Source organism: Mesoplodon bidens, assembly GCF_964165515.1.
Source record: "Mesoplodon bidens genome assembly, chromosome: 6".
Taxonomy (NCBI): Eukaryota; Metazoa; Chordata; class Mammalia; order Artiodactyla; family Ziphiidae; genus Mesoplodon; species Mesoplodon bidens.
Window position 1 is genome coordinate 14,095,570 of NC_138162.1, and position 287,731 is coordinate 14,383,300.

General features: G+C 46.9%; 1 protein-coding gene across 4 annotated transcripts; it reads left to right on the forward strand.

Moving 5' to 3' along the window:
- The first annotated feature begins 4,941 nt into the window (after nt 1-4,941).
- CDK5RAP2 (CDK5 regulatory subunit associated protein 2) lies at nt 4,942-189,046 on the forward strand. Of its 4 annotated transcripts, none has more exons than XM_081236387.1 (38): nt 4,942-5,079; nt 14,329-14,396; nt 17,383-17,450; nt 36,803-36,913; nt 40,415-40,491; nt 46,686-46,809; nt 49,476-49,630; nt 54,203-54,365; nt 55,709-55,762; nt 56,604-56,723; nt 59,390-59,482; nt 66,462-66,680; nt 87,099-87,269; nt 91,085-91,225; nt 99,544-99,641; nt 104,501-104,631; nt 106,149-106,258; nt 108,376-108,504; nt 115,681-115,776; nt 117,591-117,778; nt 126,047-126,479; nt 137,072-137,282; nt 141,447-141,569; nt 146,000-146,576; nt 149,120-149,352; nt 156,439-156,487; nt 159,153-159,343; nt 163,407-163,526; nt 167,690-167,806; nt 170,127-170,316; nt 171,296-171,417; nt 172,502-172,750; nt 175,425-175,502; nt 176,544-176,809; nt 177,914-178,057; nt 184,534-184,660; nt 188,487-188,533; nt 188,956-189,046. In XM_081236387.1, the coding sequence occupies exons 1-38, from the start codon at nt 5,021-5,023 to the stop codon at nt 189,010-189,012; spliced, it is 5,709 nt and encodes a 1,902-aa protein (XP_081092513.1). In that variant the 5' UTR covers nt 4,942-5,020; the 3' UTR covers nt 189,013-189,046. The 4 variants fall into 4 exon arrangements, with proteins under 4 accessions (XP_081092513.1, XP_081092512.1, XP_081092515.1 ...); XM_081236386.1 differs by having other exon boundaries at nt 188,961-189,046; XM_081236389.1 differs by lacking the exon at nt 141,447-141,569.
- Nucleotides 189,047-287,731: the final 98,685 nt, after the last annotated feature.

Consider the following 287,731-nt stretch of genomic DNA (forward strand, 5'->3'; position numbering starts at 1 on the left):
GTGCACAGCCTGGGGTTAGATGCTGGTCCTAGAAGGCATCACTGGCTTAGCGACCGAGCACACTATGGGGAAGACAGTGGGTAACAATTGGGAACTGGTCAGGGACTGCTGGTGGTCAGGGTTGGCTGGGAAGAGTTCTTGTGAGCAAGGGGGCAGGTGACAAGCCAGAAATACTGCTGACCTTGGGACCAGACAGACCTGGGTTTGAATCTTGGCACACCTATTCAAAGGATGACTTGGCCAAATCTAGGACAATTTGGGCAACAAAAGAAATAATGATAGTAATGTATTTTAACTCACAAAATAAAGCAAATATCCACGAGTTCATACTGGTTTAAATAAACAACTGAATAAATGGGGGAGAAGAGAAAGCTCTTCCTTACAGTAGAGTTCCAATTAATAAAGATAGAAGGAATGATGAAAACAGGACATCATCAAATGGCAAACAGCACTGTGATAATTGTTTGGGTAAGAATTATCAATGGGGACTTCCCTGGTGGTGCAGTGGTTAAGAATCTGCCTGCCAATGCAAGAGACAGGGGTTTGAGCCCTGGTCCAGGAAGATCCCACATGCTGGGGAACAACTAAGCCCGTGGGCTACGACTACTGAGCCTGCACTCTAGAGCCTGCAAGCCACAACTACTGAGCCTGCATGCCACAACTACTGAAGCCCACGCACCTAGAGCCCGTGCTCAGCAACAAGAGAAGCCAACGCAAAGAGAAGCTCACACACCGCAAGGAAGAGTAGCCTCCGCTCACTGCAACTAGAGAAAGCCTGCGTGCAACAATGAAGACCCAACGCAGCCAAAAAAAAAAAAAAATTATCAATGGATGCTAAAATAAGTGGGTGAATATTTGATGAAAAACAGGATATTTACATAGTTTCAAATATCAACACAAGATTTTTATTAATTATAAAAAATAGTAATTTTACCATGGAGAATCTTGGCAGATACTATGTTACGCAAGAAAACAGAGTTAACAGCACCAATTAATGAGACATATTGACATCATCCACCTCCTGGTACCTGAGAAAGGCACAGCATCACTTTTGTGGTACTTTTGCCAAAAGTGCACAACCGCAGTTTTATCACGAGGTAACACCACACGAACCCCAAATTAGGAACATTCTATCAAATAACTGGCAAGAACTTTTCTGAAGTGTCAACAGGATGAAAGGCATGGACAGAGGAATTGCCACAGGTTGGAGGGTGGTGAGGAGACGTAACAGCTAAATGCAATGTCAAATCCTGGATTGGATCCTGAGCCAGAAAAATGGCATTAATGGGAAAATTGATTAAATTTTAAAATGTCTGTAGTGAATCGTATCCTATCAATGTAACTTCTTATTTTTGACAGTTGTGCTATGGTTATGTATTGGGTTGGCCAAAACGTTCATTCGGGTTTTTCTCTACGATGTCATGGAAAAATCCGAACGAACTTTTTGGCCAATCCTAAAATGTTAGTTATTTAGGAAGCTGGGTGAAGGCTATACAAGGAAATCTTTGCACACTTTTGCAACTTTTTTCTAAGCCTAAAATTATTTCTAAACAAAAAGCTAAGGATGAAAGGGAGAAAGGGAGACAGAGAGAAAGGAAGGAAGGAAGTGTGGCCTTGGGCAAATCTCTTCCCCTCCCTGAGTCTTGTTTCCTGACCTGAAGAGCAGGGCAGTCATCCCAATCTACTTCACAGTGTTCTAAGGATAAAATGAAATAGTGCAAAGTAGCAGTGTGTATGTATTGATGCTATAAAAAGTTATTCTTGCTGTTAGTAATGGCAGCTCCTGTGTCTTGAGGGTTCTACCCTAATGAGAAACATCTGGCTGCAAGCGACTTCCTCCCAGCCATTCAGTATGACCTTGCCCAAGGAAATAATAATGCCAGCTTTGTGGCTGGGTGGCTGTCGTCAAGGAGATGGCGCCAGATAGCCCAAACAGCTGGTGGTAGTGACGTCACCTCCAGGCTTGGCAGAAAGAAAGGCCATGGTGAGACAGAGACAGGGCAAAGGGCTTCGTCCCTGACCATGAAAACAGGAAAACAACTTCCCAAATAGCCCATCTTTTGTGCAATTGATTCTATTTTCAGTTCCCAGGTTCACTGAAATGTTTAGCACACAAGCCAGAATATGGCCATTCACCAAATGGGCAATGGATTAATCATAAGGAGAATTCCTCCCCAGCTCTTTCTTCTTTATAGATTCCAAAGTATCTAATGTAACCGAGTGAGCTCAGCATTGTCTGTCCCATTTTACACAGGAAAAACCAAGGAGGAGCAAGGGGAAGAGATGCCAGGTCCCAGGATAAGTTGGAGGACTTTCCAAAGTCAGAATCCAGGCGCCCAGACTTCCAGTCCTGAAATTATATTACCCACACTCAGATGCATCTCATGGCCACCTTGAAGCACATGTCCAAGGAGTAGAGTCTGGTGAACACATCCCTGAAATACCGTTGTCTGAACGTAGACCTCACCTCTTCATCCTAAATTCTAAAGTGGAGAAAAACAAACAAATAGAGAAGACAGGCTTCCTGAAACAATTAGGGTTTTGGGGTTCAGAGGGACCTGGGCTCAAATCCCAGCTCTGCCACTTAGCAGCAGGGAGACCATAAATTATTTTTACCTCTTTCAGCCTCAGTCTTCTCATCTGTAAGAGAAATGGGGATAACAGTAACACCTATGCTGAGGGTGGTTGTGAGGGTTAGATGCAGTGGTGCCTGTGATAGTACCCGGTACAAGTGTCACGTAAGGAATGTCAAACTGTGCACATCCTCTTCCTTGTGTCCTTTCTCAAGAGCTTTCATCTGCTGGATGGAAAGTTAGTTCCTTCATCTGGGAAGTGATGATGTGTAACTCAGACTCCCTCACCAGAATAGAGCTGGTTGTGCGTTAGTAGCTTTGAAATCAACACAAAGAAATCTGCTCCAGAGCTGTGAGGTCCTGAGACACCCATCCAGTCCCACCCTCTCATTTTACAGCTGTGGAAACTGAGGCCCAGAGAAGAGGAGCAGTCTGGCAAAGATCAGAGAGAGTCAGTGGCAGAACCAGGGCAGGAATCCTGACACCCCAGCTTCCCTGTTTTTGGACACACTCATCTCACTGGTCGAACTTAGCGTGGGCAAGGACTGTTGGTTCCAGGGATTCAGGGACTTCCCCTTCCCTGTGTGCCAGCTGGTTCCTGCCCACTCTCTTTCAGGCTGTTATTTTATTGCTGATTCTGGGGCTGGTTGAAGATCTGGGAATGGAAGAGGGACCATGCAGGACCATGAGCCTTGTAGCCTTCACTAAAGGTGTGTGTGTGTGTGTGTGTGTGTGTGTGTGTGTGTGTGTATGAGAGAGAGAGAGAGAGAGAGATGGGATTACCATTGACTGAGCTACTAAAGGTATCTTAGGTCATCTCCACATTGTCATAAAAACCTTGCAGGATAATATGCAAACTATTATATATAGAATGGATAAACAACAAGGTCCTACTGTATAGCACTGGGAACTATAATATTCTGTAATAAACTATATGGAAAAGAATATGAAAAAGAATGTATATATGTATATACATGTAACTGAATCACTTTGCTTGCTGTACAGCAGAAACTAACACAACATTGTAAATCAATAATTCTTCAATAAAATGGATTCAAAAAAAACCTTGCAGGATAGGTATTAGCCCTATTTTCCAGATTGATTGAATCATTCACTCAACATATATATTTAAACACCTGCTGGGTGGCAAGCGCAGTGCTAAGTGTTGGGGATATAGCCGTGAACAATTCAGAACACAGACTTTGCCCTCACCGAGCTTCCAGTCTACTGCAAAAGGGACACAGTTAAAAAAATTATATATGGAAGTATAGAACTGCAAAATGTGGTAAGCGCCACAGAGGAAAAACACAGATGGCTAAGAATACAAGAAAGGGCTTGATGTAGATTAGAGGATTAAAGAAGGCCTCTTTTGGAAAGAACGAGGAAACTGAGGCTGACGGAGGACAGGTACATCCACCCAGTCACTCATCTTTTCAAGTTACTTTCAGGCAGGACTGAGAACAGTCCTGACAGTCTGCAGAGAAAGGGTAGCAACACTGAGTGGAGAGAGGAAGGTCGATTTCACTGGCCAAGCTCTGCCAAATTACCTAGGTGTTTGGTGATTGCTATTTGCTTTAAGAAAGGCAGCCAGGGTTATGCAGAGAGCTCGGATATAGTTGGCAGGAACCACGGGTCTGGTTCCAGTTGACCGACTTATGGTACATGACCTTCGGTGAGACTTTCCTCTCTCTTGGGCTCAGTTTACTGATCTCAGGTGCGTTTGAGCCCTAACGGTAATAAAGGTTCACCAGGTGAGAGATTGGAGAGGGAGAGTCCCTGACCACTAGGCTCATAGGGATGAGCTTCTTCGTTTCAAACTAAGTGTGCAAATTACTGCTTGAGTCAGGATTCTGTAGGTAGGATTTTTCTAAAGCGAGGCAGCACCGGATTACCTGAGTTTCAACTCAAGGCGGAAGCCTTTGGGATGCCCAGACCCTAAGGTTCGGAGTCATTATTCTAGAAAAGTACACACGTGGTTAGGAACTCCGCGGGTCGCAAGAGGTGCTGGATTCCCATCTCCCGCTTAAATTAACGGCCCAAGGCCGATTCAGCCCTCAACAAAGATGGCACCTGCCCTGGCCTCGGCCCTAGTGCCCTCACTAAAAATGGCATCCTGCCTCTCTTTCCTTAAGTCTTGCTGGCGCAAGCGCTGACCCCCCGCCAACCTGCCATTAGTTAAGATGGCGCCCGCCCGCGCTGCCCGGCCCGGCCTCGGCTTCACAGCGCGCGTCTCGGTGACCCCGCCTCGTTTCCGTAGGAAGAAGCGCCGGGAAAGATGGCAGCGGCTGCGGTTTGAATTCCAGCGGCGCCGCCGGAGTCCGAACGAGACCTGGGTTGGAGGGGGCGGGGACCTGGGGAGCCGGGCGGGTCACGACCGGGGGCGGCGGGGGGGAGGGAAACCAGTGGCGACGCCGCCAGACACCAACGCCACCACCTCCTCTGTGTCCATGATGGACTCGGTGTTGGAAGAGGACGTCACTCTCCCCGGGATACGCAGCGGCTGCAGGTGCGGCCCGGCCTTTGGGGGTTCGCGGTAACCAGGCCGGGGTTCCCGCTGATGAGGGTTTGCTCCATCCGAGACTTGGGGTTTGCTGTTTGGGTGTTTGAGGGTTCTGGGCAGTATGTGGGATGGGTTTCTTGTGTTGGGGGGAATCTCTTTGGGGACCCGCCCACTGATAACTGAGTGTAGGTGGTTGGGCGGTCCCGACCTGCCCCATGCCCGCCTCTCGCATTTCGGGACATACTTTGAAGAGGAGGTGAGGGACAGGTAAAGGGTTCTCTGAAAAGGTGGGAGATGGGGACCTCTTGGAGTGTGCAATTAGTGGGGGCTGGTTGAGGGGCGGGGACCTTGAGGGTACTTGATGGTTCATGCTGGTTTGGGGATTTGCTTTCATTATGGGAGTGCAGTTGGTCTGTACAGACTTTGCCTATGGGGTCACACAGTGGCCACCAAGACTCGGGCCATGGAGTGCAGTGGTTAGGAACCTTGGCTGGAGTTGAACAGAACTGGATTCAAATCCAGCCCTTTAAACTAACTAGCTCTATGCTCTTGATAAAATGGTTTAATCTACTTTCCCATCTGTAAAAGGAGGCTGTTAGTAATATCCACCCAACGGAGTTGGGGTGAGGATCAAAAGAGAAGATGCCCAGCCAGCAATTTGCTTGGCAGGAGTAGTGCCTGGCATATAATCAGTGCTTAAAAAATGATTCGGGGGACTTCCCTGGCGGCCCAGTGGTTAAGACTCGACGACACCAATGCAGGGGGTGCGGGTTCGATCCTTGGTGGGAGAACTAAGATTCCACATGCCACGGGGCGAGGCCAAAAGATAAAAAAAGAGAAAAGAGATTCGGTGTTGTCATCATCATCATCATCATCATCAACAGTAATACAAATTGGGGAACAGTGTCTGAGAGTGGCCTCCCAATGCACCTGTCCCAAGAGGCAGTTGGAGTCCGCATTGCTGGTGCGGCAGGGGTCTCTCCTGGTAGGATGGCCTGACAAAGCCCTGCACTGCTGCAGGGTTGGGGCCCTTTGGTTGTCCTGGGTTCCTGGTTGGTGAGAGAGTAGAAGGTCTCAGAGGTGATCCCTAACTGAGAATCTGCAGTGTTTATCCAGCTCTCCTAGGGCCAGGCTGCTGCTTTTAGTCAACAGATCCTAACTGAAACAGTGACATATTATTTGTTGTGCAAATCTGGACGGTTTTAAGAGTAAAATGGGCACAATTAATTTATGCCTGAGCAGCAGGCATAAACAGGTCCTGTCTTGGGCAAACCTTGGACAAATGCTTACTCTGTTTATTGAGGACCTACTAGTTATCAGGCACAGAGCAAGGCCCTTTGCAGCTCCTGCTAATTGGATCCTAAGGTAGGATCGTCATGTCCCTTTCTCTTCATCTGTCTGCCACTGCCCCAGTATATTGCAGTATGACCTCTCATCTGGATTGTCCTGGTTTCCTGCGCACCTCTGATAGCCTTTTATACTACAGCTTCAAAGCTCTTTTTAAAATATAAATCTGATTGTCACAGTCTGCTCTTTTACATGTTTAATGCTTTTCATTGCTGTTAAGGTAAAGTCCATTATTATTCTCTCAGACAGCTTTTCACATCTCAGCACCAGTTGGCCAAGCACTTGGGTTTTGGGACCTAGACCTAACTGGGTTTCAATCCAATTCTTCCACTTAACAGTCCTGTGACCTTGGGCAAGTCACCCCCTGTGAGCCTCAGTTTTCATTATCTGTAACATGGGTGAGTCTAAAAGGGTTTAGTGTAATGTCTGACCCAGAGTAGCAGCTCAACAGAGCATCAGATATTCTCCTTTCCCTCCTCTCCCTGCCTTTGCTGGTGATCCTGGTGCTGCGTACGTTCCTGGTAACTAATCTCTTACTCACCTGCTTCATACCCTCCCTGGCTCCTCTCTGCCCTCAGGATGAAGTTCTTTAATATGGCTTCTGAGCTTTTTATACTCTGGCGCATCTACCTCACTAACCTCTGTCCTCCCTCTTCCTTCCCTGTCTCCTCCCCATGCCCGTCAGTCTTGCTGGCCGCCAAACTGTTATGAATGATCTGCCTTGTTCTTTCTTACAGCTGGGCCTGTGCACTCGCTGTCCCTGCGGGCTGGATTGCCTTCCCTCCTCCTCCCCCGCCCTTTGCCTTATTATTTTTCAGGTCTCAGTTTAGATGGTATTGCCAGGAAGTCTTCACTGATATCCCCCTATCCCCACCTGGGTCCTCTGTTCTCTAGTCCCCCCATCACTGACCTGTTCACAGCCCTCATTGACTTCACTGAATTTTCTTGGTTTTTTTGGCCACACTACGCGGCATGCAGGATCTTAGTTCCCCGACCAGGGATCGAACCCACACCTCCTGCAATGGAAGCTCAGAGTGTTAACCACTGGGCTGCCAGGGAAGTCCCATGACTTCACTGAATTTTATTAACTAGTGTGGTCCAGTCAGCATATAATTTGAGCCACGTATGTAATTTAAAACTTTCTAATAACCGCATTAAAAAAGTAAAAAGAGACTGGTGAAATTAATGTTAATAATGTTTATTTAACCCAATATTTCCATATATTATCATTCTAACTTGTGAAAAAAATTATTAATGAGATATTTTACCTTCTTTTTGATCTTACTAAGTCTTTGAAGTCCAGTATGTGTTTTACACTTACAGCCTTTCTCAACTTGAATGAGCCACATTTCAGGTGCTCAGTAAGGTCCAGGTGGCTGGTGGCTCCTGTACTGGCCACTGCAGGTATGACTGTTAACTTGTCTGTCTCCCAGATTAGAGTCTGACCTACATGAGAGCAGGGGCTGCATGTTGATCATCTTTGTAACCCGACTTCCTAATGTGGTATCTGGTTCATAGTAGGGGCTCAGTAACCATTTGTTAAATCACTGAATAAACAATGATCTGGTGGGGGGACAGTTTTATCCCCCTTTTACAGGTGAGGACACTGAGGTTCAGAGAGGTGAAATGAACGGTCTGGGATCCCACAAAAAGTACATGATCGAGCCAGGATTTGAATCCAGGCCTACAGACTCCAAAGCCTGGCTATCAGTACCATGTCTTGCCTTCCAGCCAGTTCTCTGAACCAATTCTGAGAGGATTCTGGGAGGATTTTTTGGAGCTGCTGGTGCTTGAACTGGCCGTCAAAGAGTGGCAGAAATGTCCTGAGAGAGTCACCTTCTCTGTCAGGTGGTCACAGTGGATGAGAAAAATCCCTGCAGTAAAATCTCTTTTTATGCTAACATGAGTACTCTTCTGCTTGCTAACATCCAAGCCCCAGTTTTAGAGACTAGACCAGAGTCCAGTTTGTCCTTGGACTTCTGTTAAATTAGGTCAGTGTGTGTTATTCTCTCCAAACCTGATCACCTGTGGGTGCCCCAAGAGCTCTGGCCCCTGGAGCCTCGCCTGAGCCAAGGCCCTTCATTAGGTCCTGCCTGATGGTGTTGAAAGAACCTGCACTTTGTACGCAGGATGTCTGCGTCTGCATCCTGCCTCAGCCAGTCACTAGCTGTGCTGTTTGAGTAATTCGCTTAACCCTCCTAATCCTCAGTTTCTCTTCAGTGATAATATCTGTTTTGTTGGGTGACTTTGTGGATGAAGCAAGATTGTATGTATTAAGTACCTAGCACCGACTGGGGAGTACATTAAATGTTGGCTGTTTTTGTTTTACCGTTAACCATGTTGTACTGTTTCCCGGACAAAGTCCTCTGTGCCCACACCCCTGGGTTCACCCGTTTGTTTTCATGCCCAGGATTCTGCCTCTCCCTGTGAGCTTCCTAAGGCCTGGCCCAGGCTTGTACATCTGTGGGTTCCTCAAGTACATGGCCATTAAGTGCTTGCTGCCCAGTTAGGGGCAGACCAAAAAGACATGTTTCTTATAGCTTTGTACACAGTTTGTACTTTCTCAGGCAAAGAGTGAGTGCCTTTATGGATTTTGTAGAAGGAGGTTGAGAAAGAGGATGGTGGAATGAAATTTCTGGTGAAGGCTTGAAAGCTTAATCTAAGGCCGATCTTGGACCAGAGGTACCCCTAGGCTGTGAGGTTTGAGGAGGTGCTCTCCGTTGCCAGTGTTAGCTCAGTCAGGGCAGGGAGCATGTCTGGCTTCTTCCCCACTGTATCTGCCCTAGAACTGTGTCTGGCACATGGTACAAGCTCAACAAATATTTGTTGAATAAATCAATTTTGTTCAGTCTCCGTTTGAAAAGATAAATACCGTGAATATAAGCTCCATATTTAGTAGTAAAATGCTGCTTTGTAATCACTGTGTGAAAAAGTGCACAACAGAGTGTCAACTGGTACAGTCTTCGTGGAACACAGTTTGGCGTTAAAAATGTGCCTTGTGTTTTTTTTTTTAGCAGCTTTTTAAACAGATATAAATCTGATTTATATGCCGTAAAGTTCACCCATTTGAAATATACTATTCAATGTTTTTTTTTAGTATATTTACAGAGTTGTGCAGTCATCACCATAATCTCAATTTTAGAACATTTTCATCATCCAAAAAAGGAACCCTGTGCCCATTAACATTCACTCCCTGTCTTAGCTTGGGCTGCTGTAACAAAAAAACTGTAGACTGGGTGACTTATAGACAACAGAAGTTTATTTCTCACAGTTCTAGAGACTGGAAGTCCAAGATCAGGGTGCCAGCATGGTCAGGTTCTAGTGAGGACCCTGTTCCGGGTTGCAGACTACCTATTGATACTTCTCATTGTATCCTCACATGGTGGAGAACAGAGAGAGGAAGCAAGAGCTCTGGGAACCCTTAAGGGCACTAATCCCATTCCCAAGGGTTCCACTCTCATTACCTCATCTAGACTTAACTCCCTCCCAAAGGCCCACCTCCTAATACCATCACTTGGGGGGTGGGTGGGTAGGTAGGGTTTCATCATATGAATTCTGGGGGGCCACAAACATTCAGTCTATAACATTCCACATTTCTCCTCCTTCCCCTCCCCCCAGCCCTAGGCAACCACTATCTACTTTTTGTCTATAGCTTTGCCTATTTCAGACATTTCATATAAATGGGATTTTACTATATGTGGTCTTTAGTGAGGTTCATTCATGTTGTAACATGTATTAGTACTTCATGCTTTTCTGTGCCTGAATAGTATTCCATTATATACATGTATTGATGCCATATTTTGTTTATTCATTCATTGGTTGATGACATTTGGGTTGTTTCTGCTTTTTTGGCAGTTATGAATAACGTTGCTATAAACATTTGTGTACAAGTTTTTGTGTGGACATAAATTTTTGTTTCTCTGGGAGTAGGGTTGCTGGGTCATATGGTAACTCTGTATGTTTAACTTTCTGAGGAACTGCCCAACTCTCTTCCAAAGTGGCTGCACCATCTTACATGCCCACCAGCAGTATATGAGGGTTCTTATTTCTCCATTGCCGTGTCAACACTTGTTATTGTTTGTCTTTGCTTATAGCTGTCCTTGGGGATATGACAGGGTACCTCACTGTGGTATTGATTTGCATTTCCCTAAGGACTGATGATGTTGAACATTTTTTCATGTGCTTATTAGCCTCTTGTATGTTTTCAAATCCTTTGCCCATTAAAAAAATGTGAATGTGTTTAGACCCAGCAATTCCACTTCTTGCTCTCTGACTAGAGAAATCCTCACACGTGTGCACAATGAGACCTGTATAAGGAGATCCAGCATTGTTTGTAAAAGGAACAATTTAGAAACATTGAATTACCATCAGGAGACCTGGTAAATACACATCCTTTCACAAGTGTCTTTCAGACTGTGACCCATTGGCAATTCATGAAACTGAATGTAGTAGGTTGCAACCAGAATTAAAAAAAAAAAAATTGAGTAGAACAGAATTTCAAGAATTTCAAGAATGAAGGGTAATATATTTCCTTCTATGGGTTGGGGTCAATAAAATTTGCAAACACTGCTGTACAATGCTCTGTAGGAGTTAAAAACACTGAGGTAGATCTGTTTGTACAGTCATGAAGACATCTTTAGGACACATTAGTGAAGAAACGATGCTGCATATACAATTACAAACATAGGGAAAGGTTTGGAATGTCTTGCTGACAAGCGTGGTTACCTCTTAGGAGGAGACCAAGATGGGAGTGAGTAGTCAAGGAGAACTTGAAGCTTGTCTGTCTAGTTTGTATTTATATATATTTTTCTCTCATTAAGAATACATGACATAGAGTGAAAAACAAGTTGTTGAAAGACAGACAAGACTGTACTTGGTGTAGTTGTTTTCTGAATGTGATGTCTAGTCCGTCCACGGCTCTCATAACGCTTTGTCCATGAAACGTTCCATCCTCGCTGGGCCTTGCGTGGATGGACAGTTGTTGGCTGCCATGTACAGACTCAGGAGATCGCCCCTTTTGGGTGGCGGTGGAGCGAGCTAGGAGGATGAAGTGGTTGGTGAAGCGCAGGTGAGCGTTCGTTCGTTTACCTGACACATAGTGGACAGGAAGGAGACTCTGGAAGGCCCTGCCTTGATTCATGGGGACCTCACCATAGCCCCTTGAGGAAGGCGCTGGCGGGGGCCAGGCTGGTGTAGAGGCTAAGAGCATGGGCTTTCAAATCAGGCCAGCTTGGTCTTTCAGTTTATTAACTTTCCTGGGCCTCCCTTTTCCTCATTAAAAAAAAATGGCGGGCTTCCCTGGTGGCGCAGTGGTTGAGAGTCCGCCTGCCGATGCAGGGGACATGGGTTCATGCCCCGGTCTGGGAGGATCCCACATGCCGCGGAGCGGCTGGGCCTGTGAGCCATGGCTGCTGAGCCTGCGCGTCCAGAGCCTATGCTCCGCAACGGGAGAGGCCACAACAGTGAGAGGCCCGCGTACCGCAAAAAAAAAAAAAAAAAAAAAAAAAAAGGCAACATCTAAAAACTACCACCTACCACTGAAGGGCTGCGGTGGGGAGTAGGCGGGAGGCTGCCTGTCCCTGAGCGTGGTGTCTGTTCAGTGCGGTGCCCCTGCAGGGTAGTGGTTACGCTTATGCTGTGTTTTGCATGCGAGGAAACTGGCCCTGACTATGTGCCCCATTGAGTAGGAGCTTTGGGCAGCCCGGACGCTGGTTAGCGAGTGGCAAGGACACAGAGACACCTGGATTTTGGTCTCAGCTTTACTACAACTGCTTGTGATTTTGAGCAAATATGTTCCTTCCCTTTCTGGGCCTTAGTCTCCCCCATCCATACCATGACAAAATCATGTCTAAACCCTTTTCCTTTGCTTGCCTAGTTTTGACTTCGGGTGGGGCCCCATGAAGCCTCAACTTTAGTTCTCAGGCCTAGAGTGAATGATCAGAATGGGATACGAAAAGGTGAATTCTTAAAGGTGGAGCTGTGGCTGGAACTGACTGAGACTGCGCATGACAGAGGTTCATGGCATTTAAAAAGTGGGCAGGTAAAGCCCAAATGGAAATTTGGCAGGAGCCAGGCCGGAATTGCTGCATTAAATAGTGGTTTCTTCTGAGTTGCGGTGTCAAATGTCATTTTTCAAACTTCGCTGTTTGCCTGTTGGAAATTTGCCTAAGACCAAATTCTTTGGCTTTGCCTGCCACGTGGTTTTCAACGGTGATTGATCTTGGCTTGAGTAACTGATGGGCCATTTCCTCCAATAGTAGTAAATTAATAGCTGTGGTGGAGAGAACCCCAAACTTGTGAATGTAGAGACCAGACTGTAGGCTAAGCTTGACCAATAACCTGGTGTGTGATCTTGGGCCACTGGGCCACCATCTGGAAAGGGTGGTGACCGAACTTGATTTTAATTTTTACAATTCAGTTTAGAAAATGGAGTTTGTCCTTCTAGTGATACTTATTGGAGGAAATTGAGAATTGTAGAAAATTAAAAAGGAGGAAAATATCTCTCATTTCCCTGCAAATTATGATTTTTAATATTTCAGTTGTCTTGTTATATGTATTTAAAGCCCACCTAGTTTCCAAGAAGGATTTGAGGTGTCTTTAGTGTACATGTATTTTTTTTTTCTATAATTGAAGGAGTATTCTACTTAGTGTTTTTTTTTTTTTTTTTCCAGTTATCTTCATAGCAGACACTTTTAATGTAATCATTTTCTTGATGTTGGAATTTTACGACATCCAGTTTTTGGCTTGGTTCTGATCTTGAAGGTTCATTCCAACTCCAAAGTTTGGTTGTCAGGCAAAATTGTCCTAGGAACAGAATGGATCTGAATTTAGAGGCATGGAAAGAGCAAATTGCCAAGAAGTCAAGCTGTGGTTCCATCAACTCCTAGTTTACAGCTTGGGACAGGGAAGCATTATTGGGGGTTAGACGTAAAAGGCTCGGATTCTGGACTTGGTTCTCTACTTAACTGCCATGAGACTGAGTAGACTGCTGAAATTATCTGGGCTTTAACACCTTCCTTTGAGAAATGCGTAGACCCTCAGGGAATTGGGCAGTTCTCATGATGGTAAATCTTTTGTAAGTTATAGAGCATTGTATGTTTCAAGGTGACGGCTGTTTTGCTCCCATTTGTGGGATACTCACAATATGCCAGGTACTTGCTGGACACTTGTTGTCTTATTTAATTGCCAGTTGCTGTATCAAGTAGCTGCTGTTCTCCTTTTACAGATGAAGGAAGCGAGGTTGGGAAAGGTATGTGGCAGAGCTTAGAACAGAATCCAGGGAGGCGTGTTTTGTGTTGAACCACACCTCCTATTATGGTTTAGTTTTCTGTCAGTGTCTCCAGATCCTCACTGAACCTATTTTTATAATTCAACCAGTAAAACTTCTTGAATCAGTGAGTTTTGCATTTTTGTTTGATATTCTTAAAGCATCCGAATTGGGGTCTGATTCTTGGAAGCTTAATTTTTGGTTGTGATAGGCATTTTAATAATGGTAATAATAGTAATGACACAAACACCGCTAGATGCCATTTAACGAGCACTTACTGTGGGCTGAGTGTTTATATATTGATACATTAACTCATTTAATCTTTACAGGTAGAAGGTGGTATCCCCATGTAACGAATTAACAAAGTAAGACTCAGGAACGTCAGTAGCTTATATTTGGCATGGTGCCTCTGCACCTAGCCCGTCTGGCCCACAGAACCCTTGACATGTGAATGAATGACTGACCTTACTTAGCTGTTAAGTGTTAGAGCCAGACCTCCGCCCCAAAGCCTGAGTTCTTAACCTCTGCACTGCATGCCTCACAGGTAGCTGGCTGGCTGTGACCTGATGACGGACAGTCCGTCTGATAGTCTCTGCTGTTCAAACACTGACTCTTCTTTTATCACACGTGTTCTCTCCTAGTGGCCTTGTTCCCAATTTACCAGATGACCCGGATGACATCGGCCCCATTGCTGGTTTGGGAAATGGTGGTAAGTACACAAAGTAAGATCAAGGGAAGTAGATGCGAGGCCACGAGGGCCTTCAGGCCTTGAGCCTGGGCCTGAGCTTGGATGGTTCCAGGGCCCAGAGCTAGCCTGGCATGGCTTGGTGCTCCCAGGTGGTACACAGTATTTTGTATACATATTGACCTGCTACTTAGTCCTTTCATAAACACTGGACTAGAGGAATTGATGTCCTTTGGGCCATATTTCATGAGTTTCATTTCTTGCTACCACGCTTATAGGGGTTCAGCCAGTGTTTGCTGAACTGAATGACCAGTGGAGGCTGGATGCTGAATTGGTGACTCGGTCAGGTTCGGAGGATCTGTTGGTCCCTGCTACCGAGTGGCTGGAGGCCCCTGAGGGCTGCTGTCGAAACTTCAGTGTGCAAAGGCCTTCCTGGCAGGCTGCTGGATTCCAGTTGCCCGCTGAGGCCCAGCATTCCTACACGGGCCTGCCCTTGGGAGACAAATAGTTGGTTAGACCACAGGAGACAGCGCTGAGGAAATAAGCAGTCTGCTGTGTTGAAGCTGGACCACGAGGAGACTTTCTGTTTTGCAGTTTGGGTTTTGCTAAGCGTTCTTCATAATTTTTGTTTCTGAAAAAAGTGGATGCTATCATAAGTGTCTGTGGGAAGTGCTGATAATTTGCCATGTTGGAATATCTTAGAGATATTTTGCCTTGTTCCCCGCCCCCCCTCCCCCCCACCAAATATGTGCAAAAGGAAGAAGGTTTTAGAGCAGACGACATAAGTTTCACAAGGTTTATTTCTGGAGACTGTTTTAACTTACAGGCCACCCTCAGGTTTTTCTCTAGAACCTATTAACTTTTACTTTAAACATACAATCCAGCAGTTCTGGTTTCTCTTTTTCCTGCCCAGGCAGTTAGGGGCAGAAAATTGATAGGCCTCCTCCTTAATTCAGCCCATATTATACATCTGCTTCATGCCAGGCTCTGGGCTCAGTGCTGGGATTCCGGTCATGGTTCCGATCAAGCCTAGAAGGCAGACAGCTAAAGAATTATCAGGATAGATCGCACAGTCAGTGTAACGAGCGAAGAAGTGAAAGGAGCTGTGAGGGGGGATGAGAAGGAGATTTACCCTCAGATGAAGGAGGTAGGGTGGGCCGGAGTTTCCCAAGAAGCTGAACTGGAGCCAAGACTTGAAGAATGAGTGGGACCTAGGTGGGGACACAGACACAGTTGACAGAGCACAGTCCGTCTGAGAAACAGGAAGGCAACCTGGGTGCCCTCGGTCTGGCGCACGGGGCTCTGCACAGTCCCCCGCTGCCCAGCTCCTGAGCCGCTTGTCTGCTGAATGCTGAGCGCCACGCCTGCTCCCTCCTCTGGGCCTTTTCCCTCATCTGCCTGCTGCCTGCCTGAGTATGACTCAGCTCAAGCCCACCGCCTCCTTGGCTCTCCCTAGGCTGCCTTAGGTGTGCTTTCCTCTCTGAACTGTATGTATTTCACTGCATTTCGTTTCCTCTATTCCTGTTGGCTGCTTAACAAGTACCCAGAATCAGACCCCTTCTCACCCTCCCTCCCTGGTCTAAGCCATCAGGACCTCTGGCCTGGATTCTCCCGGTGTTCTCCTAACTGGTCTCCTTGTTTCTCTCGAAGCGGCTTTTAATCTGTTCTCAGCGAGGCAGGCAGAGGGAGCCTGTGGAAACCCAAGTCCCATAACGCTACTCCTGAGCTCAGAATCCTCGGCATCCTGAGAGGAGCCAGTGGGGCCATACACAGCCCGTCTGCCAGCACCTGGCTCACCCAGCTGGCTCACCCACACATGCCCCTTTATTGCTCTCGCGTCCATTGGCCTCGTGGCTGGTCCTCAGATCCACTGGGCATCTCCCACCCCAGGCCTTTCCCCTGTGCCTTCTCCACGTTTGCCCAGAGGTCATCTCCGCAGTGAGCCCTTCCTCAGTTTAACCACCTTATTCGAAAGTGCAAGTCCTCACCCCACCCTTGCTGTTGGTATTTCCTATCCTTGCCCAACTGTATTTTTCTCCGTAGCATTTATCACCTTTGAACCTACTCTGTAATTACCTGTTGTTTTGTTTATTGTCTGTCTCCTCTTTCTAGACTGTCTGCTCCTTCTGTTTGTTTTGTTTCTAGAATGGTGCCAAGCAGAGAGTAGGCCCTCAGTGCATTCTTGTGGGAAGAGTGAATTCATTCATTCACTCAGCACACATTTCCTCAACACCTGAAAAGCGCCACACAGTTGTGCAGCGTGGAACAGTTTGCTTACATCTCCGTCTCGTCCACGGGATCAGGATCCTCTTGGGTGCAGGATCAATGTCTCTGTCACCGTTGCTTCCCTAGCACCTCGCGTGGTGCTTGGCGCAGAGGAGGGGTGTAATAAGTGTTTGTTGAATTAAAGAAGCTGTGGAAAGATTTGGGTACTGGCAAGGTCTTGAATCACTCTGAAGCAGGATCTGGCAGTTTCTGACCCACTGCCTGCTTTTGAAAATAAACTTGTATTGGAGCAGAGCTTCTTTGTTTTTGAATTTTCCGTGGCTATTTTTGTGTGGAGTGTTTGTGACAGATTTGAGGCTTCGTGTATGGCCTGCAAAGCCTAAAATATTTATTGTCTGGCGTTTTAAGAAAAAGTTTGCCAACCCCTGCTGTCAAGTTAGTCAGATATGGTTTGTTTTAATTGCTGACATGTGAAGATGCTATCCTGTTCAGCAAAATAATTTTATGACAAGCAGTAAGGAAGTACACAGCGGGACAGTTCTGCTTTGTTTGCCCCATGCATTCTTTGGGTTCATCTTCTGACATTTACATTGTTACACTGGGGCTAGTTCAAGTAATTTGTAAATATTTGAAATGTAATGGCTTAGAGCTTTCTGTAGACTCAAATCACAGGACAGAATATATTATGGAAGCTAGTCATTTTTTTTTTTTTCCTTCGCTAATAGGGCTGCTGGGCAGTTTGCATACGGTGACGTTTTCCTGTGTCTGTTTTATCTTTGTATAGTGCTCCCACATGTGTCGGAAGAAACGGTGTCTCCCACCAGAGCCCGGAACATGAAGGACTTTGAAAACGTAAGTGGAGATACCAAATTACCATCCCTCACAGATCACATCTGCAGCCACTGTCCAGCCAGACCCAGGAGGGAGCTGTATTTCTTAAGAAGCATCCAGACTGGATAAGGCCAGGGTTAGGAGGAATGCCAGAGCTCGTGGGCGCTCTCTGGGCGACCCTCACATTCCTACACAGATGGCCCTCTGCACACAGGCCAGTTACGGGTTCCAACAGGATCAGTGGTTTCCAGCCTTGGGGAGTTTGGTGTATTTCTGGTGTCCCAAATGAGAGGATGTCACCATGTAGCACAGCTGAGAGGCACTAACATGTATTAAGGGCTTTCCTGTGATGTAAGGAGTGTTATTTATGGTCCCCATTGAATCCTCGCTGTGGCTGAGGTATTTTGTATTATCCCCATTTTACAGGTAAAGAATCTTAGGACTAGGGGAGACTCGCTTACGGTCACATCATACTTGAGTGACAGAGCTGGGGTTTGAATCCAGGTTTTTAATGACTCCAAAGCCGTTATTCTTTTTGCTGCGCTGTGTGGCCTCCTTGCATTTTGCAGGCTGCATCTTTGTTGCTGTCGAATGAAACATGAGCGGCCTCTTCCCACTGCTGTGTGGTTGGCAATTGTCTAAGCATGGATTGCTCAGTGATGGATTTAGCTTCAGTGCTTGCTGTCTTCCAGCATTGTGTGTTTCATTTGTTAGTGGGCGGGGTTTGTTGTCAAGTAACAGGAAAAGAAGGTTATTTTCCCAATTCCAGTTCTCCTTAACAAGTTACCTGCTCAACGCTCTCATTTGTCATGGGAAGATCTAGACTCTTCTTTATTTGTAACCCAATGAAATCCATACTATGCCAGACACGGGAGATATTTATCAGAGAGAAGATGGAGGACACAGAGGGAAGGACACACCACCATCATGTTCTCTCTCTCCAGTTGTCTTTCCTGAACAGAGTGGTACTGTCTCTGGATTTAATTTAGAATACTCATTACTGCTAATAGTTATCTGCAAACCACCAGTGACCAATTGAATAAATGACTTGTCAGATCTCTAATGGAAACAAGTAATTTCTGAGCTTTGAGTTATTACAATTTCAACTGTACAACCCGATCTATGCTGTGGGGCCTGGGGCCTGAAACAGATGAGATTTGATTATTCCACATCGTGTATAATTAAAATGTGCTCTACTATTAAATGGTTGTTCCTGTTTTATCATAAGAGTAATACTAGCTACTGTTTATTGAGCTCTTGCTCTGAGCTGGGAACTTGAAGCGTTAAGCTCTTCATGTATATTACTTTAATATTGAAGCAGCTCTGCAAGATACAGAGTTATTTAAGTTTTGAAGGGCACAGTTTTGATTTTTATTTCTAGATGGAAAAGTTTAACAGAATCTTAGAATTTTGGCTTCACATTTTGTTGTCTGCCTTTTGAACTGGGAGAAATCTCTGAATTGAATCCAACCCTCTTTATTATACGTAGGAGAAACAGAGGCTGAGGGATATGACATGGCAAAGCTGTTTTCAGAGGCAGTCTGTGCTGCCTGAGGACCACGGCCTCTGGAGCCAGACTGCCTGCTCATCCACTTCTGCTGGGTGACCTTGGGCCAGTCACTTAACCTCTGTGTACTTTCTTTGTCTTTAAAATGGACATGTTACTAGTTCCTACTTCATAGGGCTGTCGTGTAGATTCATGAGTAAATATATGTGAAACACAGATGCCTAGCACAGAGTTCATTCTATGTGTTACCTATTTCTCCTTCTTACTGTTCTATTTATTGTTGTTATTTTTGTCTACTCTGCCATGTGATTCACGTTTCCCTTGCTCAGATGTGTTCTTGATGACCCAAATACTGATTTTCTTAAAGGTGAGGGAGAGCCTTCTCTGCCAGTATGTTTTAGGATTTATGTTTTTCCTTCATGACTGGGGTCCTTTGGCTGCTGTTAGGTTTTTTATGGCATTGATATTGTTTATTGTAGCATTTTCAAGAGCAAATTCTGCAGTTGAAATTGAAATGACCACACTGTTCTCAGTGGCTCGCTTTCAGGTCTTTATAAAACACTGAAAATTTTCATCTGGCCTGAGCTACTAAATGCATGATCTCTGTGTTGGGATGCTTATAGGAAATGCTCCTGGCATCTGATGCTAATTTTAAAGTCCGCGTGCATATTAAAGAGGGGGCTAGAATACTTTTGATTTAAAGGGGGAACTCGTGATTTCTTTTATTCTAGTCTTAGATGATGGATATCTGAACATCAGAGTCTACTAGCAAGGGTCTGGCAAAATATGGGCCTCCTGGTTTTGCTTAGAGTTCATCCATTCATCAGTGAATATTTTCAAATACATGTCCTGTGCCAGGCTGTGCCAGGGGCTAGGGAACTGGCAGTAAATTAAGACCCTGTAAGTCTCCCTGTCAAGACGCTCGCAGTCTAGTTAGGGAGATGGATAGCAAAATAGTGCAGTGATAGGGGTCAAGTACAGGGTGCTCTGGGGCACAGAGCAGGGGCCCCGAACCTGGCCTAGGGGACTTAGGGCAGCCTCCCTGGAGGAGGGTCATCAGGACAAGTAGGGATTAGGGTTAGCTAAGGTGAGAGGACTGGGAGAGCACCCAGGCACCAGGGCTCACATGTGACGACGTAGCGAGAGCCATGACAGCGTGTGAGGAGGCTGGGAGTCTAAGTTCCCTTTGGCTGGAAGGAGGCGGTGGGATGGAGGGCCTGAGAGAAGTGAGGCCACTGAAGCAGGCAGGGGTCAGATTCTGCAGGCTCCTGGATGCTACGCTGCTTCTTTTTAGTTTTGTCCTGAAGATGAAGGGGAGCCAGTGGTGGATTTTCATCTGGGGAGGGAGGTGACCGGAATCATGCTTCAAAAGATCAGCCAGGCTGGTGACTACCTGGACGGAGGAGGGAGCGAGGCTGGTGGTGCTGTGACGGGTTGAAAGACTGCAGTGAGTGGTGGGGAGGGGGGGAGGGATGATGCCTGAGCTAAGGGGAGGGGTCCGGAGGTGTTGGGAAGCAAGTCTGCCGGCATCGTCGACTCACCCAGGCCCTCCATCTGACACGCGGGGACTCAAGCCCAGAGAGGCAGAGGGACTTCTTTGGGTTCTGACCCCAGGCCTCTGGCACAGGAGGTCTTTCTGTTACACTCTGAATCCTCTTCTGACATGTAAAAGCCACACGCCTTCTTGTGGGTCTTTAAACTGGTGATCCATTGTCTAGTGCCCTCATCAGCTGAGGTGTAATCACCTGCACGGCAGGCCTTATAGCAGGAGGTTGGCAAATGAGTTATCAGTTTGGTCTTCAGTGGGAGCCTGTCTTGTTGGTCCTTTCTAGATGATAATATAGTGGGGAGCTCCCCGGACCAGAGGAGGCTTGGCTGAGATGTTTTGTAAAGGACTGTGCTTACCTGGTGTGATCTGTTTCAGAGACTACAGTTTCTCTCTCTCTCTGTCTCTCTCTCTTCCTTTGTTTCTTTCAAAATGTTTTGAGCAAGTGGGGAGACCTAGAATCTGGTTCAGCGTGTCCAGTCCTGGTAGCTATCTTTATCCATATGTAGAAGCGTTTAATTCTGGCTTTTACTGTGACGGAGAGTGACACGTGTAGCTTTCCACCTCTGTTGATACAAGTGGCTAGTGTTATTTAATGACTGTCTTAAGTTCATAAAGACTTGTTTTCAAAGGGATGGATTGAACCATAATTTACGTAAACTCTTCCTGTGCAACGTTCAGATTGTTTCTGATTCTTCACTATTATAAACAAAGCTGTGGTGAATATCCTGGTGCATGTGTCTTTGTACAGTTATGTGGTTATTTCCTTAGGATAGACTCTGCTGCCCTTGTTTCCCATCCACCTGCCCTGAGGTGCTGGTGTTCTTGTTTCAAGGCCCTTACTCCTTTTTGTCGGTCAGTCTTGGTCTGAGCTGAGGCGGTTGGTCAAGTTTAATGTTTTAGCTGCGGTATGGCCAGGAGGTTTGCATCTTCAGATTTGCTCTGTAACCTCCAGGTGGTGAGTTACTTCCTCCCAGAGAATAGCGCCCCCTCACGCTCCAGCCCCGCCCAGTCTGCATGGCCCTTGAAGCTTCAGAAGCACGGTGGTACGAGGACATGACACACACTTGGAAATGACCAGAATTGGGTTTTAGGTCTTGGCCCTGCCACGAACTGACCTGGGGGCTGATACGGTCTTTCATTCAGAACTGTCATGAGGGTTATATGAGTTCTGGTGTGGAAAGCGCCTAGCGTGATGCCTGGCACACAGTGGGTGCTCAGTGCCTGCCGGTGTCCCCTCTGATCTGAGGATTCTGTTACAGCCAGCCCCTCGGTTCTGCCCCGTCAGTTGTCAGCTTCGGCTGATCCTTCTGTGATGTTTCTCTGACTTTGGAATGAAATCCCTAACTTCTTGCCACGGTCCCTGACACCCTGCGCTGTGTCATCGGCGGCACACTTTGTGCTCTAGCACGCAGGCTGCTCTCAGCCGCGCAGCTGGGCCTTCACAGGTCGCCTCCCTCTGCTGGGACCGCCCTTTCTCCTCCTCCCGAGGGGCAGGCCTCTTGACCTTCATGTCTCAGCCTTCATGTGACCTTGTTAGAGAGGCCGTCCCTAACTCCCTTCCCCAGCTCGCTAGGGACCCAGCAAGCCCTCGGTACCCAGTCTTTTCCACCATGAGTCTTATGACTGTTTGGAATTGTGTGTTTTCTTGGTGTGGTTGCTTAATGTGTGTCTCCTCTGCTTGGTCCCTAGTGCTCAGCGCCCAACTGAGCAAGATGGTAGTCACTTAATTAATTCTTGTTGATAAGATGAATGTGTGACCTTGTATAAGATACTAAAGCTGGGCTTCCCTGGTGGCGCAGTGGTGGAGAGTCCGCCTGCCGATGCAGGGGACACGGGTTCGTGCCCCGGTCTGGGAAGATCCCACGTGCCGTGGAGCGGCTGGGCCCGTGAGCCGTGGCCGCTGAGCCTGCGCGTCCGGAGCCTGTGCTCCGCAACGGGAGAGGCCACAACAGTGAGAGGCCCGCGTACCGCAAAAAAAAAAAAAAAAAAAAAAAAGATACTAAAGCTGTAAATTTTGGTTGCCTTATCTGTGAAATGGGAAAAGTAATATTTAACTCCTAGGGCCGTGGTGAGGATGAAGTAACATATGCCAGGACAGTGCCTGGTATCCCGGGTCTTATGCAGATGGGGGTGGCTGCTACGTTCTTGTGAATCAAGTGGCTGGAGCAGTGTAGCAGCAGGGAGGGAGCACGCAGATGCCCCAGTCTTAGGAGAGCAGGCAGTGATGAGGGCAAGGGGAGGCTGAGAAGGAGAACAGGGACGCCTTTAGAACCAGGCAGGAGAGCAAGAATCGCGTGCGGTGCAGGCCGGTGGACGTGGTTGAAGCCAAGTCTGGAGCTGACAGGGTGGGTGTCGCCGCCACACTGGGGTGCTGGCTCTGCAGGAGATGGGGCCTGTCAGTGCCAGGGGCCTTGGGAATCAAGTTGGGCTTCTGGCTGTGGGATGTCTGTGCTCCGTGCAGAGGTTCACCTGTGTAGTAGGATGGCCTCCTGCATGCCGGATCGAATGCTCTGAGTTCTCGGACCTCTGCACGTCCCAGCCATGCCCTCCAAAGACCTGGCCAGATGGCGGGCTGGGCAGTGTAAATTTTTACAATTTTTTATTTTTAATGAAGCAAAACTCAACTTTTATTTGTAACTTTTTACAAGTAACAAGTTAAAAGATTTGTGGAAATGATCCAAAGTGATGAATTTTGTTTATAAATGTGATCCAGAAAAATGATGTTGCAATCTTATTGCTGTTTCCTAAAATGACATAATGCTCAAAATCCACTATTTTAAAATTATTTTTATGTGAACCCTTTTTTCTCTTTTGTAATTTTAAGCAAGCTACTATAGGTTTTAAAAATTTCAAACAGTGACATACAACTTAAGCATTACACAATAACAAGACATCTTTACAATCTTTTTTTTTTTTTTTTTGCGGTACTCGGGCCCCTCACCGCTGTGGCCCCTCCCGCTGCGGAGCACAGGCTCCGGACGCGCAGGCCCAGCGGCCACGGCTCACGGGCGCAGCCGCTCCGCGGCATGCGGGATCCTCCCGGACCGGGGCGCGAACCCACATCCCCTGCGTCGGCAGGCGGACTCCCAACCACTGCGCCACCAGGGAAGCCCCTTTACAATCTTTTTGAAGGCCATTTGAAAAGAGATTTTGATGGTCATACAAATAATATTACTCTTGAGCCCGATAATCCATTTGGTGAAAATTTGTCCTGAGGAGACAACCCAGTGGAAGGAAAAAAGCTCTGGGCATAACGGTGTTTGTCGCCACATTGTATGTAATTGGGAAAAATTGGGAACAAGGGAATTATATTTTATGTTTGTTATCTTTTTGGCTTATTGCAACAAGCTTGTGATGAAGGTATTTCACAGGTGAGGAAGTGGAGGTTGAAGAGATTAATGACTTGCCCATGAGTTTAGCATGATTGAGAAACAAAAAGAAGGCAAAATTGGGACTTCCTTGGTGGTCCAGTGGTTAAGACTCCGCGCTCCCGATGCAGGGGGGCCAGGCTCGATCCCTGATCAGGAAACTAGATCCCACATGCCCCAACTAAAGACCCAGCGCAGCTAAATAAATAAATAAAATAAAACATTTAAAAAAAGAAGGCAAAATTCAAACCTCGTCTTTCTGGTTGTAAAGCCTGTAGGCTTTCTCCTAGAGCACACTGGATCCATAAGTGCTCAATAGAGAAGGGGTTAAGTAATTGACTGTGAATCAACTCAGTGGAATTTAGTGCAGTCATTTTAAGTCATAATTATGTGAATTATGCAGCAACATGAAAATATTTAAGATATGTTAGGGGAAAGCAATGGATTACACAAATTCACTTATGTTATAATTTTACAAAAAATGTGTATTCATGAGCAAAGGCTGAAAAGAATATAAATAGAGTTGATTTCGTAAGATAGTTGTATTCCAAGTGTTATTTGGGGTTCAGTTTTAAAATTCTGTTATTGCTACAGTATTGTTTGTTAATAAATAGATGTTTGCCTAGTAACAGTTTTCTGGATGATTTGAGGACACTGGGAGAGTACTGGAATCAGGAACTAATTCCAAAGTGTCTTCCTCATTGTACTAACCTCACTTAGTTGCTGCTGGCAGAATTGCCTTACACGCGGTATTGTTTACCGGAGGTGAACTCTGGGCAGCAAGGTTTCATGGTTTTTGTGTTGTCTAGTGAATGGTCTAACAGTTTTTGGACTTTCAAAGAGGTTAAAAAATTGACAGTGGCCCGAAGATCTGCGTATTGAGGGCTTGAGTGAGAAATGGATTCCTTTTGAAAGCTATCCTGTGTTTCCTGCTTGCTCTGTGCCAGGCTCTGCCAGGTACTTTACCTCGTTTAGTTGTCACAACACCCCTGTGAGGTAATTGAGTTTTATCCTCATTTTATAGGTGAGCCAACAGTGACTCAAAGGTGTTAAATAGTTTTCCCAAGGTTACACGGCTTCCAAGTGACAGCATTGGGAGTTCATCCGTTTCCTATTCCGCTGACTCCAGGGCCCTTGCTCTTATTCCTTGTGCCGTGAATTGAAAGGTGATCTGGTGGGTGAGCTTCAGCTTTGGAGGCTCAGGCTCTTGCAAGCCATTGAAACTGATTGCCAGAGTTAGGCACCTTGCTGAGAGTTGAGTTGGTTGGAGTTGCCCTGATTCTTTTTTATGTTGTTGGCTTTTGTTTTTCTTCCCTTTTTGATGTGCTGTAGGCTAGGAAGGCCTTTGGTAGGGGGTGGGGTTGGGAGTGGGAATGGGAGGAAGCCATAATGACCAACTAGTAGCTCCTTGAGGGTCTGTCCTGCTGCTGAGCTGTGGCTGCTCCAGCTTCTGAAAGCTCCACCCCATGATCAAGTTGGGATGGTTCCCATTTCAGATGTTGCAGCTCCACAGTCACACTTGAGTTGCAGGAGCTGGAATGTGGCAGGTACAGCCTTGTGTTAGCTTACTTTTTTTTTTTTAAGTACTATTTTTATTTTTTTAATTTATTATTTTATTTATTTATTTATTTTTGGCTGTGTTGGGTCTTCGTTGCTGCACGCGGGCTTTCTCTAGTTGCGGGGAGCGGGGGCTACTCTTCGTTGTGGTGCACGGGCTTCTCCTTGTGGTGGCTTCTCTTGTTGTGGGGCATGGGCTCTAGGCGCGCAGGCTTCAGTAGTTGTGGCTCACGGGCTCTAGAGCGCAGGCTCAGTAGTTGTGGCGCACGGCCTTAGTTGCTCCACGGGATGTGGGATCTTCCTGCACCAGGGCTCGAACCCCTGTCTCCTTCATTGGCAGGTGGATTCTTAACCACTGTGCCACCAGGGACGTCCCTAGCTTATTACTTTTGAGCATTGAGTTTCTGTCATATTTGGTGGGTTTTATATTTTGAGGTATTTATTACTGCTGTATGATAAGCTGTTTCCAGTGTTTCCACTCAATTTTTTTTTTCATTTCTTGAACTTGTTTCAAGTACAGATGAAAAGTACAAATGAAAAGAATATTAATGTTTTAAGTTCTTATGCTGTGCCAGGCACAGTACTAAACATCCCAATTAATTTCCTTTAATCCTTATAATAGCTCTCTGAAATAGGCATTATTATAATCCCATTTTTATAGATAAAGGAACTGAGGCACACAGAAAAATGAACTTGACTAAGGTCATACAGCTGGTAAGGTAGTCTGGACCGTATTCATTCATTAATTTATTCATTCATTCAACAAATGCTGAATGTCAACAAATTCAACAAATGTCTGCTGTTTTCCAGACACTGTGCTAAAACCTCAGGGGAAATAGCCATGAGCAGATAGATAATAAGGTGCCTGCCCTCTAGAAGTGGATTATATTCATATGACAAGCATGATAGTAAAGAACACACGTGTAAATAAATAATATGAATACAGATTGTGCAACCTCTAGCAAGAAGACAAGAGGTCTGTGTTAGAGAGTAACTTGGTGGAGGTGGTGGAGACAGGTCTGCTTTCAGGCAGGTGGCTAGGAAGGGCGTCTCTGAGGTGCTGACATTTGAGCTGAGATGGAAAGGCTGAGACTGAGCCACCCCAGGAAGTGCTGCAGGAAGAGCTGTGCAGGCAGACAGGGTGGCTTATGTGAGGACTGGAAGGGAGGCCAGGGAGGCTGGAGCATTGCAGTGAGGGTGAGGGCTCTACCCGAGGCCGATAGCGGAGCCAGATCACACAACCCTGGGGCCACGGCAGGAAGCTTTATTCCAAGAGTGATAGAAAAAAAGCAATGGAGTGATGTTAACCAGATTTGTCTGACTCTGAAGCCTATGGGTCTCTCCTTGCATCACTTTGCCTTCAAGAAATTCTTAAATGTGTCCGTCCATCCGGCCATTGGGTATTTAGCGACCATCTCTTATGTTTTAGACTAGAATACACACAAAGATATGGTTCCCCATCTCTTAGAGATGGATTGGGTAGAAAGACAAATAACCCAACTGGTACAATGCAGTGTGATAGTTGCCATGATAAAGAAATTAGAGAGTGTGTGGAAACATTTAGAAGGACCCCAGTACAGCCTGATGGGGTAGTTAGAGAAAACTTAATGAGGGCAGTGGTATTAAGCAGAGAATGAGGCTGGCATTGTTGCAGAAAAGATGGTGCCTGTATTTCATTGTATTCATTTGGGCTTGTCTGGCATTTGCAGTGACCTTCTGAACGCTTATTTACCTTCCTCTCATTAAAGAAAAAAACCCAAAAACTTCTTTACCTATAAATAGGACAAATATTCTTTCAAGTGTTACTAAGAATTCTAGCAGTGTGCACAATGTGGGCATTCTAAGCCCACTCCATAAATAATTTATTGGTAGCCGAGTAATAGAATAAGGTTTCTCTTTATAGGAAGCATCTGGCGGGGTAGACTTTTTTGTTTGAATGAATGTTTTATGTGCTGTTTCCTTAAAACATTTAAAAGGAGGCTTTAATGAACCTACCAATTGTTTCTTGCGCTGTTCTTCTTAGCCACAAAATTGAAACCTTAAGTGTTAACAAGGGGCCAGGGGCAGAAAGTTTGAAATATATTTAATGTAGAGTATGTTAATCACTTTCTTTTATCAGTCATAAAAGTATTAAAAAGTTTATTAGAAAGAGTATTATATACTATTACCAATTATTTTTAAAAATGCTGAAGAAAAATGCCAATGAACGTATGTTTATGGTGATGTATTGGCATTCAATTATGGCTATTAATATTTTGCTATATTTTATTTTACTTATTTTAAAATCAACTTTATTGAGATATAATTTACATGAAATAAAACCAGTTTTAAGCGTTGGCTGAGTTTTGACATATGTATAGTCCCTTGTAACTTTCGTCATAATCGAAAAAAATATATATATTTATTTTTAATTTTTTTGGTATTTGTGTATACAGTTTTAGGCTCATGTGACTGTCAGCCACAATCAGAATGTTCCGTAATGCCAAAAACTGCCCATGTGTTGCCTCTTTGTGGTCAGACTGTGCACCCCAGACCTCTGGCAGCTAATCCTCTGTTCTTAGTCCCTATAATTTTGCTTTTTCCAGATATGATATAAATGGAAGCATACAGTATGTACTCTTTGAGGCTAGCTTCTTTTCCTCATCATAATATCTTTGAAATTCATTCATGTATCTTTGAAATTCATTCATGTTGTCGTTTATCACAGTAGTTGAATATTTTTCCATCATATGGATGTACACTTTATTCATTCACCCTTTGAAGAACATTCAGGTTCTTTCCATGTTTTGGTGGTTATTAATAAAGCTGCAGTAAACATTCCTGTATAAGTTTTTTTTTTGTGGACATAGGTTTTTGTTTCACTAGGGAAAATACCTAGGACTGGAATTGCTGAGTCATATGGTAAGTGTAGTTTTTTTTTTTTTGGTAAGAAACCGCCAAACTGTCATCCAGAGTGATTGTGCCATTTTGCATTCCCACCAGCAGAGTATGAGAATTCCATTTGTTCCACATCCTTATCAGCATTTGGTATTGTCAACTAAAAGATTTTTTTTTAGTCATTCTAATATCTGTGTAGTGGTATCTCATTGTAGTTTTTGTGTGTGTGTGTGTGTTACGCGGGCCTCTCACTGTTGTGGCCTCTCCCGTTGCGGAGCACAGGGTCTGGACACGCAGACTCCGGACGCGCAGGCTCAGTGGCCATGGCTCACGGGCCCAGCCGCTCCGCGGCATGTGGGATCTTCCTGGACCTGGGCACGAACCCGTGTCCCCTGCATCGGCAGGCGGACTGTCAACCACTGTGCCACCAGGGAAGCCCTCATTGTAGTTTTAATTTGCCTTTTCCTAATGGCTGAAGATGTTAAAGATCTTTTCTCGTGCTTATTTGTCATCTGTGTATCTTCTCCTGTGAAGTTCCTTTTCAAATCTTTTGCCTGTGTTTTTTTTTAATTGAGTTGTTTTCTAACAATTACATCTTGGGAGTTATTTATGTATTTTAGATGCAGTTCCTGTCTTGGATTTGTGATTTGCAAATGTTTTCTCTCAGTGTGTAGCTTGTCTTTTCATTCTCTTAACACTGTGCTTTCCAAAGCAAACGTTTTAGATTTTGATGAAGCTCAGTTTATTGATTTTAAAAAGAAGTTTTTTATGGATCATGTTATAGCTAAGACCTCTGCCTCGCTGTGGGTCCCAGAGATTTTTCCCTGTGTGTTCTTCTAAAAGATACAATTTTACATTTTACATTTAGATCAGTGATCTAATTTGAGTTACTGCTTGTTTAAGGTATGATAGATCAGGGTTCATTTTTTTGTAAATGTTTGATTGTTCCAATGTCATGTGTTGAAAACGAAAACACTATCCTTTCTCCATTGCACCTTTGTCAAAAATCAATTGGCCATAGTTGTATGGGTCTATTTCTGTATTCTATTTCACTGGATTCTTTTTCAAAATTGTTTTCACCCACCTAACTCTTTTACTGTTCCAAATAAACTTCATAATCAGCATGTTTATCTATAAGAACTCTTGTAGGGATTTTGATTGGGATTGTGTTAAATCTATAGATCAATTTGGAGAGAATTGACAACTTTATTATATTGAGGTTTCCAATCCACGAATTTGGTAAGTAAGCCTCCTCACTTATTTAGGGTCTTGATTTCATCAGCATTTTGTGCTTTTAAGCATATATAAAGTCTTATTAGGCTTATACTTAAAAATTTCATTTTTTGGAGATATTGTAAATGGTATTTAAAAAATTTTCAGTTTCTGATTGTTCATTGCTAGTATATTGAAATATGATTGATATCTGCAAGTTGACTTTGCTAAACTCACTTAATGAATTCTGGGGGCTGTTTTTGTAGATTCCTTGGGATTTTTTTTTTTTTTGCAGTACGCGGGCCTCTCACTGTTGTGGCCTCTCCCGTTGCGGAGCATGGGCTCCGGACATGCAGGCTCAGCGGCCATGGCTTACGGGCCTAGCCGCTCTGCGGCATGTGGGATCTTCCCAGACCGGGGCATGAACCCATGTCCCCTGCATCGGCAGGCGGACTCTCAACCACTGCGCCACCAGGGAAGCCCCCTTGGGATTTTTTATACGTATGGTCATTATATGCAAATAAAGATGGTTTTATTTCTTCCTTTCCAATCTGGATGCCTTTTGTTTTCTTCCCTTGCCTTACTGCACTGTCTGGGACTTCAAATACAATGTTGAATAGGAACTGTGAGAGCCAATATCCTTTCCTTATTCTTGATGTTAGGGGAATAGCATTCAGTTCTTCATCTTTAAGTAAACATGTTTTTTGTAGGTTTGTGGGTGTTTTTGTAGACGTCCTTTAGAAGATAAAGGAAGTTTCCTTTAATTCCTAGTTTGCTGAGTTTTTATCCTGAGAGGCTGTTGAGTGTCCAATGCTTTTTCCTACCTCTGTTGATGTGATCGTATGTATTTTTTCTTCTTTAGTCTTTTAGTTTGGTGGATTACATGGATTGACTTTGGAATTTTGAAGTAACCTTACATTCCTGGGATAAATCCCACTCATGATGTGTTAATATGTTTTTCCAACTCGTTAAAATTTAGTTGAGGATTTTGTGTCTATCATTCCTGAAGTAGATTTAGTCTGTAGTTTTCTTGTAATATTTTGGTCTGATTTTATGAGGGTAACGGTGCCCTAACAAAATGAAGTGTGAAAGTTCCCTCATCTTCTATTTTCTGGAAGAGATTGTGTAGAATTGGTAGGAATTTAAGTATTTGGTGGAAATTGCTACTGAAATCATCTTGATTTGGAATTTTCTTTTTTAGAAGGTTTTTTATTACAAATTTAAGTTTTTAAATAGCTATAAGACTATTCAGTTCCTCTTATTTCTTCTTTGGTGAATTTTGACAATTTGTACATTTGAAGGAATTGTGTTATTTCATCTAAGTTCTCCAATTTACATGCATAGATTTGTATGCATTATTTTCATATTATCCTTTTAATTACTGTGGGATCTGTAATGATAACTCCTCTTTCATTCTTGATATTGGTAATTTATGTCTTCTCTTTTTGTTTTTTTTTTTTTTGCCAGTCTTGCTAGAGGTATCAGTTTCATTGATCATAGAGCTATCTTTTTTTTTTAACATCTTTATTGGAGTATAATTGCTTTGCAGTGGTATGTTAGTTTCTGCTTTATAACAAAATGAATCAGCTATACATATACATATATCCCCATATCTCCTTTTTAAATTGATTTTTCTCTATTGTTTTTCTCTTTTCCATTTCATTGATTTCTGCTCTTATGTTTATTATATCCTTCATTCATTTTGCTTTGGGTTTATTTTGCTCTCTTCATGGTTTCTTAAAATAGAAGCTTAGATTATTGATTTGAGATATTTCTTCCTTTTTAAAAATTTTTTTTTTTTTTTTTTTTTGCTGTACGTGGGCCTCTCACTGTTGTGGCCCCTCCCATCGCGGAGCACAGGCTCCGGACGCGCAGGCTCAGCGGCCATGGCTCACGGGCCCAGCCGCTCCGTGGCATGTGGGATCTTCCCGGACCAGGGTATGAACCCGTGTCTCCTGCATCGGCAGGCGGACTCTCAACCACTGCGCCACCAGGGAAGCCCTAAAAAAATTTTTATTGGAGTATAGTTGATTTACAATGTTGGGTCAGTTTCCCCTGTACAGCAAAGTGAATCAGTTATACATATACATATATCCACTCTTTTAGATTCTTTTCCCATATAGGAATACGGAGTATTGAGTAGAGTTCCCTGTGCTATACAGTAGGTCCTTATTAGTTATCTACTTTATATATAATAGGTATATATTTCTTCTTTTCCAAAGCATTTAATAATATAAATTTCCCTCTAAATATTACTCTAAGTGCATCCTACAAATTTTGATTTATTTTCATTTTCATTTATTCAAAATATCTTTTGATTTTTCTCTTTTACCCATGGGTTGTTTAGAACTTTGCTATTTAATTTCTAAGTACTTGGGAATTTTCCAGTTTTCTTTCTGTTATTGATTTTCTAGTTTATGTCCATTATGGTCAGGGAATATAGTTTGATTTTAGTTCTTTTAAATTTGTTAAGGTTTGTTTTATGAGCCAGGATATCTTGGGAACTGTTCCATGTTCACTTGAGTTGTTGGGTAGAGTATTTTTATAAATTTATTTATTTTTGGCTGCATTGGGTCTTTGTTGCTGCGCACGGGCTTTCTCTAGTTGCGGTGAGTGGGGGCTACTCTTTGTTGCGGTGCGCGGGCTTCTCATTGCGGTGGCTTCTCTTGTTGCGGAGCATGGGCTCTAGGCGCGTGGGCTTCAGTAGTTGTGGCACATGGGCTCAGTAGCTGTGGCTCATGCGCTCTGGAGCACAGGCTCAGTAGTTGTGGCGCCCAGGCTTAGTTGCTCCGCAGCATGTGGGATCTTCCTGGACCAGGGCTCGAACCTGTGTCGCCTGCGTTGGCAGGTGGATTCTTAACCACTGAACCACCAAGGGAATCCCTAGAGTATTTTATAAGTGTAAATTAGATCTAGTTGGTTGATGGTGTTGCTCAGCATTTTTATATTTTGTTTTTTTTTGTTCTACTTTTTCTTTGAGAGAGGAGTATTGATGTCTCAAACAATAATTGTGGATTTGTTCATTTCTCCTTTCAATTCTATCAGTTTTTGCTTCATGAATTTGAGGCTTTAATGTTAGGTACATACACAATTAGGATTGTTATTTTTCATTATTATGTAATGTCCCTTTTATGCCTGAATACTTTTCTCAGATATGAATAACCATTCCAGCTTTCTTTTAATTAGTGTTTGCATGGTACATCTTTTTCTAACTTTTATTTTTAGTCTACCTCTATCATCATATTTGAAGTGGGTTTCTTGTATACAGCTTTGGGTTTTTTATCCATTCTCATAATCTCTGTATTTTAATTGTTATGTATATCATTTACATTTAACATATATCAATGCATTTTAATTTAGGCCCACCATTTTCTTACTTGTTTTCTGTTGTTTCTTCTGTTTTTGATTCTTCTGTTTCCCCTTTTAAATCTTCTTTTGGATTATTTGAATTATTTTACTGTTTCATCTAAATTTATCTATTGAGTTTTTGAACATATCTCTTTGTATAGTTTATTTTAAAACATTAAAGAATTTCTAGTGGTTGCTTTAGAGATTATAGGAACTTTTCATTTCCCCATAAGTGAAATGTAAAAACGTTGCCGCACCTATCCCCAGTATATTTTATATCCCAAAACATTGAAAATACCACCAGACTATGTTTTAACTTTTGCTTTACTGTCATAAATGTTTTAAAGAACTTGAGGGGTTTTCATTTCTACTGTTCTTCTAGATAGTTATCTAGATATTTATCATTTTTAAAAAATTGAAGTATAGTTGATTTACTACCACTTGCTTTGCTCTTCCTTCATTTTTGAAGTTTCCACCTTTCTCTGTAGTATCATTTCCCTTTGGTCTGAAGAACCTCCTTTAGCATTTCTTTTAGAGCGAGCAGATCTTTTGGCAGTGGATTCACTTGGTTCTCCTTCATTTGAGAATGCCTTCATTTTACCTTCACTGCTTAAGAATTCTAGCATGACAGTTTCTTTCAGCATTTTAATAATATTGTTCCACTGCCCTCTGGCCTCTATGGTTTTGACTGAGAAATCTGCTGTTATTTGAATCATTGTTCCTCATATATGTGTCATTTTTCTCTGGCTGCTTTCAAGAGTTTTTTTGTTTGTTTGTTTTTGTTCTATGTTTTTTGTCTTTATTTTTCAGTGGTTGCTAGGTGTGAATTTCTTTGAACTTATCCTGTTTGGTGTTTGATAAGCCTCTTTAGTCTGTATGTTTTACGCCTTTTTCAAAAATTGGAAAGTTCTAAGTTGCATTTCTTCAATTTTTTTTTTCTACTACACTCTGCTAATTTCCTCCTATTTTTCTGGGACTCTGATGAAAGACCTTTTGGTATTGTCTCAGAGGTCCCTGAGGCTCTCTTAATTTTTTCTTTTCTAAGTTTTTTCCCCCCTGTTTTCATATTGGATAATCTTTGTTGATCTGTCTTCAAGTTCACTGACTATTGTGTCATCCCCATTTGTTGAGCCCATCCAGTCCATTTTTATTTGGTTTTTGTATTTTCCATTTCTAAAATTTTTATTTGGTTCTTTTCTATGTTTTCTGTTTCTCTGCTGAGACTTTATTTTGCCATTCATTTCAAGACAGTTCACCCTATGTGTTGGCATTTTGCCAACATCTTAATCACTTGACTTTAAGCCATGTTTATGAGTCTTTTTGTAGTTAGAAGTTTTACATTTTGATATAGTCAAATCATATAATTTCTTCTTCATTCTTTGTGCATTTTGTTGACCCTGTCTTAGGCATCCTCTATACAGTATTTTATTTCATTTAGTACTGACAAAAGCCTATTATCTCTATATTACAAGTGAAGAAACTGAGGCTCTGAAAGGTAACAAATCTAGGGTTACTCTATGAGAAGAGTTAGGATTGAACTTAATGTTGTCTCCAAAGCCCCTGATCTTTCTGCTTTGCCTTTGAGAACTGAGCTGGAGTGGTGACTTGGAGAATGGAAGGGGAACAACAGATGCATGAGTTATGGCCTGGGCAGACACACTGGGTTTAATAAAACATCATCATCATCATCATCTCTTCCCAGTTCAAATAGTCTTTAAAAAGGATGCCTTCGGGCCTCCCTGGTGGCGCAGTGGTTGAGAGTCCGCCTGCCGATGCAGGGGATGCGGGTTCGTGCCCCGGTCTGGGAGGATCCCATATGCCGCGGAGCGGCTGGGCCCGTGAGCCATGGCCGCTGGGCCTGCGCATCCGGAGCCTGTGCTCCGCAACGGGAGAGGCCACAGGAGTGAGAGGCCCGCATACCGCAAAAAAAAGAAAAAAAAAAAAAAAAAAAAAAAAAAAAAAAAAAAAAGGATGCCTTCATCTAATATTATTTTTAAGTTATTTTTTGTTAGGAAATTTATACTAAAAAAATTCAAAAGGTAAAAAGGTTATATAGCATATACTTCCAGATACATACCATTTATATCAAGCAAGTAAGCATATCTTCCCCTTACTTTTTAAAATGATAGCCTGCCACATATAATATTCTACACCATAGTGTTTTTGTTTAACAGTGTGTCCTGATAACTTCGTTTGAGTGCACAGAGTGATCTCTTATTCTATTTAGTGGCTCCATAAGATTCTGTTGAGTGGCCATATCATAATTTACTTATAACCATGGACTGTTGACTTTCAAAAATGCGAAAAATGAACTGTAACATACATGTAGGAGCACGTTTAAATCACATGAGAACGGTTCAATAAATTATCAAAAAAGTGAACCTATAAGTAGCTTTAGTGTGTATGCTAATTTCTGTTCTTGGAGTTAGGTTAACCCGCCTCAGAAAGCTTGCTGGATGTTACAAACAAATAAATCAGGTGTTTTCTGTAGGCAATAAGGTTTACTTGACACATCCTAGTCACTAGAGCCAGACAGAGCAGGATACGAATCTCAGCCTTTCCACTGGTTATGTGATTTTTGATCATGCGTATAGCGGGGGTAATCTGCTCTCAGAGTTGTTTTAGGGATGCAGATATTGTATTTAAATTAGCTAAGCTCAGTGTCTCTTACCTAGTAGGGTCTTGGTAAATACCAGTTTTCTTAATCTGGTTTTTTTTTAAATTTCCAACTTTTAATTTTAACAAATCTTAAACTTATGGAAAAGTTGCAAAATAGTACAACCAACAACCATATCAATTAATATTTTGCTACATCTGCTTTATCTCTCTTTTTCCCTCCCTCCGCACTTATTAGAGAGCTCGTTGCAGGCACCTGACAGCACCCTTAAGTACTTCAGCATGCACCTCTTACTTAGGATATTCTCCTACAAAATCATAATACTCTTACCTTCTATAAAATTGTTACTCAGATTCCCCCAGTTATCTCCATGTAGCTTAAAAACATGTCAACATTCACCGTATGATTTCACTGTACTTAGTAGTCAGGCCTCTGTCACTTCCATTTGTTTAGAAGAGTCCCCCAGCCATTTTTGCCTTAAGATTGTCATTAAAATTTTTGAAGAGTCCAGGCCCATTGTTTGTAGAGTGTCTTTCAATTTGGATTGGTCTGACTGACAACTCTTGGTTAGACGCAAGTTAAAGGCTCTAGGCATTTTGGGAATTCCGTGGCGGTCCAGTGGTTAGGACTCGGCGCTTTCACTGCCGGGCCTGGGTTTAACCCCTGACTGGGGAACTAAGATCCTGCAAATGGTGAGGTGCAAAAAGAAAAAACAAAAAGATTGTAGGTGTTTTAACATTTTAAATGAAATTGCTTACTTTCAGTGACTTAGTTCAGGAGGCACGAGATGTCATTTTGTTCCACCAGGAGGTGGTATTAAGTATATTCTCTCGATTAGGGTGGTGTCTAGTAGGTTTCTATATTGTGAAGATACTCTCCTTTTGTAAATAACAAGCCATCTGTGGGGTGATACCTTGAGACAGTGGGAATATCGTGTCTTCCAGTGTTCTTTCACCTGATGCTTTACGCATTGATGATTCCTGCCTGAGTCAGTTATTACTATAGCAGTTGTATAAGGGTGATTTTTCTCTTCCTGTTACTCGTCTACATTTATTAACTGGACTTCTGTTGTAAAGAAGAGCTTCCCATTTTCCTTTCCTTTTCTTTCTTTACCTATTTACTCACTATCAGTGTGGCGTCATGAATCCTCTCTCCACTCAGTACATCATTCATTTCAGTGCTCAGATTGTCCTGAGTCTGGCTCTTACGTCTGGGTTAGTACGGTTACAGCAAAGGTAAGCTTGTACTCCACTTGTAGCCTTGGAAGCTATGGGGATTCATGCAGGTATTGTCCCTTAAGATCTTACTTTTGATGACCCACCTGTGCTTATTTTCTAGCAAATCACCGAACTGAAGAAAGAAAACTTTAACCTAAAGCTCCGCATCTATTTCCTCGAGGAAAGGATGCAGCGGGAATTTGGTGGCCCCACTGAACACGTCTACAAAACTGTGAGTGCCTGCTTCTTGCCGCCATCCCCCTTGTCTTTTCTGACAGTCATTCCAAGCAGACGTTTGATGAATATTTGTTCTCAGGCTGGCGTGGGTAGAGAGCGCTGCTTTCTTGATTACACGGAGCATGAAGATAATAGCAGGACCTTCATATGAAGCAAGGCAACACGAGGTTAATTTTAAGGGGGTCTCTCTCTCCTCTTAAAATGGGCATTCTGATTTACCATGTCTCAACTGCCTTTTTCTCATTATTGATAATGTAGACAAAGACAGTGAAATGGTAGAGTGTCTTTGGAATTGAATCCTACTGTTACTAACTAGTGTAACTGTGGGCAAGTCGCTGCAGCTCTCTGGGCTTGCTTCCAGAGTTCAGTGATAATCCCTCTGTCTTGGGGTTATTTGTGTGGATTAAAATGAGTTGACAGATGAAAAGCCTCAGCACCCAGTCAGCGCCTGACAACGATGATCATTGTCTTATGGCGGCTTCCGTGGGCAGCCCGAAGGTAGGCTTGTCATTTTTCCTGTGATCTGACTCTTCTGTATGCCTTGTGTGCTTGCTTATCGCTGTCAGAAAAAAGAGTCTATTCCTATCTCAAGTCTTGACCTGGAGGTCTCTGCCTGAAAACAAACCTTGGTTCTGAAAGTTGAAAAAGGAACTTGGCTTCCTTGAAAAGACATGAGTACAAACAGTATTTTAGTGCCCGTTTCTTGACTTTCTCTAGGAGATTAGCCCTTGGCCTGAGAATTCTTCCATTTTTTTCTATTCGGAAGTTTGCACCAGCGGAAGCTTTTGAAGGAGGAAAAAGAACTCTCCTTGATTTCAGCGGATGGACTTAAATGGGCTTGTCTTGAAGAGGGATTGTACTGTACTTCTGAGCATTTTCAACAATTGAAAAGCTCCCTTGTCCCTCAAGACACGATTTCTTTTTCTTTATTGTGGGAGAGAAGGACAATGAGGATCTCCCCTTTTCTGGAAGGAAGTGGTGGTGCAATCAGAATTTTAAAGAAGACCCAGTAACCTAAAATATTTTGGATGCAAGTATGATTATCATGTATCTCAGAACGAATATGGGTGTTAGGAGATCAAAGTAAGTTAATTGCTTACTCCTGGTCAGGCACCTGTCCTGGGCATTTGTGCATTCATCATCTTATTTTAATTCTCAAGACAGTCCTGTACAATGGAGATGATCCTCATTTTGCAGGAGAGGCAGCTGAAGCTCAGGGAAGGTCAGCAACTTGCTCGATGTCACATAGCTGCTCCGTGAGATGGGTTTTGCACCCGGGTCTGCCTACCTCATTCTACTACACAGTTTCAGCTCTTCTTTTCCGTTGTTTGGCTAGATGACTTGATTTGATTGCACTTTATTTAAATTTTAATTTTTTTGGATAGGTGTACATGGTTCAAAATCGAAAAGCATAAAAGGTGTACACCGGAAAGACGTTCTTCCACCCTTGTCTCCTAGATTTAACCAATATCATTAATTCCTCAGGCAGAGAAATTTTATGTGTACACAAGCAAGCATTGTGTGTGTACGTATATGTGTACAAACCCCCTTTTTACGTAAATGCGAGCATGTTCTGCTTTGTACCTCGCATTTTTCCTTAACAGTGTCTTGAATATCTTTCCTTCTTAGTGGTTTAAGAGTTTCTTCATTCTTTTTTATAGTGATATTCCATTTTATGCTTATAAGGTGTCTTGATTTTTGGTTTAGACGTTACGGTTGCCATGTATATAAGTTTATAACTTGAAATATTGAGCTTGCAAAAAAAAGTCTAGTGGACATGTTAGCAGTCTAGTCTTTTAAATTTGCTGGGCTGGGGTGCCAGTTGGCTCATGAGAAAGCACAGCACTTAGAACATATGATGTCAGCTGTTACATAGAAGCTCTCTGCCCTTCAGAGAGCTGGAACAGGAATCTTCTCTTTGAAGGGTGTTTCTGCAGTTTTCACAAAACCACAGTTGAAGACGCTGTGCACTGTCGCTCAGTATCCTTTATGCGAAGATCAGTTTCTTCTAGAAAAAGTTCTGCTGCAGAGATGACTTCTTTAGTTCCTGTTGTTTGACAGTGAAAAAAACAACACAGTCTGAGCCCTGTCTCGTAGCCTCTTCTCATTTGTTCGTTCATTCAGTCCCCAAATCCACCACGTCAGGTGGGCTTTATGTTTTTCGTGTGACACTTGAGGGATCCAAAAGGGGACACCTTGCTTTCCGACCTCCTGGGCTTTTGTTTCTAAGGACAGTTACAGGCTCGCACTTGCACTTTCACATTGGATGTGAGCAGGAAGGCAGGGCCTGTGTCTGCCTTGTCTGCCGTGGTGGCCTTGGTGCTTAGCCTGTGCTTGGCCTGTCACAGGGGTTGGTGTATGTCTGTGAAGTGGAGGAGTGAGTAAATAAACGAGCATCCACTGACTTGCCACGGTTCCCTCCTGGGAAGGAGTGGAGACAGAATTTGAACCCAAGTCTGTCTAGTCCCAAGGCTGTGGCCTTTCCATTCTGGCCGACTTCTCAGTCAGGGGTGCTCCTCCCCCCAGGGCTCCTTGGCTAAAAGGAGGGAGACCTGTCCTCGGAGATGGTAAATTTTACTGGAAATGTTATTTTTATTTAAAATAATACACATGTAGTATGGAATAAAATATAAAGTTGGCATAAACTCTTAAAATAAAGCAGGAGCAAGATTAGAGAAACCTTGGATTTACAGCAGTCCTCTGCAGGCTGCGCACTCAGACCTTCCTCTTTACTGCACGAATTCACCTAATATTCCGCCCGGGCTACATCTGTGGACTGGTTTGCGAAGCTGATCACTCCCCACTGCCTCAGGTTGTGATCCGTGTGCCAAAGAGTCTGTCTTTGGATTCTCACGTGAGTTACAAGCCCAAGAGCCTGTGTCTCCCTTTGTTCCAGTCACTTAAGAGGAAGACGGCTGGGGAACACTGTGGTGTCCCCTATAGACAGCTGGCCCTGTTTGGTCATGGCTCTTTGGGAAGGGAGCACCCTGAAATCTTACATTGAAATGAGACAGGCAGTGGTGTGGCCTCCTGCTTATCCATCCACAGGTTTTATTTTTTTGATGCTGTAACACGTTCCCACTGCTACAACCACCACATGCATGATTGCAAACAACCAGAAGTAATTGCCTTGGAATGGTAAAAGCAAGCTGCAGAATTGATTGTAAATTTGCCTGGTGGAGGGCAAACAATTTTTAAATCAGCCTCACTTGTATGACATTTATGCCTGAATGTTTGAATGCTCTGGCTGTTAGAAGCTTGGAAAATTTACATAATTGTTCCAAGCCTGGAGAAATCCGGGGCCTTCTTCGGAGCCCACCAGTGTTCAGTAATTCCCTTTTCCCTGTGCCCCGAGGCTAATGAGGGTTTGAATCTAATATCTGTCTATTATGAGCATCACGGAGCCAGTCCGTGCTGAAAGCAGGTTTCCCACTATAGGCATTCGGATGTCCTGTGCTTCACACTGTTTCTTTTCTTTCCTAATCTTGTCTGGAAGAACATCGAGCTCAAGGTGGAAGTAGAGAGTCTGAAGCGGGAGCTCCAGGAGAGAGAGCGGCTGCTCATCAAAGCCTCGTGAGTACCTCTCCCCCTGCCGCGAGCTCACAGGTCGCCCAGGGTTCTGGTGGTGGAGGCTGGGCGCGTCGGTACAAGAGAACCTTGTGTTTCTAAGCCAGTTCTTCCCCAGCGGGGCTCTGAGGACTGCGAGGAAATTTTCATTTTTATTTAATTATTTTTCAATGAACTTTTAAAATGTAACATACTTACAGGAAGATGAACCGATCGTAAGTGTACACACAGCATGATGATTTTCACAAAGCAGACACAGCTGTGGGCCACCTTCCAGATCAGAAACCAGAACATCACCAGCCCCCCGGACGCTTCCTTTGTGCTCCCAGAACTTACCCTTCTCCCACAAAGAGAACCACTGCTCACCGCTAGCATCCGCATTGCTCAGTTCTGCCTGTTTTTGAACTGCATAGAAAAGGAATCGTACACTGTGCACCCGCCCTTTTGTGTCTGGCCTCTTTCCTTAGCCATGTGTCTGTGAAATCCATCCCTGTTGTCAGTTACATCAGCAGCTCCTTCATTTTCATTGCTGTGAAAGGCTGGGGAGCCTCGGGGTCCTGAAGGACTCCTGCGGTGGGTAAGGCAGGGGGGCAGAGGGTGGGCCTTCAACCAGAGGAACTCGTTCTTGTATGTGTTTTATGTACTAGGATCCCTTGTCATATTTAGTTTATAAGAGGGGTTCTACTGCTTTAAAAAATTTGAAAACTATTATTTTAGTCAATCAATCAGTTAATTAATTTAAGTATTTATTGAACAACAAGCACAGTTCAGAGGAAACAGTCTGTGACTCAGTGGGTCATTCATTCATTCATAAACATTTCTCACGTAAGTGTGCCACACGCTGAGGATTTGAGAAGAGATGTCCCTTCCCTCAGGAGCTCATTGGAGACGGGTGAGCCTGTGAACGGAGGTGCAGTGACAGAGGACGTTTGTGGGCACGAGGTGAGGCACCAAAGTGTGCTGAGTTTCGCTTGGTGAGAGAGGAGTAAGACTTCCCAGAGTTGACCCACCAAGGACCTGGCTGGAAGCTTACGTGGCAATGCTTCATCTGTCCTAGCAGCAGAGCTCCTGCTGGATACGGCTGCCCAGGGGCGTGGGGCCTTTGGCCTAGGGCACAGCTGCGCTGCTCTGGGCCAGGCCACACAATTCCTTTTATTGTCACACAGCCAGCAGCCAGCATGGACTGCTGTGGGTTCTGAGTAGACTAGAGGTTCCCTGGCCCAGGCTTCTCTGAGTTATGCTGACTCTGCACACGTGGTATTTTCTGAGTGAGTTGAGTGATGAATGAATGAATGAACAAACTAGATTGACGCTTTTTTTGGCCACGCTGCTGGGCTTGCATGATCTTTGTTCCCCATCGAACCTGGGCTCAAGGCAGTGAAAGCGCCGAGTCCTAACCACTGGACTGCCAGGGAATTCCCTTAACACGTTGTTTTTGTTGGTTGCTTTTGTTGTTGTTGTTGTTTGGAAGCACATCGTTCTCTGGGCAGGAAGTCAAATCGACTTTACCAAGGCTAGAAGTCAGTAGCAGAATTCAGTCTGTTTCCTACTCTGTTCACCCTGCCTGCTGCAGATCTCAGCCAGGACTTGTTTCTAGCCAGGCGTGTGCACATGGAAACCCAGACTCAAAAAGGCCACGTGCACGCCTCAGTACCAACACACCGAGCTGAGTGTTTGGGGGCTGGTGCCCGTGTTTGTATGCACAGATTTTCCAGCCGCCCAGACTGGTGTCCAAGGCCCTTTTTGGTCTGACCAGCTTTATTAATGTATTCAGAAAATATTTATCAAGCAGTTGTCGTGTGTGGCACTGGCCTAGGTTCCTGGAAATAGAGCTGTGATCCAAACAGACACACGAGGCTTACATTCTGGAAGGAGTGATGGGGACAGAATACTTGGAGTAATAGATATATAAGTACAAGTTGGGAAAAGAGCTGTGAGCGAAAGGGAGGAAGCTGTGAGAGTTAGAGCAGCAGGAATAGGTCCGTAGCTGTAGGTGTGTGGCCAGGAAGGTGGCGTTTGAGATGAGATTGGATCTGGGGGTAAGTAGGCCTTGACCAGGGGAAACGGGGGAGAAGGTGTTGAAGGAGGAGGGAATGTGCAGGTCTCAGGAGATACGACAAGTCTGGGGGGCTCGGTCTTGTCTTGCAGGGTCTTGAGGCCTCACTAGAGATTTTAGTCTTTATCCTGAGATCAGATGGAAAACAGTCATGGGTTTTAAGCAGCTGACACAATCAGGGCTTTGTTTTTTAAAAGGTCACTCTGGTTGCTGAGTGGGGAATGTCTTGTGGAGGGAGCCGGGGTGGAAGCAGGGAGTCGAGTTAGGAGGCTGGGCCAGTAGTTTAGGCAAGAGATTCGTGGTGAGCTGCATGGGGGGACTGGGGAGACGGTTGGGAAGCAGAGTCCACAGGGCTTGGTAATGGTGGGAAGGGCGATGTCAAGGATGCCCTCTAGGGCAGGGGTTCTGTTGAAGAAAGTCATGGTGACTTCACTGCTCCAGCTTTCTCTCCACCAACACTTTATCCCAGATAGTGCACAGGCACTGAAAATGTCCTGCCCCTGCTGCTCTAGCTTTGCCTTGGCAGATCTCTCCTGCTTCCCGTCCCCTCCTGGCCCAGATGCCTTTCCTGTCGCCTCCCCTCCGTAAAGGCTCATGCTGAGTCCCGTGGCTGCCCGTGGTCCACATCTCAACCTCTGTACAGACTGCTCTGGCATATAATGACAATCCCATGTGTATGTCACACTTTACAGTTTATAAAACGCCTTCACATCCATTCATTGACACATTCCATCATTATCCTGGGAGCTAGGCAACTTTCTAGGAAAACCTTTTGTAGCGGGGGGACCTTAGGCCTGGAGATGGGAAGGACCATGACAAAATCACTTAGAAAGATCAGAGCTGGGATTAGAACTCAAGTCCCTGACTTTTAGCCTAGCACTAGGTTTCACGTTCTTTATTTTCCTGTATGTGATTCTCATTTCTCTAACATGACTGTACATCTTGTGAGGCCAAGAGCCTGTTCCCCTCCTTGAGTGGAGATGGGGCCAGTGGAAGGGGCAGGGGCTCTGGGTTGGCTCTGCCAGTAGGTGGGTCTTTGGCTTCTGAGTCTTGGCTTCTCAGCTGTTCCTACTTCATGGGGCCTTTGTGAGGATTACCTGCCACGGGCTAGGCGCCCTGTCCACCACACATCTGCTAAAGGTGCCTTTCTTTACCCTGAAATGCCCAGCACCTGTCACAGGAAAAGCCCCTGCTTTTTCCTAAAGAACTATAATTAGAATGGAAAGGGTCAAGAGGAAATGTTGAGGGTTAGAAAGGGTAGCGAGGGTGGTGTTTGTAGAAAGTTCTGTCTTGTATTGGGTGGAAAGCTGGATTAGACCAGTTTCTGTAAACCTTTCCTCTCCTTAGGTCTTGCTGTCTATCTCCTCTGTTGCCCCAGACTCTATAAAGAGAGAACGGGTAGAAGGAGAGAACGAATGTTTCCTGAGATCCTGCTTTGCCCCAAACCCTGTGCCTGGCACTTGACATGCTTTATTGCAGTTGATTTTACAACAGCTATTTGAGGCAGCCAGTGTTCCCATTTGAGTGAAAAGAAAACTGAGGCTCAGAGGAGTAGGAAGTCTTGCCCAGGTTGGTCACAGAACTGGGACTGGCCTGGTCCGGAGCCCGCTCTGCCTTGCTCTGGAGTAAATATATAGTTTGCTGGCTTTCTGTTACAATGAAGGGGCATTAAAAAACGAAAGCAGACATATTGTCGGGAGTAAATTTTATCTCTGTGGCTTTAAAACACAAACAAAAACAATAATTCCATCAGTAGGGGAAAACTGCGCCATACTGGTTAGTATAAATTTTATTGCTACAGAGATACAAAGATGATAAATGAAAAGTTGGAACATTTGTTATTGGGAATATATTTTATTGGTATAACTAAAGTGCAGCCAAACTGAATAATACCAGTGCTTGTTAAAAATTGTAGTCAGCCCCTCGACAATGTATATGATTCAGACTGCAAAACAGAAATGTTTGATCTGGTCCGATAGGAGGGGGCCGGTGTATTTGCACGTGCTGGGTGGTGGAGGCGGGGGAGGGGAGGCAGTCGAGCGGGCCATTTTCTAGAGGAGTCTCTATGAAGCCCAAGGGCTAAGACATTTCTGGCGGTCAGTGGAAATTTGGGACTGGAAAAATCCTGTGTCCAAGGCTCAGGAGGGAAAAGCTTCTAGTACCGAAATCTTCCAGCCATGTATAATGCCTCTTGAGGAGTGGTGGAGGTGATTGTGAATCACTGTGAATTCCAGACAGTACTGATCAGGAAATGAGCCGAGGGAGTGGCGGCTCAGGACGTTTCACAGCATTAATCAGGAGGTGACTGTGGTGGCCTTAGTTCTGGCCAGAGAGGAGCCATTCTCAGCTCAGGTGCCAGCGGAGGGGATGGAATGAGGCCTCTTACAGCGGCGCAGCAGGGGCCGCCGGTGCTGCGGTGGCCTCGGGGACAACAGGCTAGCAGGCAGCCCTCGGATCAGAGAGGAAGGGCACCGCGCTACGGCCACCACGTGTGTTAGCACGTTACTTCTAAGAGGTAATCGTCTCACTTTTCAAATGAGGAAACTGAGGTGTAAGAGGTAATTTACCCAGAGTCACGCTGAGGACATAACAGAGTCAAAATTTGGAAGCAGATCTGTTCAGCCTCAGAGCCCCTGTTCTTTCTTTCCAATTGTTCACATTGAATTCCATTAAAATGATATCATGACACTGGGGCCTTCTGAAGGCTTATTGGTGAAAGGAAACAAGATATGAATAAAGTCTTTATTTGCAGGCGACTCATGTTCGAGACAGCAAGGATGGCCCTCTTGACTTTCCATTGTTCTCAGGCAGAAATTCACATGGCCCGTACATGTGAGTGTCTGATCACGTGGCCCCTGGTTGGAAGAATGTTATATACCCTTAAAGTAGGGCATGGGAGGCTGGTGGGGAATAGATTTATCCTTTTGCAGTTTTTCTGAAAACCTAGCTTTAGGTGGAGCCATCGCCTTCATTATTCTGCCTTCTGGAAACCCGCAGTCATTTTAGAAATCTGATGAGACCTGCCTCTGAGTCTGGGTCTCACAAATTCACATCCGACACTGTTTTTCGAGAACCAAAATGAAAGGCGTCTGTGGTCGTAGTGCTGTGTCTGGTGTTGGTGGGCCAGCCCCACCATGCTGGTCGAGCAGAGAGAATGTTCCACGATGCCCGGCGATGTGAAGTCTGCCTTTTATGTTAGAGGTGGTGGAGGAATGTGGAGGGCGGGTAACCTCCTCTCCTCAGGCCCTCAGTCAGCCCGCTCCTGCTCGCCGAGTGGTCGTGCTGTGTTTGAGATGCTCCCCCCTCCAGTGGCAGAAGACCTTTACCAGCAGGTTTATTTTCGTTGTCTCCAGCTCCTTGCACACTGGTTTGTCACACCAGCTCTCTGCCTTTCCTGCCGCCGGTGGAGGTGTACTTTATCGGAAGTTTCGTGGTGGGGAATTTGGCAATAGCTGTCGAGTGTCTTAAAAACGAGCTTATCCTTTAACCTAGTAATTCCCTTTCTAGGAGTTGACCCTAAGGAAATCACTGGATAGTATGCAAACTATATGTATATATCATATATATGTGTTTTATTTATTTTTTAAAAATTTTATTTATTTATTTATTTATTTTTGGCTGCATCGGGTCTTCGTTGTGGTGCGCGGGCTTCTCATTGCGGTGGTTTCATCTTGTTGCGGAGCACGGGCTCTAGGTGCATGGGCTTCAGTAGTTGTGGCATGCGGGCTCAGCAGTTGTGGCTCGTGGGCTCTAGAGCGCAGGTTCAGTAGCTGTGGTGCACTGGCTTAGCTGCTCCGCGGCACATGGGATCTTCCCGGACTGGGGCTTGAACCCATGTCCCCTGCGTTGGCAGGCGGATTCTTAACCACTGTGCCACCAGGGAAGCCCCTATATATGTGTTTTAATTGAGATGTAATTGGCATATAACATTGTGTAAGTTCAAGGTATACTGCACAGTTGACTTGATACATTTATATATTGCATTATCTGTGCTTTTGAATTACAAATCTTAATGAAAAAAAAAAAGCTCAACACAGATCTGTGGGAGAAGCGACCAACAAATATTCTATGTCTCTTTGGAGCGGTTGGAATCACCATGTGACTGTCACTCTTGTGCATTTTACACCTTTGCCTCTTTTCTCAGCAAAGCAGTTGAGAGCCTCGCCGGAGGGGGTCGCTCTGAAATTCAGAGGGTGAAGGAAGATGCTCAGAAGAAGGTGCGGCAGGTCGAAGAGCTCCTAACCAAGAGAGTACTCCTTTTAGAAGAGGCAAGTCCGGACTTCCCTGGCCGTCCAGTGGTTAAGACTCTGTGCTTCCACTGCAGGGGGCGTGGGTTTGATCCCTGGTCGGGGAACCAGATCCCGCATGCTGCCTGGTGCGGCCAAAAAAAAAAAGAAGAGACAAGTCTGGAAGCCCTGAGGAGAAAGTGTTTCCTACAGTGGGTTCATAACCGAGTGGGCAGAATTTTGTTCCTCTTGTCATAAACTGTCAGGGTTTCACCAGGGACAAGAGCCCCCCGTTGCTGAGCACCTCTTGGGCTCCAACCCCGTTCTAGGCGCTTTGCGTACGGAATTTATACCCTTACACCCTGCGCGCTGGCCTTTATTGTCTCCGTCCTCTAGATGAGGACACGGAAGTACAGAGAGAAATACTAACTAGTCCACGTTTAGTCCCGGATTTAAGTTACAACAGCTGATTTTACAGCCTGTGTCCTGACTGCAACACCACCCTTCTTTTTATCTAGTTTAGTTCCTTTACTTTACAGAAGAGGGAGCTGAGGCCTGAGGCCCGGAGAGGGGAGGCGACCCGCCTAACACAGCTAAGCTTGGAGCCAGGTTTCCTGACTCGTAGGCCATGCGTGGCCACGCAGCCCCTGTTCCCAGAGCCCAGCCTCCATCCCTCCATCCCACCTGTGCCCACTGCCTGCTTCCTCTCGGGGAGCCGCTGTGTGTAGCTCTTATTTCCCCCCCATTCTCAGCCTGTGGTGGGAGTCAGGATGCTCCTTGGCCAAAAAACTTCATCTCCTAGATGTTGAAAAGCTTTCCTCCATATTAAGCTCATCATTGAGTGATACCAGTTCCTTTTAATTCTTGATCTTTGAAGTCTGTTATTTCTCTACCCAAAACCCTGATTCTTCTTGGCAGATAAGAGGAGAAATGACACCACAAAGCACTTCTGGGTACAACGAGCAGATTCATTTGTACTGTATTTTACAGCCTATAATGGTCTTTTCCATTTGTCATGTTCACATCAGCCCCATGGGGGTGTGTAGATCCTAGGTCCAAACTACAGATGAGGAGACAGGCTCAGAGAGCTGGGAAACTTAGTCTTGGTCATAAGCAGTAGAGCTGAAACCGAAAGGAGGGTCTTCTGAGCCCAAATTCTGAACTTTAGTTAAAATGTAATTCTGAGACTTTTAAGAGACTTAATCTGTTGGTTCAGTCATCTTATTTTTCCCAGTAAGTGCTTCCCCGGGTTTTAGGGTAGCAGCATGACTGACGGTACTGGACTGAATCCCTGCTCTGTCACTAGCTTGTCACCTTGGAGAAGACATTTGCCTTCTCCGAGCCTCTGCTGCTTCATCTGTGAAATGAGGCCAGTGGTGTCTGCCCTGCAATAGTCATTGTAATAACCGCAGTGAACTAATGATTTATGGAGGGCTTACCATGTCTGAGGCACCCTTCTCAGCCTTTTCATACACTGACTTAGTTCATCCCTTCAGTAAACATATGAGGTAAATACTTTTACTATCCCTTTTTAAGAACAAAACCAAAAACATGATGACACAGGCACAGAGTGGCCAAGTCACTTGGCACAAGGTCACCCAGGTAGTACATGCCAGGTGGTCTGGCTGTAGAGCCTGCGTTCTGGGCTGGTCGAGTCTCTCTGTCAGTATGTAGCTTTCTAGGATTGAGTGAGGATCAAAGATAGTATAAATAAAGCTCCTTGCTCAAAGCCCGGCATCAGTAGGCACTCAGTAAATAATAGTTTTTGCCGTTTTTTTCCTCTCAGAATATGGGGAAGTGGTTTTTCCCAGCTATCGGTGATATTGGCAGGCTGTCACCCTCTTGGGGAGACGGTGGTGGGCGAGGCACCGTGGAGGGAAGGTCAGGGAAGAGGAAGCCCACGTTTTTTGAGCTTCCTGTGACGCAGCAGGCATTTGACAGAGTCGCCCAGCAATTCTTTGAGACGGTGGTTATCCCTGTTTTATAGGTTGGGAAACGGGCTCAGGGAGGTTAAGGGACTACTCAAGGTCACCCAGCAAATAAGTGGTGGGAGAACTGGGTTTTGAATCCGGTTCGATTTGCCTTTCATCTTCGTGATGCAGTCAGATGGCATGAGGGCTTGGAGACTCACGTCTACTATTTGGTCACTTTCCTGAGCACCAGGACCTTTTTCCCGAACACAGACGCTGCCTGCGTGATTTAGGCAATTTCCTTTTTGGCTTCTCTGAGCTCTCAGGAAGAACATAAGAGTTTTTTACCACCTAAATCACCTTGGAGATACAGAAACTGCACTTTAGAGTTGTGTAGTCATTATCTTAAAAATAGTGAGGGGGCAGTGTGGTGTGGGAAGAATTTGTATGGAGATTATGGTGACTCCTAGGAATTTATGTATGTTTAGGTATTGAGAGGCACATTTCTCCTCCTTCTCGTTGAAACTGTAAATATTGATCGGATTTTTCAAAACCCAAAATACGGTTCTTGTAGAGAGTCTTTTCCATTGGAAATGCCTATTACTCTTCAGGATACAAGAAGGGAAAAATGGCTGGTGAATGTATTTATTACTGATTCTCCCGATGTGTAGTACAATTCAGGGAGGGGAAATGTGCTGGAGAAAAAGTCATAAATATTTATATTTTAATCCAATTTCCTTTCAAAGTGTTCCCAATTGTATTGAAAAATTGCATCAAATGCGTTTAATTTAACTCTAGGATGTGAAAGCCGCCCAAGCAGAGCTGGAAAAGGCCTTTGCTGGAACAGAAACAGAGAAGGCTCTTCGGTTAAGCTTGGAAAACAAGCTTTCAGAGATGAAGAGGATGCACGAGGGGGATCTGGAGACGGCTCTGGTCCTGGAAGAGAAGGACAGGTCTGGCTCTTACCCCTGTGATGCTCTGACATCCATTTATCTGGCAGCATGATCCAAAAAAAAAAACGGAAGGGGTTGTTGCCTTCCTACCCTTTTCCCCTTCTTTTTCTACTTGTTCCCCATAGTGAGAAAACTAGGGATAAAATCAGGGCGAAAGGGAAAGGAATAGGGTAGTGATATGAGGACAGAGATCGAATTAGTAGACAGAAGTTCATGCTGAAAAGTTCTACTCCGATATTCAATTTAGCGTTCAGGTTTTGGCTCTAAGCTTCCTGGTAGCCAAAGGAAAAAGGGAAAAACAATTTTGGTGGACCTAAGATTCACATTGCTCACAAGACAAAACAAGCTAGTAACTCAGGAGAAGCCCAGTTTTACTTGTCATTGTCAGAGAGACATTTCTCTTGTAGATTTTCCCAAAGGGAACAGTAAGTGACTCCATCCCCACAGTAAAATACTAGTGAATTTTTTGTGACCTGTTTTCCATCATATCTTTTAATGCAGGCTGAGGGCCCAGATTAGTGCAGTGCGAGGGACCAAACCAACGTAGACCAAGTACAGAGCTCTTCAATGGTCCAGAAGTAAAACGTGTGCCATTTGGTCCAGAGAAGTGGGTGGGCCATACGGCTTTTTGGCAATCTTTAATGCCCTTTATGTCTTGCAACCAAACTTTGAATCAAAACTGGTCAGGAGAGAGTGGAGGTTTTATTCTTTACCGTTCTTGCATTTTGATACTCTTGCCTTGCTTTGGTGGTTACTAAGTGGAAGGTTGAGTTAACTAAATAGAAGTGAGGCTTCCAGCTAACCTCTGGCCCATCCACTGAAGAGCCAGGCTAGTTTGGAAGCCGACAGAAATTGTTCTAAAGCACGATCAAGGAACTGGAAGAGTACAGCCTGGCCGAGTGTCGTGTTCTGGAAGGGGGGGCGCGGTAGGAGGAGCTGGGGAGCGGGAAGCTGGGGCAGGTCCTGTGGGCCTTTTGGTAGAGTTTGGGTTTTGTCCTCAGGGCATGTGAGGAGCCACTGAAGAGCTAAGGATGGGGGTGGGGGGAATGACAGGATCAGATTTAAATTTAGAGAGATCCCTCTGGCTGCCCCCTGGAGGATGGATTGGCAGGGGGGATGATGCTGAAGTTCGGATAAGAGGTGATGGTGACGAGGACCGAGGTGATAGAACTCGGGTTGGGGAAGAGCAGGCAGAGATGCTGGGAAGGTTGGATTGGCCTGATGGCTTGAAGGGCTTGATGGCTGCTGGGTCTGTGGATGAGGGAAAAGGCTGCAGAGGTCCCCCTGACCCAGGTCTTGAGCATGAGCAACCGTGGGATGGTAGGGCAGTTTGCTGAGTTTGTGGGAAAAGGGGAGAAAGAGGAGATGTTTTGGGGTGGAGGAGGTGGGAAGATGAGCTTTCAGTTGGGACACATTGGGTTGAGGGATTGCAGGCATCCAAGAGGAGAGTCCAGGAGATGCTGGCCCTATGGAGTGAGGCGTGAATTAAAGGAGATGCAGGTTCATTCCTTCACCAGCTGCTGAGCATAGCCTCGGGCTGGGTGCCGGGAATGCAGAGGTGAACACTGTCTTCCTTATATGGAGCTCCCATGTGGGGGAGGGAACACGCGTTAAAAACAGGAAGTCACGTGGGGCTTCCCTGGTGGCGCAGTGGTCGAGAGTCCGCCTGCTGAGGCAGGGGACACGGGTTCGTGCCCTGGTCCGGGAAGATCCCACATGCTGTGGAGCGGCTGGGCCTGTGAGCCGCGGCGGGGGAGGCCACAGCAGTGAGAGGCCCGCGTACCGCAAAAAAACAAACAAAAAAAACAACCAGAAAGTCACGATTGATGCTGGAGGTAAGTTCCGGGTCTGGGCTGTGACAAAAGCCAGGGAGTGATCAGCTCTGCGTGGGTGTGGGGCAGGGAGAGCTTGTGAGAGGAGAGCCCTGGGCTTGGGGTGAGCCACCCTCAAAGGTGCGCCGCGTGGCACAGTTCAGAGCAGCCTCGGTCCCTGTTAGCATTCGCTGTAGAAGCTTGGCTGCTCATCATTTTGGGAGACGGAGCCCTTTTTGGGAAGGGTTAATGCTTGCTGAGTACTGACTGTGGTCCGGGCAGCGGGGTCTCCATGGATGTGGGTGATCATGTCGGGGCCTCCCTAAGGCTGCCTGCTCCTGGGGTCTTCTACCGGTCCTGCTGGGGAGGCACCGAAACGTGATGTGTCAGTCCTGCAAGTGCACCCGTCTCTCAGGGATAGAGGTGCCTCAGCCACACTCCCGGCAGCCAGCTCTGGGTTTCTGCCTGCTCGCTTGGGTGTGGCCCTCTGTGGCGGAACTCTCCCGGGACTGGGATCAGTGTGTTCCCTCCCTGAAGGCAGGCCTGCCCAGGAAGCTAAATTGAGGTCAGAGGTGTGAGTGAAGTGGGTGGAGCAGGGGCCCTTGGTCACGCCTTGGTGAGCTGGATCCAGATCTGCCACACGACCGACCGCCGCTGAGCAGGGCCCTCACCAGGACGGACACTGCCCGTGTCCTGGCCTCCCGCCACCCTTTTCAAAGGTACATGCTTTAGCTCCTTGATTTCCTTTAACTGAACCTTACAGCTAGTCCGTATCTCTAAGACAGTCAGCCTTGAGGAGCCCTGCGGGTCAGTATGGCCGACAGACATGTTTTATTTGACCCAAACAGTACTTGGAAAAGAAGGAATTCGTTGTGATGTTAAAAAAAAAAAAAACAACGCCTAATTTCACGTGAAAGTCTAAATTTCCAGCTTCTCTTGAAAACCTGGAAGGCGTGGCAGGACTGGGCCAGGGTCTTGCTGGACTGAGGCTGCTCCCTTAGGGGGGCGGTGCACTAGGCTGGCTACAGTCCCCACAGGCCTTCCCTGCTCATTTCCATCCCTATCTAGAACTTGCTTTTAGGTAACTAAAGCAAATCAATTTTATCGAAGTATAAGTTGCACACAGCATGACACATCCATTTTAAGTGTATAGTTTGGTGACTTTTTACCTCTCCAGTTGACTGTGTGATGATTTCAAAGTTGAACCCCTAGAGGGCAGTCTTACTCCTCCGAGTTTTGGGGGGCATCGTGCTGGTGCTGCCCCGTTCCCTCTGTACCCAACTATTTTAGTCCTTTTGGGGCGCCATAACAAAATACCACAGATTGGGTAGCTTACAAATAATGGAAGCTTATTTCTTACAGTTCTGGAGGCCAGAAGTCCGAGATCAGGGCGCCAGCATGGTTGGACGAGGGCCCTCTTCCACGTCTCAGACTTATTGTCTCCCCACCTGGCGGAAGGGGTGGGGGATCTTTCTGGAGCTCCATTTGTGCTGCTGTTCATGCGAGTTCCACCCTCACGATCTTATCTCCTCCCAAAGGCCCCGCCTCCTAATCCTATCACCTTTGGGGGTTAGGATTTCAGTATAGGAATTTTGGGTGGACACAAATTTTCAGATACTCAAATACGCATTGCTAGGCGCTTCAACTGCTTTTCGCTCACTCCTCACCTTCACTTTGGGAGCTCGGGAAGCTCTCTCAGACTTCCAAGCCTTTGCTCTCTCTACCCTACTGAGGTGCTTTCTAAGCTTAGCTGGAGAGACTCTTCTGAGGGTCCTTTGACAAAATGCTAATTGCTCAGTGTTTAAAGAAAAAGTAATCATAGCCATACAGCCACTGTTATTTGTTGAGTTCTGCCACGTGCCTGGAGTTGTGCAGCATTTTAAATAGCTTATCTCCATTCCACATAAGCAAGTTATGGCCACTTTATAGCCGAGGCAGTGCAGGCTCAGAGAGGTTAAGTAACTTGGCCTAGGTCAGGGGTAATTTGGTGGCCCGGAGAAGGGTGTGCTCAGCTCTTCCTGAGGGGGCCTCTGGGGTCTTGAGGGGAGGTAACGCCTCCCTGGCCGTGGCGGGATGAATGGGTGTTTCTCAGGTGGAGGCGGGAGCAGAGGTGTGAAGGGCATTCTGGGTATGGGGAGTGGTGTGTGCAGGGCAGCCCAGCTCCTGGAGAGGCTTGGGAGGGAGGCTCTGAGAGCCAGTGAAGAGGGTGACCGTTTCCTGTGAGAGGTGAGACGGACGCCGTCAGCGGCACCTCTGATCTCCTAGGCCCTAAAAGACAGGGCCGTGATCGCCTTGCTGAGGAGTTTGGCCTTTATTTTGGAAGCCAGTCTGTTTTAGACTTTGCCCCGGGAAGCCTTGGCGGGACGCTCTCTGGTTTTCACGCTCACTGGAACCGTTCTACTTTACTCGTCATGTTTGTTGAGTCTCACTGACAGATTCCTTAGGGAGAGATTCCTTGCCACCCCCCAGCCCCCCAAATTCGTAATCCACTGCTGTCGATGGTGGGGGCCAGTGAAAGTCTTTGAGCGGGAGTGTGACTCGATCAGACCGTAGTCCGGCAGCTCAGAGGATGCATTGACCAGGGCCGGGCTGGAGGCGAATTCTGGCCCCAAATCTCCCACCTGCAAAATGCGGCTCCGTTTATGTTCGGTCGTTGGACGCGTCTACTTTGAAGATGTCTGGCCCTGTTTCCTACCTCCTCTTGCTACACTGAGCTAAGAGGACAGCTTAGAATTAATATTTAAATTTTGTTCTCTTTCAGACTGATTGAGGAGTTGAAGCTGTCTTTGAAGAGCAAAGAAGCTTTAATTCAGTGCCTGAAAGAGGAGAAATCTCGGATGGCATCTCCAGATGAAAACGTGTCATCTGGAGAGCTCCGAGGACTTTCTGCTGCTCTGAGGGGAGACGAGGAGAGAGAGACCGAGGTGAGGTGACAGGACATGGAGGGGGACTTTAATTAGCAGACCTGATCCCCCTGTGGGACATGGATGCACATTCAGTCCCCAGGGTTCGCGCACAGTGGCCTTCAAAATATTAGCTCCCTGTTGTCTGCTGAGGAATTACCAGAAAGCTCCTTTGTCGGGGGCCCTGGCATTTTTTTTATCCTTCCAGTCTCGTGTTCACGTAGAGTCGGTTGAAAAAAACAGTCCAGGGACTTCTCCGGTGGTCCAGTAGTAAAGAATCCACCTTCCAATGCAGGGGACGCGGGTTCGATCCCTGGTCAGGCAACTAAGATCCCACATGCCGTGGGGCAAATAAACCCGCAACGAAGAGCCTGCATGCCGCAACTAAGACCCAATGCAGCCACGCAGCCAAAAAAAAAAAAAAAAAAACCTTTAAAAAACCCAAAAAACCAACAAAAAAAATAGTCCATACCTGCGCGCCTCTGTTTTCCTGTGGGTTAACTTGTCGATGCCCGGGAACTTTATTTGCACCCACTGGGTTTGGTTTGTCTCTGTGGTTAGAGGCAGACTTGAGGCCACCTTCGGTCGGAAACTTCAGAGGCAGTGGGGAAGGGAAATAACTTGTATCGGGCCTGGCAGCACTCGAAGGGTATCAGCGTGCACCTCAATTAATCCTGGCACCTTGCAAGGCAGAGATCATGGTCCCCTCGTCGGGTAGAGAAACACACTCAGAGGCGTTGTGATATTTTCCCAGGCTCCAAGAGGTGGGTCGCTGGTAGAGACCCCAAAGCCCCCCTGGACCCCTGCCCCACCCCCGGCCGCCTCCATGCCCAGCTGTTTTGAAGCGGGTGGGCAGGCCTGGAGGTGCAGGCAGGCCTGGTAGCAGCCTTCCGGTCCTGGTTGGACCCAGGTTGGCTGCCGCGTGTGGTCCCTAAACGCCAGGGGACGTCTCAGCGCTCATGGACTGTCTCAGTCGCTTTGTGGAGCGGGGTCTCCTTCGTCCCGACCACAGCAGCGCACCCTCCGGCCTCACCGGCTAGTTGTTGGCTGTGATTGGCCCACGTCTGCTCCTCCTCCCGGCCCTTCTCGCCCCGCGGGCGCTGTGCTTTCGTGGCTTTTGCGCCGTCCCGTAGCTCTTTGGTTCACGCTCCATGGGGCTGGTGGTCAGCCAGTGCGGGTTGCTTGTCTTTACATTTTCTTAACTCGGGTGGATTTCTGGGGAGACAGGAGTGGATGCTTGTTTTCATGAGTTCCTCAGCAGTGGGGTGGGGAATAGAAAGTAAATGCAGTGTTCATTTTAACCATTCTGGGGAAGCTGCTGGATTGTGGGTCCCTTCCGGGCACCAATGAATGCCTTTTCTTAGGCTGCACAAATGGAGGAGGAGAAGGAGAGAAATCGCTTTGAAGAGAGGATCCAGGTATGTGGATACAATTTTTACAAACGTATTGAGGATTTATCCCTGCCTCTTGCTTGCTTCTGAGTGCAACAGATAATCCTCTGTGACTAGCTGTCACTCGTTGAGTCAAGCTCTAGGTGTGTCAGAGAGGAGGGTTTCGTAGCCTTCGCGATAACTCTGGAGTAGGTGTTCCCATTTTGCAGATGTAACACATGGGGCTCAGAGAGGTGAGGCTCCGTCCCCAGGGTCACAGAGTTGGAAGAGGCGTAGCAAGGATTCAGACCTGCCAGGCCAATCGCAGAGCCACTGCTGCAGGGTCCCCTAGTCACAGCGGCCGCCATTTGTGTAGCGCCTGCCAGCGTAGAAAGTGCTTTCACGGCCATTATCTCATTTGATTCTCACAACAGCCCGGGAGGGAGGCAGCGGTGAATATCTTTAGAAATGAACTCAGACTATAAATGTATATATTCGGTCTCCATCAAACCGAATTCTCTGCTGGCTTTTGTAGCATTAAGGAGTGAAATTAATGATCTGTTATTTCCCCCAAATAACCTGGTACGGTTTCAAAGGCTCTGCTGTGACTGTATTCAGATTCCAGAAGGCACTGGAGTCCTTTCCTCGGGAGTAGCTGTCATCGTCTTAACTGATCTGATCCCCTTCCTACACCCGGCCCTGTTGCCGCGAGCGGTAAAACAGTAACTCGGAGCTGATGCCACGATTCTCAGCTCTACTTGGAAACATTAATCACAGGTTGACAGGAATGATAGAATAACTGCATTTGAGTGTGCTCTTAAAGTTATATTTACAGTGCATTTTGGTTAGAATGCATCAACTTAGTGAATCTTTTTCTGATCTAATTTAGGCTCTTCAGAAGGACCTGAGAGAGAAGGAAAGAGAAATTGCTATGGAAAAGAAAAATAGTTTAAAGAGGGATAAAGCCATTCAGGGTCTAACCATGGCACTAAAGTCGAAGGAAAAAGAGGTACGTCTGATACACCTGAAGTGAGACTTTTCTTTATTAGCTTCTGTGACAGGCCTGTCTTACCCTGAATTTTTAGCTTTAGGTAAAAAGTTTATAAGAGAGCTGAGATGAGTATAGAAAGTGGGGAAAGGGTCCTGTAGTCAATTAGAAGTTATTTTGTAGAGTAATTCAGTGCTGTCCAGTATGACTATAATGCGAGTTATGTATGTAATTTAAAATTTTCTAGTAGCCACATTAAAAGAAGTAAAAAGAAACAAGTGAAATTAACTTTAAAATACATATATGCCAGATGTCAACATGTAATCAATAAAAGAAAAATAGCAATGAGGTTTTAACATTTTTAAACTCTGACTTTGTCACCATATTGGACAGTGTAGGTCTCATCTTTTGAAAGACAACAGAAAATTGAGATAAAGGAGTTTTGGGAGGCAAGGCCATGACTGCGGCATCTCACCTGGGTGGTCTGCAGGCTCCTCAGAGCCGGCACTTTCTCAACAGACCCATCACCTCCATCGCTGCCCCCATCTCACCATCCTACTCCATTTTCTCTGCTCTTGTCTGTGTTGGTGGCACCACCGTATCCCTAGTCGTGCCAGCCAGAAGTCGCCCTTGACTTCCGCTACCTGGCTTGTTGCCTTTGGGATCCAAGGTGGTGGCTCGTGGTTCTTTGCGGTTCTCCTGTCATGAGTATAGCCATCAGTTATGTCTCAGTAACTCCTCGGCACAGATACAGAGAAGAAAACACAGCTCTGCTTGCCAGTCTAGTGGGGAAAAAAGACAACGTGAAGGTGTTGTGATTGAGGGAAGTGCAGGGAGCTGTGGAAGCAGAGGGAAGGGGGCCTAGTCCAGGTTAGGGTGTGAATGCGGGGAGCGGGGAGTGCTGCTTCCTGGAGGAGGTGTCTGAGCTGAATCTTAAAGGAGGACCAGGAGTTAGCTGGGAAGGGAGGCAGAGACTGGGAGGCCATTTCGCACAGAGGGGAGAATGCTGGTCAGGGCCTTACGTTAGGAAAGAGGCCCTTGTGTGTTTGTGGAAGCAGAACGGTTTGAGGTTCTTAGAGCATCAAGTGCAGAGCGGAAGTGGGGCGAGAGAAGAAGCTGGAGAGGTTGCAAGGGGCAGCGGAGGTGGTGGAACTCCCGAGGGTAGCAAGGCCACTAAAGGCTCCGAGCGGAAGGGTGTGGTCACATTTGCATCCGGTCACCTTTGCATCCGGTCACCTTTGCATCCGAGAGCAGCCTGTGGCTGTATTGGGAAAGGGGATGGCAGAAGGGTGAGAACGGAGGCAGGGAGGCCAGTAGCTGAGGTGAGAGCCCCCTAATTCAGAAAGGCTGAATTAGAGCAGCGGTCACAGTAAGTACGAGTGGAGGGGTGGGGCTTATTCAAGAAATACAACTAGAAATACGGCTTCCCTGGTGGCACAGTGGTTGAGAGTCCACCTGCCGATGCAGGGGACGTGGATTCGTGCCCCGGTCCGGGAGGATCCCACATGCTGCGGAGCGGCTGGGCCCGTGAGCCATGGCCGCTGAGCCTGCGCGTCTGGAGTCTGTGCTCCGCAACGGGAGAGGCCACAACAGTGAGAGGGCCCGCGTACCACAAAAAAAAAAAAAAAAAAAAAAGAAGAGAAAAGAAATACAACTAGGAATAATTAAAAATAAGAAGTGAATTTGGGGAAATTTGATGATTAGATGTAGGACTTGAGAGAAGGAGCAGTCAAGGGTGACTTCTGGCTGCGTGAATGGGGATATGGTGGTGCCACCAACTCCCTTAAAAGCATAGAAAATGGAGGATCATGATGAGATGGGGGCGGCAATGGAGGTGATGAGCCTGTTTAGAAGGTGCCGACTTTGAGAAGCCCATGGACCGTTCAGGTGAGAAGTCCAGGAGGCAGATAGATAGGCGAGTCTGAAGCTTGGAGAAGGCCCAGGCCTGGAGGTATAGGTCCGGGAGTCAGTCGTATACAGATACGAGTGAAAATTCTGAGGGTTGATCTACTTATCCAAGGATAGCGTGGGGTGGGAAAGGAGGCTGAGCAGCGGGCCGCAGGGGACAGCAAATTTCAGGAACAGGGAGAGGAATGCACAAAGGGGGGCAGGAGGAATAGCTGCAGGAGTGGGACGCTGACCAGGAAACTGGGGTTGAGGAAGCCGAGGAGGTAGGAGTTTGAGTAACCACCAGTGTCCGCCGCAGTGGAGGTTTGGTTCATAATCGTGGTCAGTGTGATTTGTCTCGTGTGTTGGGAGTTCAGGGCTCAGTGGTCGTCGGAGACCCTCTGCTGTGCAGGGCACCCACCAGTGGTAGGGCCATTCTGACTGCTGGCAGAGTCCAGGGTGTGGCCAGGGGAGTTCCTGGCTGACTCTGGGCCAGAGGAGAAGGTCACTGGAGGGTGTGGAGTTTTGGGACCTATTAACGTTATTCAAGCGTAACAGTGCTGTGGTTGGGTGAGTGGTCATATCCTTGTTTTATAGTTGAGGGAATTAAGTCTCAAAGAGATGAAGTGCCTGGCCTGAAGTCATCCAGCTAGTAGACAGCCAAACTAGAAATCCCACTTTTCTGACTACAGAGCCCTCGGTTGTTAGCACTCCCCAGTTCAGCAGGAAAAGCTTGTGGGCTGAGCACAGAGAGGAGAGCCCAGTTGCATACTTGGCTGTTCTTCCTTATTTTTACCCAGATTGAAGAACTTAACTCTGAAATTGAAGAGCTCAATGCTGCCTTTGCTAAAGCCCGAGAGGCCCCCCAGAAAGCACAGACCCAGAAATTCCAGGTAAGTGTTGGCTTTGTTTGAAGTGGCTCTCTCCATGATCCTTACTCCTGGTGATGTCAGGGCTTTGCAGCTGAAAGGAACCAAGGGAGCTCTGAGTGGTTTTTTTTTTTTTTTAAATTAATTAATTAATTAATTAATTTTTGGTTGCGTTGGGTCTTTGTTGCTGCGCGCGGGCTCTCTCTAGTTGCGGCGAGCGGGGGCTATTCTTCGTTGCGGTGCATAGGCTTCTCATTGTGGTGGCTTCTCTTGTTGCGGAGCACCAGCTCGAGGCGAGCGAGCTTCAGTAGTTGTGGCATGCAGGCTCAGTATTTGTGGCGCACGGGTTTAGTTGCTCCGAGGCATGTGGGATCTTCCTGGACCAGGGCTTGAACCCGTGTCCCCTGAATCGGCAGGTGGATTCTTTTTTTTTTTTTTTTTTTTGCGCGGTACGCGGACCTCTCACTGTTGTGACCTCTCCCGTTGCGGAGCACAGGCTCTGGACGCACAGGCTCAGCGGCCATGGCTTACAGGCCTAGCCGCTTGGTGGCATGTGGGATCTTCCCAGACCCGCGCACGAACCCGTGTCCTCTGCATTGGCAGACGGACTCTCAACCACTGCGCCACCAGGGAAGCCCAAGCAGGTGGATTCTTAACTACTGCGCCACCAGTGAAGTCCTCTGAGTGGTCTTTAGTAGAAGAGTTCACTCAGTCTAATTAAAGGAGCATCTTCTGCGGCTTTGGGTGCTTCTCCAGCCCCTTCCTCAGTATGACAGTGATGATGGTGACAACTATGCCCACAGTTAGGAGTGCTGAGCTTAGGCTGTGCCAGGAGTAGACCGTGCGAGATGTGTGGATTATCTCATTTAATCTTCACCACCCTGTGGGGAAGGTAATTTTCACCCCCCTTGTATTTGAGGGGTTTTTGAAGTCCAGTGAGGGTATACAGTTTATTCACGGTCACACAGCTTTGCCAATGACAGGACCAGGGTTTAAATGTAGTAGCTGCTGCTAATAAAAGCTGGCATTTATTGAACATGTACTATGTGTCAAGCCCTGTGCCAGGTGTTCTCCGTGGATTAGCTCAATAAATCTGTATGACAGCGCCATGAAGTAGGCACTGTTAATATCCTTGTTTACTGCTGAGGAAATCCAGGTTCAGAGATTCAAGTAGCTTGCTCAGGGTCACAGAAGCGGTAAGTGAAAGAGCTAGGATTTGACCCCAGAATCAGTCTCGCTCCCAAGTCTGTGCTTTTCCCTTCACCCGCTACCTCTCCTCACCTGGCTTGCCTGCTCCCTGCCAGCTTTCTGTTCCAGGCTTTGGTTATTTGACCTGCCTTCTTTTTCCCTCCAACGTTGCACAGCAAGGGCTCCTGTGGGTCATCCCCTCGATCTTCCCTCTTTCTTGCTAATTTTAGGTCTGTGTTTTGAATTAACATTTTCTTCCCATGTTTCTAGTTTCCCTCTACAGTGTATACCTGTTACTAATAACTAATGAATCAGTAATGCTCCATCATGGGATTAAGCCCATACTGCCTTAAAGCTCCGCCCTCCCACTTCTTCCTCCCGTGTTGTTCTTGGTTATAAAGTAGAAGTTAGGAGTTAAATCTAATTTAAGACTGTTTGGTTCCTCGGATTCATATCCCATGCCTTATCTTTTCAGAGCTTTGATTCACAGTAAGAGTAATTGCAGTAATTTGGCTTAAGTCCGGGCACACTAGAAGCAGAGACAAATCTCTGTCTTTGGACTCTCAGACTTGCCTTCCCCACCCTTTTGACAGTGGTTGATGAAATGGAGCTGAGATTACACTTTACACTGAGTTTTTTTTCCTTGCTTAGAAAATAACAAGCCTTAAAAGCAAAACCGTCCGTATTTCCCATTCCTTGAGAAAAAAAAGTGTATGGTGGCAATTGATAAGCAGAGACCAGACATCCTTACGCGTTGTGATGTTTTACTTGTTGTTGGGCCTTGAAGGAAGGAAAAGAGTCTTATACGTTTACGCGTTACCCAGACTTATTACATCCATTGATTAATTTCATAACCCTCAGTCCTAGTCTAAAAGTGATCTGCGAGGTCTTGTAGTTAACAGTATTGGCCGGGTTTCTCATCTTGCAAAGTATGGAGATCAGACACTGTTGAAATTCCTCAGGTTCTGCGTGGCATGTTGCCTGTTCAGAGAGCGTTCATTTAATCCTTACCCACAGAGGCGGAGTGCTCACCCGTTTGCCGGGTTGCCAGTACTTGAACTCAAAGTCTGACTCCAAAGTCTCTCCTCTTTCCATTTTTCTGATTCTGTGTGTGAGACAATACACACCAGACCCTTATATCAGCTAATTCATTGCGAGGTATGTATAATTTGAATATTGCACAGACATTTGAAAATGCATTGTCTTTCACATCTTGGGACCTTTTTGGGATGTCACATGATTTGAACTAATTGCAGCATGAGTATAAGAGCTAAAGCTCACAGGGGTGGCATCAAGCGTGACAGTGAAGCAGCAGCAAGTGGTATTCAGACTCTTGGAGCAGTTGCCACAGTGCAGGGAGGTAGATTCTAATCACAGGTGTGACTCTGTGAAGGTTGCAGTGTGGCCTGGCTGTGCTACTCAGAAGCCATTTAAACAATGTATTTTCAAATTGGAAGTAGCGGTTATGTCTCCTCCCCTCTCTGCTCGGCTTTATAAAAGTAAAATTGCACATTGCAGGAAACTCATAAAATATTTAAAATGGTGGAAAGAGGTTGATAAGAGTCACCAGTAAACTCACGTATAAAGATGTTCACTGTTAGCACCTTGACTCTTTTCAAAGCGTATTTGTACATATATGTATATCACCTTTGAAAAATTAAATAACATTATAATATGTGTTTTGTTATATAATCTCTTCTGTTTTCATTTAACATTCTTTCCCTGGCAGTATATATAGATCTAACCAATCTTTAAAAGAATATATTTTGAGATAATTGTAGATTCACGTGCAGTAGACTTCTGTATACTCTTTACCTAGTTCTCCCAAAGTTAGCATCTTATGTGACATAGGACAGTGTCACAACCAGGATATCGGTGCAATCTGTTGACCTTACTCAGATTTCAGCAGTTTGACATGCAGTCATTTGTGTGTGTGTGTGTGTGTGTGTGTGTTGTGTGTATCTCTGTGCTTTTTATACAGTCTTTTTAAACGGCTGCATATAGTCCATTATATGTATGTATCATATTATTTTTACTCTGAAGAACCTGGGGTGGGACATGAATTTGAATCCTAACTCCGCTTCACTAACTTGTATCATCTTGGGCAAGATATTTGCACTCTCCCAGTCTGCTTGCGCATTGTAAAATCTGGATAGTCACATTTATGTCACATAATCCTTACAAGGATTAAATAAGAACATGTATCTGGGCACAGGTGGTAACTCAGTAAATGTTAACTCATCCTTAAGTTGGGTGATGTAGTTCTGGCATAAAAATATAGTAGTTTTTAGTGTGGTCTATTTTCAGATTCTCAGTTAATGGTGTTCTACACGTAGCTTTTAGTTTGAGGAAACTCTCCATATTTTCTCTTGATTGGGAATGAAAGATAATGGAGTAAGTGATGGAAAATGGAACCTAGATTTATTTATCCTGCACCTGCTGAAATGGGACTTTATGTGTCAGATTTTATCTTCACAACAACCCTGTGAAATAGAGATCATTCTCACACATGAGGAAACAGAACTTCAGAGAAGTTAACTTCTCCCAAGTCACACAGCTAGAACTGGTCTTTGAACTCTGGGCCTTCTGACTCTTTCTTTATTGAACTCATCATGTTTCTGTACTGTGGGGAAGAACAATTTGTTTCATGTTGTTTGGGCTTTAGTTTCTTTTTTTGGGGGGGGTAGGGGGGTGTTTTAGTTTCTGACCATGTCTAACTGGGTCAAGTATTTGCCACCTGATTTATAAGCACCTGACTGGTGTTATAGAATCTGAAAGTCAAGGTGTCTTTCAGGAAAAGGTAAAAAAAATTCTCCAAAGAAGTTTTCCAGAGGGCCATCTAAGGGAAAATTAACATGGAAAGTATTTTTATGAAGTGAATCGAATGTATGAATTTGAATTCTTTGAGCTTCGATTTTTAAAGAGGCTTTGCTATCGTTATTTACATGATAATCCCACAGAACTTTGATCACTTTATAATATCTATTATTTTAGTATCAACCATTGCTATCCTTTGTTTAACAAGCTCCTAACTGGTGTTCTCCCCTTGAATTCAGTCTGCTTGTTTTAATTTTTTGCTTATTGCTGTTAACTGGAATCTTCCCTGGAACGGGCAAGACAGAATAGTGCTCTGGGAAGAACACAGGCTCTGGAGTCGTTTGAATCCTGGATTTAATCACTTATGGTCTGATGACAGGCTAGTCATTTAACAGTTTTGAGCCTCAGTTACTTAAATAGGGATAATAATGTGTACTTTGTAGGGTCCTATGAGAGACTGAGATATAATATATGTAAAAGTGCCTGGTTTAGCCCCTCATACATAATCAGTGCTTAATAAAAGGTAACTATGAAAATTTTTCAAGGTGAGCGTTTTCCCAAATCATTGTTTATCTTCTTTTCTCTTTTTGAGTTTATTTAAATAAGCACTGCCCCAGATACATTTTTTGGGTGGGCCCATGACCTAGGTTTCCCATTTCTTTTTATTTATTTTAATTTTAAAGGAAACTAAAACAGAAGCTTCTATAAAACCTACTTTGGAATTTGAATGGCTTTCTCCCTCAGCCTCTGTTGCTGTGTCCTAGACAATAGTTGGGGAAGCATGGGACCAGATGGCTGGGTTGTAGGGGCCCGGGAACAGCGGAACCCCTCTGCCTCCAGAGTGACCGTGGTTGTAACCCACCTCTGCTGAGCAGCTAGGACTTCACTGTCGACAGAGGCAGAGATGGATTTCTTGGGAAGGCCCGGAAGCTGGGGCCAGTCCCTTTACTCCACAGTCTGAGCTACGACCTTGACAGCTCGAGTGTCCCTTGCTTTAAAATTTTTAATCTTGTCCTCAATCTAATTCAAAAGTCAGATTTTTAAAAAAGTTAATTTTCTTCTGAGTATAAGTATTATATATGTTTCAAAAATTTTTTCAGAAGACTGGCAAGAAGGGAAAAAAGGGACATCAGGAAGTTCCCCAACCACTACTAACACCTTGTTGTTTTTCCTTCTAGGCTTTCTCCTATGCATAGATTTTATTTTGTAGATCATTTACAATTTGATTTTTTTAAAATTTATTTATTTTTGGCTGTGTTGGGCCTTCATTGCTGAACGCAGGCTTTCTCTAGTTGCGGCGAGTGGGGGCTATTCTTCGTTGGTGCGTGGGCTTCTCAATGTGGTGGCTTCTCTTGTTGTGGAGTACGGGCTCTAGGCGCTCGGGCTTCAGTAGTTGTGGCTCGCGGGCTCTAGAGCGCAGGCTCAGTAGTTGTGGAACACGGGCTTAGTTGCTCTACGGCATGTGGTATCTTCCCGGTCCAGGGATTGAACCCTTCTCCCCTGCATTGGCAGGCGGATTCTTAACCACTGAGCCACCAGGGATTTTTTTTTTTTTTTAATGTAACATAGTGACTTAGAAATATTCACATATTATCAACTTTTTGTAAATATAGTTTTAAGGTTTTATTGTGTGGCTTTGTCATAGTTTATTCGTTTTCATATTCTTGCACATTTAGGTTGTTTCTTATTTTTCACTGTTTTAAGTAATTCTTTGATGAATGACTTTGTTTTGTTTTTAAAGAATTTATTATTTATTTATTTATTTATTTATTGGCTGTTTTGGGGTCTTCATTGCTGCACGTGGGCTCTTCTCTAGTTGCGGCAATCAGGAGCTACTCCCTGCCGTGGTGCACAGGCTTCTCACTGTGGTGGTCTCTCCCGCTGCGGAGCATGGGCTCCAGGTACAGGGGCGTCAGCAGTTGTGGCTCGCAGGCTCGGTAGTTGTGGCGCACGGGCCTAGCCGTACTGCAGCATGTGGGATCCTCCCGGATCAGGGCTCGAACCCATGTCCCCTGCACTGGCAGGCGGACTCCCAACCACTGCGCCACCGGGGAAGCCCCAGTGACTTTGTATATAAGGCTTTTCCCCCTTATATTTTGGATTTTTCTCTGAGATTGAATCCTAGGAATGGAATTATTGGGATGATTGTGAACATCTTTATATAATACACACATACTTGATGTACATAATCTGCCCACGGGGAGTTCTATCAATGTACATTCCTGCCAGCATATTTCTTGGCTTCTAGATGCTTGGTCAGTTCTTGAAACGTGAATGTTAATTGTGCCATTTCCCAATAAACTTGCCAGCACTGGATATTCTCATTAAAACAATCTCACTTGTTAAGTGAAAGCTTGTTTTAGTTCACTCTTTTTGATTATTGGTGAGTTACGACATTTTTTCATATGCATGATAATCACATATGTATTTTCTCTAATAAACTGTATTAATGAAATAAACATGTTCTTGACACGTGTAGACCTCCGACTCTGCTGAACTTGTAGTCTCTTGAGGTGGCTATCGATTACTAGGCTGACCACTCCTTTTTCTCTAGATGACTGTGGGTTCATCTCTATCAGAGATGAACATTGCCAGTGCTTGAATCCACCTCTGCTTTTCAAATAAAATTCTTTATTTTCTATCTTTTAAAAATAACGGAAAAAAATCATCTGTATTCCCACCCTACTAAATACAGTTACTATTAACATTCTGTGCTTTTCTTTCTCATCTTTAAAAAAAAAAAGTTCTTTTACACAATAATTGTAGCCTTTTCCCCCTTAACATCAACGTCATAACATAAACACCACCCTGCGTTATTTCAAAACTTTCATATTATTTGTGCTGTGGGTCCTGAATGTTATGTTAATCTCCACCTCCCTCCACCCCGCCCCGACCAAAAAAACAAAACAAAACTGGTGAACAAGGAGCACCGATTTCTTGGTTTGTTTACTGAGCTGTGAAAATCATCCCAGCTCCCCTTCCCCTCCTTTTCTTCTAGGGGTCTGAAGATTACGAGGCTGCCCTGTTAGAAAAGTCAGCCCTTTTGGCTGAGCTGCGCTCAGAAAACCTCACCAAGAGCACAGAGAACCACAGACTGCGTAGGAGCATTAAGAGAGTCAGCCGGGAGCTGAGCGACCTGCAGCAGGAGAGGGAGAGACTGGAGAAGGAGCTGGGGGCAGCCCACCGAGAGAGGAGCAAGGGAGACCGCATCACCCACGTGAGTGCCGCTCGGCCCTCGAGGTAGTGGGCAGGGCGCTTGCGCTGGCCGGGGCTCTTCGGCTGTTTTAGGGAGACAGATATTCATCGCCGAAAACTTAGAAAAACCGGAAGAATATAAAATATTTCACTCACCATCTCATCACCTAAAAATGACCAGTCTTAGCTATTTGATGTTCTAGTCCTTTTATTCTCTCTCTCTCTCTTTCTGTCACACACACGCACACACACACACACGTGTGCACATTATTGGTGTCAAGCTGAAAATGCATTTTTGTATTCTGTTTCTTTTTTTTTTTTTTTATTCAGTGTTCTCCCTTCGGTGTGGGGCCGTCATGAGTGTTCTTCAAAAACGTGTTTTTTTGTGTGTGAACATAATGGTTCATCACTTGAATGTGCTACAGTTTATTTAACTAGTCCTTACTGTAGGATGTTTAGTTCATTTTATATATATATATATTTGCCTTATAACAAATGCTGCAGCAAACATCCTTGACCATAAATATTTATCCACTGTTTATTTCCTGATAGAGGTATAATTACTGGGTCAAAGAGTATGAATATTTTAAAGACTATTTTATAGATACACCCAAATTGTTCTCCAGGAAGATTATACCACGTTTCCCTAGGTGAGAGTGATCTTTTTTTAAGACTACTCTATTTAGCATTGGATGTTAGTATTTAAGAAATTCTCTCTGAATCTGGTAGACAAAGAAGTTGATCTTTTACAGTTTCTGTCATGTTTAAACGTAAGTATTCAGCATCCTGAGAGTCACGTCCAGATCCACAGCCTCGGTGCAGTCGGGTAGCACAGGGACTGAGTCTGAGTGATCATTGACACTCAGGTTAAACGAATTCCCTGCATGGGCGCCTGGGGCAGGCAGAGTCACTGGAGTCGAGAGCTCGAAGGAGAGCCCGCAGGTACCAGAGGTTGGTTCTCTGGTGGCTGCTGTTGGCAGGGACGGGACGTCAGGACCATAGTGTGAAATCCTAAGGCTGGCACTGACAGGAGGACTGAAATATAAATGTTTGTCTATTTTAACAGAAATTTTAACGAACATCAAGAGAGCAATAATGGAAACTTAGGAAAATAAGAAAATGTCGCCTATAATTCCACCACCCACATAAAGTAACTCTGTTTTTCAGTATCACCCTTTAGTCCTGGTGCATTTGGGGCCCCAGTCCAATCAGAGGCTAAATACTGTTGTGTGTTCTTTGATCACTTTCTCTCTCTTGGCCATCTCCCTGTGTTGTGTAGGCTCCAGAGCCGTCATGCTGAATGATGCATACGCTTCATCGAATAGATTTCACATGATTTACTTAATAATTACCTCCTCTCTTGGACATTTTGGCTGTTTAAGTAATGCCACAATGATCATCTTTGGGCATAAAGGCATTTTTTTTTCCTTGAAATCCCAAGGATAGATTCTGAGGATTATACTAGTTAATCATGCTGCCAAATTATTTGTCCAAAGGGCTCGCCCAGTTTATGATGCCACCAGCAATATTGGTGTATACCAGTTTATTGCATGTTATTAAAAGACCTGTCTCATATTTATTCAGTGTTACTGAACACCAAATATATCTAGGTGAGATGCTGATGGAAATACATGGCATGAGCCCTGAATGTTTTATTTTTTTCCTTAAGGGAGGTGAAAATGTTATACATGACAAAATGCAAAGCAGTGTAAAACCCAGAGCTAATTCGTGCAGCTTACGTAGTCAGTGCGAAAGATCCTTGGGGGGCAGAGTAGTCAGAGGAGCCTTCTAGAGGAGATGACACTTAAGTTGAGTGAGCAGTGTGAGGTCTGAGTCGTGTGCCTCTGTGGATGAGGTAAAGAAAAGACTGGCCAGAGGGTCCTTCTATAGAGGTCAGTTTTCATAACCAATTCTTAGATCCTTCACCGTTGGATAACATTTTTTTTTTCAGTTTAGTTTGTCCCCTCCATCCCCCTGTATCATATAAAAATGTTTATTCAATAGAAATTGGATTCGGGAGATACACACACACACACACACACACACCCCTAGGTGTATAAAATACGTAATTGTTTCTTTACATTATAACTTACACTTGAAATGGCTATATAACATTACATCAAGTGGATATGCTGTAATTTATTTACCAATCCCTCTATTATCAGACAATGTTGGTTCCATTATTCACTTGTTCATGAAAACCCTAGTGCTTCTAAAAGAATTTTGGACTGCTGTTGATAAGAAGATTTATTCCTAAGTAACATGCATACGTCTTCATAAGGAAGCAAGGAATGCTTGGCAAGGAATGGAAGGGGCATGTGACAGTGAGAGGGAGAGACTGGAGTGAAGTATACTGCGGGTGGGCTTTAAGTAACTTAGGCAGAAAGGGGAATGCATTGCCTTGGGTAACTAAATGGCTGGAAGGACAGGGGTCACAGGAACTCTGCCGGGACCGAGTCCATGTCTCTCTGAGAGCTGGCTTCTCTTTCTTGCGTCCTCTTACTCCAGCTCCAAGTGGTTGGACCCACCATTGCCAGCCTTGCTGGGATCACAGCTCCCCAGTTTAGTACATGAGATGAAGGAGGACTCTCACACCCCACTACCCCTGTTGTCCCCTGGTCGGGAGGGTCAGACAGGTGAGGTATCGAGAGGCCCAGCTTGGGTCACATGCTCATTCTTTGTCAGAAGTGGGTGTGTGCATGTGTGTGTGTGTGTGAGCTCGTGTATCATTACTGGCAGCTTCCCCTAGAACCACATGTTTGGAGGGAGTGAGCAGTTATCCAGAGAAGGCGTGGCTTTGTTTCACGGCAGTGGGCACCAAAATAGCAGCTGTGCCTCTGGATGCTCACCTCAGGTGAGCATGCCTGTGACTCAGGGCTTCCTAGTGTCTCATCATGGCTGCTTTTCTACATTGAGTCATGCATGTTTCTGACAAGACGATCTGGCCGTGGTTTCTTTCTTTTTGAGCGTGTATTGCATCACAACAGTATCTCTGCTTAACTTCTGGTTTTATCCTAAGAATTTGACTGTGTCCATCTCGTGGGCATGCTTTGCACCCGATCTTGGGGACACTGGCCTGTTCAGCATCTGGGGAAACCTGCTGGGGGTGACTTTGCCTTATGGTGCTAGGACGCATGCAGAGGTAGAGTGTAACCCACCAGCCTTGCATGGCTTATCAGCTGGTTCTGCTAACTAGGCTCTTTCATTAACTAGAGCCTCCCACTCACCAACTGCTATTGCTGTTGCTTTTGGATTGAAACAAACAAAACCCCAGGCCTTTTGGTGGCCTCTGTGTCTGGCTTGGCAATGGAAAGGACTCCCTGCATGCGTTCAGCCACATTGAACGCTTTGTGCAGCCCCTCAGCTCTGCCTGGGGACAGTTCCGGGACGGAGATAGGAACAGAACAACCACAGGAGCACAGAGCAGGATCGGAGAAGGCTCCCCGGGAAAGTAACTTTCGAACTGGTTCTGAAGTTTGAGTTGAAGGTTACGAGCTAGGCGAGGGAGAGGAGAGTCTCGTATAGGAGGTGAAGGTACACAGATGTGAGCGAGTGTGGTGTTTGGGGGAAGAAGAGTTTGGGGCTGTAGTGAAGGGTGGCTTTAACCTAGAGAGAGGCTGAATTGTAGAGGGCCTTGGATACAGAGTTTGGGAGTGTGGACTTGACCTACAGGCAGTGGGGTCCCTGTCGAGGGGGAGTTAAGCAGAGGATTGTTAGGATCAGATGCGCAGTTTAGACAGACTTTTCTGATGGAGGTCTGGAGAATGGGCTGGCTGCGGAGAGCCCGGAGACAAGAAGATGAGAAAAGGCACGTGACGTGTGTCAGGCTCCGGGAGGTCGGGGATAGAGGGGAAAGAGGAGGAACCTGCTCCTCTGTAATGCCGCTCAGGTGTGGCTTCTGGGCTGTCTGGGTGCGTACTATAGCTCCCCTCTAGGACTCGTGAATACTCAGCATTTACTCAGACTTCACCGCATCCCACAGGTAGGGCTGAAAAACACCGGTAAGAAAATGTGTTCCAAACACTGGTCTTTTTCTCAGTCCACATTCAGCTCAATCCTCAACACCCTCTGTTAATGAAAACTGCTGTTACAGAGTGATAGAAATGAAGCAGATATGATTTCTTAGGTGTATTCTTCTCCAGTGTACTTTACAGTTAATACAAGGACTGCCTGTCTTTCCCTTGGTGCTCACAGCCCTGTGATTGGGCATACAAAAGGTTTTTCCCATTTTACAGATTAATCAGAGCCTCAGAATTTTTTTTCTTTAATAAATTTATTTATTTATTTATTTATTTTTCTCTGCGTTGGGTCTTTGTTGCTGCGCGCGGGCTTTCTCTAGTTGCGGTGAGCCGGGGCTACTCTGCGTTGAGGTAAACAGGCTTCTCATTGCGGTGGCTTCTCTTGTGGAGCACGGGCTCTAGGCACACAGGCTTCAGTAGTTGCAGCACGTGGGCTCAGTAGTTGTGGCTCACGGGCACTCGAGTGCAGGCTTAGTAGTTGTGGCGCATGGGCTTAGTTGCTCCGCGACATGTGGGATCTTACCTGACCAGGGCTCGAACCCATGTCCCTGGCACTGGCAGGCAGATTCTTAACCACTGCACCACCAGGGAAGCCCCGGAGCCTCGAATTTAAATGGCTTGATCATGGTCACATAGAAAGTGATAAATATGTGACATGGATCCAAGTCTGTGGACTCTTAATTTCAGGACTTCACCTAAGATACCATGCTGAGGCTATGGCAAACAGTATTTATGTTAAGAATACTGTGCTTTTAGCAAAAAGGAAGATTGATACAATTTCAGCTTTTCAGCGGACTACAATAATCCATTTTCAAGACCACCCACCTTGAAGTATTTTGGTTATTTGAAGCTTTCAGACTTCTAATTTCCTTCTTTCTGTGTTTCAAAAACATCTTCAGAGGTTTATGGAAAGTCATAAAATTAAATGAGATGAAAGGCATTAGGGTCACGGAACAATAAGTGTGACCAGTGAAATGGAGGCAGGTGAGTGAGGAGAAGTGCCACTTGTGAGAGCCGTCACAGTGCTGAAGAGGGGGACTTAAAATCCAGGTGGGGCTCCTGGCAGCGAAAGTAAAAAGGGAAATTCAGTTACAAGGTCTCCGGTGTCTATAAGAAGAGCACGTTAAGGTAAAGGGACAGCTTTTGCTGGCACTGAGGCCTGAGGGAAGTATTTCCTCTGGTGGGTTTTTATAAAGAGTTCTCAGAGCAGTATACAGACTCTTCGACAATACCCCATTCAGTAGAAGCAGTTTTGCACAGGGCCAGATCAATGTCACCCAAGTCTGTTAAGCTTGTAAGTATTAAGGTTTTCAGTCCCCAGGACTCTCTCTAGCTGTTTCCCATTATTCTCATTTCTTGGACCAGAATTTCAAAATAAGTGGGAAATACTGCAGCCCTGTTGAGAGATGATCCCCAACTCAAAGCCTTTGCGGTGGTCCCCTGTCAAGCAGTATGGGCTTTTGTGGCATTCCCTGAATTCGTTCTGATGGCAAGCCAGCCTCTCTTGGATGTGATCAAACCATCCTTTGCTCATGCCAAAAACATGTATTGCCGTCTCATTGCGCCTGCTCTTAAGCATTCTGGAGGGAGACAATGCCTGTCTGAAAATGCAGCTTGGATCCGAGGCATCTGAATTCACTGTGTCTAATGGTGCGTGAACACTGAGACGTTTGGCTGTGAGAGTCAGTTCATTGTTTGTTTGTTTGTTTTAATTGCCTGTGATTGCAGTGACCTAGTAGTGCCAGGCAACTCAGCATGTGTGGTAATTTGCAGTTTGCTCATTTGTTTATTCAAGGGACATTTATTGAGCACTTGCAGTAGTGCAGGCACCGTCGGTAGGCACGGGTGAATCCAAGCTTTGGCTTCCACCTCGAAGTCTTTTACAAAAAGAAAGGTCAAAAAGTGAGGGTCTCACGGATAGATTCCCTTTATTGTGTTATACCTCCTTGCCACCAGAGGGACCCACATCCCTTCAAAGAAATTCAGGAGGCCTTTGCCAAAAACAAACAAAACCCCCCAGTGTTCCCAAGTCGGTGTCCTAACTGTGATGTTTAAAATGTCCTAGCTTCTGTGGTCTAACAGCAGTGCTGCTTGGATTCTCACATCCTTGCCCTCACATCTCTGGCTTCGATACCTTGTTTGGCTCCAGAGACTCAAGGCACTTCTGTGTGTGTGTGTGTGTGTGTGTGTGTTTGGTGATAGAGGTAAATCTTGTTTTTAGATTTGCTGTCTCTGGTTCAGGCATTCTGTGTGCTGCTCGGGGTGGGTGCAGGGAGGAGAGGGACAAGTCATAGTCTTTTTCTTCTCCTTTATAAGCACCGTTCATTAGACATTGGTTTAGCCTGTTCCCCAGACTGTCTCATAATGCTCTCATCTGTTACGAGACCTGTCACCCACCACTCTGACAAGTGTGTGCTTCAGTACCTGGGCCCTTCGCTCTGTGGGGATGCATTTGCTGGCTACAGCCCAAAGATCTAATTAAAGTTGTACCCGTCACCCAGCTGGCTAATCCTGTGTGCTTTGACAGGAGCGGGTGTAATTTCAGGGTGGCTCAGCCTGAACCCCTCCGGTTCTCACGTGTGTTTATTGACGGGTAGCTCCAGATGAGGTTGCGGGAACATTCAGGACATCTTTTGGTGAACCGTCATCAAAACCTGGCATTTGGAGACAGTGTCTGTAGGCTGTAGGCTAGTTGGTTTAGGGCTAAGACCACAGACCTGAGGTGATGGTGTGATTTTGACTAAGGGTCAGAGCGCTCCCCACCCTTTTTCTTAAGGTCAGCTGTAAAGATTTTGAGTTGCTATCCTTGTAGAATGTGCAGTTTCACTGACCTGTGTGGGAGAAGTTTTGTCTTTGCAAATTCCAGTTTCTCATAAGAGAGGCACAAATGCAGAGACTTGGGAGTCAGACCGGATTTGAATCCCGGTTCCATCGCTTGCTAGCTTTGGGGCTGGGAACCAGCTACTTTGCCTCTGCAGACTGCGGTGTCCATTTCTTGTCAGAAAAACAGACATCAGTTGTGAGGATTCTATGAGATAAGGTATAGCACTTAGCGTTACACCTGGCGCATCATACATGATCAATCAATAGTAGCTCTTTTGTTGATGGTGATGACGTCCCTGCCTTGGGTGCTAGAAACTTTGCAATTTAGTGGGTATGTTTGGGACAGGGGAAAACAGTGCCGGACTTGGGTTGGAATCTCAGCATCAGCAGGTGCTTAACTCTGAGCTTCCAAGCCAGTTACTTAATTTTTCTAAACTGATGTTTACTCCCCTAAAATGGGGTTGATGATATCTAATTTAAGATTAAATAAATGGATAATAAAATTTAATGCAGGAGTAAATGCCTACTGCGGTTCCTGGCTCACAGAGGGCGATGCTTATTACATTAGATTCCTTCTTTTCCTTCCTCTCTTCCTGCTTTTAATGGTGTGGCAGGTGCTGTCTCAAGACCTGGGGTGACACAGCCCAGCCCACTAGACTCTCTAACAGGCGCTGCTGACTAATAAATGTGTTCTGCCTTTTCACCAGTCCAGGCAACAAAGCTGTAAATTCCTTCGTTGATCAGCACTTACCTCTCCTCTGAAGAAAGTGCTTGTTTGTTCCTTTTCAACTGATTAATCCCTCTAGGAAGGGCGTCAGAACCCTTTTGGAGTGACAGGCCCTGGGGTGTGAGTGGCTCCTGCGTGGGCCTGCTGGGGAAGCTGGTTTAGAAGACTGTTCCCATCGCTTTTCACGGGGAATTGGGGAATTGCTATCGTCTCTCTGGGGTGCAAACAGAGAGGCTTTCCCTCATCTCTGGTTCTCCCTTCATAATTTCTGTGCTAGGCTCTGTCCTGGGCACTGAGAGTACAGGACTGAATCAAGTCAGACACAGTCTCTGAAGAAATCTAGTAGAGAAATATAATAGAAACGCAGACAAGAGCTAATTAAAGTATAGCATGATGAGTGCTGATAGAGGGATGGCCCAAGTGCTTTGGGAGCACAGAGAATGCAACTGTGCTGAGAGAGGTGCCGGGGAGGGGGAGGGAGGCTTCACACAAGAGGTGGGTTTGAGCTGAGACCTGAAGGCTAAGTAGCAGTTTGCCTGGGGATGAGGGAGACAGGAGGTGGAAATGCGTTCCTGGTAGAGGGAAGGCCTGTGCAAAGGCTGGGGCACGCGGGGAGCGGGGAGGGGGCTGGAGGAGAGGGCAGGTGTGTTCTGCTGCATCGTTCAGGTGGGGTTTTAGAGACGTGTGGTGCCTCGCCTGGCGCCTGACAGCTGGGCCTCGGCCCCTGCACAGCTTGAGCTTCACCACCTTTGTCCGTTCGTTCTTCCCCAGCTTCCTGGTGGAGCCTGCACGGAGCTCCCTGCTCAGAACTGCACTGCTCGCAGCCAGTACCACGCATGTTTGTTGGTCTCTTAGGCAAGGACTGTCTCATTTCAGTGGTTTCTGTTTATTTATTTTTTTGAGCATATGAATTCTTTGTTCAAATGAACTCTTCTGGAGAGAAAACTTAGAAAAGTGGAGCTGCTCAGGGTGGGGTGGGATGAGGTAGGAGTCCTGGGAGCCCCTCTCACCCCACCTCATCCCACTCCTGCCTCAGCCCCCAGCAGCCACGAGGCTCCGTAGAGCGTGGCTGGAACGCCAGTATCTCCTACTAATTCTGGAGATTCTTACATCACTGAGTTCCTGTACCTCATTAAGATTTTGGAGAAGTTTCCTTTGTATATTTAAAGGTAACTACTGAGCACTTTGACAGGCTTTCTCACAGTGAAACCTGATAAGATGGAAATTTGATGGATGAGAACCTTCTCATTCTCCATCTGGCTAGAGATAAAACAAACCAGCTGCCTGGAGAAGGAAGTGTGAGGGCCTGGCTTTTCATTTCTAACGTGATTCTAAGATTACAGGGGTATTTTATTTTTCATACAGCCCACTTTAAAAACAACAACAACAACAAAAACTGCCCTAAGAGAGCTCTGATATGCAAAGGCATTGCTCAGCTCAGTGTTGGCCCAGAGTGTGCCTGGGAATCTTCGAGGAATATGGCCCATTTGGGTGGAAATTGAGGCAGCTCAGTTCATGGCATCATGCAGACTTGCTGGGGCCACTCTCACTTTAAAGCAGGATGGTGGTCTGGTGTAGGATAGGGGTCTTCAAACTTTTTCCCCCTGTCTCTTTGTTCAGAAGCAAATAAACAAACGTACTAAGGGAGCTCTGCAGATTCCTGCATTAAAACCAAATATAAATTTCCATGCTTTTCCCACAGCCAACCGACTCAGTTTCTGGAGGAAGGCCCGGGAACATGTAGTTAGATGATGCTGATAGCCGGCCAGGCTTGGGCATTGCTAATCCGAGGGCTTCGCAAGTTTGGTTTGAAAAACCACTAGTTTAGTAAAAAGAACACAGATAGACCTGGTTTTAAATCCTGATTCCACCACTTTTTACTTTGGTTAAGTTGCTTGAGCTCTCTGAACCGCAGTTTCCTGATTGGTACAATGGGTGTAATCAGAACCTCTACTTCGTAGGGCTGCTGTGAGAGGTGGATGAGGTGTGATGGATGTAAAGTGCCCAGCACTCTCCGAAGTGCTGTAGAGGTTTATAGAGTAAAGTGGTGGGTAGCATTTTGGGAGGATGATTGCTGGGGGCCAGAGTAATCAGGGAGGGCTTTGTTCGAAGGGGTGGCCCTTGGATTGGCCCTTGTAAGATAAGCGTGCTGTCTCCAGGCAGAACTGGGGAGATTTTATTATTTTGTTGCCAGATGGAGGGGACGGGCTGGAGGCAGGTGGGGGCCTGGAGTGCTGATGGAGCAGTTGGGTGAGATAAGGCTAGATAGAAGGTAAGCTGGAGCTGCTGGAGGGAGCCCACCGGGGGGGAGCCCAGAGTGACTGCTTGTTAGGTAGTTTCGTCCTGCAGTTAACTCAGAGTTCCTGAAGGGTTCTGGGCAGAGATGTCATGATCAAAGGAATGCATGTGGTTTGGTGGGTGAACGCAGAGTCAGAGCACTTAGACAGCGGTTGCCGTTGACCAGATGGGAGCCACGTGCTGAAGAAGGCAGTGCGGTGGGCTGGAGGGAGGGAGGGGATACTTCTCTCTCTGCCCCCAGTGCTTCAGCTTTGCCCGTCCTCCCTTCTAATGCCTCCTCCAGGGAGGAGGAGGGGCTGATCTGGTTAATCAGAGTCCAGGATATTCATTGCGCCGTCCTTGCTCATGGGTTCCTGTACCTTAAGAGCCCAGCTTCTGGATTCTTCTGCTTTCCTGCTGCAGACCTAGCCGGGCTTGGCCCTTGCTGGGAGGGCTGACGTCCTCATTTCCTCAGTCGTCTTCTTTTTCCACTTCTGCCTCTACTTGAGTGAGAGGACTCGGATGGCTCCCTTAAGCTGCATCATATCCCCTCCCTGTTCCCCCCACCCCGAAAAAAAAATAAACAGCCCTCAGTTTTATTAGAAAGCTCTACTTTGGCTATGAGATGGTCCAGACTTGTACTTTGCTTTTCAGTCTGCGATTGTTTCGTATGTTCAGTGCCTCTGAGAACTCTGGGGGTGTGGGGAGGGCAGTAGGAGTGGATGACAGGGCAGGACTTGGGCACTCGTGGCCATGTGGAAGCATCAAAGCCACACTCTTCATCTCTCACGGGCTCTGTGTGGAGGATGTGCTGGACCTTCAGGCCTGGGTCTCCTGTTGGATGAGGAGGTGTGTGTGAGAGGCAGGGGGAAGAGCTGAACCTTGGATGATGATGCTGCGCCCAGACGAGGAAGGGTGGGAGGAGAGGTCATTCTGGAGCCGGGGTTGGGGGCTGCAGGGAGAGGCAGAGGTGACACAGCATTGTCTCCGGGGCACCTGCTTCTGTGCTGGGCACCCATCTTTCAATTAACCCTCCAAGGATGCTAGGAATCTATATTAGTATCTCCATTTACTGGAAAGGAAACAAAGATTTAAGTTATCTATCTCTGGCCACACAGCTAGTTAGCAGTAGAGCCAGGATTCAAGGCTAGGTCTGTCTGTCTTCACAGCCCAGAAATATTGCAGGAGGTTTGGGGAAACCACCCAAGTTTATCAATTTTCATTTCTGATTGTTTTGCTCAGGCGAAACATGCCGTTTCCATACCTCCCCTAAACATTTATTATAACTCTGCTGGTGCCGAGCCCACGAGCCCATCAGCTGTCTCTGTGTTGCCATGGCAGCCACTCCTCCTCAAGGCCACCTCGGCACACGTTTCCCCCCTCCCTGCAGTAGTCCTTTGACTTCAGGCCTTCCCCGACTGCTCTTCATGTGAGGTCCAAGATCCTTGGTCCTGCCTCGTTCATTAGCTGGTTTATTCCATCCATCCTGAGTCCTTGAGAAACTATAAAGTTAGCTCCGGGGGGTGGATTATTGACCAGTGGAGGCCCGTGTTGCAGGGTGGTTTAATACTTGCTTTGGTTTTACCAGTAGTGCAGCTGAGTGGGAAGAGCACAGAATGTGAGGTCAAACTGACTTGGGTTTGAATTTCAGCACCAGAACTTTCTTTTTTTTTTTTGCGGTAGCGGGCCTCTCACTGTTGTGGCCTCTCCCGTTGCGGAGCACAGGCTCCGGACCCGCAGGCTCAGTGGCCATGGCTCACGGGCCCAGCCGCTCCGCGGCATGTGGGATCTTCCCAGACCGGGGCACGAACCCTTGTTCCCCTGCACCGGCAGGCGGACTCTCAACCACTGCGCCACCAGGGAAGCCCCAGAACTTTCTTGTTATAAAGCTTTGTGAAAATCGTTCAGTCTCTACAAGCCCTAGGTTCCTCTCTGTAAACACAGGACTAATAATACTTACTGTGTAGACAGTTTTAAGGGTTAGAGATGTTTTATGTAAAAATGCCTTGGCCTTGGTAAATAGTAGTTCTGTTACTAAGCTTACAAGAAGACAAACAGTTTGTACCCTTTGGTGTCCCGACTTTCCTTGAACTCCTGATTTATGCTGAGAGCGCTCTACCCCCAAAATATACACATGAACAAATTTCCATGGACTCCCAGGGACCGACCTGTTCAGTGGCCCTCAGGTTAAGAACCCCCCAATCTGGAGGAATGACAAAACTATACGTCCTTGGTGGGATCCTGGAACAGGTGTGTTGTTTTCACGTTGTCAGCTCTGTTAGGTTGAGGGATAATATGGGGGAGAAAAGCAACAACATAGTGGCTTTTATCACGTAAAACATGTAAGAAGTTGTTAACCTACGTTGCTGAATTAAAATTAAAAAAAAAAAAAAAGAACTGGAGAATGGTATAAATGATTGCTGAACGCACGCACATAGACAAAAACTTGACCAGACATCAAAATACGGGTCTGATAGGTGTTTTATAAAGGAGGGAACTGAACCTGGGAAGTGATGTAAGTGGACCTGTAATTACTGTGCACATGAGCAGTGTATACTTTTTACTTAGCATAATACACACATATTTTAAAATTAAAAAGTAGACAGGATCTTTCTAGGATGGCAGGTGAATTTATTGTGAATTTAAAGATGTACCTAAGTGGCTTAACAAAAGATTTCATTGTCCCTTTCTCAGCAGTTTTCAGGGGGAGGTTTGTTTAAAAGCAAGTGTCAGATGACCATTGAGTGGATTGGGATCATTGCATTAGTGGCTGATAACGAAGAAATCCAAAGCCTTGTCATTGTGTGGAAGCGAACTGAGAGGCTTGGAATCAGACAGGTGCTGTCCCTTAGTGACTGTGGTTTTGGGAGAATTACTTTACCTATCTGGACCTCTTTCCTCGTTCATAAAATGGGAGCAGTCCCATCTACCTCCTTCATTTATTCAGTCGTCCAACAGATACTTACTGAGTGCTGTTTTGGTTGTCTATTGCTACATAACAAATTACCCCTGAACTTGGTGTCTCAAAACATTACCATTTTATTATATCTCATGATTTTGTGGCTTAAGGGTTTGGGCAGGGCTCAGCTGGGTGATTTTCTGCTCTCCATGGCCCAGGTCACTCATGGCATTCAGCTGGTGGATGGGCTGGTCTGGAGGATCCGTAACTCTTCACTCACATGTCTGCTGCCTTTTGGGGGATGGCTGGAAAGCTGACACAGCTGGGATTGTCAGCTGGAGACCTGTGTGTGGCCTCTGCAGCATGGCAGCATTAGGGTAGTTGTGTTTTTTGGATGGTGACTCATAGTCCCAAGAGACACGAGTTGGAGGCTGCCAGTTTCTTAAAGCCTGGACCCAGAAACTGGCTTAGTGTCACTTCTGCCGTATTCTCTTGGTCATGGTAGTCACCGCACTGCCCAGACTTAATAGGAGGGGACACAGACGCCACACCTTTCAATGGGAAGGTCAAAGAATTTATGGCTATCTTAAATCTGCCATGAGTGCCTACTATGTGCCAGGTACCATTCTAGGTGCTGGAGATACAACAGTGAACAAAATACACAAACCCCCCTGCTTTCATGGAGCTTACATCCTGGTAGGGGAGACTACAACCAAAACATACACATAATTAAACACCGTATTAGCAGACGCGATGAGGAAGAATAACGAAGGGAAGGGATATGGGGAGTGAGGTTGCGGTGGGACTCGTGGTGGTTATTTTAGGTGGGACGGGCTTGGGAAGACTGGACTGAGAAGGTGACATTTGAGCTCAGACTTGATGGAAGTGAGGGAGCAGCCTTGGGGAATTTTCCAGGCAGAGAGAGGAGCAAGTAGAAGAGCCTTGAGCTGGGAGTGTACGTGGTATGTAAGAGAGACGGCAAGAAAGCCGGGGCTGCCAGAGCGGAACAAGTGAGGGGACGGCAGCGGAAGAGGTCAGCGAGGTAGTGGGGGTCCAGGTGGAGTAAAGCCTTGCAGGCCACGTGGGTTGCGAAGGTTACATGGGTTAATGTGATTTGACCTGCCGCAGCTTTTCTTACCAATGGAACCCAGGTGTGGGCGGTCGCGGGTGTGGGCGGTCCCGGGGCGGCCCCAGGCTACTGCCCACCAGCCCTGGCTGCTCCTCTGCGCTTGCGCCCCGTCCTCGTTCGGACTAGGACAGCTCGCTAAGCCGTCAGGAAGGCAAAACGATCACGAAACGTTCATCATCTGCCTGTTCTCTGGTAGCATTAGTAAGACAGGTGGACTTTGTCCTGGTGGCCTTTCTGATGTCGGGGGGGGGGGGACTGTGAGAGAGTGTGCAAGTGTGTGTGTGTGTGCTTGTGTACGCTCACCGTGGGCGATTCTTGAGAGATCGGCTTTTCCTTAGAACCGTCCTCGAAACTACTTTCATGAATGGCTAAAGACAGTTTGCACAAGGGGAAATCCAGATAGTCAGATGTATCAAAGCTGATGGTGGGGGCCATCAGAGATATGCGCATTCAAACCCTTGTGAAGGACCATCTGATACCAATTAAATTAGCAAAGATTTAAGAAAATAGTACTGGTGAGATTGTGGTGAAACAGGAAACTTAGGCTTTGTTGGTGGCGTTTCAGCCACTGTCTTTTGGGAAGAAAGTGAATTCTTTTGTAGAGAGAATCCTCGAACCATGCTTATTATTATTACTCTTTGGCCTAGTAATTCCACTCTTGGAGATTTAGCCTAAGAAAACAAACCAGAAGTTAGAGAAAACCTGTTTTATGCACAGAGCTATTCTTTGCTCTATTACCCGTAAGAGCAGACAGAGACGGTGGGGAAATAGGAGACGTAGGATACTCTCATTCAAATGGATAGATAGGAAGATTGTGTGGTATCTTTCACTCAGCATCACCCGGTGACCTCATCTAGCCTTTCTCCTGGACTCAGAGGAGGAGAGCCAAGTTGTAAGCTCAGGCGCAGCAGCTCCGTGGACCTCCGTCTTTTGTACTTTTTTTTTTTTAAATAATTATTTTCTGGACGTTATACTCTTAAACTTTTCTTTTTGACTTTTAAGGTTTTTTCTTTATGTGTCGTCATTGTTTAATTGGTGTGTGCTCTTTGTAGCTCATGGTGTAATGGAATAAAGTAACATTTTTGGGAAAAAATCCAAACCAAAGTTAAAGTTGTATAAAAATTATGGCTGCAGATGGATAAGGGCTGACAGGAAGGTCTGCAGTGGGAAAATGTCTTAATTTGTTGGCCCAACTGTATTGTGGGAGAAGGTTTTTATTCTTTAGCTTTAGAATTCTGTTACTGTTGCCTTATAATAAGCTCTTCTTTCCTCCCTCTAGAATTGAATTTCTGTTTACATTTATAATTCATGATAGGTTCTTGGTCCAGTTGTTTTGGATTAAAGGCTTAAGACAATCTTATCTTCATCTGTTTGCCCAAGAAAAAGAGTAACATTTAATTTTTGAAGTGGTTTCTCTCTTTTTAAAAAATGTTACTTTAAAAATGTTTACTTTGGGCTTCCCTGGTGGCGCAGTGGTTGGGAGTCTGCCTGCCGATGCAGGGGACACGGGTTCGTGCCCCGGTCTGGGAAGATCCCACATGCCGCGAGCGGCTGGGCCCGTGAGCCATGGCCGCTGGGCCTGCACGTCCGGAGCCTGTGCTCCGCAACGGGAGAGGCCACAGCAGTGAGAGACCCGCGTACGGCAGAAAAAAAAAAAAAAAAGTTTACTTTATCCCCCATTATGAATGTGGTCTATATTTAGTATAAAATATTTTAAAAATTGAGAAAAAATAATTGAAAAGATCATCCGTAATCATGCGTTTTGGTAATTTCTTTCAGGTTTTTAATCATTGCTTTAAAAAAAAAGTACTTATTAAAGAAAAACGCAAATGCACAGAAAAGGAGAGAGGATAGTACATTGACCCTCTGGTACTTGTCACCCAGCTCAGCACTCAAACTCATAGCCAACCTTGTTTCAGCTATACCCTCCTTCCAACTCCCTCTCTTTCAACACTCAAGTATTTTAAGCAATTCCCAGGCATATTATTTTGTTGGTTTTTCAGTATGTTAAAAAAATATTTTTTTCCACTTCAGAAAGATTAATAATTTCTTAATATTACCAACTAGCCAATTAATGTTTAGATTTCCCTGTCTTATTTAAAAATTGTTGTAAACAGTTTGTTCAAATCATGATCTGGACGTTGTACTGATTGATAAGTCTCTTTTTAAAAAAGTTTTACTTTTGAAATAATTTTAGACATAAAGATTCGAAATAATAACAGAGTTCCCATGTATCCTTCATCCCACTTCCCCAATGTTCACGTTTTACATAACTATGGAACACTCAACAGAATCAGGAGATTAACACTGATACAATATTGTTATCTGCAGACTGTATTTGAATTTTGCCAGTTCTCCCATTAATGCCTCTTTTCTGGTCCAGGATCCACATTGCCTTTAATTGTCATGTCTCCTTAGTTTTGTCTAATCTGGGACAGTTGCTCAAGTCATTGTCTTTTGTGACCTTGACTCCTTTGAAGAGTACTGATCAGTTATCTTGTTACTGTCCCTCAGTTTGGGCTTGTCTCATGTTTCTCTCATGATTAGATTGAGGTTATACATTTTTGGCAAGAATAGCATAGACGAGCTATGTCATATCTGGAGGTGCATAATGTCAATCCGTCTTATTTCTGGTGCAGTTAGTGTTGGTCACTTGGTTAAGGTGGGGGTCTTCTGGGTTTCTCCACAGTAAAGTTACTATTCTCCATTTGTGATAAGTATTTTGGGGGGAAATACTTTGACACTATGTAAATGTCTTGTTTCTCCTCATACTTTTAAGAATCTTATTGATGACCCTTACCTACAACAGTCATTACTGTGGTGTTTGCTTAGTGGTGATTTTCCATCATTCCTTCTACACTTATTAGTTGTAATTCTACTGTAAGGAAGGGCTGCCCTTTCTCCTGCAGTTATTTATTATATAGTTGTTTATATCAGTATGGACTCATGGATATTTTTTCTATTCTGTAGGTTGTTAAGCTGTTACTATCGTGTTTTATTTTCTGTTCAGATTGGCCCAGATACGGCCATTGGGAACTCCTTCAAATTGATTCCTGTGTCTTTAACATTTCTTGAGCACTTCCACACTTGTTAGGGTCACCGGATGTCCTGGACTCTTCTTGTATTTTCCCTAACCCAATCTTGGAATCAACCATTTCTCTAAGGATCTCTGGTTTCTTTTATTGGAGAATGATATTTAGGAACCAAGATCTGAATGACAGGTATCCTCATTACTACTGGGGTGTCAATACTTCTAGACCTTGGCAGTAGACAGAGCTTGAAAATATGTTTGCATACATGCACATACACATCTGTATTTATTTCTGTGTCCATCTCTGTGTGTGAGCAAGTGTGTGTGTGTGTGTATTAAGAAAGGGAAGCTAGAATGAACTCAGAATGAATCAGTAGAATCAGTATGAATTTGTGAGTTCACACTAGCCTTCCCTAACTTTCTTAATTATTATTTAATCTACAGGTTCTCTCTCCTTTTTTTTCTTTGAAATTTATTTGTTGAGTAAGTTGGGTCCTTTGTCCTTTATTGTTTTCCACATTCTGGATTTTGCTGATTGTATTTTTGTAATGTCATTCAACTTGTTTCTCTGCTGACTTTTATTTCTAGTAAATTGGAAGTTAGATAAGGTGCACGATCAAATTCAGGTTTAATTTTTTTGACAAGATTACATCATAGGTGGTCATTTGTACTTCCAACAGGAGGTACATTGTATCTGATAGTCCCTGTTTTTGTGATGTTACTAGCCATTGATGATTGTTTGCAAAATGGTGATAATTTAATTTCATCATTCCTTCTTCTTTTATAGCTGTATACTTGTATGAAGAAAAATTTGTTTTTCATTATCTATTTAGTTACTCTGGGGTGTAGTTCATACAAGAAAGACAATGGAAGAATTCCCTAAAATCTTCCAAAGGTGACTGTATTCGTTTCCTATTGCTGCTGTAACAAATCACCACACCCTTGGCTGCTTTCCAACACAAACCTACCCTGTAGTTCTGGAAGTCAGAAATCTGACTTACCATGGCAGGGCTGTGTTCCTTCTGAAGGCTCCAGGAGAAGATCCATTTCCTTGCTTTTTCCAGCTTCTAGAGGCTGTCTGCACATCTAGACCCATGACCCCCATCCATCTTCAAAGCCAGCAATGGCTGGTGTAGTCTTTTTCGTGCTTCCCTCTTCCACTTTTAAGGATCTTTGTGATTATATTGGGCCCACCTGGGTAATCTCTCTATTTTAAGGTCAGCTGATTAGCTACCTCCATTCCATCTTCAACTTTTATTACCCTTTGCCATGTAATTCAGCATAGTCAGAGATTCTGGGGATTAGGATGTGAACATCTTTGGGGGGCCGTAATTCTGCCTATCACAGTGACCAAAAGGTTTTTTATTTTTTAATTATTACGAACTCATAGCTTTTTAACATTTTTGACGTATTTTAATTCATTGTCATTATCCTTGATATTCTAATTGTCCTATCTTTCGACAGTGAAAAAGCTTATTTGAGTTGATTCCTGAGTTCTTTGGACGTGAATGTGTAGTCTTTGACAGCTTCCTTCCTTTCTGACATGATAAGATGTCTGGGCTTATACGATATACTCCTGCCCCAGGCCTGGAATCATCCCTTTCTATAAGGCAAACTCTGGTGTGATTTAGAATCACCTGGAGGGCTTATTAAAACACGGATAGTTGGGCCCTCCCTCCCTCCTTTCAGAGTTTCTGATTTAATAGGTGTGGGTTAGGGCCCAGTGATTTGCATTTGCGGTTCCCAGGTGGTGCTGCTAACTCTGTTCTAGGGACTACACTTTGAGAACCACTGTTTTAAAGAACCCTGTTGTTTTTTTGTTTTTTTTTTGGTGAGCAATGATATTTAGAGACTACAGCCTGCATGCTAGGGAGGATACTGATTCTAGGCTTTTTCAGTGAAAGGAAAGAAATAACAAAATGTAAGTTTATATTCGTATTTCCAATTCAAATTTAGAATTACATGTTTTAACTTCTTTTATATTTGTATTTGTTTTCTCTGAGGCTTGGTTCTTATGATAGTGATAATTACTTATTTAATAAATATGTATATATCTGTGCACACACAGTTTCAGAGTAACAATATGAATATTATTTCCTGCAACATGATTACTGAAAACAGTTTACGATTTTTGCAGCAGTCCCTTTGACATTGGAGAAATATCCCACTAGGGGTGTACAAATTAATCTGCTTTTACGTTACTGAAATCATTCCTCTCTGGTTGGTTAACCAGTCAGCTTGATACACAGTTAAATTCTTTTTCTGTTTCTTTTGCTTTTAGTTTTAGGAGATTATTATTTTATTTTTAAAATAACTATCTAAACACTTAAACAGCTTCACTGACACATCTGTAAAATGAGTCTACTCTCTCCTGCACCTTGTTCTCTCCTTTTCCATATAGGCAGCCATTATTTATGGTTAACTAAATGGCAGTATGCTAGACATACTTTTTTTTTCTCTTGGGGTCCACACCACCCTCCACCCCACATGCCCACCTGAGCAATATGTTTAGAAGATTACTTGAGGGCGGGATATTTGTAGAGTCCTCATTCCTTTTCCTTTATAGCTTAAGAGTGCTCCACTGTGAGAATGCAACAGAGTTTGTTCCTCCGTGGGTGGACATCTGGGTTGTTTCCAGCCTTTTGCTGTTATGAATAGTGCTTCAATATTATAAATAGTACAGATTTTGAGGTAGTTAAAAATCACACTGTATACTGTTTGTTTTCTGTTTTTTCCCCTAACATTCTAACATAAGCATTTTCCATGTTATTATAAATGTCATTTTTTAAGACAGTTTTTTTTTCTGATTATGAAAGTCATACAGACTTATTTAGAGATTTTAGAAACTCAGAAAAATGAAAATCAATGCAAAGTCACCCATAATCCCTCTGCTTGGGGATACTGTCATTATTTTGGTGTGTTTCCCCATAGCCTTGACAATATTTTGTGTAAACGCTTAGAAAACAATCAGCATCATATTACATAGTATCCTGCTTTGTTTTTACTCATAATTGTGATATTTTTTATACCATATGCTTTTTTTTTTTTTTTTTTTGTGCTACGCGGGCCTCTCACTGTTGTGGCCTCTCCCGTTGCGGAGCACAGGCTCCGGATGCACAGGCTCAGCGGCCATGGCTCACTGGCCTAGCCGTTCCATGGCATGTGGGATCTTCCCAGACCGGGGCACGAACCCATGTCTCCTGCATCGGCAGGCTGACTCTCAACCACTGCGCCACCAGGGAAGCCCCCCATATGCTTTTTATAATTAATTCTCTGTTGCTAGATTTAGACATTTAGTTTCTTTCTGGCTTTCCAGTATTGTTAATAATTTTGTGATAAATGTCTGTGCATGAAGCTTTCCCCAAATTTATTATTCTTAAAAGTTGGTTTTATAAGACTTTAAATGAGAAGGAAGCTCACGTTTGTAAAATATATCTATGTACCTTGCTCTCTTACAGCAGTAAGGTAAACAGGTGAAAGATTACCTTGAAATTTTTGTCAAGTGAATTCCATTTTTTCTTTTTTCTTCTGGTAGGACCTTAGAAATGAAGTTGAGAAATTACGCAATGAAGTGAATGAAAGAGAGAAAGCAGTGGAGAATCGTTACAAGAGTCTTTTGGATGAAAGTAATAAAAAATTGCACAGTCAAGAGCAAGTGATCAGAAGTCTAACAGAAAATGCCAGTCAAAAGGACTTGTTGCTTCAGGTACCACAACATTTTTTCTTTTGTATTTAAATCTTTTGACTTCGGCATAGGTTTTTTTGTTTTGCTTTGTTTTTTAAACTTTTTTACAGGAATGCTTATAAAAAGGTAAGGCTGGGCAAAAAAAAGAGTGTGGTCTTCACTATTATTAATAGGAGCACTGTAGAGCTTTCTTTATGTCATTTGGACCTCAGCCACCAGGGAGGTAAGTTTGGAGAAATGAAAGCTTCGAGAAGAGAAGGGAGTTGTCCTGGGTCACGTGACTAGTAAATGGCAGGGCCTGATTCAGGCCCCAGCCTGCTTTGCTCTAGCGCCAGCCTTCTGCTGCAGTACTGGCTTTCCTTTGTGCCATGCTCTCTCACTCCTCTGTACTTTTCTTCTATCTGTTCCTTTTTTGTCTTGGACTACCCTTATCATTTGATGGTATATTGGATTTTTGATTCAGCTCAGAATTACAGGTAACCATGGTGGAGTGAACATGCGTGTTTAACACTGCTTCCTCCTGAAGCCTCATTAACGTGACGGTGAAGGGGTGAAAAGGTATAAACGCACAGGACCAGGAGAATGGGAATGGTGGAAGGTCAGGTTGCTATTCGAATAACTACATAGGATTCAGCTTTCTCCCCTCTGCCTCATGCCTTGGGGATGAAAAGCCAACAAGAAGAAGCTGATTAATCCTACAGAACCCAGAAAGGCTCAGCGGGCAGTGGGGGTACCTGGTACCTTTGTCAGCAACAGAGGTTGCTGGAATGCTGGGCAGTTAGGTGGCCTTATTGTCACCAGCAGTATATGAGAGGTTTACTCTGTGGGGACCTTAAACCAGAGAAGCTCTGGCCTGGGGCTCACCAGGTGCAGCTGAAAACAGTAGTGTATCCCTCAATGAGAAGGAGTGGAAGTGTGTGTACCAGCGCGGAGAGTCCTCTGTGGACCGAGAAGACTGAAAGATGCTGACTGACAGTAGGGGGTCCTTCAGCAAAACAGCCGAGTCCCCGCCTGATCACCTCACAGTGAGGCTGCCGTTGATGTACCTTTTCCACACTCACAGAGCTTCTGGACACTTCTACCCTTAAAGATACGTGGGTGGCCCGAGTTCCTCAAACAGGAGAAAAGCGTCTAAGAGGAAAGACGAAGACAGAACAAAGCTACGTAGAGGAAACAGAAACAGTGGAGGCAGAGAAGAAAACTAGGCAGCTTTTCAAAAAACTCAGTATTGTAACATCTTCAGATAAGAAATGAGTTCAGCATCTGATAAAAAAGATATTTGGGAAAAAGAGGAATGACCTTATTGGAAATTGGAAGTATTATTACAGATATAAAGAGCCTAATAAAAGAGTTAGAAAAGTTGCACGAGAGTCAAGTACATCTTCCAGAAAATATAGTTAAACACAGAAACAAACAAAAAGGTGAGCAAATGAGAGAAGAAAGATAAGAAAATCAGAGGCTCGAGTCAAGGGCTCCAATATATGACGAACAGAAGTTCCAGAAAGAAGAGGCAAAGCAGAGGGAAGGAAAAGTTCAAAGTAACAGGAGAAAACTTTTCAGAATGCAAGGGCAGATATCTCTACCTTGAAAGGGCCTGCTCTGTTTCTGGCACGGTGAATGAAGAAAGACCTCTGTCGCAATTTCACAATCCTGTGTCATTGTGAAATTTCAGAACACAGGGGCAAAGAGAGGATCTGAAGGGCTTCCAGAGAGAGGAAAATAATAGGTCCCATACAAAGGACCCAGACCCGAAACGACATCAGAATTCTCAGCAGCAACACTGGAAGCCAGGAGACAGGACAGTGCTTTCAGTTTTGAGGAAAAGTGGTTTCCAATCCAGCGTTCTGTAGCCAGCCAAGCTGACAGCAAGAATGAGGGCCCAATGAAGGCAATTTCAGATATTTGATGCCTAAAATCACCTGCCTCCATGTGCTCCATGCAGGAAGCTGCTGGAGGACGAGTCCGTACAAATGAGGAAGTAACACAGAATGGGATCCAGAAAGTAAGGAATTCACCTGGGATGTGGGGAAGGAAGATCCCAGCCACTTACATAGAAGCCCAGATTTGAGCCATTGAGGGAGGGCTTAGTTGGGACTTTTTCAAGAAACTGAAACAGAGCCCATCATTTACCTGATGTGTCTTGACTCCATGTAGAAGAATTTGTAAGTTTGGAGATAAATTGACACTAAGTACATAATTTAGTTTTATGAACTAAGTAAACACAACAAAGCAGTTGCTGCTCATTCCAAGAAAAGCAAGGAATTAAACGTGAACGGAAATGTCACCATGGAACACCATTTGGCTGGGCTGTGGACAGTATGTACGTGGCCATAATCACGTAAATGCAGAATGTTGCTTTAACCAAAATCGTGCTGTAACTATTAGGAAAAGCGTTGGGGGGTAGATGATGTGAGAGCTACATCCTTAAACTTCTGTGACAGGAGCCAGTTAATAAAACTAACCTTAGGAAATCAAGCAATGTGAGCGTAGGAACACATGTAGAAACGTGGAAGTAAATAACAGAAATCCGTAGAGTCAAAAGCCGTTTTTTTCTGCGAGTGGGACTCAGAGGTGAGAAGTGGCGAGTTAAGGGTGGCTGTTCCCTTCTAACCCTTGTGGCCCCGTTTGTTAATGTGTATGTATAGTTGGACTTTTAAGAAATAAAAATGAAAATTGTAACTCAAGCACAACTGTATGATGGTAATTCTAGAATTTCTGTTTTGGTTATTTAATTCCCAGTGCTTCAATAGGTTTTTACAAAAAATTGCTTCTACTTTCTTGTTTGTGTTCAGCTATTTTAGAAATGTTTGACATGATGAATTAATTCTGATGGGTGGCTAGGAATGAGATGAGGTTCTCACCCTTAATTTCCCACAGAGAGTGGACGGACACCTATTTCAGGAGTTACCAGGCTTTAAATCGTTAGGAATGGATTCTGTGCTTGAATTTGGCCAAAAGACCAGAGAAGTGGTTTCCAGGCCTGTAGTATCGTTGGATGTCACCTCTTCTGAAGGGGTTGGTGAAGCGGGCTGTATTGTGTCTCATCGTGAAGGAGGAGCTTTCACCTGGGACCAGACCCCCAAAGTAGTTGCAGTCTTGCCTTTTTCTTCCTGGAAGTCAAATCTCCTCGTAGATATGGACGGTTCAAGTTTTGTCAAATTTGTAATGTTTCAGGAGTGCCTAGACTTTGTTGGGTTTTGGTTTTTTTTGTTTTCTTTTGTTTTGTTGTGGTACTTGGGCCTCTCACTGTTGTGGCCTCTCCCGTTGCGGAGCACAGGCTCCGGACGTGCAGGCTCAGCGGCCATGGCTCACGGGCCCAGCCGCTCCACGGCATGTGGGATCTTCCTGGACCAGGGCACAAACCCGTGTCCCCTGCATTGGCAGGCGGACTCTCAAACACTGCACCACCAGGGAAGCCCGACTTTGTTGGGTTTTGATACGCAGTCCCTCTGATCACTGCACTAACCCTGTAGCATGGGAAACAGACTCGGAAATCACACCCTGGCCAAGGAGGACCCAGGATTGGAGCCTGGGTCGTGGGGCCAGAGCCTGGGCTTTGTCTTCTTGTACCCGCTGGGAGGTGTCCCGGTGGTGGCAAGCGGGGAGGTTTGTAATGACTGCCACTGTCCTTGCCCATGCCTTGCTGGCGTGCCGCTCTCCTGGTTGTAATAATGCACAAAGGGATTGCATTACCATTTGTAATTGCCTAATATTTTGGGATGGTGGAAATTGTTTAAATTGGGAAAAACAGTAAATCTTCCCTTAAAGAGTTTGGGACCATCTCTTAGTATTTTTTTCTTGATGACAACTTCCTTATGATTTGTTTTCTTCCTTAGAAATTCAATGAAAAAGACTTGGAAGCAATACAGCAGAACCGTTATTTAATGACTGCGGGGGATCTCGAGTTCAGGAGTGAAGACTTAATAACAGAAAAGTGCTCTTCTCAGTCACCAGGCGGCAAAAGCATCTTCTCCGAGGTAAGCTCGACTGAAATTGGACATTCACATGCAAATTCGTATCCTTTCCTGACACATATTTGATGACTCCTCTGACCTAAGGATCCTCCAAGGCCCTTGTGCTGGTAAATGAGCTAACAGCGGGTAGGAGGAGGGGTTCTCAGTCTTTCCTCCTTACAGATTAGTATCCTTCAGCTGAGTGTTCGTATTTGCACTGCTCAGGAAACCGAGAAACTAGAGCTTGTTCAAAGATGAGCCTCATGTTTGCCCTCCTGGGGGCAACTCTCTCAAGAACTATGTAATCTCGAGGTAAGAACATTTTCCAGTTGAACATCTCCATGCACACCTACAATGGCACAGCGGGCCCTTCGTGATCTGGCCCCAAGCTAGCTTGCCATTCTCCTTTTCTTTCATGCCCCATCATCTCTAGCAACACCTCACTTCCTGCAGATTCCCGAGAACTCCGTGTTTGTGCCTCCCTGTGCCTTTGCACATGCTGTTCCGTCTGCCTGGAATGCCTTCTTCTTCCTTGTTGACGTGGTGGCCTTGGGCCCCTGCACACCCCTAGGGCTGCCGCTCTGCTGTCACCTTCTCTGGGCTCCTTGCCTGGCCTGCTGAACGCGACGTCTCCTTGTCCCCCACCTTGTGCGGCACTTTGCACATCCATCCACCGTAGCGCTTAGCCCTTGGGTTGACGTTACGGAGCCGCCTTGCTGCTTCCCCTCCCTCGAGCCCTGCGCACCCCGGGAGGCACCTCAGGAAGGGAACTGGCGTTCGTGTCTGAATCCCAGTGCCTGGCTCAGTGGACGTTTGTTGATCGAATGACTGATGAGATTGGTTTGCGGAGATGCGTCCAGATTGTTCTGACGTGCAGCTTGCCTGTAATACGGCTAGGCAGCCAGAGATGGGAAAGAAAGGCGTTCACTGTCGGCCAAGGTTTGTTGTTTTTTTTTAAGCCTGGCTTTAATTAAGTACATACGTTCAGAAAACAGGGAATTATTATGCAGATTAGTTCTGATGAATGACTCTGATCATGCCTTGTGGTTTTTGTGGAAGGCAGCTATGCTCACCACTATACCACCAACGCACGCCTTGTGGTTTTTGTGAAGGATGATTCTCAAAATAATTAACAACCAGTGCAGCACGGGCACAGCCATCAGAACAGACTCAGGCGCTAGGGCTGGAGTGGAGTCCCGGAGGCCTGCTCTTGTGCCTGTAGTTCCTGGGTCTTGGAGAGGGGCTGGGGTGGTTGGGGTGTATGGATCAGGGGGTAGTTTACAACTGGTGTAGACGTGTTTCGGTATTTTAGCACCAGTACCGGCCGTTGCACTGTGTATCCGCTCCGTATCAGCTCTGGTCCTGGAGGGCACCGCTGCCTGAGCGGTGGGAGCTCCTTCTTTACTCTGACCATTTGTGGATTTGTGTTTTGCCACCCCTCTTGAGTAAGAATGTCAGCGAGGACTTGGCCGTTGGGCTGGGCCAGGAGTCTGGAGGCCTGGAGTCCTCTCTTGGCTCTGTCATGTCACTGGAGTGACCTTGGGCAAGTCCAGTAACTAAATCTCAGAGGGATAATGTTTTGTGATTTAGTTGCTTTATTTTGTGAATAGTTGCTTTATTTTGACCAAATTTAGTTGGATATTAAGATGCACGTTAACCCATAATCAGACACAGTCTTGTTTTTTTTAACTGGTTTTTAAAAATTGAAGTATAGTTAATTTACAATGTTGTGTTAGTTTTAGGTATACAGTGAAGTGATTCAGTTATACACGTGTGTGTGTGTGTGTGTGTGTGTGTACATATATTCTTTTTCAGATTCTTTTCCATTATAGGTTATTAAAAGATACTGAATATAGTTCCCTGTGCTATATTGTAGGTCCTTGTTGTTTATTTTATATATAGTAGGGCGTATCTGTTCGTCCCACATTCTCAATTTATCCCCTCCCCCTTTCCCCTTTGGTAACCATAAGTTTGTTTTCTATGTCTGTGAGTCTCTTTATGTTTTGTAAATAAGTTCATTTGTATCATATTGTTTTAGAGTCCACATATAAGTGGTATCATGTATTTGTCTTTCCCTTTCTGACTTGCTTCACTTAGTATGATCATCTCTAGGTCCATCCATGTTGCTGCAAATGGCATTATTTCATTCTTCTTTTATGGCTGAGTAATATTCCATTACATCTTCTTTATCCATTGAGCTGTCGATGGACATTTAGGTTGCTTCCATGTCTTGGCTATCGTGAATACTGCTGCTGTGAACATTGGGGTGCATGTGCCTTTTTGAATTAGAGTTTTCTCCAGATATATGCCCAGGAGTGGGATTGCAGGATCATATGGTAGCCCTCCGTTTAGTTTTTTAAGGAACCTCCATCCTGTTCTCCATAGTGGCTGCACCCATTTACATTCCTACCAACAGTGCAGGAGGATTCCTTTTCTCCACACCCCCTCCAGCATTTATTATGTGTAGACTTTCTGATGGTGGCCATTCTGCCTGCTGTGAGGTGGTACCTCATTGTGGTTTGGATTTGCATTTTCTCTAATGATTAGTGATGTTGAGCATCTTTTCACGAGGCACAGTCTGTTTTGAAACAAGCTAGCAGCCCATCAGGTTTTTTAGATGGACAAATAATCACTAATTTGAATACATTTAGTTAAACTTTACTATTTTGAATCATGTTTTAGATATGTAAAAAGTGTCTAAATGTTGAACAAAATGTTTCTAATTTTACTGAACAGAGTATTTTAATATTTCATGTCACTAGTTTGATCATCTGTACTACATTGTTTTTAGTTTTTTGTGCTGGCCGCTGTCTGTACTTCTTAGAAACACAAGTATAAAGTCATCCCATGGGCATTTCAGTCATATTTTAGATCCTGGTGATGCTTAAATGACTGTGCAAAATACCTACATAGTTTAGCAAAGGTTTTAATTCTGTTCTGTAAGAGTAGTTGCAAACCGAGGATAAAAGATTATAAATGATCATTTAGGAATTGAACATGTCTAGGTGTCAGTTTAAGAAATCCCAGCTGTTGCAGCCTACGGTATTTTGCCCCCGAGAAAGGTATACTTTTCAGGTTGTAGTTCTTTCTCTGTAGAAAACACAGATTTCTTCTGCTCTGCCCTTGGCCATTTTGTGTTGATTTAGGGTTTATCCTCTGCCCATTTCTACGAAGAACTTGAGGCCGTGATGATGTCTCCGTTGGCTCTGGGCAGTCTGTTTTCCTTCTAATCATGTGTGATCCTGAGAATTAATGCTGGATGACCAGGGAATTGAAGAACAGAGAGTAAAACACACTGACCATATTTAACTTGCTGCAGCCAGTGATTTATAGTTTGGCTATTGACATGGTTGGGACACTGCAGCTGAATTTCCTGAGTATTAAAATAAATGTCTTTGTTGCAGAGCTGTGATATAGCTACTGAAATAGACACCATCTGTCTACCAGGCCACTAAATTGCCCTGATTACCAAGAAGTGAGCCATTAAGGTTTCTCTTTACACATATCTGCTGCCTCTTCAGATTGTGGTCTGCCCGTTACGTGCGTTTCCTTCAAGTCATTGAGGCAACTATGGTGGAGTAGAAAAATGCCTCGGCTTTGGTGTCAGAATGTCCGTTCTGCCGCTTATTAGCTCTGTGACCTTGGGCAAGTCACCTCCTCTCGCCGAAACTCACCTTCCTAGTCTGTAAATGGGGAGTTACATGCCTGCCTCCTGAGAGGATTAAAAATAATGTGAGTGTATTTGTTAAGGTTCTTTTGATTGCAAGCTGTAGGATCCAACGCTGAGGCGTTTGAGCAAGACAACAATGAAAGGGAGTGTTTACTGGGAACATACTGGAGAGTCTCACAGGTGCCAAGGGTCGTAGACTCTTGGGCTCTGTCTTGTTTGGAGAGGCAAGGTGGAGGGCGGGGGTGGAGAGTGGGGATGGAGGGCAGAGGGTAGGGGACAGGGGGATTGGTTGCTCCTGCTGAGCAGGGCCCCCCCCGGGCCGCTTGGCCCTCTGCCTCTGTGCCGAGGAGATCCACTGGTTTGCCAGCTCTGCCGAGGGAGCCAAATGACTTCATTCTAATGGGGCATGATTCAGCGCAGGGGAACAGGTGATTGATGAAATGGGACCCAAATGGCTCTGAAGAGTTCATTTATTTAACATGGGTGAGCAGTTTGCTTCTAGGAAGACGTTGACTCTCTCTGACTTCCATTATGCAAAATATCCACAGGAATCTCTGCTCTGAAGAGTCATGTTGGTCCCTGTGTTCCCCTCTTACCTTTTAAATCATCATTTCAGTGAGCATCTGTGGCAAGCACTGTGCTTGGCTTGGGAGGCTGCTGCCCGCAAGGGGTCCCCAGGCCTGTGAACACGTGGTTGGTACACGAGCTCTGGGTGAAGGTGAAGGTGAACCAGGGTGCCGTGGGGCTGGAGGAGGGTCTCTGTAAGGGACCGTGGAGGGTGTCAGTGGAGAGGGCTCGACTGATGGAGCGTGGTCTCTGAGGAGGAGGAGGGAGTTTCCTGGTTCCACGGAGATGGAAGGGCAGGAAAGCAAGCACAGGTGTGGCCGGCTGGCAGGTGGAGGGTGGGGGCTGAGGTGAGCAGTGACCTGGAGAACCTGGTGAAGGTTTGGAATGGCTGCCTGAAAGGAGGGGAGGAGAACCAAGCCGGGCACCCAGGCCCTGCACCGTAGTGGGCAGTCCTCTAGGGCTTCCAGCCAGGCCCACAGTGATCCAGTTAAGATACAGGGTCGGGATTCTTTCACTGGATATGTACATCCCACAGCTGAGTCTCCCACATCCACCTGAGGTCCACATTTATTCATCTTTTTTCCTAGTCCTTCTTGGTTGGTTACGTATCTAAGCACAAATTCTGACTGCCACTTATTAGCTGAATGGACTTAAATACATGACCTGTCCTCTCAGAGAATCAGTTTATTCATCTGAAAAGTGGGAAGATTAATATACCTCCTTGGTTGTTATTGTGATTAGAGATGACCTATGTGAAGGACCTGGCCTAGCATTGGAGTGTGGGAATGGTAGTTATGGTTGACACTCCTTAAGTGTTTACTCTGTGCCAGGCATCCGCGTGAGAATTTTGTATAGATTAGCTCAGTTAATCTGTTTCACAACCCTATGAGATATGTAGAATTATTACCTCTACTTACAGGTGAGGATATTGAAGCACAGAGACATTGAGTAACTTGTTCAAGGTCACACAGCTAATAAGGTCACACGCTCTTAACAATCCCTGCCCTTGGTGGTAGATGCTCAAGAAGCAGTAGGTTTTCTTATTTTCGTTGGCTGCCCTTTCTGTGGCTGACAGTGACTGTGTCACCTTTGTCAAACTCCCAGTGCTTTGCATCCATCATGGGTCATTCACGGGTGGACCAAAGAGCACAGGCCCTGGAGCCTGGCTGCCTGGGTCCACACCCTGCTTCACTACCCTGACTCCGTGCCTCAGTTCCCTCATCACCAGAATGGGGAGAGTGGTAATGCTTGAGCTCACTGGCTTGTGAGGATTAAATGAGAAAATGCTGGAGAGCACTTTGTACCACGGCTGACATCTTGAGGACGTGGTAGCCTCTTCGTCTTGATCCCCGGGTGAGTTCCTCCCAGGCGCTCCCCTGGGGCCCTCTGTCTACGTGTGGTGTGTATGGGTGGGAGCTGACACTGGTGACTGTGCACAGAAGGCAGGTGGGAGCTCCTTGTGCCAGTGTCATGTGACACGATTTATAAAAGGGCCTTACATTTCTAGCAGTGTGGGTGGCCAGCTTCTCATGACCAAACTGGTGGGTTAGCATTTAAAACCCTCAATTGGCGGGTGGTAGTGCCTTGGCCTTGTTTCGTTCAGGGCTAGAAGCACAGCAGCGTTCTCCTGGGTCAGGGGCTGCTAACCTTTTTGCCATCTGCACCCCTTTGGTAGTGTGCTGGAGCCAAGGACCTCTTCCCTGGAAAAGTATTTAAATGCACAAAATATGTGCACAGGATTATAAAGGAAACCAATTATTTTGAAATTTGGTTATCACAGTATAAAAAAAATCAGCTGTAGAAATGGTGCTTCTTTATTAATGTGTTAAATAACAAGATCTAGTGGTGAACAGAGTGACTGCTGTAGTTTTGAGATGGTGATGAGAATAAATATTTTGAGATACTTGCAACATATACAAAGTAACTATTTCTTTTGATGACAGAATCTCAGGAAAACACGAGTACTACTATGGTTTGTAGCAGTAACAGTGTTCCTTCAACCCCTAAATGAAGGAAATGCTAAATTTCAGTTAGAGGTTAGCGGAAATAAAGATGTACCTTTTTCCCCTCGTTCATGTTTGAGTTTTCATTAGGGTCAGAAGCCCTGTCCTAGGTCGTTATCTGAACTTTAAGCGACAGGCTGAGTCCACATGAGACACAAGGGCTGCTTGTAGCCCCTCTCTCTCCACTGACCCCGTGTCTCCCTGGCATTAAGGAGCTTCTGGTCTGTGCCAGGCGCTGTGCCAGGTGTCCTGCACACTTTACTTCTTTATTTTAACATTTTCTTCTTATTTTGAAATAATATCAGATGTATAGGCAAGTTACAAGAGTAAAGGGCTTTACTTGGCCTGAGCCCTCAGAGTAAGTTGCCTGTGTGAAGCCCTGTCAGTTCTGAATCCTTGAGTGTGTACTTCGTGTCAGCAGGGGCCTTTTCCTGTATGACACAGCACAGCCATCACAGCCAGGGACTGAGCAGAGACCCTCAGACTGCCATCGAACCCTCAGGCTCATTCGTGTCTCACCAGCCGTCCCGTAAAGCCCTTTGTAGTAGAAGGAGCCAATTCAGGATCTTGTGTTGCATTTAATAGACTTGAGTCTTCAGTCTTCCCTTGACTTTCACGGCCCTGAGACTTTTGAAGCGTCCAGGCCAGTTCTGTTGTGGAGCGTCCTTCAGTTGGGTCTGTCTGATGTTTCTCGGTGCCTGGGTTCAGGTGAGGCATCCTTGGCAGGAGTGTCACAGGACCAGAGCTGTGTCCTCAGTGTGTCCTACCCGACAGTACATGGCTTAGGTTTGTTACCTAAGCGTTACCGGCCACGCTGACTTGGGTAACTTTGTGAAGGTGGTGTCTGCATGGTGTCTTGACTATGCAGTTACTCTTTTTTCCTTTGTAATTTAGTAAGTATTTGAGGGGAGGTATTTTGGGTCTATGTAAATACGCTGATCTTCTTCAAACTTTCACCCGTTAGTTTTAGCCTCCTTTTATGTTTCTTGGCTGAATAATTTCTTACCATGATGGTTAGCAAATGGTGATTCTTCTAATTCCATGATTCCTTCTACATTTATTAGTTGTTCTGTAAAGAAAAGCCCGTTTGTCTTCCCATGTACTCATTTACCCATGTCCGTGTGGACATGAATTTCTGTTTCACTCAGTGGGTTATAATCTGTCACTATCATTATTTTGATGCTCAATTGTCCCAGGCTTGGCCTTTTCAAACTGACTCCTGTATCCTTTTGATGGTGCTCCATTATTTAAACACTTCCTTATTCTCTGGTGTGACAAAATGCTGTAGACATGGATTGCTTTTGAATTTCATTGCATCAGTACTGGAATTGGCCATTTCCCCTGGGATCCTTGATTCCTTGCAGCACACAATTGAACTTTTATCTGCTCTGTAACTCCATAAGGTGGTGGCTGTTGTCCAGCATTTTACAGGTGGCTCTAGTAAGTAACTTCCTGGGGTCCCAGAACCAGTAAGCGACAGAGCCAAAATCTGAACTCTCAAAAAATGTTCACATTTGTGAAATTCACAAAATTACATCCTCACTTCATAAATGAGGAGCCTGAACCTCATAGAGGTTTGTTAAGCTGGTTAGCTGAGGTCACATAGCTAGTAAGTGGCAGAGATCCACCTCAGATCTCTTTATCATCAGTCTGTTCATGGTGCCTTGAAAGCGTGGCTCACCTGACCTCTTCTATTTTAATGTTAAGTCCCTTGTCCCTAAAACTTGTCAGGTTTTGGTTGATGAATTTCTTTTCTTTGTAGCAAGAACAAGCGTGGAAGGGCATTCTTTGTAGTTTTGTGAAAACAATGACCAGCAGCTCTGAGCTGGGTTGGGGGGGGAGGGCAGAGGAAGTTTCTCAAAGGGCAGTTGGGTATTGTCGGCAGCACAGCGCTCAGCTTTCTTCCTCCGTGAGTGATGTGCGGTCATTCCCCACTCCCCCTGCAGGGGGTGCCCTCTGACTGCGGCCTGATCTGGAGCCTGGCGCAGGGGATCACCTTTGTCTGGATTTATAAACCAGAACTATCCACGTGTTTGCATAATGTAAGGATGTGCGCTTTCAGAATTCTTCTCTTAATGTCAGATGCCCATTGTCGTTTTCAGGAAAAACAACAATTAGGCTATGAAGAGCTGATTCAGGTCTTAAAGAAAGAGCAGGACATCTATACACATCTGGTAAAATCTCTGCAGGACTCAGACAGGTAAGGGTTTCTGTTTGGACATCACGCACATGCATGCGTAACACACATATTTTGAATAAATGCTGGTAGTTTCTGAGGCAGTGAAGCCTTCCCACTCTGCTTAGGAAGCTTAAAGTGCTTGGATGGTGATTGCCTTATTTAAATCAGATATACCTATTTCCTAGCAGGAATTGTCTGATTTTTTGGCAGCAAATGTAGGATAAAAATATCATTAATACTAATTACCGAGGTTTTTATAATACTTTATTATAGATTTAGAAAGTGCCTCCACGTGTATTATCTCTTATAATCCTTACTGCTGTTCTGTGAGGTAGGTAATAGTATTATCCCTATTTTCCATAAGTGACTCGGAGTGACTTGTGTCTTCACAGAATTGCCGAGGTGATTTGGTGCAATGAGATGTGGGGAGGAGAGCTGATTATAGGCTAGTGGTCTTGCCACTGCCCTGCCTGTGTCCATGGGCACGTGACACATCTGGGCCTCTCTTTGCCCAGCACTGGGTTGGCCTCAGTGATTTCTCCCGTGGAGGAGTCACCTCTCTGCACACTGGGATGGTTACAGGTGGAAGGATATGATGTCTGGGGTTCATTTCCACACTGCACAGCAGCGCAGGGAGCGGGCGGGGACACCGATGGAACAAGGTTGGCCACGGCTCCCTGGTTGTTGGGACAGGGGTGTGGGCAGGTGTCGGGGGCGGGGGGGGCTCATTATACTGACTTGTCTTCATGTGCTAATGTCTAAAATTTCCCATAATAACAAGTTAAGGAAACCCACCCCTCACCGCGGCTTCTCTTCTCCCCTTCACTGCAGCCCTAACGGGGTCCTCGCTGTTCCGGGGCCGGGTGTCTCCTGCCTCTGCCTTCAGCAGCTGTCTGCAGCCTGCTCTGCGTCCCCCTCATCCTTGAGGATTTGCCTCAGGGGTTCCCCTTGTCAGGAGGCCCGCTCTGTTCTTCTGCCCTCACAGCTGCCCTCACCTCCCTTTGTTACTTGGCTGGTATGGCCTGTGACTCAGCCTGGACGGTGAGCACCCTCAGGGCAGGGGTTCTGTCTTGCCGTCTGCATTTCCCAGTGCCTGTCACGGGGGCTGGTATGGAGTAGGCACTCAGGAGATGTTCAGTGGATGAACCCCCTCCCAACTCTTCTAAGTTATGAGTTTTCAGGATTTTTAATCTGAAGCGAGTTTAAGGAACATGAAAACATGCTGATGAAAGTCTCTGAAAGGGAGCTTTTTCAAGAAGCCTCAGCCGCTCGTCATTTCACTTGGGGGAGGGGTTGAGTAGCGCCAGGAACCTCAGAGGGGGAATGGGCACAGCGGGTGTAATTGTGTGGCTACTCGGATGGGAGCCAGTTCTGCTCTGGGCACTGAGAGGCCCTGGGGTGGATGTGGCCGCTGTCAGGCTTCCTCAGCGTCACAGATGGCGGCTCTGAGTTTCATAGGCTCTTCCTTAGTGAATAACAAGGTACATGGGACCAAGGTGGGTCAGGGCTGTGACTAATAAGGATGCTTAAAAGGTTTCCTGTTCACCTTCAGAGTCAAAATACATTCAGCAGCTCTGAGCTCTTGGGTAAGTCACTTTTCACCCTGAGGCTCAGGATATGTATTTGTGCAATTGAGATTGGCCTGCCTATAGACCTACCTGTTTACCTACCTCCCTACCTACCTTCCAGGGTTGTTTGGAACGAGATGATAATGTGTAAAGTCCTAATTCTGCCTGGCACGTAGTAAGCACTCAATAAATGGTAACGTTTATTAAGACTAACCGCAGTGTGAAAAGCCTCCATGTGCCTCAGTATGCCACTGTACATAAACTCAGCTTGCAGGGGGTTTTGAGTCTTCAGACCTTGCCATAGCGAGAGGGCAGAATTGTGGGCTAAGGCCAGTGGAGCCCCCTGGGGTAACTCCAGCATTGCTCACTCTCTGGAAACTGGCAGTGAAAGCTGGATGACTCTGGAGACGTAGGACGTACTTGTAACTAAAGGTGGAAAGGGGGAGCGGGGAGGGAGGAACTGACCAAGGGCAGCTGTGTGCCTGGTCCTTTCCCTTTACGATTTATTCCTCACAGTGACACTTCAACCCCATATCACAGAAGTGGAAATCTGCTCTTGGAGATGTTAAAGGTATTTCCCAGGCTCCTACACTTAGGAATTCTCAGAGCTCAGATCTCCGTGGCTCCTGAGCCCAGGCCCTTACTGAGACAGCTCTCATCTGGAGGACTAGGACAGTTTATACTTTGCCTATAACTCAGGCTTTCTCAACCTCAGCACTATTGGGATTTGGGGCTAGATAACTTTTTGTCCTTTTTTTTGAGGGGCTGTCTTGTGCATTGTAGGATGTTTAGCGACGTCTCTGGCTTTTGCCACTACATGGCAGTAGCACCCTCCCTGTGCCGGTTGTGACAACGAACAATGTCTCCAGAATTGCCACATGTGCCCTGGGGGGTTTAAATCATCTCCAGATGAAAATCACGCCTGTAACTCAGGAGTAGCAGAAAGCTTGGCATATAAATATCTGCTGTATGGGAGTCAGAATACGTGGAAGGAAGGAGGTGATGTTTGTTGAGCACCTTGTGTGTGTCAGGCACTGTGCTAAGCTCTTTCCGTTCTAACATCTCATTTAATCCTCAAAACACTCTTGAAGGAAAGGCACTGTCCCCACTTTATGGATGAGGCTAGCAGGACTCGGGCAGTTTAGCTGACCGCCAAGGTCATGGAGCTCGTGAGTGGTGGCACTGTGGGGGCGTGTGTCCTCCGGCTCCTCCCCGACTCCACTCCAGAAAGAGGAAGGCTCAGGACTGTCCTTTCTTTCTGAGTGAAGCTCCTTTTGTTCCACCGACTCCTCACACCTTGCAGAGATCGTGGAGTTGGGGAAACAGAAATGACAGACACAGGAGCAGCAGCTGTGTACTTTTCACCCTGTCAGAAGATGGAAGAGGGAGTGAAGCAGTCAGCTTTCCCCAGCCCTCACTGCAGGAGCTTCGCTAAAACAATCTCCTTTTCTCCCCCCGGTTAAACGTGTCTGTGGCATGACCGTATCCAGGCGAGTGCTGTGCTGTGACACATCTGTACGGTTTCCATCAGCCTTACAAATTGATCATTATGATTGTCTTGAAATGGAACTAGGTACAGGTTGCTGGGCGGGGGGCTTCCCTTACAAGGAGGCTGCTTCACAGTGAACCATCTTCAAAGCAGCAAGCATAGAAGATTAGACATAATGGTTTATTTTCCTTCCAATAGATGTTGATTTATGTGTGCAGTTCGATGGATGGAGCTGGAAGAAATCGCTGGAGGATAAGTGGGGCTTGAGTCTGTGGCACACATATTTTAGAGCGATGGCTCCTAACCATTTTGGGGCTGTGGACCCCTCTCGAACAATCTGATGAAAACTCATGGACCCTCTCCCTAAAACAAATCCACATTTTCATACACTTTTTCTGACAGTTTCAAAGTGTTGATGGACCCTTTCAGGGAAAAATAGGTCAGACGCTGGACAGAGTGACATATTTCTTGGGATTTAAAAAAAGGAGGCTTTCTGATATGTTAAGGTGTTTTGGTAGTCTCAAAAAATGCTCACAGACTTTGACCCAGTAATTGCACTGCTGGGAATCCATCTTAAGAAGCTAACCCTGAGTGTGAAACAAGGCTTTAGGTGCAGAGATTTTCATTGAAACAATACTTACGTTACTCAGGTGTCTGCTGGAGCCTCTGTTCCTCTGAGAGGACCGGTTCAGACCCCTGCCACGGGCACATCCATAGGAGTCCAGAGCCCTGCTTGAGGAACTGCACTGCCTAGTTTAGTAGGCACTAGCCATGTGACTACATACATATAAATTAAAAAATTAAGTATTCAGTTCCTCAGCATGTAGCCGCATTTCAGATGTTCAGTAGGCACGTTCGGCTAGTGGGTACCGTATTCAGCAGCGCCGATACAGAACATTTGCATCATTGGAGGAAGGTCTGTGGGACAGTCCACCCCCCGTCAATGCAGGTTCTGGGAGGTGTGCTTTTTCATGGCCTCCTCTGAGTTCTGGGTCGCTGGTTTCGTGCAGGCTCTCTGTGCAGGTCTGTACCATATTACGCTGACCCAGACTTGGTACTTGACATCACCACCCCTCCAATAAAAAGCCATTCTACTCCGCATTTGTGAGTGGCCAACCCATTACTGTAGACTTCTTCTGACCCCTAAATTGGTCCTTCTCTTCCTTCTATTATTGACTCTCAGTCTTCTCCTTTTCTTTTTTCTTGTCCCTCCTGCCCCTCACCTTTACCTCCAGTGCCACCTCTTTTAGGGGTGGCATGGCCGACGTTCTCCTTGTCGCCTTCTCTTCTGTGGAGAGCCTTCCTTCCATACCAAAGCCCATGCAAGGCGTTAATTCCAGAGAAACATTCTGGGGAATTAAATTACTTCCACCTAGCTACATCTGTAGCAAAAACTTGGAAATGACCCAAATTTCCACTAATAGGGGATGAGTTAAATGGTGGGACATTCACCCGATTTAATGTTATATAGTCATTAAAAATGATGTTTGCAAATTATTTCTGAAAATGTAGGGAAATATTTAAATGAGACATGCACAACTTAGTATTATATGTCCAGAATTATTTCAACCTTATAGAAATACTCAGGGAAAAAGATTGGGAGGAAATAGTCTGCCATGTGTTTTTTGGTAGTCGGGTTATGGTAACTTTTGCTTTTTTTTTTTAATACGTTTCTATTTTAAATGTTCTATAAACATGTATTTACTTTTATAACCAGAAAAAACCCCACAAATGACATAAAAATCAAAGGAAGGCTTGCTGGGCTTTGCATCTTAAAGCACAAGTAGGTCTGTTTTAAAATTCTGGTGTCTTGTTTTACCAAGTGTCAGCAACCTGCAGGCTGAGTTGAACAGCATCTATGCCCTGCGGAAGCGGCTGGAGCGGGATGTGCTCTCCTATCAGAACCTGCAGAAGGCCCTGGAGGAGCAGATCAGTGAAATCCGGCGGCGGGAAGGTACATGCTGTCTTGTATGTATTTCCCTTTGGTTTTCCCACTTGGAGGGCCTTGGCTGAACTTTAAGAGAGTCCTAAGACTGCAGTAGGAGACGAGGCACCCCAGGGATGTCATCTGGGAAGCCTTTTTTGCAGTGATGGTGTTACTGTCGCTCTCCTAGTCTGTACCTGGCTGGCTTCGGCTTGCCGAGTCCAAGGGCCCAGCCCAGCAGGTAGTGTTAATTCCTCAGGGGGCCTGCTGCGGGACTGCTTCCTCGCTGCCTCTGCTGTGTCCTGCATTGTTTGACTCTTCTAACTCCAGATAACCTTGGGGCCTTGCCATCCGCTTTCTCTGGTCAATGGCCCTCGTCACCCTAAACATCTGGGCTCTGCCTACCGCGGCACCCACTGCAGAGAGCCCCACTGCACAGACACGTGCAGGTGAAACCGCTGTTTCCTGCTGAAGCATTGCGTTTCACACTGTCATGACCGCAAGTGGATTCAGCTAGGGAGGGTCCTGTGGTACGTGCACTGCTGTGCTCATGACAGCTGTATTTGGCTCCCCCCTTTGCTAGAATCTGAGCCCCATGGTGTCTGGGTTGGTGTCTTCCTTTCCTTACCTCTAGCCTTCCTTTCCTTTCTCTTCCTTATCACTGATTGTAATTCCTGCTTACAGTCAGTAATAGCAGTGGTAGGTTTGACATTTCCTGAGCGCCTGCTGTGTACCAGACACAGCTGCAGGCACTTAACTTCTCACCTCTGTTCCTGACCGTTGTCCCACTGGATCGAGTAGGCGTTGATGTCGCATTACAGGTGAAGAAACCGAGGTGGCAGTGGGGGTTGATCTACCCAGATTGGAGGCAGGCCATCTTCCTTCGAAGTCTAGCTCTTTCCCCTATACGAGGCGCATCAGCTCTTACCCACATGTGTTGAGTGAGATCATGCTCCACTTAGTGAATAGCGTGACCCTTCTCTGCGCCTTTGCTCCCTGTGAGAGTGTGACCTTTGCTGCAGAGAAGGCCGACCCTTCCATGGATGACCCAAGAGTCTCTCACCGTAGATCTCATAGGCGGTTTCTGTACTCGGTGTGCTCGCTTCGCTCCCATGGCGGGCTCTGGGGCCAGTAAAAAACACATCAGGCGCTTTTGAGTTCTACCCTTGAGGCTCACATCTAATTTTCCTGTATTTTCACTTAAACAGAATCACTCCCTCATTTCAATTGAAAATCACCATTTGCTTGTGCCACTCAGAATGGTCTCCAGGTACAGCACTGGACATGCAAATTATAATTCAGAGTTGGCCACAGTGAAAGCCTACAGCCCACGATGAAACCATACATTGAGATACCAGCCTGTAGAGAAAGAAGAAAATTACTTTTGCTCCAAAGGTGGTGCATTAAACTCCCTATGTGTGCTTATCTCCCTTTCCCCTGCTACCCAATTCAGAGTGCCTTAGATGGATTGCATGGGGAATTGTCTGGGAAGGATCTACTTCTGATGTTCTTTTTCTCCTCCCCATTTTTTTTTTCTTTTGGTGCAGAAGAACCATTTTCATTTTATAGTGATCAAACATCTTATCTGAGTATTTGCCTTGAAGAGCACAATCGGTTTCAAGTGGAACATTTTTCTCAAGAAGAGCTTAAGGAAAAGGTATTGACCTATTAACTTTCAGTGCTTTGTTGGTTATTTGTTGTCTCTTGGGTTCCTGATCAGAGGTGTAAGATTCTGAAAGCCCTTCTCCCCGCCTCTCCTCCCTCTCTCCCTGCCTGTCTTTTTTCCCCTTGATGTACGTTCCCTGGAGTCCCTACCCCGTGTCTGATGCACGCCTTCTGAGGCTTGAGGACCCCACCCAGGCTCCGTCTCCCCTGGGAAATGCTCTCTATACCCCCTAGAATTAGCCACCTTTCCCTCGGGTCATTTTCCTCTCTTCCTGTACCTGACTGCATTGATGTCCTTCTCATACTGATCTATAATTATCTGGTTATTCTTCTGTATCCCCACTAGGCTGTGAACATCTTAAAGCGAGCGAGTGTATCTTATTTATTTCTGATTTCCCAGTACCTGGCACACATAGTGGGAGGTAATTGATGCTCTTTGAAAGAATAAAGGTTCAGGTTTGATCAGTAAATCTTTTCTAAAACTGGAAAGATTTTTCAATCTGTTGATCATTGGTGTGGTTAGAGTGGCTTAGTATTTCAAGGTTCTAAGGGCCATTGATAAGAATAGGAAGTGTGAGCTCAGAGGACACTGTGATTTATTATAAAATTACGATCTATGTGTGACAGGTTCAGTTTCTGTCTGGGAGTAACTCACATGCCGGTAGAGTAGACAGACATGTGAAGCAGCAGTGGCAGTGTGGAGTGCAAGGGTGGCTGTAATAGGCAGAGGTGCGAGGTTTAGGGCTAGCCGAGAAGGAGAGGTTAGCTGTCGGGGGTTGGGAGGTACTCACTGGATCCGAGGAAACTTCTCAATAGAAGTGAGACCTGAAGTGGTTTTGGAGGTTGAATAGGAGTTTATCTAGTTGGAAGGCTTTTTCAGCAGAGAGAGAGAGAGGAAAAACAGCAGGTGTAAGATGCAGAAGAAATAAGAAGGAGAACTATAAAAATGTTGGTGTTTTGGGAGGAGTGGAACAAGAAGCACTGAGGCATCTGTTAGTGTTTCGAAGATGAAGAAAACAGAGATGGTAACAGCCACTGCTCATACCTACTATGGTTGTGTTAAGGGCAGGAGCTAGTTCCCTTTGTCGGCACTTAGTGAATGTTTGTAGAATCAGAATGTTTTCTTCTTCCCTCTATGATATAGCCTCCTTGAGGTTGGGTCCGATTTGTGTTCATGTTTTGGTGCGGTGGACACCTGCTGTGTGTGGTCAGGGTGGGATTTCCCACTTTCTTTGAGGAGCTAACGATGACCCCCTTAAGAAGGGTTTGGAAAATCACTAGCCATTGTGATTTGAAGCTTGCAGGGAATGGAGGTGGTGTCTGCTCAGATGCTTTTTATGTACCTGGCCTCGCAAGACCTGTGCCTTAAGGAGGAGCACTGGACCGGGAGTCCAGGCCCGGCTCTGCCTCTGTGTGGGCAGCTGCCCCTGCCCACATGACCGGGCGCTTTGGCTGTTGTTATATGTCACTTAATTCTCCAGGCACCCCAACTCTGGGACCTTGGGCAGTGAACTTGTTTGTGTCTCGGGCTTCTTGTTGTAAAACAGGGACAGTCATACCGCTGTCCACCTCCTCGGGATTTTTGTAAGGAGTGATTGACTAAAGCTTGTGGGAGTATTATAGCAGCCGTGAATTGCTTTGTAATTGAGGACTGTTGTTATTATGGACAGTGCTAGAGAGGTGTAGAAAGAGGAAGGCGGATGCTGTAAAATAAGCCTCTGACAAGCCTCAGAAGTTTCAGTCTTGGGGGATTTTCCTCCAGAGGGTCTCAAGTACAAGACAGAGGTCATATTTGCTGTCATGGACAGAGTACTTAGACCGTGCCGAGGGCTGTAGTGTGCTGTGACCGTGATCACGTTTGGTTCTCACAGGAACCCATTCCACAGATGTAGAAATGGAGACTTAGACCAGGCAGCTTGCCCAGGATCTCTTTGCCTTGAAGTCTGGCGCTGGGGTTAGAATACAGAAATGCTGGTGTTTTTCTCACTGTACCCAGGGTAGCCTGAAGCCTGGAATCAGGCCGCCTGACTCTCCGTGGCTGTGATGCAGGACGTCTTCTCCGTAGCCGTGCCCGTGGGTAGTCAGTCCTCTCCTGCTCTTATCTCCCAGGTCGGTGACCTTATCCAGCTGGTGAAGGAGCTGTACGCGGACAACCAGCACCTGAAGAAAACTATTTTTGATCTCTCCTGCATGGGTTTCCCGGGAGAGGACAGGCCTGAGTCAGTAGATCAGATGGAGGTAAGAAACAATATTCTCATCCTCGCGTGCTAATTACAAAGAGTAACACCCCCCGCCCCCACACGTCTCCAGTCTGCATCTCTTCTGGGGAGGTCTCTGTTGAAACTCCCTTTGCCGTGGACGGGGTTTGAGGGCCCTCTTAGGTCAGCAGGTCTGTTGGAGCATTCTGCAAGTTTCGGTCGTATCTGCGTGGACACACTCGATGTTCTGTGATGCTTTGGACTCCAAGTCCGGCCCGGGGATCTGGGCTGTAGATGCCACGTCTGGATGATTGGTCTGGTCTCAGGGGCCTGGAGAATTGCCACATCACCCATATAACTTGGGTAGTGTAGATGCAGCATTAATGAACCCATTACCATGGAAAAACAAACGAGAAAACATACTTTTCATTTACTTTTTGTATTAACCCTCTAAATGCATCTTCTCACTCCCGCGGCATCTGGCTTCTGGATTTGACCAGACGTGTGCAGTTTATTCCCACGCGTACCCAGGAACCCCTGCACTCTGCTGTGTACCGACGACCCGACAGGGAGTAAAGAGTCGGTGTCCCGTGAGCCCACAAATTCAGCTTCCTGACCATGGGAGTTTTCCACTGGTGGCATTTGAAAGTCTAGAAGGGCCACAGAAGGTGAAATCTGGTGTCTGCACTAAAGAGCATGTGGTTCCTGGGCTTTTGTACTCACTGAGGGTGTGGGCCCGTTCCATGAGCCTACCCCAGGGAAAGCGGAAGGAGCCACTTCACCCTGTGACTCTGGCTCTCTGCTCATCTTTGTGGTGTGTTGGCTCCGATTTTCTCTGTTCTCGACCCGACTGCACAGTAGGGGGCCCTGATGTGTGACAGCGAGGAGGAGCTGGCCATTTCCTCCCTCTGGCCCCTGCCTGGCTCGACGCTCCCCCAGGAAGTGCCTTGCTCCATGCCTGTGTTACGCTAGTTAGTTTCAGAAGACTGGAACTGTTCTCATCATGAAATGCACTAGGGCCTTTTGTACTTGGATCCCCCAGAACCTTCCTGGTTGAGGTTGTCTTGAACTCAACCTGGCATCGTGCCAGGTAAATGGAGGTCTGATTGCCACACCATTTCTGGGGGAAGATATGTCAGCCTTAAGCTGTCTCCTCCCACCTTCAAGGTGGGAAGCGCTCAAAGGTGTTTATGCTGGGCTCTGGCCATCTGCTCCCTTGGAGAGAGGGAATGTTATTGAGCTTAGTCTCCAGATAATTTTGAAAAGCAAGAATATCTGCAGTCCATTTAGGGAGAAACAAGTCTCTTGGTTTGTTTTTTCCAACGGTGGCGTTTTTAATAAGCAGCCCATTCGTCACCTGCTTCATTTGAGTGTCAGATGGCGAGTGTTTGTTCATTTGCCCTTTGAAAGAAATCTGTTAAATGTCCTATTATGTCCTTTGGAGAACCGAGGGATTTTCCTCTTGCCACTCTGAGATCTTAATAGCAGCCGATTCAGATTGGAGTCATTCGTCACGTTGCACATCAACTTGATGTTCCCTGTGAATAGCCGTGTCCTTTGCAGCACAGGCCCCGTCTGCCCCAGCACGCGACGGGAAGATCCGCACGGGCAGGATGGTGCTCCCACGCTAATCCTGAGCTGCGGGAGGAGAGGTTGTTAGGGGTGAGGGTGGGATGGCAGCACGGAGAGGCTGCTGTTCCCTGGGAGTGTGTGTGGTTCTCCTCGGATGAGCAACGAGGCAGAGACAAACGGGAAATGCCTCCGTGGTCCACAGCCTTTCCTGGGCAGCAGGGCTTGTGGAGTAGGGGCTGGCACTGCTCCAGTGCTCTGGGAGCCTACAAATCAGAAAAGGGAAAAAAAAAAAGACAGCAAATATATTCTGTATTTTTAAAAGTCAGTAGTTTTTCCTCCAATATTTAATTAACCCACAGCATTGCCTAAAACGTGGAAAATAAAGAAATGACCCCTAATCCTGTCACATTAAAACACAGTTAATTAACATCCTGGAATCTTTCCTCCTCTATTTGTGTGTTTGAACATGTGCGTGCCCACACACAGTACATACACAGTCCTGTTTTCCTGTTTCTTTCCAGTGGCTGCTGTATTATAACCTCTTACGCCATCTTAGGGATGCTAGCTGCGTCACTGTGGTTGGACATGTAGATATTTCCCGTGATGCACTATTTTAGATTACCTGATGAGTGTCTTTGGACACAAATCATTTTCTGGGTGTAGGCTTTTTTTCCTTAGACCGTGTTCCCAGATGAGTAATGATTAGGTCAAAGGTACAGACACAGATAGATATGTGTATAAAATAAGCACGTGATTTATTTTCGTATTACACCCCCCTGCCTCTGCAACTTTTAATTCAACAAAGACTCTAAAGAGTAGGAGGCCCTTGGTTCATTTTGGCAGCTGTGTCTTCAAAACGGTGGCCCTGGGCTGGATTCCCTCCTGCTGGGCACACAGCGCTTCTTCCCTGCATGCGGGCACGTCACTGAAAAACCAGCCAAACCAACAAAAGACCAAGAATAGGCATCCTTTTATTTTAAAGTACATCAAGAAAAAAAAGAAAAAATCTGTAATGAGGTTGCCCCTATTTCCTTGTATTTATTTACTGGTTATAGTTTATGTATTACAGAACGGTGTGGTTGAGAATTGCCGTTCAGGAGTGATTTGAGCGGACTGCAGTCGGGGAGGTGGTGGTGAGCATTGTAAGCCATGAGCTGTGTGACATGCAGTTGTCACCCCTGGGGGGTGGGATTCGTGGGCGAGCGCTCAGAAATGGTTAGTCGCTGTCATTATTTACTTATGTTGTCATTTTTAGGGGATGGTTAGAAAACTGTTTGTTTGTTTGTTTTTTTTGCATAGAGAGGAAACATGGATTAAGGGGCATAATTTAATTGGACTCAGATATATGTAGGGCTGTCCTTTTGAATAAGAAATAGACCTTGTGTGACTCAGAGGACAGAAGTGGTACTCAGAAGTAGAAGGTGCTTGTTACCATCTGTTATTAGCAACAGAATAAAATTTGGTTTGTCAGGGGGCTTCCCTGGTGGCGCAGTGGTTGAGAGTCCGCCTGCCGATGCAGGGGACACGGGTTCGTGCCCCGGTCCGGGAAGATCCCACATGCCGCGGAGCGGCTGGGCCTGTGAACTATGGTCACTGAGCCTGCGCGTCCGGAGCCTGTGCTCTGCAACGGGAGAGGCCACAACAGTGAGAGGCCCGCGTACTGCAAAAAAAAAAAAAAAAAAAAAAAATTTGGTTTGTCAGAAGCAGATTGAATTTCATTGAAAAGAGGAAGTTTCTAACATTTTGACTTCATAAGTTATTATGAGTTGTGCCCGATTTATAAAGCCCTTGGCACTGTGCCTGGCATGTAGTAGGCACTCAATATGTAAAACACAGCTATTTTAATTTTACTTTTTTAGTAAATTAGCGGCAGAGTTGGAACTAAACCCTTTTCTGACTCTGTTCAGTGTTGTTTTAGCAACACCATAGGGCAGTGCTTCTAAAGTTTACCGTGCGTGTGAATTTCCTGGGGACCTTGTTAACGTGAAGATTCTGGCTCAGTGAGCCTGGCACGGGGCCCGGGAGTCTGCATTTCTCACAAGCTTCCGTTGCTCCAAAGACTACACTTGGAGTAGCAAGACCGGGGTAATCCTGAAAACCTGTTGGTTCCAGCTGTCATTTTGAAAAAAGTCTTGATTCGTTTGTTTGTCCTTTTAGCAGTGTTGTCTTGAGCACCGGGCCCTGGTGTTAAAACTGAGCACAGACACGGTCCCTGCCCCATGGAGTCCGTGATGCAGAGAAGCGGAGCTTGGCGAGGGCCTGGAGGAGCGCACGTGGGCGTGGAGACGGGCCCGGCCTCCTCTTCTGAGGTCAAGGGAATTTCCTCCTGGAGGAAGCAGAGGGCCTGCAAAGGTCAAGAAAGAATAGCTCAAGAGGCAAGGGGAGAACCAGGCCAGTGCAGTTGTTAGGGAGCGATGCTTAGGGAGGGCGTGCTTACAGTGGCACGTACTCTGAGGAAACGAGAAAAACGGCTGGGAAATCGTTCGTGACCTGGGCAGTTTCCGCAGAGTGACGGGGACCGAGGCCACGTGGTGGCGGATGGAGGAGCGATGAAGGTGGGGAAATGAAGGAAGAGCCGGTGGGCGCTTGGAGGTGTGGGGCACTTCTCCAGGTGGTGGTGGGCCCGAAACAGAGCCCACCTGCAGTGACGCTTCGGTCTCTCTGGGATGTTGCCTTTGAAAACTGATAAGTCATATGTGGCATGCGGGACGTTTCTCTGTGTCCACAGCATTGAATTTCTTGATCATTGCTGGAAAATGACTTTTAATTTTAACCACGTCAGCAGAGGTAAAGAGAAATGAAAGAGAATTTTTATTTCAGTCTGTTGAGTCACAGTGTGGTTGTGGTTCTGGAAGTGAAGAATAACTCGGATGCTTTTGCTGCTTCAACTGGAATGACATGGGTTAATAGTACTCTGCTTGGCTAAACTTCAGGGAGACCCTTCTCTGATCCACGGGGTTGGGGGGGAGCGCCTCGCTGCCTCTTCCCTGATCCCAGGAGGGTTGGTTCCATCTCCTGCATTAGAAGGTCTTGGGGAGCTTTCATGAGCAGTTTCTGGAGAGCGTTGGCAGCAAAAGCCACGTTGCAGAAGGTGAGGATGGAGAGTTCTTTCAAGAAGCTTGGAGAGAGGCAGGCAGCACTCAGTGGCCAGAGCTGCTGATGAACCAGGAAGGAAAAACGTAGTTACTTTGCCTTTTTTCAAATGAGAGTGGCTTTTCCCCAACATTTATTTATTTATCTATCTATCTGTCTATTTATTTATTTATTTACATCTTTATTGGAGTATAATTGCCTTACAGTGGTGTGTTAGTTTCTGCTTTATAACAAAGTGAATCATTTATACATATACTTATGTTCCCATATCTCTTCCCTCTTGCGTCTCCCTCCCTCCCACCCTCCCTATCCCACCCCTCCAGGCCGTCACAAAGCACCGAGCTGATCTCCCTGTGCTATGCGGCTGCTTCCCACTAGCTATCTACCTTACGTTTGGTAGTGTATATGTGTCCATGCCTCCCAGCACATTATTATGAAAAAATTCTAGCAAAGTGAAAAGAACTTCACGGTAGACACCCATATACTCACCCCTTAGATTCTACTATTAACCGTTCCCACCAGCCATCATATCTTTTTGATAAATTTTAGTATAAATCACAAACATCAATACGCTTCCCCCTAAATACTTCAACATGTATATCTTTTCCTTCAATATGTGTTTATAGTTATTTTTTCTTTTAAGTTTAAATTTACACACGATGAAATATAGAAGTCGTAAGTCTTTGTTTGCTAAGTTTTACAAACGTATGTACCTGTGTCACCCAAACTTCTATCACGATCCCTCGTGTCCCTTCTAGTCGATTCCCACTCGCCCCCGCTCCAGCCGCTCTTCTCATTTTCTTCCACCATTAGTTTTGCCTCTGCTAGACTTTCATAGAAACGGAGTCATAAAGCATCCTCTCTTCTGTGTGAAGCTGCCTTCACTCGGCGTGTTTTTGAGATTCATCCATGTTGTTACGTGAATCAGTAATTTGTTCCTTTTTATTGCTAAGTAGTATTCCATTGTATAGATATATTCTAATTTCTTTGTTCATTCTGCTATTGATGTACATTTGGATTGTTTCAGGTTTTGGTTATTATGATAAAAGCTGATGTGACCATGCATATACAAATCTTTATGTGGACATACGTTTTCATTTCTCTTGATGAATACCTAGGAGGGGAATTCCTGGATCATAGGGTTATTAGCTTTATAAGAAATTGCCAGTACTTCTTCTAAAGTACTTTAACATTTTATACTCCCGCCAACAAATTTGATTGTCCTAGTTGGTAACTTGAGCATGTTTTAATAATGAGGGAAGAAACCAACAGAGGAGAGAAGTTCCTCATCCATATTTAGAAACTTTTATGCCTTAGGAAATACACTTACACACGTTTAGCCTATTGAATGCTTGATAGTGTAGTAAGATTTGTAGACTCATCAGTCCTCTTTGATCCTGATTAGGATGGTTGGGTTGAATGTATTCTGATCCTGGGAAGTTTTCTATAAAAGACTTTGTGAAGTCAGTTTGCTTTGTTTTGTGTTTCTTCTTCCAAAAAAGGGTTTCTTTTGGAAGGAAGATCAGAAAAGTTTAACTTGGGCTAGGAAAATTATGGGGTGATTGACTAAATGTGGGAATTCATGAAATCACGGTATGGAGATAGAACCTTAGATACATCATATGTACAAACTGCCCAGCAGGCGGCTGGGACCCAGCTCATGTTTTAACGCTTTGGTGCAGTGGTCACTACTTCATTGGTGAGATGAGGTTTGGTACAGTTTTTGAAACAGCGTTGGCTACCTTCCCTCTCACTTTTTATTTGGTTAATCCGGGTGTCTCATGCCTAGAATTTTCCCTCTTCCAGAGAGCTGAGATCTGGCCCTTTTGAGAGCACTGAATTGTCTGTTCTGTAGAATGCAAACTGCAGAAGCTTTGGGGTTTACACTTCTTTAGAGCATTAGGGATTTACTCAGTCTTTAGAAATAACTCTCCTTCATTTTCAAAAGCATAAAGTTATTGTCAAGGAAGCTTGATACTCATTAGAGATGAGGACTTTTTTGTCAGCAAAATGGCAGTGTGGCTGAGACTGCCCATCTCAGATGTGTGACAGTCCAAAAAGAGGTTTATCCCCTGTGCTAAATAGAAGGGATGCATAAATTGGGCACACCATAAATTTCATTTACTGCTTTCTCGCTATTTGATAGTTTCAATTCCATCAATAGCTGTTTGCCAAAATCCTGTTACTTTTATATAATCTGAAGGTGAATTCAGCAATGGCAGGGATGGGAGCAGCACACCGGCCAGCACAGTCAATTTCCAGCAGCTCAGGAAGGCCATGCGAGGGCAGGGGGACATGGCTTTACTTATTTCTTGGGGAATTTGTCCTTAAATTATGCCTGATCCCAGGCAGCTGTGTGTGATTTGCCAGAACTAACAGCTCTGACTTTGGCTAATTTTTATTTCATGGCTTTGGCATTTGTCTCTGCCTCTTTTTTTGGTCTGTTTTTTGTTCTGCATCTTTTAAAAAAGACATCACCGACTTATTCATACATATTCATGCTGCACTCATTTTTGGGTTGCATTTTCACACCATTCCATGCTCCATGTAGCTTCTGGCTAGCAAGGAGGACGAGGACTCGAGCAGAAGTGGAGAGGATGACAAGAATAATCTGCGGAGTGGCGAGTGTCTGGATCAGAGGAACAAGGTAGGAACATCTGCCCCCTCTGTGCCCAAGCCCGCCTCCAGCCTGGAACGAGTCCGACGGGTTTTCTGTTCCTTCCATCTGTGTGGAGTGCCTGCCGTGTGCCAGCGGGGAGCAAAGAGAGGAGGTCTGTTCCTTTCTGGAAGTTACAGACGGGGTGGTAGAGCCAGTCATGAACCAGGAAAACAAACATACAGTTGCACATAAAAACGAGGCTGTTACAGGAGCGTCGCAGGCATTGGACACTGGACCTGGGCAGCTCTTTAGAGCTCTGACCCAACGCATTCATTTTACGCGTTGGAAACTGAGGCCTAGGAGGGGAGATGGTTTATCTCGGGCTCCGAGTAAGGCAGTGACAGAGTTGGGACCAGAGCCCTTGTCTCTGGACTGCTGTGAACTCCCAGGTCATCTGTGTGCAGTGTAAGGAACCACTGATAGAGCCAGACTTTCCTCCTCTGGGTCCGTCTCTAATGTCCCAATCTGAAACCCAGCTTAGTGTCATCTGGGCGTTGTTGAGAATTTCACTCCAGGCACACTGAGGTGAACATTTGGAGCAAATATTCTCCAGGGTTGAAAGAACCGTAAAGACTGGGATGTGGTGGGAGACAGGAGGGTGCAGATTGGGCGTTTGTGGGCTTCAGGGTGTTCAGGTTCGTGGAATCTTGAGTGAGAGATCATTCTCATGCGCGTTTTGGAGCGCAAAGCAGTTAACAGTGGGGGCTCCAGAATCAGGTCTGATTATGAGTCTTGGTCACGATCTCTGTGACCTTGGGTTAACCCTTGCTTAACCCCCGAGTCAGAGTTTCCCCATCAATGAAGATAATAACACCGCTCCCTGTGATATTTAAATAGAAGGTATGTACTAAGTGCTCAGTAAATGGTAGCAATTGCTCTTTTTATTATTATATTCTAGACTTTTCCTTCTGTGGAGGTTGCTTATTTAGGTGGATTTAATAACTAGATTGGTGGCAAACAAGACCCTATAAATGACAGCTCATCTGTGTGGGTCTTGTCTTCCGTTTAAAAATCTTCATCATTTTACACATGTGGAGAGAGGGGTGTGATGGCCAGTGTGTATATCACCAGCAGTAATGAAGTCAAGAGGAGTTATTTATAGACTGGTAGAAGAAATTTACAGCTTTGGAAAGCAGGAGAAAGAATGCTAATTGCAACACCTCAAGACATGCCCAGCACAGGCTTTAACTAGATGTTTCCTTGGTACCACTCCTCTGGGACCCTCAGTGACCCAAGAAGGTGGATCTGTAAAGAACACGTCTCCATGGGAATTAGGAACTCTCCACCGTCCTGATGAGACAAATCAAAGTCACAGTAATTAGGATGTGTCTGTAAAGAGGTTGGCTTTCTGATATATAATGAGGAGAATACACTGCAAGAAGCATATAATAAATGTCCAAAGCATTGTTAATGGCAGTTAACAATGTTCCGGACCCTTCTTAGAAAGAATTTACAGGAAGTAGGCCGTGGGCTGAGGGAACAGAGCTGTAGCGGGTAAGACACTGCGCCAGGAACTTAAGTGGGCCAGCCATCTCATTTTGTTCTCGTAGCCGCCATGGGAAGTGGCGTTACTGTGCCTAGTTACGGATGAGGAAACTGAGGGTGAGAGGAAGTGACGTAAACATCTCCGTGCCGTCAGATGAGCGTGTGTGGACCGCGTGCACCCTCCCTCTCCCCTCATTTTCTCTCGGGTTTACTTGCCCTCACTCATCACTGTTTGTCTCCATCCTTTCTCTCTTTTCCACGTAACCCCCTTCCCCTCCTTTGTAGTCCATTATCTGACCACATACTTTGATTTGCAGATTATGGAGGTCAATTCCAAAGGGGGCTGCAAAAATGGATATTTAAGGCACACAGATTCCAATATTTTAGACTCCGACGGAGCCCACAAATCCGGCTGCCCCGGAGACCAGAGTCTGGAAGAAGGCGAACTCCTGAGCCTGCTTGCCCCGCTCTTCAGCGAGAAGGCCATATGGTTACTGGAATCCAGGTAGACATGGGGCCCAGGCACTGCAGTTGTCTCTGGTTCGAGGGGAGAACAAACTCATTTTGCTAAATGGATTTAGATGGTGGTGCTGTGTAATTTACCTGGGAGAGCTCCCGAAATGGCTTGGAAGGAATCTTGCCAGTCATGCAATTAAGTAATTAGGCTGCCTGCCTTGGCTGCGAGGGGACCGCATTCAGCAAAGCCGCATGCAAGACCAGCATAAAGAGGAGAGAGAAAGCTTCCTTCACAATTGTTCCTGGGAGCCTGGAAAGGGCTGCCTGGCTGTCAGCGCGAGGAATCAGCCCTCCCGAAATCCCTTCCACTTTCTACAACAGCTTAAAAAACTGCCATTGTACTTGTGACTCTGCTGTTTTTTGTTGAGCTTGAACTACAATTCCCTTCTCATTATATCTGCCGAGAGTCTTTCCTATGTGAGGAAACACTACAGGTTGTTTTCCTTTAAACAAAAAAGGAGAAATATTCCGTACATTTGTATTTTTAAAGTTAGTCCTTTAGGAGCAGATTTCCCTTCTTTCCAGGCCACTGTAGCAGCTGCTCTGGGCTTTGGAGCCAGAAGGAGCTGTGCTTGCTTTCCTCTCTCAGTGCCTCTGTTTCTCTGACCGCTTCTTGGGGTTGCTGTGAGGAGTGGAAAAAATGCTGTTCAAGGAGAATGGCTGGCATGTGGCGTGTGTTCAGTGAAACCTTTCGTTCTCCTCCAGCACAGACAGAGAAAGGGAGCTGGTACCACCACCCAGGACAGCTAGCAGGAGCCTAGTAGTTCTCATGTCCTTGGTGGGTTCAGCCTCGTGGACGTTTTTTCAGCTGAAAAAGGATGGTAGTGTTCTGTGAGCTCCGGGAGGCTACCCTCCCCAGCCCCTGACATCTGCTTAACATTTTTCTAGCATGAGTCCTCATGCTAGGGGGACACACCCAGTGGCTGTTCTGGTATATTATCACAGGGAGTTGGGTGACCATAATGACACTTGAGAAATGGAGGATTTCCTCAGCATCAGGGGCTCCTGTGTTAAGAGTTAAAAGATGCACCTCGCTCTCTCTGAGGACCACCTAGGAATGCACTTGGGTGATGTGACCTGGGAAAGTACAATGGACTGTGGTGGGAGTGCAGGGAATTGGGGCCCGCATGCTCCCTCCTGGCAGGGAGGAGCTTTTCAGCCCCAAATCATTGTTGTCATGCCAGCACGTGGCCTCAGAGCTTCTAGTCTTTCAGTAGAAGCCCAGAATTTGTATGCTCAATCTCCTGATTTTTGAAAATGTAGACTTCATTACAGTTTTAAAGAAAGCGCTTTACGGGCTGACACTCTGCGGGCAAGCTTGGGACATCAGCCATTCAGTTACCTGTTCCCTTGTAGGTGTCTGTTCCATCGGCTTCCAGGCCATCGTGGGCCAGTTCTAGTGTTAGAAAAGGCTTTCTTAAATGCTAGCCGGGATCTGCTGCTCTGATCCTGCTCTCTGTGCAGCTGCCTTTCATGGTGCACCGCTGGGCCCCAGGACGGCAGGGTCACGGCTCCGAGGGCCCTCCTGAAGGCCCAGCTGTGGTCTTTTAAAAAGACCGCTTGGGTAACTAGGATTCTCATTGGCCAGAGAAACACTAATTTTCTGCCCAGAAAGTCTCTCCAGGAGTTTGGTGTTTTGATCCCCCGAAAAAGCAGGGTATTAGAGTCAGACAGACCTGTGCTCCAGTCCAGCTGTACCGTTTAGACCTTGTGACTTATCTCCCCATCTTGGTTTCCTCACCTGTAAAGTGGGGGGTGATGATACTTATCGACCCTGTAGGGATCTTGTGAGGATGAAATGAAATAATGTGTGTACATATGGATCCAGGTTGGTATTAAGTGGGGCTTTGGTGATATTACTGCTTAAAATGTGCCTGGCCAGTTACTCCTACCCTTTCCCGTTACCCTCAGGTAAGGTTCATACCATATGCAAGATACGTCGGCCAGCCCGTGATTCAGGCCTCTGTGCTCATCGCTGAGCCCATGTCTGATACCCTGGTGTGGAGTGCGACAGGCTTAGGCCCGAGACTTAGGCCTCTGAGCTCTTCCACCCTCTAGCCGTCCACACTGGGGCCTAACAGGCTAGCAGAGTAGCTGGGCCCCAGGAGTAAATCTGATTCAACTTACCCATCCACTGGGATGGAATAAGGAAGCAACTTAGCCTAATTAGCTGTCTTGCACTTGACCAAGCCGAGCACTCGTTCACCAGGGCTGGAGTGAAGGGTCAGCTCGTGGAGGACGGGCTGGCCGGCCCTGCTCTCCCATGGTCTTCACCGTGTGTGTGTCGTTCCCAACCCTCTCTTCACGTGCTTCTGGTTTGTTTGCCCCATTCCCTAGAGGACATGGTTTAGGATTTACTACCTAAGTGTTTCAGTCTTTGTAGCTAAACTTAGGTGTGACATTTGAAAAACTCTAAAAGGGGAGCCCTTGGGGATTTTTTTTTTTTTCAAGGCTAGTATTACATTCTTGAGCCATACCTAGTAGATGTAGAGAAACTAACTCTCCTAAAAACCTGGGTCTGCTCTTCTGGGCATGGTGAAGGGACAGGTAAGGGACCACCAGAGCGTGGAGCTGGCGAGGCATCTGAAGAAGTTAGCAGAGAAAGAGCCAAGGAGACTTGGGTGTGCGGGCTGCAGGGGAGAGGACGCGGCTGGTGCTTGCAGGCAGATCCTGTGTTACAGAGGGACTGGGTCTGTGGGCTTCAGACAGAAACCCGGGGTCCTCCTTTTTTTTTTTTTTTTTTGTGGTACGTGGGCCTCTCACTGTTGTGGCCTCTCCCGCTGCGGAGCACAGGCTCCAGATGCACAGGCTCAGTAGCCATGGCTCACGGGCCCAGCCGCTCCGTGGCATGTGTCCCGGGCCGGGGCACGAACCCGTGTCCCCTGAATCGGCAGGCGGACTCTCAACCACTGCGCCACCAGGGAAGCCCCCGGGGTCCTCCTTGATCCTCCCCTTCCCTTCACCTCCCAAACCCAAGTCCTGACCCTCCACCACCCACATGCGCTTCTCCCACCCCTGTCTCCTCTTCTCCACTCCTCGCTTCCGTCGCACTTCTCCGGCATCCCCGCAGTTGCCTCCTAACTAGTCCCCTGCAGCCATCCATTCCCCTTCCAGTGTTTTCTGTGCTGTATCCAGAGCGGTTACTTAAAATGCAGTGAAGTCACTCCTCTACTTAAGACCCCTCGGAGACGCTCCACTTTTCTTGGGACCAGAGTCCTTAGCACAGCCTGCCGGGCCCCGTGTGATCTGGCGACCCCCTCCTTCGGCTCTGTTCACACTGTCCCCGGCTTGCTTTCTGTTCCCTCGTCCTGGAGCACAGTCCTTCCAGTCCCTGGAACGTGACCCCTTTCATCTCGTTTCAGAGCCTGGGCACATGCTGGTCCCTCCGGATGGGCACTCACGGTTGCTTCCTCCACGCTCCCCTCCCCTGAGCAGGGCAAGGTCGTCAGCTGGGGCGGGGAGAAGAGAAGCTGCCGGGTGGTGCTGAGCGCTCATTTTGAAATGAGTGACGATCAATACAAAGTGTGACCCGTCCCGAGAACGCATGTAGCACGAGTAGCTGACCAAGCCCAGGTCTGAAGGCAGGGTTGGATGGGACAGGTGAGGGGTTACCTAGGCCTCTTCATCTCAGGCCAAGTGCTTCCATACCCTTTGCTTCACTTATCAAGGTCAACACCAGTTTGCAAGTTGTGAGTCCAGTGGCCAGTGTCTGCTTTCCTGCAGCGGTGGCCACGCTCCCCAGCCTCTGTTCACAGCTCCCCTCTCTATTTTCCTCTCCCTCACTGGCCTCTCCTCCTCAGCCTCCTGTGCTGGCTCCTCTTCCTCTGCCGGATGCTGGACGCTGGATGTTGGAGTGTCCCAGAGCTCCGTTCTAGCTCCCTTTCCCTCTCTGTACCTCCTTTACTCCACGGCTGCAGAGTATGCTGTGTGACTTCCAAATTCATACCCACGGCCCAGACTGCCCCCTTCAGATCACACGGTCAGCTGCCTACTTGCTGTCTCCACCTGTGTGTCTGACAGGCGCCTTCAACTCTAATCGGTTTATTTTCTTTTATTTTTTAAAATTTTTAATTAAAAAAAATGTATTTATTTATTTTTCGCTGCGTTGGGTCTTCGTTGCTGCGCATGGGCTTCCTCTAGTTGGGCTACTCTTCTTCGTGGTGCACAGGCTTCTCATTGCGGTGGCTTCTCTTGTTGTGGAGCACGGGCTTAGTTGCTCTGCGGCATGTGGGATCTTCCCGGACCAGGGCTCAAACCCGTGTCCCCTGTGTTGGCAGGCGGATTCTTAACCACTGCACCACCAGGGAAGTCCCTCTAATTGGTTTAAAACCCAGCCCCCTGTTCTAATGTGCTTCTCTGCTGTTCTTCCACGAGTCACTTAATAGCACTGCTGTGGCCGAAGGTGTGGCCTCCACAGTCCTCATAACTGTCAGTAAGTCCTGTTGTTCCACCTGGAAAATGTATCCCTCATCCACCCACTCACGTCTCTACGGCTGCCCTCTTAGTCCAGCTTAGTCCAAACTGTTACATCTCACGCCTGGACTCCAAAAGCACAGCCTTCTAAGTTGTCTCCCTGCTTCCGTTTTTGCCCCTCTGTAGCCATTCTCCACAGACGAGCCAGAGCCAGCTTTCAAAAACTTAGATGAGCTTATGTTTCTTCTGTGCTTAAAGCTTTCCGATGGCTTTCCGTTACCTCTAGAGTAAGATCAGAGCTCCTTGGCCTGGCCTCTGCCTGTTTCTGTGTCTTTATCAGCTACCTCTCTTGTTCACACTCACCTTTCTGTTCCTCAGTCATCCAAGCTTGTTCTCACCTCAGGGCCTTTGCAGTAGCAGTTCCCGCTACCTGGCACGCTCTTTTCCCGGGATGTGGTGGTGTCTCAGCTCTGTAGAGAGGCCTTTCCTGACCACTTGGTCTAACAAGAATCCCTGCTTCTACACTTTGTCTCAGGACTGCCGCCCTCCTCCCCTCCTTCTCGTCCCTCCTTCCTTGTACTTCTCCTTGCCTTGCACTGTCGTATTTAGTTACCCGTGTCTGTATGGATGTCTGTCTCCTCAGTGAAACGTCAGCGCCATGATTCTTTTTCACCATGCATTTCCACCACCTTACGTGACACATGGGAGAGGCTCAATGAATATTTGAATGACTGTGCAGACAATTAGAAGCTCAGCATCATAGCAGAAGGTTTACGTTTAGAAAACTAGAAAGAATGCAGTGCTTCTTTGGAGTCAGAAAGGTCTGCGTCTGCAGTCTTTGTTCTGCCACTTTGCTGGGAGATCTGGAATCTTCACGAGCCTGTTTTCTTCATCTGTGAAATGGGGTTAGTAACAGCCCCCATCTCAGTCTTACTGTGAGGACTAAAGCTATTTAGTGTATTTAAGGGATCTGGCACACCGTTAAGTGCTTAGTAAATGTCAGTTCCTTTCCCCTTATGCCTTCTATGTGGCAAAGATGCTCAGGGTATATAAACAACGTTTGGGCCTCTGACAGGACCCTCGGACGGAACCATTAAAACGGTCCTGATTATGGCGATAGCTTAATGAATCTGCTGTTCAGATTTCTAGCAGAGAAACACTTGAGATATTAGCACCTCTGCCACTGTAGTATATTATAATGGCCTCTTTCACCACCTTTTACTACCCATTTGTAAGTCTTCTTCCCTGGATTTTATTGTGTGGTGTTTGGTAGTGAGTAATGGTCCTCCTTTGGCTAGCTCACTAGCAACTGTTATTATTATCAACCTATATTAAGGGAAGGAGAGGGAAGGAAAATTTAGTTTAACATGCTTGAAATACCAGAAATATTTTTTGAAGTCTGGGTTTACTAAATCTTAAGATGGTTTGTGTAGTCTAGATGATTCCATATTAGAAGTGAAAAATGTACCACACGTTTTAATTTTGCTTTTCATACTTCTAGTTTTTACCCTATTTCAGTGTGCTGTAGCTGTTTAAGTTGAATTAAATTGATTCTGCCCCAGAGCTGGATGTTAGGAATCCAGATAAGAGTTAAGGCTTTATCCCTGCCCTTAGAGGGCTCAGTGGGGAGACAACATGAGGGTACCTGTCACTTCCAGTGATAACAAAGATACAGAGGACGGGGAGGCCAAGGTCTGTTAAGGCAGTCAGTCGTTGCGGTCTCTGACAAGGTTTTTTGAAATAATGCAGGCAAGAGAAACTGCAGAGAGGAGAAGGGTCTCCTTTATTTTTTAGATGACTGACATACACTTATTTTAAGACTTCTTCAGATTGCTTTATTATTTTTATTTCCTTGAGTGTGAACTCTCTCATCTGTCAGATTGCTGTCTTTCATAATAGTGAATTTTGTTTGCAACAGTGGTTTGTGTCAGCAGCCCTGCTCTGCCCGCCACCCTTGCTCCTCCCCGTGCGGTGGTTTTGAAGTTGCCTTGACTTGTCCCTCTAGGTCTTACTTTAGGGGCGTGAAATTTGCATGGGTCTTCTTCCAATCTGCTTTCTGCGGATACCCTCTTTATCATGGCAATGGGTCTCCTCCTCTGTTTCTGACCTTTGGATACATCTTATTTGATTCTGAGTCCTGTAGTGCACCTTGACCGTTTTTTTGTCTTGTCTGTTTTGCTGTCCTTTATGTATGTTTAGAGCAGATGGTAGGGGCTCTTGAGTGTACTCTCACCACCGTCCTGACGGGCAATCTCTCCATTCATTCTCTACACATGGCACGTGTGTGGCCACGCATGCCGTCACACAGAGCCTCCCAGTGGCTCTCCTTTCCCTAACATGGATGAGGTCTCCCTGCCTCACCTTCCAGCCTCACCTCCCTGCTCTCCACAGTGTGTCTTGACTCCATTCATATTGTTTTCCATGCTTAGAAGGTTCCATTTCCCTTCCCCCAGCTAACCTCTCATCAACCCTAGAGGCCCTTTTTTGGCGTTCTTCCTGCCACCCCCAGTCTGGACACCCTGGGATGCTTGCCCGTAAGCTTCCCAGACTTCCAGAGTGCCTGCGTTTCTCTTTTTAGCCTGTGGAGTAGTGATTTGTTTACACATCTGCCTCTAACACCAGGCCCTGCAGGCACTTCTGCAGCCCCAGCGCCCATTATAGTGTCTGGCCCAAGAAACACACTCACAAGGGATTCTTCTGGAACTGCTCCAGAGTCTTCTACATATTGGCTTAGTCTGAGTTCCTGGGAAAGCAGAGCCTGAGGTAACCATTTGGGTACAAGTGGTTTATTTGGGATGTGACTCCAGGCAGAAGGAAGGAGGGAGGAGGGAGACTAAGGTAGGGATGGAGGCAAAGCCAGGAAGGCTGTGTTATGATCTGGTTGCTGCTGTGGGCAGCTGGGCCTCTGCCCTGCCAGCCACCCTCTGAGGGATGGTGTAGACCCTGCGTCAGCGCTGGCCCTCTGAAGGACGGGAGACTGGAACATTCACCCAACAGCTCTCTTCCTCCACTGGTTAGGGTTTCCCCTGGAGCCATACATGGGTCTGCACTTGCCCGCTGCCCTGCTGGCCGGCTCAGAGAGCTCTGGGAAAGGGCCCAAGGCAGCAGAGAGATGCCGTGGGCGCTGGCGGAGGGACTGTCTGTTTATAAGAGCTGTCAACGCAGCTGCAGCTGAAATCCCAGGGAGGCCCAGGCCGTGTGGCAAGGGGCGTGAGAAGCGTCTGCTACCCGTATACGCTCTCGTTTAATCCTCTCAGCGTCCTGTGGAGGAAGACCCATCTTGCTTTCCAAGAATCACAGAGTTAGAATCTGAAGCCATTTTGTCTGATTTCAAAGCCACTGATCTTTTTATCCAGAGCAGTTCCCAGCATCCCTTCATTCGATACCTTTTCTGAGCACCGACTGTGCACCATGTGGCTCGTGGATCTGCCAGGTTGGCTAGATTCATCCAAAGCCATACTTGCCCCTGAATGTAGGGATGGGCCCAGGGGGGTGGGCAGACCTTGCAACCGTCACGCGTACCTTATGCCTCTGTTTGCTCTTCCGAAGCCCAGCCTGCATCCAGGTAGCTGTGTGCCCCCATCACTTGCTGTGCACCTGCGTCAAATCAGTTCTCTCCTTCTCCTCCATGAAGGAGACACGTGGTACCTACCTGGTGTGGTTGTTCTGAGGTGACCTGGATAACAGAGTTGGCGTGGGTCCTGGCACGTGGCAGGTGCTCACTGTGTTTAAATTCAACAGAATCTGGGCCAGAATCGATGGGGAAAACTTAGGAAAGTGGGTCGGTGACAAGGCCATAGCAGAAAGCTGAGTCCTCCCACTTCCTTCCCTTTTGGAAAAACAGGCCGGACCTTCTGAAGGTGCTCCGAGAACTGCTTCTGGAACAGACATGCTTGAGAGAGCAGGAAGCTTCGGGAGAACACCTTGACGGGAAAACGGAGAAGACACTTAGGCAGATGGCCGTTCAGCTAAGAGGTGAACTCGGACATTTCATCCAAGCCAACTTGTCTTCCAAGCCACGTGATGAACTCAAGTGGCCTCCGGGAGCCCAGCTAGCAAAGGTGGCGGAGGCGTCCAAGGTGGAACAGAAAGATGCCTCCGTGCAGACCATGGCTGTGGAGGGCGACACAGTCAGATTCAGACACGAGGGCACGAGAGAGCCTTGGGAAGAGAAACCAACAGACGCCGTATTCAGCGCCGAGCATCAGCCGGAGAACTTGTGCAGGATGCCAGGGCGGCAGGCCGCTGCTCCCTCCTTCCCCAGGGGGACCGAAAAAGTAAGTTTTTCCACATATTACTTACTTAGTTACTTATTAAATATAGACAAAAAACTTAAAAATCACCTCCGATCCCACTACTTTTAAAAAATTTCTGTAAAGTCTGGTGTCTCTCTCTGCCTGTACTTATCTTGGCCTCTACCTAGAGGTGTGTGTCCATCCTGATCTTCCCCAAAGTGTTACCAACATTTCCTCCCTCCCTCTCTCCCCCCCGATCCCAGCCCTCTCTTATTTATCTATAACTCATGATATCTGTGTGTTTTCATTATAAAAGCAGAGTCATGTGTGTACATCTGTCTGTAGCTTACTGTTCCATGTTATGCATCAGGAACATCTTTCCTTGTAATGGCTGCTAAGATTCCACTGTGGGGAATGTACCAAAGTTTACATAATTTTCCCCTGTTGATGGACCTTTACTTTTGCCAGTTGCAGTAAAACTGGAATGACCTGACTTTAGGGGTAGGGACGAGAACCTAGTTTTATTTTGTATGGACTTTGTGTCTTAGAGGTACCGTTCTGTGGGCTTTGTCTCCATTCTCTTATCCTTACAACACCCGTCAAAGATGAGGAAGCAGGTCCCGAGGGCCCATGGTCAGCCAGCTGTGAGGGGCCTGACTGCACAGCCGTGCCCTTTCCCTGGGTCAGGCTCCTGTCTAGCCTGTGCTGGCCTGAGTGGTAGGGTCTGGTTCTGGTGGGTGAATGCCTGCATTTTGCTTCAGTCAAGATCCTTTTTCTAGATGCCTCTCCTCAGGTACCATCAAATATGCCAGATTGTGAAAAACCAGACTCTCCTGGCAATGTTTGATCGGACCTTTTACTAAAACCCTCCTGGGGAAGAGGGGTTGGGATTGAGGGGCCCCATAGCAGGGAGATGGGAGCGGCTTCGGAGAGAAGGAGAGAGGTCGTGTTTGTGGTAGGGCTCCAGTGACTGGTCTTCTTGTTTCTGATGGGTGTTTTGTCTCTGAGAAATCAGCTGTGCACACTGCTTCATAGCATCAGAATGGAGAATTAAGTTTATTTTCTGACCAGTAAATTACTGCTTTTGTGCATACCAAAGAGAGTTAGATATATCATTAGCAAAATTGCTTTTGATTGTTTTAAATTATGCACCAAAACTGTAATTTCTAGAAAAGGGTTTCTAAAGATATCAGTAGAGACCAAAAAAAAAAAAAAGACACTGCCATTATATTAACAGTACTCGAGATGCAGATTTGTGCAATTTGGCTAGAATAGAGATGCTCTCATCTGCCCCAGCTAGTTTAGTTTGTACCTGTGTATTAGGAAAACTAGATGTTGTGTGTGTGCATGTGTTTTTTCCCCCCTGCTATCTGTGAGGGAGATAGCATCCTATATTCAGGAAAATTAGATAATCAAATGAACTTAATTTCCCCAAATATATTGAAAAAAAATTTCCGTTTGGGATTATCTTCCTGCTGGTATCTTCAAAAGGAAGGCTACTGTGTTTATTTTTTAGCATCTGCTATATATGCCAGGATTGTGCTAGATATTCTATTCATGTATCATCACAGTTAATCTTCTCACCAAGCATATGAGTTAGGTAGGTATTGCCTACATTTTGCATGTGAAGAAATATAAGCTCCGAAAGGCTCAGAAAATTGTCCAGAGTGACTCAGTCGTTGAGAGGAGTAGCAGGGGCGTAAAGTGGAGTCTGGTTTTAGAGGCAGACAGGGATATTGTAACCCACCTTTCTCAGGGAGGGAGGAGCTCTCTTACCACCAGTTTGGCCTTCTCGGTCTATGCAACATAGAAGAAAATTTAATGGTCTTCTCTGTGGTCTTTGGTTAGTCAAGGAATCAGTAATCCTTGAGCTTAGGCTAGAACTGTGGCATCCTGTTAATAAAAAGAACCTCTTTGCAGCCCAGGGGCAAAACAGGGAGACGGGACATACTTCTGGTTGAGTTACAGAGGCGAGATGCTGGGCTGTACAGATACACCCGTGATTGCATTGGGCCTCGCCGCTCACCTGCTCTGAGTCCTTGGGTCAGTCACCTGACTTTCAGTGGCTCCAAGGGGATCATTGTGACCTGGCACCCGGGGCTGGCGTGCTGGCTCAGTGAAGCAGTGTGTGTCGAGTGCCTCAGGCCGTGTCCGTGGTGGGAGCTCAGGGTGTGTGCCTTCCTGTCCCCTTTCCCTCCCCAAGTGAGAAGTTCCAGGATGCCACCTCTAATAAGGTGGTAGGTGGGATTCTGTTCGGCATCCATAAGGTAGCATTTTGTGTGGTGTTATTTTGGAAGCGGCATTAGGGTGACTGACGGCAGCCTTCCAGCCTGAAATTGGCTTTGGCATTTGTGCACTTGCAGCTATCTTCCCTGCTGCCATATGACACACAGATTTGGATCCAAGAATAGAGATTGATGGAGACTGAGGCCCAAGCAAGTGACTTATTTTCCAGCCCTTTTTGACGAGGCATCCACCTCCTCCCGAGGGGTCCCTGACACCACCGCAGACTGTTCTTGTCCTTGAACCTGTTCTCTCCTCTTGCGTGGAATTTCAGGGCAGAAAGTCTCTCACTTTTCTTAACTGGGCAGTAGAGGTCGAAGAGCTAGTCTGAGGCTCAGCTCTCCAGCCTTCTTATTGTATGATACTGGGCTGGTTGTTTGACGTCTCAGTTCTTCATCTGGAGAATAGGTATAATAACTTCTGTAATCCTCTGAGCTCTGGGAATGCAGAGTTCACCCGAGGATTACGGGAGTACATGCTTGAAAGCATTTGACATCCTAGAACGTGCAAGAAGGGCTCCTTCTTCTTCTTTCCTTCTTGAGAGGCTCTGCTGATTTCCTCCTTTCCAGGGTCCCAGCCATTATTGACTACAATCAATTTTAGAACATAACCTTATCCCAGGCAGAAGCCCCGAGCCCATTAGCAGTCACTTACTATTTCTCCCACCTGCGCACCCCTAGCTGAAGGCAGCCACTAAGCTTTTTCCTGTCTTTATAGATTTGCCTGTTCTGGATATTTCATATAAATGGAATCACATAGTCTGTGATCTTTGGTGACTAGCTTCTTCCACTTTTAAGGTTCGTTCGTGCTGTAGCAGGTATCCGTAGTTCATTTCTTTTTATGGCCCAGTGATAGTCCATTGTATGGATATACCACATTTTATTTATCCATTCATTAGTTGATGGACATTTGGGCAGTTGCAACCTTTCGGATATTATGAATAATGTTGCTGTGAACATTCATGTACAAGTTTTTGTGTGTACTTGTGTTTTTAGTTCTCCGGGATATAGATCTAGGAGTGGAATTGCTAGGTCATGTAGTAACTCTGTTTAACGGTTTGAGGAACTGCCAGACTCTTTTCTAAAGTGGCTGCAGCTAGTTTACAAAAGTTTTCACCAGCATGTGAGGGCTCCAATTCCTCCACATCCTCACCAGCAATTGTTATTATCTTTTCGATTATAGCCATCCTAATGGGTAGGGAGTGGTGGTATTTCATTATGATTTGATTTGCATTTCCCTGATGATGAACGATTTGAACATCTTTGCATGTGCTTATTGACCATATGTATGTCTCCTTTTGAGAAATGTCTTGCAGATCCTTTGCCCATCTTTTAACTGAGTTATTTGTGTTTATTTATTTATTTATGGCTGTGTTGGGTCTTTGTTGCCGCAGGCGAGCTTTCTCTAGTTGCAGCGAGCGGGGGCTACTCTTCATTTCAGTGCACGGGCTTCTCATTGTGGTGGTTTCTCTGGTTGCAGAGCACAGGCTCTAGGCATGCGGACTTCAGTAGTTGTGGCACGTGGGCTCAGTAGTTGTGGCTTGCAGGCTCTAGAGCTCAGGCTCAGTAGTTGTGGCGCACGGGCTTAGTTGCCCCACGGCATGTGGGATCTTCCCGGACCAGGGATCGAACCCGTGTCCCCTGCACTGGCAGGCGGATTCTTAACCACTGAGCCACCAGGGAAGCCCTAGGCCTCTTAAGTTATTATTTGTATGTTCATTCCACAAATAGTCGTTGAGCGCCTACTGTATTACTAGTTCTTGTGCTCAAAGCTGTGGATAGAGTATGAATAAGAAACACAGAATCCATGAATCCTAAAGCTTATAGGCTGGTGCAGAAGATAGACAAAGAACAAGTAATTGCATAGGCATTTAATTATTATGGTCCTAATGTTTTTCCGAGGAGAATTCCGAGGGGGCAGTGAGTATGTAACAGGGAAATCAAGGCCCATTCTCCTGAGGAAGGCACATTTGATCTGAGTCCTAATGAACGTGTTGGGATTAGTGGGAGAGGTGGGGGTGGGCAAGAAAAAGTATTCTAGGCAGAGGAGATAGCATATGCCAAGGTCCTGAGGTGGAAGGAACAAACCATTTTGAGGAACGGATAGGAGGTCTCTGGCTGGAGGTTGGGGGGTGGGTGGGGAGGGGCAGTAACTTAGGCTGCAGTAGTGCACAACATGTGGGCTCTGGTAAAGACTGTGACCTTTGCCATACGAGAACTGGGGAACAATTAAAATAGTTTTAAGCAGGAGCGGGGGTGTGTTGCCTGTTTTGGTGCAGTATGGCAAGTGGGTTACAAAGGGCAAGAATGAATGTGGGGAGACACCTCAGGAGGCTGTTTCTGTGGCCTGGATGAGAGCTCACAGCCTCTTGGAGTTGGGCGGTGGCCACGGAGGATGAGAAGCCACAGAAGAATTCATAGACACCTTGGGAGTTGGAGTTAGTGAAACCTGGTGAGGGATGCAGTTGGGTGAGGTGCATAAAGGGAATTTTATTTTATTTTATTTTATTTTATTTTATTTTTTTATCATCCCCCCACCGCTTTCCCCCCTTGGTGTCCATACGTTTGTTCTCTACGTCTGTGTCTCAATTTCTGCCCTGCAAACCGGTTCATCTGTACCATTTTTCTAGGTTCCACCTATATGCACTGACATACGATACTTGTTTTTCTCTTGCTGACTTACTTCACTCTGTATGACAGTATCTAGATCCACCCACGTCTCTACAAATGACCCAATTTCGTTCCTTTTTATGACTGAGTAATATTCCATTGTATATACGTACCACATCTTCTTTATCCATTCGTCTGTCGTTGGGTATTTAGGTTGCTTCCATGACCTGGCCATTGTAAATAGCGCTGCAATGAACATTGGGGTGCATGTGTCTTTTTGAATTATGGTTTTCTCTGTGTATATGCCCAGTAGTGGGATTGCTGGGTCATATGGTAATTCAATTTTTAGTTTTTTAAGGAAACTCCATACTGTTCTCCATATTGGCTGTATCAATTTACATTCCCACCAACAGTGCAAGAGGGTTCCCTTTTCTCCATACCCTCTCCAGCATTTGTTGTTTGTAGATTTTCTGATGATGCCCATTCTAACTGGTGTGAGGTGATACCTCATTGTAGTTTTGATTTGCATTTCTCTAATAATTAGTGATGTTGAGCAGCTTTTCATGTGCTTCTTGGCCATCTGTATGTCTTCTTTGTAGAAATGTCTATTTAGGTGTTCTGCCCTTTTTTTTTTTTTTTTTTTTTTTTTTGCTGTACGCGGGCCTCTCACTGCTGTGGCCTCTCCCGTTGCGGAGCACAGGCTCCGGACACACAGGCTCCGCGGCCATGGCTCGCGGGCCCAGCCGCTGCGCGGCATGTGGGATCTTCCGGGATAGGGGCACGAACCCGTGTCCCCTGCATCGGCAGGCGGACTCTCAACCACTGCGCCACCAGGGAAGCCCATTCTGCCCATTTTTTGATTGGGTTTTTTTTTTTTTTAATATTGAGCTGCATGAGCTGTTTATATATTTTGGAGATTAATCCTTTGTCCATTGATTTCGTTTGCAAATATTTCCTCCCATTCTGAGGGCTGTCTTTTGGTCTTGTTTATGGTTTCCTTTGCTGTGCAAAAACTTTTAAGTTTCATTAGGTCCATTTGTTTATTTTTGTTTTTATTTCCATTACTCTAGGAGGTGGATCAAAAAAGATCTTGCTGTGATTTATGTCAAAGAATGTTCTTCCTATGTTTTCCTCTAAGAGTTTTATAGTATCTGGTCTTACATTTAGTTCTCTAATCCATTTTGAGTTTATTTTTGTGTATGGTGTTAGGGAGTGTTCTAATTTCATTCTTTTACATGTAGCTGTCCAGTTTTCCCAGCACCCACTTATTGAAGAGACTGTCTTTTCTCCATTGCATATCCTTGCCTCCTTTGTCATAGATTAGTTGACCATAGGTGTGTGGGTTTATCTCTGGGCTTTCTATCTTGTTCCTTTGACCTATGTTTCTGTTTTTATGCCAGTACCATATTGTCTTGATTACTGTAGCTTTGTAGTATAGTCTGAAGTCAGGGAGTCTGATTCCTCCAGCTCTGTTTTTTTCCCTGAAGACTGCTTTGACTATTCGGGATCTTTTGTGTCTCCAAACAAATTTTAGGATTTTTTGTTCTAGTTCCGTAAAAAATGCCATTAGTAATTTGATAGGGATTACATTGAATCTGTACATTGTTTTGGGTAGTATAGTCATTTTCACAATGTTGATTCTTCCAATCCAAGAACATGGTATATCTCTCCATCTGTTGGTATCATCTTTAATTTCTTTCATCAGTGTGTTATAGTTTTCTGCATACAGGTCTTTTGTCTCCCTAGGTAGGTTTATTCCTAGGTATTTTATTCTTTTTGTTGCGGTGGTAAATGGGAGTGTTTCCTTAATTGCTCTTTCATATTTTTCATCATTAGTGTGTAGGAATGCAATAGATTTCTGTGCATTAATTTTGTATCCTGCAACTTTACCAAATTCATTGATTAGTTCTAGTAGTTTTCTGGTGGCATCTTTAGGATTCTCTATGTATAGTATCGTGTCATCTGCAAACAGTGACAGTTTTACTTCTTCTTTTCCAACTTGTATTCCTTTTATTTCTTTTTCTTCTCTGCCATGGCTAGGACTTCCAAAACTATGTTGAATAATAGTGGTGAGAGTGGACAGCCTTGTCTTGTTCCTGATCTTAGAGGAAATGCTTTCAGTTTTTCACCATTGAGAATGATGTTTGCTGTGGGTTTGTCATATATGGCCTTTATTATGTTGAGGTAGGTTCCCTCTATGCCCACTTTCTGGAGAGTTTTTATCATAAATGGGTGTTGAATTTTGTCAAAAGCTTTTTCTTCATCTATTGAGATGATCATATGGTTTTTCTCCTTCAATTTGTTAATATGGTTTATCACATTGATTGATTTACGTATATTGAAGAATCCTTGCATCCCTGGGATAAATCCCACTTGATCATGGTGTATGATCCTTTTAATGTGTTGTTGGATTCTGTTTGCTAGTATTTTGTTGAGGATTTTCGCATCAGTATTCATCAGTGATATTGGTCTGTAATTTCCTTTTTTGTAGTATCTTTGTCTGGTTTTGGTATCAGGGTGATGGTGGCCTCATGGAGTGAGTTTGGGAGTGTTCCTCCCTCCGCAATTTTTTGGAAGAGTTTGAGAAGGATGGGTGTTAGCTCTTCTCTAAATGTTTGATAGAATTCACCTGTGAAGCCATCTGATCCTGGACTTTTGTTTGTTGGAAGATTTTTAATTACAGTTTCAATTTCATTACTTGTGATTGGTCTGTTCATATTTTCTATTTCTTCCTGGTTCAGTCTTGGAAGGTTGTACCTTTCTAAGAATTTGTCCATTTCTTCCAGGTTGTCCATTTTATTGGCATAGAGTTGCTTGTTACAGTAGTCTCTTAGGATGCTTTGTATTTCTGCAGTGTCTGTTGTAACTTCTCCTTTTTCATTTCTAATTTTATTGATTTGAGTCCTCTCCCTCTTTTTCTTGATGAGTGTGGCTAATGGTTTATCAATTTTGTTTATCTTCTCAAAGAACCAGCTTTTAGTTTTCTTGATCCCTGCTATTGTTTTCTTTGTTTCTATTTCATTTATTTCTGCTCTGATCTTTATGATATCTTTCCTTCTGCTAACTTTGGGTTTTGTTTGTTCTTCTTTCTCTAGTTCCTTTAGGTGTAAGGTTAGATTGTTTATTTGAGACTTTTCTTGTTTCTTGAGGTAGGCTTGTATAGTTATAAACTTCCCTCTTAGAACTGCTTTTGCTGCATCCCATAGGTTTTGGATCATCATGTTTTCATTGTCATTTGCCTCTAGGTACTTTTTGTTTTCTTCTTTGATTTCTTCAGTGATCTCTTGGTTATTTAGTAACATAGTGTTTAGCCTACATGTGTTTGTGTTTTTTACGTTTTTTCCCCTGTAATTCATTTCTAATCTCATAGCACTGTGGTCAGAAAAGATGCTTAATATGATTTCAGTTTTCTTAAATTTACTGCGGCTTGATTTGTGACCCAAGATGTGATCTGTCCTGGAGAATGTTCCGTACGCACTTGAGAACAAAGTGTAATCTGCTGTTTCTGGATGGAATGTCCTATAAATATCAATTAAATCTATCTGGTCTGTTGTGTCATTTAAAGCCTCTGTTTCCTTATTTATTTTCATTTTGGATGATCTGTCCATTGGTGTAAGTGAGGTGTTAAAGTCCCCCACTATTACTGTGTTACTGTCTATTTCCTCTTTTATAGCTGTTAACAGTTGCCTTATGTATTGAGGTGCTCCTATGTTGGTTGCATATATATTTATAATTGTTATATCTTCTTCTTGGATTGATCCTTTGATCATTATGTAGTGTCCTTCCTTGTCTCTTGTAACATTCTTTATTTTAAAGTCTATTTTATCTGATATGAGTATTGCTACTCCAGCTTTCTTTTGATTTCTATTGGCATGGAATATCTTTTTCCATCCACTCACTTTCAGTCGGTATGTGTCCCTAGGTCTGAAGTGGGTCTCTTGTAGACAGCATATAGATGGGCCTTGTTTTTGTATCCATTCAGCAAGCCTGTGTCTTTTGGTTGGAGCATTTAATCCATTCACGTTTAAGGTAATTATTGATATGTATGTTCCTATGACCATTTTCTTAATTGTTTTGGGTTTGCTTTTGTAGGTCCTTTTCTTGTCTTGTGTTTCCCACTTAGAGAAGTTCCTTTAGCATTTGTTGTAGAGCTGGTTTGGTGGTGCTGAATTCTCTGAGCTTTTGCTTGTCTGTAAAGCTTTTGATTTCTCCATCGAATCTGAATGAGATCCTTGCTGGGTAGAGTAATCTTGGTTGTAGGTTCTTCCCTTTCATCACTTTAAGTATATCATGCCACTCCCTTCTGGCTTGTAGAGTTTCTGCTGAGAAATCAGCTGTTAACATTATGGGAGTTTCCTTGTATGTTATTTGTCGTTTTTCCCTTGCTGCTTTCAATAATTTTTCTTTGTCTTTAATTTTTGCCAATTTCATTATTATTTGTCTCAGCGTGTTTCTCCTTGGGTTTATCCTGTATGGGACTCGCTGCGCTTCCTGGACTTGGGTGGCTATTTCCTTTCCCATGTTAGGGAAGTTTTTGACTATAATCTCTTCAAGTATTTTCTTGGGTCCTTTCTCTCTCTCTTCTCCTTCTGGGACCCCTATAATGCGAATGTTGTTGTGTTTAATGTTGTCCCAGAGGTCTCTTAGGCTGTCTTCATTTCTTTTCATTCTTTTTCCTTTATTCTGTCCCGCAGCAGTGAATTCCACCATTCTGTCTTCCAGGTCACTTATCTGTTCTTCTGCCTCAGTTATTCTGCTATTGATTCCTTCTAGTGTAGTTTTCATTTCAGTTATTGTATTGTTCATCTTTGTTAAACATTTCTTGCATCTTCTCCATCTTTGCCTCCATTCTTTTTCCAAGGTCCTGGATCATCTTCACTATCATTATTCTGAACTCTTTTTCTGGATAGGCTGCCTATCTCCCTTCATTTAGTTGTTTTTCTGGGGTTTTATCTTGTTCCTTCATCTGGTACATAGCTCTCTGCCTTTTCATCTTGTCTGTCTTTCTGTGAATGTGGTTTTTGTTCCACAGGCTGCAGGATTGTAGTTCTTCTTGCTTCTGCTGTCTGCTTTCTGGTGGATGAGGCTTTCTAAGAGGCTTGTGCAAGTTCCCTCAGGGCATTTTTAAAATGGCTGCCAGTTTTGGTCTGTGCAGCAAGTGGAGGGTGGTCTGATTCACCGAGACAGAGGTCGTCGGAGTGCTGGAGCTGTGGGATGTGGGCCTGGGGTGATAGAATGAAAGAGCCCAGTTTTCAGTTGACTTGAAAGGGCTGGTGGGCCGTCAGAAATGTGTAGGTTGGGCAGGTTCAGAGCTCTGAGAAATAGCTATGGGACTAGGCACAGAGTAGCCCCCAAAAACCTTAGTAAGGGGTGGTTCTGGTGGCCTGGCGGGGTGAGAGGCAGATTGACTTAGGCTTAGGAGAGGGTGGGAAGTGAGGAAATAGATAAGGAGCTAGAAAACGTTTCCCAGAAGGTTGTGTGGGGAAAAGGAATGCCGTGTAGGGAGCATCTGGAACGTTCAGAGAGACACGGCCGGGCTTAGGAGGGTGTCGAGGAGGAACAGCTTGGCACTTGTCAGTCAGAGGAGGGACCTGCCAAGACACAGATCTGCAGGCTGGGGGATAAACGGAGGTGCCGTTATCTGGACAGGCACTTTGAGTCCTGTTTTATAAGGTTGGCACGAGCGTGTTGACTATGCGACCAGAGGAAGTGTATTCATTGTCTCCCTGGGTGTACTTTCAGGATGTGAAGAAGTCCCGCTTGCCCATCCTGATAAAAGCATCGCGGTCACTGGGGAGTGTGTGCTGGCTCCCTGCCCCCCAGGAGGTGGTGGCCCAGCAGCAGGGGGAGCTGAAGGAGTTTAAAATTCCCAGCAAGCAATGTCACCAGAAGTTAATTCTGGCTGAAGCAGTGATGGAGGGGAGGCCAGTGCCAGACAAAGCGCTCCTGAAAGGTAAGCACCAAGGAAACCGTATCCTCTGCGAGAAGATGAACGGCGTGACAGGACGGCCAGAAATGTCAGCTGCGTTGTTTGGAATTGCAATACGTTTGAGTATAAATTTCATGAATTGCAGTGACTAATCTTGACTCTTGACAAATATACAATCGAGGGAACACGATAAGGAAAGCTCATTTGTTGCTTTTATTCCGGGGGGGGCAGAGGGGGACTGGTCGTGCTCCCAGGCCTTGTGAGGTCACTGCCCCCTTCACTCGCAGTTGTCTGGGGGCTCCATCTGTGGAGGCCTCAGTCCTCTTTGCAGGGTTCTCTGGATGGCCAGGCCGCAGTTGTTCGGGTTCTTCGGGGCTCATTCCAAACCCTACTGACCTTATGGCTTCTAGAAGTGACCTGCCTCCCTACTCCCTTGGAATCTGCTGTCTTTGCTCTCCTGGGAGCTCCCCAAGTAGAGAGCCTTGGGGTTACAGAGTATCAGGGTGAGACTCCTAGACTTGGAGGGAGCATGTCAGTGGGATCCTCTAGCCCGAGACAGTGGTGCTTAAGAGATGTTGCCCCTTTGAGAGTCTGGGGAAAGCTGAGGGCCTTCTCATGCGTGTAGCACCGTCCATCATCTGTAGAGCGCTCATGAATCCACAAGAGCACTTCTGTTGACTCCTGATTGTTTTTTTTTTTTTTTTTTTTTTTTGCAATACGCGGGTCTCTCACTGTTGTGGCCTCTCCCGTTGCGGAGCACAGGCTCCGGACGCGCAGGCTCAGCGGCCATGGCTCACGGGCCCAGCCGCTCTGCGGCATGTGGGATCTTCCCGGCCCGGGGCACGAACCCGTGTCCCCTGCATCGGCAGGCGGACTTTCAACCACTGCGCCACCAGGGAAGCCCTTGACTCCTGATTTTGAACTTCTGCTCTAAGCGAATGACAACAGCACACAATAACAAGAACAGCAACAGTGGTCTTTTATGTATTTATTCGGAAAGGATGTATCAGGTCCTCCTGTGTGCCAGGCACTGGGGAGATAGTGAACAAGAGAGACCGAGTCTGTGTCCAGCTTGTATATCACAGGGGGAGGAAGACAGTAAGCCGTGAGCAGATGTATCGTGTGTGAAATGATCGGTGCTGTGGAGGGAGATAAAGCTGGTGAAGGACATGGGTAACGTGGAGCGGGGGTCGGGTTTGCTAAGGTACGTGGAGTCGTAGAGAGCGCCTCCCCGATGAGGCGATATTCGGGCGGAACCAGGAGGAGAAGGGGTCAGGGTGGTGGTAGACCCGCTAGGCCCTCATAGGCCAGTCTAGGGCTTTGTCTTTTACTCCGGGTAAGGTTGGAAACGGCCAGAGGGTTTTGAGCAGCGGAGTCACGTGATCTGACTTATGCTTTAAAGCAGGGTTTGGCAAACTGTGTCCTGTGGACCAGGCTCGCTGTGGGTTTTTGTAAAGTTTTATGGGAGCACGGCCCCCTGCGTTCATTGGCACCTTGTCTGTGATGGCCTTTGCACTGTGATGCAGGGTTGAGTAGTTGTGATGGAGACCCCGGGGCTTGCATTCTCAAATATTCGTTATTTGGCTTTTGAAGAAAAGTAGGCTGGCCTCTGCTTTAAAGGATCACTTTTTTTTAAAATAATTTTATTTATTTATTCATTCATTTATTTAATTTTGGCTGCTTTGGGTCTTCGTTGCTGTGTGCAGGCTTTCTCTAGTTGCAGCGAGCAGGGGCAACTCTTCGTTGTGGTGCGCAGGCTTCTCATTGCGGTGGCTTCTCTTGCTGCGGAGCACGGGCTCGAGGCATGTGGGCTTCAGTAGCTGTGGCACGTGGGCTCAGTAGTTGTGGTGCATGGGCTTTGTTGCTCCACGGCATGTGGGATCTTCAAGGACCAGGGCTCGAACCTCTGTCCCCTGCATTGGCAGGTGGATTCTTAACCACTGAGCCACCAGGGAAGTCCTAAAGGATCACTTTTAATGTGAACCATGGGAAGGATGGAGATGTCATACCCTGAGATGGAAGGACTGAGGAGAGCCAGGCTCGGGGGGCCTCAGGGGTCTGGTTTGGAACTCTTGAGATGCCTGTTGGAGGAGAGGTCTGGGCCAGGTCAGCATGTTGCTGGTATTTGAAGCTCTGAGGCTTGGAGACAAAGGAGGTAGGTCTGGGAACCGAGCCTGGGCCTGAGAAGGGGCAGCCAGTGGGGTGGGCGGCCCAGGGAGCATGGCCTCCCGAAGCCGAGTGAGGAGCAGATTAGCTGTGTTGGATGTGCTAGTGAGACAAGTAAGTCAAGGACTGGGACTTGGCCTTGGGATTTAGCGTTGGGGGAGTCTTTTGGGGACCTTGAAGGGCGCTGTTTCCATGGAGCGGGCAGGGCTACTGGCGTGGGTTCCGGAGAGAAGGGAGGAGAGAAATTGGATACAAGAATAGGCAACTCGGTGGCGGGGGGCGTCACCATGGAGGGGTGGAGAGGAGCAGGGCAGGCGGGGGCCACGTGGCCATGAATCTCGAGGGATTCCATGAATCGGGACGGTGGGTGTGTGCAGGAAGGCGGGTGTTGTCACTGGTGTAGTCTCACAGCATGAGCTGTGAAGCCAGAGTTCTTAGGGAAGAGAGAGAATGGTCTGGAAGTGTCAGTGAAAAGCAAAGGTGCTCACACACTTCCAGGCCCATAGTAGAAGGGAGAGAAGCACCCACTCTTGGGGAGGTTGCAGGAGAAGCAGTGTTTGCTGAGGAAGGGTTGGAGACACAGGTGGACGATTGCGTCCGAGAGGGGGGTCTTCAGAGCAGTTCAGGCCTGGGAGGTGCCTGGGGGCCTCGGCCTGCCCATGGTGGTAAAATAAAGTGAGTGCCCGTTACTTACTGGACCCCACTGTCCACTTTATTTTTTTATTTTTTTATTTTTTAAATTCTTTTTTTTTTTTTAAACCCCATATTTGTTTATTTATTTATTTTTTTGGCTGTCTTGGGTCTTCGTTTCTGTGCGAGGGCTTTCTCTAGTTGTGGCAAGCGGGGGCCACTCTTCATCGCAGTGCACGGGCCTCTCACTATCGCGGCCTCTCTTGTTGCGGAGCACAGGCTCTAGACGCGCAGGCTCAGTAGTTGTGGCTCACGTGCCTAGTTGCTCCGCGGCATGTGGGATCTTCCCAGACCAGGGCTCGAACCCGTGTCCCCTGCATTAGCAGGCAGACTCTCAACCACTGCACCACCAGGGAAACCCCCACTGTCCACCTTACATCCATGATCTTGTTGAATCCTCCTAACAGTCCTTTGAGGCAGGGACACTAATTATTCCCATTTGATCGTCGAGGCATTTCAGAGATAAAGGGACTTGGCTACGGTCACACTGTTGCTGACATCCCAACCCGGATCGGAACCAGCCTGCCTGATTTCAGCCTTTACTTTTCCCCTACTGTTTCTGGGAGTCTAGTATATGATACCGTGTGTATGGATTTTACGATGAGCCACGTAGCCAGAGGTATTTTCTGTTTAATCTTAGGTTCTCTTTTGGGTTTACCATAGTTGAGGTTTTAAGATAAGTTGGGCTTTGGTAGGATTGCTCTTCCCTCCCTCCTTCCTTTCCCAGCGTCCTTCATCCATCCATCTACCCATCCGGGCACCCGTTCACGCATGCAGTGAATATTCCCCGAGCGCCTGCTGTGTACTTGGCCTCACGCACAGGGTGTAGGGGAGAGAGAGGAAGAAGATGCAGTCTTTGCCTTCTGAGGGCTCCCTGTCTCCTGGGGTGGGGACAGGGACCGCGGCAAAGGTGGCTGAGCCGCACAGAGGCCCTGGCACCTTGCCCAGGGCTTGCCATTTGTGCTTAACAATATTTTGATTTCTTGCTGAGACCCTGGGGTGCCTCAGCCAGGGGCTACTTCTGCAGCTGCCTGGAAGGCCCCTGAGGCCCCTCTTCTTGGGAAAAGCGGGCATGAGTCTATAGAATTCATTTGCTCACTCATGGTTTTAGAAGAGCCTGGACTTAAACCGTTTCAGACAAGCTGCAGTATATTTATGCTTTTTATGTCCTGTTATGGCAGCTTGATAGATTAATTTTATCTTATGAATTGCATTTTGCCTCCCCAGTGTTTTTATTTTCCCTGTTGTATCTTTGTGTTCTTCTTAGTTGCTTGGCTAAGTTTCAAGCCTATGGTTTTATCTGGTTTTCTTTCTCTTTGTGGATGCCTGTAGCCCAGCCCCACGTGGGAGCAGCCTACCAGGACAGCCTGGGAGAGCAAGAAGGACTCAAAGCCACGCCCTGTGTCTGGAGAGACAAGGAAAGGGACAACGATCAACAGGCCAGCTGCGAGACCGGTCAGAATTCACCCCCTATGCCTCTTGAACAGCTACTTTGTGCCGGGCACCATTTGGGGTGTTTTATACAAAAATTATTACTAAGCCCTGCAACAGCCATCCTAGGGCATCATCACTGTTCCCATATAACACTTGAGGAGGCTGAGGGGTTTGAGAGTCAAGGTATAGTAGGGTGTCAGAGCTTATAGTCCACTTGTCTGACACTTTTCTAACAGGCAGTGGGCTGGGCTCTGGTGGTTCAGCCTCAGAGGACTCAGGGCCTGCCCTCAGGGGCCTCGCCCTCAGCCAGCCGTCCTCAGCGTCCCTGCAGTGCTGGCTGTTGGTAGGTGTGCACGGTTGGCCTCCCACTGCCCGGGGGTGGGGTGGACGAGGGGCAAGCCTGAGCTGACACCTGGTTTGGGGGTTTGTCAGGTGGGTCAGTGGGAAAGGTACAGAGACATGAGCGAGGCCCCAGGCAAGCTGTATCCTCCTTAGAATGATGAAGTATTGCAGGCGTACAAATAAGCACAAAGAGTAATAACAATATTCATGATCCCATTCAACCACGAACAGATGTTTACATTTTTTCTTTTACCTTAGAGTCCTTTTTCCCCCTTAATTAAAAAAAAAAAAATCACCATTAAGGTGGCCCCGATTCACTCTGGAAGAAATCATTGTCTTCAAGATCCTAAATTTGTCATGGGGTGGCCATGGGGAAATGTAGTCTCTGGGGAAATACTGAGCTGTGGGCCCTATTCCCAATGGCATATGCTTCCCAAGGCCTCCAGTCAGTACACTGAATACGTGGTCACAGGCTTCCGCGTGTTCTGGGCTTTGAGGAGAAAGCCACTCTCCCAGATAATCAAGTGCCCTTTAGCTGAACTGTACGAAGGTCCAGAATTGCACTGTTTCCTATAATGTAAATAAATGGTCCTGGGGACATCTTTTGATTTCCCGTTCGTGGTTAGTTGGTTACTAAAGGCTGCTTGACTGATTGGCAGTTTCCCCTTTCCTCTCAAATCCCCATCATTCGTGACCTTTCTTCCTTTTTCTTATTGTGCTTGCCTCCGCCTGAATTTCCTCCCTTTAACTGTTGCCCAGCTGATGCCTCCTCCTTCTGGTCTCTGCTTAAACATCACTTTCCAGGGAAGGCCTTCTTGAACATTCCCATCTGCCCACCACCACGTTTTGGTCTCATAGCGACTTTGCTCAGTGACTGCCCTCCACGAAGCGGGTACTGTCTGTGACAGCTTCACTGCTGGCTCTTCCTCAGTAGCTCCTGGACAGAAACTTGAGAAATGGATGAAGCGGGTGCCACAGTCATTACTGGCCTTCACATCGAGGGTTGAGGACTGTCTTTCCTTGTTATGCCCCCCTGAGATGGGGACCCCAGTTGCAGGAGGGATATATCAGGAGGCAGTATTCAGATGGTTGGACCACCAGGCTCGGACAGGGGGCTCTGCTGCTTACTTGCCCCGAACTTTGGGCAAGTTCTTACCTCTAAACCTCAGTTTCCTGTTTTGTAAAATGGGATTATGAGTGACGCCTCACAGGGTTGTTGTGACGATTAAGTGGACAGCATAGAGCTGGGTGCCTGGGCCAGGTCCCAGCACAGAGTTAACGTGTCCTGACGCCTTGATACACCTGCAGGTTCACACTGTACACTACAGCTTATAATCCTCCATCTCTCACACCCTCTATGCAGTGATTTTTTTTTTTTTTTTTTTTTTTTTTGTGGTATGCGGGCCTCTCACTGTTGTGGCCTCTCCTGTTGTGGAGCATGGGCTCTGGACGCGCAGGCTCAGCGGCCATGGCTCACGGGCCCAGCCACTCCGTGGCATGCGGGATCTTCCCGGACCGGGGCACGAACCCGTGTCCCCTGCATCGGCAGGCGGACTCTTAACCACTGCACCACCAGGGAAGCCCTATGCAGTGATTTTTTTAAATGAAAATATCCTCCTTTGGACCTTTACTGAGGGCTATGGAACAGAGAATGCAAAGCCGCATCGCCATGCTGATGCTGAGCTGTGAGACTTGCCATGTACTGGCCTGGGAGCCTAGAAGTCAGATCCTTGCCTCTGTGAAGTCACAAATTGCTGTAGGTTAGGGACACTTCCCAAGTCAAAATTATGAGTGTCGAGTGTCTGAGTGTGTTTAAGGATCAGAGTTTAAAGTGGGGGTCCAAGTGTGGACGTGAGGATGACACCTCCCAGTCACGATGAGGGTGTGTGTGTGTGTGTGTGTGTGTCTAAACAGTCTGTGTCACAAAAGGACACGTGTACAGGGCTTACATTTGTCTTTGCCTCATGATCACTTAACTAAAGTCTTCAAAACTGATCTTTATTCCCATGCGTGAACATCACTTCTTGCCATGAAATTCCATTATCGTGAGGTTGTTATAGCAAAGATATTTCCTTATCTTGGAGTGTGATTCACTGGAGAAAAGCCTTGTTGAGATTTCTCCCTCTGTGTCTCTTACACTCGTTCAGCCAGCAGGACTTACTGAGTACCTTCTCTGCTCCAGGCCCCATGCCAGACACTGGAGAAACAGGTGAATGACATGGTTTCCACCCTAAAGGACCTCAAGAGATGAGTTTTTCTAACAAATTTTGTGCACTAAAAATGCTCCATCAGGAGTGCTTCCTTGAGGTCACGTAGCACCAGCTTTCTAAAGTAAAAAAGTTTATTTTATGGTATTTGCATCATGAGCAGAGAGACAAGAATGGGCTTAAAGCCACGAGGAGCAGCCGCAGAACCCAGAAATTGGAATATACAGTCTGACAAGGATTTGTATGCGCCTTTCCTTCTGAGAGGTCTCCTAGGTCATCTCATCCAACCCACGTTGCTGCCCTGGCAGCGTTTCCCCAAGTCCACAAGGCTTTGTTCGCGAGCCTCCTGTGATAGGCGTTCTCTTCCATCTTTGAACACTTTCAGGGAAGCAAAGGATATTCGTATTAGTTGGTCTCCTTCGCTGCTGTGTGCCAGACACTGTTAGCCTTTTTGCGGGTATTGTCCCATTTGATCCTGAAAACAAAACAGAAGCCTTAGGCTTCGCCGTAATTGATGTTCTCTCCATTTTGCAAATGAAGCTACTGAGGCTCAGAGATGCTAAGTCACTTGCCTAAGGTCATGCAGCTAGTAAGCGGCAGAGCCAGAGTTTGAAACCAGATCCGTTAGATTTCAGAGACGGGTTTTTCTACTATATTCTGCTGCTGCTTAAGTATTCAAACCACTCCTTGTATTGAGCTGAGCTTTCCCTGGACAGCAGGCATTGTGGTATGTGGTTAAGGACAGAAGCTCTAGACTCAGGCCCGACCTTGAAACCTCACAACAGGCACATAAGACATCTCTTTGGGGAAACTGAGGCTCTGGGCAGTGAGTTACTTGCCTAACGCTGTGCAGCCAGCGAGTAGCAAAGCTGGGTATGTGCCCCCTTCTCTTTGGCTTCAAAGCTGCATATTCTTTCTGCAGTACCATTCTGCCTCCCACAGGAGTTTGGCCATATACCTGGGGATTTAAACTAGCTGTAAGGAGGTATTTCCTGGTAGGATTGTGAGTCAGTGAAACAGCTCGCTACAGGGGACATCACGGCATCTCCGGAAACTTGTCGATGTGGAGATGAGAGGACGACTCTCATCTGCTGTGGACTTTAGAATTACTGGGTTTTGATGTTCCTTCACTCATTCCCCAGTAGTTTTTCAGCCCTTCATTGACACCAGGTCTGGGCTGGGTACTGAACAAGGCACTGAGAATGGGAAGATGTAAGGCCAGTCCCTGCTGGGAAGGAACTTGCCGTCCAGTGAGGGAGAGAGGAACCCAAGTAACTAAGTGCTATGTAAATAAATGAATAAGCCAATGGTCAGTCATATGCCAGCACCGAGCACGTGGTACGTCTGTCTCAGGTGTTATGTATAAGGTGCTGTGGAAGCACAGAGGGGAGTGACTGTTTTGCATAGCTTGGAGATGGGCTTGCAGAGGAGAGAAAATCAGGTCTAGGTGCTGAAGGATGAGGAGTTCACTGAGGATGAGTTAAGGAGGGAGCCAGGCGTATTCCAGGCAGGGGAACAGCACGTGCAAAAGCACGGAGGATGAGCAGCCTGGTGTGTGCAGGGAATTATGGTTAATTTAGTAGGGACTCTCCATAGGTGGTGCCAGGGGATGTTCCTGAAAAGGTTGCCTGGAAGTAGATCAAGCAGGGTCTCAGATGCCGTGAGAAAAAGTTTCGATTTAGGTGGGAGTTGGTGGTTATCATGGTTGAATTCACTTTTTAGAACAGTCGCTCTGAGGAAGAGGATGGATTGAGAGGGAAGAGGGAAGGCCAAGAGCCAGAGGGGCTTGGTGGGAGGCTCCCGCGGTGGTTTCTGCTTGGCGGTGGCTGTGAGGAAGGACCGAGGGGATGGATTTCAGCGGTGGAGATGGAGACACCGACATGAATGTGTTTTGATTTTCAGACTCCGAAATTTACCAGCCTGATGACCTTGCCATCTTTCCACCATGCGAAGAGAATACTTCTGAAGATTTTCCAGGCCCCACTTCCGTAGCTACATACTTGAGTCCTAAGAGTCCGTTTTCCGCTAAAGTCACTGTGGTTGAGACTGATCAGCTGGAGAACGGCGATACCTCAAATGATAAAGAAACCTTAAAACGGAAAATCTGTGACTTGGAAACCGAGCTCGAGGTCTACCGGAACTTCATAATGCAGCTTCAAAAGCACTCCCAGTTCAGTGAGGCCATCATCACAGTTTTGTGCGGGAGAGAAGGGGCCCAGGACGGCTTGAACAAGTCCAAGGGCAGTACCGATGAAGAAGAAATGACCTTTTCAGGTTTGCACCAAGTACGTTATGTGAAACACATGAAAATCCTCCACGCGCTGGCCCCAGAGATGATTGACGGCAGGGCGCTGGAGAGCCTCAGACTGCAGCTGGTGGACCAGGAATATGAGCTGCAGAAGGAGAAGAATTTGAACATGGAACTTTTCGGTGAAATCCATAGCCTGCAGAATAAGTTCAGAGATCTCTCACCCTCAAGGTATGTCCCACCTGTCTTCTCCCAGGTTTAAGCCTGCAGTTCCCCAGCTTGCCACTAGGTCGGCGCCCCTGAGCTAAAAGGGAATGCTGCCCTGTGATGGGGGTCCAGTGTGTGCTGGGGAAGGCTTGAAGGCACCGTTAAGGCAGCTATGCCTGCAGGGAAGGGACATGTGAGGCCACAAGGAACAGTGGCTGTGCACATACTAGTCTGTGTCTTCTGAAATTGGCCAAGCAGGTTTTGCCCTCCTCAGGTTGGGGACTCGGGGTTAAAGGTTTTATACCAGTCACCTGGTGAGTTATAGTAAGTTTGCCGAATGGCAGTGTTTACCCCGACCCTGTTAATGGCTTTTACTGTGCTGGCGGGGGGGTGGTGAGGTGGAGGGGTTCGGCGGGGAGAGGGCGGTGCTGAAACTGATGTCCTAGGCAGGGTGGGAGGAAAGTAAATCCTGGCCACATCTGTACCCTTCAAGGTCACCTTAGAGACATAAGCCTGTGTTGAAAGAGAAGAATCCTCAGGTCACGAAGATACGTTTTACGGGCATAGATATATACAGTTTTGCTTCACGAGCTTCGACAAACATGGGATCATTTGTAAAGCTGACCTTCATTCGACACTAATTTGAGACAAACACATTGTTCTGAATTGGCAGGAGCCAGAGTGCATGTTTCATGACCTCCCAGACCGTGTGCTTGAGGGCAGCTGGTATTTAGTGAGAGGTAGTTGGGTCAGACCCCTGGTGAGGCACTTTTCTTACTTAACCCTCACAGTCACCTGAGAACGAGGTGTTCTTTTTTTTTTTTTTTTGCGGTACGCAGGCCTCTCCCGTTGAGGAGCACAGGCTCCGGACGCGCAGGCTCAGTGGCCATGGCTCACGGGCCCAGCCGCTCCGCAGCATGTGGGATCTTCCCAGACCGGGGCACAAACCCGCGTCCCCTGCATCGGCAGGCGGACTCTCAATGACTGCGCCACCAGGGAAGCCCAGAACGAGTTGTTCTTAAACTGTGTGTTTGTAGGTGAGGAAATGGGGCCCCAGAGAGGCTGCCGTGACTGAGAAGGTGGCCTGGGAGGGTTTGCAGAGCCAGCTGGTCCGGTCCACGGTACCCTGTGCTGATGCTCGGGCTCTTTCTCGTCCATTAAACCGGTCCCACCTGCAGTGCTGCTGACACGTGATCTCTCTGTGCTTACGTGGGGTTGAAGGTGGTTGCCAGTCATCGTTTCAGGGAACGGGAACATGGCGAACGGAAGGGTCAGGGTCTCTGGCAAGCCACTCTGTGGCCAGCTTCCTGCGCCCACAGTTGGTAAGGAAGACAGAGCCATGCTTCCTGAACTTGCGTTTTTCTCAGTGCCGACTAATACTTGTGGGCTCACATAGGGAAAGATGGATGTGGCATCAGGAGGCGGTGTTGTATGGACAGAGTTGGGCTTTTTTTTTTTAACACCTTTATTGGAGTATAATTGCTTTACAGTGTTGTGTTAGTTGCTGCTGTATAACAAAGTGAATCAGCTATACGTATACATATATCCCCATATCCCCACCCTCTTGCGTCTCCCTCCCACCCTCCCTATCCCACTCCTCTGGGTGGTCACAAAGCACCGAGCTGATCTCCCTGTGCTATGCGGCTGCTTCCCACTAGCTGTCTGTTTTACATTTGGTAGTGTATATATGTCCATGCCACTCTCTCACTGCGTCACAGCTTACCCTTGCCCCTCCCCGTGTCCTCAGGTCCATTCTCTACGTCTGCGTCTTTATTCCTGTCCTGCCCCTAGGTTCGACAGAACCATTATTTTTTTAGATTCCATATATATGTGTTAGCATACGGTATTTGATTTTCTCTTTCTGACTTACTTCACTCTGTATGACAGACTCTAGGTCCATCCCCCTCACTGCAAATAACAGAGTTGGGCTTTGAAGGCAGAGCTGTGTTTGAGTGAGAAGTCTTCACTGTTTAACCAACCTGCCATCTCCAAGAGTCAGTTTCCTCTCCTGTAAACGGGGTGTTCATACAGTTGTTGCGAGATTGAGAGGAACAGATAACTTATAAAAAAACACTTAATTCAGTGGCTGACAGGTCGTAGACCCTCCGTAAATGGTAGTTAGGATTATGATTATCCTCTGACCTTTCACGTGAGAGGAGAGAGTCCTGTTTTTGTTTTCCTGCCTTACAGTTTCTTTTCTGTCCTTCGTGAGAATTTGTGCTGGGTCCCCTGACCCTTGGAGCACTCGTTTCTACAATTCGGAGTAGTATTTTTGAAGAGTGAGTGCAAACTGATTGTTCTCCTGAGTCCTTGCCAATCTGTACTTTAATTGGGGGCTTCGTAAGGTTAAAAATATTGCAGAACAGCCTTTGTTCCAGCATTTGTTGGCTGTTTTGAAATCGAAGGAGGAGTGACCTTGTACAGTTGCAATTTTTCCAGAAGTATAGATACTTGCATAGCTGCAGGCTTTTCAAAATTGTGCTTTGTCATTTCTCCAATTAGTGTTCAAGTCATGGAAATTCAGTTCTAAAGCGGTCCAAGCATTTTCTTTTCCCTCCTTTTATCAGATATGATTCATTAGTTCAGGCCCAAGCCAGGGAGCTCTCCCTTCAACGACAGCAGATTAAGGACAGCCACGGCATCTGTGTCGTTTATCGGCGGCACATGAACGCCATGATCAAGGCCTTTGAGGAGCTGCTGCAGGCCAGCGACGTGGATTGCCGTGTGGCCGAGGGTTTCCAGGAGCAGCTGAATCAGTGCGCAGAGCTGCTGAAGCAGTTGGAAAATCTGTTTCTCAAGGGTAAGTGGGGCGAGGGACTGCGGATCTTAAGACCCATCAGGAATTGATCCAGGACTTCTTGGAGGGGCCCAGGAGGAACGGACTCCTTGGCCTCACCTTTCGCCCCTCGGCCCTGATGAGATGATGGCAGAGCCCCACCGGCCGCTGCTTCCTTCTGGTGGCTGCTTCTTCCTGGTGGCCACTTCTGCGTGGTTGGCAGTCTACAGTGTTCCAAACCTGGGGTCCAGTGGAGGGGCCTCGGGGGCCAGGCTGGTGAGGCGTGGCCACGTGGTTGCCAGTTCCTCCAAATTTTCAAGAGAAGATGGAAACCAGGGTTTGGCAGGTAAAGACTTGTGGATTTTAAATGTTGGCAGCAACAAACAAAACAAACAAACAAGAAAACCCAAACTTTCATTGGTTAACAACATATTCAGGGGCCAGAGGTGGTCAGAGAAAGGATGAAAGAAAACCTTTGCTACGTGCTAGGTACTTGAATAGATGTTATCGCATTACAATTAAAAAATAATAATTTGCATTTTGTTTGAGATCTCAACAAAGATCTCCCTTATACCTTCATCCAGCTTCATCCGTTTTGCCATGCTTCCTCTCTCATTCTCTTTTTCTCTCTAGATAGATACACACATACATATATACCCCCCCACACACATTACTGATAATCTTTCCTAACCCTCTGAGAGTGGTTGCGGTTGCTCCTTCTTCTTTGGGGAATCTCATCCTCCCTTGGCCCCTAAGAAGACACCATTCAGAGTCGTACTCCCGCCCACCCCACTGGCTGCCCCTTTGAAGCCCTGCCTTCAGCGCCGGTTCCAGATCTGAGCGGGTTTCCCCTTCCCTGCCGCCACGGCTCCAGCTGGCTGCCATCACCTCGCCTGGGTGGTTGGGGTCCTCTCCTCTAGCCTCTGTGCTTCCACCCTTGTCCCACAGCGGTCCGTTCTCACTGTAGCCAGAGTGTCCTTTACAAAGTGTAAGTCAGGTCATGACCGCTCTCTGCTCAGCATCAAAGGCTTTCCTTTGTGAGTCATGAGGGTCAAGTTAAATCATGGACGTGAGGCCTTGGCAGAGTGCGTGGCTCGGTGCATGGCCCTGGAGTCCTGAGTGCTTACTCGCATCTGTACTTGTGAGCCTGGGGGCTTCATCCTCAGAGCAACTTGATTTATGTGAGGAACTTGGCCTTAACAGAGGGAGGTCAGTTGCTCAAAGTCACAACTGACATGGCAGAACCTGGATTTGACCTCAGTCTTCATACATCCACACAGATGGGTCATGAGGGTCCACGTGTGTTCAGTGTGATGCCAAGATAGAACGTGGGGGTAGTTTGGCCTTCTGGGCCCAGGGAATGTTTTTCCTCCATTTTTAAGAAGGGCCCAACCGCTTAGGTGCGTCACAGGCTGATTTTCTAGTACCAGCTCCCGGGATCTCTGACACAGGAGCACTTGGCTTTTTCCAGCTTTATGAAATCTACTTTTTTTCTGGCTAAGGTTTTCCAAATAAGCTAGTTTCCATTTTATTATTGGAGGGATAAGTGGGTCCTCAAGAGAGAGCTGTGTCTTCCTGGCCCGAGGCATTTTCCATCTGTCTCTTTTCTTCCTACAGGCCCTCAACCTGGGAGTGGGAGGCTGAGAGAGACTGCCTCTGGCACCAGATGCCCTCCCTCCCTCATCCACCCGCCTCCCCTTGATTTATTTTTTAGTTATTTACCTTGACAAGCCCAGGGAGATCTCACTTCTTGTTTCCTATGGGTCTGGAAGCAGAAGCATTTCGGGCTTAGCAGACAACACAAACACAGAACCTAATTCTCTTCTACAAAAGGCATAGAAGTCTCAGGATCCTCACTACAGCAACTCTTTTTCTTAGAGAATAAAATGTAACAGAGGTGGGTCTTTCTGGGATGCCATCTGAAGAGTCTGGCTCCTGGATTATGAAATGAGCTTACCATAAAGTAATTTTATATTTGAGGTAGTTGCATAGCATGAGTTCTTAAAAAATTTAAATGTAGCCCTTTTTTTTTTATTAATACAAAACGGTACATGTTTATTGTGGGATAGCAGATAAGCGAATACTCCCATAATTTTATCATTTATACAGCAAAACATGAACACCCTGGAGTGTATACTTTCCAGACCTTTTTATACGTGTGTGTATTTTTGGTGGAAGTAGGACGATTTGCAACCTCTCCCTTTGTTCAATTATAGATAATAAATGTTAATTTACATTGTAGGTTTTAGTGGCTGCAGAGCATTCTTTTGTATGAATGTACCATAATTAATCATTCCCCATTAGATGGATATTTAGGTCGTTTCCAGTTTGGGGCTATGATAAAGGACAGTGGATTGGAATCTTTGTGCATATCCTTGCTATTTCCTTAATGATATTTAATTGGTAGAACCCAAGAAGTAGGATGGTAGTGTGCTTTCTTAATGCTGGTAAGGATTAGAGCTGGGATTCTTGCCTCGCTCCATAGGCTAGGTAGGGAGTTCACTAGGGGTCTGGAGCCCTGCTCCAGGCTTTGTGAGTGTGGGTGTTTTTCTGGGGTGATAGTCTATAAATTTTAGATTCTCAAAGCGGGTTGAGACCCCAAATAGATCAAGGACTGGTGTTGCAGTCCCAGGTTTTCCACTGTATCCTTGTCCGTGGTGCCTCCTGAGAGCAGTAGCATGAATCAGGAGGGCCGTGTTTTTGTCTTCAGGTATTTTTGAATGAGTGCCGAGGAAGAAGATGGTGAGGTAGTCCCTGTCCTCAGAGAGCTCACCGTGTGTGTCAGGGTTTAGCCACATAAGTAGAAGCCAGTGCTGGGATCCCTTCCCTTGGTGCTCCTTTGCCACAGGGATGAACCCGAAACATCCATTTCTTTTTTTTTTTAATTAATTTTTATTGGAGTATAGTTGCTTTACAGTGCTGTATTAGTTTCAGGTGTACAGCAAAGTGAATCAGTTATGCATATGCATATATCCACTCTCTTCTGGACCAAAGCATCCATTTCTTTCAAGGGCTTCCACGGTCTGCCTTTTCCAGCCCTCTAACCTCGGAATGATAATGATGATTATGAAGGAGAACCAATGAGGAGGGCTGGTCTTACTGTGTGCCAGGCATTGTTCTCAGCCTACTATTTAATATCCTAATTTAATAATGAGGAACAGAGAGGTTAATTTACTTGCTCAAGGTCACACAGGAAGTGGCCGACTTTGGATTTGAGCCCAGGCAGCTTGTTTTTACAGCCTAACCTGACCCGCATGAGGTCATGCCCCTCACACTCCTGTCAAATTGGGTGTCCTTGTCAACAATTTCCGTGGGCCTGGCTTTGCATTTCCCCACTTCTGGGACTTTGTTCAAATCAGTCCTTTTCTAAAAGTCTTTTACTCCCTCTCCACTTCTAGAAATTCTGCCCGTCCTCCCGGAAGCTTCCTTTGTTCACTTCAAGTGAAAGCAAACCTATTCATTTTCTTTGTTGCTGGATTAGTTGTAGCTCGCGTATGGCATCACTTCTGGCCTTGTGATGGGGGCCATGTGATGGGGTGGAGAGAACAGAATCTTTGGAACCAGACAGGCCTGAGTTCAAATCCCACCTCTGTGGTTAAGGGTCAGATTTCCTCTGTGAGGTAATAGCACCTGTCTGGCAGAGTTATTGGTGAGGATTGAGATTATTAAAGCATCTGGTGTCCTCCTGGCCAGTAGTGGGAGCTCAGGCGGTGACAGCAGTGATTTCTTGTGGGCATAGTTTATTTCTTCAGAGCGTAAGCTCCTGGAAGGTGGGGGCCTGGTCTTGTCCTGGCCTCCCAGCCTGGGAAGGGACCAGACAAGTAGTGCCCCGTCAGGATTTGATGCTGCTGCTGGGAGTTTTATGTGGTATGGACTGGCTCTGGTCCATACTACATAAACCTTGGATGAAATGTGGTCTGCCTCTGTCTGGCCCACATAGTTGAGCTTGGAGGGAGGGCACTGTGGACTCTGAAGGGAGGCTTCCAGGAGGAAAGGATATTGGAGCTCAGTCTTCCACACTGGGAGGATTCACAGCTGGTGGGAAAGGGTGTCTCAGGAGTGGTGATGGGGCGTGCAGGCTCTGGTTAGCTATGTGAGCCAGGCTGTCCAGTGGAATGGGAGGATTTTCTCTCCCGAGTATCTGTGGAATCTGCCCTCCACACAGCACCTTAGCTGCTTCTTACCTTTATAAAGCAGTTCTTTCCTGCCTGAAAGATCTAGATCAGTTGTCGCCTCCTGTGAGTTCTCTGATGGTCCAGGCTGGATCGTGCTTGTCTCCTCTGTGGGTCCTCCCCCAGCATCCGACGCTGCCTCTGTCACAGCGCTGCTGTGTAGTTGTCTTTTGGGTCCACCGTCCCCACTCAGCTGTGAACTCACTGGGGCGGGCCCCTCATTCATCTCTGTATCCTCAGTATCGGGCACAGGCACCCGGGAGGGGGACTGTCAATATTTAATATGAATTACCAGTGAGATGGAAAGGAAGAAGCATTTGGGTCATGTAGGAGATGCCAGGCTCTGATATTTGAACTTAATTTTGTACGATTGATGGGCTTTGACCTAGACCTAGGGAGTGCCATTTCAAAAGAGGCTTCTTACGTGGTGGCCGAGTACAGAGGGGTCAGTGAGGGGAGGGGACTGAAGGCGGGTCCATCAGTTACAAGCCTGTCCTGCATCGTGATTCTCGTGCTTGTTCAGCTACGTATCGGATAACTAGATGTCTCTTTATCTGGAAAGATGAAACCCCCCCACTGCCACATACTCCACAGCTTTTTAGGTGTAGCAATAAGATTTGCCTGAGAGGTGGGAGAGTGTTTCCATGACGTGCTTCCTAAGCTTCTGGAATAGCCTGACAGATGGTACCCTGTCACCTGTGTGAAGGCAGAGTCCACCAAGAAATTCAATGCATCAGTGGTACTGACGATCTCCCTATGAGTCCCACAGTAACAATTTGCCACTTGGTTTTCAAGAACTCTGTGGTGAAAGCGAAACGAGTGGAGTACAATTGTTGAGTCCTTACAAGCTCCCCAGAGCATCTCTGGTTTGAAGAAGGGGAGCCCAGGGTTGCTGGTGGCATCCGGGTCATGGACTCCTTCTGTGGTCGTGGACTTAGTTAGGAATCGAGGAGAGGTTTTGCTGGTTTTAAGATGAGTTTACGGTTAGGTGAGCCAGAGTGCTTGAAGCCTGTGCTGGGCCAGTTGTAGTCCCTGAGGCACGTGCCTCTAAAGGACGCTGGTAAATGTGAAGCAGATGTCGCTTTATTGCTTGCCTGGCTAGTACGTGTAGAGCCCTGAGCTCTTTGGAAGGCTAGGCTGGGGCAGACGGCCCATCCTTAGGGTCTAAGGGCCAAAATCGTATCATTAACTGAACATTAGTAAGCAGCCCTGTGCAGGTGTGAGAGGAAAACGCCAAGTGAGTTCTTCTAAGATACGCTCATCCATGCCCTTTCATGTGGGACTTGGAATGTCAGGGTCTTAGAATCTGACCAGTCAGGGGTATCAGATGTAGATTCCTCCCTTGAGATGGGATGCAGGGGACAGAGAGGGGGAGCCCTTGAGAGCATCCCCTGGGGTGGAGGCCTGTCCACCTCTCCCTACCTCTTGGGGAGTCCAGATATCACACCAGTTTCGGTCATGATGGAACCGGAGGATGGAGATATGGATTTGTGGTGGGGCAGGTGTGAGAATGTCTCCATTGACCTTGCTTCACCGAAGCAGTAAAGTAGGTGAGAGTGGGAAGTGGGGAGAATGGGAGAGTGGGAACATTCAACCTCCTGGATTTCATGCCTTTACCTTCAAACGGAGATCTGGACACTGTGCCCATAGGGTTGTTGTGAGGCCTGAAGGAGACGGTGGCTACCGAGGAACTGCCCTCAGCACCCATTCCCGGAGCCCGTGCGCCCTGCATGGTGCTGGTGCCCAGGGCCCGGCCCGGTGGGCGGAGAGGGAGCCCTGGCAGCCACCCAGCCGGCCTGAGGAGCTTGTGGGTGGGAACCACAAGATACAGAGCAGATGTGCGTGTCTCCCGTGATCTTTTCTTCCGCACTGTGGTGTTTGAGAACTTTTCCTTTTATGAGTAGTTTTGAAAATGGTACGTGTGGGTGCAGTTTAATTATAGCCTCATCTTTCCAGCGCTGCCGTAGGAGGCTTGTTTTTCCTTTAGCCACGCGTTCGTTTCTTCATCGAGCTCCTCCCTGTCTGCAGTTTCCAGCGTTCTGAAGTATCTTTAAACTAAAGTTGTTCATCTCTGAAATCTGGGCTCACGTGTTCCTTTCAAACAGCGCATGATGACACGCAGGGGGCGCAGAGCATTGTCCCCGACTGCGTTCTGAGCCACTTATTTTGTTTTCTTTTGTCCTTGCTTCTAGTCATTCCCCCTGCTGCAGGCACCAGCTTTTTCAGCTGCACTCATGGCCTCCTTGTCCTAGGAATCCCACTTCTGAGAGCCTTTCCGGAGGAGATAGTTTCAGCGTAGATAGAGCTGTATGCACAAAGATGTTTATTTTATTATTTTTTTAAGTGAAAAATTGGTGAGGTCCTAGACATCAGCTAGGGAACTGGCAGAAACTGGTCCATGTCCACCTCCAAGGGAATATTCATGTACTCATTAAACACACCGTTACTAAGGCAAATTTGGTAAGTGAAATGCTCATAATAAAGGCCAAAGTGAAAAATTAAGTCGCAATACAGTATCACCCATGTCAGAATGCGTGGAAGAAAGAATGGAAGGAAAGCCAGTAACACGTCTGTGGTGGGTACCTGGAGGGTAGCGATCTTCTTTCTCTTGATTCTGTTACCCGTTTCCTGTAAGCAGCCTGTACTCTGTTAGTATCAGAGTTTTAGAGAAGGAAGAAGAGCCTGTCCCCGGCAGCGCCTTTGTGATTGCTTCCTAGAGTCGGGGCTGTCACCTTCCTCCTGGAACTAGCGCCAGAGCAGTGATAAAGGAGGAGTCTAGAGTCTGAGTGGTATTCTTGGTACTCCTACTTTAAATATCCAGGACTGTTATGAAGAGTGTTTAAACATTTGTTTAAACAAATGGATGAGGAAGAAATTATTAAGGAGCACTTTTTTTTTTTTTTAATGTTTTCCTTCTTGATGTTCTCTCTGCTTCCAGGAAATTCAGTTGAAGTGGAAACGAACACCCAGAAAGAACTGAGAGAGAGGTGAGTGTGTGGCATTTTGGTAAGAAGACGTTATGGGGTAGGTTTGTCTGCCAGCGTTTTGAGTGTTCTCCCTCCTGTTCTATTAGTTTCCTGCGTCTTGTAAATAAAGCCAAAACACCTGTGAAACTGACAATGGTCATACAAAACCAGAAGTTCATGCCGTATGTCCTGCAGCCTTCATTCATTTGCGTTAGGTTGCCCTTGGCGTTTCTGTCGGGTGATTTGACCCAGATGACACATTCCTTCCGTTGGCTCCTGGATACTTGCAGGATGCATTCCAGACTCCTGAGCCTGACCCATCTTTCCTTTTCATCATGTACCCCATGCTTCGGTCTTAATCTAACTTTTGATTGTCCTCCAGACCATGCCTGTACACAAGCGGTACACTCTGCCTTCTTCCTCTTGTAATGTAAAAATCCGTCTTCAGAGTCAGTTCACATGGAAACGGACCTTGCTCTCCCCGCCACCCCCGTCTCTCCACTGCGTCCCAGCACCAGTGATCCTTCCTATAGCACTTGGCACATAATTACACTAGAGCACTTACCACATGGTAGTATAATATTTTCTGCATTTATCTTTCCGTGCCCAGGATTCCTTGAAAGAGGTAAGGAGACAGCATTAACTAGGTATGGTGTGTGCCAGCTCCTGCCCTGGGCATTCACATCCGTTATTTCTGACCCTACAAGGTGAGCATGATTGTTCCCAGTTTAGGAGGAGGAGCCTGAGGGTCAGAGTCGCATACTTGCCATTAAGAGGCAGAAGTGGGATTTGAACTTGAACCTGTTATACTCCAACACCTGGGCTCTTATTGTTATTTCATGTTGCCTTTTGAGGGCAAAGACTTCTTTAATATCTGCACACCTGCTCTAGCCCCAGCTATCTGGCATGTGGTTGGAATTTTAAAAAAATGTTCACGGAATCAATGGATTGCAAGCACTCTTAGCTTCCCTCTGTGGCCAACTGGAAACGTCAAGGCCTTGCCCTGCGCTGTTGACTTGTTCAAGGTTCTGACTGTCGTTAGTGTCACTGATGTTTCCCTCATCTTTGGAGCTGCGACCCTTTGGACTCCTGGCGGCAAAATAAAGCAATAAAGACCAGTCTGGGGCACAGAGTTTTAGATTTTACTGGCATCATGAAGGCCACCAGCATCATTAGAGTGAGCAGGCAGGGAGGTATCACAGCTCACTGGAGGACATTTTAATCAGGGCTTCTGTAAGTTTAGAAGAAACTTTCCTCTCCCACTGCAGTATTCTCAAGGCCTCTCCCAGTTCAACCCTCCACTTCCGTCCTGATCGTAACGGTGGGTCATGTCCCACCGGCAGGCTGCGGAGAGGGCAGTAAGGGCCTCCCCGAGTGGAGATAGTCTTCGCTGAGATCTGAAGCATGAGGCTCCGGGGCGTGGCTTGTTGGAAGAGTGTCCCCCCTCGAGGTGATGGAGACACGACCCCTTTGAGCTGCGTGGCTGGTACATGGAACGTGAGGCTAGAGAGGCAGGCAGGGCTGCCTTGGGCTGGTCCTCAGATACTGCATTAAGAGCCCAAATCCTGTTCTACAGGAAGAGGGGAGTCTTTGAAGGAGAGTAAGCTGGGACTAGACATGATCAGATTGGCCATTTTGAAAGCCGACTGTGGTTGCTTCGAGAATGGCAGGGAGCCTCTTTTGGCCTTCCTCAGCCACGTGCCACCCTTCCCTTTCTGGCAGGTTTGTTTCTGTTCCTTCTGTTCTGCTGTTTTCAGCTGTAGGCTTAGTGTTCACGCTAATTAAATGGGTGCCCTCGGCCCCTTCTGCACTTTGCAAGGCAGCAGCAAGTCATCGCATCCATCACGCTGTCTGAGCACAGTTGCATCTGCTGTTTACCTGTTAATGAATGCGTTGCAGTTTTAGAGTCCTTTGCTCTTGTCTGAGCTCATGAATAATGAGACCAGAAGTAATAGGAAAAAAGTGGGAGAAAAAAGAGCTTAAATTAAGGAGCTTATCTGTAATAGGGATTCACGTGGGCTTTTCGCAGAGTTCAGGGTGGTTTTCCTCCCGGCTTAGGTGGCCCTTGGGAAATACAGGTCACTAACCAGATGATTGCCTCAGTGGTGATACCGGAATCTGCTTGCGGACCGTGAGGGTTTTGAGGTTTTTAAACCCGTAAGTCCACCTCGTGGGTTTGGGTTGGCCCCCCACATTCTCCTGGGGCCTTGGAGGCAGACAGACGTGGATTCAGATGTGTGCTCTGCTACGTACAAGCTGTGAGACCGCTGGCAAGGTTCTGATGCGCCTCCGTCCCCGCAGCTCTAAATGAGGATGGTCCTCCCTACCTCAGAGGGATTCTGTGAGGACCAAGGAGGACAGTCTGTGTAAAATGCCTGGTGCAGAGTGGCCAGTTGATAAGCAGCTGCCACTGACTCACGCCCTCTCTCAGGGTCCTTCCACTACCAGCCAGACGGTGGCTCCCTCTCCTTCACTGGCTCTAAATCAAGCCCATTGAGCCCTTTTTCTGTTTGTTTTTAGAATATCCTTGTTGAAAAATGCTCTAGGGAAACAAAAAGCCTCCAGAACACCATTGCAAATTTGGGTAAATTACAAAGAGCCAGTCATCTTAAGTGTTCTTAAGTCATGGTCCTGGTTTGGGATCTCAGTGTGGAAAACGATTTCTCTTTCAATCCCAATGGTCAAGGATTGAGGAAGACAACTTAAGCTACCAACACATTCTCCCTGAGTCTCCTGCGCCCTCAGCCTCACGCGCGCCGTCCGACTGTCACATGCTGTCCGACTGTGAAATGTCCGAGAAGTCCTCCTCCTCACGAGACCAGAAGCAAGACAGCGAGACCGAGAAGACTTTGGTCCTGGCAAACAACGTTTCTCAAGGTAAGCCAAGCTTCACTGAGCGTCGTAAACCTAGCCAAAGTTTCCTGCTTTGAACGATAATTTGCTGTCCTGCCTTTGCACTAAAGCAGAGTATAGTGACATTTGAATAGTTTACCAGGTGAGAGGAGATCCCGCGAGGGCCCAGGCCCATTGTTCAAGAGTATCATTTATCACCGGGGAAAGCTACGGTTGTTGAAAGTGTTGGAGATTGGGAAAAAGTCATTTTTATTTTTTAATGATGACGTGTTATATGACTTGCCGTTCCTTATCTGGCAGGCTGGAAAGCACTGGGGTTATGGATCAGGTCTGGGTCTGGTCCATTTCTTGCTGTCTCTTTCAAGCTCTTCCTAAGGTGGTGTCACTTTGAGGACCGTTGCTTTGAAGTGTACAGGGGCCCGAGAGTACCTAACCCCCTGTTTGGAGATTTTGAATTCAGTAAATCTGCTGTGTTTCTCTTTAGTGTGACCCTCGGCCCTTTCCGTCAGCCCCTTGTCCTGCCTCTGGGCACGGAGCCGTGGGCTCAGTTGGCAGAATCAGCCTCCCGTGACCCCACCTGCCTCTGAGCTCCCCTTTACCCCTTCTGTGTTTGCAGTCTTGATTGCCTCCTGTTGGGCGTTAGGTAGGGCTTACTGTTCATAAGTTCAAGGACTAGTATAGACCAGACCAGACAGACCTTTTCCAGCGAAAGGCTGGATGCTGTGTGCCTTAGGCTCTGCAGAGCACATGGTCTCCGTTGCAGTTACTCAGTCGTGCTGTCGTAATAATGCAGCTGTAGAAGATACGTAAACGCATGAGTGTGGGTATGTTCCAATAAGACTTTATTTACCAAAACAGGTGGTGGGTGGAGTTGACACAGGGGCCAGAGTTTTCTGAGCCCTGGTATAGACTCTGGACCTCAGCTGATAGCCTCTGGCCTCTCCTTTTTCCACTGGGTTGTTTGCAAGGTGCCCAGAAGGGACCCAGGGAACAAATCAGACACCTCCCTGCTAAAAACTCTTTGTTGACACCGGATCACATTAGAACCAGGGTTTCAAAAATTTTAAATCTATTGTTTTAGCAGCAGAAATCCCCCCTCCCCTTTTTTTTCAGATGGAACTGAATATATATAAAAGATACACATTTTTTCCCAAGGAGTGGAGCCTTTATCCCCAGTGGCGCCTCCGAGGCTCCTTTAGGATACGCAGGGGCCAGGGGAGCACGGTTTGGAGTCATCCTAGAGCATGAAGTGTATACGTTTGATGTAACTCAGGTATCAGCTGGGGTCCTCCAGTACCCAGTTACCTAGATGTGCTTTCTTTGGATTCCTGGCCGTATCCCTCTGCAGTTTCTGTGAGTTTCTGTGTACTTGGTTTCTCTCGGTTATTTCTGGCTCTGCTCTCTGCCTTCTCCTGCTTTGGGTTAGACCATGAATTGTTTCCCTGTCCCTTGTGCTGCCTTGTGCCGCCTCCTGCTGCCCGACACCACTCCCACAGGGCCTTTGTGGGAGGAGCAGACTGAGGTGTCAGGGACTAGAGGGGCGGGGTCTACAATGCAGCAAGCCTGATCATTGACGGGATATTTGTGATCCCTGTTCTTTAAGACCCTCCTGCTACGGTGGTACCAGGCACTTCCTCTTTCTCCCCCAGCCTGCCCTCCTGTTTTTCACTCTAGACCCCGTCCGCCACCGCAGCCTTGGTTTATTTCCAGTGTAGAACCAACCATCTTTTACTTCTTACTTCCTCTGAGGACCTATGACCTTGGGCTTCTCAAGTGGATTATCAGGCACTTTCCTGAATGGGGACAGTGCTCTCTGGAGCTGTCCTAATTAACCCACTGTTAGCTTTTTTGGGTTTGTTTCTCTTCAGACTTTTGGTCTCTGCATCTGTTTTTCCTTTTGTCATGCTTATAATCTGAGCAGAAAGATAATTTAGTACTTGTCCTTTTTTCACTTAGCATTATATCATATAAGTTTTCCGACGTGTTACATAACATCATTTTCAGTGGCTTTGGAATAGTCCGTTGAATGGCTGAACTGCAGTTTTCCTTATGTTCCCCTGTTGCTGAACATTTAAGTCATTTTCTAAAATTTCACAATTGTGAACAGTACTGCAGGGAGTATCTTCGAACATAAAGCTTTCCCCTTATTCTGGGGCATTTTCTTAACCTAGATTCTATAAATTGGAACTACTAGGCAAAAGATATTTATACTGTCGTTTTTGGTGGCTGCTTCTTGCAGGATTTATGGGTTTAAAGAGTCGGCGTTTGTCAGAAGGGTATTATTGTAAGAGGGACAGATATTTTTCTCCTGTGTTAAGATGAGTATAGTATTTCTTTCTGCCCAGTTAGGGCTGCATAATTAACAAGTGGTGTCCAATTCGACCGGGAATGTTTCCTTAAGGCCAAGGGATGATTCCAGCTTCCAACCAGTCTCAGTAGAAGATGTGTTATACCGATCGCTGCTGAGGGTTTTTGCCCCAGAAGCCAGCAGTATGTGACGTGGATAAACCAGGAAGGAAGGCTGCAGTCAGAACAGATAAGTTCCTGACTCACTGAGACCTGACTGGCCGATGGAAGATTTGCAAGGCAGCAAGGCAGGAACGGGAGGTGTGTTGCCGTGCTGCTTCAGTTTATTGCAGGCAGGGTCCACAGACAGTCCGCCAAATGACTTGCTGCACTCCTGGCATTAATAGGAGATAGCTGAAGATCTGGGAATTAAGTCATCTCATAAACATTCAAATTCATGGCAGAATTACTATTTAATTAGGAGAAGATCTGGAACATTGTGATACTTTTAAATGAAAGTCATTTTGGAGGAATTAAAACTGGGTCATAACATTAGTATAATGTTTTTAAACAAACATTACCAAGACAAAACCGAGTATGCCCTAATTGATGAATTAAAGACATTAGTTTTGCCTTTGGATACTTAATGTGATTATGCTGTAAACACTGATACTAGAAACCTACCTCTGGACTGGAACTGCACCTCCTTTTTTCTTTGTTAAAGTGAGATGTGGCAGAGGCTGAGAAAATAAAAGCATGCTCATTTTAGAAAATTCAGAAAATTTAAATTTCTGTATATTGTTAAATATTATGTTAAGATATAGTAGTAAAGTTTTGAGAAGCCTAAGATCTACCACCTAAAGGCAACCTCTGTTAATATTTAGGTGTATTTCCTTCTTTTGCGTATATGTGTCTTTCCTGTCTGCAGATTTTTAAACAGAGTTGTGATTATGCTGAATAACCCATTTTGTATCTGTATTTTTTCATGATATTATATGGTCTTCATAATATAATTTTAATAGCTGTGTAACACTGCATCATAAGGGATGTAATGCAATTAATTTAATCATTTGCATTATTTTCAGTTCGGACTGTTATAAATAGGGCTAAGATGAACCTTTCCAAACATTCTGACAAATGATGGTCAGCATCTCTGGTGATCTCTTTAAATAGATTCCTAGAAGTAGAATTATTTCGTAAAAATACATTGGAAAGAACCTTTCTAAGGCTAATGACAAAAATAGTCCCCAGAGTCATACACGTTTATACTCGTGCTAACAGGATGAACTCCTGGAGAGCACCCTTCTTACCATTCTCACTAGTGTTGGGATTATTGTTTTGCTTTGTTTTTAAGTCTTGAATTAGTAAGTGATCAATGGTTAACATATTCCTCTCAGAGGATTAGTCTCAAAAATATCTGAGATCGTTATGAAGGTGGCTTAATCAACTCTCAGGCAATTCAGGCGAACTTGAAAGTGATCTTTTAGTTTCACCGAAAGGAAGATTTTAAATTAATATTTGATATTTAGAAGAATAAAAGGCTGTATTAGAGTTAGCATTGAAATTGTATGGTGTGTAATTTTTCCATGTGGTATAAAGTATCCTCTTTGTAGAGGGCTGCAGAGAATCATCACAGACTGGCTGTGGGTTGTGGGCAGTAGATCTGCCTCCCCAGGCCTAAGGAAGACTCTCTTAACATACCCAGTACTATTTAGAATTTCAAGATCACTGCGTAGTCTATAAATTATTCAGTTTGTTGGGGGCTTCAGACTTTAAATTAAAAATGTCCTCCTTCCTGTAGACTTACTAATGGAACATATACAAGAAATTCGAAGCTTGAGAAAACGTTTAGAAGAATCTATTAAAACAAATGAGAAGCTACGGAGACAGCTGGAGCGACAAGGCTCTGAAATTGACCAAGGTAAGGTGGACCTTCCCAAAGGGCGGTGAGGGCTTCCTTTGTGGCGCATTTGCCTGGATAAGCGCGCTGTGTATTGGGAAGAGCTTTGGACTTGTGGCCAGAGAGATTTCAATTCAAATCCTGACTTTGCTGTTTACTTCACCTTGCTGACTCTCAGTTACAGTAATTTCTCTGTTAAATGAGGATAATAATTCCCATTTTTATTCTGGTGGCGATGAGAATTAAGTGTGCTAACTTAAACGGAGTGTCCCATAGCCCCTGGCACAGAACAGGTACTTGATAAATGTTCGTTTCCCGGTCACTGGAGGAGTCTGCCAGCCTCTGGCATCGTGAATTGTGGTTGCCTCCTCATTTGACTCTAGAAGCTGAAGCAAAATAGATAGGTATGTTCAAATAAAACAAAGCAGTATTTTGTCTTTTTGTTAATAATGCATTTTGGCAATCTGGTAACTCCCACGTGCCAATCACGAGGTCACCAGTGTTCTTACATAACCACAGTTAGCTCAGAATGGACTATTCTTCCATGAGAAGCTTAAAAATACATATTTTTCCCCCATAGGCAAGACATTCATGTGGTTCAAAAATTAATACCGCCATTCTGTACCCATTAGTCCTGTTCTCCATTCTCTCCTCCCACTTTTGTTAGTTTTCTTCTCTATCCTTACAGTCTTAATGCAGATACAGATGTATATTCTTATTCTCTCCTTCACCTGCCCGAAAGTTAGAATGCTTTATATCACTGTTCTGTTCCTTTTTTCATTGAATAATGTATTTTGGTCATCTTTCCTTGTTGCTCCAAAGAGAGTGTCCTCACTGTGTTCAAAATATATCTTGAGAGCAGCTTTGTGCACCAGGAAAAGCCCGAGTTTGTTTGGGAGCTGGACTGACCTCGGTAGGGACCCAGCTCTTCTGTTGATGAGCTTCACGACTTTGGGCAAGTCACCTCTCCCTTCCAGTCTTCATTATCTTACAAAACGGGGTCATTGCGAGATTAAATGTGACAGTGTTATACATAGGGCCTTGCTCAGTGCCTCACTCAAGAGATGGTGGTTTTCTTCATCATCATCAGTTTTATTTTACTGTTTTATTTTGTATAACATTATTAGTTTAACATTGCAAAGCTCTAAGCTCTGCAGCGGGTGGGGACGCTAATGTCATTGCCATTTCTAGGGATGAGATAACTGAGTTCTGGAAAGATGTAGTCAGTGGCAGCACTTGCTTCTTTGGACTCCTAGTCACTGCTTTCTAGCCCATCATAGCCATCAGCTTAGAAGGACATCTTTTCAAAGTACCGTATATGCTGTAGCTTGCAAGGTAAACAGAAAGGTTCCATCTCTCTCTCCCTCCCTCCCCTCCTTCCCCTCCCTCCCCTCCTTCCCCTCCCTCCCCTCCCCTCCCCCTCCCCTCCCCCTCCCCTCCCCCTCCCCCTCCCCTCCCCCCTCCGCCCCCTCACACTCCCAGGGAAATTGATTAATCTGAGTTATTAGTCACATCAAACACAGGAAAGAAATACACGCCTGGGCCCATCACAGTCACTCTTGGTAATGCCTGAATTAGATTCATTCTGTTTTACATTTTCCCCGACAAATCCAATTATAGAATTATTGGGGGGCTCAAATGGCCACCAGCTACAGTGGAGCAGGCAATTGCTCTGGAGAGCAATTCAGTCCGATGGGAAGGTTTACAAAAAGGCATTCATAAAGTATTTATGCTGGTGGGAAGACGTGCTGTTCTCACCATGTTGTCACAACCCCTGAAAAGACAAAGAAATAATAGTGGTTCTGCCTCCCTCCTGCCGTGAAATGTTCATCTTGGGAGCAGGTCTGAGAAAGGCATGGCTCCTTGTAATGTTGAGGTGGAACACTGTTAAAAACTGTCATCTCATGTGTTACATCTTCCGGCTTGTCACCAGTTATACAAGCTTATAGTGATGACGTTCGGAGGAAAGGTGGGCCTCATAGCATCCGAAGTGGACCCTGCTAGCTCAGGCTTTGTCAGGAACTGTTCCTCAGCCTGATTATTCCTTTGAAAAGTGACCACCTTAGCTGTGGTTGTAGGAGACATCTTCTGTAGAATTTTTCCTGTTCATCCAGATTGCTCTTTGGTCGTCTTTTGGCTCCAGCCTGTCATCAGTAGTGTATTCACAAATATGGTAATAGCAGTAACAGTAACATCCATCCATCATTTTTATTGAGTTAATAGAGGCTTTAGGGAAGTTATGTGACTTGCCTGAGATCATGCAGCTACTAAGAAGCCAGAGCCATGGTTTAAACCCAGGTGTCTCTGGAAAGACACCAGAGTTCATAGGGGAGAGTGGAGGAGGATAGTGGGGAGAGATAAACGTGAATAAAAAAAAAACATATGACATTGTAATCAGTGAATCATTAGCGTGAGGAAAAGGTAGTGCTTGTAGAGTGGAAAGAGAATGAACTCTGGCTTCTGGGAGACACAATACCATACCTTCCTTAGAGGGAGTTTGAATATTACAGGTCATCAGTTGTGTATGAGGATGTTTTCAGCTGCAGATAACAGAATATGAGTAAAAACTGGTGTAAACAATGGAGATTTATGTCTTTGTACATAACAAGAAATCCAGAGGCAGGCATTTCTAAGGCAGGTCTGAAGTCTGATTGATTGGTAGCAGGGCACGGGGTTAGTACCTGCGGCGGCTGCAGCATCCCTTCCTCTCAGGACAGAGTCCAGAGCAGGGAAAGAAGAGGGTGGGACGTGCTCCTGCCTGCTCCTGCCTGTCCTTCTTTGTTCATCCGGGTGGAAAAGCTTTCCCAGAAGCTCCCAGCAGGCTTCCTGTCAAGTTTCATCAACCAGAAGTGGCACATGACCGTGTTCTAGCCATACTGGAAGAGCAGGTGTCTGGCATTTGGGCTCTGCGGTGTGGTAGACTCCATCAGTAAGGAAGGCCGGGAATCATCTGCCTGCCAAGTGTAGAAAGTGCCTTGCACACAACAAGCGCTCTCCAGGGGTCGCTGTGAACATGAACATCATATATGGTGCAGCCGTAGGAAGTTCAGAGCACGGGCAGTGCTGAGGTGGCATGTCAAGGGAGCTGCCCGGCCGGAGGGAGGGCCAGGATTTCAGGAGATAGACAGTACCCGGGCAGGTATTTACAGATAAGGAGACCGATCAGAGTTTGTAAGTTTCCTCAGACCCAGTCTGTCTAGCTGTAGATCCTGGTCTTTTCAGTCTACACTTTGGGGCAGTGAGTATGAGCTACGAGTTGAAAGGTGAGTGTGGTTTTGACAGGGGAAGAAGATGATAGGCATTCTAGGCAAAGGGAATACCTCATCCTGTAAAGCCAGTGAGGCGTGTGACCATGTGTGTGGTGTGTGTTTGGAGCACGCATGGCTCAGTTTGGCTGCGTTTGAGGGCACCAGGGTCTAGTGTGAGAGGGAGTCGGGTGTAGGCCTTGAGATTCGAGCCAAATAATAGAGATCTGAAGTCTGGACCTTGTGTTTGGTCATGTGATTGTCTTTTGCCAATCACACAACCAAACACAAATACGTGATGGTGGGGCCATCACGTATTTCTGAGCAGAAAAAAACCTGAATGGACCGTATTTAAGATGATAAGCTCATTGGCAGAGGCAATGGGGCAAGGTATAAGGCTGAACTACAGGGGGAGAAAAGAGGGGGCCAGCGTGTGAGGCGTTTTGGAGGAAGAGTCAGCAGTCATGATTGCCTGACTGGGCTGTGGAAGAGAGAGGCCTTTAGTCTGGCTCCCAGGTTTCCAGCTCCGGTTAGGGATAGAGGCCAGACCGTCTACACCGGCAGGAAACAGGAGGGAGGGCGGGTTTGGAAGGGTTGGGGGGAAAGGTGAAGAGTGGACCGGAGCCTCAGTGGAGAGGTCCCCTGAGGGTTTGGACCTCAGGAGAGAAATCGTGGAGGTTAAGGCCGTCACCCGCCCCGCCAGCCCGGTTCCTCCTTTGTTCACCCCGAGGACAGGTCGGATGTAGGGAGTCCCCTCCGTCTCCTCTTTCAGGCTCACTCTCATCTCCCTTTGGGCTCTGGTAGTACCTTAGATAGTTCACAGGAGTCATTTTCATTGTGTGTTGTGTTTCCTCATTATTTAAAACTGTTTTCCAAAAAGTTCCATCCATACGGGCCTGGAGACTATCTATAAATTACTACTTATGTGTGTTTTTATAGGTTCTTCAAACATTTTTGCTTATGGTTCAGAGCTACATAATTCTCTGACATCAGAAATACGTTTCCTGAGGAAGCAGAACGGGGCCCTCAATACAATGCTCGCTAAAGGATCCAGAGGTAAAAACTAGAGGAGCCGTCTGCAGCCTGGAGCTGCACAGCCCTCTGTGGCGTGGAAGGAATGCAGGCGTGGGAGTGAGACCAGGTCCTGTGGCTCCTGTGGCTTTGGGCAGGTCACTTAACGTCGCGGAACCTCAGTATGTTTTAGCTGTAAAATAGGAATGCCTCAGAGGGCTTTTGTGACAGCTAAGCACCGTAAAGCCCGCAGCATGGTGCCTCTGACAGGGGCTTAGTAAATGTTACTTTCTTTACTTGTCACCCTCCCCTCTGTGCAGCCACCTCTCAGCTTGGCTTAGTTCACAATGGGAGAGAAGGGCTGGAAATACATTGCTCCCCAAATTTCAGAGATTTCCTACTATCAGGAAAGTTTTTCCAGTATTTTAAAGATCGCTTTTTTTAATTCCTTCTGTTTGGAGCTTAACCCACAAAGAGCTTTCACTTAAAATGTTTCAACACTTAAAATGTTTCTGGAATGACGTTATTGTTAGTCCTATTTTACAGGTAAGAAACTGAGGCCTGGGGAATTGACTGGCCTGCGGTCACAGAGCTAGAAGGTGGTGGAGCTGGAATTTGGGCCCGTTTATCCCACTTTCACTAGAGGATACTGATGCTGATTCTGGCTTAAGAGATGAAACTGGGGCTTCTGCAGATATTCATTCATTCATTCATTCATTCATTCATTCAGCAAACGCTTCCTGGGTTCCTCTTCTGTATCACAGCCTGTGTAGATTCTGATACAGAATTGAGCTAGACCCGGTTCCTTCCCTCAGGGGTTCATGGTCTGATGGGAGAGAGAGCCAGGCAACCCATGGCAGATCAGGGTGAGGATTAGCCGTGATAAAGGCTCAGGGAGCGCAGGACCCAGGAGAAAGCATCCTGACCCAGGGGAGGCTGGTCTTTAAGAGCTGAGTCTGGAGCATTAGTAGGGGTTAGCTGAGGGACCTAAGGTTTAGAAGAGCCAGGGCATTTTTTAAATTTATTTATTTATTTATTTATTTATTTTTATTTATTTATTTTGCGGTACGCGAACCTCTCACTGTTGTGGCCTCTCCCGTTGCGGAGCACAGGCTCCGGATGCGCAGGCTCAGCGGCCATGGCTCACGGGCCCAGCCGCTCCGCGGCATGTGGGATCTTCCCGGACCGGGGCACGAACCCGAGTCCCCTGCATCGGCAGGCGGACTCTCATCCACTGCGCCACCAGGGAAGCCCCAGAGCATTTTAAATAGAAGAGAGTGGACAGAGGCCCGAGGGTTAGAGGCTGTTGGGGGGGAGTCTGGACCAGTCAGGAGTTATAGGAAGCTTAGCGTGGCTGCAGTCTGAGGGAAGAGGATAAAGCTTGCTCAGAGATGATCATGCCGTGGTTAAGAGTAGAATCAGAAAACCTGGGTCTGAATCCTGGTTCTGCCACTTACTGGCTATGTGACTTCGGTGAAGTCTTAGGCTCTTTGACCCTTAGTTTCCTATGTGGAAAATGGGGAGTAAAAAAGTACCTACATGGAGGTGCGCGCTGAAGAACAAGCAGGATGACACGTGGGGAGGTGCTAAGGTGATGCCTGCAGTGAGCACGGCGGCGACGTCCGCTGTTACCACCACCAGCACGACTAACAGCCTGCTGGAGTGCTGGCAGCCTTCAGCGTGCTGTGAGGCCCTGTGCGAAGCCCTTACATGTAGTGACTCAGTTACTACTCCCGGCCACACATATGAGGAAACTGAGGCACAGAGGAGTGAAGAGCCTGGCTCAAGGTTGTGGGGTCAGCGACCCCACAAGAGTATGGGGTACCCTTGAGTAAACGGAAGAGCCTCACTCGAACGTGCCCCTCTGCCTCCAGGCTGTGCCCTTGACCATTGGTCCCCGTGCCCCCGTGTTCCTCATCCCTCAGCAGGCGTGCTGGCCTCATGGCCTGAGAGTGACAGCTGGGTTGCTGTCCGCACAGCCCTGCTGGCCTCCCTTGGGAGGCTTTTGGACTTTCCCAACACCCGTCGCCAGAGTTTGGGGCCCTGTTTCTTGCCCCTGTCTTTAATTTCTACCTACTGTTTGCTCTGTGAAGGCAAAGTAACTAGGTTTGCACGGCTCATTATTTAGTAGAAGACTAAACGGGCCCATTTCATCCCAGTGATGTTTAATCTGCACCCTAGATGTTGACAGATTTATCTGCCCCAAATGCAGGAGATAATTGGAATGTCACAATCATAAATGCCAGATGAAATCTCGTTCTCTTTTGTATTCTCTGAGTGCTCCAGCCGAAGCGCTGTATTTGCATAATAAAGTTGGAAAAAACAAATGGTGTTTCCTCTCATTGGTGCTTTTTTGCGCACGCAGATAAACAGAAGGAGAATGAGAAATTGCGCGAGTCCCTCTCCAGGAAGACCGCCGGCCTGGAGCACCTTCAGCGGGAGTTCGCCTGTGTGAGGGCGGAGAAGGACAGACTGCAGAGGGAGGTGGACGAGAAGGAGAGTCAGAACCAGCGGCTGCTCCGGGAGGTCTGCCACGGCCGCAGCGAGCTGAGCAGGTAGGGGTCAGGGTGCCCCGGGCCTGCCGGCCCTGCCCGGCCGCCCGGGGACGGACACTAAGCACACAACACGTGGCACGTCAGGTGGGAATAAAATACGAGGAGCGAAGTCATCTAAGGAAGGGGGACAGGGCCTGGGGGCGGATTGCTTGTTTCATCCAGGGCGGTTCAGGGCTGGCCTCTCTGAAAGGATGCCATCTGAGCGGCCATCTGGAGGCCGTGAGGGCGTGAGCTCTGCAGATCCTGGGGGAAGATCCTTTTCCTTGGAAAGGGTCAGGGCCCCGAGGCGGGCTGTCCTTGGCCTGTGCAGGGCAGAGCCAGGGCCCAGTGCAGCTGGAGGAGAGGCCGAGGTAGGGGAGGGCACGGAGGTGACTGGAGGCCGAGTCCCGCAGGACCCCGAGGCCTGGTGAGGACCTCGGTTTTCACGTCGAGTGACTCAGGAGGCCACGGGACTTTTTGCACAGAGGCGTGTGGGAGCCTGCCTTAGGCTGTGAGCGCATCACGCCGACTGCCCTCTGCGGTCCCCCGGAGGCTCCCATCTTGTCCTACGTGTTTCGGTGGTTCCGTCAGCACTCCGGACGCCCCACACCTATAGTTCCTGACCTCGCCCTCGCTTCCCCAGGGTGGCGCGGTGATTTGCAAGGTCACTGTCTTCGCCGTCACACGGTGCTGGCTTCTCTCCTGCGCTGTGCACCCCTGGGTGAGACATAACCTCTTTGAGCTCCACTTCCTCATATCCATGAATTGGGGATTAGAGAGCACATACCTTTTAGGGTGTCTGAAGATGATGTGAGATCACAGCCTGTAAAGGGCTGGGCCTGGAGGAGCCCTCGGGAAGCAGTGCTGTGAGGGGCACTCCTCCCCACGCTGTCACTCTTGTCCACACTCGCCGGCTGACGGTGGAATTGCCTGCCCTGTGGGTCAAGTAAGCCCCTGCGTGAGAATAACCTCTCCTCCCCTGGCGCCGGGGCCTTTCCAGGGTGCAGGAGGAGGCGAACGTGAGGCGGCAGCTGCTCGCGCAGAACGACAAGCTACTGCAGTCCCTCCGGGTGGAGCTGAAGGTGTACGAGAAGCTGGATGAAGAGCACAGGAGGCCGCGAGGTACTGGGCGCTCTGGCCTGTGAGCTCCCCCGGATGGCGGGCTGCCCTCTTTACTGAAACGCTGCCCTGAAACCCCAGGCTTGCCTCCAGGGTGGAGTAGGTCGATGCTGAGGCAGGCTCTCTGGGCCACCCTTCTTCTCAAGTGGCAGCGGGAAACACGGAAGGACTTAGGCTCAGGAGTCCGGCGAGCGGTGGTCTGGGTTCTCACGGCCTCGCGTCCCAGTGTGTGCCTTCCACAGGTCACCTCATCCCTTTGGGCCTGCTCCTTTCTCTGAAAAACATGTCTACTAATCTCTGTTGTGTACAGTTGTGAAAATTAAATGAAATCATTTATTAAGAGCATCCTAGCACGGTACCTGGCACGTAGTAGACACTCAAGAAATCACTTTTATGATGATTTTCCTGCTAGTGTATGTTTGTTTTTGTTTTCTTTTTGCCCATTTATTCAGCAGATAATTATGGAGCACCTACTACGGGCTGAACGTTGCTCTAGAGATCATTGCTGGCCCTGGGCCTCGCTATATCCTAGAGAGATACCAGATCAGAGCGACTTGACTGTAAACTCTAATGTTTTAGAATCAGTTTTGAGGTGTGGTGGGGTTTTTTTCTTTTTTTTTTTTTTTCCGCAGCTCATTTTCCAGATGGTTTCTCCCTATTGAAAGTTTACCTAGAAAAGGGTCACCTCTCAGCTCTCATTTTCTCCTCAGGTTGCTTTTCTTATTCTTGCTGTTGTGTCTTTTAAATATACCGTGGCTCTTAAAATCAGCCCTTTCATTATATAATTCCAGCCCAAATAGATTTTATTACTACTAGACATAATTTCAGGGTTTGGTGTGCAATTTGTTAGGCCTTTATGGCCAGAAGCAAAAATTAATTTCCAGCTCTTATTTAGCCTGTGGAATAGCGGCAATTAAGTCTGCCAGTATTTTTGTTTTTCAAGTCGAGTTGTTATGTTCCATGGTACCTAGGTCTTAGGCAGGGGAGGGTGGTGATGGCAGCGCGTGGAAAGCACCGTCACTTGTCTTCGACGGCTGACCCTCTGGCGGTTGACAGTGTCGAGGCTTCCCTTTGCTTGTGTTTGCAGAGACCAGGGCAGAGGCATCGGGAGAAGGCTGGAGGGGGCAGGACCCTTTCGGCCACCTGCATGGCCTCCTGACAGAGATCCAGGCTCTGCGGACGCAGCTGGAAAGGAGCATCGAAGCCAACAGCACGCTGCAGAGCAGGCTGGAGGAGCGGCTGGCACAGGGCGGGGAGAAGGCCCAGGAGGCAGATCTCACTTCGGCTCTCCAGACCCTGTCTGTCCCCGAGCGGCCCCAGCAGCTGGACAAGCCCGGTACTGCCCTGCCTTGCCTCACTGTTTGAAATGCAGCCCTGCGCGTCTGCGCGGCACGTGTGAGCTTCTGAATCCCGCCCTTGCCCCGTGGAGGTGTCTTCTCACTGACAGCAGACGCGCCGTGTACCCTGGGAGCTTGGGACCTGACCGCTAAGTAGCTGTCACCTTTGGCAAAACAGTGTCATCTGTGGGGCCTGCTGATTCTCAGGGCAGTGGGGTTTGGGCTTCCAGCCCCACGTATCGCCTCCAGTCCTGCTCTCTGCCACCCCCTTAGTCCTGTCCACATCACCTGCTGCTGAAAATCCTTTTCAGTCCCTCTTACTGCCTTTAAACGAGAATCTTCACCTCTTCCTCCGGTTGTCAGCGTCTCAGGATCTCAAAAGCTTCCCGGCAGGCTTGAAAACTGGTTCAGTTTGGCGTTTACCTCTGGGTTTATCGCCTAGCCCTGCAGAGGCTGCGTAGGGAGCAGAAAGAGGACAGACTGGGCCTCGTCTGCCCGACTCCTGCCTAGGGCCGGGCAGAAACCGGCAGGTGACCAGGCTCAAATCAGTCAGCCAGGCCATCCTCTTTGCTCTTTGGATGAAGGAACTAAACCCCAGAGAGGGTACTGGACTTGCCCAAAGTCACACAGCATGTAGGTGGCAGAGCTGGAGCTAGAAATCATTTCCAGCTCCAGGTCCAGTGCTGTGTCTGAAGTACCACCTGGCCTTCAGGAGCCCTGGTGTCTGGGGGTCATCATCCCAATGCCCAGGTGGATGGGTGTGCGCATCCAGGGGACAAGGAATGCCAACAGACTTTATAAGCAAGTAGTGTAGAAAAGTTTGGACTTACCTTTACTTAGATTGGGAATTACATCTGTCGCCTTTTATTAAAAAAATTAAAATCTCTCAAAGAGCACCTAGTCACCCAACTCTGGAACTTACAGTGACTCGCTCGTGGGCTTCTCCTTGGTAAGGATTTTAAAATTTGAACCAAAAAGGTGATGTGACGATATGAAAAAAAAAAATCCTTCATGGTTACAAAATAATAATTTTTTGCTTTGTATGTGTCTCTTCGTCTGGTAATCAAATGTAGGCGTGAATTTATAATGTTCAAATTGGTTTTTGTGCCACTCTGTGTCCTTTCTTTGTTTTTGCCCAATATTACGTAAGTGTTTCCCCTTGTTTCACACGGGCTTCCTAATTATTGTTTTCAGATGATTGTCGTCACCAAACCATTACCCTGATGGTTATTAAAGTGGTCTCTGAGTTGGAGCTTTAATAAACATCGGCATTAACACGCTTTTTCTGTTAAACAGTATTCTTAGGATAAAATCCTGCAAGGGGAACCTCACAGGGTTGGGGGGCCGTACTGCCGCCTTCTGCACAGGGGATACGTCAGCAGTGGGCCTTGCCATGTTTAAATAGCGGTCCACTCTGCTCCTGGCCCTCCTTAGGGCTTTGAGGAGATGGGACCAAGGAGGTTGTCGGTGTGAGCTAGGGCGATTGAAGCAGGGAGAACAGTTCAGTGATTGGGGCGCCCAGGAAGGAGCTTTGAGGCAGTTGAAGTGAGGCCATTGAACAGCCTTTGCCCGTTTTTGAAATCTGTCCAGGGTCAGCCCTGCGGGGGGGTCTCCAAAGAGGCATCTAGGAGAATGTGCTCAAAATTCACAGCGCCGTCTCCGTGGAGAAGTTTTCCAGTTTCCTCAAGTGAAGATTAGAATTATACAGTAGGCAGCAGCATTTCTTCCTTTGCACAGGACTTTTCAGGACGATATTTAAATGCAGCTGTCTGAAAGTGCTGGCCTAAAGACTGCTGTTTTTGCAGGAAGTGATCGCTCTCGGGCCAGCTCCACAGAGCTGACCCCCGGGCGCCTTGGCCCCAAAATTGAAGTGCACTCTTTGGAGGGGCCTGGGTGGGGAACAAGCTGGGCAGGACACCTTGAGGCCTGGACACAGTCCCCTCTCTGCCACGGACACTCTGGGTGATGTTAGGCAGATCACTTCCTGTCTCTGCCCATTGGTCTCCTTTTCCAGGAAACCTGAATCACAGTGCCATCCTGCCCCCGAGCTACTGAGAGTTCAGATGTAAAAGTGCTTTCCTGAATTATAGAGTGTGGCCCGTCATCTCGTCCCGCATATGACTGGTTTTGCCTCCTTACATTGTTTCGAATGCATCACCTCCCAAATCCTACTTCGGGTCACTCTTCTGTCTTACGTGGGTTACTGCAGCCGTCTCCAGGCTCACTCCTCCAACCCAAAGCAGGTCTCAGCCTGACATTGTCCCGCCTGACGTCCCCCACTTCACGCTCCCTGAATGTGTCACGAGGGCTCCCTCCTCTGTGCCTTGGCATCTTCTCCTTCCTCTGCCTACATTTCTGTCCCTCCTCGGGTTACCCCCTCACGTGAGCTCCCACAGCCCCCGTGCCTCCCTCCCTTAGCCCTGACCCCTGAGGGGAAACAGCTTGTTTACTTGTCTGGACAAGAGGGTCCTTCCGGGGAGGCAGCCGGGCCTGCTCACTCTGTATCCCCTGCGTCCTGCGCGGGGCCTGGCGGGAGAGATGCCTAGTGAGGACCTGAATGAACGCTTGTGTGTGTCTGGTACTTCACTGTTTTCATTCAGTTCTCTCTCAAATGCTGATGAGAGTGGAACTAAAACGTTTGATGGTTTATTTCCCTTATTTTGCATTTTGTAGATGGTGACAAGTATCCCGTGGCAGCTGACAATTCATATGATCTGTTTGATTCCACCCCAGCAGTGTCACCAAGATCAGGTACAAAGCTAAAGTCTGGGTAACTATGGCACAGTTGGGTTTGGCAGTGGGACTTTTTAAATTGGAGGAAAGGGGGGGTCCCTGGTCCCAACTCAGCAGGGTATTTAGCAGGAGTTGGGGGTTTGTGTTCTCAGCATTTCTAGCTGGCAATCTCGTTCTCCAAGCCTAGGTGTTACCAACCTTAGCGACATCATTGGTTTCGCTCCCTGTTGCCCTGGATTAAAGTGTGACTGCCTTATCGTGGCTTCAAGGCCCTGCAGCATCCAGCCCGAGCGGGCCCATCCAGCCACACCCCTCTGCCCTCCTGGTGCCACACGGATGGGTCAAACCATCCTGCAGTTGGGCCTGCACTTCCCTGTCACTGGGACTGTGCAGTGTGGCTCCCGCCTTTGCCAGACTGACTTTGCCTGCTTCTGTGCCAGTGAAATTCCTGCTGCTTCCTGAAGACTCATCCTGAATGCAAACTGCCCAGGGAAATGTCTTCCCTGCTGGCCCCGGTCAGAATTATCCATCCGTGCTTCTGTTGATCCAAAGGTAGAAAGCGGCAGGCTTTTACCTCTGTGTAGCATAATTCTTACTACCCATTCAGCCCAGCGCAATTGTTGCTGCTTCTAGGAAGCCGTCCCTGATCTCCCTTCCCGCACAGAGCCTTGATTATTCTGTCCGCCAAGCTCCGGCTCTTTGTCGTCATGCTGTTACACCTCCCACGTGGCATCTGTGTTCCGATTAGACCACGGGCCCCTGAAGCGCAGGCCTAGGCTTGATTCATCTGTGTGAATCGGGGCTCTTCTGCAGAGCCGGTGCCTGATGAGTGTTGGTTGGATTGAAATGAGCTTCTCCCACAGGATGAATAAGCCTACGGCAGGTAATACCCAGACTGAGGTCCTGGCTCCAGGCCTCTTTCCCCTCGGGGCTGTGTCAGCTAGCATTTGGGCCTGAGGGCTCTTAACCCTCCTGGCTGGCTAGACATCGTTGAACGCAGCTCATCGAATGCAGGGTGCCGCCCCAGAGAGGTCTGACATCCTCCTTCTCGTTCTGTAGCTTCAGAGACTCCTCCACTCTCTGGAAACGACATGGACACCCTCTCCTGCGACAGTGGCAGCTCGATCACCAGCGCCTCACATGTGTCCCGCCTGGTCCCTGGCCACAGCCTTTGGGCCAGCAAGAGTGGCTGCCACGTCCTGGGCCTGATTGAGGACTACGATGCCTTGTGCGAGCAGATTGGCCGGGGCCAGAAGCTCCTTGCCGAGATGGACATTCAGATTCAAGAGGCTCCCAGCCCCACGAGTCAAGAGCTGGCAACAAAGGTAACCTGAGCGACAGAGCTGGAGGGAGAGGGACGCACAGGGGAACAGGAGGTGGAAGTGTTGGCCGAGGGCACTGGGGGGTCGAGGGGCTCACGAGTCCTTAGTAAGGCCCCGGGAAGAGGGGCCAGGGAGCATAGCGCATGAAACTCATGAGGTCAGGTCCGGCCGGCGAGGCTGTTTGTTGTTCTGTGGGAGGGCCACCTGCTGAGGTTTGTGCCTGTGTTACCACGGTCGCTTCGCTGGGCTCCGCTGCACTGCCCCCCACGGCCTGTCCAGTCTCTCGTCCATCCCTCTATCCTTCAGTCCTGCAGTGTGTCCATCCCTTCTCCCACCCAGTCACCTGTCCGTCACCTTCCCAGCCTCTGTGCGCAGGCTCTGGGGCTGCTGTGGTGAACAGGATGCCTGAGGTTCTGGTCCTCACGCAGCGTGGGGTCTGGTCCACCACACTGCCACTTGTGATGCGCTTGCCGCTGCGAGCCGCCCTGCACCCGCCTCAAGATGGTGGGCGGCCGCTGTTTCTTCTTGCACAGGACCTTTTAGGATCGTATTTTCTTTCCTCCCAGAGCAGCCTTTACAGTGGGTGATGTCATTCCCGCTGTGCAGGCGCTGAGGCAAAGTAACTCAGAGCAGTCGGATTGGAACCCAGGTCTCTGTCCTCCAAGGCACTCTCTTTCTCCATCATCCTGCTCCCTGAAGAGCGTTGCAGGTCACCCCCCTCACCTGTGTGGGCGCCTCCGCCTCCCGCGGTGCCATGCAGGCTCCAGGGGAAACACTCATGTCACGTCGCTTGCCGTTGGCGTCGTTCACCTTGCAGAGAGGCTCCGTGGCTGTGGGGACCCTCTTCTTGGCATAGTAAATGGAGTGAACTCAGGTGGCCATTAATCATGCTTATTGACCGGGCTAAAATCACCACCGAAGTTCTCTCGTAATCTGTAAGTCACCGTCTTTAAGAAGAATGAATTGGTGGCACCCGGCAGCAGGCTCTTGCTCGGGGTGGGGAGGCACAGGCCCTGCAGTCTGGGGATTTATGCTGCCCGGTAAAGCCGGCTCGTCCGTAATCTTTTTCAAGACTGCACGTAACAGCCTTCTCATCCCTCCACGCAGCATCCACACTCGGCGCCCCTGAGCAGCTTCGTCACCGATGTCGGCGCAGCCAGGCTGACCCTGGATGAGGCCTCGAGGTTGCTGACGCTCCTCTGGAGGGTCTCACTGCCCACCAGTGGCCAGTGCACGCTCCACTGTGAAGAGGTGGGTGGTGGCACGTGGATGCAGAGGCTCGAGGGTGCCGCTGGGGCCTGTGTCTCAGGCTTCTCCATGTCCAGCCCGGGACCTTTCCTCCAGCAGGTGTGCCCTCAGTTTGGGGAATGTGGCGGGGGCAGGGAGGGCGCCATGTTGGTCGAGTGACATGTCTGACACCGCGCTGGCTGCTCCAGGCCGGTTCTGACCCGATCCCCTGGGGCCCTGCAAGCTTGGCCTGCCGCCTGGACCCGACCGTGTCCCCACTGCCAGCCCATCTTTGTTGAGGGAAACCCTGTCCATGTTCTACACATGAGGAAACTGAGGTTTGGGGAGTGAGGCACATACTCAAGGGTACAGAGCTGGTTTTGAAGGCACAAGTGTTGAATCCCAAGGACAGACTTTGATTTATAGGCTTTAAGTCCCAGGTTTTCCTCATGGACTAGGTCATTCCATTCTGCTCAGAATGTCTTTCATTTCTGATGCCTTTCTCTGGTCTGTGATCCCTTTTGATAGCTTTCAGCATCCTATTTCAGTGGGGTTTGTAAATCTATTTTAACTACTTAGAAACTACTTTTTTTTTTTAACCGAACAAAATGATTTATTACAAAACCATTGAAATTTCCCTTAAAAGCTAGACGTTGCAGTAACTTGAACGTGACTGAATTAAGGACAGTTGCTCCCATCTCCATCTGCATCCCCATCTGCCATGGCAGAGATCAGGCGTCAGGCAGAGCAGAGCCTGTCCCCCGGGTCTGTGTGTGTGGGAAACATGTCGTATTATGACAAGGTGAGCACCTGCTCTGATAATCAGGGAAACCTCCCTGGAAGAAGGAGCCTGCTTGTTGAGGAAGAGTTAGAGCTCTTTGCTTGGTGGCCCGATAGATATTTCCCCTTTATCTAACCTATAAATTTTTGCCAAAGGCCAGCAGGAAGGCAGAAGGGAAATGTGCATTCCACGTCATCACTCACCTAGTTCACCCCTCTGACAGCTCTCAGATCTCCCAACCATGGCAAAGAAGTAGCAGTGAAGCAGCTGTCTCACCTCGGAAGGTTCTGCTGAGCCTGTGCTTAGGTTTCTGTCTTGGGATCCTGGGGAGGAAGTTTGGTGCCGTAAGCTCGGGGAAGTACACGAGCAGTCACTGTGCAGGGAAATCTGTGCATGGAGTGGAAGACAGCGTGTTGGAGAGGAAGGGAGGCCCACTGGGTTCCAGCCCCACACTGGCCTTGCCTTTCCTCCTAGCCCACCAAGCTCTCTTCCATCTTGAGCCCAGAAGACACAGGTGCTCCCTCCCGGCCGACTGGCTCCTTCTCACCTCTCAGTTCTCAGCTTAAATGTTACTTCGAGGTCAGAGAGGGTTCCCGGTCACTTTATCATAGCATCCTCTTCAGCTTCATCCTAGCCCTTATCACAAGTTATAATTACATACTTGTCTGTTTAATGTCTGTGCCCCTCTGTTTTCCATGAGGGGCCGTGTCTATTTTGTTCATATTTTTGAATGAATGAATGAGTAATTTCCTCTCATCCTCCCAAACTGGTACTTGCCCATATGATTTTTAAAGCCTGTGTCTGAACTAAACATTTCACCCTTGATGCAGTGCTTTTGACCTCAGTACATAGTAATGTCTGTTAAATAGATGGAACGCAGTTCTTATTTCTATTATGTGAGTGTGTATAAATACAAATTAGAGTCACATTGGTGTCCCCCGCTAGCAAATTAGTCTAGGGACTGGTCAGTGCTTGAGATGATTTGCCCCTTATTTCCGAGGGTTTCTCGGGTAATTGATTATGCTCACTTCAGCTTCACAGAATTTTAGAACCAGAAAAAGGACCTTGGAGATGCTCTGATATGGCTGCTGGTGTACACAGACCCCTGTGTGGTGTTAAATTGCCTCTAGCCACTTTTCTGTCCCTGTCTATGTTTCATACAGTGCCTTTTTCTTGGTGTGAAATCTGTGCAAAGCAGATTTCCAAGTTTCCACCAGCAGCTCCAGTGGTTTTTTACTACCTGGTGTTTTCTCTGAGCGTCATTAAATTGCCTTTTGCATCTCCTACAGTCAGTCCCTGGGACTACTCTGGAAAGTGTATATCATTTATATCAGTTTATCTAAGAAAGTTGTGGGGAGAGATACAAATATGTACACATATTCATTTATAAAAATGTTTTTAAGTGGAAGGATAAACAGTCATAGAACAGTCTACATGTAGGGGTGGGAAGGAAGAGGATGGAAGGACAGGGATAGAGGGTAGACTTCTCTGAATTGACCTTGTTTCATAAATTTGACTTTGAAACTGTATAAATGCTTTACATAATTATAAATAAAAATAAATCCAAGTGGGGAAAAAAGCAATTTAAAAAAATTCGTAACAAGATGAAACAAACCAACTTTCCTGTGTATAGTATCGGAGGCATAACCACACAAAGAGGGAACATTTCAGGAATTCCCTGGCGGTGCAGTGGTTAGGACTCCGTCCTTCCGCTGCAGGTGGCACAGGCTCAATCCCTGGTCAGGGAACTAAGATCCTGCAAGCCGCATGGCATGGCCAAAAAAAAGAAGAAAAAAAAAAAAAAAGGAAACATTTCAATGACTAAAACACAATAATTTGACTATGTGTTCCTAGTGGGCAAAAAGAACTGCCAACATTTTTTTAACTGTTTTCAGTGATTATATTGTTAGTAATGATATTTGTATGTATGTTTTGGAATTATTAAATTTTATCATAGGATAAAACAAATAACTTATTATGTTGAAATTTTTACTGTCAGGGAAGAGATACAAATAAAAAAATCAAAGAAGTAAAAATCCTGTAATCCCTAATTTGAATTGGAAATACCAGTATGAACTCATGATGTATTTTCTATTTTAAAAATTTACTAGTTCTTTTTACTTACAAGGCTCTAAAAATGTCCAATCCAGTGCCAGTGAGCACCACTGGCGCCAAATTATGGTTTCTAAATACCTTTTCTTACTAAAAGGAACTAGGACTCCTTGGAGAAATGGCTTGATTCTAGGTCTGGGGCAGGAAATGTACAGTATGAGCTTAGAACATCTTTTCATCCTAAGAAAAAAGAGAGAAAAGAGAGAATGAAACTTGCAGATTTACAGTGGTTCTCAGATTATGGTCCCTGGACTGTCAGCACCAGCATCATCTGGACACTTGGAAGGGCAAATTTTCAGGCCTCACCCCAGACCTACTGAATCAGGAAGTCTGGGAGTGGCCCCAGTGGTCTGTTTTTTCCAAGTCATCTTGGGAGCTCTGAGACCCACTGGATTAAAAGGAGCTGGAGACATAACAGTCAAATGCAAAACGTGGCGTTTATTTGTATGCTGAATCAAACCAGTTGTTTAAAAAAAATTATAAAATTATGATGCAGTCCGGGCAGTGTATCTACTGACATCTAGTCGGTGATACTAAGCAGTCATTCTCATTATTTTAGATGTGATAATGACATTGTGGGTTTTTTTTTTAAAGAATCTTTTTCTTCTAGAGCTATGTACTAAAATATTTTATGGATGAAATATGATTGGCTTCTAGGATTGATTTTAAAACTAATTTTAGGGCGAGGATGGGCAGGGATATAGAATAAACAAGTCTGGCCATGATTTGATAGCTGCTGAAACTGGTGGTTCATTATCTTATTGTTTCTACTTTTGTAAATGTTTGAGATTTTTCATTTGACAAAACAAAACAACCAAAAAACAAAACAAAACAAAAACAGTTCCAGAAGTCGGGCAGCACGCTCATGAGTAAGTCCCAGGTCTGAGCTCAGCTCTGAGCCCAGCTCTGTGGCCCTGAGGAAGAGTTGCTCTGTTGAGCTCCTGCTGGGTGTCAGGTACTCTGCTGTACATTCAGCAACTCCTTTTATCCCTTACGGGAGCCTTCAGAGGGTTAAGTAGTAGTATTCCCATTTTCTGGAAGTAAGAACTGAAACTCCCTTGCTCCATCATCTTAGCAGCTAGAAGCATCGGAGCTGGGCTCTGGAGCCCTGCTGTTTTTACCATGGTGTCTTCACCCTGTAACAATGAAGATTTTAGTTCAGAGGAACAGCAGACACATAAATAATTAAAATTCCTCGTCCGCAGTGCCGGATAGAATTCAGGGCGTTCAGGGGTGTTTTGAGAGCACAGGTGAACCCACCACTTGACAGATGGTCTCACAGCACCTACTCCATGGCAGACACTGGGGGTCAGAGGGAAGAATTGAGTTCTGCCCTCAGGGAGCTTGTAGTCTAGGAAGGGAGGCAAACAAGTAAATGACCAGTTACAATCCACCATGAAATGGGCAATGTTAGAGGAAGCACTGGGCAAGACGGGCGCCCAAAGGAGCAGTAACCAACCTAGACTCCTGGTAGAGAAGAGTCTGAAGGAGACCTGGAGGGGGTCATGCCTGAGCTGACTTTAGAAAGAGCAATAGAGGTTGGCCAGGCGAGGTGAGCAATAATCATTCTCCCTGTCTTCAGGCATCCTCTCATCTGAGTCTCACTGTACTGCAGTGTGACGAGAGGGTCAGGCATCATCCCTGTTTTACAGATGTGGACCTAAGGCTCTGAATGTAGAGTGACTTTGTCCCAGAATGTGTGGCCTACAACGCCACCACCAGGACACAAATCTCTGGGCTCCCAGCTTGAGGAAGAATCAAAGAAAACCTTATGTTTAAATTAGGATCTGTTTTGGAAGCACAGTTGAAGTCCTTGTAGCCGACACAATTGGTTAATCTTAAAAGTAGGTTAAAGTAGGGAATCAAAAAATGATACGTACCTTAAATATTTCAGTTTAACTTAAAACAGTTAAATGTACATTCATTTGCCACTCTTTTGATATAGGGCCAGTGCCTTTTCTTTGAATATGGGTCTGCTGATTGAAGTTCCACATCTTCTTTCTTTCATAAACTATATCCATAATGTATGTCTTTCACTTCCAATTTCCGTTTCTTTAAGATGAAGAAAAAACTTAGGCCCTTGCAAAGCAATTTGAATATAGAATCCTTCTAGACTGTTCCTCCCACATCTTTTATTCACCCACACCTAATTTGCCAGAAATGTGGTTTTTTTAGTGGCTCGTCTTTATCAAGTTTTTCCTGAAACATATGTTAGTTTTCATTCAACCGGCTCTCTCTTTTCATACACGTATTTCATAGGTTTACTTAATAATTAAATCATATAACTGATTACAACAGCCATAAACAAGTTTGGGGACAAACTAAAGTGGCTCTTCGTAAGCTGACAGCCCAACATCTCCCCTCTTGGGGCAGAGGTATTTCAGTGTAGCACAGGGTGGCCTGTGCCCGGGGTATCTTACAGTCCAGGTATTTTATGAGGAAGGGAGTGTCCTTAACCCCGTGAACTAGTTCAGTGGAGATTGGTTAAGACAGCCACGATGGTGTTCACATTTTCACTTCAGGGGTCTGGGGACTCTGGTTTTGCCACCCATCCACTCTCCTCACCTCTGGAAAATCAAAGCAGGTTCTCCTAATAGATCATACTCCCCTAATAATACCTTTATATTCTCCTTGTGTAAAGTAGATAGCTAGTGGGAACCCTGCTGTAAAGCACAAGAAGCTGAGCTCAGTGCTCTGTGAGGACATAGGTGGGTGGGAGGGAGGGAGGCCCACGAGGGAGGGGATATAGGTATACATACAGCTGATTCACTCCATTGTACAGCAGACACTAATACAACATCGTAAAACAATTATACTCCGATTTAAAAAAAAAAGATTTAAGCATTAAAAAAATACCAGCATTATAGTTTTTGGAAAAAAAAACCTCAATGCTGATAAATTAAGAAAATGATTATTCCAGACCCCATCTCTCAGAAATAAAACACTATAAACATTTCGTGATGTCTCTCTCATCAAATAGTTTAGACATCTTGATATACACACCTATGGATAGAAATATATGTGTTCAATTTTACGGAACAGGTGTGTGTGGTGCACAATAACTGTTCTGGGCACTATTGTCACTAATTATGATCATCTTTCAATGTCAATAAATGAAGTTCTACAACATCATTTTTAATAGCTGCAAAATCATTCCATAGTACATAAGTACCGTAGTTGAGTTATCTAAATCCCCATTGAAACAAATCAGGGTTTTTTTTTGTCCTGCTGTGAGCAGTGGTGAGGTGAACATCCTGGAGCGCAGGCATCTTCTCGTGCCTGCGTTACCATTCCTTGGGGTAGATGCCCAACTGTAGAATTGCTGGGTCAGAGGGTTGAGCACATTTTACATTCTGCTGCATCTCGCCGGGCGTGGTTCCACCTGGGCTGTGCCAGTTCACAGCTCCACCAGCAGTAGTGAGAGGGCTTTGCCCACACCCTCACCACCATCTGACCAGCAGAACAAGCCTAGAAAACTAGGCTTCTAGTTTTTATTCACATACCTTTGTTTGTAAGGTTGGGCACTTTTTATGTGGTTTTGTAATTCTTTCTATATGATCTGACGTTTATATTCTTTGTTCATTCTTCTAATTCCCTTTCTCTTTAGACTGGAGAGTTGAAGGCAGAGATCAGCAGACTACACAAAAAATTCTTTGAACAAGAAAAGAAGTTGCAAAACACCATGAAGCTGTTGCAGCTGAGCAAGAACCAGGAGAAAGTCATCTTTGATCAGTGTGAGTAGTTGGGCGGTGGCCACCGCGTCTGACCACTGCCTGCCTCTGAGGACTAAAAACCCAGCCCTGGGTTGTCCTCACACCTCCTGTTTATGGGTTTCCTTTCATACTTCACCCATCCTGATGCACCCAGACAGATGAATTCACTTAACAGACCTCTGTGGAGGGGCCGCTCGGTGCCAGGGACCGTCACCTCCCTGGGGAGACAGGTGTGTGGCGTGCAGTGATGGGAACATGTGTAGGGGCTCAGGGAGCACTGAGGTGGGATGGGGAGGGGGTCACTCTGTCCTGGGAGGTGCCTTCTTGGACGAAGAGACGCCTGACCTGAGTCTTCAAGGAGGAGTCGGTGTTGGTCAGGTGGACAGGGGACAGTGTGGGCAAGGGCAGAGGGACAAGGAGGGAGACTGCCTGTGAGGAAAGCCGACAGCAGCTCACGTTGCTGGAGCTGGCGCTGCCCGTGGCAGGTGGAGGTGGGAGGGGCCTGGGGGACTGGGGCCGCCGCGTGAGAGGCCTCGGGTGGCAGCCGCGGGGGCTGCCCCTCCAAGCGGGCTGTCCATCTACGTCGAGAAGGGCTTGCTGGCGGCCGGTCCAGGCAGGTGAGGAGGGCCTACGGCCGGGCAGTGGGATCCAGAGGAGGGCACCGATTTGAGAAAGACACTCCTAGACAGACACGGAAACACAAGGCCGGAGACATCCAATAACGCTTGTTAAGGTGGCCCCAGCCCTGGCCCGGGGGCTTCAGAGGCGCAAACCACCTGCCCGCTTTCAGCCCCCGGCACCTGTGCCCTCGTGCGCGTGGCGGAGCCTCCTAGCAGCACAGGCCCCACCAGGCCTTGGGTGGCCAGCCCCTCAACATCCCTGAGTCACGAGGGGCCTGTGGACCAGACCCGAGAAGGAGCTGCGGGGCTCACAGCGTCCGTTGTGTGTTAGGTCCCCTTGGCTGAGCACGGAGGGGCCGGGAGGTGGGGAGGGACTGAAAGGTGGTGAGGAGGCGGCCCTGGCAGACCTGTGGGTGCCCGTGGGGTTCCCGCCTGGGGGTTCAAGTCACTGGCAGAGAAGACGAGCGCTGGAGGTGGCGGGGTGGGGCGAGAGCCATCGAGGCCGTGCCTGAGGTAGCTGTGGGCCAGGTGGGTCGCCCCTGGAGCAGCTTTTGAGGAGGTGGGAAGCGTGCTTTTGTACAGCCCCCAGGTCCAGGGAACACTGGCGCTCTCGGTGTTGGCGTTGCCCCGTAGACGTTGTCCCAGACAGTCACAGGGAACATGGAGTTACCCCCGTTTGCAGGTGAGCGTATTTCGGAAATAGGTTCAGATGGGTGAGTTACCACGGCGGGTCCAGAGGACAGAACCCAGCCCTGAGTCCCGGGTCGCTGAGCCTGCCATTGTCAGTGAGCGCGGCTCAGACCTCCGCTCTCCTGCGTGACCTGGAATAAATGACTTGAACTCTCTGAGCTTTAGATTCCTTATCTCTCACCGGAGACGGTAATTCCAGAGGACTCGGACTGGCCGGATGGGCCTGGATTTCTCATCACAGCTTTATAAAAAAGTGCCCCTGTTTTCTCCTCTGTAAAAGAGGGATGGTAGTGATACCTCAGCTTTCTGGTACTCTTCCTGGGACAGAAGGGGTGCTCAGTAAGTGATAGTTCTCTGACTCCTTTATTCCATGAGGTCAGACTGAATTCTATGCATGCAGGTAGTGGCAAACCCTTAATAGTCAGAAAGACCTCAAACGTGTCGTAGCGTCTCCCGTGCTCAAGACGGTGCCCCCTCTCCGCATCTCCCTCTGAGGCCCGGCAGAGTCGGCGTGGGCTGAGGGGAGGGCTTGCCCAAGCTTGCACAGCTGGTGACTGAGCCGGGCCTGTGACTTGCCCCAAAGACCCCAAACCCCTCCAGCCTCCCAGGATCTGCTCTGGCTCTAAGGGACTGAGTGGAAGTTGGGGTAGTGTCCCCTCCTCTCCCTTCCCCGCCTGGTGACGAGGAAGAACAAGGGGCCTGGGGCTGATGCTTGCCTCGGCCAAGGCGAACACTCCAGCTCCTCCCAGAGTGTGCAGGGAGAGGAGGGAAAGGGTGACCGTGAGACCCTCCCCACGTGACCTGGAACCGCCCACTTCACTTCCTGCCTGTAGACAGGAATCCCGGGAGGGTGTGCACTGAGGTCACAGCTGGCAAACCACTGTCACCGCTGGACGCCACTGAGGCTGGTGTCTTCTTTGCCAGTGCCCTGCTGAGGTGGAAAGGGCAGGTGCTGAGTCAGACAGGCCTGGGTTCTAGTCACGCCTCTGCCTGGGGCCAGCCTGGATTTGGGACAGGCTCTTCCCCGCTCTGTCCCTCGGGCTTCTCATCTCAGTGGGAGTTTCTTGCTCTGAACGTGGGCAGTGCTGCTCAGACGTGGGGCCCCTTCACACTTGCGCCAGGTGAGACTTAACTCATTCCGTACTTTTAGTACTGTTTTAACATTATTTTTAACCTCCACAGCCATGGTACCGAAGCTTTTCCGGGTCACAGGCTCCTTGGCGAACCTCAGGAGAGGGGATCCCTCTCCCCAGAAGGATGCACGCATCCTACACACAGAGATTTGCACATGGTTTCTGAGGATTTGGGACGCTCTAACACGTAGCCTTGGGCCCAGCTTAAGAATGTCTGCCCTGCGGCGTGGGGCCGGGGCAGGGCACAGAGAAGCAGTGGGCACCTCTGAAATTCACTTTGCCCAGTTAAAAACAAACCCCACACCATCCGTCCCCTCCCGCGGTGTCACAGATTGCAAACAGACTTCGTTACCTCCAGACAGAAATTTTTGTGAGGCAAGAAACATTTTCTCAAGGCCACCACATGGCACCTATTCCGAATAAGCCATTGGGCAGCTGGGCCGTGTGTACCGACAGAGAGACTGTCTCAGCCTTGGGCCCCACTGGCCAAAGGCCCAGTTCCAGAAGCCTGTGTGTCCTCCCTGGGGATAGCCGGAGTCCCTGGCCATCACCAAAGCCTGTTGAAGGTGGATCCCTTATCGGGCCGATCTCCCCTCAGTGGCGGCATTCCTGCTGGTGCTGGCGTTTGTCGGACAAGACAAGGACTGAGGGCAGAAGCCACCTTACTCTACAGTTGCCGCCCTGAGAGTGGGCACTCCCCCCCACCCCCCCACCGCCCGCTGTGGGTTCTGATGCGCTGGGGATCTGCCTCACGCAGCTCGGAGGGCATCAGTCAGATCACAGGGACCTGTGAGATCATCCCGCCCCACCCGCTGCTGTCCAGGTAGAGTGTGCCTGGCCCAGGGGGCCACTGGAGGGCAGCTCAGGAGAGAGATGCCCACGGTCCGGTCCTCCTCCCCGTCATCAGGCCCCCACTCTTTGAGGACTGCTGTGCCCTCGACCCTTGACTTGGCCTTCACGTGTGGGTTTGCTTGGAGCGGGCGCACCCCCTTCCCGGCGCTGCTTCTCCGGGGGGCTGAGGGGCCCTAGTCAGGTGCAGGCCTCTCCCCTGCCCAGCACCACGAGCCCAGCCCGCAGAGGCAGGCCCTGGGGGTCCCACTGGCCCTGCAGAGCCTCAGTTTCCGTCTGTAACGTGGTGTCGCTCGCTCTGCCTTCGAGTATCACTGAGGTTGTGGCTTAGCCTGGACTTGAGGAGGGGTCTCTGGTCCACCCTCTCTGTTGGGTTATTTGATGCTGGGATGTGTGATGGGGCAGGTGGGGCCTTACACGTCTGGGTCTGGATGCTACAGGGCTGACCACACGCCTGAACCATGTGGGGCTGGGGGGCTCCTCCCTGCGTTTGGCTTTTACACTGTCTTTCTGGGCATCTGTGTCTAATCATCCCGTTCTTTGCTCTTTCCTTAGTGGTTGTTACGCACAAAATCCTTCGGAAGGCCAGAGGAAACCTGGAGGTGATGCCCCTTGAGAAAGCCATTTGGGGGATGGGAGTGGGTGTGGGGCTGGCAATGACTTCTTTTGAAAAACGAAGTTGAAGGTGAAACCTGGTCACGTGTTCTCTGTCAGTTGTATTTTTCTGCCAGCAGCGCATGAAAAGCTTCATTTCATCATGCCGTGTTTTTGATGGTTGTTCTAATTATTGGTATGCTGTTTTTTTTACCAGTGAGAAATACAGCAAACGATGCCTGGCACATAGTAGGCGTTTGATAAATATTTCATTATCATCTGGTTCTATAAATATTTACTGATCAAACAGTATGTCTTTGAAAGTAGTTTCAGAATAGCATTCTCACCATTAATTCTGTCAGTAATCTTACTCCAGAAACAACCCTCCGTGGGACCTAAAATTCTCATTTTTTCCCCTCCCTTCTCCTAGCTTAGGCCCGGGAGTGCCCATCCTGGAACGTCCAGTCCCAGCAGGCCAGGCTCCTGAGGAGAACTTTCAGCCAATAAAGCTTGTGGTTCCCCACTTAGCTCGTCCTGTCTCTTTGTTACAAGCGTGGTTCCTGCCTATTGAGGGGAGGAGGGCTGTCTGGCCAAAGGAGGCCTATCTTTCACCTTAAGATTGGTGTGGAGTTATTGTCAGATAGGGTGGGAGCTTCCAGGCGCCAGGCCTCTCACCTCTGGGGCCGGCGCAGAGCTGAGGCATTACTCTCAGGCATGGGGGTGGGCTCGCGTTCCCCCCCGCTCCCCCCCACCCTGGATTTGCTTGGTGCTCAGCCAGCCCCGCAGTTGGAAGATGCTCACTAAACGACTCATTTCAACCTGGTGATGCAGTTATTTTGTGCAGAGCCTAAAGCCCAGGACAGCCTGGGGGTCTTGGGACTGGCATGGCCCTCAGAGGTCGCCTGAGCTTTGTGCTGAGCCACCCAGTGTCCAGAGAGGAACGATGCCACGTGGTGCGGCCAGGGTGCCTGGTGCGCCATCGGCACTGCATAGTGATGGCACGGTGACGTCCGGAGCAGCGCCCTGCGGGGGTGCCATGCCCAGCGTGGGAAAGACCCAGCGAGACCTGGGGCGGGGGCTTGGCACTGCAGTGTCCTGACGATGGTGGTGGTCTTTCCTCCCCACTGTCCTGCCTGGTGCATTTGCCACACCTGAGCTGTATTTGTCCTGCCTGAGCTTCACAGTGTCCCCGAGAAGTAAACAGGGTAGGGCTTGGCCCCGGGTTCACATGAGCCTGCAGACTGGCCCAGGGCACCCCAAGAGGCACTGACCGAGGGGGGCTCCCCGGCCATGCCCTGACGCGACGCTGCACGCCCAGCTCTGCTCTCTCTGCCTCCCGGCCCCGTGCCCACCACCTCGGAGCCACTGAGCAGCCGGGCAGCTGGGCCTCGTTTGTCAGCCCGCAGCTGGGAGCGTCTTCAATCCCGACTGGGTCTCCTCCCTGTCCCTCTTCCGGCCCTCGTCCTGGGCCTTTCTGCATCCGCCCTGGGTTGCTCTCCCTGTGCACCCCTCGTGCTGACATTCTGCCCTCTGTCCGCCGCCTCCTGCCCGGCAGCCTGCTCACTCCCTTGCCCCCCCTCCTCTGCTTGGACCGCTTGGAGATCCTCATCTCTGCTCCCTTTACCTCTGTCCCCGTCCACAGGCTCCTTTCTGTGGTTCCTTTTCCTTTCCCAGCTGGTCCCTCCTTGGCCCTGCAGCAGACCAGGTGTAGAGAGCAAGTGGGTCTGACCACCATGCAGCCCCGCCCTCACCCCTAACAAGTCCCCGGGGCCGTGGTCTGCACCTCGCCTCGCCCCCTTGCCTCCGCGCTCCAGGCAGACTGCGCTGACTCCAGCTCCGGGGAGCTTCCCAGCCTCGGCCCGGGATGCTCCCTCTCTGGAATGCTCTCCCACCACTTGCTTGCCGACGCAGCTTCGAGTGGTCCTTCAGGAATCCGCCCCCCACCGTGGGGTTGCGGAGTGACGTGGCTCCATTGCTCAGTCCGGCACGGTCTGTGGGCTTACCCCCCCACCCCCCCGCCGTGACCTCCCTGGAGGTGGGGACTCTGGGGAGGTCAGGACCACTCCTGTGGTCACAGGACAGCCGAGTGATCTGTCCAAGGTCCTTAGCTTATGAGTGGTTGGTAGGGCCGGGCCTTGACCCCTCCTGTCCTTCCAAACACCGACCCGCTCTGCGCTGCTGCTCCTGCAGCTCCTGAGACACGACGGTGATTGCATCAGCTGGAGGCAGGGGGCGTAGGGGAGCAGAGGCCGGGCTGGGAGTCGGCCTGGGCCTCTCATCCCAGGGCCGCACCTCTTCTCTTAGCCATCAAGTGGTGGGCGGGTACGTGGTCAGTAAGGACCTTCTCCGCTTGGGTTCCTGTCATGGCGCTGCGGAGGGAGCGGGAGGCCGGGATCTAGACCCGAGTGGGTCTAGATGCTTCTGTTACAGGTCTCTAGACCCGTGAAATGGGGATTACCTTTCAGCCCAGCCCTGCTCACACGGGGTGACCCTGTGTAATTTGGAAATAGCTGAACAATAAGAGCCTTTCCAAAAATCAGTGACTCTTCTTCAGTGGCTAGTCTCAAGCGAGTTTTGGAAGCACTGTTTTAAATTCCCATGGTTGATGTGCACAAACGCAGGAGTGTAAGTGGGGGGTAGGGGTGGAGTTGGGGGTTAGGTGGTGTAGTGCAGTGGTTAGAGCTCAGGCTAGCCTTGGAAGCCAGACCCCGATTCAGATGCACCCACAGTTCGTGCCTGTTTCATTGCTAGTTCTGAGTATATTGCCTGGCACGTGGTTGGCCTGTGGGAGCTGGAAAGGCTGTGAGGGGGGGACCGTGGTTCATCCCGGCCCATTGGATGGTAAACCCAGGATGCCTGAGAGCAGGGGCTTCTGGGAATCCAGCTGGCCATTTGCTTTAGTCACCCACAGCTTTTCAGGAACACAGTAATCTAAAGCAAAGTGTATTTTTATCGCCCAGTTTGGAATCGTGTAAAATATTCCCAGCCTTGGGCTAGTGAAGGCCCGCCCTCCTCTGGGAGGTGGAGGAGCGAGCAGCCCGACGTGTCTGGGCTGGATTAGGGCCAGGAACAAACTCCACAAATAAAGACAATTTGGACCCTCCGGGAAAGTTCCATTGTCCCTGGTGAGTTAATTTTACCAGCAGCTGAATTCTGGAGGCTCTGAAGCCCTAATCAGAACCAGTGTCAAATTCCCCCTTGGTGAAATTAACCACCACGTGTGTCTGAGGAGCCACCTGAGAGAAGCAGCTGCAGGGGCTAAATACCCAGCGAGAAGGAGGAGGAGAGAGGCAGCAGCCCTCTGCCCGTGAGCCCGCTTGCCCCCCACAGGCTGGCGCCCACCTGATTAGCAGTAGCCACACTGGGCATTGTCTCGTTTATCTGTATCACCTGCCCATTTTACAAGTGAGAAAACTGAGGGGTGGAGCGTCACCTGAGCACGTGCTGGAGCCAGAATTTGAACCCCGAGTCTGTTGAAACCTGTTCTCGAAATGATCCTGTCCTCTGAATTATACAGGGTCTCCCTGAAACGCTGTGTCTTCCAAAACCTGCAGCCCTTCCCTGCGTTTCAACCCAAGTATTCTCTCTCTACCCTTTCCACCAAGACGTCTTTGGGTGACCAGAGCTGGAGCCCAGAGACACACAATTGAATTCTTCGCCACAGCATCCCTGAGAACTGCTTGTAAATGGGGCTGTGGACGGGAGGAAGAGTGATCTTGTTATTAAGTTCTCCGCGGTGTGGAGCAGAGAAACCTGCCTGGGGGCTCCCGACCCTGCCAAATTGCCTCTTCACTCTTGGCCATATTTTAAGTCTAACTCAAAAATTCAATTATCGAAATTACTCATCCCGTCTCCAGAGGAGCCCAGGACGCTGCCTTCGGGGCCAGTTGTGTTTACCTCTTGCCGCAGATGGGGCCTTCCCAGCTCACTCTGCTGGGTGCCAGGTGGGGTGGGCGTGGGCAGGTCCAGAGGCCCAGGGTCTTGCTGTGGCCCTTGGGCCTCCTAATAGAACCTGCTTCCATTCCCTCATCTGCAAGATGATGATGGGGAAGGATAAAGATTTATAACGCCTGGGAGGCCCGGACATTGGCCAAAATCACTGGGGTTTGCTTGTTCGATCATCTCCGTGAAGGTCCTGCCTCTGGCCATCAGCGTGTGCTGGAGGCGTCCTCGACACTTCCTTCTCCCTCACCCGCTGTATCTCGTCCACGACCATGGCCTCACTATCCACTCTACTTCTCAAGGCCATTCCTCACTCATCTCCAGATGGACCACCTTGGACCATCGTCTCTCACCTGGACCACTTGCTGCAATGGCTTCCCAGCTGGCCTCCCCACATCCACCCCTACCCTCTGCAAATGTCCCCACCCATAGCTAGAGCTCAAAATGTAAAGCTGATCCTATTATCTTCTTGGTTTAAAATGTTGAATGCTTCCCATTGCACTTAGCATCGCCTGCAGGCCCTGGGTGTGCTGAGCCCTGCCCATTCCTCCTTCCCCACCAGCCGCCTGCCCTCTCAGCTCCCCATGCTCCAGTTTCATAGGGCGTTCCTCTCTCCAGCCACAGGGCCTTTGCACATGCTGCCCCCTGCCTAGCATGCTCCCGTCCACTTCCCTGGCTTCTCTTGTTTCTCTTGCTAGTTGCCTCAGAGCCTAGTCAGAGGATTCTTTACGATCAGGAGCCCTTATCATTCACTCTCACATATGATGATTCCCCCTCACTGGCACATGGCCACAGTTGTGGCTTTGGATTGTGTGAGTGTGATTTGGGGGGGCTTATGCCCCCTTCCCCCCATCACTAGCTGCGAGGGCATGAAGGCACAGACCCCGTGTGATTTGCTCACCACTCTGGCCCCAGTGCCAGCCACAGGCCAGCAAATATATTCACTCACCAGACATCCCCAAAACTTCTCCCACTACCTTCTGGAAGGACTCTGATGGGGAGAACAGACAAGTAATGAGGCCAATAGGGAAGGCTTGTTCAGGTGGGCAGGCATTGTAACGTTATCACAGGCCATCATGTGAAACCCTAAGGGGGAGATGCTGCTTTTCTCAGATAAAGGACTGACGGACACAGAGTGACCTGCCCAAGATCACACGGCCAGTCGACCATGAAGCTGGATTCAGACGGAGGCCAGCAGGCTGCAGAGCCCAGGTCCCCACCACTGTGCTACGTGCAAGCACAGTTCAGTATGGTACGTGCAAGGTGGCTCAGGTGGGCTGGGGTGTGATCCTCACTGGCAAGGTGTCCAGAAGGTTCCTGCCTCCAGTTCCAAAGCCTGCCCTGTCCCAGGCTTGGCCTCAGCCTCTCCATCCTGAACAGGAGACGGGGAGCTGGAGCCGCCTCTAGCTAGCTCACCCCTCTAGCCTCCGTCCGTCCAGGTTTCCCAGGGCCCTTTCAGCTCATTCATTTTGACCCCATCCTTGGAGAAGCGGTTACCCCCACCTGACCCCAGAGGGCAGCACTGGGCCTGGTGAGCCCCTCTCCTACTGGATCACGATGTTAATAAAACCACACAGTGTTTTCACCGGCCACCTTCCCACACGCTCCTCTCTCAAACGCTGGAATCACGTCGTTTTTAACAGGCATTCACATGAGAGCATAATTACAGGTTTTCAGCTTTTAAAAGATCCTCTGTTTGTATTAATGCTATTTTCTTCTTCTAAACAGAACAACGTGTGGCCCCAGCTCACTTGTGGCGCTGGATGCCGGTGACGGCAGACGGCAGGGAAGAAAGAGAAATGGCCGTCCTGGCTCCAAAATGACGGTGGGGTCGGGGGTCACAGACACGGGAAACCAGATCCTGAGGCTCTTTGGCTGCAGAAGCCAGTGGTTGGAAGCCTGGGAGTGTGTGTGTGTTTTCTTTTCTTCTCTTTTTCTTTCCCTCTTGAAGCCTCAGTTTTCTTCTCTGCAAAATGGGCAAACTATGATTTTGGCTTCCATTTCACCACGGTTCTCTTGGCAAAGGTCACTTTATTTTGATGACACTGGTGTTTCTGGTAATTCAGGGTCCCCTCATATTCTCCCCCTAGAGTGTTCAGAGAACCTAGCTGATGCTGTGGCCTCTGCCTGCAGGCAAGACCATTTCTCGGGGGGTTGGGGCTGGACTGTCAGCATAGGAAGGGTTTCAAAGACATTTGTTTTTAATTAAATTCACCATCTTCTGTCACTCACCTTCGCCCAGAGCTGGTGGGTGAGAGGCCAGCACCCCATTATGTTACGTCATGTAAATGACAACAAGGACACCTGGAAAAAGGCCTTGCAGGTGGGCAGGGAAGATGCCCTGCATGCTGTGGGCGAGTGGCGAAGGCCGGCTAGGAACTTGTGGGGACAGATGGCTTGGAGAGGTTGACGAGGCCTTAGGTGCCAGCAGCCCCAGGCAGCAGCCCCGGGCATCCTGGGAGCAGCAGGGCTCCCAGGAGGGTGTCAGGGCAAAGGCCAAGCTGGCAGGGAAGGGACAGCGCGGGGGGGCAGTCAGGGGACGAGGTGAAGCTGCTGGGAGGATCCAGGCCAGGGCCAGGGCCAGGCACAGGGCAGCGAGGTGGATTCAAGACTCTTAGGAGGACTTGGGGAGCTGTGTGTGTGCGCGGGTGTTGGGGGCTGTGCGTACATGTGTGCGTGCGTGTCGGTGAGGGTGAGGGAGAGGAGTCTGGGTCTGGCTCCGCAGTGGGGAGGGTGTTCATGCCGCCTGTGTCCTTCAAAATAGGCAGAGTGTTATGGGGGTGAGGTGTAGGGAAGGGGCGCTCCAGGCAGAGGGAACAGCCTGTGCAAAGGCACAGAGGCCACCAGGAGACCCGTGGTGGTGACTCGAGGCCAGGGTGTCAAGCGTGAAGTTATACACGGGATGCCCAGAGTTGGGGCCTTTTATTTTGTGGCCTTGGGGAACCAGTGGTGATGGTTGCAGTGAGAGGAGAGAGAAAGCCCAGGGAAAGGGGGACAGGCAGGAAGAGAAAAGCTGGAAATAAGGCTGGTGGGGGACTCAGACCATCTCCAGGCGAGGGAGCCACGGCTCTGGGGACACGGGATCCCGCTCTCTTCTTGCTGCTGCTGCAGGAAGCCTGGTTCAGGGGCAGTGGGGAGGAGACCCGCCTGGAGGTGGCCTCCCGGGGACCAGCTGGGACTCTTGTTTCATCTGCCGACTCTGCATCTCGCCCTAGAGTGACCCGGTGACCCGAGGGTGGCAGGACCACGCAGTTGTGTAGGAAGGACCCGGGATTCAGCCCCACGACTACCAGCTGACCTTGGGGAGGGCCCTGAATGCTCCCGGCCTCAGTTTCTCATCTTTAAGGTGGGGGTAATATGCATCCCTTTCCCCCCAGATCACTTCCTCCCTTGGGGGCTCCCTGTCTTTGAGATCGGCTCCCTTGACCCCCTAGATACTTCAGTCTCCCCAGAAGGATGTCCTCTCACTGCCTCTCACCAGCCCACCCAGCCTCCATCCTCTCCTCTCCATCCGCCTCCTCCTTACTGGCCTGGGTCCTCACGGGTCTCCCTGTCTCCTGCCCCTGCCTGTCCCGTCCGGTCTCTGTGCACAGCCCAGGTGAGCTTGTCAATCACAAGCCCCATCGTTTCACTCCCTGCTTGCACACACCCTCCCAAGACCACGTGCCTCTCCCTTCCTCCTCGGCATGCAAGCTCTCCCCGGTCGGACCCTGGCCTTCATCTCCAGTATCTTTGGATGTTAACCCCACTCCCACCCATGAAGGCCAGACTTGCCACACTCCTCATAGGCCCTGAAGGCACCTCCTGTTCTCTGCATCTCTGGACTTTGCACAGGTATCTCCCACATCCTCAGCCTGACTCACTCCACTCATCCTTAAAGACTCATCTCAGCCGTCACCTCTGGGTCTCCATCTTTAAGCCTCAGTTTGTCCCCCTATAAAATGGGCATGACCTTATTTGCCCCTTGGAACCAGAGACAGATTTAGGGTTTTAATTGACTACAATCAGCTAAGTTAACTGAGACCGAAGAAGAAGGCACCTCAAATGCTAATGGTACCTTGGCTGCATTAATAGAGATATAGAGTCCAAACAAGGTTGGTGAATAGTCTTGCTCTGTCCATGTTTGCCATACTGCACTGAGGGCCTTGAGGTCATTTCCCATGACTTGCTTTTGGAGGGATATTGACAAAGTAGATTATCTCATTGATATTTTCACCCTGGTTCATTGAATTTGTTTTCCATTCATCAAGCATGTATATGCCACGCTCTACACATATATTGTCACACTTAATCCTACAAACTGCCATGTCCTTTGACAGATGAGGAGGAACTCACAGTCTGTTTGGTATTATAATAATAAAATAACGCCCATGGTAGGCAGAACAGTGTCCCCCAGAGATGTCCAACCTCTAATCCCCAGAACTTGTGAATATTTACATTACATGGCAAAAGGGAATTTACAGATGTGCTTAATGTGAAAAACCTTGAGCTAGGGAGGTTATCCTGGATTATCCAGGTGGGACACGCTGATTACACGAGTCCTTAAAAGAGGAGAACCATTCCCAGCCACGGTCAGAGAGACGTGACAACAGAAAAGGGGTCAGAGTGGCTGGCTTTGAAGGTGGAGGGAAGCGGCCACGAGTCAAGGAGTGCAGGCGACATGGAGGAGCTGGAAAAGGCAAGGAAGCAGATGTGCTCCTAGAAACTCCAGAAAGGGGCACAGTCCTGCCAACTCCTTGATTTTAGCCCAGTTGGACCCAGGTCAGACTCCTGATCTGTAGAACCATAGGAGAATAACTTTGTCTTAAGCCACTAAGTTTGTTGTGCTTTGTTATAGCAGCAATAGGAATCTACTATAAAGTTTTAAATAGGATAGATATGATCATATGAATTTAGAGATCACGTGCCATATGCATGCAGTAGTGTAATTTCTTAATGACGGCCCTTCCAATAGGTAGCCTGGGGGGGTGGGCTCCCCGTGGTCCCTAGAGGTGTGGTTGCAGACGTGCAATTGGGGATGTCAGAGAGGGGATTCCTGCCTACATGGGCAGGTGCTTGGACAAAGGGCCTCCTCTGAAGAGCCTCCAGAGAGCAGAGTCACAGCCAAGCTGCCCTGGGCTGAGATGATGGCTCTCCCGGCCGGCTAGGAGGCCTCTTTGTCACCCTGTTACCACCCACGGCGTCCTCCCCTTAGGTGATTTATTATATATGCTTCCAGGACTCCATTACTTCAGAACGCTTCTATGTAATGCATTGAAGGAATTATTGAAATATGTAATTACAGTGTGCATTGTAATATAAAGCAAGTCTATTATATTCACTTGATGGAACTGTGCTCCATAATATCTATTCTAATGTAAAAGATTCTGCCATTAGAGTGTTATATTGGGTGGTGATAATTGTCCGTCTTCACCCGGTTCCCACGCTTCCTTCATGATGGTTCTGCCGGGGTGAAATCAGGATACCCGAGCTTCCGAGTTGGGAGGACACTTTGGGGTCCTTTGGTCCAACCCTCCTTTAGACAGATGGGGAGGGTGGATCCTTGATGGATGAGGCCATCCACGCAAGGTCCAGACCTGGCAACGCCAGCATCTCCCGTCCCAGCCATCGTCCTGCCCGTGGTCCCCAAATACCTTCTGGGGGAACTGGAACCCCTTCTTCTGAAAGAATCTCATATACAAGCAGACCGAGGGGTCAGCTCTGCGGGAAGCCGGGACGGGCAGAAAGGGAAAATGCTGCCTCCCAGTTCCCTGGTTATCTGCCTTGTCACTGGGCTCTGAAGCCACCTGACTTAGGCTTGCGGTCCCTCCACCTCTGCTTGCAGCATTGAGGTGCACAGTGGTCAGATCCCAGCCTGTCTCTGCCCAGGGAGGCTCCCTTCACAAAAGCCCTCCTGGCCACGTGATTAACTCGTGCCAGTAAACTCCTCAGATTCACTGGAAGAAACAGATGCTGAAGCTTTCTTTGCAAAGCTCTACGCATATAACCTCAGTTCTTACAACATCTGTATGTAGTTGGTTTTAATCCCCCCATTTTGCAGAGGAGGAAATAAATCTGTGACGTTAATTCACTTGCCCAGGGTCACATACCCAGGGAATCAAGGAGCTGGTCACGCTGCTATGTCAGGAATGTTGGCTGAACTGTGGGCCAGAGGTGTGGCACGTTGGGCTGGCTGATTGAGAACCATTAACAGGCCATCGGAGCCCGTTATTCTCAAATCCAGCGACTCCTTCTTTACACTAACCGTCATCAAAGGCCGCTGTTAACAGGAGCCTGCATCTTCCTTTGTGCATCTGAAAAAGTTCCATCTCGAAGCCATCATCGTGCAGTGACCGTGGAGCAGTCAGCTGGAATTAAATCCGGAGCCAGGACCGGGGAGAAGGAGAAGGTCATCTTTTGAAATGACAAAGAGGTGCTGTTCTCTCAGTTGGGTAGGCGTGGCTTTGGTGGCACCCACTGGGCTGCACATTTTAATTCTAATCTCTGCAGCTGCTAATGTGCTTGTCACTTGGAGAATAGACACTAATTGACAAGCAACTAAATAAATAATGCGTAACATGAAAGCAAACACAAGCTGTAAAGGAGAAGAAAAAATAGCAAAAAGGATCCAATTAAAAGCGCAAAGGTGGGGTGGGGGGGTTGAAGGGGGTTTTCTGCACTCCGTCAGGGTGACATCAAACGGCTTTCATGATATTTGTTTTATGGTGAAGATACAGTCTGGAGTCATCTGAGCTCTTTTCCCCGTGCCACCTTGCCGGAGATCAGAGGCGGTGCAGTGAGGGGAGGGGAACAGATTCTTCAGAAAGACTTGGAGAAACACAGGCAGCACCAGAGGGGTGATGTGCCAGCCCCTGTCTTACAGGAGGACAGGCTGAGTCCCAGAGAGGGAATGGACACAACCAAGGTCACACAGCGTGTCCCTGGGGGGTGTGGCCTCTGGTATGGGTGGAGCTGTGTCCCTCCAGAAAGATACTTTGATGTCCTAACCCCCAGTATCTCAGAATGTGACCTTAGTGGAAACAGAGTCGTTGCATCTTATGTAACTAAGATGAGGCCATACTGGAGGGGGGTAGGCCCTTAACTCAAGGAAACTGGTGTCCTTATAAGCAGAGGTGAGACAGACATGGGGGGAAACACCAAGTGAAGATACAATGACACACAGAGAAACCCATGTACCAACAGAGGCAGAGGCTGGAGTGAGCTGCGAGTAAGGAAGGCCGAGGATTGCCGGCCACACCAGAAACAGGGAACGGACGGCAGGGAAGGATTCTACCCAGAGTCTGGTAGGGAGCCTGGCCCAGATGATGCCTTGATTTTGGACATCGAACCTCCAGAATTGTGAGAGGAGAAATTTCTGCTGTTTTAAGCCACCCAGTTGGTGGTATCTTGTTACAGTGGCCCTCTGGGGCCTGTGCTCACGCTCCACACTCGGCCAGAGTGACACGTGTAGACACGTGTCCCCAGTCTCGGCTCAGTCACAGCCTCTGAGATTCCCCTGGCTTATTCCACCCAGTTATCCCCTGATCACCATATAGCCATGTCAGGTCATCTGTGTTCCCCGATTGTAATTATCTATATAGTTCTTGCTACCTAGACTATAAGAACCTTCTCAAATCACCGTTCAGTTTGTTCGAGCACATCCTGTGCTTTTTAACAAGTTAGGCCTGAATCTTCCAGCCTCCCAGGTGGTCACTCTCTGCCCTCACCCCCATCATCTTTCCTATCACTCCCTCCAGCCCAGCCACCCTGCTGCTTTGCTTTTTCCCCAAACATGCCTGGGGTGCTCCTGCCTCAAAGTTTGGGTGCTCCGTCGGCCTGGAATGCCCTTCCCCAGCCTCTCTGTGGATTATTCCCTCACCTCCTTAGAGACTTTGCTCAGATGTCCCCTATCAGTGGGGCCTATGCTGACCCCTATACGATCACAACCTGCCCCCTGTGCTCCAGCTCCCACTTAGCCGGCTTGATGAAATAACCTAAATGCACAGAAATAGGGATCTGGCTAAATAAATTATGATAATCCATATGTCATGTGGATTTATAGTCACTGACATGAAAAGCTATCCATGACGTGTGTGTTGTACTTATTGTTTGTTGTCTATATTCACATCATAGCCTGTAAGCTCCATTTTGCTCACTTGAATGACACCTAGTGTGCACTCAGAAAACACTTGTTGGGTGAATGATACTCCACTGGGGAGACTGATACATGGAGCTTAAAGGCTCACAATATCATAGGGGACAACGTAAGCTAAGAATTCCAACTCAGGTGCCATATTCACCAATAGTTAGAATGGCATGGCCGAGGGAGTGGGTGAGTCCCTCTTTCTGGGGTGGCCAGAAGGCCTTCGGTGGAGGTGTGGTCTGAGATGAGTAGGTAGGTGGTGGTAGGAGGGCCTGGCTGAGGGAACCAGTGTGCAGAAGTGTGGCAAGGTCTGGTCCCCACACTGCTGTGGATACCTGGTGAGGTGAGGCTGTGTGTGACAGACACTGTTGTGGGAGTTGAGCTGGAGGAAGTGTGGGCTGGAGCCTGGAGGGCCTGGCTTCCTCGTGGCTTCCTCCTCTGGAAGGGGGAAGGGACAAGCAGGCAGGGACATTCCTGGGCTTCAGAACATCCACTTTTAGCCCCTTAGCCCGTGGTGTTTGGCTTCACTGACTACAGGCAGTTCCTGGATACATCAGGCTGGGCTCCTATTTTCTTCCAGCTCTACAAGCCAATTTATGCCCATCAGACCCCCTAGGGCAGCAAGTGAAAGAAACCCCATTCAGACCAATTTGGACCACAAAGGAGGTTTATTGTCTGTGTGCCCAGCTGGGAGGCCAAGGGTGGAGCCGGCCTGGGGAAGAGCTGGAACCAGGGACTCACACAACTTAGCTTCACCTTATCTCTGTGTCTGACCCCCTCCCTCCTGGGTGGGCTGGAGGTGGGGGACACGGCCGTAGCCGCTTTCTGGCTCACGCCTTCTCAGCTTCATAACCAGAGAGGAAAATGCTCTCTCCCTGCAGCTGTGGTGAGAAAAATCCCAGGGAAGCCCCTGATTGGCTTGAATTGAGTCATGGGGTCACCCTGTGAGCAGTCCTCGTGGCTGAGAGGAGGGTCCCAGATGAAGCGAGTTCCTCTCATTTGGGTTCCTGGCTAGCATGTGGGGTGGGGAGGTCGGATGGGGGAGCAGACCCCCAAACAAGAGGATGAGTTTACCAGGAGAAGGGAGAAGGGGTAAGGGGCAGACTAAAACTGGAATCCTGCAGGACCTGTCCTGTCAGCATCTGGGTCTCAATCACAGGTCTTCAAGTGGAAATTTATAACCATCACCATTTCGGTTTCAGGATGAAGTGGAAGAGTTGTCAGATTTGGAGTCGGAGCCTGGATTGAAATCCTTTTTTCCAACATGTCCGAGTAATGCCTCCTTTTTGGGTGTCAGTTTCCTCACCTGTAAAATGGGATGGCAGACCCTGCTTCAGAGGGTTTTTGTAGGGTCAGTGAGACATGCATGGGGAAGCACATCATAAACTCGAGGGCTGTGCGTTTACAAGGCCAGCGCCTCAGTATACCCCCTTCCATCGATCCTGGGACCAGGGAGGGATGAGCTCATGGAACCACAGACAGCGGGGCAGGTAGGGGCCCTCAGGAGTGGATTAGTGGAATGTGTTCATCTCTCAGCAGGGAAACTGAGGCCCAGGAAGGGAGCAACTCATCTGAGGCCCCTGGTTCTTGGGCTTTCGGGTCTGACACAGCCCCAGGAAGGGAGAGCCGATGTGACAAACTGGTGCCGAGGCGAGTGCCTGGCATAAAACGAAATTGCTTATCAGAGAAATAATGCTAAAAGTAAAATAAATTAGACCACACTGACTCTGTAATTTTAAAAATTAATTAAGAATAAAAAGAAGATGCATCTCGAAGGAAGGGAGAAGTCTAATTTTGACAGACAGTAATTAATTCCTCTGTTCAGGGATTCACGAACAGCCTGAAGTACAAATTGCTCCTTCACAGGACCTGAAACTCCCTGGGGGCCATCTCAAGACAATGCTGGGGGCTGAGGGCCCATCACAGGGAGGCCACTTCTGGGGACCAGTGTCTGGGACCCCAAGACTGACCCCTGACTGTACTGCTCCGACCATTGGAGTGGTGGCCCCGGGGGGAGCGACGGTGGGGCTCCTTCCCCCATCATGCCTCGGGCAGGCATGTGGGCCCTTGGCACTGAGTACCCTCTGTGTGCTGGGGCTGGGCCTGGGGTTGAGTGCTGAGTGCCCACTTGGAGTTGGACAGAGCCTTTGCCTTCGCTGAACTCACAGTCAGATGGTACCGTCCTTATAACACGGGCTACATGGGGGCTAGGATCGGGGAGGGAGGGGGGCTGGGAGGCCACGGAGGTGGGAGGAGGCGCCTTCTGAATGAGTCCGCGATGATTAGGAGGAGGAACAGCATGGCCTCTGGGAGCTGCTAGAAAGTGACCTTCTGGAGGTCATGCCACTAACACAGGATGCTCGTGGTAGAGCTGCAGCGAGACCCCAGGCCTCCCCTTCCCTAGCCCAGACCCTGGCATAATGAGAGGTAGTGAATAAGTCCAACTGGACGGGGCATCCGATGAGAAGTCGTGAGTGTGGAGCAATGCCATCCCTTCTCCGACGTGAGCTCCACTTCCTGGCTTGGAGGATGGGCACTGGCTCCAGGATCTCTCCGGTGGGTCCTCTCTGGCCTCTAATCTCCTCTCGTGCCCCCTCCCCTTGCAGATGGGACAGATGGGGGACCTTAATTATGCAGATGCAAGGTCAGTAGGCACCGGATTCTCGGGGGTTAGGGTGGAAGGCAGCCGTTTATTTTGGGGGTTTAGAAAACTGCACATTCACCTTCTGGGGCTGGGGGGCTGAGAGGGAGGGGCTTATTCACATAAGGAGCACAGAGCCTTCTAGAAGGACATGGCTGAGAACTTCTGTTTCCGGAGATACAAACATGGGAGCTCGGTCAGGGAGCTCTGGCGTGGCCCTGGTTGAGGATCAGAAGCAAGGGAGGGCCTGTGAAGTAACGCTGCCCTTTGGGGAAGGGGGACTGTCCCTGTGTGTAGGTGATGGTGGCATCCCTCAGGACCCACTGCCTAGCATCACGGATGTGGTACCGGAAACCACGGGAGCTGCAAGGCTAAACCCATCAGTTATGACAACACATACAAATGAACAGATAAAAAAATGTTAGGCTGAGAGATCAGTAGTGAACAACTAGAAGATCTAAAATATTCAATATTAGGAACTTGATTAAACAGATTTTGGTACCCTGGGGTATTAACGCTGGTAAAAAAAATTTTTTTGAGAATTTTTAATGAAGTGAGGATACACTCACGATATAGTGTTGAATGGAAAGAGCAGGGTGCAATATATGACATGATTTCAGAGGTGTTAGTAAAACAGCATGGAAGAAAAGCCACCAAAATGTTAACAGGGTTTGTATCTGGATTGTGGGATTGTGGGTGACTTTTATTTCCTTCTTTATCTTTCAACGTTTTCTGCAATAAGCAATATTACTTATATTACTTACAGTAAAAAATTAACGTAAACAATATTATTTTTCGAATAAGAAAAAAAAAGCGTAAAAGTTTACAAAAGGAACTTAACCCTACATAATTTGTAAATGATACTATCTCAGTGTAAAGCCATTACAGTGGATTTTCTTACTGTCTCTCCAGAGGCACAGGTCACCTGAATTTATATCCTGCTACCTTAAAAAGTCCCCTTTGTCACTTCATGAGAATGGCATTTATTTTTATTTTTATTGTCTTCTTTTTTTAAAATTTATTTATTTAATTAATTTATTTTTGGCTGCGTTGGGTCTTTGTTGCTGCGCACAGGTTTTCTCTAGTTGCAGTGAGCGGGGGCTACTCTGTTCTGGTGCACAGACTTCTCATTGTGGTGGCTCCTCTTGTTGCGGAGCACGGGCTCTAGGCACGTGGGCTTCAGTAGTTGCAGCATGTGGGCTCAGTAGTTGTGGCTTGCAGGCTCTAGAGCGCAGGCTCAGTAGTTGTGGAACATGGGCTTAGTTGCTTCTCGGCATGTGGGATCTTCCTGGACCAAGGAACAAATCCGTGTCCCCTGCATTGGCAGGCGGATTCTTAAGCACTGTGCCGCCAGGGAAGTCCGAGGATGGCATTTATAAAACCAAAAAAAAAATTTTTTTTATAAGACAGTAGAACTAAAAGAAGAACTAGCTAGAAGGGTGCCATACCTTGTAGAAAGAGGAAGGAGAGGCAGGAGGAGAAAATGATGGCAATTTCAGTTGAGTGACAGTGATTGCTGGGATAGGTTTTTCTCCCCAGTAGTTAGAAGAGGCTGCAGTGAATCCTTCAGGCTCTATCACCCTCACCACCTGGGACTATAGCTTACATTCATGGGGTGGTTGGGGTACAATTAGGGATTCAGTCTGTGGTCAGAGAACAGCACCAGTTTAACTGACCAACCCAGGGACCAAACCAATCATCATAAAAAAGAAAACCCGGTGTGGTTTATAAAGTATATTTTCATCTGTTATTTCAACCATCTTCACAACCCCATGGGATAGTCCCCAACCTCTTTGGGTACCAGGGAAGCTGAGGTCAGTGTGGTTAAGAATCGCATCTAAGTTGCGCAGCTCCTGGATGGCAGAATGGAGCACAGATGGGTAACACCTTAGGGTCATCACATGGGTTGTTGTTCTACTTCTTTTTCAATGCCAGTGAACCCCACTTCCTCCTAGAAGATTCCTTGGATCAGTACCACCCATCAGCACAGCATGTGAGCCAGATGACTGCCCAAGGCATTTTATTTACTTATTTCAAGCAAAAGGGGAATTCACTGAGTTGGATAACAGAAACCAGAACATGATATAAATTTCAGCACATCTAGGGACTCACTAATGTCATTTGCCCTGATTTGCTTCAGCCTGTACTCGGACTCATGCCCAGTAGTAAGAAGATGGACACAGACAAGCCCAGGTTCACATTCCCCAAACTTGACAACCCTGGCTAAGAGTTGGTATCTTCCCCAGGAGCACTGGCCAAAAAGTCCCAGGGGAGGTTCTGATTGGCCAGGCTGAGTCATGTGACCACCCCCATGGCCAAAAGGATAGGTCAACCCCACCTTGACCACACAAGTGGATAATCGCCAAAGAAAGAAGGTATCTGAAACCAGACAAAAACAGATATGTACCAACAACTGAAGTCTTTAAGTATTATAATTCTATTTCTTGACTTATGTCCTTTAGTCAGTATCTATTTCCTCTCTGCTAAGAAAAATGAGAAATTGAGCACAGTTTACTATCTTTCACCTCTTCTTTCCTTTACTGAATTTTGTAGTTATGGTATTATTCTGAGTTCTTCTGCAGATTGCCTATGTAACTTTTAATACCATACTAAGTCTCTATTTCTTGATTTATTCATTTTGAACTATAAGTACTGATCTCTGCTATGAAAAATAAAGACATCTTTCATTTGTTTTGTCGGTGGTCTTATACCTTCTTCTTCTCCTGCACACCTCCCAATTCTTGTTAAATAATTATTCTTACCTGGTCCAACTTCATAACACTTCCATTCTCTCTGTTACCATAATGGTCGTTCATGATTTCTCTATAGGTTGGTTCTAAAATTTTAAACCCAATAAAATGCCATTTATATACTTTAGGCTACGGAAATATTCACTGCAGAACTAAGTGATGTGATTAGATCTATAGGTAAGAGAATGTAATCCTATGTCTTGAAAGCTTTGCTGCTTTGTTAGGAATGTTCTAAACACCAGGGCCAGTGGATTCTCCTGTAATTTTGTTTGCACTTTCCTTGATCCTAACTTATCCTTAACTGCCACTGTTTCCCATGTTTACTCTTTTTCTCTTTCCTAAGTTTGTTTAACATAAAATTTACTATTTTAATTATTTTAAAGTGTACAACTAAGTACATTCACCATGTTATGCATCCATCACCACTATCTAGCTCCAGAAGAACTCTTTCATTGCTTCAAAAGGAAACCCTGTACCCGTTAAACAATTATTCCTCATGCCTCTCTCCCACCAGCCCCTGGCAACTACTAATATTCTTTCTATCTTTGTGGATTGTCTATTGTGTGTATTTAATGTAAATGGACTCGTGTGCTATGTGGCTCTTGGCATCTGGCTTCTTTCGCGTGACATAATGTTTTCAAGGTTCATCTATGTTGTAGCATGTAACACTACTTCCTCCCTTGTTTGTGACTGAATGATATTCCAGTGTATGGATAGACCACATTTTGTTTATTTACTCAAAAATTGATGGACGTCTTGGTTGTTTCCACCTTTTGGCTATTGTGAATAGTGCTGCTATGACCATTTGTGTACAGCATCTGTTCGAGTCCCTGCTTTTAGTTCTTTTGGGTATATACCTAGGAGTGGAATTACTGGGTCCTATGATAATTCTATGTTTAACTTATTGATGAACTGCCAAACTGTTTCCCACAGTGGCTGCACCAGTTTACATTCCCACCAGCAATGTACGAAGGTTCTAATTTCTCCACATCCTCTATCCATCCTCTTGCCACCACTTGTTATTTTCCGGTTTTTGCTGCTAGCTGTCCTTCTTGGTGTAAGCAGTAGCTCTGGTTTTGATTTGCATTTCCCTGATGACTAGTGATGCTGAGCACCTTTCCATGTGCTTATTGGTTATTGTGTATCTTCTTTGCGATAGTATCAAGTCCTTTGTGCATCTTTAGACTGGGTTGTTTGTCTCTCTGTTGTTGAAATATTTTAAAAAATATTGTTATTTGGTTGTAGAAGCATCTTAATACACATGTTTTTAATTTGGGGGCAGAGCAGTAAAATCCTGAGTTCCTGGGAATCATAAAATATCTTTATTTTGCCCTCCCCCTATTTAATAGTTTGTATAGAATCCTTGGATAAAAACACTTTTCCTTGGAACCTGAAAGCTGCGACGGGCTGAATAATGCCCCCCCCCAAATATCCAGAACATCCTGGAACCCATGGATATTACCTTTTATGACAAATGGGACTTTGCAGATGTGATCAAGGATATTGAGATGGGGAGATTGCCCTGGATTATCCAGGGGGGCCCTAAATGTAACCACAAGTGTCCTTATAAGAGGGAGGCAGAGGGAGATTTGTTTGCAGAGGGAGATCTGTTTACAGAGGAAGAAGGTAATGTGGCCACTGAGGCAAGATGCTACCTGCTAGCTTTGAAGATGAAGGAAGGGGCCCTGAGCCAAGGAATGTGAGGAGAGAAGCTCTAGAAGCTGGAAAAGGCAAGGCAAGGAAATATGTTTTTCCCTGGGGTCTCTGGAGGGAGCACAGTTGGACACCTTGCTTTCCACCCTGTGAGGCTGATTTCAGACTGCTGGCCTCCGGACTGTAAGCGAGCACACTTGTGTAGTTTTAAGCCTCCGAGTTTGGGGTGGTTTGTCACAGCGGCCATAGGAGGCTGACACAGAGGCACAGCTCTACAGCATCCAGGCCTGCAGTATCCAGTGGGCAGCTAGCACCACTAGGTTCTGTGTTTTTGCTCTCTGAAGCTTTTGAAATGTCCTCTGTATCTGAGGAGTGCTGAAGCCTCACCAGGAGGCATCCCGTGTCTGTCTTTTTCATTTATGCTGCGTGGCCTTGGTGCTCTCTGTTCTTTGAGGCCACAGCTACCCCCCAGCATCCAAATGCAGCCCTTTGACATAAAATCTGATCATGTTCTTGTACCCAGGGCTGGCATGGCTATTTGCATTTGTGACATGGCCCCAGGAGCGTCTCTCCTGAGGCAATCGCTGCTGTCTCTGACCATGGTTTCCTCTGTCAATCCGTCAGGGCACTGCCTTTTTACTTCAGACATTTTCAGATAAATGCAAAAGCCGTGCATAGTACAATGGGCTCTCGTATATCCATATCTGGATTCAACAGTTAGCAATATTTGTCTCTATTTGCTTCACTCGCCCTTTTCTCTCTTCTCTCTCTGTTAAATCAGTGCTATTTTCCTTTTAAATCGGTGCTTTTCAATATTTAATGTGCTAAGAAATCACCTGGGAATCTTGTTAAATTCCAGATTCTGATTTAGTAGGTCTGTGATGGGGCCTGAGAATTTGCATTTCTAACATGTTCCCAGGTAGAGCAGCTGGTCCTCCAGGGTTGCACTTGAGTGGCAAGTCTCAGACATCATGAATTTCTACACCTTATTTAGTAGATGCCGCTAAGATGCACAGAATTGGTGTACCTCTGAAATAATCAAACATGCACACGTGTATTTGCTTGGTTCATGTGTTGTTCCGTCCTTTTTTCCTACTAAATTATATCTGCTCCTTAAAGGAGCAGATAGGAGATATAGCACCCGCTCTCTCCTGTGAATCTTGTAAGGAGTTTCTTCCCCTGTCATTTCTCCCACAGGACCTTCCCTTTGATCTGGGAAGGTTAAGGAAATACTCTCTCTCTTTATCTGCACTCCCATGTACATTGCAGCATTACTCACAATAGCCAACATGTGGAAATAACCCAAACGTCCACCGACAGATGAATGGAAAAAGAAAATGTGGTGTATACATAAAGTGGAATATTATCCAGCCTTAAAAAAAAGAAGGAAATTCTGCCACTTGCGACATGGATGAACCTCGAGGACATTATGCTAAGTGAAATAAGCCGGCCACAGAGAACAAATATTGCATGATTCCACTTCTAAGAGGTATTTAAAAGAGTCAAGCTATAGAGTGGCGGTTACCAAGGGTTGGGGGAGGGTGAAATGGGGAATCCGTTATTCCACTGATACACAGTTTCAGTCACACAAGATGAATAAATTCTAGATATCTCCTGTATGACAGGAGTTAACAATACCTGTGATCAATAACCAATAACAGCGTCTGAAGTTAACAATACCGAGTCGCGCGCTTAAACATTTAAGAGGTTAGATATCATGTTAAGTGTTCTTACCACAAAAAACCAAAAACAGGCAAAGAAAGAAAGGGACACAAGGAGCCTTTTGGAGGTGATGGATCTCTTTATTATCTTCCTTGTGGTGATGTATCACAGGTGCATGCATACTGCCAAACTCATCAAATTGTATACATCAAATATATGCAGTTTTTTAACCTCAGTTCAGCTGTTTAAAAAAAACACTTCTCTTCTGGACAACAAAACCTTTCTCTTTCCTCATGATTGCCTTGCCCAAGCCACTGCTGTTCTGTTCTGAAATGGCAAGCACCAAGTCCCAGGGTGGTGGAGGGGGCGTGGTTTAGAATGTGTGGTGGAGGGGGCGTGGTTTGGGTGGTGAGGATCTGAGCAGGGCTGTTAGGAGTCAGCCTTTTAGCCATTATTGCTTTGATCACTCCTGTGCTCGGCTCTGGAACCGGCTGCTCTCAGTTTCCCTTCCGCACTGCACGATCCGGGCTCCCCACTCCATGGTTGATCTCTGTTTCAACAGGCAAAGGAAGGGCTCGGAAGGAAAGTTGGCTCCATCACAAAAGAGATGAAATAATCTCTTGGGAACTTCTTGTCTAAATCCAGGCTTCAGCAAGGACATCAAGGGTCACCATTTCCCTCTCCTGAATGATTAGTACTTTTCGATCCAGTGACCCATCCGTGGGCGCTCTGCCAGGCTTGTGGCAGCAACGGAAGACAGTCCTGTCCCCTGCCCTTGTTGAGTTTCCCCCTGGGCTAAGGAGAAACACATTTCACGTTTCTCTGGACCACTGAGTAGCAGGGAGCCCTCCAGCATGCTTTGCAGTTTGGGACATAAAGATGCTTAGGAAATATTTGATGAATAAATGAGTGTGCTTTTATATTCTTCTTCAAGAAATGGTTTGGGACCTCTGGAAAACAACTGCTGGAGAATTGAAGAATAATACTGTTCAAAGTTCAGAGGATGACAAGATCTCTGAAAAGTGTTTTCTCTTGATCCAGAAGAAAATTTTAGAATCTTGTGAGGAACCTCATGTAAATGCAAGGAGAGGGTGGTTTTTATGAAATTAGAGCAGAAAGTCATAGGGAGAGGAAGCTGAGATGAACAGATACCTCGATAAAATATAAAGAGAGATGGATGAGATAAGGAAGGTTTCCAAGGGACCCACAAGGCGATAGAATCGTTACAATGTCCTGGGAAGCATCACAACAGCCGAATCGACTGGATGGAAAATCAAGTAAGGGGTATGGAGGACAATCTTAAAAGTCTCCCTTAGAAGTCAGAAGAAAGGATAAAAACAGAAAAGATGGGGCAATATCGATATGATGGCACTTCTTGAGGAAAGACAAGACAATTGGCACCAAGGCAGAATTTAAAGACAGACTGTGCAGGTCAAAAAAGTCCCCTCCTTCCTGACCAAGCCAGTGGGCAGACCCTGGGTAATGTGTTGAATGACAAAGAAAATGATCAAAGCCACTAACATGCAAGGATCCTGGCAGGAGAAAGTGACACACCTAAGAGGTGACCCAGCAATGAACAAGTCAGGTTGGCTTCAGACTTCCTCTGAGAAAACAAACTAGCATCTACAGAGTCATGGCCCAGTGATTTTTCTGTTCTTCCAAAGAATCTTACATACAGAAAGGTAAACTGTTTCTGCAACTGTCAGATAGGGCTCGTAACAGTTCTTCCCTACAGGATTGTTAGAGCGCTTAGTGAGATATGCATGGATTTAGACACTTAGAACGGTGCCCAGCCTGGGGTTTCATTCATTCTGATTGGCCTGGTGCTCTCAATAAATGAAGATGCTGACTTCACTGGGGCCATGTGGAGTTGGAGGCATCTTGGACATCCCCAGATGTCCAGGGGGTTACTGGATCCCTGGGTTTGGAGCTCAAGAGAGAGGTCTGGGGGTAGAGACGGTAACTAAAGCTGGAGGGGCAGATTAAATCACCAAGAAAGTGTGTCTGGTGCAAGAAGAGGTTGCAGGAGGACCACCATTGTGATGAGCAAAGGGGGACCTGGAGAAGGTCTGAGCCCAGCCTGTGGTTTAACGTGGGTTCTGTTCTTGGCTGTGGAGCCCGCCAGGTGATCGAGGTCAAGAAGTTACTTGACCCACAACAAATATCTCCTGTGGAAGTACCTCTGCCATATGGAAAGGCCCAGGAAATGCCCTAAATCCTTGCCCACTGCAGGTGGACCTCACCAAGGCCCATCCCCTACCCGGAGGGGAGGTAACCTCCTGGCATCCGGGGAGGCCCTGACTTTAATTTGGGATCAATCACCAGTAACTCTCCTTTTGTTGATAAGGATGTCTCCCTGCTCCTTCCAGATTAGGGCAGACTAATTGGGACTAGAACGTTCAGTGTTTGAAGATTGTATGATTAGGGAAATGTACAAATTCAATTTTGCCTGACCAGATTCAATTCTGCTCTAATCAGAGAGAGAGAAAACTCCAGTGTGATAATGACAGGGAAAATGTCTTTGTTTAACACTTCTTGGGAGCTGAGGCCTCTGGACTGGCCTTGCCAGGGCTGTGGGAAGGGCAAGGGTTTGGTGGCACTTCCTTACCTGATCTTGATATGTCAATATCCTCTTTTCCTGGACAGCCTTTGAATGATGCCTCTGGCAGAACTTGGAACATGATGGCGAATAGTGTCATAGGAAGAACTCATCCCTCTGCTCGGCTCTGAGCTGGCCCAGCTTTGCATCCTGCCAGCCCCTGTGGGTCCAAGGATGAGTCCAAGTACCTGGTGGCAACCCTCTGGGCTGAGGGGAGTCTGGAGCTGGAAACATTGCCCAAGGAGTGATGACCAAGGCTGGCAGAGAGTGCCTTGACCCCCCAGCCTGTGCTCCATGTACCTCCCTCTCTTTGTCTTGCTGTTTTCTCCATTAGTAATGCCCTTTCTCCCCTGCTCCACCTGGTGATCTCATATGCATCCTTCAAAGCCCACTCAAAATGTCCCCTCTGAAGGCCAAGTCATCAATTCCCCCAGGCAAATCAGGTCGCTCTGCTCTGTCCCATCATGGCTCAACATCAGTATCTCTTGTCACACATCTGCTTTTCTCAAGGAAGCACTAGTCAGATTGAACTCAGGCCATTTCTGTCCCATCTAGCTGGGGCCAAGCTCAATATCAGAAGGAAACTGAGGCAGACACCATTCTACAATGTTGGCCATGCTGGGGACCAGGGAGACCCTCAGGCCAGCCCCTTTGTGTCATATGATCATGGTCTACTCCAGCTGCAGGCCTGACCAGCCAGGACCCTGGGGTATCTGCTAGAGTGGGTTAATGGACATAAAGGCCCTGGCTTTTGGTGAGGGGTAGGCTCCTATCTCAGGCCACTGAGAAAGGATAGGGAATCTGAGCCCAGGGTGGCCATGGCATGTGGCTGGGTTGGGTGGCAGTACCGATGGGGTAAAAACTGTGAGCCCTGGAGCCAGACCGTGGGTATGAGCCCTAGTGCTACTACTTCGGGGACTGCCTTAAGCTCTCCAGGTCACGGTTTCCTCATCTGTAAGATGGGGAGGTCCACAGGCTTTCCTTGTAGAAACGCTAGAGGATTAAATGAAATCGCAACATGAAGCTCTTAGGACGGCTCACAGGTCAACCCTCAGTAGTGCTGGCCTCAGCAGCAGGGGATGTTTGCATTTCTCTATGGATCAGTGTCAGAAGTGGCAGGAACAGTCTTCAGGAGGGATCGTTTGAGATTCTGGGTTCCAGCAATGTCTCTTTGGGCCCAGAGACTCAGTGTGTTCTGGAATTGGGGAAGGGGCCAAGGTACATGGCTACTTTCTGGGAGCGTGGGAAGTGACTTAGCATTCTGACATAGGGTCAACCCTCAAGGAGCGCTTACTCTCTGAAAAATGCCTTGTAAGCCCGTTTGTAACAATCTTCACGAGAACCACAGGATATCTCAATAGTGCGGGAGACCCATTTTGCAGATTGGGAAACTCAGGAGATCTGATCACCAGTGGGGATGGGGGTTGACACCAGGATGCCAATGCAGGTCTGACCAACTCCAAGTGTCTCAGGTGTTAACACTCCAAATCTTTGATCGCCTTTCATATTTCCAGGGGTCCTGACCATTGGTGCGATTCTGCTCATTTACTGTTGAGAAGACTGAGACTAGAGATGATCCAGTGCCATTCAGTCCATGAGCTGCAGGACCAGGATTTGGTCCTAGGCCCCCGATCTTCATCTTTGAGGCCACCAGGCAGCTTAAGGGGATGGGCCGTGGTGCTGATGGGGATCCCCTCCTCCCATCTTGCTTGGGGACCCAGGAACCTGACTCACAGGTGACAGGAGCACCTTTCCTATGGCGAGTCATGTACCCGGATAAGCATTAGCCTCATTTAATGCTGGCCCCAGGGTCATCACTGTGGCACCGCTGCTTTATGTCTTTTGAAATTTAATGACCTATGAACGATACCAGATAATTTGCAAGTTTGACATAATCTGCGCTGGCCAATTCCATTCAATTATTTGTTAATAAACACCAAGACCCCCAGCTGGAGTTTTACACTTCCAAATTTGAAATAAAAAGCTGAGGGGCTGAATAGAATGCAATATCTGAATATTTATAACGAACTTCATTTCAGCAGGCTTGGTGACACCCAAGGTTTACTTGCAGTTCATTTGCATTGTGAATTTTTTTTAAAATAGTAATTATCTGCAAAAGGTCAAATATTTGATTTATCTATATAATTCAATTTCTCAAAGACCTTTGGGATTCAAATTAACGCCCTTGTAATATCTTCATTGAAAAAGAAGATTAATTATGCTTACATGGAACTTAATTTGGCTTATCAGACCTTTAATATGGCTGTGATCGTGAATGCATTTAAATTTAGGATTACGCGGGTGATCTGGTCCCTTATTTGGGAGACTTTTAATATTTGTCATTATTTTTATGCATATCATTTTTCCCGCCTGTTCAGGAAAATTAAAATGTCAGTTCTGAAAGAAATAAACATTATGTATTGACATTGGTAATTATGTTTTGGTATTTAAGGATGCATAAAAGAACTGCACACAGAGCCTCACATATAAATTTGCAGTTAATACCCTCAGAAGGAAACTGGAGCGCTTTGACTTGACTCACTAAATTGGAAACAGGCTCTCTCTGGGGTTGCTGGGATCTAGGCACGTAGTTTGTACTGGCATTCAAGGATGTTCAAAGGTTTGAGGGGCCACAGGAACTCTGGCTTTTGGGTCAGGAGGCCTGGGGTTTCTCTTTGTCGCTAAAGTACTGTGTGACGATGATCGAATCAAAAGCCCCTTCTGAGCCCCAGGGTCCTATCTGTGAATGGTAATCATTTGCTCAGTCGTTCTTGCTCACTGGACTGCCGGTTCCTCGGTGGCAGGGCAGTATCTCATTTAGTCTTGAACCTCCAGATCTGTCAGCACAGGGTCTGTTGCATGTGGGCGACGTGTAGGGCTCCGACCCTGAATGAAGACAGTGGAGTTGGAGATGGTAGCGATTGTGAACGAGAGTTTGGCTCTGTATCAGTTAGCTATTGCTGCATAACAAATCATACCAAAAACGTAGTGGCTTAAAATAAGAACTATTTATTATTTTTCAAGACTCTGCAGGTCACTTATGCTATTCTGCTGATCTGGGCTGGATCGGCTAATCTTGGCTGGGCTTGTTCACATATCTTGGGCCAACTGGCAGGTGGGCTGGGGGCTGGCTGGTCTAGGATGCCTTTGGATGTGATGCTTCGTGTATTCTGTAAGCGGAAGCATTCAGGTTTCAGCTGGCCTCTGGTTTGCTACTGTCTCATTGGCTAACGTAAGTGATGTGGCCACGCCCAGAGTCAGCGTGGGAGGGACTTACAAAGGGGGAGGGATCCAGGGAGGCAGCAAAACTTGGGGCCAGCAAAGCAGTCAATCTACCACAGGCTCCATCTTCCTCCATCTTCACGCTGCCACCGCTAGTTATGTGAGCAGAGGCATGGGCCTTGAAACTCTGTCACAATCTCTTCATCTGTCCAATCTGGCAGAGGTGTGATGAGGTTGAAGTGAAACAAATGTATGTGAAGTCTTTGGCACCAGGTACATGGTGGCTGTCCAGGATAACTTACCTGACAGATAACTGTCCAAAGATGGGCACTACAGGTTTGTTTATAAGCGTTGGAAATCAGAAACTACCTAAATGCCCATCAGAGGGGGCCTAGTAAAATAAATCAGGGTGCGCCCATGTAATGGAACCCTTTTGGCCCCTTAATTCAATAGATCAATATACCAGTGTGGAAGGCTGTCCACGATAGATGGTTGAGTGGAGAAGAAAGCAAGTTTCAGGACAACTTGCAACGTATGATGCCATTTCTGTCTGTGTGTGAAATGTCAGCCATATGTTTATCCTGGTTTATAGAGAAATGTCTGGAAAACTATGCTCTACACTATAAATAGTGAGATTTAATACTTCTAGATGTCTTGAATTTTCATAATGAATGTGCATTACTGAGAATACCTGCACTTTTTGAATGGAAAAAGAAAAAAATTAGAGAAAAATTGTAGGTAAAGAACATTAAAAACTGCTGGCTTTTAGGTTCTAAGTTATCTGAATGATTGATAATAATATCTAGTAATAACAAAAATGATAAACTAATATAAAAATGATAACAACTACCATCTATCGAGGACTCATTATACGCTGAGTACTTCACATCCTGAAAGGTAGGTGGCTCCCCATTTTCCAGGTGAGGAAACTGAGTCTCAGAGCAGGAAAGTAACTGGTCCAGGTGAGAGCCGCTTCTCCAGGGCTGACTGTCGGACCCCTGCCCCTCACGGAGAGGCCACGCCACATTGGTTTGTAAAGCAGAGGTTCTCCATGCCTGGCCACCCATCAGAAGTGTGAGTGGCTTTTCCAGATACAGATTCCCGGGCCCCACCCTATATTCAATGAGCCGTTCCTCTTTTGAAAGGGGACTCAGGAATCTGTATTTTAACATGTGCCCACGGGGATTTTGGGGCAGTCAGTCTGGCATTAAGGAACTGCTGTCTTAATTCCCTTTATCTTGTCTGGTGGCTCAGTTGATCTTCACTACACAACACCCAAGGAAATGAGCAAAAGGTAGATTGGCCATCACTGTCCATTTTACAGATGAGGAAACTGAGGCTCAGAGAGAGGAAGTCACTAGCTCAGAGTCCCGGAGCTGGGAAATGGGATGTAAGCCCCGGCCTGACTCTAAGCATATGTTCCACACAGTGGATGGGCTGGTATGTGGCGAAGGCCTTTCTGAGGTTGACAGGGAAGGAGGGACATTTCTGGATATTGGGGGCCAACTGGTAGCCTGTGGTGGCCAACTGCCCTCCTCCCTGGGCCCTGGCTGTTGGAGTACAGATGGCAGAATCTCTGTGGCCCATTTCTCTGCCAGGCATTTGGAGGCTGAAGCTGGAGTGGAGCTGTGGTGGGATTATTGGCTTTACCTGCAGTCCACTGGGGGGACCCCCCTCAGATGATCCCAGAGATCCAGCCCAATAAAATGGGGGTGAGAAATGGGCCCTAACTGGGCCACTTCTTCCTCTCTCCCTTCCCAGCTACTGGAACGCTGACGGCGTTTTCTCTCTTCCTCTTTTCAGTTTCTTGCTTCTTGGCTTTTATTAGCAAATTTCAGGGGAATAAGTTTGCTGGGGAAATGATAAAAGTGATTATAATCAGAGAACTTCGAGCCATCTATCACTGAAGATATGAGTGCCCGAGGAGTCTCCACCTGCCTTCCTGGCCTTCGTAGCTGGAAGGAGACAGCTGCTTGGGGATGCGGGGTTGGGGACACAGGCTGGACTGGCAGGAGGCCCTGCAGGCCTGGGAATGTCTCCTGTGTCCCCCCAGACCTCAGAGGGAGTCATCCGCCACCACTTCAGACATGCCTCCTGGTTTCTTCCCCAGGGTGAGGAGCCCCATGATGGCAGCTCCTTTGTCCCCTGTCTTCCAACAGAGCTCTTGTCTCCCCTCAGGCTCCTAAGGATCTGTTCACAGTTATTTTGTTTTATTTTAGCTTAGTTTAGTTTAGTACAGTTTAGTTTTTGTAACAGCTTTTTTGAGATATATACCATACAATTTACCCATTTAAAGGGTATAATTCAATGGTACAACTGAATGGTATTCACCAAGTTGTGCAACCATCACCTTGTCAATTTTCAAATATTTTCATCTTCTTTAAAGAAAGCCCATTATCCTTTAGCTGTCACCCTCCAACCCACCATCCCTCCCAGCCCTAGGTAACTACTAACCTATGTTCTGTCTTTATAGATTTTCCGGTTGTGGGCATTTCATATAAATGGAATCATACAATACATGGTCTTTGGTGATAGGCTTTGTTACTTAGCATAACGTTTGCAAGTTGTGGCATGTGTCAGTACTTCATTCCTTTCTATGGCTAAATAATATTCCATTGCTTTGATAAATGGTTAAATATGCCATCATTTATTTTATCTTATAAGTATTTTTTTCTTCTTGTTCCTCCAAAGATTTACCAGTCACAAAATGAAAAGAATACTGTCAGACTGAAAACAAAAGTAAGAGAGTATATCTGAGAATTTTTCATCAGAAGAATATTGCAGAAATGGGAAAAATAATTGCACCAGGAATTCCATGGCAGCTTGATTTGTAATTGTCAAAATGAGAAAAAACCTAAATGCACAGAAATAGGGATCTGGCTAAATAAATTATGATAATCTATATGTCATGTGGATTTATAGTCATTGACATGAAAAGCTATCCATGACATGTAGTTGAGTTGATTATACAATCCCATTTTTATAAAATTATATTTTCATTTCATGACCATCTGGAAGAATGTTCACCAAAATGTTCACATGAACGTCATCTCTGAAGGGTAGAATTTCAAGTGGTAGGTATGTATTTTTGTTTGGGGGGAAAAAGAGTAAGGAAATTGGAACTAGGAGTAAATAAATGTAGTGACATAAGATATACCCAAGGGAATGTTTGTTCCCCCAAATGTACACTGGGGAGTCCTCTGCATTTGTGGAAAGACCCTCTACATTGTCCCCTCTCAGTGAGCCCTAGAAAACTGATAGGGCTGGATGATCAAATTTATACATGGCTCTGAGCTCCCCGGCAGCCAAAGCAAAGAGGGTAAGGAGCACCTACAACTTATTTATAGAGGAAGATCCTATTCCTGAGAGAGGCTGAGAGAGCCATTCCTCCTGGGTCTTAGGGAGAGGCTCCTTCCTGCTGCGATGAACAGCATTCTCCATGCATCTTCTCGGTACACACGAGAGTGAGACTCCTAAACGTGGGCCATGAGGGCAGTGATGTGAGCTTATGAGGGGAGAAACAAGGCAGGGCAGGGGAGTTGCTCTCCACTGTCAGCGCCTGGTGTTTGGGTGTGTGCCTGTGGGGGCTCGGCAGGCTGCCCTGCAGGGGAGGTGATGGGGGCCCCTCATGGGTGCCTACCCCTTCTTATACTTTCATTTCATGACCATCTGGAAGAACGTTCACCGAAATGTTCACGTGAACATTATTTCTGAAGGGTAGAATTTCTGCTCATCCTCATGTGTCTCATCATGTGCACTCTGCAGCCGAGGAGGCCGAGAGGAGACATCAGTTGTCTGAGCTCGTGGAGCTGAATGAGCAGAGCAGGAAAGCCTTCCTAGGGCTTGTTGTCCCAGAGCCAGGGTTCTTGGGACCCTACACCCAGCCTCACAAGGTGGAGCCCTGGTCCCAAGCAGCCCTGTCCCTGAGGCCCTGGCGTGCTCTCTGTTCTTTGAGGCCAGCCAGTCTTCTCCACTCACTGCATCCTTACTGCTGTGTGACCTTGGACAAGTTACGTAAACTCTCTGAGCCTCAGCTTTCTCATCTGGAAAGTGGGGATAACAGTAGTTCCTCCACCATCGTTTCTGGTGAGAAGGAAATGAGTTAATAAACAGGTATGGTGCTGAGGGCCATGTCTGGCCCACAGGAAACACTCCCTGTCTTCCTGAGTCTGGTTTAGTCCCCTCCCACTAATCCTCTTCGTCGCATTGATTGGATTTTTCTAAAATGCACCTCTGAGGGCGCCATTTCCTTTTTCCTTTACGGAAGTCCACTCTCACCAGCAGGATGTCTGTGCCCCGGGGTCCAGCTGGCATTCCCATTTTCCTCTCTCCCCAGTCCTCCCCTCACCTTCTCTGCTCCATCCTCCATCAGTTACCACAACTAAGCTCCTCCCTTTCTCACCTGTGCCCTCTGCTTGGCTCTCTCTCCTTCTTCCCTTCACTCAGATAATGCTTCCTTTCGTTTTGGGTTATGGCTTAGATACCTCCTCCTCCAGGAAGGCTTCCCTGATCCTCTGGCCCTCCACTGCACCCCCTGCACGCCCCCAACACACTCCCCGTTCCTGGCACGGGCGTCGTCTGCTTCCTTCAGCATCTCCCTTCACCTGGAGTTCGGAGGGCAGTTACCCTCAGCTTGTTCATGACTCACAGAGTGTTTGTCTTACGGGCCAGCTGAATATTTGATGAATGGCTGGAGAAAAAGTAGGACTTGGCAGGAGGAGGCCAGGCCAGGCTGATGGACTCACATGAATGAACAAAGGCCTGGCATGTTCGGGCTCAGAATAAGAGCTGACTGCTGTGCACATGTGCTGACGAATCTGTGTCATGGGCTTGACCATCAACCCCATTTGACGGTTGAGTAAACTGAGGTACAGAGTAGTTATCTCATCTCCCCGAGGTCACCAGCTAGTGAGAGGTGAGCTGGGACTCACACCCCTGGTGTCAGACTCTAGATCATGGACACCAACCACTGTGCGCTGTCTGCTCCCAGGCTTCTCGTGGAGAGACGGATGGGCTGTCCTAGAAATCAAGATGAGGGGAGGACACTGGGGTCAGATTAGCATTTTAGTAAGTTTACTTGGGTGCCTGTGGTGTAGATAATGGACCCACAACAGAACTCCCAACTGTACACCTCCTGCTACGTGCATGGATTCCAACACGGACGCCCTCAGGTGGGCAAATGTAACCCACACATTTGAATGTCAAGCAGAGTGTACCATAAAGAGATGTACAAAATCACCCCAAAACACTGAAAGGCAAACACACAATATACCCCAACACAGACATGTACACACGGGCAGAAAAACTTGTACACACACACACACACACACACTTTCCAGAAATTTGCAAATGGAAGGAAAACCCTCAGGAGTGAAGTCTAAAGGGTCTAGGAGGTGAATGAAACAGGGAAGCTGTGTCTGGGATGTCCCATTACTGTCCCCCAAGTCGCCTGTCAAATCAGGGGTTGCTCCCTGGTGGCATGGCCACCGACCCTGAGTCAGAGGACTGTTTCTCAGATGATAATCTGACCACTTGACTTCCTGTTTGGAACTTGGCAGAGACTCCTACTATGCTCGCACCTGGAGTCTTTGTATGATTTGGCCCCTCCTGCCGTCCTGCCTTTCCCCCCAAGTCTCGGCCAGGCCACACTGGACTCTTAAGATTCCTCCGGTAGCACTTCCCTGCCCACACTCACGATCCTTCTGGCCAATTCACACTGGTCTTCCAGTTCTCAATTCAGATGCCACCTCTTCCAGGAAGCCTTCCCTGACTTCCAAGCCTGGGTCAAGGACCCTACTCTGTACCTACCTCTATCCTAGTCCTCATCAAGCTGAACTGTCATCCTCATGGCTCTGTCTCCTTCACTAGCCAAAGGCTCTTTGAGGGCATCTGGGTGTCTCTGGCATCTGACACAGAGTTGGGCCTCAGGGTTCCAGGCTCGACCCTGCCACCCACTGGCTCTGATGGTCACTTTCCAGCATTCGGAGCTAGCATGCGAGACAAAACCTCTGTGTGATGCAGGACAAAGCATGGCACAAACCTCCGTAACGTAAAGTAAGCCTGGTACTTTCTTAACACTTTCCAAAGCTCTCCCGTAACCTCATTACATCTCAGTGCCTATCCTAGGAACTACACAAGACTGGAGTCATTACCTCCACTTTACACCTGAGAAAACTGAGGCTCAGGGAGGGCAAGTGGCTTCCATGCGTGCAGACCCAGGTCTCTGGCCACCTTCTGCTGTAGGAGCTGGCATGATCAGGGAAGGCTTGGTGACGAGGAAGCACTTCCGCTGGCCTCCCAAGTCTGGGTGAGGCGTGGACACAGGGAGGCTAGGGGGAGGCCTTTGGGAGGAGGGACAGCCCGGGCAGAGGCATGGTGTGGGAAACTGCAGGATGCGGGGATACGCCTACACTCCTGTCCTTGCTGAGCCTGGGTGAGGAAGCTGGAGAGGTAGGTCAGGGCTAGATGCTGGGAAGCCTTGCCAGCCTGACTGAAGACTGAACTTCATCCCGTGGGCTACAAGGAGCTGGTGAAGGCTTTTGAGCAGGAAAAAGACTTCACTCCAGTTCAGGATGAATCCAGGGTTTGGGAGGCTACTGAGAAGTCTGTAGCCGCATCCCAGCTAGGCCGGTGGGTGACAACAGCTGGAGTGGAGGGCACGCCCCCTCCCTTTGTCTTCTGTCCGACCTTGGCGGCGGGGGTTCCCGGGATACAATCCCGTCTGCCCTGTTGTCTCTGCCTCAGAGGTGGCAGCTGGTGAATGGCCCTCCTTGAGAGCATCCTGGGCTGCTGCCGGAGGGCCTGGTTGGGACGGTGGGGGTGGGGATGGGAGGGAGGGGGGAGAGGGGATGCTCGAGGTGGGAGGAGTCGCTGCCGCCTCTGACTTCCACAGGGGGTCAGTGTAGCATTAAAGTTCCTCCGGACAGCTCTGCCCGGCACACATACCCTGATGGAGGCCCTTGGGTTCAGGAATCTGGGTCAGCTGGTTATATTTGGAACCCCTGGTGGGCAGGCACAAGGCAAGGTGGGCTGGGGGATGCAGAGCCACTTGAGAATCAGTTTTGTTTGTTTTCTTTTTTGCGTTGATCTGAAGAGTTTCAGAAGGAACTTCCTAAGAAAGTCGCATTTCTGTAACATGGAGAGGACCACGCCCTTCCCTACCTGATGTCCCTGGTGGGTTGGTGGAGACGGCTTCTGTCTCTGCTTTCACCTGGTAAGGTGGGGTCCACCTAAAGGGCAGTTCTATGCAAATGACAGATTCCAGAGCCCTAGGGAATCTCAGAGATGACCTAGATCTCTGATGATCCTGCACATTTGACAACTTTCTGCTTGGTTGTTCAGAAAGTTGAGAAACTGAGACCAGAGAGGTGGCCAGATTGGCCCAAAGTCTTGCAGGGAGTTAGTGGCAGGGCCAGGATAGAATCTCAGTCTCCTAACCTCCACGTGGCTCCGATTTCCATGGAACCAGCCTGGGATGTGATGTCACCAGCAAAGAAGGCTCGTGTTTACATCCCCAGCTGTCAGTTATGTAGAGCCTCCCGGCCACTCTCTCAGCTGGTGCTCAGTGAACTTGCAAGTGGGGGGCACTGCCCTCTCCATCTCACAGATGAGGAGTCTGAGAAAGAAAGAAAGGTTGAGAGGCTCCCTCAGCCAGTAGGTGGAGGTCAGTTTCCCCGATCTCGAGCTTGGATTCTTCCGTGGGCCACTGCTCTACAAACTCTTGGGGAAATTCTTTGAAATATCGGTCCCTAAGCCCCACCTCCAAGGATTCTGATTCACTAGGTTTGGGGTAGGGCCTGGGGATCCATTCTCTAGACAGACTCCTCAAAGAATTCTGAAGCAGGTCGTTGGCAGATCATACTTGGGGTTCACCCAGACAAGTTCTAGTGCTTCTCAGACCTTAATGTGTCTACAAGTCAACCAAGCGTTGTGTTTAAATGCCTGTTCAGATTCAGTAGATCTGAGGCGGGGCCCCAAGAATCTGTATTATGTCTAACAAGCTCCCTGGTGATGCCGACCACACTCTGACAACCAAGGTGGTTGAGACCACACTCTCATCCCCTGGGCACATGCTAGGGCAGATAAGGTGCAAAGCTAATAATCATCCACTCTGCTGTCCCCTGATGTTTTATGGTTATCGCATCACTCTTTGAATTTCTTCTGACTCTCAAATCTAATCACTCACCCTCTCCTCTCCATTCCCTACATCAGAGATGAGGGAGTCCCAAAGTAGAAAGAAGAAAAGGCAGACTCCACGGCTTAGAGGAATCCACAGAGCTACTGGTGTTGGCAAAATCTCCCCTTGATGTCCCGAGAGCTTGAGAGGGACGGGAACCTTTGAATGCTTGGGGAAACTTAGGGGGCCCTAAGTCCCCAAGGACACCTTTCCTCTGTCTCTTTTCCACACCTTCCCAGTATTATTTCTACCCCCCTTCCTGAATCTTGTTATGTTAGTAGTTCCCTAAGTATTTTTAATTGGATTTTCCAAGCAAAAGAAAGTTTCCAAAGTTAATTAAAAGTTGCCTCGCTGTAATTGTATAAAAGCAGCTTTTGCTTCTGAAAATTAAATTCTTATAATTAAGCTCCTCTATCTGTTTAAAGAGTTCAGTGGACTGTTTTTGTTCATTTATTATGAAGAAATCTTGGGAGAGGTGCTGCTCCCACAGCCAGGCATTGGTCCATCTGACACTGTGTCATGGACGCAAGTTTTTGCTCCCTGTGATGATTTCGTGCCTCTGGGAAAGAGAGATCAAATCCTGTGTGAGTTAGGTTGTTGTGATAAATGCAGGATTGAGCTGGTTCCCAAATCCTGGCGCACTTTGCAAGACAGGTCACATCCTGAATCGCTTATGTGTGTGGCTCCTCCCTGTTGGCCCTTCATTTGCATTAGGATTGGCCATGTGACTTTCTCTGTCCAATAAGTGGAGGAGAAGTGATGTGTGTGACTTCAAGGAAGAAGCTTCAGGAGCCGCACGTGGTTTGCCATGATCATCTCCCGTGTCTCTGCCATTATGACTGACAACAGGGAGCAGGGACGCAGCTGACTGTGATTCCTCCCAAGTTTTGTCTGTTACTGACCCCTTCACCAGGGCAATGCCTATCTAATTCTGATGACTCGGCTTAGCTGTCCCTTGTTATAAACTTAAAACTAACAAGGCAGGATGAGTTGTCCTTCCTATGAGCTCCCACAGCTTCCTGGGCTTTCTGATCTACAGACACCTATGCAGCCGTGTCTAACTGAATAAATGCCGGGGTCCCCTTAAAACTGAATCCATTGAAAGTAGACACTGGGTCTTATATCTGCGTACCTATAATCCAATATAATGGCACACCCATACTTATTGAGTGAATAGCTAAGCTTTGGGGGGTCAGACAGATCTGGATCCACATCCCAGTTCCACGGCTTACTCTTCAAGGGATGATGGACAGCTCATTGAACCTCTAGGCTTTAGTTTTTTCATCTTTAGGATGAGTCTGATAGTAAAGCCTACTGTTGACTCCTGGTCCACGCCCCACCTCTGGATGGGCCCTACCTTCCAGGAAGATGCTAAGGACAAGGAAATACCGTAAGCTGTGGGCTTCCTCACTTCCTCCTTACGTGGAGCCCCAGGATGGTGAACATCTGCTTTTCTCCATACTTGACTGAGGAAATCTGCGCTTTGCTCTGGGCAGCGATGCTGATGAGTCAACCTGGTTACGCAGCTTGGATATACAGCTACGTGATTTACTACTCAACACAGAATCTGGCTACATCGAGGAGGAGAAACAACAGGTCGACAAGACTTGGACGGTAAAACTCTCCTTAGGCTGGAGGCTCACACTGGCCATACGTCAAGAGTCTTTCCTCATGTATATTTTATGGTCTGGGGCACAGCCCCTTCCAAACTTCTCTTCAGATCTTTCCTTAGGGTTGTGCTAATTATAACATGTGTGGTTCCCCCTGTGGCAAGCAGAATAAAAGCTTCCCCCAAAGGTACCTGTCTTAATCCCAGAACCTGAATATGTTGTGTTACATGGCACAGAGGAATTAAGATCGCAGATGGAATTAACATCGTTACGTGACCTTAAAAGAGGAAGATTATCCAGATGGCCCGAATAGAATCACAGGGTCCTAAAAAGTGGAAGAGGGAGGCACGAGAGAAGTCAGAGTTAGAAAGAGAGAGATATAAAGATGCTCTTCTCTTGGCTTTGATGATGGAGGGAGAGGCCATGAGCCAAGGATGCAGGTTGGCCTCTAGGAGCTGGAAAAGCCAAGGAAACAAAACAGATTCTCTCCTACAGCCTCTAGAAGGAACGCTTCCCGGCAAACACGTTGGTTTTAGCCTAGTGAAACCCATTTCAGACAGCTGACATCCAGAACTGCAAGATAATAAATACACCTGTGTGGTTTTAAGCCACTAAATTCACAGTAATTTGTTAAAGAGGCGAAAGGAAACAAATACTCCCCCCCACAACATTTACTGTTTCTTCATTTCTAAATGTCCTTCTCCTTATTGTAATATCATTAGTATAAAGTGGTTTTCTATTTCCAGGGCACCAGGGAGTGAAATATTAGCGGGTGGCTTTGATGGAGATTTTTGTCTTTCACAAGTGGGCTTCCCTCTTGAGATTAAAAAAAAAAAAAGTAACCATTCCGCAGTTCTGCCTGTTTTTTCTCCTGGTTTCATCTCTCTACCTCAACAAGATCTGAGTGGTCTGCAGAGTCTCTCCTGAATTTACCAACTACTGTTTTGGTGTTTTTCTAGCTACCCTGATACTTTCCCATCCTCCTAGACCAGAGATTCCCTCTGATCAAGAATTTACATTTAATATCATCCCACTTTCCCCAAGTGACTTTTACATTTTTTATCTCCCTGTTGAAAGGAACCCATTTGTGATTTTCCTCATTTCCTCCCTTCTTTCCTCCCTCCCTCCCTCCCTCCCTCCCTCCTTCCTTCTTTCCTCCCTTCCTTCTTATTACTTTGCTACTATTATGGATGAATAACGATACTCTGAAATATTATAATTCTGTGTTTTAAGCAACAGAAAATACCAACTACCCCAATACCCAACACCGACTCGCTCTTTGCCAGGCCCATGAGCAGCATTCTCTGGCCACCGTGAACAGCCCTGACCTACTTTATCTCATTGTTCCAGGCGTTGCTATCCCTCAGTGTATTTTAAACCATTGTGTTATGTCCTCTAAATTTAAATTTTCTCATCACTCTGTTACCCAAAGTCTGACAAACTTTTTTTGTTTCTGTTTCATTTCATTGCACTCTGGAGGACCAAGAGTAAAGTTCTGACTGAAACAATCCAAAAAAGTCTGTATTCTGGCGGGGAGGAGAGACCACCTGCACTGGCTCCTTTAATTTTAATTTCAACTCTTCTTGTACTAAACACCCCCTATACTGCATAGTTTCACAAATATTACATTCCAGTGGTGGGGAGCAGAGGACGGGGGCAATTTGCCCTCAGGTTGAAGTTCAGATGTGGCACACACGCTTTCAGTATCACAGATAGACTCTCTGAATACATAATAAAGATGAAAATCAAAGGCCGAAGATAGACAAATACAGATGTTGAAGGTTTTGTTTAAAATCCTCTCCTAGTTTTCTCTACTGGAACTCCAAACCTTAATTTTTTTTTTTGGAGAGTTGGAAAAGAAAGTCTTTAATGCTTTAACAAGACAGAAATTGACACTCTCTAATCACTAATGTTATTTGTATATCATGAATGTATTGCAAATGTACCGGCAGTTGAACAATGAAATCAATCAAGAACCCCCAAACATTTTTTTTTACAACTTTATTGGAGTATAATTGCTTCACAATGGCATGTTAGTTTCTGCTTTATAACAAAGTGAATCAGTTATACATATACATCTGTTCCCATATCCCTTCCCTCTTGCGTCTCCCTCCCTCCCACCCTCCCTATCCCACCCCTCCAGGCGGTCACAAAGCACCGAGCTGATCTCCCTGTGCTATGTGGCTGCTTCCCACTAGCTATCTACCTTACGTTTGGTAGTGTATATATATCCACGCCTCTCTCTCGCTTTGTCACAGCTTACCCTACCCCTCCCCATATCCTCAAGTCCATTCTCAAGTAGATCTGTGTCTTTATTCCTGTTTTACCCCTAGGTTCTTCATGACATTTTTTTTCTTAAATTCCATATATATGTGTTATCATACGGTATTTGTCTTTCTCTTTCTGACTTACTTCACTCTGTATGACAGACTCTAGGTCTATCCACCTCATTACAAATAGCTCAATTTCGTTTCTTTTTATGGCTGAGTAATATTCCATTGTATATATGTGCTACATCTTCTTTATCCATTCATCTGATGATGGACACTTAGGTTGTTTCCATCTCCGGGCTATTGTAAATAGAGCTGCAATGAACATTTTGGTACATGACTCTTTTTGCATCATGGTTTTCTCAGGGTATATGCTCAGTAGTGGGATTGCTGTGTCATATGGTAGTTCTAGTTGTAGTTTTTTAAGGAACCTCCATACTGTTTTCCATAGTGGCTGTACCAATTCACATTCCCACCAGCAGTGCAAGAGGGTTCCCTTTTCTCCACACCCTCTCCAGCATTTATTGTTTGTAGATTTTTTGATGATGGCCATTCTGACTGGTGTGAGATGATATCTCATTGTAGTTTTCATTTGCATTCTCTAATGATTAATGATGTTGAGCATTCTTTCATGTGTTTGTTGGCAGTCTGTATATCTTCTTTGGAGAAATGTCTATTTAGGTCTTCTGCCCATTTTTGGATTGGGTTGTTTGTTTTTTTGAAGAACCCCCAAACATTTTCCAGTCAGTTCAGCTCCACAGATATCTATAAGGGTTTCTTTGGTTTTCTTCCTCGCTATTCCCAACTTAAAAAAAATTGTGGTAAAATACGTACAACAATAAAAGTTGCCCTTTAAATCATTTTTTAGTGTACAATTCAATGGCATTAATTACATTCACAGTGTTATGCCGCCAACACCCTGAACAAAACTCTGTACCATTAAAAGCAATAACTCCCCATTCCCCCTCCCCCTGCCTACCTCTAATTTACTTTCTGTCTCTTTGAAGTTGCCTATTCTAGAGATTTCACATAAGTAGAATCATACAATATTTGTACTTTTTATGGCTGAATAATATTCCCTTATGTGTATACCACGTTTTGCTTATCCATTCATCTGTTGATGGACGCTGGTGTTGTTTCCACCTTTTGGTTATTATGATAATGCTGCAATCAACATTGTGTATAAGTGTCTGAGTCTCTATTTTCAATTCTTTTGGTTACATACCTAGGAGTGGAACTACTGGGTGACATGGTAATTCCACGATTAACTTTTTGAGGAACCACCAAACTGTTTTTCACAGTGGCTGCATCATTTACATTCCTACCAGCCATGTACAAGGTGGAAGAAGCCACAGCTGTCCATCTATTTCTTTCCCCACTATCTTTCCTTTTACTAGAGCCATTGTTAAACTCTATTCACCCTCACCTTCCCATTTCTTAGAGGCCCTCAGGTATGTACTTTTAAAATCAGGGTTCTATGTTCTCACTTTTACCCAAATTATTCATCAAGATTGGCCCAAAACATGAAAACATACGAACTCTCACCTGAAAAGAGCAGCTTCCCTGATGTCATGAAGCTCCCACACTATTGACTGAGCTGGGCTCCCCATGAACCAGCCATAAAATATCCAAAAAAACTGGATTACGGCACATTTCAGTCCAATTCCATTCCAGATATCCCCAAAGACCAAATAATTCCTAGATATTTTTGGCCTATTCCCAGGTTTTTAAAATTCCAACATAAAAGCACAAAGGTTCAACAAGTAATAGTTATAGACGATTTTAGTGCAAACACTCCAAACTTTAGCATGAATTAACACACGGCAGGTCTATCCCCACGATTTTATATTCTAAGGTACTTGCAAAACCACCACAGAGATAAAACACAGAGTCACCTTTGAAAAGAATTCAGACTCACATGAAACAAATAAAAAAAACAATCGACCTCAAAGAGATTTCTCTTTCTTCCACTTAGAAGGATTCCTTCCATCTTGTGTGGAATTCAGTGCATCAGTGTGTGGGAAGCACATGGTACAGGCAGGCACACGATATTTGTTAGTTAATAAAGAATATCTGCATGTGTCATTTAAGACTGAGCCCAAACACAGATGAGGAAACTATGGAACAGAAAGGATGTGTTTAGCCAAAACTCAAAGCTGGTCAGTGGCTGGGACTGGATGTGACTTAGGTCCCCCAGCCTCCAGTCCTGGGCTCTCTCTATTTTACTGGTTCCCTACCTCCACCATCAAGCGCTTATCCAGCGCTTGCTGTATGCAAGACACTGTGGTGAGGACGGATGTCTAGATGTAATCCCAGACCAGCCAGGGATACAGATCATGTAGTCAAGCAAGGATTGACCATGTGCTGAGTTAGAAACACAGGACTTAGTGTCAGAGCGTTAAATTTGGGGAGATCATGGTGGGGGTGATGAGTGGAACTTGTCAGATAGAACTAGCTTCTAATTCTGGCTCTTTCACCCTGGCTGTATGATTCTAGCTATTTAGCTTCCCTGATTCTCAATTTCCTCACAAGATGGTAGAGGTGTCTTCTGTCAAGGGCAGGTATTTTGTGACTGTCGGTTCTCCTTCTACTTCAAGTGATGGATGTTTTCCAGGAGCCCAGGGTGAAGTAACACCATAGTCATGCCCATGGCTTAAGGGATGGTGTTTACATTTCCAAGATGGCAGGTGATGCTGTTTGTGCTGTGAATGCCTCTGGTATGGTCTCGACAGTGAGTAAGGACAGAGTCTTGTATGATGCATAGTCTTCAAAACCTGTGCTTGTTTGAGTCATTTCCAGAATATTTTTTCTTTGGTCTTCTGGAGACAGAGACCTGAGATAATTGGATCTCAAGGTCAAATGAATTGTTTCTAACCATGCCATCACCTTCCTATTAAATGCCTTCTTTCTTTTCTTCATTCCTCCATCTCTTCCTTTCATTGACTTTAGTTGAGCATCTCTTTTGTTTCAGACCCTAGGCTGGTTAATGGGGTTCCATGATAGAATGAGACCTTGTCCTTGCTCTCCCAGTCCTGAGTGGGACATAGCTAAAGAGGCAGACACTTACGATGCACCTTGGGAAGTATTGGGGTTGAGGAAATCCACAACTCTATGGAGACGGTTGAGGCTTGAGGGACCTGGGAGGGAGGTGTCACAGAGGCTCCTGAGAAGAGGTGGGGTCCAGGCTGCAGCCGCCAGGAGGCATAATACAACCTCTCAGCGTTCCTCAATTTAGCTGCCCCGTTTTTCTGACTCCCCATTCTCAGGCCAAGTCTGGGAAGTAGCTCTCAGCCAGTGGCATTTATAGACCCCCCAGCAAGCACTGGCAGAGGAACAAAGGAATAAACTTCACACCTGGCCTGTCTCAGACGTTTGGCAGTTGGTTCTTTGGACTGATATTCTGCTTGGAGCATTGGTTTCATTTACATTCTCCTGAAGTGGGGGCCATTTTCATCTTTCTCTCTTTGGCAAACTTGACTTAATCTTATGTCATACTTAGGAAAACTCAGGGTCCCATCAGCCCCCAGAGTCCCATCTTCTTCTGGGTAAAGAGACGAAGAGACCTCAAAGCCTGGCTGGGAGGGAGAGGGGGGAATCACAATCCTATGAGTTACCTATGTTTATAGTCTTTATTTTTAGCTTTAAAATAATAATTTAGGTGAAATTCACATAACATATAATTAACCATTTGAACTGTATGATTCAGTGCCATTTGGTGAGTCACAATGCTGTGCAGCCACCAGCTCTCTCTAGTTTCAAAACATTTCAAAAGAAAACCCTGTACCCATTAAGTATTCCCTCCCCATTTCCCCCTTCCCCTGGCCCCTGGCAACCACTAATCTGTTTTCTGTCTCCATGGATTTGTCTATTCTAGATAGGCCATATAAAAGGAATCATATAATGTATGGCTTACGGCTAAATTGTGTCCCTCAAAATTTGTATGTTGAAGTCCTAACACCCAGTACGTTAGAATGTGACTGTTTTTGGAGATAGGGTTTTTAAAGAGGAAATTAAATTAAATTGAGGTTATTAAGGCAGGCCCTACTCCAATATGATTGGTGCCCTTATAAGAAGAGGAGACTAGGACACAGGCACATACAGATAGAAGACTATGTGAAGACACAGGAAAGCATGACCATCTACAGGCCAAGGAGAGAGGCCTTGGAAGGAACAAACCCTGTCCCACCTTGATCCCAAACTTCTAACCTCCAGAACAGGGAGAAAATAAATTTCTGTTGTTTAAGCCACCCAGGTTGTGCTGTTTTGTTACAGTGAACTAATACAGTGACCTTTTTAAAAAAATAAACTTTATTTTTTAGTGCAGTCTTAGGATCACAGCAAAATTAAGCAGAAGGTCCAGAGATTTCCATGTATCCCTGATCCCCCATATGTACATATGCAGAGCGTCCCTTGCTATCACCATCTTTCAGTGGGCTTTTGTGGCTGGCTTCTTCCACTTAGCACAATGTTTTCAAGATTCATCCACATTGTAACAGGTATCATTATTTCATTCCTTTTTATGACTGCATCCTATTCCATTGTATGGATATACCACAACTTACTTATCCATTCATCTGTTAATGGACATTTGTGTTATTTCCATCTTTTGGCTATTGTGAATGATGCTGCTGTGAGCATTCATGTACATGTTTCTGTGTGCCCATATGTTTCCATTTCTCTTGGATATATATCTATGAGTGGAATTGCTAGGTCATATGGTAACGCTATGTTTAACTTTTTGAGGTGTTTACAGCTTTTTTCTGTGATGACAATTATTTGTGGTGTACCTATTGCCTCCCCAGACCTGGTATAGTGTCGTAGTGAAGAGTATGACTCTGGTAATGAGCTGCCGGCTTCATATCCTGCCCTCACGCTTTACCGGTTGGGAGAACTTGGGCAATTTATTTAACTCTGTTGCTCATTTTCCTGAGGTGGGTCTTGTAGGATGTTGTGCAGATTAAATGAAAATGGGTGCAAAGAACTTTATACGAGTCATTATACTCACTACTTCAAAATCCCTGCAGGAATCCTCATGCACATAATAACGGCTCACCTTATTGGCTATTCTTTATTCTTGTAGTTCACTTTGAGGAGTTGGACACGTGAGATAGCATTTTAAAGGAGAGAATGGAGTGAGTAAAGGTATAGTGTAGGAACGCGTAGGGAAGGGGTACTTGGCTGGAGTGGGGTGTGTGATGGAAAGTAGCAAGAGTTAATTTTCAAAAGTAGGTGGGGCCAGACTTCATAGGCCTTGAGGACACCCTACTCTCAGCAGGGCCTTGAATGCCAACCCCAGTCTCAATCTTGAAGTTCCAGAGCACAGGGGCAGAGGTTATTGAGACTGGAATGAGAGTAGGTAAGTGTGCATACTCCTGCCTGATTGCACAGGGAGACATTAGCGATTGCAGCTTTGCTTGTGGTATTTCGTGGGATGGGAGCTTGACAGTTATACTCCAAATTTTAAAATTTGTGGGACAGAAGAGATCTGTTTAATGCAGAGTTCCTTAAAACCGATGCAGAAAAATGTGCCTTTAACATCATGATAATCTATGGAAAGGCCACTACCCAAGCCCTTTGCCAAGTCTTGCAAAAATAATAAAATGGGAGAATGCAAGCAAAAAGGAAAGAAAAAAGACATCACGTTGCAAACCAGGGCTAGCATGAAAAAAAGGGATAGAGTTGGCATAAGAGAAAATGTTTTTCTGAATCCTAAAGAAGATAATTCAGGAATAAAGTTACTTGCCATGGCAGATATTTTTTAAAAGTCAGTTTTTCATAAAGCTAAATTTATTCAACTTACATGATTACCCTTTGTCATGAAATTAAGACTCTCCAAGTGTACACAATATATATATTTAACAATATATAATATATATTATACATCAAAATATATATTTAATGTATTAGAAATATAAAATCATTGGCAAATATATTATTTACTATTTTAATAATTAAATGTTGTTGAATAAAAATAATACATGCATGTGCTTTAAAAATGAAACGATCTGATTGAAAAAGAAAATAATTGAAAAAGAAAAGCAGTAGGGTTCCCCGAATTACACTCACCAGAGGCAATCACTTTTCATCCTCACTGAGATGGTTTTTAATATTGACAAATCTGGTTCATGTTGGGGACAAGTGTCTCCTAGAATTTGTATTTATTGTATTTAAATGGTATATCAAACTTTTACTGTTTTTTTCTACCAATGCCCTGTTTTAGGTCCAGCCAGCATTTCCCAGGCAGGTGATGTGGAGGCTGGCAGGGGATTTCTGGGAGGAGGAAACGGCGTCAGGCCTAACATCTCCCTTGTAGCACAAAGTGCCACTGTACATAACTTCTTCTACATTAAGAAAAGATAACTCCAGACCAACAGAGTCATTGTCTGAAGTAAACCCTGGTCCTGGCTACAACATTCCCGAGTGTCTACCGTCTCTCTGTCACTGGAGTCAGGTGGAAAGAGCATAGGGTTTCAGTAAGAAGGCCTGAGACACATGTAATACTTTACAGTAAGACCCTTCGTGATTTTGCAGCTGAAACCCCAGCCAATACAAACATCTCCCCAATTCCCATATTCCAACATGGTAAACTGAGACCCAGAGAAGGCCAGGGACTGAGCCAAGTTCCCTGAGCGATTTCCGTTTGCACAATGTTGACACCTGGGCTCTCAGCTTCCCTCTTCCTGGTGTCCAGAACTTACGCAGGCTGGCAGGGATGGGGTGGGCAGGCGGGGAGGGGCTGGCAGCATCCGGTTAAACGTCATGTGTGGCTCCTGAATGCTGTTAGCCACTTCACATGGGCACATGGACCTGAGACTGTGGCCATAGGGTTTGAGGCGGGATGCTGGGTAGAACTCTCTGGATTTGGGGATGTGCGATGTGAGAATGGATACCCAGAGAAGACTTGGCTTGTGGATGGTTAAGCATTAGATTCTAAGGGTCAGCAGGGGCCTCAAGAGTTACCTCATTCGAGCCCTTCTTCAAGATTTGACACTTCTCCGTAGCACCATCTCCGCAGGGATGTTCAGACTTCACTCCCAGTGACAGGGAGCTTACCACTGTCACCCCCAGGTCATATCTGCTGCCTGGCCCAGTACGGCGTCCCGGGATTTGTACTTTCTCTCTTCTCCAGGTTGAGCCCTCCAGTTCTTGTCCCTCACGAAACATAGATTCTGACTTCTGCTAGTGAATATTCCGCGGGTCCCTGTCCCTCTGAAAGGCCAACATCTGGGGTGAAAATCCACCCTGCAGAAGACCAGCCACGTGGCCCTGAAGGCACATGGGGTTCCCACCTGCCAGGTTTCAGGGGGATGGAACCAGTGGCTCTGGCAGCCCGGCCCAGCCTCGTGAGCCCCTGACTACAGGCTGCTGGGCTGCAGGCGTGCCATTTCATTAGCTCCAGCAATCAGATGCCAGCCTGAGTGTGGCCTGATGCCAGGAGATGGAGGATAATAAGCCCTTTCTACCTCTCCCACTCCATCTGGCTCTCACGCCTGGACCTGAGAGCACGAACTTCACTTTTCCCCTTCCCCTCGCAGATAGAGTTTCCAGCTCCTGTGAAATCACCGCTGTCAGGACTGGAAGGTGCTCGGGAGCTCGTGTGCCTCCAGCATTCTTCCTGTGCCCTCGGCTTCAGGCGCCACCTCCAAGCTGGCCTCCCAGACTGTCACCTCCGGCCTAGGTGCCTTCCTTAGGTGCTCCTGATCACAGATCATGGACACCCCCACTGGGGTGAATGTAGGCACCTCCCACTCCATATGTCCCAAACCCGATCAACTATCTCCACCCACAAACCCATCCTCCTGAGTGAACCCTAACTTCAGTGCACACACCTGAGTCACCGAACCACCCACAGCCCCGGTCACCACAGCAGCCCTCTGATCGCTCTTCCCTCCCCAACCCTCCCTGGTCTCTTCCCTCCTCATGGGCACCAGCTTCCTGATTCTGAAGTCAGCTCTGCCCACATCACTCTTGCTCACAATCTTTCACTGGCTCCCCATTGCCTTGTTATTAAGCTCTCCCTTCCTCTCCTGCCCATCTTTTCAGCCTCATCCCAAACTGCCTTTTCTCTTGCATTTAACTCCCCAGTTAGATGAAACCATATGTAATTCCCCCAAATACTTGCTCTCTTCCGTACCCTCTGGCTGTTCTCTCCCATACCCTCTGGCTGTTCTCCCCAAAGAATGTTGGCCCCTGCTCTCTGATCTGAGCACGCTTCTTAGGTGTTGCTAACCTTCTGAAGCCTCCCTCAACATGACAGATATTTACCATACCTCTTAGCCTACTTCCGTATCCTATACACACCATTCATTCATTAATTCAACTGACATTTGTTTTTTCAACAAACATTTGTTGACCATCCACTAGACATTTGATCTTTACCTTCATACAGCTTGCGATCTTGTGGGAGAGTTTGACATTTAACACGCACACACACACACACACACACACACACTTATGAATTGTGATGTGTGCAACAAAGCAAAAGAATAATGAAGACTAGAACATACTGGTAAATGGTTAGCTTAGGGAGTCATGGGAACCCTCAAGGAGTAAATGATGCTGAGAACTGAGTAGGCATCCTCTCCTACTTCCCCAGGGGAAAAACAGAGAAAGAGCATTGCAGACAAAGCAAACAGCTTGTGCAAAGGCCCTGAGGCAGGAAGGAGTGTGGTGTGTTCAATAGAGTGAGGAATGTGAGAGTGGCTAGATCTCAGGGTGCAAGAGGGTAGGTAGGGTGAGACCAGCCTGGAAAGAAAGGAGGGGTCAGACCACGCAGGGAGACAGGAGGGTGTCTGGGACCAGCATGGTGCCTTGGATGGAGATGTGGGTGCAGGAGGGTTGTGGGAACTCTGCCGCTTGCCCAGATACCTTCAGCAAAGCCTGCCTCTCACACAACTGTGGGGCAGGGATGCTGGTAAGGGTTGGGGAGAGGAAGTCAGGATGTGTCACTGCAGGTGAGGTGGAAAAGGGACAGTGCTTACAAGGTGTAAGCAGAATCACTGCAGCAGAAACACATGCTGGGAGCCAGAGCCGAAGTGGGAGAAATTTAGATTCCACATTCAGGAAGCTCGAAGGGAGGCTGGAAGTGACTTTGGGTTTTTGACCTACAAGGTGAGATGGGGGTTCAGACTTAGTGTCATTTGACTCTCAAAGCTGCAAGGTGATCCTGGCAGCCACCTGTGTGACCTTGACATCAAGGCACATTCTCAGTAAATGTTTGTGGACTTGAATGGAACTTGAGCGACTCCTTGGACCTGGGAACCCTCAGAAATGCCTAATCCCAGGCCAAAAAGGGCTTTGGCTTTCTTCCACCATCTCCATCCTACTTGCTGCTCCAATTTCTACTCCTCCCATTAACCAGACCCCCTTCTCTTTTTCTAGCCACCCCTCTCCATTTGTGGCTTGCAAAAATTGTCTGGTGTTTTGCCTTTAAAGAATGCATTTAACCGTGAGCCCCTCTCCCCGGTAGCCCCTGCTTCTTAAATATGGGGGCCCTGAGCTGTGTGGGGAGAGGGCTGCACCGCACTCTGGTCCAGACTTCTCTAAGCCAGACCCCTTCCCCAGCTCTCAAGCACTTAGAGCAACCCTTGCAGAGTCAGCAATAACTGGTCCTTCTGAGCAGGAAACACACAGTTCAGCATTTAGCTTGAGGCTGCTAATGTGCCTGGACGTGATTGTTTAGAGAGTCCAGGACTGGAGCTGGGGGTGGGGATGGCACTGGGACTGCCAGCCCAGGATTCAGACTGATTTCTTTGCTTTTGATGACCTCAGCAGTGACAGTGCGATGTGTCTTGTCTGGGACTCTTTCCCGGAGCCCAGTGGGGACTGGCACATAGTAGGAGTCCAGGAAGGACCCTGGAGGACAGGGGGAAGGGACAAAGATCCCATCAGTTCCTGGTCTCTCAGGAGGGCAGCAGGAGCGGTCATGCATCATTGAGGAGGATGACCAGGGAGGCGGGAGGGACCGTCTCCCGGGCACGCCCTCCTGCAGCCTACTTCCCCATCTGTACACGGGAGACAATGACGCCTGCCTGTCCCAGTCTAGTAAAGACTAGAAACAGACTCACAGACTTAGAGAACAAACTTATGGCTACCAGGAGGAAGGGAGGTGGGAAAGGATACTTAGGGAGTTTGGGATTGACATGTACACACTGCTATGTTTAAAATAGATAACCAACAAGGACCTCCTGTATAGCACAGGGAACTCTGCTCAATGTTATGTCGCAGTCTGGATGGGACGGGACTCTGGGGGAGAAAGGATACATGTATATGTATGGCTGAGTCACTTTGCTGTGCACCTGAAACTATCATAACATTGTTAATAGGCTATACTCCAATATAAAATAAGTTAAAAAAAAATGAAGACTACAGAAGAAGTTTGTACTGTGCCTGGCACCGTAGATGCTCAATATTTGGGGGTTCCTCAAAATCATGATCATAGAAGCCAACATCCTGGCTGCCATTCCTCTATTCCAGTCCCAAAGCCTCCACAATGTGTCCTTCAATCCCACATGAGCCCATCAGCCCCTCTGAGGGCTTCCCTTTGCCTGCAGGATAAAGTCACAACTCCTTAGCTTGGCGTTCAATGCCCTCCAGGTTCTAACCCAGCTTCCCTCTGACTGAATTTCCTACCACGTTCCCCACACTGCAGACATCCTGAACCCACTATGCACTTGACTGTCCGTGGATGCTGTCAAGTGCGTGGAATGCCCTTTCCCTCCTTCTCTGCCTGGAGAACACCTCCTCCCCTCCTCCTCGAGGGCCAGCTCGAACTTCATCAACTTGGTTAAGCCCCTTCTCTCGTGCTTACCCTGCTCTGTGGACACATGGGGTTGCAGCGTGGCAGTGAGACATGATGGCTAAGAATGAGTGTGCTCTGGCCCTTGCTAGCTGTGTGACTTTGGGCAAGTTACTTCACCTCTCTGAGCCTCAGTTTCTTCATTCCTGTAGATTGAGGATAGTTAGCTCTTAATAGCTAGAAAATTGTATGCGCTGGAAGTGTACGCTGGAAAAGTGCATGGCCTAGTGACCTTGACTTAATAAAGGGCTTAATCAGAGCTGGTTGCTGTAATTATTGCTACAGTGCAGTGTGGTTGGCCATTTTTGTATTTGTCTTCACTGTTAGGCCGTGCCTCCTTTGACCTCCTTAGGCCTCAGTTCACTCCTGTACACAATGGGAATTTAGGAGCCATCCTTTAAGGATATAATCGTGTAGAGCCCGGCTCAGTGCCCGAAAGAGAGTAAATGTTGGTTTGTTCCTCTTTCTCAAGATCGGAGCTTGTGGCGTCTTCTTCTCTGAGTTCTTTGCTCCTGGCTCAGTGCTGGGCATCGGGCATCAAGGACCCACTCAGGATGTGTCCTAAAATACAACGCTGGTCACTCCAGTGCTCCCTGGCTCTCTGGTGCCACCTACAACTCCCCAGGACCCTCAGGTAAACTCCAAGCTCCTTAACTGGCCTCACGAGGTCTCTTTTCAGCTCTCACGCCTGCCTCTGGCTTTCCAGGTTCCGACCACAGCTCCATTCAGTTCTACAAATGGGTTACACGCACTCTTAATTCGGGCTTTGGTTTATTTTGCTTCTTCTGTGACCCCCCTCCATGCCCCTGCTCTGCCTTCAGTGAGGGTGGGCACCACTGTGTCGGCTGGCTAATGCCTGTGTATCACCCTGGCTCTCAGCCTCCTGCCCACACCAAGCCTGGGTACCAGGTAGCACGTGAGCCCCGAGTCAGGAGGCTGAGATTTGAATCCCTGCCCTTCTGCTTACCAGCTGACTAACCTTACGTGAGGAAGTTCACGTAATCTCTCTGAGCCTCAGTATCCTTATCTATAAAACACTGATGCTAAGAGCGTGCCTCATGGGTTGTTGTAAGAATTAAAGAAATTATACTCCCCATGCCTATATCACCTCATGGTTGCTGTAGCGTATGTTTGCCTTTAAGACCAGAAATGCTTCCTTGAGGACCTGCAGGTAAATATTCCCTCCCTAAATATTTGATTTAAAGAGCTTCAACATCACTAATAATTAGAGAAATGCAAATCAAAACTACAGTGAAGTATCACCCCACACCAGTCAGAATGGCCATCAACAAAAAATCTACAATCAATGCTGGAGAGGGTGTGGAGAAAAGGGAACCCTCTTGCACTGTTGGTGGGAATGTAAATTGATACAGCCACTATGGAGAACAGTATGGAAGTTCCTTAAAAAACTAAAAATAGAACTACCATACGACCCAGCAATCCCACTACTGGGGGAATACCCTGAGAAAACCATAATTCAAAAAGAGTCATGTACCACAATGTTCATTGCAGCTCTATTTACAATAGCCAGGACATGGAAGCAACCTAAGTGTCCATTGACAGATGAGTGGATAAAGAAGATGTGGTGCATATATACAATGGAATATTACTCAGTCATAAAAAGAAACAAAATTGAGTTATTTGTAGTGAGGTGGATGGCCTAGAGACTGTCATACACAGTGAAGTAAGTCAGAAAGAGAAAAACAAATACCATATGCTAACACATATATACGGAATCTTAAAAAAAAAAAAAGGTTCTGAAGGACCTAGGGGCAGGACAGGAATAATGACTCAGATGTAGAGAATGGACTTGAGGACACGGGGAGGGGGAAGGGTAAGCTGGGCCGAAGTGAGAGAGTGGCACTGACATATACATACACTACCAAATGTAAAATAGATAGCTAGTGGGAAGCAGCCGCATAGCACAAGGAGATCAGCTCGGTGGTTTGTGACCACCTAGAGGGGTGGGACAGGGAGGGTGGGAGGGACACGCAAGAGGGCAGGGATATGGGGATATATGTATACGTATAACTGATTCACTTTGTTATACAGCAGAAACTAACACACCGTTGTAAAGCAATTATACTCCAATAAAGATGTTAAAACAAAAAAGAGGAATATGGGAGTGGCAAACGTTCTTCTAAACATCACATAAAACCAAAAGAGATAGACAAATGCATTACATATAATTTAAAATATTTCTGTCTGGTGAGAATGCCATAAATAAGCTAAAAGGCAAACACTGAACTGGTAAACAGATTTGCACCAAAGGACAGAGAGAACATTTTCTTATTAATGAAAGTTCTTAGAAACTCCAGTGGAAGAGCAAAAGAGAAAAATGGGCAAAGGGTATAATCAGAACCTTTCCAGAGAAAAAAAGGAATAAACGTCTGAAAGATGCTCAACCTCACTTATAACTAAAGCGATAAATTCTAAAATAAAAATAAACTTGCTTTTTATAACAGATTGGTATATTTTTAAAAGGAAACTGGAAAGCTTAAATGTTTTACTCATATAATGGTACTTGATTTAGCTGCAGAATTTGGCCCTATCTAATACACCCAGCAGTTCTATTTCTAGGTGTATTCTAGAGATGATCTTACTTCTGCATGTAACTCGATGGTGACTGTGATGCAGTCACTTAGCCTGTGGCATGATTTCTCCGTCTGTAAAATGGGAACGATACAGCCTGATTGGTGATAACATGACAGCTGCATTCCTATGAAAACCTCACATTCTCAAAACTTGTATTTTAGAAACAATTTTTGTTTTCGATGAGGGGGGATAAAGTGAGTAACCCGTTTCAAACTCACAATTAGTTATTTTCTCGTAGGAGTTTGAATAATGAGAGAATTTTTCCCAATAGATTTTGAGATTATTTTGTCATGGCACCTCAAAATAGCAATTTGATTAATTAACCCCAATCAGACGAAACTGAAACAACATATTGTATCATATCAAAACCAATGCGTTTCTAACAATCAAGTTAAATGACAGCTACTCAGACGAAAGAACAGCTGAAACTGTAAGTGTCGGCCCCCTGCTCTAAGCTGGTTTCCTTCCAACTTGTTAGTTTGTCCTGGGATGGAATCGGGGAAGGGGTGCAGTGTTGTCAGTTGTGTCCCTTAACTAACTCTGGCTTTCTAGCCCATCTGTGTTAGGGAGCTTTTGTGCCGGAGGAGAAATGTTTTCAATGCGAAGCCTCAGCGTCCCCATCTTTTGGGTGTACTTCCAAAGGTCAAGGACCTGGCTCAGTGCCCAGGAGGTAGGAGACACAACAAGTATTATTCTTATTATTCACTTTCTCCATCCCAGCTCCTCCACTGTTCCTTATGGGCCACTGTTCCCGTGCTCGTTTCAACATTCTACAGTTTGGAAAAAACCTTCAAGGAATTTGTAGTCTGGGGGGCGGTGGGCATGTGCCTGACTTACCATCATGCTGTGTGTTAAGTGCCGTAAAGAAAATGGGTGGGGGGAGAAGAGAAGCAAGGCGTTAACTCCACTGGCTTTGGGGGTGGTCACATCTGACTGTCATGGAAAGATGGCATCCAGGGCAGAGAAGCAGTGGAGTGACACCCAGTTACAGGGGACAGTGGCAGTAGAAGCCTGCAGCTTCTGTTCTGACTTTAGGGGTTCCTAGGAGAGGCGCACATAGAAAGACCTCCCACCCTGGTAAACAAGTGAGAGAACGTCATTCGTAGGCCTGGTGCAGGGAAGGGGCTCAAAGCCGCCACTCCCCGTGGTCCAAGGTCCACTTCTGGGGCCAACCTTTCCCCGGTGTGAAGAGTGAATTAAGCTGAGTTCCCTGAGGTAGTGGCTGAGGTTTCCGTCTCTTGTGAATCTGGCTTGTTGTTCAGCTTCACTGGATTTTAGTCAAAGTCCATTCCGAGAAGTGGTTGTGACCCAGGGGGGACCATCTGACAAGGAAAATGACCAAAGGGAGAGGGCAGAGTAGCCCCGGGAGGACACAGGAACCAGGCTCATTATAACCCCACTGGCCGGCTGGCTGCTGCTCAGAAATGCCCATGCCCTGCTGCCTGGGGACATGGGGGACCTGGGAGTTGGACGGGCTGTCCCCTGGGGGATTTCATCTGCTGACCCCACCTCCTGCCTGGACCTTCTGAGAGTGAGGCTGAGCTGGGAGAGGTTTAGGGGGCAGCCCTGGCCTTGGCTTGGGGGCTACCCTGGGGCTGGAACTCTGATCTGGAGAGACTCCCAGTCTTTCCAGCTCTCAGGGGGCTCTCAGGGGGCTTGCCTTGGAAATGTAGTTCCCTTCATCTTCTGAGACCCCATCAGAGGGGCCATCCTAGGGGTTGCCAGGTCAATGAGAAAATCCTGTGTCCAGTGGAGGCACTGGTCACAATAACCCCTGCCAAGTACCGAGTATACCGTGTGCCAGGCACTTTCCCACTGAATATCCTCATACCCATTTTAAAGGTGAGGAAACTGAGGTTCAGAGGATTGAAGCGGCTTGTTAGACGTCACATAGCACGCAAACAGTGAAGCTGTATGTTAAAAAAATAATTTAATCTCTAAGTATTTCAGATCCTATTTCGAAAAGGTAAGGACATAAGAAACAAACACCATTTCCCACGTAAATGAAATTAACAGCAGTTCCTTACGAAATCAAATATCCGCTGTGTCTCCCCCGGCCATTTCTGGTTCGGGCTTTGAGTCGGATCATGATAGGTTGATTCATGGCTTAACTTTATTTCAATCTGTAGCTCCCCTCTCCATTTCTGTTTTCCCTCTTTGCAATATTTTGTTGCTGAAACCAGGTAATTAGCTCTGTCAAATGTCCCACAGTCAGGATTTTGCTGATCTGAAGCAGACATTTGAACCCAGATGTGTTTTCCAGAGCATAGGTGCTTTTTAGGCCACTAACTTTATCCTTTTGAGTCTCTTTTCTCTGTAACAGCCAGTTGTTCTCAAAGCAGAATAAGATCATAACATCTATCTGCTCGAAGTCCTCCGCCTCAGTGAAAAATCCAAAAGTCCTTACAGAGCTGAAGCCGAGAATGACAGGGTACCTGGCCCCTGGCTGCTTCTCTGATCTTGAAAATCCCTCCTGACTTTGGTCTGGCCACACTGGCCTCATCCCTGTGCTTAGGGCACTCAAGCTCATCCTGACCCCCTTCCCACCGCCACGTCACGGCGGAGCAAGGTGCCCCCCGTCTCCCAGTCTGCGGTTCCCATGTGTGTCTACACTCACTCACCACCTGATGCTGCTGCTGCCTGTTTACTGCCCAGTCTCCCTGACTGGCCGGGCTCCTCTCCCACCTCTGCAGCACCAGGTGCTTGCCTGTGTGACCTGTATCAACCTCAGGGACCCTAGAGGGAATGCAGGAAACTTTCCCACCCTGAGGGCCCCTCCTTCCTTCGTCAGTGGGTACACCCCTGCCGTTCCCGCCAGTCCAGACGGTGGGCAGCTCATGTCAGCACTCCAGTGGGCAGACTCTAGGTTGGTCTTTGCTTTGAGCTCACTCTCCAGGGAGCCTGCTTCCTGGGTGCCCTGAAACTCACTCACTCAGCTCAGTCCATGGGGTTTGGCCTTGGTTTCTGTGCTGGGCATGAAAGGACATTCTCCCCATCCCCGCCGTCTGCCTTTATTTCAATCTGTAGGTTCCCTTTCCATCTCTCTTTTCTTTCATTGCAATATTTGGTTGATGAAACCAGGTAATTAGTCCTGTCAAATTTCCCACAGTCTGGATTTTGCTGATCTGAGGCTAAAATGTGAACTCAAATGGCGCCTTGCTCGCCTGGGGGGGATCCAGTTCTTAGAAGTCCTGCCCTTCATGAGTGGGTTCCTGGATGGACCTCCCCCCTCCCCACCCCCGAAACTACTTGGTACTCTTCTCCAAAGCACAGCCTGAGTCAGGCTGGGGTCTGTCTGATTGAACGTGGCTCCTACCCAACCTGCCCTGAGCTTTCACAGATGCTTCAGTCCAGCCTGAGTCGCCCACGCCTTTGTGGGCACTGAGTTTTTGAGTTTCTGGTCATTAGTCCTGGCTGTTATTAGCCTGTGCCCATTCATTCATTCACTCATTCATCCGAGAAACACATATTGGGGCCTTCTCTGCCCTGGGCTCTGGAACACAGCAGCGAGCCAGAGTGTTGATGGCCTGCCCTCGAGGTGATCATGAGGGTACAGAGACAGGCGCCCACATGGAGACTATGCAGGGTGACGGGTGATGACATAGAGGAAGAGCAGGATGCTTTGGGAGCACAGAGTTTAGGCATTTAACCCACAGTGGGGGGGTGGTGGTCAGGGAAGACTCCCTGGAGGGAGGAAGGACATCTAAGACGCTGTCTGATGGGTGATTAAGGTTTGATTGGGTGTGTCAGTTTGCTAGGGCTGCCTTAACAAAGTACACCAACTGGGTGGCTTATCTACAGAAATTTATTTTGGAAGAGTCCCTTCCTTCCTTCCTTCCTTCCCTCAAAAGTGATGATGGCATCTCTGAAATTCTAGGCCTCCCTCCTTCCTAGTAGGAAAAAAGGACCTCAGTTTATCACTAAGTTTAGGATTTCCACGGGCAACTTTACTATCCAAAGTTGCCTCCAATAAGGGAAAGGAATCAACTCACTATAGTAAATATATTGCTGTTAATAATTGCTTGTTAATATATTGCTGAGGATTTCTACTACTGGGTTCATGGGAAAAATTAGTCTGTACTTTTTTTTTCTTTTTTTATAAAGGTGTCACATTTTATTTATTTATTTATTATCTTTGGCTGTGTTGGGTTTTCGTTTCTGTGTGAGGGTTTTCTCTAGTTGTGGCGAGTGGGGTCCACTCCTCATTGCAGTGCGCAGGCCTCTCACTGTTGTGGCCTCTCTTGTTGCGGAGCACAGGCTCCAGACGCGCAGGCTCAGTAGTTGTGGCTCACGGGTCCAGTTGCTCCGTGGCATGTGGGATCTTCCCAGACCAGGGCTCGAACCCGCGTCCCCTGCATTAGCAGGCAGACGCTCAACCACTGCGCCACCAGGGAAGCCCCTGTACTTTTCTGACAATTTATTTTTCAGGTTTTGGTATCAAGATGATGCTGGCCTTATAAAATGAAACGAGTTGAGAAGTATTTATATTCTCTGGAAGAGCTTGTGTAAAATGGCATTATTCCCTAAGTACTGAGTGGAACTCGTTCGTGAAGCCGCTTGGGTGGATCGAGTGTTTTGGGGGGAAGGTTTCCTTTATGAATTCAATTTCCTTGATGGATATGGGACAGTAGTCAGATTATTTGTTGTCTTGTGTCAGTTTCGGTGGGTTGTGTTTTTCTAGGGATTTGTCAATTTCAATTTTTATTTTCAAATTTATTGACAGAAAGTTGTTCATAATATCCTATTATATTTTGAATTCCTATACAATCCTGCAGTGATGTTCCCCTTGTTATTACTGACATTGGATATTGTTATTAGTGCTCTCTTGCTATTTCTCTTATTCCTTGATCTGATTTGCCAGGGGCTTATCAGTATTATTAAACTTCAAAGAATGAAATTTGGGGCTTCCCTGGTGGCGCAGTGGTTGAGAGTCCGCCTGCCGATGCAGGGGACATGGGTTCGTGCCCCGGTCTGGGAGGATCCCACATGCCACGGAGCAACTAGGCCCGTGAGCCATGGCCACTGAGCCTGCGCGTCCGGAGCCTGTGCTCCGCAACGGGAGAGGCCACAATGGTGAGAGGCCTGCGTACTGAAAAAAAAAAAAAAAAAATCAAATTTGCATTGTAAACCAACTATACTCTGATAAAAGTTAATTTAAAAAAAAGAATCAAATTTGGCCTTTGTTAATCAACTCTATTGTACTCTGTGTTCTCTTTCATTAATTTCTGCTTTTTATTTCCTTTCTCCTACTTCTTAAAGCTTTATTTTGCTGTCTTTATCTAACTTCTTAAGATGGAAGCTTAGATCATTGATTGTCAACCTTTTTCTTTTCTAATATATGCAATTAAGTCTACTATCTTCCCTCTGTGCACAGTAGTAGCTGCATCCTATAAATTTTGATATTTTCATCATCATTCAGTTAAAAATATTTTGACCTTGGGAAAGTTGCTTAACTTTTCTGTGTCTTAATTTCCTCATTTGTAAAATGGGTGTAATAATGGCAATCAGCTTACAGGGTGGCAGTGGACAAATGACCTAAAATTTATAAAGTGCTTAGAGGAGTGCCTGGCATATAGTAAATGCTACAAAAACGTTTGTTCAAGAAACAATTAAGGTTGAGAGAGATGACTAATCAATGTAACTAACACCACAAAGCAGGTTAGTGGAAACATGAGAAGTCAGACTCAGGTCTGTCTGACTTTCGATGTTAGGATTTTGTCATTGCACCATGCTGCCTCCCAAATCTTACCCCAATCAACGACTGGTTCAGGGATGGCAAGTAGGTATCCTTTTATTTGCCAGTTGGATCTATTGGTGATGGCCCTGGGTTTGAGTAGGATCCTGAGCTCAGTGTAGCTGTGTGCCCCAATTGATTGGATGAGGTGGGGAGTGGAGGCACCGATGGCATGCATGTACCATCCCTGGTCAAAGCCAGGGGCCACCTCTTCCAGGAGATGTCCTTCACTGTGTCTTCACACACTGGGCTCTCCCTTCTTTGAGGCTCTTTAAGTGCAGTCATCTCCACTGAACCTGGAGGAATGAGAATCCACATGCCTATACCCAGAGTGTCTGAGGAGGAAATGGCAGAAGCTACCTACAACCTCAGCCAGGAGGTCTAAGAGTTTGCATTCATGGGGCATATCTCCTGGGGATTTCTGTGTAAGTGGGACGATTCTGAGCAGGGCTGAACTTTTCTCTTATAACCATGTGTGCCCGCTGTAGGGACATTGTTATTCCTCATCTGACCTGAGGAACCGTGGATGCACAGGCTTCCTCATGGGCTGAACATGTATGGTTTCTTTCTGTACCAAAACGTGAAGGCAAAGACCATTCTCCTCTGTGTCCTCCCTAGGTCTTAGCATTGATCTGGCCACCTAATAGAAGCTTAATAAATCCTATTGAATTCACCTGACTCTCATTTTGGTGGATATAATATATGCAGATGTTGTCCCAGTTAATCACACCTGGACATCTGAAGTCAGGACACAACTGGAGTCTCCATTTCAAGACTCAGATTTATAGCTATATAATAGCTATATAATAACTATACCTCAGATTTGGTTTCATGGGAGGGAGAAGAGAAGGTAACATTTAATTAGCAATTACTGCAGTGGCAGGAATTTAGCAAAAAGTTTTATGTCCTTTATATATTATCTCATTTAACTCTCAGAACCCCTTTTGAGATATTATCACCCCCATTTTACAGGAGAAGTATCTGAGACTCAGAGAGGTTGTGTGACTTGCTTGAGGATATACAGCCAATAAGTGGCAGTGCTGGGATTTGAGCCCAGGCCAACAGGACTCCAAAACACATGGTCTTTCCATTTTACCATTCTGCCTAAGTTTGTCCACCCATTCATCCATCCTTCCAACTATCCATCTGTCATCCACTCATTCACTCATCCATTCATCCATCTACTCATCCATTCAACAAATATTTATTGAGCACCTACTGTGTACCAGGTAAACAAGGTTTATGCCCTTATGGGGAGATACAAAGAACAACAAAAAAACCCCAAAAAAACCCAAAAACCAAGAAACAAGAAAACCCATAAAACAAAAATGAGCTGATTACCCAGTAAGTTGATGCTACTGAGGCCCAGGGGAGAGCCATGTTTGAGTCCCATCTCTGCACTGACTCATTGGCTGACCTTGGGCAAAGCACCTTACTTCTTTGTAGCTCTGTTTCTCATTAGTAAAACAAAGGTTTGGACTAGAAATACACTCTTGAAACCCTATCCACTCCCACACCTCACCTGTCCAGACCCCGAGATTCTATAATTCTAAGTCCTTAAGGAGTTCAGTTCTCTCATTCCTTTTTCCATAAATAACACCATATGAAATTGCCAGGAAAAGCCCCAAACATGGGCCCAAGGAACCACAGAGGCAGATTCCTGGTGTCTGAAATTCAAGGAGTTTGTCACTTTCAGTCTGAGGACAATTTACCTGGATTCTGACCTATTCCCACTTGCTTTGGTGAATATAAGTTTCTCAGTCCCAAGCAGTTTTCATGTGGTAAACCCAGAATTTCTATTTCTTGGGAAGGAGGTGGGGTTTATTTATCAAATTAAGCCCCGCTGTGGAAGCAGACTCTGTGTTTACACCGTTCATGCATTCAGCAAATATTGTTCCTTTTAAAGACAAGGACAAAAGTAAACTTCACACTGAAAGGTCTGCATTACCACGGGTTTTCAATTCCAGGGACTCTTAAAAAATCTCCCAATATCCTTTTTTCCATTTTCATTCTTCTCCATTTGGACCTAAGATTGACCATTGTTAACCATTTCTTTTCTGATTAAAAGAAAAAAATTAAACTGCAAAAGTAATGTATTCCCAATGTTGAAAATACAGCAAAGAATAAATAAGAAAAACAACCACCCATAATGCCACCACCCACAGATAAACACTATTAACGTTTTACCATATTTCCTTCCAGTCTTTTTATACTTTTCAAAGTAGTTGGACTCATACTTTATAACCTTTTTCTATCTTGCTCTTTTACTTAATGTTATATCATTAGCATTTTTCCATGTTATTAAGAACACTTCACAAGCGTCATTTGTAGTGGTGGCACAATATTCTATCTTGTACAGACAGTTCCATTTACTTAGCCATTGCCCCAGATCCAACATTTAAGTTTTCCTACCCACAATATTTTCCTATTACGAGTGATACTGTGATGAGCATATGTTGCGCATCCATCTTTGTCCATGTATCAGATGATTTTCCTCAGAGAAATACGCAGATCTAAAACTTACTAGTCAATTTGCTTTCCAGAAATATCATACCCAAGTGTTACTCTTTTCAGCAGTCTGTGAAGATGTCCAATGCCCCCCCTCCCCGCTCCCTTCACCAGCATAAACTATTATGAGGAAAAAGAAACTTTGCTAATTTGATGGGCGAAAAAAGTACTCATTCTTATTTTAGATTGCATGTCTTTCATGGTCAAAGAAAGATTGTAATGTTTACTGGCTACTCGTATTTCTTCTTTTTTGAATTGTCTGTTTCTGTTTGATCATCCCCCTTTTTCTAGGTGCTCGTTTCTCTCTGGCTTTTTGTCTACAGACATGAGTTTCCCAAATGAACAACAAAAGCAAGAACTCAAGAGCAAACAAGCTTTAGATTGAATCTCAGTGGGCTCTGCTGTTCCCTGTAGAAAAGATGTTTTGTAATCTATTACTGTGTAACAGACTACTCCAAAACTTGGTGGCTTAAAGCAACCATTTTATTTTGCTCATAATTTGAGGGTCGGGAATTTGGGGAAGGCTCAGCAGGGCAGTTAGTCACTGAAAAACGTGGCATCTCCTGGGGCAGCTGGGGCTGGAATATCCACTCCCAAGATGCTCCTTCACTCACACATCTGGCGCCCTGTTGGGGATGGCTGGAAGGCTGGGCTTGGCTGGACTGCCAACGACAGTACCTACCGGGGTCATCTCCAGTGAGGCTGTTTCAGGGAAGCTGGGCTTCTTTCAAGAACGTTCGGAGCTCCCAGAGAGAGTGGTCCCAGATACAAGAAGTAGAAGCTGCTGGTTTCTCAACGTGGGGCCTGAAAACTGGCCCCCCTGAAAACTGGCACAGCATCACTTCTGCCATATTCTGTTGCTCAAATCAGCCACAGCACATGCCCAGATTCAAGGAGCAGGCACATACAGCTCATCTCTTGATCGGAGGAGGGTCAAAGAATTTGCAGCTATCTTTAATCTGCTAGGAAAGAGTACCTCTATATTCCGGTTTTAAGTTAGTGTGGATTCAGGAGGTGGAGGAAGGCAGGGAATAAATAAATGAATGAACAGGCATTGAGAAGTTACTCAATTTGTAGAAAGCCACACAGCAGACCACTAGGAGAGCCCAGACTTAAACTTTAGGGTATCATTGCTCCTATTTAGCTCCAGAAACGTTTCCTTCCCTCCAGAGAAAGGACTTATCTTAGCAATATGGGTGGAAACGAGTTTACATGGAATAAAATTTCCAGAATGGAACCATATAACCATCATCTCTTTCCATTTATTTCTCCTTAAATAACTGTGTTGTTGGAGAGCAAGTGGGGTGGTGGTGAGGGGGAGTGAATTAAAATATCTCAATCTCAGAGTCAACGACATTGCGTGGTAGATTACACATGCTAATATGCATAATTTTCAAATGCTTATCTTTCTTCCCCAGACAAGTGACCTGGAGTTATTAGTAGAGATTATAATATTAAGTATTATAGGCTGAGATTACGTGGCATAACTGACTACTCTTCTCTTGAGAATTTAGCCATTTTCCTGACACAGAGAGCTTGGCCCAATAAATTCCTGGGTGAGGGTTGCCTTGGATTTAGTAATATGACAGAAAGGATTCCTTTGCCTCATTTCAGTGACTTATTCTATACCAACAAAGGCCATCATACAAGCTAACACCTCCTATCAATTCCCCAGCATAATCAGAATGGAAAACTTTTCGTTCATTGACTCATTCATTCCTTCATTCATCCATCCATCCTCCTACCCACCCATCCATCCACCCATCTACCCATCCATCCATTAATCCATGCATGCATGCATGCATGCATGCATCCATCCATCCATCCATCCACTCAGTCAACAAATATCTATTAAGTGTCTCCCATACCTCCATCCGTGTGTGGAGATGGAAAGGTGAGCTAGAGTACTGTGATCTCAGTGATCACAGAATTCCTTGCAACACTGAAGTAAGCTGGTAGGAAAGTAGACTTATCAAGTGCCTACTGTGTGCCACGGATGGTGCTAAGTACTTTACACACGTGATTTGCTTTTGTCCTCACCCCTGGGACTTGGGGATTAATACCTGCCCTTTAGAGGGGGAGGAGACAGAGGCTCAGCGAGAGAAGTAATTGCTGAAGGTCATGCAGCTGGTCAGTGGCAGAGCTGGGATGGAAACCTTGGTCTGTCTGACTCCAGAGCCAATGCCACATGAATGACAGAAAGAGGATAGCCATGCTTGTCTGACTCCATAAGCTTTGTGCTCCATCACTGCCTCAAACCCAAAGCTATAAAGTGACCTACTTTAGAAAACTTGTGTTTATGGGTGTCCTCTGAAGGCAATGTGGAGCAGGACAGAGCATCATGGTTTGGGAATCAGGAGATCTGAGGTCCTCACCCTGGTACCATGTGACCATGGCAAGTCCATTCCCTTCTCTGAGTTAGGCTTTTGAAATCCAACACTGGGACTGGGCATTCAGAGTGAGTGTCCAGGCTGTGGGTAAGGGGTTGGTGTGAGCACCTTCTGTGAATGGCATAGGGGATGGAGGAGGCTGGATCTAGTCCTCTGAGGGGGAAGGGGTTGGCCACAGTTAGGTGGGATGTCAGGGTCCCAGCCCAGCAGGCCAGACCCCCATGGAAGGAGATGGGCACAAGGAATGGTCCCTGGGCCTTGAGACACTCAGATTGGAATATGAATTAGTCCATTCAACAAGCAGTAACTCAGTGGCAACTACATGTGTTCAATATACCCCAGGGGACAAAGAGGTGGAGTCTTTTTTTTTATTTTTATTTTTTTGTGGTACGTGGGCCTCTCTCACTGTTGTGGCCTCTCCCGTTGCGGAGCACAGGCTCCGGACGCGCAGGCTCAGTGGCCATGGCTCATGGGCCCAGATGCTCCGCGGCATGTGGGATCTTCCCGGACTGGGGCACGAACCCGTGTCCCCTGCATCGGCAGGCGGACTCTCAACAACTGCACCACCAGGGAAGCCCCAGAAGAGGTGGAGTCTTTGTTGTTATGACACTCAGTGGAGAAGGAGACCTGAATTGAATAATCACACAAAGAAACCAGCCCGACAAACTTGGACTTGAAGGAAAACCCCAGGGTTCCATGATACCATAAAGCAGAGGATGGGGCTCTCTAGTCTGGGGACTGGCGGGGCTCAAGTCAGAGGTAGGTTTGGACCCAGAGTTCCCCCTCCTCTTGCTCCAAGCCTTCTTGGCTCCATCCTGTCCTTTGTCTTGAATGTATCTCATGAAGTGTGTGGGGTCCTTGCCTCTTCTCTTTGCCCCTCTCAGACCTTTCCTCTTGAATTTTTTTACCTTTTTAAAGAGAAACTGCAGGACATTTATTTTCATTATTCTCTTAAATATTTTTTCATCTCCATTTTCATTTCTCTCTTTCCGGATCTCCTATCTCGATGTCAGTACTTCGATTTCTGCTCCCTGGATTAGTTGTTCTTTTAATTAATTAATTAATTAATTAATTAACTAGTTCATTCTTTTTCCTTCAGGGAGTTTTTCTCAATCTCTTTTCCCATTGACTAATTCATTCTTTAGCTATATATCCCAACTGCTTTGTTCATTATAGAAACAATTCTATTTTCTCTTTGCAATATTCTGCTCGATCTTTTTAGTTTTCTTCTGTTCTTGTTTCATATGGCAAATATCTTCCCTCATCTTCTTTTATGGGTTGATTAGGCTAATTTTAAATTCTTATTCCTTCTGATCTAATAGTTTTGCTTCTCGATGGAATTTGTATTCCAGAATGCTAGTGTATTTTCTTTCTTTTCGTATAGGTTTGCTTCTCAAATATTTAGTAGTGTTTCCCTGTGAACTAATTTTTCCCCAGGGAACATACATGGGGGTGGCAGCCAGTACCAGGCTCAGTGGACTCAGTGGGCAGGCTGGGGGAGTGGACAGGCCATAGCATCACAAAACCACAGCCAGTTACCCTCGCCCCACCTGACAGGTTTTTAGCTTGAGGCCTCACCCTTTGCCCCAGAGCAAAGCAGAATTGGAGGAAATCCTCCTTGGATTGCAGTCCCCCAGCCTTGGGTGTGGAGGGGAGAAGGTGGGGAAAGGATTCCTGAAGTTAACTAACCCCCATCTGTTTTTCTCAGCCTTTCCCAAGCACAGGGCTCCTGTATTTCCCTGATGTCACTCCTGAGGATACCTGAGCCACTGGTGTGAGTCCCTGCAGGTGTAGGAGAGGCACTGTTTGTCCCAGGACAATGGTGGCTGAGAAGGAAGAATAAACAATCAGTTCCTTTCCTCTTTTATCCACCTATCCAGCTGGGCTGGTTCCTTGTTTGGGTCAAAATCACTCCTCCACCCATTTAAAAAGGATCCTTCCCCAAGGGGTTCATCACTGTTGACTTGCTTCTTGGTGTCCTCTCTCCAGGTCCTTTGGGGCTTGCCTTGGGGGAGGGAACCAGTGTCGTGTTATCTGGGCTTTTTAGTTTGCCATCATGTCCAGCTCACCCCAAACTTCCAGCAATTTCCTAAACACACCAGGCCTTTCCCAGTTTTCTGTCTCTGCTCACACTTTCTGTCATCCTGAATACCCACCCTGGTGAACATCTACTCACACTTTGCAGCTCAGTTCAAGTACCCTCTTCCCCATCAAAGTTCCTCTGACCTTCCTGATAATTATTGTAATAAATGTCTTGAGCTCTTACTCTAGGATAAGCCCTGTATTAAACTCTTTTCATGAATTTTCCATTTAATTCCTACCACAATCCTGGCACAGAGAGGTTCAGAGACTTGTACAAGGTCACCCAGTGTGTTAGTGGTGGTGCAGACTTCATACGGGCGTCAAATGCTAATGCCTGTATACCTAAGCACTGGATCTGCTATCTCCTGGTTTTTATAGGACTTTTCCATCTCTCCAGCCTAATAGTTACCCAGCATAGGTCCTGGTTTAGATGAGGTGGAGGAATAGATGGCTTAGTCTTCATGTCCCATTCCTGCCAGATGCTTTTTGAGGAGCAGAACTGAGCAGACTGCTCTACATATAGTAGGAACCAACCAACCAACCAACCAACCAACCAACCAATCGACCAAACGACCAGTTAACCAACGAACCAGCTAACCAACAAGCTACATAGCCTTCCCTAGGAGGGAACTGAGGAGGATGTCATATCCTTGCTATAGCTGATTCGTTGTGCTTGAGAATTAGTTAATTAAACAAACATATATTGTGCACCTACTATGATCAGTATCTTTTTGACTTGATCTTACAGATTCCACCAGGAAGTTTTACCTCTATGCTCTGATACTACTGCCCTTGGGCAAACAGGTATCAGGTACTTGACAGCTGATGATCTAAGAGTCTGGCAGAGTATCTCTAAGAACATAAATCTTTGATTTAGAAATCAGAGAAATAAGAACTCTGGATTCTCCAAGTTTATGAACAAAAGATAAACTATTCATGAGCAAATAGCAAAACTAAGTAAGCATCATACAAAATTAATAAGACATAACTTTTAGAGCAAAGTAAAGGAATTAATAATAAACTACTATTTACTACTGAGAATTCAACTCCCCCCTGGGGAAAAAAAACCCTATTTGATGATCATATGATGTCAGTTTGATATCGCTATAGAGTTGGCTGTGGTCGCTAAAACCAGGTTTTCTTTAGTTCATGCTCCTTGCATTTCTACTGATTTTTTGGGGACCTTTCTGCTCAAGATGGAGGCATAATCCTTAGATTAAAAACAGCCCATTTTATCTGGGATATACTTTTTTTCACACCTAATCCTGTGTATTTTCATAGCCACTTAACACTGCCTTACACTGACATACTGCTTATAAGAAAGCAAAGGTGGACACTGCTGGTTGCCCATCCAATTACCCTCTTTTCTTTCATGCTGATTGAATCTTGATTTTGGTTGGGAGAAATGTGCCCAGAATCAGGGGATAATCAGGATTGGTCCAAGACAATCATGGAGATACTGTTCTTCTTGGCAGAGGTCATGTGGATGAGATGTGAGGGGAAGTCTGTGGGGAGAGTTCGAGAAAGATTTTCCTGTCTTAAAAGGAGGATACAGGGGCTTCCCTGGTGGCGCAGTGGTTGAGAGTCCGCCTGCCGATGCAGGGGACACGGGTTCGTGCCCCGGTCTGGGAAGATCCCACATGCCGCGGAGCGGTTGGGCCCGTGAGCCATGGCCGTTGAGCCTGCGCGTCCGGAGCCTGTGCTCCGCAACGGGAGAGGCCACAACAGTGAGAGGCCCACGTACAGCAAAAAAAAAAAAAAAAAAAAAAAAAAAAGGAGGATACAAAGGAGGAGAAAGCCCTTTCCCCATTCCTTTCCTCCTTTCCAGTGCTGGCCACTGTCCAGTGAGGAATGTGAGCTACTTCAGCCCTTTTGAGACCCTAACGGAAAAGCCAGAAGACCCTCCGAGGGGCTGACCCAGTACTCTGATGCTACTGAGCTGCTGAAGAAGCCGATCTTGGATAGAAATCTGGGTTTCTTGTCATGTGAGATGATTGTGTATCTTTATTACTCAAGGAATTACTTATTGGCTTATTCTGTTACTTGCAGTCCACTTGTGCAACAGGTCCAGGAGGCTGCCCTGATTTCTCCTGCATATACGGTACCCCAGAGTATATTACTCATAGCCTCACACATATGCATATAAAATTCTTCCTTTTAACCTTTGACAGTGTCTCATTAGTACCAAAGACATTGTTGTCTCCTTTTTTTTTAAACATCTTTATTGGAGTATAATTGCTTTACAATGGTGCATTAGTTTCTGCTTTATAACAAAGTGAATCAGTTATACATATGTTCCCATATCTCTTCCCTCTTGCGTCTCCCTCCCTCCCACCCTCCCTATCCCACCCCTCTAGGTGGTCACAAAGCACTGAGCTGATCTCCCTGTGCTATGCGGCTGCTTCCCACTAGCTATCTATTTTACATTTGGTAGTGTATATATGTCCAAGCCCCTCTCTCACTTTGTCACAGCTTACCCTTCCCCCTCCCCATATCCTCAAGTCCATTCTCTAGTAGGTCTGTGTCTTTATTCCCATCTTACCCCTAGGTTCTTTTTTTTTTTTTTTTTTTTTTGCGGTATGCGGGCCTCTCACTGTTGTGGCCTCTCCCGTTGCGGAGTACAGGCTCCGGACGCACAGGCTCAGCAGCCACGGCTCACGGGCCCAGCCGCTCTGCGGCATATGGGATCTTCCTGGACCGGGGCACGAACCCATGTCCCCTGCATCGGCAGGCGGACTCTCAACCACTGCGCCACCAGGGAAGCCCACCCCTAGGTTCTTTATGACCTTTTTTTTTTTTTTTTTTTTTTTTTTTTTGGTCTCCTTTTAACAGAGTGGGAAATAGCCTGAGAGGGTGACTTCTTTTATGATAAATGATGATGGTACCAAGCCCCCTGTGCTTTGGTTGCTGAGATTCTCCCAGTAGCGTGGCAGATAGAAAGTAATCAGATGCACTTTCACGCGAGATGTGAACAGCACTGTCCCCTTAGAGTACCTTGGCATCTGATTTAGGAATTGTGTTGGTTAATTTTGTGTGTCAGCTTGACTGGGCCATGGAGTGCCCAGATATCTGACCAAACGTTATTCTGGGTGTTTCTGTTAGGGTGTTTTGGGATGAGTTTAACATTTAGATTGATAGACTGAAGAAAGCAGATTGCTTTCTCTAACGTGGGTGGGCCTCGTTTTATCAGTTGAAGGTTTGAGTAGAACAAAGGATTAATCCTCTCATGAATGAGTGGGAATTCTTCCTGGATGACTGGCTTTAAGCTGAGACATTGGTGGTTTTTTCCTGCCTTGGGACTCAAACTGAAACATCAGCTCTTTCTGGGTCTTTTTTTTAAAAATATTTATTTACTTACTTGGCTACACCAGGTCTTAGTTGCAGAACGTGGGACCTATGTTGCCACGTGCAGGATCTTTGTTGCAGCATGCAGGATCTTTGCTTGCAGCATGTGGGATTTTTAGTTGCGGCACGCGGGATCTAGTTCCCTGACCAGGGATAGAACCTGGGCCCCCTGTATTGGGAGTGTGGAGTCCTAACCACTGGACCACCAGGGAAGTCCCTCTTCCTGGGTCTTGAGTCTGCGGGTCTTCTGACTGGAACTACTCCAACAGTTCCCTTGGGTCTCCAACTTGCAGATGGCAGATCTTGGGACTTGTCAGCCTCTATAATCATGTGAGCCAATTCCTGAGAATGCATTTATTTCTCTCTATATACATCCTACAGGTTCTGTTTCTCTGGAGAACCCTTTCTAATCATCTGACTCTGAAGCAAGTAGGATTTCCTTCCCAACACAGTGAGGGGAAAAGGAGCTAATACCTTCTGTGTGGCCGCTCCGTGCCTGGCACTGACAAGGTGCTTTTCACCCAGTATCTCATTTCATCTTTTAACAGAGTGTCCTCCTGACGCCTCTCACCACTGGAGGAAATGGAGACTCACAGCAGTGGAGCAGCTTGCCCAGGGCTACAGAGATGGTAAAGACATAGCTGAGATTTGTGAATTTTCTATAGAAATAACTGTCCGGGAGATGCTGGAGGAATTTGTGGGAGAGTAAGTTTCTTTGCTTGTTTTCCCATTCATTCTTAAGGGAACTGTCTGCTCCCTTGTTTGAGGCTGAGACCTAAATCACCATCCAGCTCAGGGTTTCCCCGTGGTTCTTCTCATTCACTTGAAAAGCTGAGTGATTTACAAAGACAATTCCTTGCAGAATCAGACGACATTTGCAGCGTTTCTAGCAAAACGTAGACAGTTCATTTTGAGGCTCCTGTGAGAAACTCCTCCTCTTCCCTACAACCTTTTTTTTTTTTTTTTTTTTTTTTTTTTGCGGTACGTGGGCCTCTCACTGCTGTGGCCTCTCCCACTGCAGAGCACAGGCTCCGGACGCGCAGGCTCAGTGGCCATGGCTCACAGGCCCAGCTGCTCCGTGGCATGTGGGATCTTCCCGGACCAGAGCACGAACCCGTGTCCCCTGCATCAGCAGGCGGACTCTCAACCACTTACACCACCAGGGAAGCCCATGAACTTTACTTTGAAGGTGCCGGAGGAGGAGCCACTGAGGTTCACAAACAAGGGACATGGTGTGTTTAGTAACTCGCTCATGGTTTCCTGCCATGGGTGGAAAATCATTGCTGGTCACGTCTTCCCTGTTCTAATTCCTGGCTTATCCTGTAAAGCTGTTCCTCCAGCGACAGCATTTGCCAGCAGCCAGGAATTTGATTTCTTTCTACCTTTATCTGATGTCTATCAGGATGGGTGACTCTGTTCCGCTCAGGGGAGGAAAAATGAAGCTGCCTCAAGAATAATAATAGTGATTTTCTTCTAAAAAAAGTTTCCAAATCCTATTTATATGTGTTGAGGAGGGCAAGGTCCAAGGTAGAGGAAAGAAAAAGGTCCCGCAAATCTTAGGCAGCTATTGTGTGTCAGCAATGTTGGGTTCCTGTGTGTGACCTGTGGATGGCACAGGACCTCGCACCCAGAGGGGTCCTGCACTTATTCTAATGCTCTGAGATCACACCTTAAAATTTTTCATAATTTGGAACAAGGGTCCCTGCATTTTTATTTCACACTGGGTCCTGTCAATTGTGTAGCCAGTCCTGTAGTACTTAGGTGCTGTGATACTATGCATTATTCATACCTTCTTTCATTTAATTCTCCTGACAAATCCTGTGAGGTAGGAATGATCATTCTAGCCTTACTGTTGTGGAAACTGAAGCTCAGAGAGGTTAAGTTATTTGCCCAAAGTTACGCAGCTGGGATTTGAACCCTTACCACCTTGTCCCCAAAACCCACCCTCTTTCACCTGACATGTTCACAGAACATTTTGGTTTTAAGGCACAGTTTCCCCCCATTGTTTCAGCTTGAGCCTCCCACAGCCTTGGGAGGTCAAAGTCATTATTCCCATAGAAGAAAAGTGACTGTCTCCCAGCAAGTCAGCACTAGAGCAGGACTGGAGGTGAGGTCTTTCAGGCCAGGGCTCCCTGAAACCTGGGTCAACAAGCCCTGTGTCCAGAAGAATAGCTCCATGGAAACACGTGAGATCCAGGGCTGTCAGAAGCCTCCCAGCCTCTCCACCTACCTTCTCATCTCTCAGTGACTCATGGCTTCCGTAGGCCATGCCCAGAGATGATGGATGACCCAGACAATGGAAGTTCCATGACAGCACTGGGTCCAAACCCTCCCCTTTATATATGGTGGAACCAGAGGCTGAGAGAAGGACAGTAACTTGCCCTAAGTCACACACGGGGACCTACCATTGGCCTTCACACATTTATTCTTCCAACAGATACTTCTAGGTTCCAGGTACCATGCTAGGTGCTGGGGTACAGAGGTGAACAGGGCAGGCATAGCCCTGCCTTAAGGATCTCATGTCTAGTAGGGGATGAACAAGGGACTTAGGTCTTCTGACTTCAGGGACCCTCCACCAGGCGGACCATCCCTCTGCACAGCAGCAAGCAGGCTGAGCGCCCTCCAAAGGAAAGCCTGGAAACTTTTTGCTTAGAGAGGTCTGAACCATTCTTTGAGAGCTGATGCTGGCTTTCAAATCAATTTGCATAAGATAGGTTCTATCCTGTTAGAACAGCAAATTAATAGCTCATTTTATGGATTGAGCAATCAACACTTACAGCCCATTAAATTTAACAACAAATGCAGCTGATGATCAGGCTTTCAGCCTGGTCCCACCATTAACTCAGGAGCTTCCTTTTCCTTCCTCCTGACCTTTTTATTTCCTTTCATCTCCTTTCTCATGAACCCCCCTCCTAGATCCTCACTTTCTCATTAGTAAACACAATGTTCATATAACTCCCCAGTATCCTTTCCAGCCTGGGGCTAGAGGGTCTTCCCAGTCCCCCCAGGTGGGTTCTGTCATCTGTGGCATGTCCCAAACTCCAGACATCAGCACACAAGCTCATTTTGGGGCCCTTGGCTGGGCCACTGGAATGAGCAATCAATATTTCATAAAGGCGTTAAGGTGGTAATAAAAGATGCATGAAGTGGATGCAGGGAGGAGCTTGCTGACAAAAGAGTGGGTGACATTAGAGCTAACCTTGGTGGCTATGACTTACGTGGATGGAATTTGCTAAGGAAGTCCCCACTGTGGTCTTCCCAAGGAAATGGAAGATTTTTCATAAGGACATTGTCAATTTCTTAGGTCCTCCAACTTAACCTTCCTTAAAAGACTCCTAATTACTTTAGATGTGTGGGTTGTATGAATAAGTGGATGAGGTCCAGATGATATGGTTAACTAGACCTCTATTAGCTGTGCTTTCCCATGAATTTTGCATGTCCCTCTAGGTGGGAGCATTTTGCATGATGATTGTGCTGTAGGGTTTGAGGGAGACTGGAGATTCTGGATAAGTAAGATGGTGTGTGATAGACTGGGTTATTGGTTCCAATTCTTCACTCCACTGTAATAGGATAATACATTTGCACCTTTTGCCATGCCTTGCACACTGTGGAGTATATATTGGGCTTGTCTGCCTGAGTTGCTTTAGCCAATGGATTGATAGTGGATGAGATTTGTTCAGAGACCTTACATGTGTTCCTACAGTTTGGTTTGGGCTCTCATGAATCTACCATTTGCCATGAGAAGAATGCGCCATCGGTGCAAGGAACTTGAGAGACATTGAAGTGGCCTCAAGGCAAACCTGCAGCCTGAACCCAAGCCCAACCGAGCCCAGCTGGAGTGCAGGCTGAAGTGGAGCTGCCCAGCCAGTCCAGCCTTCATCAGCCAAACTACAATGACCTGCATCTCTGCATGACTTGAGCACGAGAAGAAATGTCTCGTATTTCAAGCCACTGAGTTCTGGGGTGGTTTGTTAGGCAGCATCAGCTTCCTGATACAGGGCAGAAATGGACTATTGCTTGAAATTCTTCCCTTGGTTGGTTCTTTGAGGCTCCTTTTAGCATGTCTGTCTGATTCAGTGCCACAGAAAAGTAGATCTTGGAGACTCCTTCACCAACCTAGCCATGAACCGCCTACCCTGCCGTGATCTGTGCTCAGCATCCTGAGTACTTCCATTCTGCAGGGCTGCTCACCTTGTGACCTATTTCCCGACTGAGGTGGGGACTCCAGGTGACCTTACCTCTTCAGGGATCCCTGCCTCACATCTTGTCTGGGTCTACTGTAGCTTTTTCAATGAGCAGAATTTGAACATTGTCCTGGGTTCTGAAACTGGTGCCTTGTCTTGGGTTCCCATCTCAGTGGGGGCAGCCTCTCACTCATTGCCCGAGGCAGAACGCTTGGAGCTCATTCATCAGTGCTCATTCCTTCATTCATGTAGGCATGAAGCTGTGAGGGGCTACCCTGTGCAGGATCCTATGATGGGAATACAGACAGAGAGAAGTCTGGACCCACTGTCGAGGGGCTTACATTTTAGGGGGAAGACAGATAATTATCCCTCCTTCAAGGGGCCACCAAGTTCTGCAGTGTGTCTCACTCCCTCCCCCTCATTCCCATCAGGTCACCATCACTTCCAGCCCCAATCACTGCAACAGCCTCCTAACCACCTCGTGGTCCCACCAATTCTACCCTTTCCCATCAGCCTTCCAAATTCTCCTCCAAACTCATGACCAACCTGATCTTTCTAAACAAAATCTGACTATGTCACCGTTCTACTTAAAAATCTGCTAATGGCTTCCCCTCACCTCCTGGACGAATCTATCTGCTCACTGGCTTCTAAGACCGTTCGTGATTGGGATCCTGCCAACCTCACCTGACTCACTTCCTCAGCCCCTCCCCACTCACTATTTGTCCTGGGACCCCCCATGAGCTGCCCCACACATTGACCATGAACTTTCCCATCTCTGCACTTTGGTACATGCTCTTCCTTCTGTCGGTCATGTGCTTCCTCTATTCCCTGCCTGTCAAAAACTGCCAACATCACCTTGGGGAGGCCTCCCTAATGCTCCCTTGGGCAGAATTCACATCCCCGCCGCTCCCATACACCTTGCCCATCTTTCTGTGGTGCAGTGTTTATCACACTGTGTTGTAACTTTTGTTGTGCGTAATAAATTTTTCTTTTCCGTTTATAAGCCAAATTGCTCTTAAAGAGAGTGGATTAAGTTACTAGGCAAACTTTTGTTCAGCCAAGCACCTCGGTGTATTTGTGTATAAACAACATCTAGGCAGGAGCCAAAGTTGAATAACTTTTTGTGATGGAGGGAGAGAAGCTTGAAGATCCAGGATTGGGGTTGGGGGATGGGAAAATAATTTGGGGTGGGGGCCAGGGAGAGAGGAGTCCCTGAGATTGGACACTGTATGGGGGCAGAGCCAGAGGTGGAAAGCTCCCCTCCACCAGCAGGGCAGCTGAGAAGGCATTTAGGGGGACGGAGAGTGTGTGAGATGAGAGTTTTAAGTTGATCACTGTAGGATGTGCACTATGCCTCCACCATCTTCCCCTCAAGACCTTTAGGTAAGTCTATATCACTCACAGATGCTTGTGCACATGTTGGGAAATTGGCAAAGTTCAGGTTCTGCTTTGGAGAGGATTTAGAGTAGACGCAGAGAGAGCAGCCTCAGACGAAGGTGTAGGCAGAGGGGTCCTGGAAGACACACGTCTCTGGGAATGAGAAGAAGTCATGAGAAGTGCTTTGTACTCTTGGAATGAGGATGTCTGAGGCAGGCACCTGCATCTCTTGAGGGCCAGGAGAGTCCACTGGGCATCTTGGTTATATTCCTTTTTATGCTTGTCTCTCCTATCAGATTAGTTCTAAAATCTCTCTTCTTCATTCTATTCCCCACCGTATGGTGTTTCCTAAGTTGTTATGTGTATACAAGAATTTTTGCACGACTCCTTTGAAACACACATGCACATACATAAACACACTGAGGGTCATGCTATACATAATGTTATGTACCTTGCTTTTTTCCCGTTTAATATTACACCTTAGAGACTATTCCATATCAGCACACAGAGAGCCGTGTCATTCATTTCAATGGTTGCATAGTATTCCATTTTACAGATGTTATATATTTTGTGTAATCAGTCACCAATGAATAGGCTTTTGGCTTGTTTTCAGGTTTTTGCTATTACAAACAATGCTACAAGAAAAATATTTGTTCATGAGTACATGCACAAAATTATCGGTTGGCTACATTCCTAAAATAGGCGTAGCTGAATCAGTAATTATAATGCTCTCATAATCATATTTTTTCTTTTTAATTCTGAAGCATTACAATATTTATTAAAATGTAAAGAGATAACTGTTACCCACACCCATACTCATTTCTCAGATATAACATGCATATACATTTGCCACATTGCCTTCATCTCTCTCTCTCTCTTTTAAAGACAACAAATATCATAGCTGCATGGAGAGCTCACCTTGATCCTTTCCCTTACTTTCCTGGCAGAGGTACCCACTCTCCTGTGTGCATCATTTCCACACAATTTTCACATGTATATCTGACCTTCCATTATATATGTATGTTTCCATCAGCAATATACAACAGAGTATTACAGGTCTAATTTTTTAAAATAAATGTTCTCCCATTATTTTGCAACTTGCTTTCCCCCCCCTCTTAAGAGTTTGTTGTTAAGTTTATTCCATGTTGATCAGTTTTAGCTGTTTTAACTTCTACCTTATATTCCACTGTATTAACAAATCGCTATTTCTGTAGTCTGCTGTCGAAGGACAGTGGGGTTATTTTGTTATATAAACAGTGCTATAGCAAGCGTCTTTGTAAATGTCTCCCTGTGTGTATATATGAGAGTGTTTCTAGGGTAGGGACCTAAAGCCGAGTTGCTGAGAATGTGTGCATCTGTAGCTTACTACATACTGCCAAATTGCTTTCCCAAGTGCTTGTACCAATTTGTATTCTCAACAGCAGTGAGTGAATACCTTTTTTCCTCTATCCTTGCCAATTTTGGTGTTATCAATTTTTTCTTTAAAAATTGGCAATTAACTTGGTGTGAAATGTTACTTCATTGTTTTAATTTGATTGTCTCTACATATGTTTATTGGCCATTTATGCTTTCTCTTCCATGAATTGCCTGCTCATATACTTTGCTCACTTTCCTGTTGGGATTTTATTTTATCGTTGATTTTTTAGTTGAAAAATTTTTTGGCATAATTATTGATTCACATACAGTCATAAGAAATAATACAGAAAGATCCACAGAACACTTTGTCCAGTTTCCCCCAATAGAAACATTTTGCAAAAGAGCAATGTAAGATCACAGTGGAGAGATCGCTTAGTACAATCCATTGATCTTATTTAGATTTCCCCAGTTTTACTTGTACTCCTGTGTGTATGTGTGTGTGCCTTTTGTACTCCTGTGTGTGTGTAGACATTAAATTACTGATTACATTTCTGTAATGATTATAGACCTCTTAAGGTTGACATTTCCTTTCAAGTCCATTTCAATAAGTTATATGCCTTTAGAAAATTGACAATTTTGGCTAGTTTATTGTCATCACCATCTGAGCCCTTCCCACGGAGTTCCTCTCAACCTGAGGCTCTGTGACCCTTAGATGATACTGTCCCCAGGACCCACGTATCCCAGTACAGTGTCCATCACCCATGCTAGAGTGAGTCATCCTTTAGCTCAGAGTACTCTGAGTGGATCAGAATCAGACAGACCTTACTTCAAATTCTTTCCTAGCTGTGCAACCTTGGGCAGGTGATCGAACCTCTCTGGGCCTTGGTTCCCGCATCTATAAAACGGGAATACTAACACTACCTCATAGAGCGAGGTGGAAATGAGGAGGATCCTGGCTCAGCACACAGTAGGTGTGCAATACACACAACTCCCTTTCTACTTTGTACCTTAATACTCATAGCCAGGTCTTTAACTACTAAGCAGAAACCATCTGGAGGTAGGCATTGTGTCTGATCCTTTTATGTATCCACCTGGTGCCAGCATGCCGCAATCACACAGGAATTATTTAAGACTGGCAGACTGCATCTAGAGGATGAAATTGCCAGATACAATGGAGCAGAGGTGGAAGGCACCTGAGGTGGAGACCACACATCCAGGGTACCGGAGCAGCACTGCCTGGTGGTTAGGAATATGGGCTTTGACTAGACAGAGATGGATTCGGATCCCAACTCTGCTACTTGGTTACTATGTAAACTCTCTGAGTCTCAGTTTCCTCATTTGTTAAATAGAGTTACTAATAATAATAGCTAACAACTAATGAATGCTTACTATGTGCCTGGACTGTATTTAAAGCACTTCACCTGTATATATTAATTCATTTCATTCTCACTACTCCACAAAGTAGCCAATAGAATCATGCCCATTTCACGGATGAGAAACAGAGAAAGGGAGAGATGACATATCTTGCCCAACACCATGTAGCCACTAGGAGGGGCAGGTAGGATTTGAACCCAGGCGGTAGGGATCCAGAGTCCACTTAGGGTGCTTCCTACAGTGTAAATTTGGTGGGATTAAAGGAGATACTGTGCATAAGGTTCTCAGCAGAGTGCCTGGCACGTGGGATGTGCTCAACCAGAACGGTAGCTAATATTACTGCTGCTGTTACCATGGGTAACAGCTCACCTTGAACCCTCAGCTCGATCCAGCTGCAGAGTTATTGGATTGGACTCACAGCCTTCTCTCTGCTTGGTGTCCCATGCTGGATGATGAAACATGCTTAATAATAAAGCTATTCTTGATCTTCCCCCTGGGTGTTGATGCCACTTCCCCTGCAGCCGAGGGAGAGTGTACAAGGCTATGAAGTTTTTATTTTGGCGTCAAAGCTGCATCTTGGAAATGACTTTTTTGGAAACACCTCTTCCTGTTCTTCCCATAACTGTTTCCTGGGAGCAGAAAAGCCTCTTCAAATAGCAAAATGACTCCTCTTTTAAAAGGACAAAACCATGTAAAAACACAGTCATGACAGCTTTCAATTTTGTGAGCTTTTGGCACGTCTATGACGATACGGTGGAAAAGAAGTCTGGAGAGCTCAGCAGAGCCAAGCTCCATCCATCATTCATCCTCCTTCTAATCTATCCTCCATCCATCCATCCATCCATCCATCCACCCATCATGAACAGATGTTTTTGGAGCATCTACTATGTGCCAGGCGTCATCTCACAGGATCAATGCCCATCACATATGCCTGATGAAGGTGGACAGTCTGGGGTACCAAGAATAAAAGATCCTTGAAAGCTTCGTGGAAGGAGCAGCACTTGATCTGAGCTAGGAAGACTGGGTGCACAGTAGGGCTAGTGGAGTTTATGGTTTATGGTAAGTGAGGTAATCTATAATCAGATCCTGATACATCTGATTGTATAATTACCAATGAGATAAGTGCTCTTAAGGAAAAAAGCCCAGCTCCGTGAGACCCTAAAATAGATGGGAGGTAGGGGAGGAGTACTGGTCAGAGGAGGCCTGGGGATCTGCATTTTCAAAAAGGTCCCCAGACAGTTCTGATGGTCACTCATGTTTGGGATCCATCGCTGTCGGCCTGAGCTTCCCAGTCAGTCAGATGCAAGTGGTTTATAACAGTCCTGAACTCCAAAGCCCCTCAGCCCTTAGCCAGGGCTCCAGGGCTGGTTGCTCCCAGCAACAAGCAGCTCATCTGTTTTCTCCAACATGCTGGATAAATAGTTCCATTTTCAAGGTAAGCCATGGAATGACAAAGGCAGGAAACATGCTGCAGGCAGGGTGAAGTCATCGGAGGTTGTTAAACAGGGATGTGTTCTAGAAAGTTCTGAGGCCACAATGAAGAACAAGTGCTGATGGAAGAGAGGGAGCTGGAGGGAAGGAGAGCAGTGGGGAGGCTGGGGCGCGGCCCGTGGGATATGTGGGGAGCCCTGAGCTCAGGCTGGGAAGGGCGGGAGCAGAGAGGAGCGGGCCGAGCCAAGACGCACTCAGGAGGTGCAATTGACAGGGCTAGTCAGAGCAGTCAGGGCTGCGGTGATGGGGGTTCCACTTACCGAGACAGGGACACAGGAGGAGAAGCTGGGCCGGGGGTGAGTAGGTGAAGATTTCCGTTTTGGATGAAAGAGGAACTTTTTTTTCTTTTTTTCTTTTTTCCGGCACGCAGGCCTCTCACCGCTGTGGCCTCTCCCATTGCGGAGCACAGGCTCTGGACGCGCAGGCCCCGTGGCCATGGCTCACGGGCCCAGCCGCTCCGCGGCATGTGGGATTTTCCCGGACCGGGGCACGAACCCGTGTCCCCTGCATCGGCAGGCGGACTCTCAACCACTGCGCCACCAGGGAAGCCCGAAAGAGGAACTTTTTTTTTTTTTTTTTTTTTTTTTTCTTTTTGCGGTATGCGGGCCTCTCACTCTTGTGGCCTCTCCCGTTGCGGAGCACAGGCTCCGGACGCGCAGGCCCAGCGGCCATGGCTCACGGGCCCAGCCGCTCCGCGGCATATGGGATCCTCCCAGACCGGGGCACGAACCCGCGTCCCCTGCATCGGCAGGCGGACTCTCAACCACTGCGCCACCAGGGAGGCCCAAAAAGAGGAACTTTTAAGAGTCCAGATTGTGTGTCCATGACGGTCCTTTGATGACAGTCAGGGGCCCTTGAGCGTGGGCCTTTCAGATGGACATTATTCCTGAATCAAAACTTTTGCCATCTGCTCATCCCTAAAATGTGAAAGCCGAGAGAACTTATTTCCCGATGAGACTGGTGAAGAGGAAGAGAAGTGCTCTCTAAACGCAGGCAGGACATATGTTCTTCATCCAACATCACGTTTGTCTGGAGTGCTTGGCTCACTCCTGGGGGACATGAGGAACCGTGTGGGGATGCGGCTGGAGGGGGAGAGAAGGAGGAAAGATTGTTGGGGGGCGGCAGCGGCTTCTGAAGATGGGGCTGAGTTCAGGGCTAAAGAAAAATCTTCATGGCCACCTCTCCAGACTTAGTCTGTCTTCACAGCCCAGATCAAGTGCTGCTTCTTCCAGGAAGCCTTCATGGCTCTCTCCTATACCCCAGACGCTGAGCAGAAGTCGTCAAGTGGTGATTTAACTTTTCATGGGTCTCTCCATTCGTGGTCTGCCTACCAAGAAATTAGTCTGGAGTAGTGGTTCTCAAACTTGGTTGCATGTTGCAGTCACCTGGGGAGCTTTAAAAAATGGTAATGCTGGGGCTTCCCTGGTGGCGCAGTGGTTGAGAGTCCACCTGCCGGTGCAGGGGACATGGGTTCGTGCCCCCGTCCAGGAGGATCCCGCGTGCTGCGGAGCGGCTAGGCCCGTGAGCCATGGCCGCTGAGCCTGCGCGTCCAGAGCCTGTGCTCCGCAACGGGAGAGGCCACAGCAGCGAGAGGCCCGCGTAGCAAAAAAAAATGGTAATGCTGGCCAACCCCAAGGATGCTGATGTAATTGGTCTGGGGGTGCTGCCTGGGCATCAGGAGTTTTAATAGCTCCCAGATGATTCTAATGTGTAGCCAGGTAACTTGATAGTTGATAATTCCCTCCCACCCAGACACGTGCATGTGCTTTTGTCTGACACATTTTCAGGAGGCAAAAGTGACAATTCCACCCAATTATTGCTTAAATAAAAGGTGGCGTATTGCTCTTAGCCAAAAGGATGGCTGTTGTGGCAGGAGTAGTAAGTGGCCAGCAGAGGCGGGTTCCAGGATGATGGGCTTTTGTAGACTGTCTGTGTCTCACTTTGCACAGCCAGAAGGGGTTCCTGGGGCTGGTGCTCCATTGGAGCCAAGAGCCTACGTACACACATAGGTTCTAAGAAGCAGCTCAGCCCAGGGGTGGAGCCAAACTGCCTGGGTACCATCTTGTTTCTGCCACTCAGTAGCTATGTGGTTTGGGGAAACTATTTAACCTCTTTGTGCCTTAGTTTCCTTACCAATAAGATGGGGAAGGTAATAGCAACTACCCTCCAGTAGGGACTGTTGTGAGGAAAAAAATGACTTATAAGAAAAATGCTTAGAACAATGGCGGGCACAGGTGAACTCTGCTTTCATTAGTATAGCTGCAGGTCCTGGTACTTCTACTCACTTCTTTGGATCTTGTTTATAGTTTTCTGCAGGACTGAGACTAACTCAACATGGCCTCTGACCACTTGGGCAGTTGTCAGTCTAAGGCTTGAGGGTCAAGATGGCTGGACCCCAGGCTGTAGGTCCAGTCTGAGGTTGGTGACTGCCATTTGCCAACATGGATGATGTCACAGGCAGCGATGGGAGTTAGGATTGCCAAACCGAAGCAGGTGTAGGGCAGGGGACTGAGTTTGTACAGCTTTGTAACTTCTGGTCTCATCTCTGTCAGCACCTTGCTTCGAGACCTTACAAGACCTGGTAAGTTCCCAGACTTTCTGTGTTTCAGGCTTCATAGGACAGGGCTCTAGAAGATGAGCTGGAAGACCCTTCCAGGTCCAGCCCTTGAAATATGTGCTAAGCTATGGACTTGGGGCTTCTGACCTGTTGGAGAACGGAGTTATTTCCAGGAAAGGGATTTGATCTGTGCATAAAAGACTGTGCATGTGTGTGTGTGTGTGTGTGCATCATGCATTACTCCCTCAAACATCACAAGGACAAAGTCACAGGAAATAGCTCACCGGATAGGCCCCTATGAAATGGTCTTCACTCTCTAATTTACTAAGTAATAGATTCTGATTCCTGATCATGTGTATTAGGCCCATGGTGAAGTCAGTAATCAAAACTCAGAAGAAAATGTGTTTTTTTTTGCTCTTAGAGCAGAATAACCTACCCCCTCAACCCATCTCTATTAAAATCTCAAACATTTTCTCATAGCAGTAAAAACCACACTGTAATCCCCAGGGGCCCAGTTATGTGCATCAAAAGACTCATCTCTAAATCTGTCCATTGAAATTTCTTTACCTGAATGGAGGACTTTCTAAAATCAAATAAATATAAGGAGCGTGGAACCAGCTGCCCCCGAATGCCTTGCTGGTTTCTCCACTTCCTACCGCTTCATGCTTTATGCCACAGTTTATGAGTCTGTAATATCCTGGAAGTTTATATAGCATGAAAGAAGGAGAAGTGATAAAATATGCAATGTAATTGCAAAAACCACGTACTAATCTCGCTAATGTGCTAGATTAAGACTGTAATGCCAGAAGCTACAAGGTGGTGAAACTGACTTAGAGCAAATTGTACCCCTAAGTCTCTTTTGTCTGTGCCCATATTTTATGCCACCCAGACCTAACAATTTACTTTATTTTGGTTATTGATTTATAGTCTAAGAATAATAATGTCACGTCAGACTGTATGTTATTTAGAATAATCTCCTCTCCTGCTGGGCTGGATGAATACCTCTGAGATGAGTCCTGCTTGTGGCAGTGTGCCTGTCAGAGGATGCAAATGTGCTCTAGACCACAAGCATCTCATTCCTGAGCCACTGCTCAGCTGCCCGTGGCTGGCTCCTGCAGGCAAATACAAGCCCCCGGGTATCCTCCAGAAAGGATGTCAGCTGGAAGTGGCAATGCTGCCTGTCACCCACACTCTCACAGGTACAGCCGGGTTCTGAGATCACGAAGACTGGCCTCAAGCTTCAGCTCCACTATTCACAGATCACACCACATCTCTGAGCCGAAACCCCATCATATAAAATGGGGTGAACACACCCATCTCACTGGGTTGGGGTGAGGATCCAAGGAGTTGATATACCAAGTTCAGAGGCCTCAGTCAGCTTCCAATTATGGATAATTCTCTCTCCTTTATTTTAGATTAACAGAGAAGGTGAGGGACTTCAGAATCATCATTATAGCATCATTTTAAGGCATTTATGGGGGAAAAGAGCAATCCAAATTCATTTAAAAGTAATTTTTCATTGTCCATGCACCAAACTCTAGCCCACATATCTGAACTTAATAAACAAAAGTACTGGAGAGGGGGAGGGAGGAGATAAAAGTGGGAGACACGTGTGTAAGTCATGACTGTGTGTATGTATGGTGGGGTGTGGCACTGCCATGCGTGGTGGAAATTTTACTGCACAGGTTGTAGCCCCAGCTCTGTCTCTGACTTGACTGGATTGTGTTGACGGCATCCTTAGCCTCTCTGGACCTCCGTTTTTTCCTTTGATAAAATCAGAGGGCTGAACTAGGTGATGTCTGAGGACCTTCTGGAATTGCAGCACCCATCTTGAGGGATGGTTGCTCTGTGCTGGGGGCAGGGGCAGCTCGGCATTGAGAGTGGCCACCGATAGAGCCCAAAGATGGCCTAGGCAGAGGGCTGAGACCAGGCAGAACCAGAATCAAGACAAGGCCCAGGACATCCAATCTAGAACCCACAGGCTGCCACATGAGTGCTTGGAAATGCACGGGGAACCCAAAAGCTGCTTATCTCTTCATACTTCTTTCTCAGATTTTCTTTTCAGTTTCCCCTTTTCCTGTTTATTTTCTCTTTCATTTAGACCCCTCATGTCACGTGATCATAGGGTCATTTCAAGCTCCTCAAATCTTTGACCCCTTCCTAAGTATTGAGTTCACCATTTCTTTTTAATTTCCAAGTGAATCAAAAGAAGTATGAAAGGGAGCCTTGTCTGATCTCCTCAAACAGATTTCGTGTTATTTTTGCAGATGTTTGCCTAGGGTCTACTATGAACCCTCATCATATTTCATCACATCTTATATCTCTTTTTCAATTTGTCTTACCTGTCCCTGCTAGATTGCGAAATCTTAGATGGTAGAGATTGTCTTTTTTATCGCTAAAACCGTCTGCCATGCTCCACATGGCGCCTTCCAGCATGGGGTGTTGCACACCTGCACAGAGCAATTGGGGGGAGACAGAGAGAGAGAGAGAGAGAGAGAGAGAGAGAGAGAGAGGTCCACCAGAAAGGGTAAATCATAAAATAGTGTCACACAAACTTGAGAAACAACCATACAATCCACAAACTATTGGACATCTTGTAGGAGCCAGGCCCTGGGCTGGATTATTTGGGTCATAGAGAGACTGTAGTAGATGCTGTCACGTGCCACCCAGGTCCCCCATCAGGACCCAGGCTCTCCCAAAGGCTGGAAGCGTGGACTGCTTTGGCTCAATTGCCCATGGCTGAAGAGAGCCACCCGACCCAAGATCTGGGGCAACACATAGGGTTTGGGGTAAAAAGCCGAGCCCCCTTACCTCCACTTGGGATAACTCTATAGGATCATCACTTTGCAATTCAGAGCTCCTTCGGGGACTGGCCGAGCCCTCTGTTACAACTATGTTATAGTTCAGTTTCTCCCTCTGCCTGATCTTGTATACTTTACTGCTTCCCAAGTGTCAGTCCTGAGACTACCCCACTCCCTGGCCAGTAAACCACTTGCATGCAGGTCTTTGTCTTAGAGTCTGTTTCCCAGGAATATGCTCTATGACCAGACCAACGAGAATAGACGTTTATCCTGAGAACTGGGAAAGTGGCCTGGGAAACAGAAGATCAGCTCCATGACCTTGGCCGAGTGATTCCCCACTCTGAACCTTAGTTCCCATATGTACAATGAGGGGGTTATAGAGCCTGGTGGGTATCAACCCAAATCCCTTCTCCCCTTTGTCCACATTGATTACACTATAGTTGGGCATGTGCTTTATTTCTCAGCCTCCCTTGTCATCAGGCCTGGTGGGCTATGGCCTCACCAACAGGTGTACCATATCTGGATCTGGGCTTTAGACCTTAGCTGTGCCTCTTCTGTACTCTTTTCCTTTCCCGTGAGTTGGTACCTGAACACGACGGTGAAACAATGTTGACCACAAGATGATGAAACTGTCCTAGAAGTTGGAGGAGCAAAAAAAAAAAAAAGGAAGGAAATGGGTCCCTGATCTGGGCCGGGTAGAACAGAGCTGCTCACCGACCTGGGCTACTTCTGTGAGTTCTGTTGTGCGAGAGAGAAATTTCCTGGTTCTTTAATTCAGCTTAATTTTCACCCTAACAAATGCAGGCCTTGCCAGCTGATTCTATGCAAAATCAAATGTTTTGGAAATCATTCATCTTCTTCCTAGCTGTATCATTATGTGATTATATGAAACCAAATGTTTTGGGAACAATATAGTCATTCCTCCATCCCTCCATCCATTCACTGATTTGGCATGTACTGAGAGATCTGCCAGGCCCTGGGGATACACAGGTGAATAAGACACAGGCCCTACCCTGGAGGTACTCACAGCTTAGTGTGGAGGAAAAGACTCTCAAATATCTTACTATGACACAGTGCAGGTGAGAACCACATCAGAGGTTGGTACTAAGTACCTCCAGGAAGAAGTGTTAACTCATAAGAAGGTGGGGCAAGAAGGTATCACAAAATTCCATTTTGAATACAGAATACAAAAACACACTTTGAACTGGGTTCTGAGGTATGAGTAGGAGTTTGTCAGAGGATAAATAGGGTGGACATTCGGGGCAGAGAAAAGAAGATGCAAATGGGTAATGGGTGTGTTTTGGACACTACAGATGTTTGTGGCAGAAGTGCAGCATAGAAGAAGTCATGGGATAAATGTGAGAGGCCTTGGACAATAAGAGTTTTGACTCCATCCTCACAGCAGTAGGGGCTCAGGGAAGGGTTAATTAGGACATGATGGGATCCCAGACAGGGTTGTGTGGAGGTCAGTGCAGCCCTAGTGGAGCAAGAACTGGAACGAGAGACCGAGGAAAGGAGACCATGTGGGGACAGTGGCAGCCTCTGCTGTATCAGAGCATGGTGGTCACCAGAAGGAAGGTCACCTGGGTTACCTTCGGAGAGACACAGCAGTGCAGGAGAATGGAAACTTTCCGTTGGTCACCAGTTCAGTTCATTGGAGGGTCCACTGCCTACAACAATGCCTGACACACCATTGGAGGGTCCACTGCCTACAACAATGCCTGACACACCTAATGGGTACTCCTTCAGTGCTTGTTGAATTTTTGAATGAAGGTGGGAAGGGAAGAAACAGGGTGCTCTTTGGGGGCTGGAGGGGTGGGAGCTGAACTGATAAAATTAGAGGGGAGATGCATGGTGGTCACTGGTACACAGCATGGCTTTCTGTGCGGTTCACACCAGGGAATACAATGGCCTGGGGCACTCTCCTCCTCTGTGCTCTTCTTCCCGGCTTCTGATCGTTTGTTCTTCCCTCCATCTTTCATTCTCTGTCACCAGAGCCCGGAAGTGGCTCCAGGAATAAGCGAGTGCCTTTTTTTTTTCCCCCCCAAATCACTATTTTTTTCCTTCTTCAGAAGTTCACATACTGCATCTCGACAGTATGCAAATGAACCATCACCATGGCATTACCTGGGGTAAACCATGTTCTCTTTTCATTCAACTGTCATTAGTTAAGGTACCGTCAGTGTTTCCCACCATGGACATTTGTTTCCAGAGTTTCAGGCTCAACAGGGTACAGAAGAGGACCAGTCCAATGGAAACTTCCTCCAGAAAGGGCATTTCTCAGGGCAGGCTTGTGTTGGTTCCTCTTCCTCCCCTGCTTTCCTGCAGGCTCAGGCTGGCCCTGGCAGACAGGCAATGTCTCGCGAGAGTTGAGAAGATTCCCAGATGCATAGAATGGATCAGAGACTCTAAGTTAACCTGGCCCCCCGGGGGTCAAACTTGGGCCTGAGGAACGCTTGGAGTTCAGGTGATGGAGGGGGGTGGGGGTGGGGGGACTCTGTGCCCCTCCAGCTTAAATCAGAGCTAACCCCAACTCTTATTTCTTTTTCCTGTTATATGTTGTGCTTTGGCATAAGATTTCATTTGAAGAATAAGTCCTGTGGCTAAATAGTTTGGCCAGCCTTCCCGCACCCATTTTACAGATGAGGAGGCTGAAGCCCAGATGGAGGAAACAAGTTGCCCACATTGACAGGGCACGTCAGGAGTCTTGGGAAAGTGACTTGACATCTCTGAGTCTGATTTTCTTATCTGTAAGTGTGAGAGGGGGGAAGTCTTTGCTGCACTGTTTATATTAAATGAAATATAAACTTGTAGACGTTGTTGTCAGATGAAAGTTGTATCAGGTTTTTGGAAAATCTGCAGTATCTACACAAGCTGAACATCAGCAACTCCACCCTGGGTATCTATCCATCCGACAGAAATGAGTTTTTATGTTCTATATTCGACAAGTACAAAAATACTCCCAGCAGCTTTATTCATAATAGTTCCAAATTGGACATAGTCTGAATGCCCATCAGTGGTAGGATGGATAGATTGTGGCATATCCATCTAATGAAATACTACACAATGATCAAAAAGAGCAAATAGGTGTTATACACGATGATACAGAGAATGTCACAAATGCAATACCAAGAGCAGGAAGTAGGATACAAAAGAGTGCTTACGGCATAATCCCATTTATATGAAACGTTAAGAACAGGCAAAGGTACTCTATGGAGACGGTGCTCAGAATAGTAGTTTCGTTTGGGGAGAATTGATTTGGAGGGGGTGTAAAGTGTGACGGGGGGCTGGAAATGTTCTATACCTTGACTGGGTGGCGGCTTCACGAGTGTGTACAAATGGAAAGATTAATCAAACTGTATGCATGAGTATTGCATGTCATTGTATGGATGTTATTAAAAAGGTGAATAAAGCAAATATAAATATTAACAAAAATCAGATAGTAGACCCCGTGTGTGTGTGTGTGTGTGTGTGTGCATGTTAACAACTGGGGTCCCAATGGAAGATGTCAGGTACTTCCAGAGCTAGGGTCCCACAGTAAGGCACTCTGAGCCTGTGGTTCCCAAACTTTAACATGCATGAAAATCACCTAGAGAGTGTGTTATACACAGATTCCTGGGCCCCACCCCAAAGTTTCATATTCAGTGAGTTTGGGGCGGGACCTCAGAGCCTTTGCTTTACTTCAAAGTTCCCAAGTGATGCTGAAGCAGCTTGTCCACAGACGCCACTCTGAGTAGCAGCACTGATCTACGTGGTCCTCAGAAGCAAAGGGAAAACATTCCATTCTACATCCCACACTCCAGCAAAGTTCATGGGCCAAGGTCCCACTCACAGGGACCTCCCTTCTTCCTGCTGAATCCCACAGGAATGCATCTCATGGATGGAGTCTGATTTAACTCCGGATCCTTAGCTGCAAGGACATCTGGGAAATGTAGTTTTTAACCTCTGAGTCTTGCTGTGCAGGAAGGTATAGAAGGGGGATACATAGATTCAAGTGACATTTGACCACCCTCCACAGTTCCTGCTCAGCAATCGGCTGTGACACTCCATATGCTCAGGGCACCAATGTGAACACAGGTGTTCTGCTGGGTGACTTAACTGCAGCTTTGTTGACTTCTGGGGATTTTTGAGGCTTTCTTTTTCAGTCTAGGAGAGTGAAGTTTCAGGTTGAAAAAGTCTGATAAGGATTGTTCACAGAGACAATAATTTCCTTGTTTGGCTCAATGATGCAAAAAGGAAATCAAAATTTAGTTCATGATAGAGTTAGAAGAAACAATTCAGTGCAACCCATTTCTAAGACTGGGAAACTGAGGCCCTCCCCTGAAAGAGACAAAGATCACCTGGGCAGAGGTGAGACTTAAACTCATGTGTCATCCTTTGGGTTTAGAAAGCACTTTGCTTTCCATGATTCTCTTTGCTCCTCCCGTGTTCCCTTGACTAGAGCAGGATGGTATTGTAACTTTACAGATGGAGAGGGCCGAAGTTCTGACAAGGCAAGCAGGCACAGCCATCTCACCTGGTACAGCCTGGAGCCAGAAGCCTGCCTTCCACTCTTGGCTCCTCTGCCTGCTAGCTGTGTGACCATGCATTAACGACCTAACCTCTCTGTGCCTCAGTTTTCTTTTCTGTGAAATGGATTTAATAATGGTACACATCTCAAAAAGTTTTGGTAAAGAAGGCGTGAGATAGTAGATGTAAAGTGCTAGCACAGGGCCTGAAACTTTGTAAGTCTTCAATACATGTTAGCTATTGTTATTTTTCTGAGCTTTTTCTAAGGAAGAGGCTAAGAGCTTATTCAGGAGCTATCACAAGGCCCCGAGAGAGGCTGGTTTCCATAAAGCAATCAGATAAAACAAAACAAAATAAAGCAAAGCAGCAGTCTGGGAGGGAGGTTAGTTTGGAAAGGCCAGGTGGCCTTACCTGTGGCTGTAATGGGTGGCTGCTTTCATGGGATCCTTCAGGGGGAGCCACCAAATGACCCTTTTTCAGCATCTCGCTGACTCTGCTACAGTGATGCATTACATTGTTTGACAGTTACTTCTTTTGGTTTCAAATGCATTTTCCCCTCCCAGTTACAATGGAAATACTTCTTGAGAAACACACACTGGTGCCGCTGTTCCCACCTCCACACCAGCCCGACCCTGTGCCAGGTCTGGGACAGGTGTTATATATATACTACGTCCGATTTTCACTACAAGCCTCTTGGTGGAGACTGGCTGGCAGCCGGCTGAGCCCCAGATCTCAGAGGATGAGATGCTGACACCAGGGCAGGAGTGGGAACAGCAGGAAGGAGGCCTACGAGATACCAGGCTCCACAGTTCTCGGAGATGGGACGTTATTCCCATTTTGCGGATAAGGAAACTGAGGTTTAGAGAAACATCTTGTGTGGGTCCTAAAGCTGGGAAGTGCTGTCCCCAGGATTTGAATGGAGAACCTTCAGTCTCCAAAGTGACTTCTTGCTTCTTGTCTTGTCTCCCATGAAAGGAAAGTGGACAATGACAGGGGTGAAATGGGTGACCCCGAATATATATTTGTGACTTCATCATTCCATAGAGCTGGGGTCTTGCAGGGGTGCAACAGTCCTGGAGGAGTGATTAATGCCCAGCTTTGTCTTACCAAAGCTTTCTCAAGAGGCTTGGCCTGTGGTGATCCCAGGGATCATTTGTTCCCTGGCTCACTCAGCTGTTCACTGTGGGTTAGTGTCTACCGTTGGAGAGTTTGCTAGTTTCCATCCAAAACCCATCCCCTCTTTGTAACAGAATCACAATCTTATTTGGGCTGCCAGTATGCCCATCTGAAAGATTATATTTCCCAGGGTCCTTTTTTTTTAACATCTTTATTAGAATATAATTGCTTTACAATGGTGTGTTAGTTTCCGCTTTATAACAAAGTGAATCAGCTATATGTATACATACATCCCCATATCTCCTCCTTCTTGCGTCTCCCTCCCACACTCCCCATCCCACCCCTCTAGGTGGTCACAAAGCTCCAACCAGGGTCCTTTTTAAGATGTGTCTGGGGGACCAAGTTATGCCCAGTGAAATCTAAACAGAAGATTAGGGGATGCCTTCAGGGAGACGGCTTACAGGGTGCCCATTCCTTACATCACCCTTTCCTGCGTTCTCCTCCTTCCTGCCTGCAGGGCATGGTAGTCAGAATTCCAGCAGCCACCCTGGATGATGATGAGGTGGATTTGCAAAGGGCAGCCACACTGAGAGAAGTGGAGCAGAAAGACAGAAGGTCTCTGGGTTCCTGATGCCTGTTTCTTTGACTTGAGAGAGGAATGCACGTCCTTCCTTTTGAACTTACCGTTCTTCTGAGTTTTGGGTTATATGGAGACAAATCCAGGCTTCGTGGCTATATCTACTGTATGGAGAGCACAGTTGTAGGCACCGGTGGGGATACAGGATGACTCTGTCATGGGACATCTGTGCTTAGAAAGGCCCGTCCAGCAGGAAGCTATAAAACAAGGATTCAGGGCATGAAAATAGCCCGAGTGTGACATTCGGAGTAGTTGGACTTGGGAAGTCTTCCTAGAGAAGGATGTATCGGGTCTTAACAAGCATCAGGCAAGGAACTTCCAGGCGGAAGGAATAATATGGGCAGGATGTGTGCAGAGTGTAGGGTTTGACTTTAGAATGGCACGTTTGCCTGTATTCAGGAGTGATTTGACTGGAAAGGGGCTCAGGGGCGTCTGGGGATGCCAGGGAAACCAGGGAAGGTCATGAGCAGGAGGATGACCTCAACACATGTGCTCATCAGCATCTTCTTTCCACTCAGCTGCACCCACCAGGCTGCCCCCTGAGACCAACCACAGACTTCCCCAACTCCTGATCCTGATGAGGGAGAAAGAACTTATTTCACTAGCAGTTCTTGTAACCTTTGCAGTGATCAGAGCCTCATCTTTTGCCATCTATCCTCCCCACACCTTTTTTGGATACACTTAAAAATTTTTGAATTGTGGCAAAAGAGACATAACATAAAATGTACCACTTAAACTATTTTTAAGTGTACAGTTCTGTGGTATTGAGTATATTCATATTGTTGTACAGCCATCACCACCATCCATCTCCAGAATTCTTTTCATCTTGCAGAACTTAAACTCTCTATCCATTAGATAGTCACTCCCCTTCCCCCCTCAGCCCCTAGCAACCACTATCTACTTTCTCTCTCTCTGAACGTGACTATTTTAAGTACCTCATATAAGTGGAGTTAGACAGTATTTGTCTTTTTGTGGCTGGCTTATTTCACTTAGCGTAATGTCCTCAAGGTTCATCCACGTTGTAGCGTGTGTCAGAATTTCATTTCTTTTTAAGGCTAAATAATATTCCATTTTATGTATAGATCACATTTTCTTTATCCATCCGTCAGTGGACACTTGGCTTCCACCTTTTGGCTCTTGTGAATAATGCTGCTATGCACATGGGTGCACAAATATTTGTTTGAGTCCCTGCTTTCAATTCTTTGGGGTATAAACCTAAAAGGGAATTGCTGGATCATTTGGTAGTTCTATTTTTAACTTTTTGAAGAATTGGCGCACAGTGGCTGCGCCATTTTTCACCCCCCACCAGCAATGCACAGGGTTCCAGTTTCTCCACATCCCTGTCAATCCTTAGTCTTTTCTTTTCTTTTGTGATAGTAGCCTCCTTAATGGGTATGAGAATGGTTGCTGTTCATTCCCTTGCATTCCATTCCATTGTCGGAAACTTGTTGTAATCATTGAAAAAAAAAAACAAAACCAATCCGGTACCCTGGGAAGCTGAGCATCCTGACAAGCCTCAGAAGCTCGTGAGAATCAACCATCAGTGGCACTGTAGAGCAGCGGAAGGTCCAAAAGGGCAGTCACGTGAAACACCTTCCCTCCTCTCCTTCCAAAGACCAAACACTCCCTAGTCTTGAGGAAGCATTTCTGCACGCACCAGACTATTGAAACCAGTGTATGGAAATGCTTCTGTTACATTCTTAAGATCTTCCTCCATTTTGGGATTCTGGGAGTTTTATTTTGCCTTTACGGTGGCACAGGAATAACCACATTGTCCAAACCTAAGTTTTCGTGTGCCTTTCCTTGTTGAATTTTGCACATTGAAATTTTTATATTTGTGCATCCTTTTGTGATGCCTCAATGTTTTCCTTGAAATGTGTATTGATTTGTAAATTAGATGGTCTCCTATAATAAAACACCACTTGTGCAAACAATTTTTGTTGTTTCAGGAGGTGTGGAGGGCGACCTGGAGGGGAAGGTGGGAGGGAGAGAGCCCCTGGACGGGGGTGTTGCAATGTGCCAAGGGAAGAGATGTGGCCTGGGCTACGGTGGTGACAGTGAGGAACCACCGGCTGCGGGGGAATGGGGGTTAGATGAGATGTGTTTCAGAGACAATCTACAGGATGTGGTGACCAGTCAGTGGTCACAGGGTTAAGGAGGAATCAAGATTGACTCTCGTATTTCTGGCTTCATGGAGGGGGAGGTGGGGGGCGGGGAACGGAACAGAGGGGCTGGTGATGACATGCAGGGGCATGGGATTGGGGGAGGGTCAGAGGGGAAGGGGAGGTTGGGGGACGGAGTGTGAAGGGCCTTGAAGGTGGGTCTCAGTGTGTGAACTTGACCCTCTGGGCTGGAGAGACAGCATGAGTTTACCCCTGAGTTGGTGCATGGTCAGGTTCAGGTGAGAAGAGATGGCTCTGTCCCAGGCCAGGCTGATGGGGGTGGACAAGAGCATCGAATCCTAGATCTGAAGGGGTCTTTAGTCTAGTTGTTCCAAGGTGCAGATGTGGCGGCTGAGTGACTGCCCGAGGTCTTAGGTTGGGCTAGTGGGAGACCAGAGACTAGAGCCCAGGTGTCCTGACTCTTGGGATGGGGAAGGGGCTCTTGACCCTGGGCCCCTCAGCTCTCTCTTGGGTTGGTGTCCTTGGGCACACCCCCATCCCCCAGCATCTCACTCCACTTCAGGTGCTCCCATCCTGGGCTGAGGACCCAGCATGCAGTAGAGTCAGAATGACCTGAGTTCACATCCTGCCTCACTCATAACCTGGAAGGCCCTGGGCGGTGGTCCTCTTCCTGAAAATTGTCAGTTTCCTCATTGGTCACACTGATGCTTCCATCCCAGGGCTAGGCAGGTTTAATGAGACCTTAAATGGCTGGTGGATTGCTCAGCACACAGCGGACACTCAGTAAAAAATGGTTGAATCTGAGTCATTTCAGAGTCTGCATGGATGTCGCCTTCTTCGGCTCCCTCTCACCTACTTACACAAGGTCAGATAAGGTCCCCCCTCTCTACACCCCTAAAACATCACAAATACCTGTCACCTCGAGCCCAGGGGCTGGCATTACTTAGCAAGATAGTTTGATTTTGGCATCATAAAAATTCTGTCTGTGCTGCTTCCTAATTGCGGCATCTTTGGCGAGTCTCTCAGTCTCTCTGAGCCTCAGTTTCCTCATCTGCAAAAGGGAATGATATCAGTAGGACCTGCCTCTTAGAGTCTTTGTGAGAATGAAATGAGATAATGCACAACACAGTCCTTAGGACGATGGCTGACACATAGTAAATGCTCAATGAACATTAGCTGTTCATCCATTAGTTCCTGTTCTCAATGCTATTTTTGCTTGTAGGCCCATTGTACTGGGAGACAGAAGACCTGGGTTCTGGTCTCAGATTTTTATTCTGTTGGTCTTCTGTGACTTTTATTTTAATTAATTTTTATTGAAGTATAGTTGCTTTACAATGTTGTGTTAGTTTCTATTGTACAGCAAAATGAATCAGCTATACGTATGCATATATCCCTTCTTTTTTGGATTTCCTTCCTATTTAGGTCACCACAGTGCATTAAGTAGAGTTCCCTGTGCTATGCAGTATGTTCTGTGACTTTTTGATGTACCTGGAGCTGTTTTAGATAGGTGGTTAGGTAATCGATGAGTGACTCTGTAATAAAGAGAAGCTCTCTGTATTCACTGAGTCAGGCACAGACTAGGTGATGAATCCGTGTTTGTGGGGAATAGACCCTAAGGTGGCCTTTGTCTTCTCTCCTGTGACCTCAGGGGCTTTCTGGGAGCCTGCACTCCTGGCGGCACCTGCTCTGAGCGAGTGGGGTTCCCATCTCCCTGCTTCCCCGGAGCCCTCCCACCACGGACACGGTGGACACCCTTGACCTGGGGGCACACCCAACCCATTGGGCCTTGCTCTGTGCACACAGGTATATGTATTAGAAATGTTTCTCTTAATAATATCTTGAATTAACACAGGACTCGTTCATTCCCGGCTCTCATTACCCTCTTAATTAACTCGGCACAGATGGAAAAAGTCGGAATTGCTCTAGCCGAGTTGTTCTGCTAGTTTTAAAATGAGATGACATATGGGAGGACGAGGTGGAATGGGCCGGCTCAGAGGGAGGAGATGAGTTTTCAAGCTGTCACCGGAGCGTCAACAAACGCTCCATCTGTCAGTGGTGAGGCTGGGCCGAGGCATCGTGCAAGGGGCTGGCGTTCAGAGGGCCACACGGGCCAAGGCTCAGCAGCCCTGGCTGCCACAGACATCTCTGGGATGCGGCCCCCAGCACTGGAATGGCTGCTGAGGGTTCTGGGGTCCTGATGTGGGAGGAGACCTCTGCCCTAGACTGTGATGGAAAACTTCTGGGCCCACACTGCTGTTTGGGAGCCAAGGAAGGCTTTTATTTTCCTGCTTATCTAAAATAGTCTTAAGGAATGAATTACATCGACTCCACATGGCTGTCAGAGGGAACTTTCTAAAACGTCCATCACTTTGCTGCTTGACTGTCATTGGCTCTCCACGGCCCTCCAGGCAGAGTCTGGCCCTGACCCTGACTGAAGCCTCATCTCTGCCCGGTCCTCCACTCGCCCCATGCTGCCTTCAGCCATGCTGACCTTCTGTGGTCTTTCAGATGCACCATCACTCTCTCTCTTGCCTCTGGGCCTTAACGTTTTTTGTTCCTCTGCTGGAACACATCCTCTGCTCATCCTTTAAGGCCAGCTGTGTTAGGTACCCCTAAGAGTCCTTGCTCTCCTTCTGTGTTTCTCCAACCAAAGTGTTTCCCAAAATACTCTGCTTGGGAATGAATTAATAAATGATTCCTCAGCAACAGCTCATTAAAGGGTGTTTGTGTTGTTTGGGGATGTGTCTCATCCCGCAGAGATCATAGAACCTTAGAGTTCAAAAATACCTTAAAAATCTCTTGGAGTGCAGGCATCCTCTCTAGAGCATCGCAGGCAGGTGGGTGCTCAGCCTTGGCTGGCATACCCACAGGGATGGGAAACTCACTCTCATAAGGTGGACAGGTCAGATTGTTCCTCCTTCCTCTGGGGTGGGCTGTGACTGGACTCCCCGTGATATGCATGGGAATAAAATCTCCCCCTCTACCACATGACAGTCCTGGAGGGGCTTGACCACAAGGTCTCCCCTGAGCTTGCCACTCTCAGTGACAACAACATGGAAGGTAGCATCCACTCTCAGCTCTCTGACACCCCAGTCAGATGACACAGGCTTGGGATGACTGTTCTGCTTTGTGTCCAGAGGTTTGTGGAGCAGCAAACAGCTCAGACTTTGAAGTCAGAGAGTCCTGGTGCCAAACCCCTCCTCCACTGCTTATTAGCTGAGACCTCAAACAGGTGCCTTAACCTCTCTGAGCCTCGGTTTGCTCATCTGTAAAATGGGGGGTGAGTCAGATGGTAGTTAAGGTCCCTTGCAGTTGTGACCTGTGAAGTTCCCAGTTGGTTGAATCTCCTGCTTCTGTGTCAGGGGGTTGTTCTGATCTCATCTGGCCTCCAAACTCCTGTCCCTCCACCCCCGTCCCTCTACCGTCATTCCTGGTTTATTGCACTGACTCTTTGGCTACCTTCACCAAGTTTTCCTAAAATTCAATTCTGGTCAGGCCATTCCTCTGCCCTGTCTTTATCCTCCCATCAGCAGCTGAGTCATGCCCAAGCTCCCTACAATGGTCTTGTCAGTGTCTCCAGCTTCACAAGCTGCAACCCTTCACTCTCCACTTTCCCCTTGGAGTTCTCCAAATGCACTTTTATTCTATCCCTTTGCACACACTGTTACCTCCACCTGCAAATCCCTGGTCTTTGGCTGCTGTCAGTCACAAACTCCTATTGATACTGCAAAACCCTATACATATATCACATTTTATTTGAAACTTTCCCATTCTTTCTTTCTGAGACAAAGTTAAGGATTCATTCTTCTATACTCCTTTACATGCATGATCACTACATCTATCACAGTATCTTTGAATAGTCATTCTCCATGGTTGTGGTTCCTCTGTGAATGTCGAGAGGCAGGGACATTCTTATTCCTCTCTGTGTCTTCAGCTCTGGGGACAGGGCCTGGCAGGCCGAAGTCCCCACCTTCATGACTCGTGTTGTTGCACTTCTGACCCCAGTCTCTTTCCTCAATCTTTCTGAGTGAAAATGACAGCGGTTCTTAATCAGAACTTCTTAATCACACCACATTATCCTTCCGAGATGCTTTTACCTTCAGGAACCCATTGATTCACGACTCTAAATTACTATAATTACCACAAATGATAAAATAGCAGCTTTCCCAGTTTTCTTTACCCTGGCCAATTTGCATATGCTAATACAGGAACATCTCCCATTGCACCCACCCCTCCTGCTGGCTCTTCCAAGACAATTTCTGTGTTTGTGCTCACTTTGTTCCACTCCAGCTCAGGGTTGGATCGGGGCAGGGAGAAAAGATGTTTCCAGGAGTTCCTAATCCACTCGAGGAATGGAAAAAAGAAATCTCCTGTCATTTAAAGTGTAGTAAATACATCCAGTGAGAACTTTCCCTGCCTTTGGAGAAGGCAGGGTGGGGAGAAGCAGTGAACTCTGTCCACCAAGAAGCCAGAGGAGCCTGGGTTCAAGTTCTTACCTCCAATAGCCTTGGCTTTGTCCTCTGACCTTCACATTCCTCTTCTGGAAACTGAAAGATTAGACCCACTTGGCAGTTTGCAATGAGGAAGACTACAATCTCTCTTTTTTTTTTTTTTAACATTGTGGTAAAATAGACATTGCAGAAAATTGATCATCTGAACCATTTAAAGCATACAATTCAGTGGCATTAAGTACATTCACATTGTTGTGCAGCCATCACCCCTGTCCATCTCAAGACCTTTCTCATCTTACAAAACCGAAACCTTCTATCCATTAAATAATTACTCCCTGTTTCCCCCTGCTTCCCTCAGTCGCTGGCAACCACCATTCTACTTTTTATCTCTATGATTTTGATGAGTCTAGATACTTCATACAAATAGAATTTTATAATATTTGCCCTTTTCTGTCTGGCTTATTTCAGTGAGCATCATGTCCTCCAGGTTCCATGTCACAGTGTGTCCATGTCACAGGGTGTGTCAAAATATTCCTCCTTTTTAAGGGTGATCACATTCCATTGCATGTATATGCTACATTTTGCTTATCCATTCATCCATCATTGGACACTTGGGTTGCTAGCATTATGATCTCACAGGTGAAAATATCGTTTAAAGTTTACAGAACAGCACAATTTTAGGAGGCAGAGATGGTTAGCACCGAGAGCTTTTGTGTCACACTTGACTTTAAGCCCTGGCCAGGAGTCTTTGGGCTCTTTGCCTCAGTGCTTATCTCGGAGGCTGTTGTGAGGGTAGTGATTTAAGGCGTGCACAAAGCTTAGCACAGGGACTGACCTGCAGTGAGCATTCATTCTTTTAGTCCTTTACTCACCCCACAAATCTTTATGGAGCACCTACTATGTTCCAGGCATTGAGCTAAGTGCCTGGGATAAAATGATGTGCATCATACAGAAGGCAGATCACAGGAAGGCAAGAAATAATCAGATAAGTAAAAGAAAGTGTATGCATCAGATGATGATACACTATGGATGCAAGTAGAACAGATGAAGGTGGGTAGTGAGAGCTTGGGGGGACGGTGCTATTTCACACTGGTGAACAGGAAAGGTCTTCTGAGGACATGAGAATTGCAAGGGGAGCCTAGTGAGGATTATGAGAAGCGGAGGAAAAATAGAAAATGCAAAGTCCTGGAGGTAGGAGCATGCCTAGAATTTTCTAGGAGCAGGAACATGTCTGGTGTGGTTGGAAAAACTGAAGATAGAGAGCAGCTGGAGATAAGAGCAGAGAGGTAACTGGGAGTTAGAGCTGCAGGGTGGGGTGGGCCAGGAGGAGTGAGACAAGTGGGCAGGGAAGGATTCTAAGCAGGGAAGTGGTTGGGGCTGACTCAGGTTTAAAAAGCAATGCTCTGTCTGCTGGGTTGAGAATCGACTATAATGTGGGCAAAGGTGGGGAGAGGAAGACCTGTGACTAATAGAGTCCAGGCCACGGATTGGCAAGCTTTTCGAATAAAGTACCAGATAGTAAACATTCGGCTTCATGGGCCACATAGTCTTTCCTGCGATTACTCCATCCTGCCCTTGGAAAGTAAACAAGCGGCCACAGACAATGTGGAAGCAAATGGGTGTGACTGTTCCATAAAACTTTATTTATAAAAACAGATGGGAGGCTGGATTTGGCTGATGGGCTGTGGTTTTCTGAGCCCAGCTCTAACAAGATGATGGTGGGTTGGACTAGGGTGGGGTGATAGGGTTGTGGGAAGTGGCTGAATATGGGATATACTTTGAAGGTGATGTCAGCAGGATTTGTTGTTGCATTTGGAGGTGAGATGTGAGAAAGAGAAGAATCAAGAATGACTTTAAGTTTTGTGACCTGAGAAATGCCAGTGAGTGAGATGAGAGATTCTGTGGGTGTAACAGTTTTTTGTTTTTTTTTTTTAGGATGGAAGAAGAATTAGGATTTTTGATTTCAAACATACTAATTTTGAGATGGTCCTTAGACAGACAAGGTGGGTGAATGAGTCTAGAGTTCAGGAGAGAGGTTGAGGCTAGAGGTAGGAAATTGGAGTTGTCAGTATCCAGGTGGGATTTGAGGATGTGAAATTGGACAAGGTCACCTAGGGAAGGAGCATGGGAAGAGAAGAGAAGGCCTCCGAGAGCCAAGCTTGGGGCACTCAGATAGATAAGGGGCAACCAGCAAAGGAGACTGAGAGGGGTGGTCGCTGCAGTGGGAGGAAAAACCAGAGAGTGGGGTGTCCTGGAAGAAAAGAGAAAGAAGTGTTTCCAAGAAAGAATGATCAACGGTGCTATATGTTCTATTATGGGTGGATTAGTGTCTCCCCCAAATTCATGTCTACCTGGAACCTCAGCATGTGACTTTATTTGGAGATATGGTCTTTGCAGATGTAATTAGCAAAATTGAGATGAGGTCAGGCTGGAGAACCTAGGGGCAGGACAGGAATAAAGACGCAGAGGTGGAGAATGGACTTGATGACACGGGGAGAGGGAAGGGTAAGCTGGGACGAAGTGAGAGAGTGGCGTGGACATATATACACTACCAAACGTAAAATAGATAGCTAGTGGGAAGCAGCCGCATAGCGTGGAGAGATCAGTTCGGTGCTTTGTGACCACCTAGAGGGGTGGGATAGGGAGGGTGGGAGGGAGACGCAAGAGGGAGGAGATATGGGGACATATGTATATATATAGCTGATTCACTTTGTTATACAGCAGAAACTAACACACCATTGTAAAGCAATTATACTCCAATAAAGATGTTAAAAAAAAAGTACATGTGAGATGGGAGGTGTCATTGCAGCCAGTTTTTAGAATGTACTACCTGCCACAAGGGTAATGCAAGCAGATGATGATGATGAATGATGTTGATGATGGTGGTGGTGGTGGTGGTGGTGGCGGTGATAATGGTCATGGTGAGATGATGGTGATGGTGATGACGATGACAGTGAAGATGATGGTGGTGATGATGATGGAGGTGGTGATGGTGCTGATGATAGTGATGACTGACCATGACTTCTTAGTTGGGCAAAGAGGAAAGTGTGGACATATGGGGTGAAGTGCAGTGAAAAGGTGGCAGAATCAATGGACCTTAGAACCTAGTGAGGTAGAAGAATCAGTGACCT

Coding starts and splice junctions, on each gene's coding strand:
- CDK5RAP2 (XM_081236386.1), top strand. CDS start 5,021: ATGATGGACTCGGTGTTGGAAGAGGACGTCACTCTCCCCGGGATACGC. Junction 17,451..36,802: donor ACATGAAGGACTTTGAAAAC/GTAAGTGGAGAT, acceptor CTTATTTTCTAG/CAAATCACCGAACTGAAGAA. Junction 141,570..145,999: donor ACAGGCCAGCTGCGAGACCG/GTCAGAATTCAC, acceptor TTTGATTTTCAG/ACTCCGAAATTTACCAGCCT.